This window comes from Mixophyes fleayi, chromosome 4, assembly GCF_038048845.1.
Source record: "Mixophyes fleayi isolate aMixFle1 chromosome 4, aMixFle1.hap1, whole genome shotgun sequence".
NCBI lineage: Eukaryota > Metazoa > Chordata > Amphibia > Anura > Limnodynastidae > Mixophyes > Mixophyes fleayi.
The window spans coordinates 76,344,294-76,632,651 of record NC_134405.1 but is presented as its reverse complement, the minus strand read 5'-3'; the positions used below and the strand labels follow the sequence as shown (position 1 = coordinate 76,632,651).

Below are 288,358 nucleotides of genomic sequence, written 5' to 3'. Positions count from 1 at the left end.
TAATTGGAAAGGTTAATGATTTAGTAACCTAAACACTTCCGTAGTTTCCAATATTTATAATCCATGATATTTGCATAAACTTAAATGATTTTCCTTTCTAAATAGGCTCAGAGCGAGTCAGGTGAGGGGGATTTAGTACTTTCTAATTTTTATCTTTACTCCTAGAATTGCAGTTGCAACACACTTATGGTTGGATAAGCCTAAATTCAAATGATGGCCTTATTGATATAGAAGTAGCTTTGGTTCAGGGGGAATCATCCTAAAGGAATCCTGCAAACATGAGATAGTCTTCTACCATATATCTGAGACAAGGCTCATAAAACTTGGCTATCTACACTGTTTCTCTCTTCTTACCCCCGGTGTGAGAATCCAAATTTGCAAAAAGTTATCCCCAGAGTCTGAAGTAAGATGGTAGCACAAGTGGGGTATAAGAACACATGCTGGTGTCTACTCCAGACGGCCTTGACAGAAACCGGTGAAGAAGTCCTTTGCCTATGCAGACTCACTTGAAGATGAGAAATGAGAAGCTTTGGTCTCTGCAAGAAATCACCTGTTATAGCTTTTAATGATACACATTTATTTATTATATCACCCTGTATACTGCTGACCTCTGCCTAGCTATCACTCCATGGATTGCCCTGTCCGGGGTCATCATCTCCTCCACACCAATGTTCTACTAGAGACTCATGTACCTGCCCTTTATTGGGTCTTACTCTTCTGTGTCAAGTTGCCTCTCAAAGTCACCTCTCTGTACTGTCTCACTGGAAACTTCCCTACAGGGCCGTGACCTGCAGTGTGGAAGCCGTTAACCCCAAATCTCCTTGCGAGGATCCCTGGTGAATACCTTCAGCTTTGTTAGACTCCTCTGGATGAGTCTAGCAAATATCAGCTGAGACAGCAGGATCTCACTCATCCTTCGGGTGCAAACCTGACATCTGCACTTGTGTCTATGCAAGACATGTTCTGTAGGCATATGCAGAATCAAGTTGCGTATTTTACGCTGTGCAAACTGGCATAGGTGCAACTCACTCCAACTTCGTAACATCGCCCGCATCCGGCTCTTCCTTTCTCAGGACGCCACCAAAACCATTATCCATGCACTCATCATTTCCTGTCTTGATTACTGTAACCTTCTCCTCACCGACCCTGCTATCACCTCGCCCCCTTTGTTCTATACTTAACGCGGCCACAAGACTCATCTTCCTTTCACGCCACTCCTCTTCTGCCTTCCCTCTCTCTCTTGCTTTATACTGGCTCCCCTTCCCTTACAGAATCCTTTTCAAACTCCTCACCATCACTTACAATGTCGTCTCCCACTCAACTGCCCCATATATCTCCAACCTCCTCTCCATTAACACTCCCTCCCACTGTGGTGCCTTATAGATAAATGATAATAATAATAACTCAGCATCATGCCCTTTATCTCTGGGATTTATTTGAGGAGCAGATCTTGACCAATCTGCCATTGTTTTATGATGAGAGGTAGCTTGGCCTGTTGCTTCTGTGACTTCAGACAAGATGTTTTGTACTTTGATTATGGAGGAATCAACAGCAGTGATTCCAGAAAGAGGAAAGGGACCAGGAGTTTAGGGAACTGTTGGTTGTCTTAACATTCCCTTCCCCCTTCTCCTTTCTACTTTTCCCCCATCAACTATATACATTGTCACACTTTTATATAATTCTCCAAGGTCTATTTCCAATCTTACTCCAAAAACATACTGGTAGGTTAATTGGCTGCTAACAAATTGCCCCTAGTCTGTGTGTCTGTCTGTGTGTGTGTGTTAGGTAATTTAGACTGTAAGCCCCAATGGGGCAGGGACTGATGTGAGTGAGTTCTCTGTACAGTGCTGTGGAATTAGTGGCGCTATATAAATAAATGGTGATGATGATGATGATGAATCTTGTGCTACTGTACTCAATATATATGTTTATATTGTGCACCCATTCTATTCTAATATGGTCTCCTCTTCTTGCCCATAATGATAGATATTTCCTGTTTTTGCTACTTTTTGACCATGTCAGTTGTTTGTATTTTATGTAACGAAACTTAATAAAAAAAGTCTTTACAAAAATAAAATGTTGTCTAAGTAGATGACAATGAGATATGGAAGGTACCAAAACATTTCATAAACAGAGGTTTGAAAAACTGCTGACGCCCTAGAAAAGCAACATCAAGTATTATGAGGAATTCATAATGTACATACCATGTATTGAAGAATGTTTGCCATAAGTCACCATCTTATATTGACATTAAGTTATAGGCTCCATGTAAATTGAGTTCTATAAACACTAAGGCTAGGTACACACTGAAGAATTTTATAACTGACGTGTTATCTACAATGATTTTACTAACGACTGAGGGTCCGATCGCTCGGGCAATTCATGCATACACACTGACATGATTTACCTTCAGATCTGTGCTCTTCATCTGGTCCTCTAGTCATTTAGAGTATGACAGCACAATAGTCACTCATTCGTTCATTCCTGTCACACTGATTTAAACCGCCTTGTTATAGCTATCCACATGTCACAATAAATTTTGTTAGCTTCTGTGACTCTGAAACGAAATTTTCAGTCTCAGAACGAACGAACAAACTATTCCATCTACAGCATTCTCTACATTTAAATCACCGGGACATGTTCATTGCCAGCAATAGCTGAAAAGACCAGGGGGTATATTAACTAAGCTGCGGGTTTGAAAAAGTGGAGATATTGCCTATAGCAACCAATCAGATTCTATCTGACATTTGGTAGAATGTATTAAATAAATTAAAGTTAGAAGCTAATTGGTTGCTATAGGCAACATCGCCACTTTTTCAAACCTGCAGTTTAGTAAATATACCCCCATGTCTCTGTAAACTCTAAACAGTACAACCAACCAAATGAAACAACAATTGGCACTTTGGAACGATTGTCGTTCATCTAACTCGATATGTGGCCGAGCGGTCGTTTATCGGCTGATTGACCCAATAATCGGCTAAAAAAACCTCCCTAAGGTCCTCATTTAAAAAGCCTGCAATCTAAGTTTATCATTGTCAACATGATGATTATGATTGTCATTTAAAAATACAATGAATAAATAAATAAAAAATGCATGCCCATCCTTAAATAAGTAATCGGCACCAGTGCTTTAACCTGGGCAGGTTACTTGCAAAGCCGGGGAATAAGGAGAGTTGGTCCCCCTGCTCCAGGTCATGCCAGGTTGGGATGATTACACTGTAACAGGGAGAGTGGCAACATAAGGTCCTCTTGCCATAATGTGATACCAGCCTCAGCCTGGTCAGTATGGGATGAACCCACTAGGTCATTCGGGTCTACAAATAAAATGTCCACATCCAGGACAAATCAGTTTCATGCTTTATAGCAGTAGGGATCATGGCACCCCTTGGGTGGTGGGTGATTGATTAATGTTTTAAAACCAGAAAATCGATATGTAGTAATATCAAGTCCTAACAAGCCCTGACAGACATTTACTTCTTGGATATGCTGGTACTTGTACAGCTACAAACATCAACGTGACCAAGGCTTGTGGAACTTCAAATGCCAGTATGCCCAAGCAGCCAATGACTGCTAAGGGCGCAGAGCTGGATGCATCTTGAGATGCTGGCTAGTATGTGTGTGCAGCATGCAGTATTTACCCTGCAAACAAATAAATTGTTTGCATTTACACCTCTTACACTGCGACATGGTTTTATCGGCTGCAAATCTGCACCAGGGCGTAATTTACACTTAATTTGAAATCAGACGCATTACATATGTGAAACGTTTTTGTGTTTTTGTATCAAATAGAAATTTAACTACATTTTGCTATATTTTCTAAATCATTGTTGCGAAACCAGTGAATTGTTTAGTTCATCTCTTGTGGTCAACACTACGAGCAGCTGACAAGATCAATGACAAAGTAAAGTTGTTCAACTTTCTTACGTGGCTGTCTAATAAGGAGCACCAGTGTTCTATGCTAAATGATTCTACATTTAAGCACAAAAAGAGAAAACATGCCTTTGTTGCCTTTCAGTGGTGTTGTCACTGCTTCCTTGTCTCTCCTTTGAAAGTGGTGAGTAATGAAGTGCAACAATTTGGCTGTTGGTATCGCAGTTAATCCTTTCAAACATTTATTTTTAGGTGCATTTGACTAGGATCAGAACACCTATTGTATTCTTTCTACAATTTGGTTACACATGAACGAACGGTTCATACATCCAACTTGTAATTATAAGGAGTGTATACAAATGTAAATATATTGCATTGGTTCATTATTTGTGCAAAAGGCGGAGACTTTTTTTAAAAATTCTACAATCTCCAAGGTTCAAATCAAACAATCTGAGACCCTGAACATTTAAAATATATTAAAATAATGAGGTGTTTTATTTTATACCTAAACGGAATACATTCTCCTAGCTGCATCATATTTATTGCAATTGGCTAAAGGGCTGGTCTGTATTGGAGTGTCACATAATCACATCCTACCCTGGGAGCCAGGTACACCCGGCTCAGGCATTGTCACTGTAAGAGATGGATTAATCCGGATTCCTGTTTTGTTTCCATACCCTTTAACTACCATCAAACATATATTTGTATGAGAAACTATATAGTTATTTATTAGCAGAATAGTTTTTTGTTTACCCATACGCAGTGTCTTAGCAATTTGTGTGTGGGGGTCATTAAGTGCATTTGTCCTGGATGCTGGACTACATTGGGGGTACCATTGGGCAGAGAAGGATTTAGGTGAGGGACTCAGAGGGCCCCCTGGTGCCCACTGTCCTCCTCTATTCACCGTACCTGCATGTTTGTGTGACTCACACTGTCACACACATGTGCAGGATGGACATGTAACTCCTGGGATCTGTGATGAGCGCCTGTGACATGATATGAGGACTAGTGTCATCACGTGACCTCACTCCATGACGCACGGGCACCCACTTGTCTTGAATGTTGCCTCCAAGTTCCGCATAACCCTGCTACATAACCCTGCTACACCTCTGTCTGTCTGCAATGAAAAAACTTAACTTTTTAACTTTTTAATATTTTTGGGAAAAATTAGAGAGGTTTAAAACACTATGGGCTAGATTTACTAAGCTGCGGGTTTGAAAAAGTGGGGATGTTGCCTATAGCAACCAATCAGATTCTAGCTGTCATTTTGTAGAAGGTACTAAATAAATGAAAGCTAAAATCTGATTGGTTGCTATAGGCAACATCCCCACTTTTTCAAACCCGCAGCTTAGTAAATCTAACCCTATGGCTACCGATGTCATACTTATGACATATTTACCAATTGGTTGCTATAAACTCATGCAAAAACATTGCTACAGATGCAAATTGCAAACTGTATGTATTTCAAAATTGTATACTAATATGAGCAGCTTAAACCTGGAAAAGCTCCGCTGGAAGAAGAACCTCAATTCAAACTTTTAAACCTTAGAAGGAATCAGCTGTAGGAAATCCAGTGCTTTGCTTGCATATTTTGTTCAAATAATTTACCTTATGGTTACTCCACTAGACCTGCTTTTGTTGGAAGTGGGTGTATATGTCACATTGCATTTCCTCGCTGATTTTGATGTTAACAAAAAAGTGGTTTGTCAAGCAGTCTTTAGGCATAAACCAACTTGGACCTGGTCACGGAGTTTAGATTACTGATCCCATATCGCTCTCCCTCTAGGAAAATAAAGGACCGGACAGGCTGCTTTTCAACACCTGAACTCACATTTATCACTGCAAACCACCTAGAGTTATGTTGCATCAAACGCTAGACATCACAGGCTGTTCCAAAATGCATTTTATTTTGAGTACTGCTTTTCAACCTCATGATTATACCGCAAACATTATATATAACATGCAATTTAAGGATCTAGAAAATATCTGATATCAGGTCTGTAGGGTACAATTGTTTGGTATCAATAACAGGGATACTGACCCCAAACTACATCATCTATAAGTATACATGACAGTGCCTGGGAGAGATGACAACATGAATTAAGTGAGTAGAAGATGATGTAACATAAAAAGATGGGTCAAATTTAGTTACTAAAACCAGTGTCATTTTTCTTCCCTGCTAACTCTGCCAGAATCATTCTTCGGTTTCCGGAGCTCCTGGAAAAAGCTAATTTTGCACAATTCAAGAATATGTTAGATTATTAGCAACGTGTAGAACTGTGTTGGTACGATGACATGATATAACCATTAAATGAAGCTTTTTAATAGTTTATTTTAATTGCTTTACAAGTAAAGATCAGAATATTGTGATCCCCATGAAGCAGGATTGAAATAATAAAATGTATTAAAACTAATAACTTTCACTGATACAGACGTCACCTAATTTAACTTGTAATTAATTGTTTATTGTTATTGGAAATCTTTGCCTATATTAAAGAGATGTGGTTCCACATGATAGAATATCTACTTCAAGTCAGATTTCAGATGGGTGAGGTTGGGGTTGTCTCATCAGAATGAGTTGCAGCCAAAATGTAAAAATTGTAATCTAATTGTAAATTGTTTATCTGTCTCACGTCTGGGCCTCCTCATCAGCCTTGCATGTCCTTGTTTTGTTTCTATGTATGATTTGTTTTTTGCATGATTTGTTGTACTGCGTGCCCAGCACTGAGGAGTTGTGTGGCACCTTATAAATAAACAATGACCATGATGATTTGCATAGTTCTAAGGTTATAAGATGTATGGTAGTGGTATTGTACTATGGTTTCATGTATTATCCTGTGTTTTGTACATCATTAAATATTAATGTAATTATTATTATCACCATCATCATTTAATTATACAGTGCCACAGCAGTAGAGCAATTTATCTAGCCAAATCAGTCCTTGCCCCAGAGGTGCTTAAATTTTAATTAATTCAAGATAATAGAGAGGGGCTGTAACTTTTGTATTATTAAATTATACAATCCTGCTACTAACGGAGGTCAGGAGATCGTCTAATCCACTACTTGTTTTCACTAATAGCATACCTCCCAACATTGCTCTCCCCAGGAGCGGAATGGGTGCATGGCCATGTTTGGGCCTGTTTTGGGAAATTTTCCTTCTTCCTCCACGTACAGTGCTCTATCATATTCATCCTCTTGTGCACAATGTGTTCAACATAGTGTGTACTTGTCTCTATAGTTCTCTGTTTTGGGTTTTGACCTCGGCTTGGATTCTTGTTCTTTGCTCGAACTCTGCCCCAACCTTTGGATTGCATTTAGACTATACTCAAACTCTGCTTGCCCCGATTTTTTATTTGACTTCTGTTGTATACTATTCTTTCTGGACTTTTGGTGGAAACTGGCGCTTGTCCTCCTTGGGCCTCTCCATGTCACGTCACGTCCTAACTTTCGTGCTACTTGTCAACTAAAGCCTGCACTACCTACAGTTTGAGACCTGGGGGCATCCCAGTATTGGTAAGCATATCAGGTTCTATAAGAACGATGGCTACTATAGGTGAAGACCTCTGAAAGCAGGTTCTGCAGGTCTTAGAGTTGGCAATCCAGTATCATAACATAACAATATGGTAGAAATATTAAAAAATATCAAAACTAATAATAGAGCTCAGGAAGGAAGTATATACAAAATAGGGGGACTTCTAGAACGACTTTGGAATTGGAGGAAGACTTGCCGACTTGATGTACCTGTAGGTTCTTTGCTGCCATCAAATTATATATTTTTATATTTTTATTTGTTAGATTAACCTATATAAGTAATACGATTATAAACATTTGTTATATAGTTTTAGTATATTCCTCATTTCTTTACAAATGGGGAAAATAACACAGTAATAAAACAAGATTGGGTATTAAGAAACAAACACAGTGGTAAGAGGTCCCTGCTCACAGGCTTATCTACTATATCTACTTATCTACTATATAAATGCCTAGTGGCGTGTGTGGAAAAAAAAAACCCAAGCTGCAGCGCCACCTGCTGGGCAGAGTTATACACTGACCTATATATTTCTTGAAGGAGAAGTGACAGATGGGAGTGGTTGGTGGTTGCCGGGGGTGACAGTGGGGAGATTTTAACACCTTAAGTAGCTTGATGAAGGATGTGGCGATGAAGATGAAGGATGAGGTGATGGAGAAAAATGATGAGGTGGTGACACGTTAAAAAAGGGCACTTGCGTCGGGAAGTAACGCTCTTTCCCTGAGGAGGCCTGGGCTAGGCCCAAATGCATGACAAGAACCTTTTTAACACCTTAAGTAGCTTGATTTGACTAGAATGCATGAGTATCATGCACGGGTTAACTTGTAGTCTATAAGAATATAGCAGTCTGATATATGAGCTTCGGTGTCACAGATAACATGTTATTCCAACCAGATTGTAATAAAAATGCTTAGTGAGGCTATATGATCTAGTCACACAGCAATGTTGATTTGCGGGTCAGTAGGTTGTCTGAGTCTAGAAAGACATTTAATGTAAGTTTTTTATGGGCTTTGTAGAAGGCGGTTTATGGTTAGAATATTTTAAATAAGTTATGAAGGTGGTTTGAGAACTTTATAAGCTTGTCTGAAGAGGTGAGTTTTCAGGGAATGCTTGAAGGTTTGGAAGCTAGGGAGAATTCTTGTAGTAGGACAGGACAGATGGAATCTGACATAGTAGGTACAGACCGAAAAAGTCCGGTAATCCGAAATGGGAGTAAGTAATGAGTGTGGATGAGAGGCACAGATCTTGCTTTGAGCTCACGGAGTTACTGTGTTTATTGTTTACTGTACTGTGCTGTCTCTCCTCGTATTGTAATTTCGTTTGTCCCTGTACAGCGCTGCGGACACCTAGTGGCGCCCTATAAATAAAAATTTCTAATAATAATAATAATGAGCGGAGGGGATAAGTCAAGAGATCTATGTAGGTGCAGTTTTGTTAATGACTTTTTATGTTAGTGGACGAATTTATATCAGATCTTGTAAAGTATAGGCAACCATGTAGAGAATTACAAAACAGAAGAATGTTTGGTGAGGAAAATTAGTCTAGCTGTTGCATTCAAAATGGATTATATGGGTGAAAGTCTGGTTAGATTAATAGTATTATTATTATTATTATTCTTATGCTTTAGTTATAAGGCACCACAAGATTTCCGCAGCACCGTACAGAGTACAAACAGTTGAACATACAGGGTAAGACAGTACAGAACAATAAACGAGTAAAGCCAAGACTCCAGTAGCTCCAATCATTATTATTATTATTATTATCTATAATTTATAAGGCGCCACAAAGGGTCCACAGCACCGTACATGACATATAGAGAAAACAGTGAACCATGATACAGAAAGAACAAAAAACACAAAAACAAAAAACCACACACAGGTAACATGGTAATGCAAATCAAATTATTTCTAGGACAATGTGTGAAAGTGATGGTAGAAATCAGTGAGAAGTAGGCCGAAGCTTAGAAAACAGGGTTAGGGAAGCAGACCAAGAGGTACAGAGGGTGATGGAATAGTAGAAGAATCACACAAGGAAAGAAGGCCCTGCTCCGTAGAGCTTACATCCTAAAGGAAAGGGGGAGCCACAAATAGGGTGGTACGAATCATAACTAATACAGTGAAGTTGGAGAAGAAGAAATGGTATAGAGACATGAAGGAAGAGGGTCCTGCTCATAAGAGCTTACATACTAAATGGAGGGCAAACAGACTGCAGGCACAAAGGGAGTCAGTGGAGTAAGAATGGAATTACAATAATCAATGCATGATTTTGTGTTTCCACGAGTTAAAGTGTTTGAGATATGTGCATATTCTTGAGAATCTTAGATGGATGTAATAGGATTTGGAGACAGATTGCATGTAGGGAACAAAGGTCAGTTTTGAGTCAAAGATGACACCTAAGCAGAGCCATGTGGTACTTTAACTTATAGAGGCAGGGAAAAGGAGGTGCATCCATAGAAAGAAATGCTGAAGAAGTAGTTTGGTAGGTAGGATGAGAACCAGCATAGGACAGTGTCTTGAAGACCTAGGCAATGAAACATTTGTAGGCGAACCAAGTAGTGACCTATGGATTTAGCAATGATCAGATCATAGATCACCTTAGTCAGTGTAGTCTCTGTGAAATGTTGGGTATAACAGCTGAAGATGGTCCAATGGATTTTGTGAGAAAAAGAAGTTAGCAAGATGAGTGTTGGCAAGCATCTCAAGAAGCTTGTAGTTGAGAGAGAATTTGGGTCAAAATTAGTTATTTTAATAGGATGGGAGGAATTACTGCATTCTTGAATCTTTATGCAAAAATACAAGCGGAGAGTGAGAGCTAAAAGATTTTAGTTAACACTTGGATGTGCACAAAAGGCCATGACTGACTGATTAGAAGAGGACTGAATCGACATGTAGTAGATGGGGAGGAAAAGAAGAGGTTAGGAACTTCATCTCATTTGAATGTACCAGAGGATGCAGAAAATTAACTGAGCAGGTTGTTTCTCAGCAAAGAGGATACCATTATATATTGGATCTTGTTAATCTTGTCTTTGAAATAGAAAGTAAGATAGATATTTAACTGTAGAGAAGATTAAGGTTAGATTGCTGAGTGAAGTGAAGAGATTTGAAGTATATTTGTTTGGCAGTGTCCACAGATGTTGGTTAGAGTGGTAAATAGCATTTGGGGAAAACAACAGAAGTACAAGACTTTCTCCAATGATATTCTACTGAGTTTTTGGCAACACATTTCCTTTGTCTACCATGGTTCAGGTTGTGGTCATCACTGAAAAGAAAAAGTAGCTGAAGTTACTTGAACAAGGGCTGTTGGCAGTGTATGTTTGAGATTATAGACTGGTAGATTGAGATGTAGGACTGGCAGAAATAGGGGAGAGAAGTTGTTGAAGGGAGGTGGAAATTTTGTTAACAATTAATAGAACTGAGATTTCTGTGGGTATTAGAAGGATTGCTAGAGCGCAAAGAGGTTAAAGCAGTGGAGGAAAGAATGCAGTTGACCAGGTGATGGTTTGACAGAGATAAAAGAGTGGTACAAAACCAGAAACTGAACAAAGTTGGGAGGAAGCAAGATGAAGGCAGTGGCCATCACAAAGAGTCGTAGAGTCAGTTCACTGGGAGAGGCTGAAAGAAGAAGTTTGAGAAAATAGTTTTAGAGGCGAGAAAATTGTGAATCATTATTTAGGATGTTGAAATTAGTCAAAATGATGGTTGGTAAGTCAGAAGATAAAAAAGGGAGGGAATCAGGCTGTGAAATTTTCAAGGAATAGTTGGAGTGGTCCAGGGGGGCATAGATCACAGCAGCATGAAAGGCAGTGTCTGATTGTGTGTAACGAACCAGGGGAGTTGGAATTCCAAGATTGGGGCTGGCCGACCAGGAATGCAGCATCTAGCGAGTAAAAGGTTTTGGGTTTTGATAGAGGGGTATGAGCGGCAAGGATCCAAGGAAAATAAACAAAAGAAAGTAAAGAGAAATAAAATCAGTAAGTTACACTGTCCAGGGCAGTGAGATGATAAACCTTCTTGAATAAGCAGCAATGACAGTCGGTTCAGGAGAGCCACTCAGCAATATTCCGGTTATATGAACCTGGGAAATTGCTGGGTGACAGAGCCTCCCACCCCGGCAAATTCCCGGGTCGACCCGGTTCACACTGAACCTAGGTCTGCCCAGGTCTGAAAAAAAATGAATAAAAAAAAAAGAATGAAAAAATGTCCACTTACCATTTAATAGACAGGTAGTATTTCCTCATGCTGAATGTCCGGCAGCTACAGGAACAATTTACATCACTTCTAATGGCCAGGGTGAAAATTATGCTTTTAAAGCGGCAATAACGAACCCTACGCCTATATAATGTATTCCAGACATAGGCATTGCTAACTTGACTCAATCAATTCTTGACCCCCCCTCCCCACATCTCCGACTTCCTCTACTCCTTGGTGCCCCCTCTTCCCACTCCCACCTCCAGGATTTGCCCGGACTCCTCCCCAGCTGTGGAACGATCTCCCATAGATTGTAAGCTTGCGAGCAGGGCAATTATATTATTACTGTTTGTTCACAATTATAAAGCGCTACGGAATCTGTTGGCGCTATATTAATAAATGTTGATGATGGTGTTGATGATGATCTGAAATTCCCATCTTCCAGATGATCCAGGTGGACATTCTTCAATTCCGCTCTCAATTATCACAAGTCTCTACTTTGTTATTAGAGGTGGTTAAACAGTTTCCCATCTCCTTTCTGAGTGGTTCTTGAGCAATTAATTATTTTTCCAGGGAAAACATCCTGTCAGCAGTACATCCTCCAGAGACTTTGCCTTGTGATGAAGACTAATCGTGCTGCACCTGTTGTAATGCCTGTGGCTCCTGCCACTGAGGATCGCAAACCAGCAGGCCACCCATGCCCCTCTTTATCTGAGGAGGAGAAATGCACACACAAAGAAGAGTTAACCGTCTATGCTGTGTCAGCTCGGAGCATTTCCTGGTGCAGTGCTCACTACGTAGGCCCAAATTACCTCCCAGCTATCCCAAGGTCTCCCTGGTGTCAGAAAACAAATTCATATCGGGATTGCTTTCTAAACCTTTTTCTAAGATATCCCCCCAGCCTGCTCCAGAGAGGGCCCTGTCCCCCCCAGCCTGCTCCAGAGAGAGCCCTGTCCCCCCCAGCCTGCTCCAGAGAGGGCCCTGTCCCCCCAGCCTGCTCCAGAGAGAGCCCTGTCCCTCCAGACCGTTCGGCACAAGTTGCCTCACCATACCGTTCAGCCAGAGACACCTCACTGCACCTGTTGGCCAGAGACGCCTCATAGTGCCGTTCGGTGAGAAGTGCCTCATAGTGGTGTTCGATTAGGGGTGCTTCATAGAGCTGTCCATTCTGAATTGTATGCCCAGTCCGGGCCTTCTGCCAAGTGTACCCAATCCGGGTCTCTTTCCAAGTTGTGTGCCCAGCCCAGGCCCCCAGAGAAATGTGCTAAGACCGAGCCCCCAGAGTTATGTAGGGGACTCCTGCTCTCCTGCTGTCCTAGTTGAGGGCTCCTGCCTTTCTGTTGTCCTAGTTGAGGGCTCCTGCTGGCCTAGTTGGGGGCTTCTGCTCTCCTGCTGTCCTAGTTGAGGGCTCCTGCCTTTCTGTTGTCCTAGTTGAGGGCTCCTGCTGGCCTAGTTGGGGGCTTCTGCTCTCCTGCTGTCCCAGTCAGGGACCCCCGTCCAGCCAGTCTAGATAATTCCTGTTCTAGGGTCTCCAAAATTCCTGTTCTATCTGCCGCCTCTTCTTCCAGTTTCTACTACCCATTCTTCCAAGGTTGCAGAGACTACTAATTCATCTTTTGCTCCAGAATTCCAGCCACCTACCTTTGATGTGGACATCGCTCAATTAGGTTCCCTTATGAGGTTTTGCTTATTCTATTTTCTCTCTGTTCCAGATCTGGTTAACAGCCAACATAAGCAAGTATACTTATTATTGTCCAACTTTAGAGGAAAGGCTTTGAATGGGCAAATCCCCTTATTGAGAGCAGATATCCTATTCTATTCTATTACAACTTTTTACTGACGCTGGGATTGAAGAGTTTACCCCATCAATTGCAGATCTAACCTCCAGCTCTTCTTCTGTGTCATCTTCTACAGCACCGGTTGCCCCAACCTTGGAGTTACCTTTATGTTCGGTCCAATCCGAGAAATCCTCTAAGAGCTATAAAATGAGAGTGAAGAAGAAGAAGAGGAGATGGGCTTATGTTTTAAAATAATATACAGTATTAAATTCAGTATCAAAACTGAAGGTTTTCTATATTAACAGAGGAATAATTGTGGATACCAAATACTATTGTTAATTTCATCTTATATTTAGAGGAAATTGCCAGCTATTTGAAATAAAAGTGCACTGTATATTCTTTTAAATCAGAAAATGTAGCGAAATGAAATGACAAAATTATTGACACCATAGACATAATATTTGGTACTATAGCCTTTGGTGAAAATAACTGCAATAAACCGCTTTATATAGCAATGATTGAGCTTCCTGGGTCTCTCTACTGGCAGTTTGGACCACTTTTCTTGTGCAAATTGATCCAGATCTCCCAGATTTGCTGGGTGTATTCTCCCACCTGCTGTTTTCAGATCTATCCACAGGTGTTCTATAGGATTTAGATCTGGACTCATTGTTGGCGTCTTGTCTTGAACCATTCCTGTGTGCTTTTTGAACTGTGTTTGGGGTCACTGTCCAGCTGGAAGACCCACAATCTTCAACGGAGACCCAGCTTTCTTTATGGGCTCAACATTGCCCTCCAAAGTGGGCTTGTAATCTACAAATTTCATAATGCCATGCATAAGTTCAAGACACCCAAAGCATCAACATCTTTTAATGTCAGTCACTGTAACTGGCGGCATTGTGAATGTAGCCAATCACAGTGACGACATTGTCCACCTGTCTACACACTGCAAGTGTCGACATTTAGCCTGCCAACATTTTTTAATGTCGGCAGGTTAAGTACAGACATTTACAGGGTCGGAATAATGACTGCCACCATTAGTGACAGTGGCTGGTGGAATCTCCATCTGTAAATATTAACAATTAATCTGATGGCATGTGAGGAGGTATGATGGGCATAAAAGGGGTATGTGGAGAGAACTTATTTAAAAGGATATTGGGGAGATCTGATGGACATGTAAGGCGCCAAACAATTTTTTTTTAAATAGCATTAACAAACAGACAAGAATCAGCAATTAGTACATTGCCAAAGAACAACAACATATTGTCACAGAACAAACAAGTAAGCAAACATTGGTTGTGCTAATTGCTCAGGATACTGCAACATTTTCTAAGAATATTAGGTGAAGAAAGAGGGGGGGAAGCACTGGTCGTCAAAATTAAAATGCAGAAGAAAAGACTCAGGGAGAAGGAACAACGTCCAACATCAGGTCACCTATGAATTGTGCACCATTAAGGACCCCAGAAGGTTCACTTAACAGAAAGAAGCTAGTATAGAAATAAATGGATTACGAGTAGAGCCAGGGGGCCCGAATCTGGTGGAATTTATCGTCCTTGTCGTGTAAATGATATGTAATCTGTTCCATCTAGGCAATAAACCAAATGTAGGAGTGTAGGGCCGCTATAGTAGGGGGTTTAGCTTGCTTCCATGATTTAGCTACTAGACATCACGCTGCAGCAAGGATATGGGAAGCTACTTTCGAGGACTGCCTATCATCAATCAAAGGATAGTAAAGAAGAAAGGACCATGGGTCTTTCCAAACGGGACATGGGAGGAGAGAGGAAAGGAGGGCCCTAACATGGTCCCAAACGGAGGATATTTTAGGACAGGTCCACCAAATATGTAAAAAAGATCCCATCTGGCCACAACCCCGCCAACATGTTGGAGAATTAGAGAGAAACATTTTAGTAATTTTGTCGAGGTATAATACCACTGGTAGAGTATTTTATATGCGTTCTCTTTGACCAAGGTGGAAATAGAGCTGGTGGCAGCCTGATCCCTTATGATCTATGATCTCCCAATAATCCTCCTCCGGGGTGGGGAGGGGCAGATCCATCTCCCACTCCCTCTCATGCCTACCACCAGGAGGGAAAAGTACATCGAGAATTAAGGTGTAGATATAGGAAATCGTGCCTCTACGCAAAGGCAAAGAAAGACATAGGGTTTCAAATGGGGAAACAGGAGTGGAGGAAGGAGCTCCCCTGAGGAGAGAGCCCACAAAGTGACATAACTGAAAATACTCATAAAATTTAGGATGGAGGTTTGGATATTTAGAACGCAGGTCATCCCAAGAGATAAAGGTACCTTGGTATACTAGATCTCCAACAAACCGAACACCCGCGGTAGCTCAGGGTCTATGGAAGGCTAGGGAGAGCCCAGTAGGGAAGGCAGGATTACCCCAAAGACGACAGGCCTCCCAGATTGCAGCTGAGAATAAAAAGGTGGGGCATTGACAGACAAGAGGGAATCCAGCTTGTTTTGAGAGACCCCATACACAAGGAAGAATTGGAAATTTAAGACAGGCGGATTCAATATCAACCCACGACAGTGTCGCTGGGGGGGCAAATGAGGCTACAGTCTGACTCAAGTGAGCTGCCCAATAATAAATCTTCAAATCCGGGATGCCCGTACCACCACATCTGGTAGGTCTCTTTAGGAGGGCCAGCTTGACCCTGGTCGACTGACCGTTCTATATAAATCTAGAAAGACACTTTTGGATAGAAGAGAGTTCCGAGAGGGGGATTCTAACAGGGAGGGTCTGAAAATAATAACAAAGCTTAGTAAGAAGGTTCATCTTAACAGAGATGATCCTGCCCAGCCACGAGATAATCAATGAGCGTCAGGAGAAAAGTTCTGTCTTGATTTTAGCCGCCACATAATTTTTAATGGCAACCCAGTTAGTAATCTTGTCTGGCCCATTAAGGATTTGTATGTGAAATAGGCTATGACTGCTTTTTTGTATTTTATTCCACTGCACACCAAAAAAATATATATGTGGATGCCAAATATTTGTTTTTATTTCGACAATTTTCTAGAAGAAATGGCGTATTATTAGGCAAAACTGCAAGAGAGCCAATATTTTTAGCCACAACTGTAAATACATTCTATGTAAAAATGTTGGTAGTTATTCATGAAATTTAAGTCTGCCATGTGTATCTAACCTGTTACTGGGATAACTGTTTGGGTATATTATGTATCGCATTAAACGTCACACTAGACTGTGAGGTTATTGCCGGTGGAGCTCTATACAATAAATAATCAATACAGGGAATCAATGTTGGACAACTCCAGGCCCTGGGCAATTGTCTAGGTTCCTTACTGGATAGTGCAGGCCTGAACAATGCCGTTGTGCCTACAAGTAATGGACACTAAGTAAGATTTATTTATCATCCTTTATTTCTATAGCACCTACATATCCTTGCCCCATTGTATCTTACAATCCAAAATCTCATACACACTCAATAGTATTCATTTTGTCAGAAGCCAGTTTAAACATTACATTTTTGGGCTGTGGAAAGACACCCACGCTAGCACAACTAGAACATACAAATTTCACATGTAGAGCACCCTGGTTGGGTTCAACCCCTGTCCCCAGCACTATGAGGTAGCAATGCTAACCACCATGCCACACATGTTCTTGCAATTATACATGATGAAAGTTAATTTGCAGCAGTGCCTATACAAAGTTTATACCAGCAGTGTCCTGCATAATTATACAAGCATTTCCCATACATGGTTTATACCAGTAGTGTCCTGTGTGCACAATATGATTATACCAGCAGTGATTCTACTAGCCCTCAAGGAGCCCCCACAGCCAATCTTCCTTTGGTTACTGCTACTCTGCACCAAGATGACACCAGGGAGATGCCCAGTGCATGCTGGTGATGAAACCTTATATGCCTATTGTTTGGTGGCTGGTGTGAATAGCATTATCCATTGACCACATAATCGGACAAGCCTACTATAGTTATTCATTTTGTCTCTTATGCAACATTGACAGGGAGGATCTCGCAGATTAAATTATAATTCTAACCCAAGTAAGTCTCTCTGTTTGTACTGCATGTTTAAGTTTTTTGTGGGGAAATGGATGATACTAGAGGAGACATGACTCTAGGCCACAGGTACAACAATCACATTAAATCCAAGCAGTAAAGTCAGAACCGGACTTTACCTAGAATATGTGTGAAAACAATTGGATAATAACTAAATGCCTGCATATATGCAACAAATGAATTGAATTACCTTACTATATTAAACTGGAGGCCACTATTTAATCAAAGGATGTATTAAACTGAAGTCTTGTATTCCATTGACCGCCCGTACTAAGCCAGGGGCCTGCATTAAAGCAAACGTTGAAGGCCTGCTTTGTATTGAAAGCTTGTACTAAATCAAGGCCTCTATTAAATTGAAGGCCTGTATTTAATCAAAGTTTGTATTAAATCGAAGGCCTGCATTAAATCGAAGGCCTGTTCTGCTCTCGAGCTGGAATACTCTTCTCATCCGCAGAGTTATTTTGTCCTTGGAAAAACAAACCGTGGAGGGGGAAAAAAATAGCAAAATGACTGATTTGAGTCTGGTAGATTTATGAAGTTCTAGGCCTGCTGGTATTCTGCAGTCAGCGAAAGATAAACACTGCCAAAACTGTGTAGGTTTCAAAACCTGCCCGCAAGCAGAAATTCTTCAGTTATTGAAACTCATTTATCATTTTAAATACATATGCAGTGCCGTGTTTCTGAACTCATAAACATTTTCGACTAAACTAAACCAAACTACGTCTCTTTCAGCAGTAATTTATATTTAACTTTTTCCATATGCGGCCTGTCGTTTAATGTCATTTCCGGAACAACAAGAAAAGCTAAAGAGGGATATAACATGTTTTGGCCTGCTGTATGAAGGCCTGGCAGTGGGAGAAATCTATCTTGTGCAGCCAATGCTCATTAATCATTGGGGCTGCAGACCTGCCAGCTCCTTTCAAGATCTTTCAAGAAGTGTTTTCACCGAAAATAGAGCGGTCCTGCTTTCACAGTCATCAATCTATGTATTATAGTTTGTTTCAGGCAGCTGTGACAGACAAGGGTTTTCTGTTCAAGGGGTACTGACTTCCACAGGCTGTCATATCATATGCTTGATCAAGTCTGACAGCTTCATTTGTACCTACAGAATAGATAAAAGGCCACTTCATTGGAACAAATAGAGAGAGAGAGAGGGAGAGAGAGAGGGGGTGAAAAATGAAGGGGATAGCAGTCCCGAACTGCAGGCTCAGATCCAGTGCCGAAGAACAGAGAGTGCAACTGAGCCTGTTTCAGTTTAGGGAATTACTGCTGGACATGAGAAATTGTGTCCTTAATGGGGTGATTATGAGATGAAAAACAGGCTCCTTCTCCCCCTATTGTTCTCCCCAGCTGTGTTCTCTTCCTCCGTTCTCTCCCAGCCAGACATAGTTATGCTTTTAATACAATTAGACAATAACAATTTCAATTTAAATAGTCGGCTACCTATTTCTGCATTGGAGTAATAACTTATTTCACGAACAACTACAAAGCCTTATAAGAAAGCATAGTACAGACTTCCCAAAATTTTCCATTCTGTTTTTGCTATTTTTTAAAAATGAGGAAACTTCTGAAATCTCCATCTCACGGGTAAATCCATTAAAGGGTGTCTACATTGACATGTAACTTTGCGAGGTTCAGGGAAGGGCTGGAAAATATTAGCCCGGGGGCCAAGACTTGACTCAGCAGCCGACATTTTAAAGGGAAAAAATGCAGGTGGCCCAGTGACTCAGCCCAAGGTAGCCCACTATAGGACCAACCCGGGGGGGGATGTCCTCCTGCCCCCCAGTCCAGCCTGCCCCGGCCAGGGTACTGTTGATGCCATTTTCAGTTGTTAATAGTCCTGGGTTTTAATTTTGAACATGAAATTGAATGGGAATATATTATTCCAATGCAACATTTCCTCAATGCACACTGGCTGGCAAAAAAAAAACTTCATAACTTCAACACTAGAGAGTTGATGAAGGGGTATAATTCTAACATATATATTTCATTTCATTTAAATGTCAATATATTATATGATAATGTCTCCTTATAAGAACTATTTATTGTCCCTACAAGCTACAGCTATTTGCATTAAAAAAAAAAAACAAAACCTCTTATCACCACAATTTATAATGAAAATATCATCGGGCAGCTGGCCGATACAGGCTGGAGGAATAAGGGTTAACTTACCGCTTTGCCTGGCCAGTCTCTGCAGATATTTGCATGCTAGCACATGTGGGGTGGAAGTTGAAGGATTTGGCCTTTCAGTTGCAGTAAAGTAGGGGGGAAATAAATCTAAAGAAAAGTTAACAAATGATTAGCTAAAGTTTAAAAAGTGAAAAAAATATCACCAGCAATAGCGGTGTTTTTACCAGGCATAGCCTTTCATGTATTGGATGAAGCAAGAAAAAGCCCTAACAATGGCGGAACAATAAATCTTAGTGGCAATAGAGCTTATCTCCATTAATAAATCAGTATCTAACCGCATATTTGATTATCTAGGTTTAGAGTGTAGCTGCTGTACATATTTTCTCCTGTAGCCACATCTCCCAACTGTTCTTCTTTTAGACTAAAATCGATCTGGTCCATCTATCCCGTGTCAAAAATATCCAGAGCAGTAAGGGTTACTTATCACACTGGAGGACCCATGTTCTGCTCTACGGAGTATGCCAGGGGCCCTGAGCATGCAGGACTGGAGGCTTCAGCTTTCAGGTCAACTATTTAGACCAAGCAAAAAATAAAGCTTTTTTAAAAAAAAGGGGGGAAAAGAAAAAGAAAACAAATCTTTTTTTATATAAAAAATAAGGCAGTAGATACAATATAAGTTATATTAACACCCAAGTAATAAATAAGTTTTTTCAGCTTCTCTAACCGTTAACACCCCCACATTTCATACACACACACCAGAGGAGCTTGTCCATGGGTGAAGATGCCTCTCTGGCCATACTCAGTGCAGCCTGCTGAACTCATTTTATGTGTGTCCATAATTTATCAGTTAAGCAGATATAAGGAAACTGTGGTCTTAGAAAGTTTGTGAGTTGTTATGATAGGGTACATCATACATGCCAACTTTCCAAACTTCTCCCCCGGGAAGTCATATGACAGGGGGTAAGAGAGGGTGTGGTGTCGTTGTCGTGTTCCCATAGCCACACCCCCACTATAAAATGCAGAAATTCACGGCATTGAATAGCAGGGGCAGGGCTTAATGACGTGTTTAAGCCCCGTCCCTGCCATTCAATGCCGTGAATTTCGGCGAATCCGGGAGGTTTGCCTACTCTTCCGGGAGTACGGGAGGACTCCCCAAAATTCGGGAGCCTCCTGGGAATTCCGGGAGAGTAGGCAAGTATGGGGTACATATGACCTGATGTGGACTATAATATTCTGCTATATTACGTTGCATTATATGCCATAATAGTCAGTGAATAGGTGAGTTTGAGGCAGGGGTGGATCCAGAAGTTAATTGTACCGGGGGCGATTTAGGGGGGGGGGCGATTTAGCCCCGCCCCCTTTTTGACACCTTAGGCTGCTGACGGCTGCACACTATGTGCAGATCCGTTCAGCAGAGAGAGTTAGGGAGAGAGTCCTGCCCGGCTGCTCTGATTGTGTCAATCAGAGCAGTTGGGCAGGACTCTCTCCCTAACTCTCTCTGCTGAACGGATCTGCACATAGTGTGCAGCCGCCGGCAGCAAGCCCCTGCTAGGGGGGGCAATCGCCCCGATCGCCCCCCCCTGGATCCGCCACTGGTTTGAGGGACCATTTGATACTAATATGTAGAATATGATGTCATTTTCAGAGTGTAAATTAAGACAACGGGTATTTTCTAAGAACAGTGTCTCCAAATGCCACGTTTAAAACACAGCATCTAATCGCTCCAAATTTGAACCATTTACTTATATGAGTATTACAGAAAGGATTTCACATGAGCATTTTAATCACAGTGCTGAACAATGATGCTCTCTGATAGATATCCATTATGCTTGAATAGACCTTGTTACACAGAGTTCAAATCGATCATTACAAGCTGTTAATTGTAAATGTGCTACGGTTTTCCAGCAACAAAACAACCCTATCAATAGTAGGCCTGAGCGCTGCGGGAGCTGGAAAAGCGCTAGTGCAAAATGCTTGTCACTACCCTAAAAATGGAGGTAGCAGAAGGTGGAGGTACATTAGTGGTAATATAGTGGTTGAAGAGGAACTTTAACGTGGCATTATGGAAAATGTGAGTTTGATATTTGATAGTTTTACAATGAAGGCAGTAGGAGAGGTGGCGGTATAACATACCACCGTATAACAGCCCACTTCCACCACTGTATATATATAATGTAAGTGACTGGAATGTGATAGTGTTACAATGAAGGCAGTAGGAGAGGTGGCGGTACGGCATACCACAGTATAACAGCCCACTTCCACCACTGTATATATATAATGTAAGTGACTGGAATGTGATAGTGTTACAATGAAGGCAGTAGGAGAAGTGGCGGTACGGCATACCACAGTATAACAGCCCACTTCCACCACTGTATATATATAATGTAAGTGAGTGGAATGTGATAGTGTTACAATGAAGGCAGTAGGAGAGGTGGCGGTACGGCATACCACCGTATAACAACCCACTTCTACCACTGTATATATATAATGTAAGTGACTGGAATGTGATAGTGTTACAATGAAGGCAGTAGGAGAAGTGGCGGTACGGCATACCACCGTATACACCCCCACTTCTACCACTGTATATATATAATGTAAGTGAGTGGAATGTGATAGTGTTACAATGAAGGCAGTAGGAGAGGTGGCGGTACGGCATACCACCGTATAACAACCCACTTCTACCACTGTATATATATAATGTAAGTGACTGGAATGTGATAGTGTTACACTGAAGGCAGTAGGAGAAGTGGCGGTACGGCATACCACAGTATAACAGCCCACTTCCACCACTGTATATATATAATGTAAGTGACTGGAATGTGATAGTGTTACAATGAAGGCAGTAGGAGAGGTGGCAGTATGGCATACCACCGTATACACCCCCACTTCTACCACTGTATATACTGTATATATAATGTAAGTGACTGGAATGTGATAGTGTTACAATGAAGGCAGTAGGAGAGGTGGCGGTACGGCATACCACCATATACACCCCACTTCTACCACTGTATATATATAATGTAAGTGACTGGAATGTGATAGTGTTACAATGAAGGCAGTAGGAGAAGTGGCGGTACGGCATACCACCGTATAACAACCCACTTCTACCACTGTATATATATAATGTAAGTGACTGGAATGTGATAGTGTTACAATGAAGGCAGTAGGAGAGGTGGCAGTATGGCATACCACCGTATACACCCCCACTTCTACCACTGTATATACTGTATATATAATGTAAGTGACTGGAATGTGATAGTGTTACAATGAAGGCAGTAGGAGAGGTGGCGGTATGGCATACCACCATATACACCCCACTTCTACCACTGTATATATATAATGTAAGTGACTGGAATGTGATAGTGTTACAATGAAGGCAGTAGGAGAAGTGGCGGTACGGCATACCACAGTATAACAGCCCACTTCCACCACTGTATATATATAATGTAAGTGACTGGAATGTGATAGTGTTACAATGAAGGCAGTAGGAGAGGTGGCAGTATGACATACCACCGTATACACCCCCACTTCTACCACTGTATATACTGTATATATAATGTAAGTGACTGGAATGTGATAGTGTTACAATGAAGGCAGTAGGAGAGGTGGCGGTACGGCATACCACCATATACACCCCACTTCTACCACTGTATATATATAATGTAAGTGACTGGAATGTGATAGTGTTACAATGAAGGCAGTAGGAGAAGTGGCGGTACGGCATACCACCGTATAACAACCCACTTCTACCACTGTATATATATAATGTAAGTGACTGGAATGTGATAGTGTTACAATGAAGGCAGTAGGAGAGGTGGCAGTATGGCATACCACCGTATACACCCCCACTTCTACCACTGTATATACTGTATATATAATGTAAGTGACTGGAATGTGATAGTGTTACAATGAAGGCAGTAGGAGAGGTGGCGGTATGGCATACCACCATATACACCCCACTTCTACCACTGTATATATATAATGTAAGTGACTGGAATGTGATAGTGTTACAATGAAGGCAGTAGGAGAAGTGGCGGTACGGCATACCACAGTATAACAGCCCACTTCCACCACTGTATATATATAATGTAAGTGACTGGAATGTGATAGTGTTACAATGAAGGCAGTAGGAGAGGTGGCAGTATGGCATACCACCGTATACACCCCCACTTCTACCACTGTATATACTGTATATATAATGTAAGTGACTGGAATGTGATAGTGTTACAATGAAGGCAGTAGGAGAGGTGGCGGTACGGCATACCACAGTATAACAGCCCACTTCCACCACTGTATATATATAATGTAAGTGACTGGAATGTGATAGTGTTACAATGAAGGCAGTAGGAGAAGTGGCGGTACGGCATACCACAGTATAACAGCCCACTTCCACCACTGTATATATATAATGTAAGTGACTGGAATGTGATAGTTTTACAATGAAGGCAGTAGGAGAAGTGGCGGTACGGCATACCACAGTATAACAGCCCACTTCCACCACTGTATATATATAATGTAAGTGACTGGAATGTGATAGTGTTACAATGAAGGCAGTAGGAGAAGTGGCGGTACGGCATACCACAGTATAACAGCCCACTTCCACCACTGTATATATATAATGTAAGTGACTGGAATGTGATAGTGTTACAATGAAGGCAGTAGGAGAGGTGGCGGTACGGCATACCACCGTATACACCCCCACTTCCACCACTGGGTAAAATAGTATATACCACCATGTGTAAACAAATAACCAAAAAAACACAATTTTCTCCCAATTCCCCTCCCTGCCAATGGACGGATAGCTCAGATTCTAATGGAGGCTGAAACAGATGACAGGAGCTATTTATCCATAGTTTTTTTAAGTTGATGAGATGCCATTAGAGGAAGGGGGTTTTCTATTAAACGCTGCAATGTTAGATGCATGCATTATGCTGTATATCCCTTGGCACAACAATTTGCAGACTACATGCTGTATATTTATTATAGTGCCCATCACCTACACACATGTTCAGGCAGCCGTTTTGTGGGCTCAACCAAAATTCCTCACAGTGTAACTTATTGTCGCAATTATTTTTTAATAATTGCAGCAATAAGGTATTTTTTTATCCCTATAAAACCTTAGTGCTGGAGAAAGCATTATATTGATGAACACTAGGACCCAGAACCCCCAGCATTTATATTCCATAGTGCAGGGCACAATTAAAGAGCATGTTTAAGGTTAGAAATGTATTTGACCTATTTTGCATGACTCTTATTACATCGTAACCAAGGCCCTGCTGACAATAGATTTATATGTACTTAGTCTAATAAATAATAATAATATAAATAATAATAATAATAATAATAAATAATGCTATAGTCTTCTAATGCAGCACTGCATAAAATACTGTTGCTTTATGACTATTCTATGAAAATAAAATTAAGTGGATCCAGAAAGGAGAAGGAAAAAGGAACATTTATCAAGCTGTTAAAACAACATGTCGGGATATGGAAGGTGCAACAGGCAGTAAGGAAGATGATGTGACCGCTGTGTTTTGGAGCAGTTGGAAAGTGAGATATTGAGGAGGTGAGTTCAGCGGATTCAGCGAGTGGAAGATAAGGGAATAGGTTGTAAATAGCATGGTGTACAAATTAACAATTCTATACAGGAAGTTACCCGCTTCTTTAAAATAAGGAGGAAACGCGAGTGGAATTGTGTTTTTGCCACAGGCAAAGGTGGCATATCCTAAGAGACAGAAGCATGGCCAAGGTGAGTTAGGGATCTAATTGGGCTGAAGTACAAACTTTGGAATCTGCTTGTGGGAGAAGTTGGTGGATCAGACATTCCTTGTTGGGTGTGTATGAATGCGCTGTTGGGTAAGATGTTCCTTGTTGGGTGTGCATGAATGCGCTGTTGGGTAAGATGTTCCTTGTTGGGTGTGCATGAATGCGCTGTTGGGTAAGATGTTCCTTGTTGGGTGTGCATGAATGCGCTGTTGGGTAAGATGTTCCTTGTTGGGTGTGCATGAATGCGCTGGTGAATCAGATCTTCCTTGTTGGGTGTGCATGAATGCGCTGTTGGGTAAGATGTTCCTTGTTGGGTGTGCATGAATGCGCTGTTGGGGAAGATGTTCCTTGTTGGGTGTGCATGAATGCGCTGTTGGGTAAGATGTTCCTTGTTGGGTGTGCATGAATGCGCTGTTGGGTAAGATGTTCCTTGTTGGGTGTGCATGAATGCGCTGGTGAATCAGATCTTCCTTGTTGCGGGTGTATACATGCACTGGTGGATCAGATCTTCCTTGTTGGGTGTGTATGAATGCATTAATGGATCAGAAGTTCCTTGAAGGGTGTGCATGAATGTGCTTTTGGGTCAAATGTTTCTTGTTGGATGTGTATGAATGAGCTGGAGGATCACATGTTCCTTGTTGGGTGTGCATAAATGAGCTAGTGGATCAGATGTTCCTTGTTGGGAGTGCATGAATGCGCTGGTGGATCATATATTGTTTCTTGGGTGTGCATGAATGAGCTGATGGATTAGTTGTTTCTTGTTGGGTGTGTATGAATACGCTTGTGGATTGCACATTTCTTGTTGAGTGTGCATGAATGCGCTGGTAGATCAGATGTTCCTTGTTGGGTGTGCATGAATGTGCCAAGTTATGAACCTACGTCAAAGAACAAGATTTCTTTTTGCAGTACAAGATTAATGGGTAGAGAAGACCTTTACAGGAGTGTTCCCAGTTTATCAGAGGATTGCCGAACATTTTTCTACCTGCAAAAGAACTTGAATTTTACAATGCAATTCTCTTTCTATCTTCCAATCGCACTTTTTTGGACAAACACATTTTAAGGTGCACGTTGACAAATAAACACATTGAAATACACAATAGTAACACAAGTAAAGTCAATTGTATTGTTCTGAAGCTTTTTTAGTCAGACATAGGCAGGGGTGAAGCGTAATGTTTGTGAGCACTATGGTAAAATTTTGTAAGGGCCGCCCTGTGGTGACGAACTCACAAAGTGCTTTAACAAGGAAGGCCCTCCTGGCCTATGGAACATAGATGTAAAGTGGAAATGCTCACACTGTTGTGCTTCAGATAACACACTGTATACAGCATTTTTACAACTGAGGCACTTTCATGTGACAGAGAACCAGTGGACCTCATTTATGAAGCAGACTGAGGGGCTGATCCAGAGTTGGTTATAAAATTGGAGTAAATGACTCTTAAAAGACAGCATATTTCCATCCAAGATGCATTCACCTTCGCATCAGCAACATATGCGGCTGGTTTTCGACAAACCAACTATCATCTGTATCAGTGATTATTTGCACTTGCTCTATAGCATGTGGAAAAGATACGCTTCTTAACAGGTGTATATATGTGTGATTCTTCAGGTCTTCCTGAGCTGCATTTGTGTAAGGGGGCCTCTTCTGTACTCATTAGTACGCCCATTCCCTCCTCTATCCTGCCTCTCCAGGCGCAGGAGGGCGTAAGTGCCAGAATCACACAAATCTACATAGGTGCCTCTTTCTGGGCATGTGCGGCATGTGCAGAGCGATTTCATGCTAGATATGCTAAGCAAACTGATGTACGCCCCACTCTGCATCAGACCCTGGATGTGCACTACAACACCTTGTTTTCTCACTGCACCTAGATGGTCAGTCCAGCACACGTCATAGTGGAGGCCTACGCTCTGCTCTCAAGAAATGCCTCCAGCAAACCAGAACTGCGTCTGGATTTGTGTGGAGGTGAATAAATCTCACTTCAAAATCCAACCTCCTACCACTCCGTCCACTCAATTAAACTTTTCTCCTATTATACTGCTTGGTTTAGTCTCGTTTATGACTTAAATTAGTCATGAGAGTGAGAGCACATTTTTTTTTACAGATGTGCCCTTTTACACAGCAAGGAACGCCCCTTAACCTATGCCTTCTCCACCACTTTATCTCATGTCAAGGGTTGTACTCTGCAAAATAAAATCCTGTTTTTACACTGCTCAGAAAATCTAGCTGCATAGGTGGGCCTACCAGGGCCGGTGCTAGGGTCTAGGCATTTTCAAAAAAGCGGCGCCCCCCCCCCCGCAAAAGTCGGCGCCCTCCCCCCCCGCGCAAAAATCATCGCCGCCCTCCTCCCTCCTCACCCTGTCTCTCCTTACCTTGTCTCACCACCGCCGCCTCTCTGCTCCGTCTCCTCCGCTCCACTCACTGACACTAGTAAGTGGAGGGGAGGAGACGGAGCAGAGAGGCGGCGGTGGTGACAAAATACCCTTCCCGTGCATCTGAATGCTGTGCGGCGGCCGTGACAGGTATGGTCAGCGGTCGCCGCACAGTTTTATAGTCATTTAATATTCTGTGGCACCCTCCAGAGCCCGGCGCCCTAGGCAAGTGCCTAACCTTGCCTAATGGGAGCGCCGGGCCTGGGGCCTACTCTGTAATGAACAAGAGACACCCTTGAACCACCTTACTCCTCCCAGCAGCTGGTGCAAAGTCCTGCTCCTCCACAAACCCATGCAGGAACTGTTGGTGCACCTGTGCTAATTTACATGCCCAGCACCTCCAAAGATGATTTTATGCTGCCCCTCTACAGTTTTATTTAGAGGGGCATGTAAATGACCTCAAGTGTTTCCCATTCACTTCTGTTTTTTAACATTCTGGCATCAGCATTTTAAGCTGAAAAAAATCCCACATTCAAAATAGCCCTTGTAACACTAAGATAAGGCTGGAACGTTTTTGGCATGAACAAGGTGACATTGTTCGTATTATGATGCAATCTGGTTGGGTTCAGTATGTGGCACTTCCTCAACCTCATGTATCTAACTCCTCTTATCCTATAGATTGTAAAGTGCTGCAGAATATGCTGGTCCCATATAAATAAATCTTAATAAATGAGATCAGGATTATCCAACTCTACAAGATGTGACTTGTGAAGCCCACAGACCTCACTGATCATAAGTGATGGCATCAGACCTCAACGGTTATAAGTGATGGCATCAGACCTCACTGATCGTAAGTGATGGCATCAGACCTCAACGATTCTAAGTTATGACATCAGAACTCACTGAAGGTCCTTTGCAAAACTAAAGTACTCAGTTTAAAATCAGCTTTGGTCCTGCCACGATCCTTGATTTGTACAAGTGCGACTAGATTTGTTTCAAGGTACGTGGGTTTGTGGAGCAAGATGACAGCATTTGCGGAGGAGCAGAAGTTGCACAGGCTGAGGAGAGTTAGATAGAGTAAGGGAGTTCCTTGCAAATGGCTGAGTTGGATTCACTGATGAATCTGGTCACGTGGAGCAGTATAGAAGCAAGACTTTATTTTTTATTTTTTAGTGAGATTGTTGAGGGGTGGAGAGAGTGCTTTTGTAAGGGGTTCTCTTACTGGGTGTGGAGAGGCGCACAGCCCAGAGCTGGCTGTCTACAGGGGCGGACCTAGATTTTTTTCTTAGGGAGAGTTGATTTGATTTAGTGCCCCACCCTCTTTTTCTCTTCTAGCAGGTGTGGGAGGCCTGTGGATGCACAATATGTGCATATCCCTGTCGGCAGATACCAGGCAGAGGATGCCTCTCTGATTGTGCACCACTGGCTATCTATGGATCTCATGAGACACTTTAACTGGAACCATTTGGGGCCTCCAAGTTGCACTTCCGTGCACTGAATAGAGAACAATGGACATTTTTTATTTAATGAATGGAAATGAATGGAGAGGTTCTAAAGTGGTAGGTGGCTGAACTTTGATGTGACATTTACACTTTGCACAGAGCCCTTCTGCACACAGGGGCACATTTATAGTTTGCAGAGGCAACTCCTGAGACTGGAGAGTAGATGTGCACCTCATCATACTGCTCATTCAGTATTCTTCTTCTGGATCCACCCTCTCTCCGCACTCTATCAGTTGGAGTTCGACAAGGCTCAGACCTAGGCCCTCTGCTTTTCCTTATCTATATAATTTCTCTTGGAAAACAAATAAGCTCCTTTGGATTTCAGTATCATCTCATGTGGATGACACAAATTTATCTATCCTCTCCGGATCTCTTACCATCTGTGTTGGACCGTGTTACTGACTGTCTTTCTGCCATTCCATATTGGATATCCTCTCGCCACCTCAAACTCAATCAAAGCTAAGCTATTAATCTTTTCACCAGCCAACAAAAACTACCTACCTGACATCTCTATTGCTGTTGAAAACACAGCAATAAACCCTCAAAACCTCTGCTCTGCCCAAGATCTGTGCCTCTTATCCACATTCATTACCTGCTCCCATTCCTGGTTACTTGACTTTGCTCAGGCTGTGCCTACTCTGTGGAATTCCCTCCCTCATGCAATAAGACTTTCCATGGCCTTCAGACCTTCAAGCTCTTGATGACAACTCACCTCTTTAGGCAAACGTATCAAGATCCCAAACCACTTTCTTAACCTCACTAGGCTAGTTTACCTGAGTACCACCCGCTACGCAGTTCACACAAAACCCACCTTTACTGTCTTTCTATATGCAAACAACATTCTGTCCTCCAAACCAAACTTGCTGTGAGACAGACTCCACTAGGCACTTTTTCCCATTGCAATCTGGTTGGACAAATCATCATCATCACCATTTATATATATAGCGCCGCTAATTCCGCAGCGCTGTACAGAGAACTCACTCACATCAGTCCCTGCCCCATTGGGGCTTACAGTCTAAATTCCCTAACATACACACACAGACACAGACTAGGGTCAATTTGTTAGCAGCCAATTAACCTACCAGTATGTTTTTGGAGTGTGGGAGGAAACCGGAGCACCTGAAGGAAACCCACGCAAACACTGGGAGAACATACAAACTCCTCACAGATTAGGCCATGGTAGGGAATTGAACTCATGACCCCAGTGCTGTAAGGCAGAAGTGCTAACCACTTAGCCACCGTGATTAACCTCATGTATCAAACTCCTATTTTCCTGTAGATTGTCAGCAAGGCCATCTTACTTCTTTTCTATTTGTTAATACTCAGGGCATTTGTTCCCAATTGTACAGTGTTGTGGAATACGCTGGCACTATAGAAATAAATGTCAATCACAATAATATTATCACATCTAGCACTGTGTTTAGGCGGCACGTGTACTAAAGCTAAAAAACACTCCTAGTAACATAGCAAATCAACAGACAACATATTATTATAATGTAAGTTAAATATACACAACAAAGATAATTTAAATAGACAAAAACTCAGCTGTGGGGCTGAGCACATAATGACAATTAACGGAATGTAAATGTAAACACAAACTGGCAAAACAGCCAACTCATTGAAATACACCCATACACACTTGTGCTCCATATATACAGAAGCAACTTTGAGAGCAAGGCCAGAGCAGCAAGACACAGACCTGGCTCACAACACGCTAGTCTGCAGTGAAAGGGTTAAACACACAGCTTTGACACACAGGCACACAAACTATACACACCACAGGGCCAGAGCAACTGCTGCAATAAATCAATAAGAAAGCCAGCCTGCCAGTTAGACTAAACAGACACACTTTTTTTTTTCAAGCATTGCTGACCCTCATTAATCACTCTGACAGCCCTAAAAACACATTTCCCCCTTTAATGACTGTATTTGAGTAATCAGTGGCTTTCTTCCTCGGTTAGATTTGGGAGGAACAGACAGCTGGTGTTATTGTATGCATTCATCAGTAGGAGAGAAGAAAGCCTCGGGGTCAAACGGGAGTCAAACTCCGTGGGTCCCCCTTCTAAAGAGAGACTTGTTATGCAATAAAAGAGTGGATTCCGACATTGCCCAACACATTCCCAACAGAGCCCCCCTGTGGGGCACTTCTTCACACAGCCCCAACTCTGAAAAAGCTGCTGTAGCCCCATTCTAAACAGCTGGCAATGGAGGGGTTAAGTGTAACAGTGATGTGGAATGTTAAAAATTATCTAAAGTGCTGACAAAGTTTGAGGCAGCTTGAAAATTTATCAAAGAACAGTAGATAACACCGAATGTTCAATCTGCAACACATGAATATTCTTATACAATTCATAGCTACCGGCCTGTTTTTATGTGGTGTTAACTGCTCAAAAGGCAAAGTATTACTTATGTATTTTCTTCCAAAGAGGACGGATATATGTGTATAGTAAAACTCCCTCTAATACACATATAATGTATGTAATGTACAAAGTGTGGAATCCAGGCTTTCTATATAACGTATAGGCATCCAATGCCCCTTCCGCCCATTCCTGAGCTTTCTGTCGCAATTATTATTATTAATATTATTATTATTATTAATAACAATTATTTATATAGTGGCAGAATACTCTGCTGCTATTTACAGTCGGGAACCATCACTGACATACAAGAAGGCCCCGCTTGCAAGTTTACAATTTATAGATTTTGAAATCAGCTTTTTTAAAAATAAATAAATATAGGTGATGACATCACTACTCAATATAAGGATATATTTTACAGCATAATTTACATATTATAGCTACCAATCGTTTCTGAGCTTTCATTTTCTAAACTGCACAAGTAAAATGACTGATAAATAGATTGGTTGCTAGGGACAACACACCCTTTTTCTTTTGTACCAGCTTCCAGAAGCATAACTTAGTAAGAAATTCCTCTAGCACTCACCTCAGAGTATAAGCAGGAAAGATGGCTTCCTGGAGCTCCATTCAGTTGCGGAATAGTATATTTTTAACATGTTAAACCCTGCATAGATAATAATGTACAATATCGCAATTTTAGGTTCATAGTTTTGAGAAATCAAGTAGAAATAAAGTCACTTTACCCGTGGTCTTACGTCAGTTATGCTACATGAGGTCCATCTGTGGGTTTTGTGGTAAAACTGGAGAAAACACAAAGGGGGATGGATCACCTCACAAGACACCAAGACCCGTGGTCATACAAGCGTGGGACACCAACACAGTCCCTGCTCCATAGTATGTTCTGCTGGCAGGTAGTGTCTAGGTACTTGTGACGGTCTTAGTGGATAGACCTCCCCCCCCCCCCCCATTAAAATGGTGCGTAAAAGGGAGAAGACCTTTAAACACTTTTTCAGGACAGACAAAACTTTCTTTTAAATTTTTTAATTCATTTATTAATTATTTTTTATGCTAAACTCCAGTCATCACCATCATGTTCATCGTACATGTAAGTTGCGCTCAACTCAAAATGTGGTACAATATTAATTTTGACATACGGTTTGTGACCGGCCTTATTGTGAATTATGCCAATTTTGTGTAGGTGACAGATATAATTTAAGCTGTTCAGTTAATATTTCATATCCCGCTGTATCTAATGTTGATGACAGATCAAGTATCTGTGAGCATTCTATTAATGACAGGTTATTGCAATCTGCTACGTTATACCCTTCATATATGCATAGCATTCACACATACAATATTTAAATAACAAAATACATAGAACGCTTACAGTCTATATTTATCTTGCCCTAAAGTAGATTACATATCACTTGAAGTATTTACCAAGGTCTATTGACCAAATGTTTCCCTCCCTGTTTTGCTAATTGTTCAGTTATAAAAGTCTTATGTCTGATACCTTAACCTCTTTACCTCCTTCATCTTAGCACTTATAACCTGAATTAATGACACGAGACCTGAAATAGGGCACAAATAAATGATTTATTCATAAACATGGTGGAGGTGAAATAAGCAGTCAGTCCGACGTGTGCCAGGCAAAACCCAACTGTCCTAGCATATCCTTAGGACTACAAACTGGGGAACAACCAAACCCCTGGGTTCAAGTGGGGGACCAACCAATCAAACCCCGGGCGCACATATCTACCTGGACGGGGCACCACGTCCTGAATCTACCGAACCCGCCCCTCCTCTGGGCTATACTGGAAGCAACCACAGGACAGCCCACAAGGGCGGTGCCTGAAACCGAGACTAATAGCCGATTCACTCGAAGGGAGGCGGGTTCACCATGCCCAATACCGTAATGTGGGCCCAAACCACTGGCCGTCGACTGTACTGCTTTTCCGGCCACAACTCCATCCGTCTTCACCGAGAGGTATGCTGTTGCCAACGCTGATATCCATCAACAGAGCATCCAGTCGCGTCCTCTTCTCATCAAACGTAACCAGGGAGGGTGGGTGGGCAACTTCCAAACTGCCAAGGACTGAGCAAACTCCGCCCATCCAACTTATAGTCCTAAACCCCTCCCCTATGACACCAGATGGGCGTACCCAAAGATTAACTGTTAACACTCCAGAGAATAGCTCAGTTAAAGATACAGCAAAGCTTTTATTATCCTTCGGTCCTATGCAGATCTCAGTTCTTATAAAAGTCTTATGTCTGATACCTTAACCTCTTTACCGCCTTCATCTTAGCACTTATAACCTGAATTAATGACACGAGACCTGAAATAGGGCACAAATAAATGATTTATTCATAAACATGGTGGAGGTGAAATAAGCAGTCAGTCCGACGTGTGCCAGGCAAAACCCAACTGTCCTAGCATATCCTTAGGACTACAAACTGGGGAACAACCAAACCCATGGGTTAAGTGGGGGACCAACCAATCAAACCCCGGGCGCACATATCTACCTGGACGGGGCACCACGTCCTGAATCTACCGAACCCGCCCCTTCTCTGGGCTATACTGGAAGCAACCACAGGGCAGCCCACAAGGGCGGTGCCTGAAACCGAGACTAATAGCCGATTCACTCGAAGGGAGGCGGGTTCACCATGCCCAATACCGTAATGTGGGCCCAAACCACTGGCCGTCGACTGTACTGCTTTTCCGGCCACGCCCGGATCCCTAGGATCCGCGGCCCGCCACCATACTAAAACCTTCTGATGCTAAAAACACATAGATATCCCGAACAAAAATAACCATGCCTTCATCGCTCAAATGAACTCCGTCCCCCCTATATAGCGAGGGGCTCTGATAACGAATACTCGGGTGTACAATCCGCCAACCACCCATGGAACGTAAAAACCGTGAAACCACCGAATTAATTTTCCTCCTTACTCCATCAGCAACACGCCCTTCAGGAAACGCACGCCAAGCCATCCTTGGCACAATATCCGACCAGCAAATGACAAGGGAAGGCCAAGATGCTTGCACCCAAGCCAAGTCCTCCTGGATACGCAAAATCAAATCCACCGACTTGCACCCTCCTATGTCATTACCACCCAGATGAATAACTAGGACCTGAGGTACCCCTTGAACGACAACATAACTACTCAGGAGATGCCGAAAACCAGACCATCTAAGACCTCTACGACCTATCCACTGCACTACCATTGCCCCCTTAAACAGAGAAGTATCCTTAGCTGCCCTGTGCAATCGAGCCCAGTGAATATAAGAGTGTCCCAGCACCCAGATGCGCAGCGGGGTCCGATGGTCTGTAGGGTGGAGAAAACCAAACATTAGTCAACAGCAACCATACGTGCTCATACATCCAGGAAACGGAACTCAGAGAGCCCCTATGATGTTGAAAATTTGAACTTGACAAAACACAGAAAGCACAAGAGCTAACAAATGCTCAGCACACCAGACACAAACACCCAAGAACACGCCCACACCGACAAAAGAAGGAAAAAGGTTTTGGGCGGAGGCACAGACGAAGGTGAAACCATAAAACCCAGTGGGAAAAAAATGGAGAAAGCCCTTCGAGCCCGACCTCCAAAGGCCCGAGCAAGTCTAAGACCTGTGCCACCACTGCAGGAGATAGATAGGTAAAAGATAGGAAGATTTAGGTAAGGAGAGCAGGACGAACATAACGCTTATATACCTTGGTTTTCCACCTGCCAACACCCTGTATGGCCGGTTCTGATGCCCCAGCCAAAGCTGCAGACGTGGCAGCACCAATTCTGAATGAATGAGTGCCGAACTGGGATCCGTCCAAGCCCAGCTTAGACAATGTACGCTTAAACACTGCCGTAAACTGGTACCGGGTGAGGGGGGTACCATCACCATGCACCAGCCACGGAATTGCAGACACAGGACGAATAACAGCAAATTCGTTCATAATAACAACAGGGCAAACTAAGAAACCCACCTTTGGGGCCAATGTAACCCACTGCCCTCTACCTAACTGGTCAGACTTTGATCTCCTGATTTTACAACATACTGAGGAAGGGGAAATAATAACATGCTGCGCCAACATTCCTGACAAAGGACAAGACTTAGAAGAGGCCACTACCTCACTTACTCTAAACGCTCCAAAATAAAGCATGACAAATGCTGCGCGAAATAAGGCTGTCTCAAATGCATCACGTGCTACTTCCTTAATAGCCCCCAGCAATTCCGTCAACAAAGCCTCACCGATGGGCCGTCTTCCATCCGGAAGCGCAGGGCGCTCCCTCGCCCAACCCTTTAATGCTTTGGCTATAATAAAACTTTTCGTGTAATCGACCTCATTCCTAAGCCTGGTAAAAAAGGATATCCCGGCCAAAGCCCCTGACACTGCCGCTTTGGACTTACCGGACTTGAAACCTGCCCAAATATACGCTAGCATTAGCTGATGCCCTGAGGCCACTGACTCGCGCCCCTGGTCCCGGAACACACACCAGTCATGCCAAGCCGACCGATACTTCTCCCTGGTAGCGGGTGCCAATGATGATTCAGCCAGACCCTCTACTCCGGCTTGACAATCTGCCAGATATAAGTGGGACAAGGTGAACCCGACAGGGATGCCTGAGGTGCCAAGGCTCGAAATTTCTCCCATTCCCCCCTAGATAATGAATCTGCCAGCGCATTATCCACCCCAGGAACATGTTGCGCCCTGAAGCTAATGTCATCGACTAAACACCTCCATACTAATCTCCTCAAAAGTGTGATGACCGGCTGAGAGGTGGCCTTCTGCCGGTTGATTACTTGCACGACACCCAAATTGTCACACCAGAAAACTATCTGTTTCCCTACTAATCTGGGGGCCCACCATTCAAGGGCGACTATGATCGGGAAGATTTCTAACAGCAACAGGTTAGCAGTCCAGCCGGCCTGCACCCATTCTTCTGGCCACCGCTCAGCGCACCAGTCACCTGCGAAATATGCCCCGAAGCCCACACCCCCTGCCGCATCAGTATGTAGCTCCAGCTCCTTACTAGACACAGGGAGAGAAGGCCACAACCTAACCCCGTTAAAATCCCGCAGGAAAAGATCCCAAACTGCCAAATCCGTCCGGATTTCGGCAGATAGCAGTACTCGACAGTGAGGTCCCTTACGCCCTGACGTTGCCCTTTCCAGCTTCCGACAGAACACACGACCCATTGGGATTACCCGACAGGCGAAGTTAAAAAGTCCCAGTATAGACTGAGTCCTTTTCAATGACATCCCTTCAGACCCAAGCGCCACCCCTATAAGCTCCCGCAGTTTCACTACCTTCTCTATTGGAAGCCTACAAAGACCCAAGACCGTATCGATCTCGATGCCTAAATACGCTAAACGGGTAGTAGGACCCTCCGTTTTATCATGCGCGACCGGGACACCAAGTGACTGAAAAAGAGCCCTAAGTGAAAACAAAACATCCCCACAGGTGGGTCCCTGGCTTGGGCCCACTACAAGGAAGTCATCCAGGTAGTGTGCCACGCCCTGGTGACCGGTTCCGGCACAAACGCACCAGTGTAAAAACGTGCTAAAACACTCGAAGGAGCATGAAACTGCGCACCCCATAGGGAGGCATTTATCCACATAGTAACCATCGCTCAGATGGAAACCCATGAAAGGGAACGAGTCCGGGTGCAATGGAAGAAGCCGAAAGGCCGACTCGATGTCAACCTTCGCCATCAAAGCCCCGGGCCCAAAAGATCTCACCATCTCCAGCGCCTCCTCAAAAGACTGATACACTACCCTGCAGAATTTTTCAGGGATGGCATCATTAACCGATGCACCCTTTGGAAAAGAGAGGTGCTGAATTAGGCGAAACTTCCCCGCAGCCTTTTTAGGAACCACCCCTACCGGTGACACTACCAGGTTCCGATAAGGAGGGTTCGCAAAAGGCCCAACCATCCGCCCGAGCGCCACCTCTTTACGCACCTTCTCCGCCAAGATTTCGGGGAACACCGTCGCAGATTTTAGGTTAACCATCGAGGCGGTCTCGACAGACCCCTCGATAGGTAACCAAAAACCATGCCTAAAACCCTCCCGTAAAAATTCCGCAGCCCATCTTATTGGGTAGCGGTCCAGCCAGCGGCCGAGATTGACCACGTTAATTGGCGACGCGGCTTTCCGCAGGTCCGGAAGCCGTTCGACTTCCGTCGCCACCCCCTCCTCGACTCTGCCTGTCACAAATCTTAGCTGGGTGACCTCCACCGCAGCGGGTGCAGGTGTGTGAGAACCTACACGCCGCTCCGCGCAGGCAACCGGACTTGTTAAAAGGGAAACAGCGGCCCCTACCCTCAAAGGGCGCGGCACCCCTGCCGCGCCCCGACGGCCGCCGCCAACCCGAACCCTGTGAAGACTCTCCCCCGCCATCTTGGGACACCTGTAACCATACCTCCACATCCTTGAATCCCAACATGAGGCTCGCATGTCCATCATATTTCTCCCGAAAAGCTTCATCATAGGCCAGCCATACCCCGGGGCGTGATGATGCATACATCTCATGTATCATGTGTAAATATTTCAACATGTCCATCCACTCTGTAGGGCGCGTTTCTAAATAACACGCCGCAAAAAGGTAGGCCCCCATAAGCCAGTTCTTGTATGACCTATAACTCGTCTCCCCAGCGCCACCCCGTGTGAGGGCTTGGGCTACCGCTTTTTTCCCCTTATTGGTCATAGCGAACATGTCAATGAGTCGGCCTTTACGAATTCTGTCTCTGACTACCATTCTAACCCCCTGCAGTATCCCGGTACTAGCACAGCGCAGCTCCTCGTCACCTGTAAGACGGGAACCTCTTGCCTGCCTAAAACGCCCGTCAGCCGGCCTAGCTCCAGCGCGCGGTACAAAATGCTTGCGCAATTTCTTAATCAGTTTCTTGGAGGAAGACCCAGACAAATCTGAACCCGTACTAGAGCTATAACAATCGGACCACACGGATTGCACATCAGGTACATCAGACAAATCACGCTCACCTGCCAACGCCGAACCAGTCTCAGAACCCTGCGTCCAGCCTTCGTCCCCGGACCATGCCTGGTAACGGCCGACTTGCTCCGCTCCAACGAAACGCTCCTCCTCATACTCACCGGCCACTGCTGAGAAAGAAATGTTACTACCAGAAGCTTGAGACTGGGAACCACGGGACGTTGCTCTATGCTCTCTGCCATGATCTGAACTCACCCCCTGACCCAGCTCCCAGCCCGACACTTCCCTATAATTCTCCGCCCCCAGGGACTCACTCACCGGAACACCCCCATCGTGTGACTCGCGCCGCTCGTCCGAGCCGTGCGTGCCTCTCCTATGCCCAGACCAGGACCGTTGCCCTGGGCTCCTACCCATGACCTGAGACCCCGAAGAACCCCGCACCTGACCCCTATGCTCCCCGGAGACTGAGTGACAGGACCCCCCTCTTCCCACCGGGATGCCCCTAACACCAGAACCCACAGGGGCCACTGATGCCTCCCCCCGAACCACACTGCTGCCCCTGCTATGAACCCTATGTGCCGCTGAACCTGCTGAGGCACGATCTGCCTCTGCATTCTGCACCCTTACCGGGCCCAAACTACTCCTGCTACCCCTGATGACTGAACTGGCTCCCACTATGCCCGTTGAGGAGCTATCTGCCGCTGGAACCCGGGATAATTGGAGAGGAGGGGGTCGCCCCACCTCAGGACCAGGATGCCCGCCCTAACATGGCCGCCATGAACCCGCTGCCCGCGGGACTGCTGAACTCTACCAGCAGCGGGTGGAGGGCCCCCCGCCGCTATACTACCCCCCGAGGACCACCTGTCTCTTCTGGATGCTCTCTGCCCGGGAATAACAAGCCCGCCAGCCACCGGAGAAACCGCCGCGTGAGCTGACCTCGACCGGAAGTGACGGCCGTCACTTCCGGTTCTGCGACCCCCGCTAACGCCACCATAACCCTCGGCGGATGCCCGGGCAGGAGGAACCCTCAGCCTGCCACTGAATCTCCGTGCAGGTGAGGGAGGGGAACCGCTGGGCCTAGCGGAGGAAGGAAGGGGACCAACACCCGCCATTACCGCTGGGGGATGCACCCGGGGAATTGGAAGGGAAAATTGGGCCAAAATGCAACCCCACCAAAAACGGGAGGGGGGGGAGGGGTGGGGGGATTAGCGGGAGAGGGGGGGGTAAGGGGGGGCTAGCAGAGAAGGGAGGAAAAGGAGAGGGTTGAATTTAGTAAAAGAAAAAGAAACAGAGGGTTGAGAAAATTAGCTGAGAATGACACACACGCTAGTGGGAAAAGCAAGAGAAAAAAAAGGGGAGTACAAGCAGGAAAAACAGGAGACAGAGAGGAGGAATCAGATACTTATCAGGATCCACGTCTGCACGCTGCAACTTCCAAACTGCCAAGGACTGAGCAAACTCCGCCCATCCAACTTATAGTCCTAAACCCCTCCCCTATGACACCAGATGGGCGTACCCAAAGATTAACTGTTAACACTCCAGAGAATAGCTCAGTTAAAGATACAGCAAAGCTTTTATTATCCTTCGGTCCTATGCAGATCTCAGTTCTTATTCTATGAGGCCAAACTATGGGGTTTTATTTGCTGTGTAAAGTTATTTGTTTGTATTTATTATCCATTTTATACCTGTGAGCAGTGGCGGATTATAATAACGGCTCTTACAAACTAATTGTTCCATTAGTTGGTCTCAAAACGGGGACTGATGAGTGCGTGGACCAATAGCAGAGAGCTTGTGGCGTCCTATTAACCCTTGCAGTCACTACCTCCCTTAGGATACGTGCTGCAACTGGGCACAAACTCCATCTTACTGGCTCTGCATAAAGGTAAAGGCCTTACTAAATCTAGACAGATACTTGTTTCTATTTTTTAAATGTATTTAAGCATATTTAACTAAATTTACTCCGCAATACGTGACAGTAGAGCTGGTGTGTCCTATAGATTGTAAGCTTGCGAGCAGGGCCCTCTTACCTCCTTTTCTTTTTTACCCAGAATTGTTTTATTACTGTTTGTCCCCAATTGTAAAGTGCTAAAGAATTTGCTGGCACGATATAAATAAGTGTTGATGATGATGTGTTCTTTTATTTGGGAACTTACTACATAGATCTAGATCTTCCAGCAGCTATAGTCACACATGCCCCCGATCTGCCTAGCACATTTAGTCACACAGGCCCCCTCCTCATCTCATCTTCTTACCTTTTTCTCCACTGCACAGCACAGGAAGATTTCCAGAAGCCTGCCAGCAGTCTGTATCATGTGACCGCTGTTCTGGTAAAAAGTACATATACAGTATATATATATATATATATATATATATATATATATATATATATATATATATACATACATTTATATATATATATATATATATATATATATATATATATATATATATATATTAGCACTTCTGCCTTACAGCGCTGGGGTCATGAGTTCAATTCCGGACCATGGCCTTATCTGTGAGGAGTTTGTATGTTCTCCCAGTGTTTGCGTGGGTTTCCTCCGGGTGCTCCGGTTTCCTCCCACACTCCTGAAACATACCAGTAGGTTAATTGGCTGATAACAAGTTGACTTTTCCAGAATTTACAAGAATTTTGCTTTTCTATTGAAACATGTACATAGGCCTTTCTTCCAAATATTCTAACATGCTGCAACTCAGACTTATTTTGCGTTTTCTCTGTATCCTTACTGGGTAAAAGATTTTATAGAAGACAGGCTGTCATGACCGCTACAACCCACAATGAAATTTGCATATCTGAGTCAAAGAGTAGATCTCTCCATCCACTTTCACAGAGAACATTGTTCTTTCTCTCTGCTATACCATACTGTTCAGGGTTGTATTTTACTGTTGCCTGGAACACCAATCTGCTCTTTTGAAGATGACTTTGTGTCTTACCACTTGTGTATTCAATCCCATTATCTGCACATAGTGTTTTTGCCACCGTGCCAAATTTGTTGCTTACTTGACCCAGATACTCTCAGAGTTTCTCTGGTACTTCGTTTTTACTGTGAAGCAGGTAGACTTTTGTGTATCTTATTCCTTCTTAGGGTCTCAAAGTTCAAGTCCCTCTGGACTGGTCACACACATTCATGAGTATCAAGTCCAGAGACTGCTCCACTCTGCTACTGCTAGTGATAATAGGAACATATTTCCTTGTCCTTTTCCCTTTTGAGCAACTAGTACATTTCATCATCTGGCTACAATGATCAATCTCGATACTGTTCTTTATATGGCTTAATTTTTGCTATGGGTTCCTATGTCCTAGCCGTGGGGGCCACATAAGGATACAGTTCAGATGTTGGTCCTGCTTGGCAGTGTTGGTCACCACTTTGATTTTCAGCTGGCACAACTCATTAATGAAGTTTCCTTCTGCAAGAGCATGGCTCCCTTTGGTGATGGTGCAGCTGTTTTCCCAGAATGTCATAACATTGCTTTGTTTAGTCAGTTTCTTCACTGACAACAGATTGCTTTCACGACTGGGTACATATAGTACATTACTTACTGGTATCTTTCTGGTGAGTACAGGGGAGACTGGATGGTGAAGGAGATCTCCCCTATTCCTTTTATGGTCATAAACTGTCCATTAGCTATGGTAACTCTTCTGCCTTACGTTGGTCAAGGTGAGAAAAGAAGCTTTCATGGTTAGACTTGTAGCTCTGGACTCTATAATTCACGCATGCTTTGACGACGCACCTCCACTGGTGTTGAAGGCAGCATTTTGATTACTTTACTTCATCTGATTCACTCTAGATTCCAAAGTAAACAGTTGACCTTTAGGTGACCAGGTTTCTTGTATTCAAACCATTCATATGTTTTATGTTGCTGACTATAGTTCTTACCCCATTCTTGTGTCTTTAATACTGACTCTGCTCTGGGCACATTGTTATGCACCCTTTGTTTCCCACTTGTATTCATCCACAAGCTTGTGCTTGACATTCTAATGTCAGCTCTTCTTTTGGTTGACCATCATGTGAAGCCACAAGCATTTCTTTGTTGTCTGAGAATAGCAATGCCACTACATGGAAGTCTTTTATTGTTTTATCCAATACCATGTACGAAATCTACCATTTGGAAGGTAATAGTCCTGCATATCCCTGCCCTTAATCAGCTTAATTTGATCTAGTTCACTGATTAAATAAAATGTATTGGTTATTTATTAACTGTTCATGCCCTTTCTGTAGTTCATCCCACATGTATTTTACAGTTTCACATTTGCATATGTACATAATTTGATCATTATCATCAATGCTTAAGGAGATGGTACTTTGGGCATTTTGATCATTCTTGATCCAATGAGTGGAATAGGCCTGGACTGTTCATCATCATCATCACCATTTATTTATTAAGCGCCACTAATTCCGCAGCGCTGTACAGAGAACTCATTCATCAGTCCATGCCCTATTGCGGCTTACAGTCTAAATTCCCTAACACACACAAACACACACACACATAGACAGACAGACACACAGACTAGGGTCAATTTGATAGCAGCCAATTAATCTACCAGTATGTTTTTGGAATGTGGGAGGAAACCGGAGCACCTGGAGGAAACCCACGCAAACACAGGGAGAACATACAAACTCCTCACAGATAAGGACATGGTCAGGAATTGAACTCATGACCCCAGTGCTGTAAGGCAGAAGTGCTAACTGCTTAGCCACCATGCTGCCCTGTTGTGTTTATTTCCATGTACCTTTCCTTACTAGCAGAATATTCACTTTAAGCCATGACTGATAGTTCTGATTTGTCAGATTGTCCACTGTGAACTTCATTGAGTTTTCTTAAACTCCTGTTGTCCTGGGCCCATAACCTGTTAACAGTAGAGAATTCAGGACATTGTCAATACATGTTTTAAGTTAAAGAAGATAATATAAGGAGCAACAACTTAGAACCTGCTTTTTCCACGGCAGCAACAGTGATCTGATCCCAGCCAATCGTCACTTTCGTTTCCAGTTTTCTTCACGGTTTTTTTCAAAGAAACATAGAGTACAGTAGTTGTTGTGATAAGCATAGAAATAAATATTATTCTAACAATATCCTACCCTATAACAGTACGTGAATCACACTAGATCTGGCACAGGCTAGAATTGCACAGGCGACAGCTGTTTATGTTGTCATCTTTATATTCATTCAGTATATCTATCCTCCAACTGATCTGGAGGGGGAATTCCAGAAACCTGTGGCCCCCCACCTATCTACAGGATATAGATTCACTCACACCATACAGCCTGGACTATCTCCAGAATGACCAGTATTTCCCCACATGTAGAGCTCTCTCTGCCCACAGTCATGTTCTACCCACACAGATGTTTGAAGAAGTGCACTGACACATTAACTAAAATGTAACCATTAACGCCAAATGGACAGACTCCCAGTGGAATGAGCTTCACAGAATGCGGAATCCAATTATCTGGAAAGGTCACAGGACACAGTGTTATAACCTGATTGTTCTGTGGTCTTTTCTCAGAATCTTGCAGACAGCTGAAAAGAATGGTCTACTTCACAGGCTTTATCTGCATACCTGGGAAAACTAAGCATGTGCTGGCCCTGAAACGCTAGAAAATGTTAACTGTTCAGAATTGTCCTTTTATTCATATCATCAAGGAGGTTCACATTGTAAGACAAAGTAATATACATCTTGTATAGTGCCAGTGCCTTCTTTGGGAAATCTCAGCATGCCTCCAGGAATGTCATCATTTCACCCAACACTCGGCAAATGCTGCCATATTGCTCTGAAAACCTATGAGCTTGGCAGAAATGTAGACCTTCAAAACAGGCTTTGTGTATGAGACCAACTTAGAGGAGGGGCAGGGTACATTTATGTCACTTTAATTGTGTATACTGTATGTATACCGGCTTTGTGAATGAGACCAACTTAGAGGAGGGGCAGGGTACATTTATGTCACTTTAATTGTATATACTGTATGTATACCGGCTTTGTGAATGAGACCAAATTAGAGGAGGGGCAGGGTACATTTATGTCACTTTAATTGTATATACTGTATGTATACCGTACATATATATATATATATATATATATATATATATATATATATATATATATACAAAAACAGACATAGGTCCTCTGCACTCACCATGTACAGACTGGGGTGCAAGAGGGGGTTGCCCACATTGTATAGAAAAGAAAACAGGGATACTCTGCACTCTCCAAACACATAATTAATGCTATATCAAGTACTGTTCTATATTAAAAACAGGGAATGTTAGTTCCACATATTGCAATATATGTTTAAGCTGACCATATATATACACACAAATATATATATATATATATATATATATATATATGTATATATTGTATTGTATTGTTACGCTAGTTTTTGGGAATTTTAAACTGTGTCCATATTTGTTTATTCCAGAGGCGGATACAGGGGGAGGAGGGTCCGGTCGGCAGAAAATCCTGCCGGGTTTTAAACACAATCAGATTGTCTGGGCAGCATACCCTGTCTGCCTGCTTGTCTCTGCCGACACAGAGCTGTACATTGTGTACGGCTGCAGGAAGCCCACTGATTTGTATTTTAATTGTTTGTATCATGATCCTGTAAAGGTACAGGGCAGAATATATGGTGGTGCTTTGTAAATAAAACATAATAATAATAATACTAAACCACAAAATATAGTAATTTTCTAAATAAGGTTACCATTATTAAAAGACAACAGTACAAATTTGTGAGGAAGCCTTCACCAACACACGGGAAGAATGCCGGTGAAGTCCTATTCTGGACCTGATTCATTAAGGAACGTAAATGCCAACACGTGCTGTATTTTGTGTAAAATCGGTCTGCGCATGTCCACAACCTAATGATATGGCAGTGATCGCAGAAACATCCAATTAATCTTCGAGTGCAGAGGACCCTTATTACCAGGGCCTGATCAACCACTAGGCTGACCAGGCTGCGGCCTGGGGCGCTGGGTCTCGGGGGGTGCGGCGCTGCGGGTATTTATTTTTTCTTTTTTTCTTCATTCATTTTTTTTTTCGGGGTGGGGGAGGCGGGGTTGCCGCGGGGGGTCGCTGCGGGGGTCGCCGCAGGGGGGTTGGAGGGCTCGACGATCAAAAGCATTGGTGGTCAGTGGTTAGCAACACACAGCCAATCGCCGGGCTGCCTGTTGCTGTGCAGCAGACAGAAAGCAGGACGTCTTCACTTCCTATCTGCTGATCTGAGGAGAGGAGCGACGCTGGCACAACTACAGGTAAGTGAAGGGGGGAACTGCCCTGCATATCTATAGGGAGGGGGGGGGGGGGGACTGCCCTGCATATCTATAGGGAGGGGGGGGAAACTGCCCTGCATATCTATAGGGAGGGGGGGGAACTGCCCTGCATATCTATAGGGAGGGGGGGAACTGCCCTGCATATCTATAGGGAGGGGGGGAACTTCCCTGCATATCTATAGGGAGGGGGGGAACTGCCCTGCATATCTATAGGGAGGGGGGGAACTGCCCTACATATCTATAGGGAGAGGGGGAACTGCCCTGCATATCTATAGGGAGGGGGGGGAACTGCCCTGCATATCTATAGGGAGGGGGGGGAACTGCCCTGCATATCTATAGGGAGGGGGGAACTGCCCTGCATATCTATAGGGAGGGGGGGAACTGCCCTACATATCTATAGGGAGGGGGGGAACTGCCCTACATATCTATAGGGAGAGGGAGAACTGCCCTGCATATCTATAGGGAGGGGGGGAACTGCCCTGCATATCTATAGGGAGGGGGGGAACTGCCCTGCATATCTATAGGGAGGGGGGGAACTGCCCTGCATATCTATAGGGAGGGGGGGAACTGCCCTACATATCTATAGGGAGAGGGGGAACTGCCCTGCATATCTATAGGGAGGGGGGGGGAACTGCCCTGCATATCTATAGGGAGGGGGGGGAACTGCCCTGCATATCTATAGGGAGGGGGGGGGAACTGCCCTGCATATCTATAGGGAGGGGGGGGAACTGCCCTGCATATCTATAGGGAGGGGGGGAACTGCCCTGCATATCTATAGGGAGGGGGGGAACTGCCCTGCATATCTATAGGGAGGGGGGGGGAACTGCCCTGCATATCTATAGGGAGGGGGGGACTGCCCTGCATATCTATAGGGAGGGGGGGGGAACTGCCCTGCATATCTATAGGGAGGGGGGGAACTACCCTGCATATCTATAGGGAGGGGGGGACGACTACCCTGCATATCTATAGGGAGGGAGAGGGGTGACTGTCATGCATATGTATAGGGAGGGAGAGGGGGACTGTCATACAAATCTATAGGGTGGGAGGGGGGGGGCTGCCATGAAAATCTATAGGGAGGGAGAGAGGTTAATATGTATGAAGGAGGGCAGAGGAGGGGGGCTGATATATGTGACTGGGGGAGTTTTGATGTGACAGGGGGGGGAATAGCTATAGAGTGGAGGTAAGGAAAATAGCTGCAAGGGGGATGGATGCAGGGTGGGAGGTAAAGAAAATGGCTGCAGCAGGGGTTAAGGAAAATGGCTGTGGGGGGGGGGTTGTGGTTAAGGAAAATGGCTGCAGGGGTATTTAAAAAATAGAGCAGCTTTGGGGGGCAGAATCTCATGATTGTGTGGTGGTCACATGAGTGGTCTCAGCAATCACTAGAATACTAAATATTAGTGAGATGGGGCTGGTAGAGGTTTGTATTTGATTGACAACAAATATTCAGATATTGCTTATATATGCCTGTCCAAAGGGGTACTTTTAGCTGGCCATAATGGAGTGTTTTGTTCTAACTAAAGGGCCTAATCATTCAGGGTTTGCATTATAATACATTTTTGCATTTTCAAAACAGGACGCCAACTTTCCAGAAGCCAGCGAGAGGATAACAAAGTTGCAAGAGAGAAGAGCAAGAACAGGTAAGCGACAATGGCACAATCTGTCTAAATTTGAATGCTGGAGAATACACCTGAACATTCATCATATTCAGGAGTGTTCCTATACACCTATATATTTGGAGGGGGGGGCGCTGCGGCCGTATTAGCCTAGGGCGGCCAGAACCCTGTCAAGGCACTTGCAACAGCTACAGGTCTGGTGCAAGTGACGATTACTAGTGATGACGGTCGGGTATACATGCTAGAACGTGTGTTTGCAATCAAGAGCAACTGTAAAAATGCATTTTATGTACAGTAGACATTCAGAATGTATTTTGTAAAAAAAAAAATGCAAAATACGTTTTCTTTTTTAATGTTTTGTCATTAATGACTATATTAAAACAGTAATTTTATTTTTTTTACTTTGCTTTCTTTTGGAAATTATTATTCCACATATGTATTGAACATATCCTCCAGTGTATTGTCTGTTAGAGCAGAGCGGACCTAGACCTGTATTCAACAACAGAAGTATGTTAGATCCGCTCCTTGTTGAATGCTGACGTGCACATACCTGATTTACGTGCAGTTTTAAAAAAAGACAAGTTACATTTGTTTCGCGTGCCTTAATGAATCAGGCTCTCTGTGTGTAAAATGATAAGTGTGTTTCACAGGCAGTGGTGGGCAAGCTGCACATTTTCCGGTATAGGTTCTCCAAAAATCATATTTTTACGCTCAATATCTGTGGAAATAAGCGTTTACTCGAATTGTGTAATACATTCACTGTAAAAAGTGGTAAATGTCTCCCTGCAAGAGCGGGAACCAGTACCCAGCCATGCCAGGCTGTGTTAGTTACACTATGAAACAAACAACCAAAGCGCTAAGTCTCACTGTCATAATATGCCTGTAACAATTAAAATATATATAAAATATAACACTGGTCAACACTCATTTTATTGCCAATCACAATAGAGTGATTTTGGGGTAACATTGTGCTGCTGATTCCAAATATGACATTGGTTTTAAGAGATTGGCTCTAATTTTTGAGATAATTGGTAACCCACTGAAAAACATAAAAATGCAAAAAATGTAATGGACAGTTAGAGTCTGCTTATAAATCACATTTAAATTGTTTTACATCACACAAAAGTAAACACATGAAATACATTATGGTATTTTATTCAGTATAGTGACATAAACATAGTAAGCTGATTCAGATAATTACAAATACATAGTAAATGCTGTTTGTATGATTTCCTTTAAAGGGCTCACTGTGTATGTTCCCGTAAACCTTACATCAACCTTAGAATTCTAAACATTTGCATGCAAATAAACACACGGAGACATGTATAAGTTATTAAAAAATTGCCAGAACTCTTATTATGATTTTAACTTTAACTAAACCTATGGTGGCGGAGAAAGGGCACTGCGAAACAGCTCTCAAGCTGACAACACTAGATCACAAGTGGACTGGCGCAAACCGCCGTAGGTCCACAACCACGGGGAACAAATCCCATCATAACTTGCGCTGAGTTGGCGTCAGAGTGACTGCCCCTTTAAAAACTCACGCTGCCCTCCCTCACCGAGCCGGACAGGGACCCTCCTCACCGAAGGACCAAAAAGGGAGTTACTGGTGCCTCCTAGGGGACAGTGACCTACGACCAACTACCTGTGCGCCCACAAATCAGCCGCTGAACGCAGTGCCTTCCTACCCCGCTGCGCCCCACAGACGCCACAGCCCACCACCAACTAAGCGAGACACTCCGACACTCCCCCGCAAATCCTATCTATAAACAACCCCATACCTTTTTCCATTAGATGCACGCCATCTCGTCTAAAAAGATGAGGTGACTCCACCCCTAAGCCCGGGTGATTGATAACTATACCTCCCAAGGACCGCACTATCTTCCGAATGGCGCTTTTTAGCTTCCTGACCATAACCGTCATCTTTTTTAAGGGGATAGTTGTTCTCCATGCCAGCCGGGGGATTAGTGCCGACCAACCAATGATGATATCTGGCCAAGGCTCGTGAATTCGTCAATAATGAGATCTAGTGACTTTCCTTTCCCCAAGTCATTGCCTCCCGCAAGCACTATCAGGACATTTGGTGGGCCTTGTTGTTTAATGAGCCTCACCAACCATGGAATAAGATCGGGCCAGCCTAAGCCCTTTCTGCCCAACCATCTTATTACGGTGCCCCCGTGATTCGGGATAACATTAGATCTGGGGTGGCCAGCGGCCCAGAAAACAAAGGAATGACCAATGATCCACACCAACTTAGTTGTAACTCCATCAACTGAAAGCAGAAAACCAGTGTTAAAACCATACCACCTTAATTTGGAAGACAGGCCAGGCTTAGCATAAAAGCACGAGAAGGATAGCATGATGGAAATAACAGGTCCATGGGGAGGGGTCAGGGAAAAAAGACACATATTGGGAGCAGGCAACCCAGGCGAAGGTAAACAACACCCGGAAAAACCCCGGCTGCACACCACTAATCAGGACTTACGCCCAGGGAAACCCGGGTGAAAATCCCTTCGCGCCCCAGCTTCAAAGCGACGAGCAGAAAAGCCCAGGGTAGCCCACCAACTGGAGGGAGAAGATGGGGTGGGGAAGGGAAGTGGGGTGGGTTGGAGAACCAGAAGAGAATGAAATAATAAAAAGAATAACTGTGAAGGCAGAAATATGATTAGGCGTAACAAAAATTAACCATCAACACTGTCAATCCTAACGTAAGATTTATAAGCCGTGGATTTCCAACGGCCCAGGGCTTTTATGGTCTCAGTAGAGGATCCAGCCAAGGCAGCGGATGTGGCGCCCCAATCCTGAACGAATGTGTCCCGTACATTGCGCTGTCTAAATTAAGGGACTGTAGGGTCCGTTTCAAAATGGCCGAAAATTGATATTTCGTCAATGCCGTACTGTTACAGTGACATAAGAACAAGCATACCTGAGGTCTCAGACTTATAAATTGTGACACTAGTTTAACCGGGCAAATTTCACTATTTAGCTGCTTGGTTAGCTGCACCCATGATCCCCTGCCGCTCTGATCAGTCTTTGATCTAATTATTTTACAGGCTACACTCCCTTCCCACAAACTGACATGCTCTGCCTTCAAACCAGACTCTTGATGCCCCCTGGACCTAGCTACCAGTTCCGAAACCCGAAAGGCTCCAACAAATGCCATGGAGAAAGCGGTACTAAATAAGAGCCTTTCATATTCATCTACTGTGACTGGGCCCAGATTCCTTATCAAATCGACCAGAATGTTGGTGGCGATTGGTAAACGTGCATCAGCGTGAGAGGGACCAACCCGTGCCCACCCCTTTAGGGCCTTGCTGATCATAAACCCTTTGGTGACATCCGGGTAACCTTGCAGCCTAGCCATGAATGATATCCCCGCCAGGGTAGATGCCATAGAGGTTCTAGATTCCCCGTTGGAGTATCTCTCCCACATAAAGCCTAACATAGCGTCACGCTGACCTGCCTCAGATTGATCTTTTTGCCTGCTGAATATTGACCACCGTCTCCATGCTGACTGATAAATCCTTAGGGTGGAGGAAGCTACCGCTTGCTCCACGAGCCCTCTTAGGCCGGCTTGATGATCTGCCAAACACAAGAGGGACACGGAATACCAACACTGTCCGCCTGGGGAGTCAAACTGCGGAACCTGCTCCACTGGAAGCGAGACAACGCATCGGCCAAGCTATTTTGCACCCCCGGAACGTGTCTAGCCCTAAACGAAATGTCATTCTGCAGACAGCGCAAAACTAGGTGACGCAGCAGAGATATTGCATGGTGAGCCGAGGCACTCTGTTTATTGATCGACTGGACCACCCCCAGATTGTCGCACCAAAAGACTATGTGCTTCCCCCGCAACGCGGGCGCCCACAGTTCGATTGCCACCACAATCGGGAATAACTCCAGGACCAACAAGTTCTTGGTAATCCCAACCCTATGCCACTCATCAGGCCAGCTTTCAGCGCACCAATGTCCGTCCAGGTAAGCCCCGAAGCCGCATGCTCCGGAAGCATCCGTAAAGAGGTTGATATTAAAGTTTGTTACGGGTGGTGACGGCCAAATTCGCCTGCCGTTGAACTCCCTGAGGAAGATGAGCCAGATTTGCAAATCCTCCCTGATCACTTTGGATAGTCGCACAGCCGCATGCGGCCTACTCCTACCCGCGGTGGCTCTCTGTAGCTTTCTACAGAAAACTCTACCCATGGGAATCACACGACAGGCAAAATTGAACCTTCCTAACAGGGACTGAACCTGCCTAAGTGGACTGGAGCTGAAACCTAACACCTCCGCAATGGCCTCGTACATCTTCGACACCTTATCCGCTGGGAGCCTGCAGATCCCTGCTGCTGTGTCGATCTCAATTCCGAGGAATGAGAGACATGTGGCTGGGCCCTCTGTTTTATCCGCGGCAATGGGGACGCCCAGCACCCTGAACAACGCCTCGGTGGAAAACAGCGTATCCCGACAACATGTGGAATCAGGTGGCCCGATAACCAAGAAGTCGTCAAGATAGTGCGCGATCCACCGACACCTCGTTCCCGTCTGAATGCACCAATGCAAGAAGCCGCTAAACTTCTCGAATAGCGCACAGGATATCGAACAACCCATGGGAAGACAGCGATCGATATAGTATCCACCACGATGCCGAAAACCCATGTATTGGTGCGACTCCGGATGAAGGGGCAATAACCTGAAAGCCGACTCGATATCAATTTTAGCTAACAGGGAACCCCTACCACATTCTTGCACCAATGCTAGCGCAGACTCGAAAGACTGATAACTAACCGAACTTAGGGTGGCGTCTATCGCGTCATTCACGGATTGGCCAGCGGGGTACGACAAATGCTGTATCAGTCTAAATTTCCCCGCTGCCTTCTTGGGGACAACCCCTACCGGGGACAAAATCAGGTTGGGAATGGGCGGAAGTCGGAACGGGCCAATCATGCGACCCAAACCAACCTCCTTTCCTATCTTCTCATCTAACACCTCCGGTTGAGCTAGTGCTGATTTCAAATTAACCAGCGCTGCCGTAGAAATGCTGCCCTGAACTGGGAAGCCGAGATGAAAGCCGTCATGAAGGAGAGCCGCGGTGTCCCTATCATCAAACCAAGCGAGCCATTTGTCCAGCTCCGCCAAATTAATTGGCGATGGACCCTTGACTCGACATAGCTGGATTTGCGCCTCTTCCCCTACCCCCACTTCCTCGGGCCCTCGCACATTCAGCGGCTGGATGCTGACCGCCGCATGACGTGCAATTGTGCTTGAACCTACAGGATGACCCTCGCTGACAAGAGCCTGCGTTGAAATCAAAGCATCTTCCTTTCGTGGGGAGGGCCGTTTGCACCCTCCTTGGCCCTTGAAACCTCCTGCCCGTGCTACCCTCGGCCGCCTGGTTGCTCAGCCTCATCAGTTCCAACCATGTGTCGATATCCTTAGACCCCAGCGGAAGCTTCTCGTGCCCACTCATACGCTTTCTGAAGAGCTCGTCATATGCCCTCCAAATTACCGGGCCGTCCTTCGCGACCATCCCACTAATAAGGTGCATGTATCTCCACACCTCCTCCTGCTCGCCGGGCCTAGTCTCGAGGTATATGGTAGCAAAAATAGAGAAGGCATTCGCCCATCTAGGGAACGTTCGGTACCTGTCCTCACCCATGCCTGACTTTTCGCACGCCGCTGCCAACGCCTTCTTGTCCTCACCCGTCAATGCGAACATGTCCATGTACTTCCCACGTCTGATTTTATCCCGCATGCTAGGCCTAATACCATGGGTTATTTCTAGGGTTTCGACCTGCCCTAAGTCACTCCTAACCACCGTCTGATCTGCACCCCCTGTCTGAGGTGTCTGCTTACTGCGCTTGCCTAGTAATTGCGTCTCCAACAACCTGATCAGTTTCCTGGGCCTATCGTCAGAATCCGAAGAACCACTGCTAGTGGAGAGAACTGGTGATCCCAACAGTTGTGATTTATGTGTAGTACTAGAAATGGACTCAGCCAGGGTAGCAGGATTCCCGGCACCAGCAGACACCTCTCCATCTGTCGCTGACACGGCCTGACCACCCGCCGAGGCCGGGATCGACTCCTCGCGGATTCCTGACGGCCTTTGGTCTCGTGACTCGGGCCCAAAACGACCTCCACCGACAACCCTCGTCTCCTGATTGGTGACCGCAGGCTCTGAAACAGAAAGAGGAGCAGTAAGCTGAGACCTAGGAATGTAGTCTAAACGTCGCCGCGCCGAACCCCTGTCTGGGCCGCCGAGCTCCTGGCTTAATGATGCGTAGTGTCCCGGGCTAGAATAACCACCCGCTTCTATGCGACGCTGTGGGGGAAGGGTGGAAGCTCACTCGTAAAAACCGCTTGATCTAGGCTGGTGGCGCAACGGGGGTGACCATTGGTACGTATTACCGCCGCTGTAGTGGTTGTAATCAAAAACTAAATTATCCCGCGCGATAACCTGCCCAAAATAGATGCTACTCCTATCTGCTTCCACCGGCGAGGGGGCCCGACGTGGCCTGTACTCGCGATCCTCCGCTGGCGGCAATACGTGGTGGTAAAAGGGGGGCCACACAGGCGCCTCACTCCTTTCCCTCAAAACACCCGCACTTCCCCTATCGAACGTATCCGCCCCCACATACCCCAGCTCCCTCCTGTAACGCTGTAATATATCCGCCCTCGGGGTAGCCTGTCTGGACGCACCCCTGGCTAACGAGAATTCCCCCCCAAAATGTGCACCCCAAGCTGAGCCCCTGCTACTATGGGGCAAAAAGGGCTGGGTGGGAAATGAAGCTGGTTGGGGGCCGGGGGATTAGTTAACTGTGTACCCCCTCTGCGGGCTAAGATGGGTGGGGTGATTGGGCACTGCCTGAAACCCTCACCACCTGACCCCTCCATTCTCCCCAGTGGACTAGTGGATACATGCTTCCCAACCCCCCCGCGCTCCCCCTAGCAAGAGAGGAATATCCAGCCTGCGCAGATGCAGGTATGACTCTAGCCGCCGGGGACTCATGTCTGCCCACTGCCGCTCCCTCCTCCCTGCTGCCGCCGGCTGCCTGAGGCTCGGCCGCGCGAGATGGCGCCCTCGGTCTGCGCATGCGTGGCCTCGCCATTGTAGCCGGCCGCACCGAGCGACCCGGCCGCCCGCTGTGCTCTGCCCCGGAGGTGACCAGATCAGAAGCGTGAGCCCGCATCACGGAACCACGCTGGGGGAGAGTGGAGGGCCCCGGGTTATCCGCCGTGAGGGCGGCGGGTGGATTGTCGGCAGCAATATAGCGCCCGGAGCTTCGGGGGGAGGGGGACCTAAATCGAGCTGGGCGGGTGGAGGGACGTCTTGGACGGGGCATGATAGCTAATGGTAAGGGGACAGAAAAACGGTCAGGGGGATGGCTATGGGGAATGGAGAAAGAAGGGAAGGCAGGAGGGGAAGAAAGGGGAGAGGGAGAGAAGCGGGAGAGGGGGGGCGAGAAGGATGTGTCTGAAGTGCATGGCTTGGTATCATATTTGCAACTTTGGCAAGAGGTACTATGGGAGATTGGGGGGGAGGTGGGCGTGTTGGAGGCGGGACCTGGCAGGCACATCATTTGGCCCGCCCCCTAAACGGCCATCACACGGGGCTACGATGACGCACAATTTGCGTTATAATTCCGGGAGAGTAGGCAACTATGCTTGGTATCCAGTGAGATATATGAATCTTGGTGAATAAGAACCATAAGAAACAATATATATATACAATTAATTTGACTTTATAACCTCCCTAAAAGTGTATTTGAAGGGAAATTATAACAGACTAAATGTGATTGTTAAAAACTTACAACCACAGAACTAATTTTAATCATTTATTTTTATAACTTTATAATCACCAATAGTACTTTACTATCTTGAAACTTTGCTCTGGTCATAAATAGGTATCTTTAAACATTTATTAACAAAAGCCATATTTTGGGTCAATACATTATAGATAGTGCTTCCCGTTTAAATGACTTCCTTTACCTTTTTTTTTCCCTCACTAAAATCACCAAGATTATTTGAAAATCTGGGTAAGTGGCTATGGAGTAAGTGTACTTTTATGCTCATATTAGTTCCCACATTTTTAAAGTTTGGGAGCATGTTTTCCACTAGTTCTTCACAATTGTCTGCTTTGTGGTTACCCCCAGTAATTCTTGACAGCTGAGACAAAACTGCACCAGGCAGAAGCTTCAATGCCACTCAAACATTTTTATTCTTGATAAGTTTAGGAATTTGAGGGCCATCAAAGATTCCAACTTTTAGTTTTTCCATACTTAGTCCAGGGAACGATCTACAAATGTATTTGAAGCAATTGCCATCTTTGTCCAAGGCCTAAAAAAATTGTTTCCAGTTTGTTAACAGACAACGTGAACCGCTCAGCTGCTAACTGACTGCTGGTTGGGTAACGGGTGAGTGATATACGGAGAGGGAATATTCTAGAATGATCTATGAATATTTGTATTTTCACCTTCTAGAATGTTCTGGTAGATTCTCATATGCACGAGGTATAGCGAAGTTCATTATTAATTGAAGGTATCCATTATCTCAAGAACTAGAGCCAATTAAAAAAAATATACTTTTATTTTTTTAAATTTGTTAAGAGTTGTTTTTTTTAATGCTTTTGTTCTGGAAACACCATCCTGGGATGACATTAACAGAACAAGTACGTAATAAGTTGGCATCCCCATTCCAAGACGGGTAACCCCTTGGATGTATAGAACAATGCAATGATGAGTCCTAACAGTGGCAATATGCTCTTTACCCTTTTAGAAATAACCCTGATAAGGTAAAATAACTTGAACCAAGCTTATCTCGGACATGTTTTTTCAGCAAGAAGAGATTTACAAGCATGTGGTTAAAATATACAGTTTCATAACATTGGTCCTTCAGCTCAGAACTTATAATACTCTTAAACAAATGACCTGTTTGCAGCTGTTGCTAACTGACATTAGTTGTTATAAACTACAAAAATAATTGCACATTATTGCATGTGAAATGCATAAATATTTTATTGGTTGTTTCTAAATTTGTTTTAAATACAATAATAGTAATGTGAAATAATGGTGGATCTTTTCTCCTGAACTCTCTCTCTCTTTATTATAAATGGCTTGAAAATGTCTGAAATAGTGTATCCTTCATGATGTATTAATATCCTTTCCCAAGAGAAGTGCAACTGTGACCTACAGACAGCGGAGGTACCATTTTGTGTACTAAACCAATATTCAGCCTATAAATTCACATCACTGAGGCATTGCTGAGGTTACTTTATGCCTTGTGCCTCTGTGATGTCATTCATTTCTAGTGAATTGATAGGCTACATTCTATTAAATATGGGTTCAGCCCAAAAAATGTCTGTCGTTTCTATGAGTAGGCGTTGGATCTGCTTTAATAATGAATTCCACAAACAATAGTCATTCTTGCCTACTCTCCTGAGACTTCCACATCACTGAAGTGGACAGAGGTGGGGCTTATTGTCTCATTCAAGTTACCCCCTACCCCCACCCACCACCACCACCACCTGTTGGCATGTCTAATAATAGTATGGATAGGAGCACCCTGTTTTGCTACAGATTATTTCTTTGGTTTGGTTTTCTGTTTTTTACCTGTATCCTTAAGCAAAAACAAAAGTCAGAGAGAGGATGCAATGGGCTTTTGTCAGCTCCGTTTTTAATGTGACTTTTAATTTTAAACTAAATTGATCATCATCAGTTATTTATATAGCACCACTAATTCTGCAGCACTGTACAGAGAACTCACTCACATCACTCCCCAATGGAGCTTACAGTCTAAATTCCCCAACATACACACACACACAGAGACTAAGGTCAGTTTGATAGCAACCAATTAACCTACTAGTATGTTTTTAGTATGTGGGAGGAAACCGGAGCACCTGGAAGAAACCCACGCAAGCACGGGGAGAACATACAAACTCCACACAGATAAGGCCATGGTGGTCGGGAATTGAACTCATGACCCCAGTGCTGTGAGGCAGAAGTGCTAACCACTAAGCCACTTGGATGATTATGACGACAATTAAGTCACCATTTCTGGCATACTCACTCAAAATCTCCAATAAAATGACCGATGGCTGCTACACAAAGCTACCTTAGTGCTTATGGGTGCCACAGTAGCATGGTGGTAAGCATTGCTGCCACACAGTGCTAAAGCCAGGGGTTACATTTGGACCAGGGCACTATCTGTGTGGGGCTTGTATGTTTTCTGTGTTTGTGTGGTTTTCCTCTGGGTGCTCTGTTTCCACCCACCGAGACAGGGATAAGGTGCTTTATCTGTAAGTGATCACTGTTTGGATGGAGTTCACTATATAAAATGCAATGTTAATGCTATTTAGTAACAGGTGCTGGAGTAGGGATTTGGGTAGAGTGATTATTGTCTGAGTATGGGCTATATTGTGAAATGATAAGGCTATGTGATAGCATGAGGCTGTCATGCTTACCATGGAACTATAAATGGTGGCCTCTGAGACTGTATCTAGTGGGCATCTTGATGGTTGGGTTTTTATACGATTGTCATTTTTCTGGACAGTTATATTTTCAGCACATGGCGCACAAAGTGTAACCTTTTGCCACAGCCCTGGAAACTTCCTCAACACAGGGTGAAACGTTAAACATGTGACAATAGGAGCTATTGGGATGGAACAATCAGGTGGCGGTCGGATAAGTTAGGATATTCTATTGTGAAGCAGTGGGGGGGTTTGGAGAGAGCTCTTGAAGGACTGAAGGTTGGGGGAAAGTCTAGGGAGGCAGGGTAAGGTCCAGCCATCACATGAGACGTTTCAGAGGTGGGAGTGAAGGTGAGAATCAGGGAGGAGGCAAAGTGTAGGTCAGAGGCAGACCTAGGAGGGTATGAGGGAGAGTAATTATAAAGTCAGAGATGCATGAGGGGGAAGTGTTGGCAAAGGCTATGAAGGTGCGTAACTTAAATTCTGGAGATTTTGAGGAGCCAATGAAGAGTGGTACAGTGGATGTGTAGCAGTGAGAGATGAAGATCAGTCTCGCCACAGCACTTAGGATGAATTATATCGAGATAGATGGGTGAGAGGAAGACCAGATAGATGGAGGTTGCAGTAGTCAAGGGGAGATAATAAGAGCATAGATAAGAGCTTTCTTAACATGATAAAGGGGCGTATTCTTGCAATGTTTTGAAGGAGAAGACAACACGACTGCATAAGGGGCTAGATGTGTGGAGTAAAGCTGAGGACGAAATCGAGGATAACAGTAAGGCAGGGGGTATATAATACTGGGAAGTGCCTGATGTCGGCTGTGAATTAGACAGGAGGGGAGGTAGTGATATTGGAAGAGGGAAATTAATGAGCACAGTTTTGGATATTTTAAGCTTTCGGTAGCCTTGGAACATCTAAGTGGAGATGATGGAGAGGTAGTTGGAGACACGGGATAAAAGAGAAGGAGAACAGTTAGGGGAGGACAGGTAGACTTGGGTAATGTTTGCATAGGTGTGATAGTGAAGGCTAATGGAGTGTATTAGTCCACGGAGAGAAGAGGTATAACGGTAGGAGGTGAACCAGGAGAGATCAGGGGCATGAAGGTCACTGAAGTGGAGGATGTGTGGTAGAAACGGGTGGTGGACTAGATCGAAAGTGGCAGAAAGGTCAAGGAAAATGAATTGGGAAAAGGGGCGAGTAAAGGTGGCCGAGTAGATCATTTGTCACTTTAGTCAGACCAGTCTCAATGGAGTGTAGATGTTCGTATTCAGATTGAAGAGGATTAAATGAGTACAGAAAAAATGGCTTAGGCGGTTTTATATTTGCACTAAACTATAGCAACCAATAAGACATTTGCATTCATTGTCTAACATGCACAAGGCAGAAAAAAAAGCTAATTTCTGATTGGTTGCTGTGGTTCAGTGCAATGCTAGTATATCAGTCCTTGTGTTCTGTTTCTTTAGGTTCATAAATGACCATCTTAGTCATTTCTCTAGAGAAACCCACTCTCTGCAAACTCTGCAGTATTTTACCACTTAACTAGGCCAAGATTCAAGTTGGGAAGATTTTTGCTTCCTTCCTCCAGATAGCTGGACACCTTGAAAAACATTTAATTTACATAATTGCAGTGTACAGCAAGTGAAGAATACAGTCTGTCAGGGCTGATTCAGCTCACACTTAGGGGCTGACTAATGAGGAACAAATATAAATGCTCAGCGGTTTGAAGCGTTTAATAGGGATTAAATAAAGATGGGATCTGCAGAGCTGGGTAACAGACACCACTACTGCAGTGGCAAAATTACAATGTGATGTTAAAGGGACTTTTAATAATTAAGTGGACATTACCATAAAACGGTGAACGATGACCTACCGGTAACTCATCAAGAATTACTGATTACATAATTGGTGGAAGCAGTTAGTATGATATATTTATTATATACATATATAAACTAGGGATGTGCACCGGCGACTTTTGAGGTCTCGTGTTTTGTGTTTTGGATCCGGATTTTCGTTATTTTTGAGGTTCGGATTTGTCTCGCAAAACACTTGACGAAAGGTCTCGGTTCGGATTTAAGGTATTGGATTCGGATTTTTTTTGAAAAAAACATAAAAAGTTTAAAAATCAAGTTTTTGGGCTTATTTTCACTCCTAGGCTATTATTAACCTCAATAACATTCAATAACAAGCATTTCCACTAATTTACAGTGTATTGTGAACACCTCACAATATAGTTATTAGTCCAAAACGTTGCAACAAGGTATCTTTCTGGACTGCGTAGAGGAGTGGGTCACCACAATATATATTAAAAACCCTGAACTTTTATGATTCGCACCAATAATTGTATCTGGACTGCGTAGAGGAGTGGGTCACCACAATATCTTAAAAACCCTGAACTTTTATGATTCGCACCAATAATTGTACCTGGACTGCGTAGAGGAGTGGGTCACCACAATATCTTAAAAACCCTGAACTTTTATGATTCGCACCAATAATTGTACCTGGACTGCGTAGAGGAGTGGGTCACCACAATATCTATTAAAAACCCTGAACTTTTATGATTCGCACCAATAAATGTACCTGGACTGCGTAGAGGAGTGGGTCACCACAATATATATTAAAAACCCTGAACTTTTATGATTCGCACCAATAAATGTACCTGGACTGCGTAGAGGAGTGGGTCACCACAATATATATTAAAAACCCTGAACTTTTATGATTCGCACCAATAAATGTACCTGGACTGCGTAGAGGAGTGGGTCACCACAATATCTATTAAAAACCCTGAACTTTTATGATTCGCACCAATAAATGTACCTGGACTGCGTAGAGGAGTGGGTCACCACAATATATATTAAAAACCCTGAACTTTTATGATTCGCACCAATAAATGTACCTGGACTGCGTAGAGGAGTGGGTCACCACAATATATATTAAAAACCCTGAACTTTTATGATTCGCACCAATAAATGTACCTGGACTGCGTAGAGGAGTGGGTCACCACAATATATATTAAAAACCCTGAACTTTTATGATTCGCACCAATAAATGTATCTGGACTGCGTAGAGGAGTGGGCACTGGGCACCACAATAAAATATATAAAAAACCTTCAACAGATCTGCATTACACTACACATACGGCTGCTCCTCCATCCTCTCCATCATATACATGTTGGAGTTTTAGCGTGTGACAACCTCTTGTTTTTGATAATGTCAGTGCATTTGGAATATTTTTCAATTTGCCCCACACCACTGAATGTACTTTATCTATGATACGCATCTATCTATCTTGACTGCGTAGTGTGGTGGCCCCGGTACACAATTTGGTACCGAGGCCACAATATAATTTAAAAACCCTCCACGTGTCGGAATTCCACCAAACAAGTATCTGGACTGCATAGTGGGGTGGCCCCGGTACCCAATTTGATACCGGGGCCACAATACCTCCTCCAAACATGCTCCAGACAATTCGTCATTGACAGACCCCAGACAGACAGGGTCGTAGTGTTATTGTTTGACTTTGTAAACCCAAAAAAATGTCCCTGTTGCACATAGTCGTGCAATGAAGACTGACTTTTTCATTTAAAGGCACGATCTTTAAAGTGTAGTGTTTGTAAGTCTAAGTCATATTATACTTTTGGTAAAATTGGTTTTTTTTGTTCCTCTTTATGGTAATTAATTAGTAATAGAATTAAAGTAGGAAATAGAATTAAATAGAATTAAAGTAGGAAATAGAGTGGTATAGAGTTGTAGTGTGGTATAGATAGAGTGGTCCACACAATATAATAATAAAACCCTCAACTGGTCTGAATTCCACCAAACAAGTATCTTGACTGCGTAGTGTGGTGGCCCCGGTACACAATTTGGTACCGAGGCCACAATATAATTTAAAAACCCTCCACGTGTCGGAATTCCACCAAACAAGTATCTGGACTGCATAGTGGGGTGGCCCCGGTACCCAATTTGATACCGGGGCCACAATACCTCCTCCAAACATGCTCCAGACAATTCGTCATTGACAGACCCCAGACAGACAGGGTCGTAGTGTTATTGTTTGACTTTGTAAACCCAAAAAAATGTCCCTGTTGCACATAGTCGTGCAATGAAGACTGACTTTTTCATTTAAAGGCACGATCTTTAAAGTGTAGTGTTTGTAAGTCTAAGTCATATTATACTTTTGGTAAAATTGGTTTTTTTTGTTCCTCTTTATGGTAATTAATTAGTAATAGAATTAAAGTAGGAAATAGAATTAAATAGAATTAAAGTAGGAAATAGAGTGGTATAGAGTTGTAGTGTGGTATAGATAGAGTGGTCCACACAATATAATAATAAAACCCTCAACTGGTCTGAATTCCACCAAACAAGTATCTTGACTGCGTAGTGTGGTGGCCCCGGTACACAATTTGGTACCGAGGCCACAATATAATTTAAAAACCCTCCACGTGTCGGAATTCCACCAAACAAGTATCTGGACTGCATAGTGGGGTGGCCCCGGTACCCAATTTGATACCGGGGCCACAATACCTCCTCCAAACATGCTCCAGACAATTCGTCATTGACAGACCCCAGACAGACAGGGTCGTAGTGTTATTGTTTGACTTTGTAAACCCAAAAAAATGTCCCTGTTGCACTTGCACATAGTCGTGCAATGAAGACTGACTTTTTCATTTAAAGGCACGATCTTTAAAGTGTCAGAAAGAGAGAGAAGACACAGGAGAGGAGAGTTGTAGCTGGGGACCTGGGGTGGAAGCTCCCAGGCTCCCCCAGCATTGCCTGGAAGTCTGAGCGTGGTGACTGAGCCAGGGCAAGGAATGTGTGCCCTGGATGAGGGGGAGAACTCCATGCCACTATAGTGAACCCAAGAGAGAGGGGGACACTGCACATGGAAGAGGCCCTGGAGTGAGGGCTGCTACAAGAGGCATGGTAGCTGTAGTGTCAGATCCTGAGGCTGAGAGTACACAGAGTGACGTGTCAGAGCACAGGAGACATTATCCCCGCAGAGGAGGGATGAGCTGCAGTTGAGAGGTCTGTTGTTGAAATAGGACATGCACACTTTAACAAACCAATCATTTCAGCGACAGGGCCTACCAAACAACTTTGACTGAAATGATTGGTTTGTTTGGGCCCCCACACCAAAATAACAATTCATCTCTCCCTGTACAAACTAAACAGGCTCTACTGAGGAAAGATGTCGTCCTCATCCTCAACCTCTGATTCCTCTCCCCCTACAGTGTGTACTTCCTCCTCCTCACACATTATCAATTCGTCCCCGCTGGACTCCACAACCACAGGTCCCTCTGTACTATCTGGAGGGCAGTGCTGTACTTCATTGAGGAATTGATTATTCATTTTTATAAACATCATTTCTTCAACGTTGTGAGGAAGCAACCTCCTTCGCCGCTCACTGACTAGGTTCCCTGCTGCACTAAAAACTCTTTCCGAGTACACACTGGAGGGGGGACAACTCAGGTAAAATAGAGCCAGTTTGTACAGGGGCTTCCAAACTGCCTTTTGGAGTTCTATCACGTCACTACCTCTAGTTAATTTAGATTGCAAGGCTTGTAAATACTTTGAAGATAAAAAAAGCAGGCTGCACAGACTGTGGAGCTAGAAAGTGAAATTAAATGGACCACGTTACTTTGGTGGCTATCTATGCCCCCCCCCCCTCCCCGCCCTACACTTGTAGTTGAATATAAAAAAAGCAGCCTGCATAGACTGTAGAACTAGAAATTCAAATATACAAAAAAATGGACAAAGGCAGTTTGCTATCTATCTGCATCAGATCTCCTCTCCACTAGGAGTAAAATAGAAAACTATTCAGCCGTTATATAATCTAGAATATAAATAGAAATTGAGAAAGGCAATTTGGTATCTGTCTGCATCATAATCATCAACATCCTCCTCAGCGCCAGCTACATCAATATCCTCCTCCCGGTGTACAACATTCACACCTTCATTAGCCAAATCTGTAACTGGACTGTGGGTGATCCTTCCAGCATATGCAGAGGGCGTGCTGCAAATGCTGGATGGAGCCACCTCTTCCCGTACAGTGATGGGAAGGTCAGGCTTGACAACCACCAACATCCTTGGACTCACCTTGTGGATTTGTGATAATTTCTCTTTAGAAGGCAGAGTTGTTTGCTGTTTTGTTGCTGACAGCATAACTCTCTTAAATTTTTTGTAGGGGGGGGGAGGAGGAGGAGGGCTAAGATCCGTGGGTGAAGCTGAACCACTAGTCATGAACACGGGCCAGGGCCTAAGCCGTTCCTTGCCACTCCGTGTCGTAAATGGCATATTGGCAACTTTACGTTTCTCCTCAGATGATTTTAAGTTTCTCTTTTTGCTACTTTTTCTTAACTTGGGCTTTTTGGATTTTACATGCCCGGTACTACGAGATTGGGCATCGGGCTTGGAAGACGACGTTGATGGCATTTCATCGTCTATGTCATGACTAGTGGCAGCAGCTTCAGCATTAGGAGGAAGTGGGTCTTGATCTTTCCCTACTTTATCCTCCAAATTTTTGGTCTCCATTATATGTAGCACAAGATACTGCAGAATGTGTGAACTTGGTAATATTGCAGTACCAATGGACTTATACTGCTGGATTGGTTTTGCAAATTTGGTTATAATTATTATATATTTTTTTTTTTTTTAATTTTTTTTTTTTTTTTACTTTTTTTTTATTTTTAAAAAACTTGGGAATAGTGGGGAAATAACTATGCCCTTAGAAGCACAGAGCACAGGACACAGCACCACTGGACTGAACAGGACACGGCACAGGACCCAGCAGCACTACGGAACTCAGCAGGACAGAGCACAGGACACAGCACCACTGGACTGATACTGCAGAATGTGTGAACTTGGTAATATTGCAGTACCAATGGACTTATAATGCTGGATTGGTTTTGCAAATTTGGTTATAATTATTATATTTATTTATTTTTTTTAATTTTTTATTTTTTTTTACTTTTTTTTTTTTTTTAAAAAACTTGGGAATAGTGGGGAAATAACTATGCCCTTAGAAGCACAGAGCACAGGACACAGCACCACTGGACTGAACAGGACACGGCACAGGACCCAGCAGCACTACGGAACTCAGCAGGACAGAGCACAGGACACAGCACCACTGGACTGATACTGCAGAATGTGTGAACTTTGTAATATTGCAGTACCACTGGACTTATAATGCTGGATTGGTTTTGCAAATTTGGTTATAATTATTATATTTATTTATTTTTTTTAATTTTTTTTTTTTTTTTTTACTTTTTTTTTATTTTTAAAAAACTTGGGAATAGTGGGGAAATAACTATGCCCTTAGAAGCACAGAGCACAGGACACAGCACCACTGGACTGAACAGGACACGGCACAGGACCCAGCAGCACTACGGAACTCAGCAGGACAGAGCACAGGACACAGCACCACTGGACTGATACTGCAGAATGTGTGAACTTGGTAATATTGCAGTACCAATGGACTTATAATGCTGGATTGGTTTTGCAAATTTGGTTATAATTATTATATATTTTTTTTTTTTTTAATTTTTTATTATTTTTTACTTTTTTTTTATTTTTTAAAAACTTGGGAATAATGGGGAAATAACTATGCCCTTAGAAGCACAGAGCACAGGACACAGCACCACTGGACTGAACAGGACACGGCACAGGACCCAGCAGCACTACGGAACTCAGCAGGACAGAGCACAGGACACAGCACCACTGGACTGATACTGCAGAATGTGTAAACTTTGTAATATTGCAGTACCACTGGACTTTTACTGCTGAATGTGTGAACTTGGTAATATTGCAGTACCAATGGGCTTATAGGATTGGTTGTGAAAATTTTGTGGTAATTAAAAAATATTAAAGTAGTTTTTGGTATTTTTTAAAAAAACTTTTTTTTATTTTTTTAAACACAGGGGAATATTGGGGAAATAACTATGCCCTTAGAAGCACAGAGCACAGGACACAGCACCACTGGACTGAACAGGACACAGCACAGGACCCAGCAGCACCACTGACCTCAGAAGGACAGAGCACAGCACACAGCACAACTGGACTGATACTGCAGAACACAGCACAGCACAGCACAGCACAGCACAGCACAGCACTAAACAGCACAGCACAGCACAGCACTAAACAGCACAGAACTAAACAGCACAGAACTAAACAGCACAGAACTAAACAGCACAGAACTAAACAGCACAGAACTAAACAGCACAGAGGACCACCTAACACACCCTCCCTCTACCCTGATCAATGCCCGAGTGAAGATGGCGGCGACTAGCGGGGAATTTATAGGATCCGAGTATCGCGAGATCCGACAACGGGATTATGAGTCAGAGCCTCAGTTTCACTTTTGAATTTGGCGCCAATACCCGGATCTGTCTCGGATCCGACTCGGATCCGCAACGTTCGGGTGGGCTCGGATTTCAGAAATCCGAGTGCGCTCATCCCTAATATAAACATAATACGAAACCTTGCATAACCGTTTTCTAACTTAATTTTATCAAATTTAAATGTTTTCTCACCACTAACTGTTCTAAGATTGTGGAGGCCCTGGAGGTCTGTCTATCTAATACATACTTGCCTACTTTCAGTAGGCGACATCCGGGAGAGGGGCGGGATAAAGGGCAGGAGGGGCGGGGCATGTTGAATCACACCATTTTGGCCCCGCCCCCACGAGTAAAATGCCGTTTTGTTGCGGGGACGGGGCCAAAATTATGCGATTCTCGGTAAATCGCGTCATTTTAGCAAGGGAATTGCGGGATACGGGAGAAATGCCAGCTCTCCCAGGAGTCCGACCCGATTTTCGTGAGTCTCCCGGACTTTCCGGGAGAGTTGGCAAGTATGATCTAATACCATCAACTGCCCCAGCCGCTATTTATCTCCTGGGGTGGGCCTATATATCAGCATAACTCCCAACTTTAGTAGCCAGCAAATTGTGAAATAGAGCGGTGTCATGAGCACAAAGGGCAGGGCAGACTGGGCGGGGGGCATCTGCACCCCCAGCTAGTCCCATAGTGGGCTACCTTGGGCTGAGTCACTGAGCCACCTGCATTGTTTTCCCTTTAAAATAGGCCGCTGAGTCGAGTCTTGCCTCCCCCGGGATAAAATTTGACAGCCCTCTCCTGACAAAGGGTGTGTGATCACGGCACGCTGGGGGTGTGACCACATCCTCGGGGCGTGTCCTGTGCTTCTGAAGCACTAGGTCACCCACAAACCCCCTCCCTTAAAAACTCACATGTGTTGTCATGTGCACCATGTGCGGTACTAGCAATACTTTATGGTTAAAATGCACACTATACACTGCACACTTCAACTACCGTATGGTGTCATAGAGCAGTAGAACAACACAGGACACACAATGGCAGTATTTATGAAAATAATGCTAAGAGCTATCTTCACTTATGGTGATAAAAATTAGTTATTACTGCGATTTAACATTTACAGGGCCTGATTATCCAACAGACTGACTAGGTTGCAGGCTAGGGCATGAGGCTTATGGCGGAGAGGGAGGGGGGGAACATTTTTGGTGGCACAATATTGTGACAGGGAGAGGTATAAACTGAAATTCATTTTAAAATATAAGAAAGCGGTTGTTCTCTAAAAAATAAGACATATAAGAAAAATGTAGCACGTTTTTAATCTTGACGTACACCCACGGTAAAGGTTGAAGAGACAGAGTCATCCTTGAGCGGGCGCTTGAGAATAAGTGAGTAGGAAAGACAAGAATGCCGATAGGCACAGAACTGACAGCCCCCTCTCCCTCTTCACCTTCAGTAGCGCTAATTCATACTTCCATTTTGCTATACACTTCTGATTTTAATGAAAACATAATAAGTGACAAAGATTGACGGGACCCTTTTAAAAAGAAAAAAAAAGCCAAGTAGTGCTGGGTTTCAAAAACACGGGAACATGAAGTAAGGTGGATTTTAAATTAAGGGCAAGTTTGTTTACCTACTGCGTAGTAGCCTGGCATTGAAAGCAAGGGGGCGCTATGAGTCTATTAGCCTAGTGCGGCCTGAACCCTTAATCAAGCACTGAACATTATGGACCTCATTCAGAGTCGGACGCAAAGTTCGTTTTAGGTGCATCCAACAAAAAAACACTATCACGCATGTGCAGAAAGCACCAAATCCGCCTGCATCTTGGACGCAATTAACACTTTGGACAGCTTGCGACTCACTACGAGAGAATGGGAGGAACGTGGAATTGTGAAGGTGTGATCATGTAAATACATCCTAGTCGCAGTGAGGCGCAGACGCAACACACGTCAAAAAAGGGCTAAAACTGTGCGGCAGGAATTAGGTGGCGCAAGCGTCAGCTAGCTGCAGGAACTGCTCACAGCTCGGTAGGGTATTACGAGTGGGACACAACTGGGGTTGCTTGCCACTGGTAATACCCTACCAAGCTGCGGCACACTCCCACTCCTACACTTCTTACACGGACTTTGCGTCAGACTCTAAATGAGGTCCTATGTTAGCGCCGTGGCAGTTGAGTAATATTCTCAGGGTTACTTATCACTTTGGAGCCTCCCCTCTGCAATCCTCAATGTGCACAGGGCATGCGGATAAGCCGGCACCTCGGTTGTAGCTTGTACTTTCAAAACACCAAAAAACAAAATATTACAAAACTTTTATTTGGTTTAATGCTTTCATATATATGGTAGAGAAGTTCATTTTATCTACCGCCCCTCCCCCCTCAGAAGATAATCTTAATTTTCTGGGGAAAGCACAGTAGCCCTGTTCATTTTAAGATCAAGACTGAAAAATGTTCTCAATAAATATATATTTTTCAGATACCGCGGCAGTACACTAGATTAACAAACAGGGAAGCCTGGCCCAGTAATAACCCTTTACATATACAGAGTGAGGCAAAAACACCTGGTTTCCTAACATTTACAAAAACAAAAAAACATGAGAGAAAATTTGACTATAGTAGTGAAAACAGATCAATGTTTGGGCCCCACGGGCACAGGGGCCATCGGGATTACTGTCACCGCACCCTAGCACAGCTTTTACATTGTACAGCAGTCCTTGCTTTAATTAAAACCTCAGTAATATTTGTGGTACGTGGGGAAAAATGTAGAAATCTTTGGGTACAGTTTCACATACACTCTTATTACAAACTATCTCAGCGCATGAAATGATTAAATTAGGTCTCACCCAGCACTGACCTTATACTCCCTAAACATATCAGTGACCTGACGCTCCCGCGCTCAGTGTCCTGTCAGTTCTCTGCATGTTATGATCCTGCTGCAGAAAGTGAGCCTCAGGCTTTTCAAACCAGTCAATTTCACACATGGAAGGCTTTGTCTATCTTAATCAAGTTGTTTTAGAGATCAAAGTATCTCATAAACCAGCACATCCCTGTAACTAAACAGTTTATCCCCCAACTGGCGCTACACAGAGCCAGCTAATTCACCCATTTCATTTCCCAAAATGCCTTTATAAACAGAACCAGCTCATTCCCCGACTCCTGCTGTAGTCAATTCACCCAGATGTCTTTCTCTACAAATCCTAAATAATCTGATCATCTTCTGTGCACGGAAACAGGTCATTTATTAACATCTAATTATTTGTATGGCACCAACATACCCTGAAATAAAATAGTCTATAATGTTAGAAAATTATCAGTGAGACCATGATAACAAGTATATACATGCTTGCCCACTTTTTCTGTTGCCCCTCCGGGAGATCCTGGAGTGGTGGTGAAGAGCGACTGATGAGGGAGAGCAGGGCACAACAAATGGCATCATTTTGGCCCCGCCTCCACGACACTATGATGTAATTTGCATAATTTCGCCACAGAGGGTGGGGCATAGATGATGTGACTCCTGCGAATGGCGTCATAGAGGCCCCCGTTCTGCCCAATGCGGAAGAATGTCTTACTCTCCCAGGAGTGCGGGAGTTCTACCCAGAAATTGCGAGTCACCAAGAAGTTCCGGGAGAGTTGGCAAGTATGTGCTAGCAAGACCTCCATATCCAAACCTAACCGCCTTTAAAGTGTACCCGTTGCTTTTCACAAAGTGTAAGCAACCATTTTATGAGAATACAGCTCATCAATACACAAAGCACTAGTGACATCACTGGGGCACGATGCATAAAGTGATGTCACTAATTCCTAGTGAATTGATTGGCAGCATTCTCATGTACAGTAGTTCAACCCAAAAATGACTGCCTCCCGTGTGAAGCCAATGAGTACATTTAATGTAGTTCTTATCCCCGTGGCACTGCTGAATTAATTCCTCTTTGAGCATAAAACATTTTATAAAACATTATAGCTACATAACTTCTCTAGTAGGGTGCTAACCTTAAGTAAATTTACTTACACATGTTAAAAAATAAAAATGAAGCAACATTTTCATCCATCAGTAAGACAAAGAATACAAGTCAGTAAAACCACGTCATCCTGTCACTAATTTACTTCACATAGAAGCAGCAACAGCAGTCTGTGAATACGTTACACACAATGCACGTTGTTACACCCCCTTCTGGAAAAGTTACTGCGTCTGCTTTCACTTTTGGAGAAATGTTTGTGCAACATGTCAGTAAAATTATTTTTACAGACAATTTTACATTTTTAAAAATCTGGTAAGCCCCGGGCCTGAAGACTGTGAGCCATGTTTAGAGCTGTGCTTCCACTGCTCTATAACTTAGATACTTATTTGTATAGGTCTCTTCAGTATTGTTCTCCTAGTCATAAAAGTTCTATTTTCATCTTTTAAAACTATAAGTGCTATACAAACTGCAGCCTGTTCATTTGAGGAATGAACAGTGACTCAGTTCGTTCTCCAAGTTCAAACCGCTCCCTTCATACAATATAATATTAGAATTGAACACTCTAATGTCTTTACCCACACACCACCTGACCTCCCCTGTAAAGTCAGTGGTCTTATCTGGAATGATAGTGGTCAGGCGGTCATTCATTTGTGTGAGAAAGACCATGGACAACTGGGTTTATCCCATGTTTAAGCTACTGGCAATATTGAAGTTGCGTATAGCTGGACCCATCGGATTAAGAAAAGCTTTTGTGAGCACTCCCAAAATGGCTGCCTTGAATTCTAGAACTGTGTTAATATATATAAATCCTGTTTAGCATTCTTTAAGCGAGTAGTTCTAGTATGTATTTTATTATTATTATTACCATTTATTATATTTATGTAGCACCATTAATTCCGCAGCGCTGTACAGCGAACTCATTCACATCAGTTCCTGCCCCATTGGGGCTTACAGTCTAATTTTCCTAACATACAGACACATACAGAGAGGGACGGACAGAGACGGGCAGATGGAGACAGACGGACAAAAACACAGACTAGGGTCAATTTTGTTAGCAGCCACTTAACCTACCAGTATGTTTTTTGAAGTGTGGGAGGAAACTGAAGCACCCGGAGGAAACCCACACAAACACGGGGAGAACATACAAACTCCTCACAGATAAGGCCGTGGTCAGAAATTGAACTTAACGTCCCAATTCACTTGCTCCGTTGTAGGGTTCCTGCCTCATATTTTGCCAAAGGGCCCTGAAACATTACTCTCCCAAAAAAAAAGTCTCAAAACGTCACAACTATCCCTGCCACAATGTGATCTCTCTTTCTGCTAAAGAAAAGACCCAATCTCGCTCCCACCTACTTTATGGCTAAGTGCAAAGTATTGATTTATATTAACTGCACATTATATGTTCCCCTGTAAGAATAGTTTATTAATGCTTTTAAATATAAACTGCTAATGTTCAAATCTGTTTACATAGTGTCTCACCTGGGTACAACTCGGATACCACAAACCTGTAGCATCGGGGAACCAGACTGAGGCACTTAGGGTATTTATTAGACTGTAGTAACGGTATCATCTCTGCTGAACGGATCGAAGTCATTTGTGCAACAAGACGCCTAGTTTTACCGTTTTAAACAAAAGCAGCTTGCCTGCATTTTACCTTCCATGCCCTATATAACTGTAAACTACCTTTCTACAACCAAAATTGCTCAGCACATTTTATTTACAGCAGCCGGAATTTCTGAGCAAGAAAATGCTAATTTTCAGCATTCATCCATAAGAACAAGAATCCCGTTCCAGAAAATGCGTTGTACAGTGGTGCAGAAAATGTTGTCACTTAGTAATAATAGGAAAAAACCTACTCGTGAGCTAGGGGAATGTAACCGACATGTCATCTACTCTGCTACAGCCGTACTAGGTGCCATCAAGGCTCTGGCCATATGGAGAAACAGGATATTTAAAAAGGTGTCTGTACGACCTTCAATAACTAAATGTACACTTCAAAGAAAGGAAATTAATGCCTTAAAGTTTTAAAATCAGTAAATTGTTTGCAGCCTTTTGCCCCAAAATATGTTATTTTTCATATTCTTGTCAGAACCTTTATCAGTCTCATGGAACGGCACATTCGTACACCAGACGATACATGAATTCAAATAGTAACCTGTCTGGATTACTAATAATCCTGATATGGCAGCAGGATAGTCTTGTAAAACAAACATGATTGATTGATGACGCCAGCTACTTCCTGCATTCATTCGTTGTACAAACCCTACCACCACCTCTAGTAATAGACCTGCAAACATAAAGAGCACAGATGTGGTCGATCCAATCTTTACCTGCACAAACTAATATGTATAAAAAGAAGTATATAAAAAAGGACATCGCGTAGTTTTATGGTCAATGTATAAAAACTAGCTAAGTGCCGTCTTAATTACCCAAAATATATCAAGTCCCCTTCGTTCACTTCTTTTAATTACAAATTGCTTCGTGTGGGGAAATTGATGTAATATTTTTGATAATAAATTTCTCTGATTAACCTCAACCAGAATTCCACTAAAAGAAACCCCATTATTATTACAGGCAGACACAAAGACAGTCCGCACGGTATGCTTCGGAAATGCTAGTCTGCACATATAGATTTAAACAAGCGGCAGCTTAGCCTGAATGGGTTAACTGGTTATGATCAGGTCAACATGTTCCTTTAATTTACAAAGAAAATAAAGAGTAGTTGTCTTTTTCTAAAAGTCTATTATCTTGTTAATGTAGAATTGACTGTGACATATTAACTGGCGTCTGTTTAGGAGTTAATTTGTAACAAGGCTCATATATGGAGCATATTCTTAATATATAGAAGAGCAACTATAGGTCTCTAGCTGTATAGGGTGAGCCAGATATGACCTCACGCCAGTAAATTATGAATATATAGCTTTATTCAGGCAACTAGAGCACTTGTGTCAGGTGAAGAGAACCCATAGCTGTAGTTGTGGTTAAATTAAAGCTCTTAGCGTGATCTGCAACTTTTTCATATGTACACAATGTTTGTTTTTGAATTTAAAATAAGACTTCCTGAACTTAAAACGAAACCATATTACGTATTTTAACTCCATGTATTTCATACAATTGGCCTGCATTTTGATATAGATTTGTTTCTAAATGTGTATCTCCTTAATTGTGTTCTAGTGAACAGTTTTGTATGACAAATAAAGTGTTTATAATACATGGTAATTTATATATAGGTGTCGTACTACCAATGATATGTGCAGTGCCACTTAAGACCAGCAGATGGCACCAGAGCTCCAATTTACAAGGACTACATTAGTTCAGTTATTAAAATCATAAACAATCTCTAAATATTTTAATAGCAAAAAACATTGTTTATTGTAATCAATACATTCCAGATATTGTACTATTGAATGCTTTGGCATTTAGTTTTCTTTAATGTAATATTAGCAGGTTAACCCATGTGAAAGTATTTCAGAAAGCAATAAAAAGAAAATAAAAACTGGATGTAATTTAAAAGAACACAGAGTGGATAGTTAAGTTTTCATTTATTAAACAAAATAAGATTTTTGGATAGCCACCAACGCATTTGTTTTCTCCTCTCTCCTCCCACCCGCTCCCACCATGCCAAGAACACATTACAAAAAATACACTTCTTTAGGACTACAAAATTAAAAGGAGGCAGAATTTAGTTTTTTTTAACCCCCTATATATAGGGAAATAAATGAAAGGGCAGAGTAAGCGATGAGTATCATGCAAAACAGCAAAAAAAAAATTAAAATTAAAAGTTAACAAAAGAAAGAAATATAGAAAAAGAAAAAAGGCCAAATGGAAGACAAACTGATAATGCAAAAAAATGGTTTTGGGGCACAGAATGTTTGCATACCATTGAACTGTTGTTGTAAATAATGCACTTAATATTCCCAGCTTGAAGCTAACATACAGTAAATAAATATACAGTCTATGAATTGTGGAATTCTATTTACTGATATCCTAGCGCTGAAGCTGACGTTAACCTCTGTCCATATAGAGCATATGGTGAGTAGTAAGAGCCCGCTGGTAATGAGGGCATTGGGAGACCATTAGGTGTTAGGTGGCTCTTTCCGTAAGGATGATACCTACTTAGTCCCAAAGTATGTGGACTCCTTAAAGACAGAGACCCCGGCAATGTGGTAGGACTTCCTGGTCCCGTTGGAGGAAGGTGGAGGTGGCAGGAAGCAGCAGAACCCAAACCAGATGTAGGGTACCCGGCCAAAAGTTTGTCAGCCCCGGGCAAGGCTGTGTGAGTCCGTAAGTGGGAAAGAAGTTCTTCTGACGTGGAAAATCTTTTGTCACAAGGTCCACTGGCAGACACCCAGTTGCATATGTGGGGGACTGGGTCATTTGGGAGCATAAAGCCATATGTGTAGAGAGGATGGCCAGACAAGGAGGGGGTGACACTGGAAGACATTGTGGTGTGCACTGAATGGAGAGGGTGACTGGGATAAACTAAAGGATATCCAGACTTTAGGGCAGATGGATCATGCACACAGGTGGAACAACTGCTAGAGCCGAGGTGGGAGGCATTGTGGTAGCTCAGGCAATATGGGTCCCTGCATAATCCTTGCATAAATGAAGGAGGAGAGGCACCAGTTAGAGGACTGGAGCTGGGTGGTTTCCCTGGCAAACCTAAAGTCCCAGACAGCTGATTTCCAACCAGGCTTGATTTGGTGTGATCCAGCCCAGGGACAAACTGGGATGGGTATCCAGCATAGGCGCCCACTATGGATCCATGGTATCCGATGCCAGATGGTGGAAGAGGGAAGACAGAGTGTCCAGGTTTGTAGGGAGAAACTGGGGCCACATGGCCAGATCCAAGGGAGGGTGGCTCAGATTTGCTGCTGGGGGTAATGTCCCCGCTTTGGCTGGACTCTGCACTAGAATTGCTGACACTGGCTCTTGTAAGAGTGCGGTCGGCTTGGGACACCTCTGAACTGAGTTTAATAACTTCAGGCTCTTTTTTCTCTTGGTTGTCGTTATTTTTAGAGTCACAGTGCTGTCCCGGGGAGCTCACCCTTGAGGATGGTGACGGTGCATGGGGGGGAAAAGGTTGACAAGAGCCACTAGGTACCCTAAATCCTGCCTTGTCCGCAGCACCGCCATTTGAAGATCCACTTTCCTTTCTTGACTCTCCTCCTTTTGAGTAGGGTTTGAAGCTGGACTTATCGTCTAGAGGAGACTCTCCCAGCTTCAGCGAGGAGTTACGGCTGCTCTCCTTTTCACTGAGACCACTGGAAGTCACAGAGTTCAGTTTGGAGGATGGAGGGGGATCTGGCTTTCCAATCTGAGAGCAGGTCTGAGCCAATAAGGCGAGTGGACTTTTCTTAGCATCCAACTAAATAGAAAGAAAAAATAAATATAGAGAATTCCGTGAGAATGTTACACATTATGCAACGTAGCAGGCAAACATTTTAAGGTACATTGTCTCAGATTGGTTTTTACCATAGCTGAGACATTGAAACAAAAAAAAAACAACAACAATGATACAACTTGTGTTAAAATTCCAGCGCTAATTGTTCTATACTGCTTCCTAACCAATTCCCTTTCAAAAATAAGCTCTTCAGAAAAACACTGTTTTATACACATAATGCTTTTCCTAAAGCAATAATTATACACTGGACAGACCCGGTTAAATAGGCACAATTATATTCTATACATACAATAATGGCATAGATGTATATATGAAATTAGTGCTTTTCTAAACCCTTTACCTACTGAAAAATCAAAGCTGTGAAAGAGTTAACCACAAAGCCAACATTGCCAAAGTATGTTACTGTGACCAATCCCCACGCAATTAATTGAGATTTGGGGTGACAATATCAGAGAACAGAGCCTGAGAAAATATAAAACACATTGATTGAACCTCTCCAATTTTTTTTCTCCTATTCAACAGAACCCGGCTATTATTTCCAGGCTATAAATCTCGTGAAACTTTATCATTAGGGACTGCCAGAGGATGATTAATGACACGGGCCGCGAACTGACTAGGAGGGAAGAGGAGGGGGGCTAGTGGTGGTATGGGGGGTACGGGAAGGAGGGGGGAGAAGGAGAAGCCTATAAAGATCAAAAATATAATTTAATTAGAAAGTGGGTGGAAATAAAATATCACGGGAAAAACTCAGGAGACCATTAAAAAAAAGGAGAGACATTAACAACTCATGCAAACTACAGGCTACAATTGTGTCACAAGCAGCGAACCCTATGTCTTATTAAAAATAATAAATAAGATTTACATGGGGGAAAAAAAAAAAAAAAAAAAAAAGTTATCTTCCTTTTTTCTGATCTTACTAAGAAATTCCCCAAATGCAGCAGATTGGGAAAGAGATCCCTGTAGAACAAGAGACGTATTGATCTTTTACCCCGTTACAGCGTTATACCATAAAACTAGCCCGTAAATCATGAGAGTGCAGGGAAGAGATAGCAGCAGAGGAAGAGGTCATGATACAAACAAGAACACTACACAATGAATCGGATTTGTGATCTTGTACAATAGACCGGAGGGGGGGGGGGGGGAATAATAGGGTACATCTCAAAGTCACACACAAATCAGAATGCAAACAGAGCACTCCTTGTAATGAAAGCCTGTCTCTAACATTAATCAAACATTACTGGGGTGTGTATGTTGGAGACTTCTTATCGCATCACAATAGCGACATCACCGCAATCAAAACATCTTAATCCCATGAGTTCTAAGGCGGACCGCCGTCAGCACCCCGTTATTCTGCATGTAAGAGTGTGGAGGGGAGTAGGAGATAACACTAGTGACCGCTACAACTCCCAGCAGGAATGTGAGCTAGCTGAGGACTCTAATAAGACAGACTATAGCTGTGCCCCAGACATCAGCGCAGTCAGACTCGTCCCGATACAGCCCTCGCACCCCTAACACAGGGCAGCTCCTTTCACATCAGTGCAATCCGCAGGATCTTATTATATCCACCAGAGACAATCCCAGGGCGGTCCGTGCCAGAGCTCTCCTTACCTCTATAGGGCTGACAGGGGTGGAGGAGAGAGGCTGCAGGTACTCCGGGTGCAGTAAGTGTCCTGTATGTGCAGTCAGCATTTTGAGCACCCTGATGGGCAGTCTGTTCGCCTGGCGCAAAGGGTGACCTGGTGCTAGAGATGGCAGTGGTGCTGGAGATGGGCAGCTCTGGTTGTCTGTCTCAGTGCTAGATCCAAGGGGAGAACAGTTCATTTGGAGGAGGGATGTCCAAGGTGCAGAGATTCCCCTTGAGCTCCCTTCCCTCCAGCTGGCTGCAAGGCTCTGCCTGCTAAACCCAACCCAGAGCTCTCAACACCACTTCAAAGGCTTGGACAGAGCTGGCCAATCACAACTCGTGGGCGGGGTAGGGGCGGAGCATACACTTCAAGGAAGTCAGGATGCTACTTAACCTTTTAAATGCTGGATGGGGTGATTTCGCGTAAACTTGTTCCTGGCTTTAAATCAACGTGCACAAAAAAAAAACCCCCCAGTATAAGTATATGGATAACAGTTCTTGTAGATGCACTGTATGTGTACATGGAAACACACTCAGGTCTTGGATGTAATACTATATATGTTGTAGTATGTCAATAATACATGCAAATCATATGTATATCGGTATTAAGCATCCAGATGTGCTATATAAAGGTAGTGATCCATGCATCTGTATACACCATATACGGTATATCTCATCATTGCACAGTACTGCTGCGTGTATACTGCCATACACATGAATCACTCTGGTGTATGGCTGCGAGGCATTGCTTGATGACACTGAGTGATTAATACTGTTCTCACATTGTTGCACAGACTGATCCGGACATTGTATCATATTCTTCTACTTGTACTTTCTGCTCATTTGTAGACATTCTCACAGGCTTGACACTGAAACCACTCTCAGGCAACTTGTGGCTACCCGGCTGCTTCGGAACTGTGCCAACATTGGCTTCCAGTCGCTATCTGGCAGCGCATCCTGGGACTTCTGGTTCCACAAAAACCACATCACGTACATCTGCTTTATAACTAAAAGCACTCGCCTTGCAAGTCCTATGTATTACTGTAACACCGCACCTAGGTGGTGTGTTTAATCAAACGACTTATTATGCGCATTTTTTTTTATTTTTATATATTTTTTTAGACAAAGAGGACATTTTTATTGTAAGGTGTAAACATGTACCAAGATCGCCCGTAACATGAAAACAAATAGCAAATGAGACCGCTGGGGGGCGCTGCTAATGTTTATCTAAACTGAAGGTGCAGTGCCATTGAGGAGTTTACCCGCTCAGACTTCCTAGGTCATATCTTGATGAGCTCATAGCAAGATAAAAAACAGTAATAAAATAACATTTTTGAATTATTTAAAGGTCTCCTGGTGGTGCAGGGGTCAGATTCTTTATCAGCAATTACATATGATAAATGACTATAGGATCATCTTATCAGGCAAGGTGCATGTTGTTTCCTTGTCTCATAATTCATCTTATAAGGGTTTCATAGGGTACCATGCAGTCTTTTGGAAGGTCTCACTATAAGGCCTATTATAACTACATGAGATGTGATACATAATATTACTGATGATGTACAAAGAAGTTACAGAATGATTATGAGTGATTGGAGTTATGTTAGTTTTTAAAGCCATAACATTTTCCACATCGTTAGAGCGTAATAAATATACATCTGTCACATGAGATAGAATAGTGAAGAGAAAAAAAAAAAAGCACTGGAAAGCTATATAACTTTCTCATGTGTAGTAAAAATAAATTTAATATAACAAAAATATATTTTATTGGCTATGGGGCCTATTTAACAGTCTCTGCATTTGTGCTCCGTCAAGAAACATCTGTTATTGCCAACAACAGATGAATTAACGGAGTAATATACCTTTACATTGATGCCAGGACAGCGCATCCGATAATATGCTTTTACGGTGATGACTGTGCCTCTTTGTCACTTTTTTCGATACATGCTTATCGCAGAGGCAAAAGAAGGAACTTCTGGATCATGTCCGGGGGGTATATTTACTAAACTGAAAAAGTGGAGATGTTGCCTATAGCAACCAATTAGATTCTAGCTATCATTTATTTTGTACATTCCACAAAATGACAGCTAGAATCTGATTGGTTGCTATAGGCAACATCTCCACTTTTTCAAATCCGCAGTTTAGTAAATACACTCCTCGGTGTCTGTACTATGCATCTGCTACCTTTGGGCCGTTTTTGCACAGTTCAGAGTGCAGGAAGGCATCCGAAGATCCCTCTCCAATGATGTTGTAGCCTATTGGCTATAGCTGCTAATGCATCCTAAGATAGTGTTAGCTAGTGGTGTCAAGCTCTGATAGGCTTGACAACTAAGCCCTTAAATAAGACAACTGTAATAAGGAAAAGGGGCATGTGGTCGAATACATTTTAAACCAGGCTGTGCCAACATCTAGCAGAAAAAAAATCATTGCAATCATTGCGGGCAGCACAATGGCTAAGTGGTTAGCAATTACAACATGGGCGTCATGAGTTCAAATCCCGACCATGGCCTTATCTGTGTGGAGTTTGTATGTTCTCCCCGTGTTTGCGTGGGTTTCCTCCGGGTGCTCCGGTTTCCTCCCACACTCCAAAAAACCTACTGGTAGGTTAATTGGCTGATAACAAATTGACCCTAGTCTGTCTGTGTGGGTGGGTGGGTGTTAGGGAATTTAGACTATAAGCTCCAATGGGGCAGGGACTGATGTGAGAGTTCTCTGTACAGCGCTGTGGAATTAGTGGTGCCATATAAATTGATGATGATTGCAAGCTTTCAAGGACCTTTCATCAGGCAAAAAATTCCATAAATACAATTTTGCAGTTTTCATTTGCTGACTTGATAGTGTTTAAGTTAGCCATTCTAATGACTTCTATGGCATTTGTTGTTTGTAATCACACACAAGGTATGCACTACCCTATACGTTCTACTGGCTAACCCCATGCAACAATTATTTTTTTTTAACTCTTTCTAAGTCACTGAGACCTGAAACACGCTGCAAACTCATAAATTTCACTGCCAGTTTATATTACTAAAATGGATTGGACTTTTGGTTTATTGCTCTTCATTTATAAACCGTTCCTTTTATTGTTACATGTCAAGGCAAAACAGCAACGTGTGTTAAACCCCAGCGCGTTTGTTAGCAAAGGACATAATTTACAGGAATTTTAGCCAGAAGCTACTGTAACAGCGACCAATGCTAATAATATACAGGTTGTAAATTCTCAGGGAGAGCTGGCTCAGTCCTATGACATGTATACATTAATTGTATACAGCGCGTCTATTCCTGCGTAAACACTGCAGGCATGCTGATTTAGGGCCCAGATCTGGACACACTTAGGAGTGGGAGAGACAGCTGCTCAACCGTAGTCACAGAAATCTGATAGACATTTCTCCGGCCTTTTCCTATTAAACAGTATGCCAAAGTCCTTACATTAATCTCAGCTACTTAGGAGAGAACTGTGCAAACATATTAGCTGATCCACAATTATTTTTCAGAAGGTCAAATTTCAGGAATTGATATGTAAAAAATAAAAATAAAGTATAGGCTATGGCTGGAAGGCTAGAGTGATTATTAAATGATTAAAACAATAATCTGGTTGGAGAAGTGTAGCTCGCATTAGAATACAGTCAACAAGGCCGGTGCTGCCGCAGAGAAGGGAGCACCACATTTCCCCTCCCCTCTGAGCAGCATTTAACTTGGGAACCCCAGAATACCAGCTCGTAGGCGCAGCACTCGGGGACTACACATGCCTATTGCCGTCTGTGGTTACTCATTAAGCTCCCTGCTGACTGTGCACTGCGCAGAGTAGAGCAGGGCCCCGGAGCAGCAGTACAGGGCCAGGATGCTGATACCCTGCAGTTAGTTCATTCAGTAAAATGACCAGAGACCGCTATTCATGCCATGCACAACATCTAACACAGCACACACTTTTATAGCCATAGGGCGGTACAACATACACAATAGGAACAGATAATGGATTGTAGACAGAAAACAGAAAAAGACGTGGTACTGTGCAGCCGGCCAGTTGTAACAAGTGCTAGGGCCTAAACTTCCTACAAACTAGGAGGATCTCTGCAAATAGGAATGATCCCGTTGTTCATATATTATAACTATGTCAATGGATAAAAAGGTCAACCGATGACTGAGGCCATAATGTGTTACTATGGTGTGTAGGCCACATAACTGCCTTGAAGGCAGCACATGCTTCTGTCATGGGGCCCAGCAGAGCCCAGCAGCCAATAGTTACCCCCCTGCTTGAAGGGTGGTATTGTCCAGCAGTCCATTAGTTAGATGGCGGTCATACTGCTTTCAATAGCACTGCACCCCCCCTCCCCCTTTAATCCTCTCCGGGCAATCACTGTCAACAAGCCCCCAGTGTTTAAAACAAATTATGGGAGAAACTGGACAATTAAGAAATATAAGTCCTGGATTTTACAAACGATTTTGTCGCCTTCTGTATGCCGGAAACCTGTCAGTTTACAGGCCAGCTGAAGCAATCCTAGCAGTACGTGTAATCCATATGTGTCTGACCTTAAAGTGGCTGACCTGACAACCCTACACGAAAGACCACTGAAAAATGATCTGTAAAACAAGTCGTACAGTATATCTGATAAATAGAAAACCCTAATAATGGGGACTGGGCTGCTGTGGGTAACCTTTCTATTTTACGTATAATTCGCTTTCTGGGTGTCTGGCTTGAGGGGTTAAATCTAGGCCGAATTCTCCAGGAGTCCGGGAGAGGAAGGGGGGTAAGATTGCACATTACAGCAGGCTGTTAAACCCACAGCTTTGAAGAGGAGACATCACTCAGAACAAATTGCTCCTCTGTTTGAATACCTTTGCTCCTTTGCACGGACATCAGCTTCACAGGCCCATTTATCACTCCCCGGCCTGACAGTTTTATGCTTCCTTTCATTAACTGCTTTGTGAGGGCCTGTAATAATCTCCACAGAACCTTCTAGAATAAGTAGTTTTGCTCTCCTTGCCCCCTTTCACTTGTGACGGGAGAGCAGCAAAATGTACCTAGTAATCAAAATCCTAGCTTATCATCACAGCCTTGGTGTAGAGAAATCATTTAGATATGTATCACCAATCATACAACGTGCCTTCAAAGACACGTCAAGGGGTAGAAATGGCAATGATTACTTGTTACATAGTAAAGTTGTAAAATTGGACTTGAAGTGAAAATAGAAAAGCAAAAATACAAAAGGAGGTGGATACAAAAAAAACACTGAAAGGATCATTGATGCCGTATTCTGTGTCACAGTAGATACTGCATAGTCCTGTCTAGGAAGCATAGATACTCTATGACCATGTGTTCTGCGGGTGTGGTCTGTTGATTGAATGTCCGTGTTCTACGGCCCTATTCAGTGAATGTCGATACTACAGGGCTGTGTTGCACCTGGTAGTCCAGACTCGGCCCTTCCAGAATTTTTGTGGAACCCAGCTTGAAATCCACATTTGTGGCTTTTCTTTTTCTAATGGGACCCAATCTGTGAATAGGTATTTAAAAACATACAAGAGCCTTCCCATGAAGATATTGCCGCTACCTAATTGCAAGTGCACAACTGCTTGTCTGGCCATTGTGCTCTGCACTTACGATGGTGTCTGGTGTGTCAAAGATGGCAGCACAGGCTATGAGCCCAACAAATGCAACACATACAATCCACGTCAGAGCAAATGTGTACTCCAATGTGATGGACATACAAGTCTATTATTTACACAAGATAAATGGGGAATTTTTGGCAGAATTATATGCATGGATAGTTTCCCTTTACAAGGCAGCGCCACTTGAAATTTAATCACCAAACACGCGGGTGTTGAAGAACCCGGAGCTTCATACATTTCCCCCTTGGAGTCCTCTAGTGCAGAATTCTGGAGTCCTATAGAATGCTCTCCAGGTCTGGAAATCTTGGGCACTGGCAGCAATCACAACAGATTATGGATTTCACTAGGAACTAGAGGCTCACCCTTCTAATTGCGTGGCCACAAGAGGGTTTGCATAATTCAGACAACGCTTTTAAATATCAATAAAATGCTGCACATTGATTTCATGTAATTAATAACTTATGACTTAGTTTATTGTAAATCATTTTTGTAAAGTCCTAGCTACTTCTAAAGACTCTTCACGGCAAATACCTCCTTTTTTTTTGTAAAAAAATAAATTAATTCTGTAGCAGAGAGGTGTTAATTTAGGATAGTTCTGACTCTACTACTCCCAGACAACGTCTGAGATAAATCAGCAAGTCTGTGCTGAACAATATATGCATATATTGTGAAATAATAAGACTGGCTGTATTTTTCTTTCTGGTAAAGTTGAGTTCCTCCCTATAATCAATCTTCCCAGCTTGTCATGGACCTGTCACTATGGACACATTCACAGGGCCCGCTTTATAACAGAGTTGGAACAAGATTGATTTAATTGCCTCTAAATGAACAGAAGCAGGTCAGCAAGGCATGGAGGAGGCCAGGAAACAACTCAGAGGGGCCATGGAAGGAAATCCCATCCCAAACATCTAGGGGTAGACATAGTAACCCTTTCCTTGGTGGCAAAACTGAATTTTTTAAACAGAGATAAAAAATTAAATATAGATAAAAATATGTATCTTAATAAGAAATTGTTTCACGTGATCGACTACTATATACAAATACAGAGATGTCAACTCCAACAAAGAGTAAAAATGTTATCTATGCAGAGAAGACAATGCCTCCATATTTATACATACATTACTACACGATTGTTGACAATCAAGCTCCTTAAGAGTTTTAGCACAACTCCATTGTCTCACTAACTGGTTGTTTCTCTTCCTTTCTGTGACATAGTTCCATGTAATGCAGAACAAAAACTATTATTCTCCCTGACCATTTGGGTGTATCTGGAAGGATACGATCAAATATCTAATACATGGCTACCTTTTCTTCTCCAGAACATCAACCTATTCCAGCTATCCTATGAACAGATACATTAGGAAACCATTTTTTTTTGTCCCAAAACTATTTATTTTGGCTGCTTTATTTTCTAGACAACTACAGTCCCTGTAAGTAATTTCCATCATGTTCTTTAGATAAAATGTTACTATTAAATATTATTATACTAATAAATATTAGAATCTAATTTTTGCCAGATTATAAATGGACTAACACAACTACAAGTATGTACCTTTGTCTGCATAAATTTTGTGCCAGGATTCAATAATAGAACGATAACTAAGCAGACACTAAACAGACACATACTGAGCTTGGATAGCTGTGTCCTATTGTTTATACTTTATAAAGTCTCACTCAAGGTATTTCGTTGACTTCTCTAACTAATTTGGGATTGAAGGTATCATATTACATCTTTCATGTTTATGTTACAGGATGCCGACACTTCCCTGCTTATATTAGTACATAAACTAATTATATCTAACATGTCACACTCAGAAAATATACATTGAGGGGGTATATTTTCTAAACTGCTGGTTTAAACAAGTGGAGATGTTGCCTATAGCAACCAGATTCTAGCTGTCATTTTGTAGAATGTACTAAATAAATTATAACTAGAATCTGATTGGTTGCTATAGGAAACATCTCCACTTTTTCAAACCCGCAGTTTAGTAAACATACCCCTTAGTCTTAAAGGACCATTAACAGGCCTGGCCAACCTGCGACTCTCCAGTTGTTGTGAGACTACAAGTACCAGCATGCCCTGTCAGCTATCAGCTGGCTATCTACTGGCAAAGCATGCTGGGACTTGTAGTTTCATAAACACCTAGAGAGCCACAGGTTGTGCAGGCCTGATTGAATATATTACAAATACATGGATAGTGCAATGCTGGAGCAAAGGTGTACGGTCAATATACACAGTATTTATCACTGGGATTACATTCCCTCCATAATATAGTATAACATACACATACTCAATGTGGACATACAAATGGCTTTAGATATCACCATGGTCATAAATTCTGGCTTGTTATACGTTTAGATCAAAAGTCATTGTTAGGTAATACATTGATCTTCCTTTAAAATAAAAGTCAGTCCCTGGACAGGTGAGGATTAATTCCTGGAAACATTACATCCTTGCTAGACAGACAGTTCTATGGGAATATCAAAGTCAGGTGTCTTAGACATTATACACCAAGGTTATAGAGATAATGAAACATCACAGACTTTGAATAGAGTGATAGGACAGTCTGCAAATGGGGACATGGATCCATTCCCAATGTGCTGAGCTTGGAGGATCGCAGGGTTATAATTCTTCCGAAATGAACCTGTCCCCGGCAAGCGAGAGAATGCCGGGCCCAGCACAGCATTAACACAAATAGATATCGCCTCTGCCGCAACAGACTTATCAGTAAATTGGAAATCAAATTGCCAGATAACTTTTCACACTGCAACCCACTCACATCTCAGCGTGGGAAATATTTCACCTGGTAATGGGATGCTAATTAAAAAGTTGTAAAGGGGTCATTACAATTAGAATTAAAGGGTACATGTCAGGTAAACAGAAATGAAAGGTTCTCCTCTCAGCACATTAAGTACAGTTACAGTCATCCTTTCATATTGAATCATCCATTCCTATCTATATGAGGCAGCATTATGTTAGGACCTGTGAATTGATGGGACAAGATCGCCTAAGACGAACATGAACCTTAGTCAGTGTCATTTGTTATGTCCTTTCCAGAATACTTCTATCTTCATATATTTATTAACAGCAAGTCTTTAGCACTGTCCACAGGTGGAACATGACAGATACTAACTTGCATCACTCATGATAATTTATGCCACCCATACATACAGCGGCTTAGATACCACTTTGGCTGTTTTAGTTCAAAGTGTCCCAGGAATCTGAGTGCATGGACAAAACAACCCACCAATCCCTAATAGCAGCTGATCAGGATCAGGCAGATGCTGATTGGTCGGATGAGGAGTACAATCTAACAGTGTGTGGCCAGACTGGTTATAGGTCTGAACCCGCAGCGTGATCTGCCCATCACGGAAATACAGCTTAGCAGGGTAACAAATGAGTCACAAGTGATGATTATGGTATACATGGTATACATTAAGGTATACATGGTATACATTATGGTATACATTTGTGAAAACCAGAAATTGGAGGGGAGTACATACCACCCTGATATCCTGTTTTGTCGGATGATTGACCCGTTTTTACTGTGACCAAAAGTGTCATGGCTTACAGATAAGGCCTTACCGCCAGCGCAGTTGGGATAAGTGGTGCTGCTTTAGTAAATGGCAAAACCGTTTTCTCAAATTGGCATTATTATAAATCCACTGGTACCAGAATGAGAGATATAGGTATGAAGTAACTGCCATGGTAACCTGTAACGGCAGGGCTAGGATGCAGACCCTCTGTGCCCCTGATGATTGTCACAGATTCTAATAGTCATCTCTGTCTTCACCAGAGGTCCCTGCAAGGAGACTTGGACTTTGCAGCCCCCAAGGGAATCTTACCAAGAGGTTGCTGATATCAGACAAATGCGGTACCAAGTCAAGAGGAAATCAGGAATCCAGGAACAAGCCGAAGACCAGGGACAGGTAGCAGAGTAGTATTATTATTATTATTATTATAAAAAAAAAAAAAAAAAAATGAAACCACCAGCCAAAGTCAATATCCAGGTCAAGAAATACTTATTGCTCAATTGCACAGCAAGGAAACTTGTACAGACAAAGCCAAAAAAACGGGTTTATATATACTGACCACACCTCGATTGGTCAGGACAGAGCTGCAGGTGCAAGTGATCAATTAATCAAGCTCTGTGAAACATTAAGAAACATTGAATAGAAGTTAATAAACTGAGTTGCAAGGCTACAAGCTGGGAATGCATGGTTCAATCCCCAGGTCATATATCTCGTTACTACACACCTGCTGCAGCCCTTAAACCTCCCTCCAACCTTATCTGTGGGACACCGTGGAATCAGTCTATCTGCACAAATCCTGCAATCATTTTACACAGCTACGTGGCGACAAACACATAGTAGAAATAAATGTACTGAGGAAAGGTATAATGTAAATCCTCTTAAAATCAGCTTGGGGAGTCCAACACGGACGCTGGACAGGTGGTATTACAAACATGCCGTCGTCCCTCTCACACATCTAAGAAGCAGCATTTTTAGAGTACTCTTTTCCGTCTCTCATACTCATCCCTCATGTGGTGTTACAGTACTTTTAGTACTTACCACAGAACCCACAACTTTGGCTTTAACACAACTGGAGGGCATTGTGTTAGATAAGGTCCCTGCTGCATAGGGAACCTTATTATAATCCTAATCCGCCACTAAATGCGGATTTGGGACTATGGGGCCGATGCCGAGTTGAACGCACACGTGTTAAAAAAACAAAATGCTCAAATCAAGCGCATGTAAAATGGCGTCTTTACACCCATGTGCTGAGTCGGAAGAATCTCAAGCTCTGCACCTGCGCCATACATGACAGTAGCACGATGGCTAAGTGGTTAGCACTTCTGCCTCACAGCACTGGGGTCATGATTTCAATTCCCAATCATGGCCTTATCTGTGAGGAGTTTGTATGTTCTCCCTGTATTTGCGTGGGTTACCTCCGGGTGCTCTGGTTTCCTCCCACACTACAAAAACATACTGGTAGGTTATTTGGCTGCTAACAAATTGACCCTAGTCTGTGTATGTGTGTGTGTTAGGGAATTTAGACTGTAAGCTCCATTGGGGCAGGGACTGATGTGAGTGAGTTCTCTGTACAGCTCTGCGGACTTAGTGGCGCTATATAAATGATGATGATGAATTTGTGTATTTTTATGCTCAGCAAATGGCGTACGTCAACTCATCCCCTATGTCTTAAGTGCACTCCAGACCAAACTTAGCTTAGACATTTTCTCAGCACAGATTGATAACTAGTTGTGTTTTTGAGGAACACCATTACAGGGTGCCCCTGACATCGGCTGTGTTAATGCACATGGGTGTTGTGATAGGGTACAGACCATCATAGAACAATCACCCTAATTCTAGCCATGTATCCGTTAGCTTGAACAGGCTCTACAGCCAGGTAGTTGTGGTCTACTGGCTGTATTTACCGTAATCAATGATCAGAAGAAACTTCACACTGACATTACTGACTTTCAAGAAGAAAAGACTATTATACTTTATTATCCACTTTGGTAAGTCGTAAAGAAGTTACCTAACTGTTTCATTCTACCCTACATTCACTAACAAACAATTATTACTTTGGGACTATCTGGATGTGAATTACAAACACTCGCCTAACCCAGTGACATTCCCATGTGTCAGGAGAGTATTCCACATACAGTCATATCACCCTCTTCAGGCCTCCAGGAATACGGTGTAAAGACTGGGACAATGGTGTTACACAAGGGAAATGTCTAAACAGAGGGCAATTTCCAATGGACTATGGTGGTACATTGTGTTCCAACATTTGTTCCAGTATGTAAATTGCCCACACGTTGTAAACTTTCGCTAAAGAAAGAAAATCATCTGTGCCGTAAAAATACAATGTAAACTTGGGGAAAAAAAGGCCTATATTTGCCATAAGTGAGCAAACATATCCCTCTTAATATAGTGCATGTGCAGTTTTCAAAAGGTGATTCAGCGCACGGAGGACTCAAAACAAACAATATGACATATAGAAAAATGTTACAGCTCTTTTGAGAGAAAGTGGCAGAAAAAAATTAGCGATCTTACCCTGCTCTTTCCCTACGAGGGTGCATGTCCTTCCCACGTTGGTATTATAGCGATGGTGCAGTGTCTTCTAACTGTGGCTTTGCTACTGCGCTACAGCTAGCCATACATGCGATATCGCAGCCAATATCAAGCCAGTGGCCTGATAATGCAATTAGCAGGGCCTGAAAATGACTGATGTTCCTATTGATAACAACAGGATAATTTTCAATCATGATGGTAAATGTGGTCAAAAGATGACTGGAGACGGGTCCTATTGTGTCATCTTAAGACTGTAGTAACAGCCCCCAGTGATCCTCAGCCCGAGGGTTCTACACATGTCGCCAGACTGGACATTAATATGAATAGCCCGGTTGCGGCCTGTTTAATTAATGAACCTTCAGTACAATGTTACAATGGTGCAAAATATGGTATCTGGCTAAATTAAACTAAGTGTAAAATGACAGGCTCATTATTATACATTAGAGAATGAGGGACTGTAAAATAAAATGTATGGATTCTGTAAAATCAGTGGGATCACTCGTCAGTTCTGGTTTTTGGCATTGAAAATATTAATCTCTGAATCCATATTTCCCAGGAGTTCATATTCCCGGTACACCAGAATAAGAGAACGGTGAGAGCTAAGGCTATTTATGTTTATACGGGACCCAGAAGGAAGCATTTACTGTCTTTTCTATATGCCCCCTTCTGAACACACCTTAGTGAAAAACAGCTGGAGCCCTATCCGGCCTACTTTACAACTATTGTCCCCTGTTTACAGGCTCAGCAGGACATAATTACACCCTCAACAAATTTTCTTGTTAAACACCAGGATTAAGGTGTCTGTCACTACTTAGACGTTTGATTATTCCAGGTCTTCCTTGTGCAGTTTGTACACATCAGGGAAAACCTGAGTGAGCGTGTGCGCTGTGTTTAGGAGAAAGGACAGAGATGAAAGGCCAGGCTGAGGGAATGTAACTCATAAACATGAGGGATTTATGGAACAGAAGATACAGACAGGAGAACAGACTTTTATGACAGTTACCGATTCAGTCTTTTAATCTCCGATGAGAACTATAACAAAGACTGTATTGTGCTATGTGTCTGTTTTTCCCATGTTTATGAGGCAAAGGAAGTCTGAAGACTTAGATGGTAGACTAGGAAGTGGTTAGAAACTCCCTGCAACTTCGGTTACTTTCTGTATGTGTGTCGTTGATACACATTTCCCATAAGAGAAAAAGAAACTACGTTAGACTGTAAGCTCTTATGTGCAAGCCTCTTATTTCTTTTCTATTTTCACGCTGTGTTATAATCAGGGGCGGATTGGGAACTTAAAGTGGCCCTGGAAAAATTTCCTGGAAGTGGCCTCATGTGGGCGGGACCATATCAACTGTAGGCGGGGCAAGCACAAAAGGAGGCGGGATTAGTACAAAGTCGACTATGCCACCAGAGGTCTGTAAAGTGCTAAACTCCCCTTTACATAGCACCCTTCATCCAACATTCCCACCCATGGGACAAACATGTCCCTGGGCGGGACAGAACCCTAAATCAGGACTGTCCCACTAAAATCGGGACAGTTGGGTGGTATGATTATTGGTTCACCCACATAATGGCTGCCTTCTCTGTGTACGAGTGATGGGTACACTTTGACTAATACATAGTAAGTAGGACAATATGAGCAAATAAATTTAGCAGTAGTAAACCAGTAACAGAAAATGTCATCACAATATATAGTCATGGCCAAAATTTGAGAATGACCCAAATATTATTTTCACAAAGTCTGCTATCTCAGTTTTTATGATGGCAATTTGCATATACCCCAGAATGCGGGATCGGGGCACCACCAGTGCATAGCTTTCTCAGTATTGGCAGCAGGCAGGTGTGAGTGCACACACAGTGAGGTGAAGACTTTTGGAGGAAGTCCTGGTGTCAAGAAGGCCAGCAAAGAAGCCACTTCTCTCCAGTAAAAACATCAGGGATAGAATGATATTCTGCAAAAGGTACAAGGATTGGACTGCTGAGGACGGGGGTAAAGTAATTTTCTCTGATGAATCCCCTTTCAGATTGTTTGGGGCACCTGGAAAAATGCTTGTCTGGAGAAGGAAAGGTGAGCGCTACCATCAGTCCTGTGTCATGCCAACAGTAAAGCATCCTGAGACCATTCATGTGTGGGGTGCTTCTTGGGGTGCTTCTCAGCCAAGGGAGTGGGCTCACTCACAATTTTGCCTAAGAACACAGTCATGAATAAAGAATGGTATCATAACATCCTCCAAGAGCAACTTTTCCCAACCATCCAAGAACAGTTTGGTGATGAACAATGCCTTTTCCAGCATGATGGACACCTTACCATAAGGCAAAAGTGATAACTAAGTGGCTCAGGGATCAAAATTTTGGCCAGGAAACTCCCCAGACCTTAATCCCATTGAGAGCTTGTGGTCAATCCTCAAGAGGCTTGTGGACAAACAAAAACCCACAAATTCTGTCAAACTCCAAGCATTGATTAAGCAAGAATGGGCGGTCATCAGTCAGTATGTGGCCCAGAAGTTGATTGACAGCATGCCAGGGCAAATTGCAGAGGTCTTCAAAAAGAAGGGTCAACACTGCAAATATTGACTCTTTGCATAAAGTTAATGACATGGTCAATAAAAGCCATTGACACTTGTGAAATGCTTGTAATTTTACTTCAGTATACCATAGCAATATCTGACAAAAAGGTCTAAAACTTTGTGAAAACCAATACTTGTGTCATTTTCAAAACATTTGGCCATGACTGTACATATTTGTGTTTATTTAATAACAGGGTGCAAAGGAACTGCCAATATAGAAAAATACAGTTGGCAGACTGTCCTGCTCTCTCTTACCTGTTCTTGCTGCTTTCCCTACCTGTGGTTTCTGGTTTCCCTTGCTCAGTTTGCCGATTGTCTGGATCCTGAAATGCTGGGGGCCCTATCTAGAAAAGAAAATGGGTACATGAAATTTAGAAAACTCTAAGGAGCTCTGGTGTTAAATCAAAATAACTCACATATAATGATAAGGCCTCCCTCCAACCCCAACATTAAAATACTACCATTCACATTGAATAAATAAACCTCCCTCCAAGAGCCCCAGCAATAAATTAATAGCATTTACATTTAATAAATATAACCATTTCTCACAACTACCCTGGCATTAAATAATTCATATTCAAATTTAATAAATAGACCTCATTGTCCCCAAACTCACCCCCACATTCAATTAATAGCCCCCAAACCACCCCATTTTAAATTAATAGGCCCCACTATTAAATTACATTACCCCATCACCCCACAAACAAAATAGCACCACCTACCTCACACCCACACTACATCGCCACACGCCCCCTTGTCATCACACACAGCACTGACATCAGCCCCCCCTACACACACACACACAACACGGACATCAGCCCCCCCCCTTCACATACACAGTACTTCCATTATTTCCCCCTTCACACACAAAACACTGACATCAGCCCCCCCTTCACATACACAGTACTTCCATTATTTCCCCCTTCACACACACACACACAAAACACTGACATCGCCCCCCCCTTCACACACACTGTACTGACATCAGCCCCCCCTTCACACACACTGTACTGACATCAGCCCCCCCCCCCTTCTTCACACACACTGTACTGACATCAGCCCCCCCTTCACACACACTGTACTGACATCAGCCCCCCCCTTCACACACACTGTACTGACATCAGCCCCCTCTTCTTCACACACACTGTACTGACATCAGCCCCCCCTTCACACACACTGTACTTACATCAGCCCCCCCCCTTCTTCACACACACTGTACTGACATCAGCCCCCCCCCTTCTTCACACACACTGTACTGACATCAGCCCCCCCTTCACACACACTGTACTGACATCAGCCCCCCCTTCACACACACTGTACTGACATCAGCCCCCCCTTCACACACACACTGTACTGACATCAGCCCCCCCCTTCTTCACACACACTGTACTGACATCAGCCCCCCCCTTCACACACACTGTACTGACATCAGCCCCCCCCCTTCTTCACACACACTGTACTGACATCAGCCCCCCCTTCACACACACACCCTGTACTGACATCAGCCCTCCCCCCCTTCTTCACCCACACTGTACTGACATCAGCCCCCCCCCTTCTTCACACACACTGTACTGACATCAGCCCCCCCCCTTCTTCACACACACTGTACTGACATCAGCCCCCCCTTCTTCACACACACTGTACTGACATCAGCCCCCCCTTCACACACACTGTACTGACATCAGCCCCCCCTTCACACACACTGTACTGACATCAGCCCCCCCCCTTCTTCACAAACACTGTACTGACATCAGCCCCCCCTTCACACACACTGTACTGACATTAGCCCCCCCCCTTCACACACACTGTACTGACATCAGCCCCCCCCCCCTTCTTCACACACACTGTACTGACATCAGCCCCCCCTTCTTCACACACACTGTACTGACATCAGCCCCCCCTTCACACACACTGTACTGACATCAGCCCCCCCCTTCTTCACACACACTGTACTGACATCAGCCCCCCCCTTCTTCACACACACTGTACTGACATCAGCCCCCCCCTTCTTCACACACACTGTACTGACATCAGCCCCCCCTTCTTCACACACACTGTACTGACATCAGCCCCCCCTTCACACACACTGTACTGACATCAGCCCCCCCTTCTTCACACACCCTGTACTGACATCAGCCCCCCCTTCTTCACACACCCTGTACGGACATCAGCCCCCCCTTCTTCACACACCCTGTACTGACATCAGCCCTCCCCCCTTCTTCACACACACTGTACTGACATCAGCCCCCCCTTCTTCACACACACTGTACTGACATCAGCCCCCCCCCCCTTCACACACACTGTACTGACATCAGCCCCCCCTTCTTCACACACACTGTACTGACATCAGCCCCCCCTTCTTCACACACACTGTACTGACATCAGCCCCCCCTTCTTCACACACACTGTACTGACATCAGCCCCCCCCCTTCACACACACTGTACTGACATCAGCCCCCCCTTCTTCACACACACTGTACTGACATCAGCCCCCCCCCCCTTCACACACACTGTACTGACATCAGCCCTCCCCCTTCACACACTGTACTGACATCAGCCCCCCCCCTTCACACACACTGTACTGACATCAGCCCTCCCCCTTCACACACTGTACTGACATCAGCCCCCCCCCTTCTTCACACACACTGTACTGACATCAGGCCCCCCCCTTCTTCACACACACTGTACTGACATCAGCCCCCCCTTCTTCACACACACTGTACTGACATCAGCCCCCCCCTTCTTCACACACCCTGTACTGACATCAGCCCCCCCCCTTCTTCACACACACTGTACTGACATCAGCCCCCCCCTTCTTCACACACACTGTACTGACATCAGCCCCCCCTTCACACACACTGTACTGACATCAGCCCCCCCTTCACACACACTGTACTGACATCAGCCCCCCCTTCTTCACACACACTGTACTGACATCAGCCCCCCCTTCACACACTGTACTGACATCAGCCCCCCCCTTCTTCACACACACTGTACTGACATCAGCCCCCCCCCCCTTCTTCACACACACTGTACTGACATCAGCCCCCCCCTTCTTCACACACACTCCTGTTATCAGCGCCCCCACTTCACACTTACCTGTCATCCACTTCCAGCCGCGCTTTCTGCTCTGCTCACATGGGACGGCACCTGTCACATGGTGCACGTCCCATGTGATACTTAGGCCACGCAGAGGGGGAGGGAGGGACAGATCCGCGGCCACTAGAAGGAAGGTGGCTGGTCCCGGGGAAAGGGGCCAGCCATCTTCCTTGTTTAAAAAAAAACAAAACGTCAGGCGGCACACGGGCGGCCTCAGGTCATCGGCCTACCGGTAAAATTCCCGTAGTGCCTATGGCCAATCCGCCCCTGGTTAGAATGCATGGTATATACCAGTAATGTGCTGTGTACAGCACTGTGCGACATATTGGTGCTTTATAAATGAATAAATGATGATACTAAAAACAACAGTTCACACGAGTTTGCTTGTATGTTGTCTGTTTTGCTAGCATTAACTGTTAGGTGTTCCAAAGAACACTATCAAACGAACACACTCCAATTAGGTCCCTGGAGCAAAATAGATGGATCAATTCCAGCATAACTGGGAGCTGCTTAGTGGATTTAGAACATGACCACACACAGGCAGATTATGATGATCAGCATTTATGCCCCGCCCACATTTACCAACATGTTCCATAATAAGTCAATCAATGAGGCTACGCAGGCCTATTTATTAAGTCCTAAATCACGCGGCAATGGCTTTTTCTTACAGCACTGGGGTCATGAGTTCAGTTCCCGGCCATGGCCTTATCTGTGTGGTTTGTATGTTCTCCCTGTGTTTGCGTGGGTTTCCTCCAGGTGCTCCGGTTTCCTCCCACACTCCCAATTTACCCAACATACTGGTTGGTAAATTGGCTGCTACCATAATTGACCCTAGTCTGTGTGCGTGTTAGGGAATTTAGACTGTAAGCCCCAATGGGGCAGGGACTGATGTGAGTTCTCTATACATCACGTTCTCTATACAGCGCTGCGGAAATAGTGGCGCTATATAAAAAATGGTGATGATGATGATTGTTTAGGCATTTTTAAGTAAAGTGGCCATTTAACAAAAGTCTAACGCAGAATATCTGAGATATTTTCTGGATTAGGAAAATTACTGCACAATCCAGCAGTCCCCATAATACCCAATGGAGACTATGGTATGGGCAAATTTATGAAGGCACGAAAAGCGTAGCTTTACCCTGATGGCTAATACCATCTGAAGATTTAGTCATTCGATCCTATGGGGAAAGTATCGCAGGAGAGGGACCCTAGGTCAAGGTGCAGTAAAGACTTCGGGTCAGAACCCAGAGTTGTCTTTAGTATAAAGTCATCGCTGTGACAGACTCCTATCGGATGTGGTGTTCCGACATGACTAGAACAGTAAATTGCCCCATTTATTCATCTGTCATCGCTGCGATGACAGATGATAATTAACGGGGCAAAAGTGTGATTATTAGTAAATAGGCCCCATAGACTACGATACCACAGTTTGGGTGGACGGCATTAGGGTCGATGAATAGAATCAGTGCTTATTATTGCTGGCATAACACATATAAAAAGGAGATACTGAGATAGATAGATGGATTCGTTTTAGCAGCTCAAAATCATTTACATAGTCATTATAATCTATTTGGTATTAATAATTAGATTTGTTGAAGTCTGGTTGAAGTTGTATAGGCTTAATATATACTCTATCTAATGATGTTTGATTTATAATATACTGTCTAGCGGACAAATCATACTTCTGTTCATCCATGACAGCATCTAGATTACAGGCACGTAAAGCTGGCGTTTTGTGGGCTTCGTATGGGTCTTTCACTCAGAATTTGTGACTCTCAGCATCTACTATGAATTTCACTTAAATGTGGCGCCAGACTTTTATATGTCTTGCAGTCACATTATATCATAGCTGCCAACCTTTCCAGGTTGGCCTCCGGGAGTCTCTTCTTGAGGTGGGCATGAGGGGACAGGGCCCGGCAAATCACTTAATTTAGGTCCCACCCCAGATGCGTCATGGAGGCTGAAAATCTGCCCACTTCACTAAGAGGTGGACAGATGCAGGAGAATTGCCAGCTCTCCCAGGATTCTAGGAGACCTACCCGCAATTCGGGAGTCTCTCGGACATTCCGGGAGAGTGGGTAAGTATGCATTCTATTATTTAGCAGTAGGGTTAACAGATTTGATATAGTTTATAGAAAACTAGAGTGTTATTGCACTTAAATACAGCACATATGCAGTCAGTAACTATATAAATGTAGTCTGTAATTCAGAAACCACACTGGTCTTAGTTCTGCTCTAATTTCCACCAAGACACAGTGCACCTAGTATGTTAATAGCTAATCTGTTTAGCATGTTTAGCACATGAGATCCCCGGTACAGACTGGCACTATAAGGCTAAATTTGAGATAGGGGTAATAAACATGTGATCCAGTTTCTGCTTGTGTTATGCAATTCTGCCCGGAACATGCTTGTACTGTTAATCATCTACAAGTGTCAGATCTCATGCTTAGTAGCAACTTCTTCCATCCAGATGAATTAAAAATGGAAAATCTGTCAGTTAAAATATAAAATATAGGAGTATCTTCATGTTCTTGCAATGTCATTCATTACGAATGCAATGTTTACTTATTTGAGTAGTGTGGAGAGAAAAGTGTACAAAGTATATTTTATAAAGAGCGCCAAACATAGTGTAGAGTTATCAATTATTTTCAAAACAACAGTGAAGAGCTCAAAGTAATATCCGCGTATATTCAAACAGGATATTTTCCTTCAAAATGCTGCTGTTTTGCTCACAAGAAAGAGCAAAGATATCATAGTGTAGCATGCTCGCAATAACAGAAAATGTCTCTATATTAAGGCCAATATGTGTACCAAAAGTACTGTATATTAGAGCTTTGATTAAAGCATCCCAAATCCCAAAGTAATTTTATGTTTGGCGCTCTTGTTCGTGTATTCTAGATGGATACCTGGCAATAGGTATCTGAGACAAGGATAGCCTACTGTATGGTGTTCATTTGCATTCTATTTGTTTATCTGTATTATATATGATTATTTTGCTTATCACCTAGCGCTATGAATTTTATGTTTGTGATATTAAAGTATATTTTATGTTCTTGAAAATAGCTAGCTCTCTAGGTTCTGGTAACATAATTATCAAAGCTAGCTCTTTAGGCTCTGGTAACATTTTCTCGCCACCAAAGCTAGCTCTCTAGGCTCTGGTAACATTTCCTCATCGCCAAAGCTAGCTCTCTAAGCTCTGGTAACATTTCCTCATCGCCAAAACTAGCTCTCTAGGCTCTGGTAACATTTCCTCATCACCAACGCTAGCTCTCTAGGCTCTGGTAACATTTCCTCATCACCAACGCTAGCTCTCTAGGCTCTGGTAACATTTCCTCATCGCCAAAACTAGCTCTCTAGGCTCTGGTAACATTTTATCGCCACCAAAGCTAGCCTTCTAGGCTCTGGTAACATTTTATCGCCACCAAAGCTAGATCTCTAGGCTCTGGTAACATTTCCTCGCCACCAAAGCTAGCTCTCTAGGCTCTGGTAACATTTCCTCGCCACCAAAGCTAGCTCTCTAGGCTCTGGTAACATTTTATCGCCACCAAAGCTAGATCTCTAGGCTCTGGTAACATTTCCTCGCCACCAAAGCTAGCTCTCTAGGCTCTGGTAACATTTTATCGCCACCAAAGCTAGATCTCTAGGCTCTGGTAACATTTCCTCGCCACCAAAGCTAGCTCTCTAGGCTCTGGTAACATTTCCTCGCCATCAAAGCTATCTCTCTAGGCTCTGGTAACATTTCCTCGCCACCAAAGCTAGCTCTCTAGGCTCTGGTAACATTTTCTCGCCACCAAAATTAGCTCTCTAGGCTCTGGTAACGTTTCCTTATCACCAAAGCTATCTCTCTAGCTGTGTGCATTCATCTTTAGACTGGACTAACCAGCCCCAATGGAAAACCAGGAGTGATTCAGACCGAGCACCGAACAACTGTATCCTGCACAATTTGGCTACCAAGGTGTAAGCTGAGGCTCGCGCTGAGAGCCATGATTGGCCCATGTGTGGGCACCTAAAGATATCCCAACCTGGGGGTGTATTACTGTTATTATTCATTATTCATACAGCAACAACATAGTACACTTATCTTTATGAGTTATTTTGTATACGCTACATACATATAAATATGTCAGGCAATAAGAATTAGACATTTTTATTGACTTGAACTCAGACATAAGAAGGTTTCAGACATAAAATCATAGTTGTTTGAAAGCACGTAAACACCATTTGGCCCATCTTGCCTAACCATAACAAGCGCTGGCTTCAAGCTGTATTTTATAAGCAAACAGAAAGTGAATTTGTTTTCCAGCTGTTTGTGCAGCAATCTTACTAATCTGAGCAGGCCAGTACTCTGCATCAGTCATTATTTTGCAACAGGTTAAATCAGGTTCTAACTAGATAGAAACTTTAGTGCTTATCCTTGTTCATCCTGGTCAGAAAGATTCAACAGTACAAAAACGTTTACATCATTTACCGGTACCTGTAAACCAGGTATAGTCATGTGAATAAGAGACTGGTTCACAAGGAAAGCTGAGCACCAGACAAGACTGTTAGCAGTAGATTGCAGTAGTCTGCAGCATACCAGATAATAAGATCATTTACAGTTATCACAACATATCAGAGCTCCCAGTACTGTGCCCCAACCCCATACAGTGTACCCCAGGCAATCAGTTCATATAGTTATTGCCACTCCCACAGGGCATAAGACATACTGCAGAGTACTCATCCCTCACTGCATATCCCAGGCAGTCTGATCATATACTGAGTTATTCTAACAGTGTGCCAAGAGCTTATGGTAGCACAGTGGTTAGCATTGCTAGTGCTCTGGGGTCATGGGTTCAACTCTGACTGAAGCCATATCTGTGTGCAATTTGTATGTTCTCCTTGTGTTTGTGTGGGTTTCCCCCCAAAAACATATTGGCGAGTTAATTGACTCCTGATAAACTTAATGTGTGTGTGTGTGTTAGGGAATTTAGAATGTAAGCCCTAATGGGGCAGGGACTAATGTGAGTGAGAAATATTCTCTGTACAGCGCTGCATGAAATGACTGGCACTATATAAACAATATATAACCCAGACAGTACTTTCCAGTCAGTGGTCAGTCCTCAATCCACACAGGCCAAACTGATTCCTTTTAACAGTGAGATAATACTCTTTTATAATACTAAGCAACAATTATAAAACTTACATTCTGCTTTTCACACTAGTTTTCCAAAAGTTGCTTACCTGGAACATCAACAAATTCATCCCCGGTTTTTGCAACTGGAAAATCAATGTGAAATTCAGAAAAATTGTATTATCTAACTGTTAAAAAGTCCGGCTGGCAGGTATGCATTTCTTAACCTCAATGTTTTTCTGTAATGGGGGATGTTAATAAATAGACACGAATGTGCATATTCCCATAGATTGTAAGCTTGCGAGCGGGGCCTTCTCACCTCTTTGTCTGTTTTACCCAGTTTGTTTATTAGTTTATTATGTTTGTCCCCAATTGTAAAGCGCTACGGAATATGTTGGCGCTATATAAATGATGATGATGAAGATGATATGCTCCCACACTGCCATTTCGACTTGGCCTTACCACAGCCAGCCAGTATAACTCAGCAGCTCCGGTGAAATGTTATTGCCATAATCACATTACCAGGTACAGATATATAGGGGACTTAGTGACAGTATGACACTCATTCAGTGTTTTAAGTGTCCCTTTTATCCTGGCCACATAAATGTGCATGTTTATTAGTATTATTTCCTAATTAATAAGGGCAGTCTCATAGGTCAGTGACATCCAACCATTTTAAGAACCACTTCCAAACAAATGGCTTTCATTAAATATATTATAACCAAACATACATACTTGCTATTACAACATGATACCTGTGAGGTTTAATTTCGAAATCAAGTTGTGCCCAACCTCCTGCAGAGTTATTTGGTTTAGTTTGGTACCTATAGGTAACAGACACTACTATGTAGCTTTAGGATTGCCCACTCTGAGCATGAACCATGCTGCCTGCAGCTTGATGATGATGTCACAGGGAGGGACAGCTGTTATATGCAGACTTGCTATTGGTTGCATTTTTGCAATGACTTATGTGAGTTGTAGTTTATTGCCACATTCATAGTACATGGTGCAGTGATATCAATGTGAGCTGCCCTGTCCTTGCTGGAACAACATTTTGAAAACTTGCAAAACTAGAAAACTGCTACTGAGATTCACAGACACTCATATAACAGGTAATTTCTTGGTTCACAATAATCCCAAAAAACAAAACAGACATATTTCTTGGACAAATATTAGCTTTATCATAGATTATATTTACCGACTTTTTATACCTCATACTTGCTTACTCTCCAGGAATTCCTGGGATGCTCCCGAATTTTGGGGAGTCCTCCCGGACTCTTGGAAGGGTAGGCAAACCTCCTGAATTTGCAGAATTGAATGGTGGGGAGAGGCCAGGGCCGTAACTAGGGCTGTGCGACAGGGGCGAATGCCCAGGGCGCAACGCTGAAGGGGGGGCGCAATTTAGGAATATTTTAGGTTAACTTGGTTAAAATTGAGGGCTAGGGAGGCGGCATTTGCCTTTCTCGCCCAGGGCTCTAAAATTCTAAGTTACGGCTCTGGATGGGGCTTATTTGTGTCATTAAGCCCCACCCCTGCTATTCAATGCTGTGAATTTCGGGGCATTTTATAGTGGGGGCGGGGCTATTATGATGCGACAACGTCACCACGCCCCCTCCTACCCCCTGTCACATGACTTGATCCCGGGGCAGAAGTTTTGAAAGTTGGCATGTATGTCATACCTTCCTTCAGGAGAAATTATGAAAACAGATGTGGGTGTAGCTTGATGACACAATATGTCCCAGCAAGTGAGTGGGGCAAAGGTGGACAACATCACAAATCGCGTGTATTGAATTTTGTATATGGAGATATGCCATACTTGCCTACTCTCCCTGAATTTCCAGGAGGCTCCTGAATTTTGGGGAGTCCTCACGGACTCCCGGAAGAGTAGGCAAACTTGGATCTTTATGGGTGCGGAACTTAATGACACAATTTCGTCATTTCATAGCAGGGGCGGGGCCTAAATGACGTATTTTGCCAAGCACTGCCCCACACACCAACCTCCTCCCCGAATCTCCCGGATGCCAGCTTCAAAAAGGTTGAGTATGGGATATGCTGGGCCGTGACTAGGGCTGTGCGAGGGTGGCAGCTGTCCAGGGCGCAAATATGCAGGATAAGGATATTTTAGATTGATTTGATAACAATTGAGTGTTTGGGGGGAGTGGCCGCACATTTCCTTTTTGCCCCAGGCACTAACATTTCTAGTTACGGCTTTGGCGATATGTACGCCCGGTGAGCTGGCGCTGCACGCACCTGACACTGATGTGCGTGCCAATGCAGGTATTCATGAGTGTATGCGCTAAACAGGCCATTCCCACATGCTTCATTCAATTTGTAAGTATTTTCTGATGGAATACATAATTGTCAGTGAAGGCAGCTTATCTGGGGATTCCGATTACTTCAACATCTTGTTTTTTAGGGGGGTTAGTGATAGTTGATGCTTCTTAAAAATAAAATAATGGCTATGTAGTTTACAAGCCAGCGAAGGACATATGGAATATATTACTTTCTCACGTAATCCCCAGGTTTAGGTAACCTCTGGCTCTCCAGCTGTTGTGCAAACCACGACTCCCGGCATTCTCTGCCCCTTAGCAGCACTGGCGCGGGCTGGAAGTTCTGTTTCCATCACAGCTGGAGAACTATGTACCTATTCCTGAAAATGTTTCAAGTCTCTTAGTATGAAAATATTGGTAGTCATTTTGATTGAGGTTTAGCTTTAGTTTAATTGGCCTGTAATTGAGGTTCTTGGCTTCTGGAGAGATGCATTCTGTACAACATTGTAAAAAACCTTATTGCATGTAAACATACAGTGAGGTAGGTTCCACCCCTGCTGGAGATGATATAAAAAATATGAGTCCATCTGTCAGTCAGAAGCCTTAAAGGTTTCATAGCTGGAGTAGTACAGAAGAGGAGGGGGGTAGGGGCAAGAACAGCTCACTTTGAACTGGTGCCAAAAGGTGCACAATTAAATACCTATCTGCCTGTGACATAAATCAGCCGCTATCCGACTTGTCACATCAAACAAACCATTATGAGTCGCTTATACGCCCACATCATTAATCTTACAGTACACCCCCTCACCCTGACAGCACCTCTCTTGTAAAAACAAACCCTGTGCTGGATTACAGGCGCCTGGATCTGGGCTGTGACTACGTAACTAGTGGCATCCTGTTTGTTGCTGAAGGGGTTACACATTCCCTTCAGCAGCAGGGGATGCAGGGTTAATTGATGGCATGCAAGTATTAAGCTCATAACACACACTGTGAGGGTAATAGAAGTCCTTAACAATGTAACCTGTTCTACCATTCTTAGCAGCTGATTTATAGCTTGAATGTATGAATGTAGGCTGCCATTTAGCTGTATATATTATGTCTGACAAGTTATGGCAGATTTACTAAGAGGCCTTAGGCTAGGTGCATCTTGATGCCACGGTTGCTACTATAGGCCGTCCATGTGAATGGGCCTATAGGTTTCTATTTATTCTGTGTTGTCACAGCACTTTAATTATATATACCAACAATGGTCGTCACAGGGATCATCATAAGCTTGACGTCTTGAGAGCAGGGTTATAAATATAGTTCATTCTCTTAAATGTCAGACTTGTCATTTGTTAAAAAGTTTAATGGATATGTCCAGACTTCTGGTACCTATGATTTTCTGCTCACCGTGCCTAGTTTATTGCAGTTTTTAAATAATTCTGCGAACCCCAACCATTGATTCCCTTCAGCATTGTGGGCTGAAGGAAATAGGTAGGTGGTAGAAGTGTGGTCGATGTTGGTGGTGCTGGCAAGGATGGTGCTTCAGTACCTACAATAGGCACCAGATGGGCACCCAGCCACTTATGCTGGGCATTGAGGGTACTAATGCTGTGCAGTGGGCCCTACCTTGATATATTCTCTTTGGTTAACTTTGGCTAAAATCGACTCTAGAAAGCTCATTCACAAACGGAAAAAATGCAGACCAGCACTGCTTCTTTATGTGCATTTCAAGGTGCATCCTGCTCCCAGAAAATCAATCTGCACCTAACGTTGTGGGTCTTCGGATAAATCTGAAAAGTGGTATTTTGGAAGGATGGAAAACGTCACTTCAGTGTTCAAATAACAGATTCCGCTTGGATTAGCCCATATTTGCCTACTTTGAAAACCTTCCCTCTGGGAGATGGCTTAACATCGCAATCGTATCATTAAACCCCAACTCCACAAGGATCCGGGAGTTTGCCTATTCCGTAACTCTAGGAAGACTCCCTGAAATTTGGGAGCCTCCTGGAAATTCCAGGAGAGTAGGCAAGTATGGTTTAGCCTCTTTTATGTGTGGGTAGCACAATGGCGTTTAGGTTAGCACTTCTGCCTCCTCACAGCACTGGGGTCATGAGTTCGATTCCCGACCATGCCCTTATCTGTGTGGAGTTTGTATGTTCTCCCTGTGTTTGCTTGGGTTTCCTCCGGGTGCTCCGGTTTCCTCCTACACTCCAAAAACATACTGGTAGATTAATTGGCTGCTATCAAAATTGACCCTAGTTTTTCCCTCTCTGTTTGTCTGCCTGTGTCTGTGTGTGTGTCTATATTAGGGAATTTAGACTGTAAGCTAAAATGGGACAGGGACTGATGTGAATGAGTTCTCTGTACAGCGCTGCGAAATTAGTGGCGCTATATAAATAAATGATGATGATGATGATTAATAATGAGATTGCAGACACTGAGTGTGTCATTGTTATATGTGTCACTGCAGTGTGTTGGAATGTTTATATTACATTAGTCAGAGTGCACCTAGTGATTTCCAGAGAGGATACAACCTGTTTATCTCATTTAACTAATCTGGTACTGCAAAAATAAATTTTGTTTTTGCACGTGGCTCCAAAAGTCAAAACTCATGAGCCTGATCTGTAAAGCAAGCCCCCTCCCAATTTGTAAATTGAGCTCATTGGACATTTTATTGTAATGTAGAATTAATGTAGAAGTTGCTATTTTAATTGACACCCCCACCCCATTTACTGGTAGCCTGGTGTAGGTGCCCCATGGTACCTACCTCTAGATCAGTCACTTTCAGACTAGCGCAGTTCTCCTCATCTCAACCTCTCATGGCAGTAAAGTGAACAGGTGCTCATGCATGTGCAAGTTTAGTAATAAGTTAGGTATTGAGCATACCGGTGTAGTAGCGTAGTACACTCATATTTGTTAATAGGAAAGGACGAGACCATCTCTCATGATTGAATAGATGCAGAACTTTATTACAACACCTTTTTCCTTTCTCCTCCGTAGTTCTTTGTTGGAGTACACATAAGGAAAGTGGTTCTAACAGATGGTCACAAGAGCTAACACTCTCTCCCTAGAGACTGTCAAGCTGTCTCTTGACGGATCACTTCTACGCTTGCAGTTTTCTCTTGCTGTAACTCACTGTATACTAGCTATCACATTGTTAAGGCTAACTTGAAGGGGCATGAACCTGACCACATGCTAACTCTGAATTCTCACATGCACCGTTCCCCCTGGTGATTCACATGATGTGGGGGTTGCGCCACTGACCTGTAACTTGTCTCAACAGTCAGTAGACATCAGCAGTGCACATTTGTGTCATGTCAGATGATGTGGGACAGTACTACTACTGGCTCTACTAATGGCAGCATATAAAATAAGTAAATCATGCACTGGTATGTCTATTAATAAGTATGCACGCACCGTGGGCCTGATTCATTAAACGAACATATTATATGTTTTTTTCATAAAAGCATGTAAATCTGGCAAACGCACGTCCATATTCAACAAAAAGCGGATCTGAAGAAACGTCTCTTGTTGCATACGGGTGGAGGTGCACTCTGCATATATGGCACTTGCTGTTTGCAGACAGACACAACACACTGCTGGACACGTTCAGTGGAATTTGTGGAATATAAAGTCCCAGCAAGAACAAAAAAAAAAGTATTCCATTATTGTCACCTGTTATAATATAGTCACTAATTAAATATGATATTAAATAAAATAAAAAGGTTTATATTTATTTATTTTTTCCATTAAATACATTTATCAGGGTGTTATCAATGTCTACTATACCTAAAATAATTTTTTACAGTTGCTGCTGATGGCAAACACATGTTCTAGCATGAATATGCAACTATCATCTCTATCACTTACATCTGACCTGTAGCTGATGCAAGTGATACGATTGAAAAACTCGTACCTTTGAGATGCCCAAAGCTTGAATCGGACGCTACAAGGCGTGCTCAAGCTTGGCATGCCCTTCCTGCACATTGACCATGTGCTTACGCCCATTCCCCTCCTAGTTCTGCCCATGAACTCGTAGGCTTTTAGAAGTGTCCTTTGTGCTCGAAGATGAATTGCACACACTTGCTTTCATTGGCGTATAGTCCATTTCTGGGCATGCACAGTGCAATTCAATGCAAAATACAGCACGTATCGCCATAGGTTTACTTATGTCTCCTCACAAAATGTACATTATTGTGTACATTACATTTACAGCATAAATGACAAACTGGGAGGTACAGTAACTTAAATCCTTAGAATTAAATAGGAAAGAGGTCACTGCCCCATAAGACCTTACAATCTCCTGTGCAGCAAATATACATTTGTGACTGATGTGTCCGTGAGCCCCAGCCTTCTTTTACCGATGTTACAAAACACCATCAGTCCTTAACTAACCTTCCACCAAAGCAAAAGTGCCCGTAGCGAGCTAGGACGTTCTCCTCCCTTGTGCGTCATCTGATCAGGCTGATGACAACCAGCAGAGCTATCTGGTCAGGGTGATTATTAAAAAGAATTCCAAATTAAGTACAAAGTGTTAGTATTCCCAAGGGGAAAATTCTAAAAGCAATTCAACTCAGATAGTTTGCATATTCTGAGGAGCACACAAAACCTGTTGGGTTTAGCAGTTACTGAGTTTAGCACGATGAAACCTGAATGAAGATTTGTATTGTGCTTACTTGCTAATGAGAATCTTGTGACCTTCTTGTTTGGTGCGTGGTCTTTAGATTACTTGGATGTCCCTTAGTCACTGTTGCTTCTCATTGTAAGTCATCATATTATATGCTTCTAGACCTAGCTGCTGGAACTCTAGACCGTCTTTCAATGTGCCTAGGCAGAATTTCAGCAGTTAAACCTAGATTGTCTTTATCTATCACTTCCTATTAAGTTCTGCCACAGAGAAGGCATGTGTCATGCATTACAGTCAATCAGACTGCACATCCATTGTTTTGTATGTTATTGTATTTACTGCTTTTTGCTATTTAAGAAACAGCTAGCACCAGAGAACCCCATTAGCGGAGCTTACCGCAGCACTAATCAATTCATTAAGCAAAGGTTTTCGCAGCAATGTAATGCCATCCTGAGATGAGATTACCTGTTATTTTTATAATAGGATCCAGCTGAAGCTTCTCCAGCTTCGTTAGATCCCTCACCCGTAGAAGTGCTATGCACATGCGCATAGCACTTCCTCAATTCGCCGGCAGCGTTAGGCTGCTGGTGAATAGTAAAAAATCTTTGTGAAGTAGGGGTGCCTTTGCCAGGGCTTCTGGAGCATCCCGGCATCAGTGTTCTCCCAAGCTCCTATTTCCCGGGTGCTTCACCCGACTGTTTTTACTTGCCACCCGGCTCTTGGAGTCCAACAGAGTTCTATTATAATAGAATAAACTATTGTTTCTCCTATTAGAACAGACCATACTTGCCAACCTTATGTTGGCCAGGTCCGGGAGATCCTGGAGGGCAGGAGGGGTGTATGGGTGGAGGGGGCGGGCTTCACGATTCGCATCACTTTGGCCCCGCTCCATGACGTAATGCCTGTTTTGGGTCTTTTTACAGTGTAAAAGGACCCCAAACAAGCATTACATTACTGTGGGCAGGGCCAAAATGACACGAATCACGAAGCCCCGCACCCTCCCACCGTACATTCTGGCTCTAATTTTATTGAAGTTGGCCGATGGGCCAGTTGCGAGAGAATCGCCAGCTCTCCCGGGAGTCCGTGAGACTGACCTGAATTTCGGGAGTCTCCCGAACATCCCGGGAGAGTTGGCAAGTATGGAACTATCACTATGTGAGCACTAATTTTGTGTGTCCCAAAAAAATTGGTTGCACTACACATACACACAACTTGCACCAGTATTTGATCTCCATGTATCTCTGCACTTGTCCTTTGAGAGGTGGGTCAAGGCGCTCCTGTGCAAGTGCAGTACATTACGGGTATGGAGGTGCCAGTTAAGCATGCTTTCTAAGATGCCTCTTAGGGTTTATCAAAATGCAGCAATAAGTATGATTTTTTTATCTCCTCAGTTTATCAATCAAATCTCCCTGAGGCACCTGGACAATACTGTCGCTCCAGACAATATGCACATGTGTGAGCCGTCTAGCCGATTCAATCATGGGCAATGGAACTGAAGGCCCAGATTCGGGTCTCAGCTCCATTTGTTGGATTTTTTTATTTTTTTTAAAAAAATAGATAAATATATTAAAAAATGTAAATCTATAAACAGAAAAAATGTTTTCTTCAAAGACTTTATTCTATGATTTTCTTCTGGTATCTCCATCCTGAGATGGGGAAGACAGAACAAATATTATGTTGGCACATAAAGTGCCGCGGTCCTTACAGCGTGCGCGGGAGCTATCGCTGACGAAAGCCGGCAAATTTTACTGCCAGCAGGGGTTACCGCCGGTTATACCACTGCCTGTAACACTAAATAGAAACAAGGAAGCGCAAGAGGCAGATGCATATTTCCGCATACGTAAACGGGCGTTTTTCACATTCAGCTCTAAATCACCACCGATGTTGGCATTATGTAAATAAGACAACTGTTTGATCTTTAGCAACTTGGCACACACATTTGTAATTGTACCGATCTTATGCTTTATTGTTTCAAACAAAGATTGTTGTGTTATTTGTACTTGTGCTTTAGTTTTATCTTACAGTACATTTGCAGTTTTGTATTAATATTATTGTGTAGTGTATTTTATGTATTTATACGTGTATGTTGGTGTGTACTTTTTTGGTTTTTGTGCTTTGTGTTGTGTATGTGTGCTGAAGAGCATTGCTTTTAGTGTGTGTAAGTGCTAGCGTGTGTGTTAGTGTCCTTTTATTGTCTTGGTGATAAACACACACGCACAGCAATGCAGAATATCCATCATCCGCACATTTAATGGGCAGCCTTTCTAAAGCCGTAACTCACAACTTTAAAATAGAAAATGGTGAAATATGGGGCCGTATATATTCCAGCCTGACATATTTATGGGCCCGTCCCTTCTTATAAATACACTGATTGCTATTTCCAAAGCACCCTGTCAGGTAGGAGCTGAGCGAAAACAGCTGGTGTGGTTGAGAAATGATAGTTGCGTTGGACATGTTTTCTGAACCAGTTTCTAGCGGCAGTAAATTTACATTGTTTGAACTAACTGTTATTAAAACCAAATCTTATACCCTTAGCAACAGCAGCGGGTGGAGGGGAGTGGAGGGAGGAAGCACAAGAGTGTACTGTGCGTGCCTTTATATATACAGTGATTGTACAGCACAAGGACTTTCAGGCCATTTGTGTATTTTAATTATTTCATGGCCAGTGATGCAAACATAGTAACATAATGTTACTATCAGGAACCATAAAAGGAGTCACTATTATCCTCTTTTTTTTTTTACAAAGTATAATATACCAACTAATGCAGTGATTAATAATATTTTTTATTATTATTATTATCATTATTATTTTATACACTTTTTTTAGATTTATGAATGTTTTGCTTAACTTGTAAGCAACAGCAAAGAAATGACTTAAATGATTATGTTATCCGCTTGAATCAGAAATATGAACTTTATTTTCTATTCTTCAGTGAGGATGTGAATGAATGTGATACCCAGCAAATAATGTACCAAAGTGACATTAACCATTCAGTCAGGTGAGTATGTCTTGCCCAGGTCACTTTGACCATAACATTAGAAGAAAATAGTTCCCTCTAAAGCTGCAATCACATGAAAAAAAATCAACAAAACATAATTCATCTAGTGCAAACAAAAGGTACAATTGCTTGCTATAGTTTAGTTGATGTATGCAGCTAAATGTAATTTTAGTAAATAACACTCAATGGGCCTGATTTATTAATGCACGAATACTGAGCACAATCCGTACACCCGAATTCAGGAGATATCTGTGGTGATACTAGACAAGACACTGCAGGATACTTCAAATACATATGTGGATTTTAAAATCACAAAAGAACACATAGAATAAAAAATATTCAAATAGTGGAACCTGTTAATAATATAGGCATTAATGATAAGACTTTAAAAAATAAAAAAAGGTTATTGTTTTTTTTCCATGAAATACATTTATTAGTATGTTATGAATGTCTACTGTACATAAAATACATTTTTACACTTGCTACTGATTGCAAACACATGTAATAGCATGCATACTAAGTCGTCATCACTAGTAATCGGCACTTAGACCAGACCTGTAGCTGGAGCAAGAGATACGGCTGGAAAACAAGTACCTGAGAGATGTCCAGAGCTTGAATCAGATGCTGCTTATTGTTCTTATCATCACCATCGCCATTTATTTATATAGCACCACTGATTCCGCAGAGCTGTACAGAGAACTCATTCACATCAGTCCCTGCCCCATTGGAGATTACAGTCTAAATTCCCTAACATACACACACACACAGACAGACAGAGAGAGAGACCAGGGTCAATTTTTGATAGCAGCCAATTAACCTACTAGTATGTTTTTGAAGTGTGGGAGGAAACTGGAGCACCTGGAGGAAACCCATGCAAACATGGGGAGAACATACAAACTCCTCACAGATAAGGCCATGGTCATGGTGGGAATTGAACTCATGACCCCAGCGCTGTGAGGCAGAAGTGCTAACCACTATCCCACCGTGCTGCCACAACAGTACTAATTCTACTAGTAGTACTGTACATTGACTACAGCCAAAGCCTATATCGTGTCCTGTTCTTTGTGCTCGATGATGAATCCAAACTGGCTGCGTTCAGTGGCATGTGATCCGGTTCTGGACATACGTAGAGTAATTTTGCGGACTGTACGCACAAAATTGTCGTGTACATCCCTTGATGAATCGGGCTCAATGTCTCATTTGTTTTTACAACGTATCATATTTTAAATGTACAGTAAATGCTTAATAGTTCATTTAAAACTTTATAAAATAGGAACAAATAAATGGTAGTGCACCTGGGAAATATATGAATACAAGTGTTTGACGGAATTAAATCTTGTAGTATGCAAAGTAACTATTATAAGGTTAGGAAAGGTTGTCATATTAAGTTTTGCAACATACATAACATTGAAACGCATAATAATTCATAACTATTGGCTAGAAAATAGAAATTTTACACGGTAATGTTTTTAGTCTTTAGTCCCCCTCACCCATGCATGGGATCTGTGCAGCTTGGGAGAACCCATTCTCATTGCACTCCTACCCACGTCGACAGCGCTGGAGATTTTAAAGTCAAATAGTTCTGTGGCCCTTTCTGATCAGGCGCTGATAAGACCATAGTTGTCTACTCTCCCGGAATGCCTGGGAGATTCACGAGTTTCTGGCAGTCCTCCCAGGAGAGCAGGGCTACCTCCCGGTTCCCAGCAACTTCATTAGTAAATTGGCGAGGGGCAGGGCTCAGTGATGCGATTCGCGCGTCATCGTGGCCCCTCCCCCTGCTGTAACAGGCCGGGAAATGTGTTGCCATGTAAAGGGGTGGGCCAAATAATGAGATTTTCTGAGCCCCGCCCACAAATGCCCCTCCCTCCCCATCTCCCGGAGCAGATATTACTAAAGTAGGCCAGTATGGATAAGACACTGGCTGTGTGCTCTCAGCACCTGTGTTAGAAAAGAAAATGGCGATGTTTACATCTCCTCCTCCTGCTATTGACTGATAAGACCTATTACAGCGTGAGGGGAAAAGAATGAGTATGCTCATACCGCAGGTGTCCTTGGCATTGCACTCCTCACAATCCTGCAAGTTGGGGTAACGGGATGTGTGGGTGGACATTTCCCTTTGACTATTGTAATGTTTTATAGTCCGGTATGAGTGAGTTGCAAGTTTATGATCGCAACAGAGTAGGCACCAAGTACATTTAAAGGTATATTTTTATGTCTCCATTCACTTACAAGTATGAAGTTATAAAATTTGCACCCTGGCATTTGTGTTTTACGGGTCAGATAAAGGTAAAGCCTAATGTACATTGAACATGAGAAATGTCCAGGAGACTTCTGCATTTCTAGGGGACAAGTGCACCCTCCTGCATCCCACCCAATGGGGATGAAGCTTGATGACGCAATTCAGATTGAATCGTGTCATCCTGGCCCAGCCTCCCTGCTTCAGCGAATCATGGTCTTGCGTCCACAGTTTTTAATGTTTAGAGATAATTGTTAATGTCCTCCCAGTATATGTCATAAGTTTTTGAATTCCATTTCTTTCTTATCTACAAATTGACCACTGATAAACAGTACATCTAGATAACACTATATTAGTAGAAGGATCCTTTGTGGCTGCTGTATAGAGTTTATGGGGGTTCTGTCTCTCTAGCAACCATGCTAGATATGGAAATCTTCACTTTCTTTGTATGTCAGGAAGGGAAAACTTGAAAGAAAGAAGTTATCCATCACATCACCTCTCCACTCCCTGGAAAAACCAGAGAGAGAAAATCCCTTGAGTTATTTTAATTACATGGATGACTGGTGAGAAGTTTAGCAGAAGAGCACAGCCAGCAGCACTTGATTGAAGTTTGTCTCACCCAGCACTATTTAAACTGCCACCATTGACCTTCAAAAGAGGAGACACTAATGCAGGTGTTAACCTTAATGCCACTCACTCAGGCCTGTCATTACCACTTCAGTCTCTGACAGGTGTTTTGTTCACCTAAAACAACCAGCCGCCATATGCTGGTCATATGAGTTTTCTATGTCCTGCACACAACCCCTGATTAATACTAGAATGGGAACAATGTTTCTGAGGTTGAAGGGTAATATGAAGCCCTCTGCAAATTCTAACAACACATAACTAAAACAGATACATTTTTGGAGCCGGTTGATTTGTTGTTTTCTTATTCCATACATGTCTAAAAATCAAGTCAGACGGATTATATGTTTTTTAAACAAGAAGAATGGGATATTACAGTCTACAGTCCTGTCATTTCCTTCCTATAGGCCACTAGACCTTCATGCTTATTCCTTTGCCTTCTTGTACAGAGATAATGAGAGATAATCAGCTGAGCTAGTGTACAGAGCTACGTATATGGTCCTGGAATTCTATACAGTATCTATGCATTCCAGCACCCGAAGTGCCTGCCACAATACAGGTTAATGTGATGCACACTATATGCCTGTATGAACTGTATAGGTATGTCCGTATCTATGGTGTGTCACTGTTTGTGTCGGGCGCTGTGTACGTGCCAGTATATGCTAGACCAGACCATCCTTTCCTTTCATATCTTGTGTAAAGATATATTTATAGGTATACTTAAAATATGTTGCAGTATAATTTAGTAAACTCCTTATCAGGATATCTTGAATTAACTGTCTCCAGTTCAGTTTAACAATTGTAATAGCAAGAAAGGTAATGAGGATAGTATCACTGCACAGAATTACTAGTTAGAATGTGGAGTAAGCGTGGACCATCAATATACTCAGAGCACTGGGTCAGCACACTGTGACCACTTGTGAATATTGCTGATCTTTTGTATTTAGCTTAGATAGTGCAGATCGGTCTTTACCCATACTCCATGGCGGTGAAGCATTGCCACGCAGTCCTCTGGCCAGAAAGCAGAGATGCTTTACAGCCTGAGGAGCAATTTTTCCTGAGGTTTCTCCGTTTCTTTCACAGCCCTGGTTGAAATCGGTGGGACTAGGGAAGTTTGAGTGAAAGCCGCACTCAAGAGTTTCCAGGAGTTGGATGTCACAAGAGCGGAATGCTCAGTCGAAACACTCTACTCATGTCATCATCACAATTCTTTGGCCGGCTGATCAAGAAAATGTATTTATTGTTATTTATTTTTTGTTGAAAGGCTGGACTGAGCAGCCACTCATTTATATACAGGATTGAAATTTCTAGGTATAAAACTTGTACCGAAAAATTGGAGGGGTGGCAATTACAACTCTACCATGTCTAAAGTAGAAACAGAATACATTTATAAATTAAAAACTCTGGCACCATTAGGACTTAATCTGGAATTTGATCTGTGGCCGCTTTTGATTTAAAGACTATCAACTGAATTTGCACAGGAATCACTTTTAAAACACTTTACAATTTTATATTGCATTTTATAGTAATTGAATTTTACTGGGATCTATGCATACGTATTTATTAAAATAAACAGTTACAACATAAAACTCATCTATATGCATTGGTAGCACATATTATTTATTTGTAAGCTGGGGTTAGGGGACCTGGCCCCTGAGTGAAGATTTGGAGGATCCCTGGGAAAAAAAAGGCCCTCCAAACCTTTGAGGGTTTGCAAGTCGAGATATAGAGGAACTCTTCACTTTTTGGAGAGGGCCTTAAGAGCAGGAACCCATGGTCCAGGGCCCTATACATAGAGCACGTATACATAGAGCACAGAAAGTCTACACGTGAAAATGTAGAATAAACTACTATTTTATGTGGCGAGGTTGACTGTAAAGTAATATTTAACTGACATGTAATTTTTTATCCCTGAACAGTACGTAGGGTCCTCTGATTCACAACTTTGCTCCAATGAGAAGTTTAAAAGGGCAGGGAGTAATATAAATCATATATATCATATGAACAGGATGTGTTATTCCTGTGTGTTGGATTAATGTCTGCAGCACTGGTTTTATATGTGTTATGTGCATTGTGCCTGACTGGATATAAATCCCCCTGATAAAACATTTATCTGAACTTCACAATGTATACATTTAATGTATACATACAGTGAGTATGTTCTGAAATGTTTATGTATTCTATAAACATGTCATCAGTCCCTCATCTGCTCTCATAAGCTGAAGGTTTTGAACATTGGCCAGTAAGAGCAGAAGACAGCAAGGCTCTTAACTCAGTACATGTTCTGCTGACAGCTGGGAACATGCCAAGTGTTATCAGGAAGCATATCCAAACAAAGTAAGACCTGTAGGTAGAGGGACATTAGTGTGAATCCGATCTGCTGCTGCAGTAGTGAGTGCAAAGTATTGCGGATTTACTTTATATTGTAGGAGTTGGAGATAAAATGTTTGTATCAAGGTTCTATTGTTTTAGATGCTTTTCCTTAGTTCTGTTCTACATTCTGGCTAATCTTCACGGGCAGATTTGACACGTCACAAAGCTATACAGCTGCATTGGATGTCATTTTTCATAATCTGTTTATTATTTTTCTTGCAGTAATTTCTATAGCTCTCACCAATGCTTTTATTCCCTCACTCGGTTCTAGCTGTGTCTGACAGGCACTGGAAATCTGTGTGTTTTTCAGATCCTGAACTCTGAAGCATTTTGTCCATCGTTGACCTAGGTTTGGGTCACTTCTGGAGAAGTGTTGGAGGTGGGCAGCACGGTGGCTCAGTGGTTAGCACTTCTGCCTCACAGCGCTGGGGTCATGAGTTCAATTCCCGACCATGGCCTTATCTGTGTGGAGTTTGTATGTTCTCCCTGTGTTTGCGTGGGTTTCCTCCGGGTGATCTGGTTACCTCCCACACTCCCAAAAAAACATACTAGTTAAGGTTAATTGGCTGCTCTCAAAATTGACCCTAGTCTCTGTGTGTGTGTGTGTGTGTGTGTGTGTGTGTGTGTGTGTGTGTGTGTGTGTGTGTGTGTGTGTGTATGTTAGGGAATTTAGACTGTAAGCTCTAAAGTTCTCTGTATGGTGCTGCGGAATCAGTGGCACTATATAAATTGATGATGATGATGGGATAGAAATTGTAGTCGTAACCAGCGCGTTTTGGTGAGTATTTATGAATAAGATTGAACTTATCTTTAATTCAGCCAGATAACGGTACCATTAACGGGTCAAACGCATTGGCAGGCGCAATCAGACGTTTATTGCTTCAGGAGGCTGCAACTTAGAAATTGAAGCCAAGCGATCCGTGTCAGGAAGTGTGTGTACAGATCCATTTGTCTTATGTCATCTTATGGACTGTCGGCATTAAACACGATTTGAGAACTTGCAATAAATGCTTTAAAATAACGTCCCGCGTGAGAGAGGGCTAAATGTGGTAGCAAGGTAGGGAGAAATCAAGATGGCTCCAAGACAGTGGGTTGGGACATAGGAATAAATATGGCATTGTTAATGCGGAAAAGGTGCGAGAACTAACCAGGTTCTTCCTGGAGGAAAATAAAACCTTAGTGTTATTACAGTTGATTGAACATCCCCCTGTGACTGATACATTAAGTCCAGGTGGCAGTGAAACCTATTTCTGTGATGTCATAAATCCCCGCATCAAGCCCTTCCCACATGGCACCTCAGTGTGCACGGCTCTGCTCCCTGCATATGATCCTCTGATATTACAACCTGCTTTTGTTCTAGCTCTTATATTAGCAGAAAAGGTGTGTCAACAGTGAGGCTCAGATACCCATCTGCTGTCAGTCCCAGTCACTGACACATGGGAAAGCTGAGTATCTTTATGACTTGGAAATTACAGCCCCTTCTCACTTCAAAGGCTCAGGAACAAGGGCTCTTCCCTTTGATAAATGACAGAATTGTTTTACTGATTTATGACACCGACATTTAATCAACAGAAACAGGCTGTTTTTCTGTGATTCCTCTCAGTTTTATCCCCCTCGGGCTATTTAACAGCACAGAGTGAGTGGTGACATCTGTTTAACTTAGTGAGACATCTAACTTATTAAACTGTCAAGTCAGTGTTTTGAGGTTTAGCCAACCTGTCATAGAAGAAGCCAGAGGGAGTGAATGAGGAGGGAGCGCCTTTTTTTGGGGCTTAACCCCTTCAGCTCCTTGCAGGAAGCATTGTTAGAAAATGCGACACAGGTAGAGGAGCCTGGAATTCTCATTCACACTGATGCAGGCACAGCAGGACTGTAAAATGGCTGCCGTGTTGTTTAGTTCAGTCGTCTTTTTCACTTGGGTAGACATACAAAGGGACATTGTGGGAATGCTAGCAGACATTAATGTATACTGAGCAGGGGACATCTGCGTGGCATGGTTATGTAACCACGGAATGCTGTATAGAAACAGAGATGTGACAGGAGATAGGAACTGATTGGCCCACCCAGACTGTCCTTAGGTCATAGCTGGCCCTTCACCATTTATACCACTGGCATGCATTTTAAAGGGAAATATAATATCTTAATAAGTAGGGATCACTTTCACCTTACCATACTAAATACATACATATGTGCCAATCGAATTTTTTTTTTATTTGTATACTTGTATTATTAAAGGAGTGCTAACTGAAAATTTCACTTTTTAGCTTATGTTGGTTTGTCCACAGGGACTGCTAACAGTGCACATTATTTACTTTAACATACACAAACTCTTCTGAACCACTTGTTTACATAGCTGCGGCACATTGGAAACCATTTTGTATAAGGAGACATTACAGCGACTGGGGACCTCGTTTCCCTGTCACAAAAAAAGTGCTTCAGCTGTAAAAGCGCCATATACACAAAAAAGCCCATATCTTATGTCTCACATGTTGGCTTTACATTTGGCGTTATCGTAGGCCGAGATGCTCCTTACTCTGTTCCAGCTTCTGTTTATATGTAGCACTATGTCATATGTTAGATCTTTGTCAATACTAGAGAATAACCCTGACATGCAAGTTGTTTTTTATTTGAGAGCTTAAGGGATAAGGCCTTTGCTATGGGGAGGCACCGTTTCTTCCTATGCAGTCTTCACATTTGAGTCTAAAATGGCTGAAACCAGAGTAAAACATAAAATCCTGTCAGGTTTGCATAGATTTGCATAGCTCCGAACATTTTAAAAAGTAAAATCGGGATACAGTAAATCCACCCCGGCCACGCCTAGAGTCATTCAAAACCATACTTGCCAACTCTCCCGGAATGTCCGGGAGACTCCCGAAATTCAGGTCGGTCTCACGGACTCCTGGGAGAGCAGGCAAATCTCCTGCATCCCGCTACTGCTACTGCTACTGCTGTCCCAAAATTACGTGATTCACATTGAATTGTGTCATTTTGGCCCCGCCCCCCGCAACAAAACAGCATTCCCGTCGCGGGGGCGGGGCCAAAATGCCATGTTTGGCCACGCCCCGCCCCCTCCCGCCCTCCAGTCACTCCCCTCTCCCGGAAAGAACTTGCCCAAAGTAGGCAAGTATGCTCAAAACAGAGCCCAGGTAGACCCACCCATGTCCATGTTTTCATGAGACCACACCTCTTTCTGAGTTAGAAAATCAGGAAGAAATTGGAAATGTTGGGGAGTACGAATTTGTAAGTTTAGACATGTGAATGAGGATTACTTTGGTTTACTGTGTTAGCGGGAGATACCTTGTATGCATGCCAGTGGAACACTGCCCCCTGTGTCTAAATAATAATGAAAAGGGTAAAATTATTTGCTTGACCATACATAGCAATAACTTTTGAGCAAAGGGGTTTATTTATCAACGCTTTTGGTGTTTTTGCCAGTGATAGGACTTGTTTATTGCTTTGGCCTATACATTAAAAGGGTTATCATTGGCGACAATCCTGTTAGCAGTCAGCGTTAAGTGTCGCTGCTTACTGCCATGATTTGGGAAACATTCAGAAATAGGGTCCTAAGTATCTCTGAGAGGTGAGAATTCCATTTGCTTTACTAAGCGTATTAAAACTAAACATTGATTGTTTTTAAAGTAACCAGATTTTGGTATTCTGTCCTCTGGAACAAGGGTGCTGAGGTGGGAGCGGGTATGAAGCTTCTATCTCGATGCCTTGAACACTGTTACTGACTTCGCCACCCTGCCTGCAAAGCTTTTCACTTTGACATTACTGTGGATTCCGTGTTGTTCTAGCATTGTTATGTAATATTCTTACGTAAGAGATTTTCTTTGTGCTGCTCTCGGTATATCTGAAGATGAATGGATATTAGCCGTTGTCATCGCACTCTGAAAGTAGGTGACAGATGAAGGTGAAGCTGAGCACAGTAGCCTGAGGTGTGCTGGCTGTAAAGATGGTTCTTGTTGTGATACAACAAACTCAAGTGTGTGGACCCATCATGAACATGAACGGGGAATCCCTGGAGCAGTCTGGCTGTCAGCAGCCTCTCCAGGGCCCTGTCCTGATGACAGTGAGGTGTGAGAGACTCTGATCTTGCCCTGCTCATGGCCCGATCCGGTGACAGGAATGTGCGGGAGGTGGCGATTTCCTTGGGACCTGACACTGTGGGTTTGTCATGTCCCTATCAGATTGCTTCAGGGGAGGCCAAGTGGTTTCACCTCCAAATACCTTGTCAGTCAACTGAACTCTCTGGGTGTAATACAAACCTCTTGTCCTGGCATCTTGAACCATCTAACCTTCTGTGTACAGATCCTCATATAACCCTTCAGTGCCTGTACTTACACAGCAACTCACCAGCTTGGTAAACACTGGATAGTGACATTTGTTATTATTAGGGTTCTGCTTAGGACAGTTAACAATGCCCATTTTACCCTTAGTTTAACAATTCAGCCTAAATACTGACCAGTCAACTTGTGTTTCTGAGCACCCACTAATGATCCAGCCACCTTAATGTCATTCCTTCTGGTATGATGGTGTTTAGCCCCTTGCCACAATATGATGTTTATAAGCGTCATGACAGAGATGCAGAAATGGATCGAATAGTAACTGCTATTAATTTGTATTGGGTCTGTTGGAACCGGGAGCAGGGGTGACTTATTTGAGTCTCAAAGGACTCCTAGAGGTCCCCCCTAGCTTAAATAAATAGTGGGAAAAAGTGATTGCCACATGTAGTAAAAGCTGACCTAGTGTCCCCTCAGGTTCACGATTCACTTAAGCCATACTTGAGGCTAAACTAAACTGAGCAGAGGGAATGTGTGGATCTAGATGTGTACATTTATCAGTCCATATACACTTTGTACATGACCTCCACAGCCTTTATGATCTGTTCCATCCCAAAATTGTACCATCTACCCATCGCAGCTAGACTGATGGGAACCATGGGAGACACGAGAGCCAATGTATGGCTGGGCCGTCATCTGGGCTGCTATGGCAATAGTTACACAGGTAACGGGTACACTTTATAACTTATTTTAGAGCACAATGCTATGTGCACAAACATGCTGTCAATCATAGCAACGGATCAGACATTTTCATTACACGTTTTTCCATAGTCATGCACTATTGCTTTGGGCTGTTCAGTCTGTACAAAAGAAATAGAAAGCCCGTGCTTGTTACATCAGTCACTACTATGTTAAAATGCATTACCTAAATACACTGTCACGTAAACATCTTGTATTGATGTCATGGTGATGATGATGATGATGTTTGTTCATCTACACTTCTAGTAAAATGTGCAGGGAACTTACACTCCCGTATTAACAGTTATTTATATAGTGCCTATATATTACACAGCTGTTTACAGAGAATATATAACAATTGACATCAGTCCCTGTCCCTGTGGAGCTTACAATCTATATTTCAACCCACACACAGTAAGCTTAATTTTATCAGTAGCTAATTAGGCTTGGAGTGTTGAAGGAAACCCATGCAATCACAGTGAGAACTTAAAAACTACACACAGGTAGGGCCCTGGTGGGAATCGAACCTATGACCCCAGCTCTGCGAACCAGCGATGCTAACACCTGTGCTGCCTACATATTACAGGATATTAAAATGAATATCATAATGGCCCTTCTGCTTCTTCGTCAGATTGCTAATACCCAGTCTTGTTTTATTACTGTGTTTGTGTATAGCGCTGTGTAATATGCAAATAACTGTTATTATCATTATTATTATTATTTTATTTATATGGTGCCACAGAATCCGCAGTGTCCCACAAGAACAATAAATAAACAGTGGAAGTACAGGAAAGTAAGGAGCAAAAAAAACTATAGAGTCAGTAAAAATCAATGTAAGAGACAGTAGAGAAAACAACTACATAAAAGACACAACTAGAACAGAGGAAACATCACAAAGAGGATGAGATAGGAGGTAAAGAGGGACAAACTTGTGAGAGTTAACATTCAAGAGGATTAGGCTAGGATAAAATACTAATTAGACATTGTGGTATTACTTGTGAGCAGTCTTATGCTATTGTTTCATATAAACCTGATCCCCCCCTCTAGTTAATCCTGAAAGCAGGCCCCTTATCCATAGGATGGGGGCTTTGTGGCGTGATATTAAACACATTCTGCCAGTTCCACCCCCTATTTCCTACTGATGAAGACCAGGCAGCTCTGGACTACAGAACCCACTCCTAAACCAGCCTGGGGTCTGTGTTTCAGATGTTAAACATTCCTAGGGCTCAGTCAGATCTCTCAATAGGCTGCCATTGTTTGAAGTTTCCATTAAAGGCAAGTGCTTCCCACAAGGGCGTATCCAGAGCTGGACTTGAAAGGGAGCTGCCCCCCTCTCTGCATTATACTAATTGCCTAGTTTCACCTTTATTTGTTATCCTTAGGTTTTTATGAGGGTCCCAGCAGGATGTCCTGCTCACTGTACTGTATGACTCTCCTGTTATTCTACGCAGGCAGGAACTACATTGAAATGCTCTCAGATTTGCTCTGGGCAACTGGCTATAACAAGGTGATTCTTAATTGTGACATTTTGTGGCTCAGAAGGAATGTCCAGGGTGAGGGTTGGTTTATATAAGTAAGGCTTCTGAAATAGACATGTACGGGTCTGTACTGTTACCAGTGTAGCTGTACAGATCACATTCTTGGGTCTAAGTGGCAGAGCTGTTCATTATATTGAATCACTTTTTTCCTCCCAGTATCCGCTCTCCAGCTTCTGTTACTGCTATGCCACATAGGCGCTTGTTATAATTATCTAGGTTGAGGGATGTATTTTTCTGGTTACCACGTAATTGCTTTAGAAAGTAATGGATATGGTCAGGATGAAGCCTTTTACAACTGTAATTAACGTACAATGTGCTTTAAAAAGTGTCCACTTTATTATAACAATAGATAGTAATTACCTTCCTAATATAAGCATTATTTTGCACTATTATACATACTTGGCTTTAACTTTTCTGCAATTACAGCATCCATCCCTCTCTGTATCCATTCCCTTTCCATGTCCTGCTCGGTTGCCAGGGGCAGTCGTAGAAGCCTTTCTCCGCAGTTTGCATTGTGGCTGAGTCCTTCTCAGCAGGACTGGCTGATTGACAATCCCAGCGCTATTATCAGCATCACATGGTGGGATGTCATCAGCATCACCATTTACTTATATAGCGCCACTGATTCCGCAGCTCTGTACAGTGAACTCATTCACATCAGTCAGTAAAAAGCAGTATATATTCATTAATAATTTATATTACCAAAGACTATTGGATCTGCTTTTTGTAAGGACTATGCTTGAACACACCAATGTAAATAAGCCCTAAATATAACTTAAAACACATAGAAGAACATGTATTAACATGGTTGAGATAAAGCAATTTAGGGATTCATTGAATTTCCAGACGTTTGTTTAACATTTTAACCTACTCTTAAAAGGAGTGAGAAACTGTCACTATTTCTGTAGACATTACAACACATGTAGATACAAAAACGGAGCTGTCGCCTTAAAATTCCCACAGTAGATCAGCTTGACACTGAAGGTACGAGGGGAGGGGGGGGGGGGGGGGGGTAGGAGAGTAGGTATATAAATAAATGATGATGATGATGATGAAGTAAAATTGTTTGACCTCACTGAAATAGGCATGTGATACATTGTTTATGGTGTAAGGAGACAATGTGACAATCATGCTTTTCAGAGTGACTGTCACACTGGTGACATTGATTATAGGATACACGTAACCTACTTAAACTGAATTAAGGTCTCTTGCAAGATCTGCATTTAACGTACACAATGGGCCTGATTCATCAAGGGACCCATACTGAGCGCAATGTTCGTTTGTTTCAGAACGCACGTAATTCTGGTCTGCGTATGCTCAGATTCAACAAGGAGCGAATGTCAAGATGCGTGTGATGATGAATACTGGTATAGATCTGCTCTGTTCTACTACAGAGGACACTGCAGAATACATCCAATACCTATGTGGAATATAAATTCTCTTTAGAGCACACAGAATTTTTTTTATTTTATGTCACCGGGTAATAATAGAGGCATAAATGACAAAACATGAAGTACATTTATTAGGACATTATTAATGTTTACTGTACATAGCAAAACATATGACTGAAAAACAAGTACCTTTGAGTTGCCCAGAGCTTTGATCAGAAGCTGCTGCATGTGCTCGTGATTGACATGCTCTTATTGTACTGTAACGCCCTATAAGAAAGGAACAGGTTCACACAGATCCCCCTACCAGGTTTCTGGAGGACCCCCAGTCGTCCACACAGACCCACCCAAGTTGCTCTTCCCTTTCACACAGTCTTCATCGAGGGGCTGAAGGCTGGGTCCCACGGGGAAGAATACTGCAGAGAACAGACAGATGGCACACAAAATTCAAGAAACAACAACAGCATAGGGTGCGGAACCTTACCTGGCTTGACCACTTCACGAATGATCACGGTCTATGCAGCCTTACCCGCGTCGCCTATCCAGGGCCACCTGTGTCTACCAAGAATTCAGCCGCTCTGCAGGCCTCCGCTCGCTGCCTGAACCCAACTGTTAAGCCCGCCTGTCTTGGGGATCAGGACTTTATGTGCCCTTCCGGACAGACAGAGTGGCCTTGTATGCCATTCTCAACAACTTAACTACGTGGGCCCTGACGCCCTACTACACTAACCAGAGCCTTGTGCCTTACTATACAATTATAAGGGCCTACTGCTCAGCTATCAACAGAAACTTAATATCCCTTTAACCACTTCTACACCCTTCTACTCTATCAGGGCCTAGTGACCTGCTATCAGCAAGGGCCTAACGTCCTCTTTCACTACCAGGGCCTAATGCCCTACCACAATATTGGGCCTTATGCCCAAACTATGGATAGCCCTGTGCCCTGAGACCAGGGCCGGATTAAGGGAATGGAGGCCCCTGGGCTAAGGGGGCCTCCATTCCCCCGTGAGGCCCCCAATGTGAGCCGCCCACCGCCCCCCGTGAGGCCCCCTCCCAAGCACTTACCTGTCAGTGCAGTCCTCCTTCCGCGGCGCGCTGTAAGCTCAGTAAGCAGATTACTGAGCGGCGCCGGGGACGGAGGACTGCACTGACAGTGCTCAGCAGAATTAATCGGGATGGGGGCGCCCCCCGCCCCGATCAATAATGCTGCTGAGGACTTTGAAGGGCCCCCTGGATACCCGAGGCCCCTGGGCTATAGCCCAGTTAGCCCTAGGGTTAATCCGGCCCTGCCTGTGACTAACTATGGGCCTTGTGCCCTTCTGACTACAAGGGTCTTGCTCCCTGCCTAAACTCAACTAGGGAGCATGTGCCCTGCCTAAACTTAACTAGGGCCTTACTCACTTATAACCTAAGGGCTGGTGCCCTCCTACTAACTTTGGGCTAAACGCCCAAATAACCATACCTACTGTGGTTGGGCCTTGTGCCCACTATTTGCCCACAGTCCTAGTGCCTGAATTGCCCACTGACCTTCTGCCTGAATGGAAAAAAAGAGGAATGACAGAGGTGCAGGCGGGGGGCCCGGGAGAGGTAGCGCCTACAAGGGTCTTACTTCCACCATTTTTGGGGCTGTCCTCCAGTGCCCCCACATTCTTCTTGACTCTCGCCAGTCCATCGCAGCCGGCTTCTTATCTTGATCCCGCCGGGTCTTCAGGAGGCAGAGTAGCTCTCAGCCCTGACAAGGGCTCTCTGCCTCTCTTGATTGCGATGTCTTCCACTTGCTCCGGTGTCTTCTTTCTTTCTTCTTCTTCTGCGCCGCCTGTCCCCCAACATCCGTCTCCATTGATCACCGACGTAGAACTGAACAAAATGGTGGCGCGTTTGCCGGCTTAAATGTCCTGCAGCGCGCCGACGTCAAAAACAGTCAAATGGTCGAAAGGTGGGCCCTGAATGGCTCCCCAACCCGACCAATGGGGACACAGTCTCGGCGACCCGGCGAAGCTCACCAGACGCCGAACTCCCCAGTGAGCTCTTCAAAGCACATTGACTAATGCCAAATGCCCCTTCCCTGCCCCGTTCCCTTTCTGAAACAATAGGGTCTAGTAAGTGTCCTTTGCATTCGAAGATTAATTGAAAATGACTGTGTTCTGTGGCGTATGGTCCGGTCCTGGGCATGAGCAGAGTGATTTTGCAGATGGTTCGAACAAAATCTCCATTTATGTTCCTTGATGAGTCAGACCCAATATATTCAATGATGAACACGTTTCCTTGTTATAGGAGAACTGCATGTTGTGTTTTTACTGCTGAAGCTTTCTTATCAGAGCAAAACATCATTCCCATGTGAACTGTAACTAATAGCATCACAGTGATAATACATGCATTTCCAGATCAATTTATTATCCTAGTCATGCCGGGAGAGACAATCCGATAAGAGGCTATCCCTGCGAATCCGCTTTCTCATTGGATACAATTCCAATGAGAAAGCGTCTTGGCTTTTGTGTTCTGTCCCCCATTTGACCTAAGTGTTCCTAAGAACAAGTATTATTGTTTAACTGCCATACTGCCCTCCCCCGAATAGGAAAATGGGTTCCATAGCAAGAACCACCACAGCTTGAAAGAACTAACCCCCAACAGGTTTCCACTCCTGGAACCTTGAAGAGTTCATAGCCAAACACTGCTCTCTAACTCAAGCCGCAGAGCAGTGTTATTTCAAAATACATTTTTGTGGAAATTTCATGTAAAATGAATGAGCCCTACCGATTAGTTCCTCCACCCGAATCTTCTTTTTGACAAGGCTTCGAGTAACAGTGGTGCCACCACCGATTGCACAAAGTTACACTGCGAAAATCTTCCAGCCACATTGTAAATGTGCCTATGCCCAGGTACTTGATTAGTGGGGAATAAGAATTGCAATCTGTCTATTCAGATACTTTACAACCAGTAGTTTGTGATAAACTTCTTCACATGCATGTGGTTTAATTTGCAGAAGGCACAATATAAATTGAAATAGGGATTAGAAGAAAAAAAGTAAAGAAACACTAGAAAGTTAAAAGATTTATGAGACTCAGAAGTAAGAGGTTATATATAACTGATTTATAACAGCCCACTGTAAGAATGGCCCACCCAGGATAGGTTCCAAGCAGAAAACCCCCTGGAGCTTGGAAATTACCAGTTTACAGCTCACTATGTATACCTGTGTTTCTAACAGGGCAATGAAAATGTGTGGGCGGCAGCATTTTATTAGGTATGCTTTGGGGCAGGATTTAAACCCTCTATTGCTAAGTTTTTCTTGTACTAATATGGTACATGAGAATTGGATAATAATAACTTGGTTTCCTCACAGTTTGTTGGGTCAGTGATTATTTTATATGTCAGTATGAAAAACCCATATGTGTGTATTTTATGGTGAAGTGAAGCCATTGTTGGAGCTAGAGAGGGCTCTGGTTATTATCATAGATGTTGAGGATCTACAGTGGGATAATATGGCTCCTGAATAGTCAACATAACCAACTTGAACTACATGAACAAACTAGATTATTTTTTATGAATAATGGAACATTTGTGGCAAGAATTTTGAACAATAGAAACCAATATGTGCAATAATGATCATATCTATTTTTATAGGCTCATTATGAGATGTGGCCGTTTTGGGGTCCCACACTGCTTGCCTGACATTCCCTGTGATACTTGAAAAATTGCTGACTCATTCCATTTGCTTCTTAGATTCCAATAGAGACCCTCATCATCTCCTTACTGGACTATTGTAACATTTTACTGGTTGGTGTTCCTGAATCATAATTTTGTGCTACATACAATGCAGTTTTCTCCTTCTTAAACATCCACCTCCTCTCATTTTAGAAACGTGGACCTGTGTCTCAAAGGAATGTAAAGCATTGATAGCCATATGTTATGCTCTGTCCACATACGGGAACACTGTGCAGGCTTTTGTTATAACTGGTGATGTTTTCTACAATATAAATAAACATGAATTAATGCGTGTATCTAACGCCTCCCACATCTTCAGGACAATAACGGGATCTGATGAAGGTCAAAAAGCAGGGATTGAGTTCTGACATCATTAACGCTGCCCCTGTGTATGAATCAACCAATTAAAACTGGAAAGCAAACCTGCATCGCTGTCAGACACTAACTGCTTGTTTAGCCCCCTCTGTACTCTCGCCTGTCTGGAGAAGGGAAGGGTGGAAAACCTCAGTAAGTTTAATCTCGCCTCTTCTCAGAGTGCCTCCTCCTGAGTTGTGTGCTGTCTTCAGAGTTGTAGATCTTGACCAGGTCTACCAGGAGTTTGACTTGGGATACCCCTGCCTGACTCACTGTAAATGACTGGTGATGATAGCATCCAATAAAGGCATTCAATAATCAAATTTAGCAACAGCATGTAATAAAAGAATCAATACCAACATTGATGAAGTGGCACTATTAGCAATGGCAGTACCATCAATGGTATAAATTACAGTGATAACTGTTCTCTACTTTGAGGCTATTATCAGTACAGTGTTAAGCATCTCACAAATATGTGTGAAAGAGAAGGAAAGGAGTAGTCCCGCCACTGTGGGACAGTTGAAGCCCAGACTTCTAGTTCAGGAGAGCCGCGGTACAGTTGGTTATCCCTGTGTATGGTGCTGTGTAGTATATAGAGGGTTACTCATACTTGCCGTCAGCACTGACCAATTCTGGAAACTTGGAGGGCTCGGGTCAAAGGACTGAATGGATCTCCAGTGACTCTCTTCAGTAAGCTGTAAGTAAGGTAGTAGTAACAGCAGGCACCTGAAAGTAAACAGGACATTCTGCAAACAACTGAAACATTTCTTGACACTGGACTGGACCTGGGCTCCCTCAGGACCTCTGGCAGCTTGCACTGGACCTCTGTCTGTTTAATCTCTGGCAATGACAGACACCCCTCTGGGATTGGCAATGCATATGTGATTTTGACAGCTCCCCCTGTTAACAGCTCTTTCGACAGCTTTTTCTGTGAGACTTTCAGCTAATTTTAAGGTGTTTGCAGCCCTGATCATCATCTCTAGTCTCCCTATAATGGAGTTGCCCTTTCTGTCTTTGCCTTTTTTTGTAGCACTTTAGTCCACAGTACTCACTCTTCCAGTGATTCCTTCTTTGTCTTGGCAAGAGAGAACAGCGCTTCTGTCTTCCTATTAGCTCTGCTTGGTGATGCAGAGGACTCGGCAAAGGCTGCACCTACCTACTCTCTGGCGCCATTCCCATGCATCTTTTCCCTTCCTTTGATGCAAATCTCTCAGCATCTGGCACCACTTCCTTAGTTTCCAGCACCTGAGGAAGCATTGGACTGCCTTCAACTCCTCCTTTACTGTGTCTAAACTCCTGGGACAAGTTTACCTATAGAGTTAACCCCTTGGTCCTGGGGTGGTATAAGTCACACTTCTCATCTGACATGGTAATCTTCTGCAGAGAAGAGGAGGACAACATGGTGGATATAAACACTCCAGTTACTTGTATATTATTCAACTGCGTAATGCACAGCCTGTAAAATGTATATGAATGTCAAATAGTGGCTTTAATTCGAGTCAGACTCTCCAACCAATCAGAAGACTATAAGATTTGTATATTTCTTTCCTATTAAAAGAAGATCCCAGTGATTTGATCTTTGACCCTCCTCCGTGAAGTATGGCAGTTGGTATATCATTGGTCAGTGATTCTTTGCAGACTGAATTTCCTGGTTTTAGTCACTGAGGGAATAATAATAGACTAATATCAAAGGGTTTGTGAAATGAAACGTAACGTAGCACTGCCTATCACCTAAATTTTGCTCTTCTGCTGACTTCCCTAGCTGGGACCCTCCATGCAATTGTTCTTGTAAGAGCCCTGTGGTTCTTCTTCAAAGCTCAAGCTGAAAAAACATGGCTGTGTGGTGCTTCGATGGAAAAGGTTGGGTTTGGGTTGTCGCGTGGACCAATCCAAAGATAGATCACTAGCGTCCTTCTACTTCATACTTACCTACTTTTTGTCTTCCAGGAGGTCCAGGCGCATGTGGGCATGTAGGGGTGGTGCTCACAGTATAGCATCACTAAGCCCAGCCCCTTAAACGGTCATCACCATTTTGCCCTATACCAGTAGGGGGTGGGGCCATGATGACGCATAAATTGTGTCACTAAACCCCACCTCCTCCATTTAACTTTCCAAACTGGACTGGATCCGGGAGGTTGCCCTACTCTCCTGGGAGACTCCCAGAAATTCGTGAGTCTCCCGGTCATTCCTGGAAAGTAGGTTCTACTTATACCATTTTAAAGTGGCAAACAAAGTAGATTTGCCGGTTATGTGTTACAGAACTGGATGAATTCCAGGAGAGAAGGCATGAGGAATGGGCCAAAATACCATCAAGCTGATGTATGGGTTTAATCAACAGGTACAGTACACATTTGGTTAAAGTGGTTGCTGCAGTGTCCCCTTTATGATTAATGTACTAAAGGCACAAACAATTTTAATTGGAATCTTATCTATTTTAATGAGTTGATGTATTAAACATTATACATTGCATAAGAATGGATAAACATAATGGGGCTGATTTATTAAGGAAAGTAAAGCAAAAAAATTTAGTAACTTTGAACCTTGGCAAAACCATGTTATATTGGAGAGGGGGGTAAATGAAAAATGTGGGGACAGATTTATAATTGGGGTAGGGAATGTCCTAGTCCAAGTTTTAATGTCAGTGTAAAAATAAAGCTATCAAGTATTTGCATTCTACATGAAAAAACAGCCAGTATTTTCTTCACGTGCAAAATAATAAACTAATTTGCACCCCTTGCATTGTAACATGGTATTGCCAAGGTTCAAAGTTACTCATTTTTTTGCTTTCCGTTCCTTAACGAATCAGGCCCCATGTGTTCAACTTAATAAGAGTAATAAGCAACTTAATGGACAACTTAAAAGTTTAATTTCAATGAACTAATAAATTGTAATAGCAAATTGGATTTGTGTATTGTTCGAGTATTAAAAATAAACTTTAGTTTGTTTTAGTGTTTATAGTCTCTTCTCCGCATAGTGTTGCTGAACTTTATGTTTGTTATTCCTGTGCTGAAATGTTATTGTGATTTGCAGCTTATTGAATTGTTAATATTATTGCATTTTACACGTTGTCATTATTTTGTTTACCACTGCATCCCAGTGGCCAAATTAATGTAGTTCCAGCCAATAAATGAAAAAAAACAAAAACTGCAGCTGGGATCAGGAATGGGAAGGGCGCTGACAGGGTCAAAAATCCCTTTCAACAACGCGTGTTATATCATCTGACATATTAATCCGAGCTGCCAGAAGCAATAGCCGTGTGTCACGTGTATAGCGTATCCTTAAATAAAGTCTAACATTTCATGAACTCTGAAGAAAGAGACGCTTTAGGCTGTCTTGGAGTACAAAAGAAACACTCTTTTTATTAGTAAACTTGAAAATGCTCTTAGGATCAAACTCCACCCTATAATGTGGATGTGTGGAATATTCATGCTCCGTTTTTGGTTGTTTATGGGAATTCTATTTTCTAAACATGTTGAAACTTTTGAAACATCTTCACCCTTTAGAACAGGGTTGTCCAACATGCTATATCACTTTTTTTCTCATATATATATATATATATATATATATATATATATATATATATATATATATATATATGTGTTAACTATGTTTTCTATGTTTTTTTGGATGATCAGCTATCGTTAATGTTAGTGTATCTTATGTGCGGCCCAAACCAACTCGTCGTCTTCCAATGTGGCCCAGGGAAGCTAAAAGGTTGGACACCCCTGCTTTAGAAGACACCTCTTACTGTATGTTGTAAATGCTGTAAGCTCCTCTCAAAAACTGAACAAACTTTGTTCAGGGAAACTAGAAAATCTTGTTGGCCGATGACAACATCGTGTTTGGCAATCAGGTCAAAGTTTGGCCCTTTATCTGCCCCATACATTCTGGTTGAGCAATGGTAGCATGAACGATGGGAATGATCTACAATATGTGGATGCTTTTGTGTGGCTCGTTTGACCACAAATCTGGACATTAAAAGGTCTGCAAAATTGCAGTGTTTGTGTTATGTCCTACTGATGAGATTTACCAAGAGAACTTGTATGTGGAATGTGTTATCACCACTGGTGGAAATAACATGAATGCAGTGGGTGCAATGACTAGGTGGGTCAATGATAAGGCGATGTCATTTCATCTGCTGCTGATATCCCTGCTTTGTTCTTCTAAGCGTTAGAGGAGGCTGAAGCATGCTCAGTGAAGTCCCCTTTTGGGCGATCAGTTCCGGAACTGAAATCCCCAACATGGTTTCTATGCCCATGTGCCAGCCCCTGTACATATTCCAATTAGCAAAATGGGGGCTTCTGGAGAATGGACCGGCATTGGTGTCCACAATTTTACCAGTTCTGCTCTGGGCATATGCCTAATTTGCCTATGTAACAGATACAGCCCTGGACTTATGCTTCTTAAAACATTGTAACTGCACTTTCTCTTTTGATATTTTGATTGAAAACCAAGGTCATAACACACTATCGGCAGACCCCAAAGCAAAATTAGAGGCCCCTGATCTTCTCATTTTTGCCACTAGGGGTCCGTCATCAGTATCCATAAGTCTTCCGATCCATTGTTCCTGATGTCATAATTAAGAATCCAAGTGTCTGCAGCGCTTACAACAAACAAGTCAACGACTGGTGAAATAATATTACATCTGACTGTGATGGTCATAGTTTACAAGCCATATGCTCCTGAACGCTGCCAATCCTAGATGAGGGAGTGCTTTATTTTCAGGTGTGGTTCAGTAACGTCTTTAAAAAAACAAAATTGTATCCAGCAAAAAACACCTGTGTTCTGACCAGGAAACGCGATCACAAAGATAAAACTATTCTTTCAAGCCACAAAATATGTTGTTTAACCTGTGCTTATGTTTATGGCTGAGCCAGTCCTTTCAGTATAATGCTTCCACAGAACAGCACACAGGAAAGACTGAGTACTCCCAGAAGGCCATGTACATGATGAATGGACTGTAGCAAGGCCACTAAATCCTTTCAAACCTCCATAGAAAGCTCTGCCTGTTCTTTCTCTTTCTCAGGTCCTTGACTAGGCCAAAAATGAGATGACAGGCCGACAGGATGTGCTTTTGTTATTAGCAGCACTCTTTAAAGGAAGAATGTGAAAAATCCACATGACGAGGAAATGGAGCCCTGTGGCAGGAAATTTCTATGCGTCCTGCTTTTTTTTTTTTTAAATAAAATTTGCAAGTCTGTCCTGATGTTGTTCATTCAAGAACTCTGTCAAAGCGCTAAGGAGGTGAGAGCAGTGTTATGTACAATCAAGAGATGGATCCTCATGTTAGCAGCTAATATGTAGAGTCATGTGATGCAATTTCCAGAGAGTGTTGATGTAGCCTGCTTTTAAAATTGGTCTTCTGTCATTTAGCCATTGTGCCGAGCTTTATGAAACCACAAAGTGAATCACAGATGATGCCTTGTTCCGTTTCGGAGACGATGTCTCTCACAGAGAATATATAATGTATCAAAGTAATTAAGATAATTGATTTGATGATCAGTAATATTCTATTATTTTATGTTTGAAGTTTTACCGCACATGTATGTAGCATTTAAAAAATAATAATCAGTCATGCAAGGCATATGAAGCCAACAAAATCTGCATCAACAACAGATACAATGGTGAAGACTGGAATTAAGCTAAAAACTAGCTATTTAACCAAAAAGAAAAAACAAAGATTACCAAGTGATGTTCTCAGAAACAATGGTGTAATAAACAGGACTGTGCCTAATGGGAAGCAGATTTAAGAGCAGCTTATTTACCTGTGCCTCAAGTCTAAATTAGTGGTTTATACTTTGTTATTAGATTTAATAATGTTTAAGCTCACAATACTTGTCTATTCGACTAGATACTGTGGGTCTGATTCATCTTTGGACAAAAGTCCCGTTGCGTGCCATATCTTGCGTGAAATAGCCCTCCATGCTCAGTCATGGACCTTACGCCAGAGAACGCTATTCCGACTGCCTACGACTTGAAGGGGGTAGGAAGAGGCAGATGCACGTAGACAATGTACAGTAAGGCATACTTGCCAACTCAGGAGACTCACGCGAAATGCGGAAGTCTCCCGGACATTGTGTGGCAATCTCCCGCATCTGTCCACTTGGCCAGAATTAGGTCCAAAACGCCGCGATTCACCGGGAATCACGGTGTTTGGTGCAAATTTTGGAGCCCCGCCCCCATCACACCCAGCTCCCCCGTCAGGCTCCCTGAAGCCAACTTTAGAAAGTTGGCAAGTATGCAGTAAGGGCGTGCCAAGGATGAGCGCACGCACGCACATCCATACGATTCAAGCTCTGTGCATCTCTTAGGTATGTGATTTTTAGCCATATCACCTGCATCAGCTACAATGCAGCTGTAACTGCCGGCTGATAATGGTGACTGACTAGTATGGATGCCAGAACATGTGTTTGCAAGTAAGAGAAAGTATAAAAATACATTTTATGTACAGTACGCATTAATAGCTCTGATTTATGTATTTTGTGTAAAAAAAAAAAAAGTATATATTTTGTACATATATTTTTATTAATTATTGTAGTATTAATAGTTGTAAATTAGTTTTATAAATACATTTTTTTGGTGCATGCGTTCACATTGAGTTAATAAATGAATCAAACCCTGCATGTTTAAAGATACCTATAGTAGTTTGTAGAGGTGTTTTGAAGGGCGATATTTCAGTTGTTGTAGTAGAATGACTAGAACTTCTGGGTTGATAAGTTTTCAGTTAGGTGATATATCCCTTGTAATGTGTACTTGTTGGCTATGCACAGTCATAGTCTGGGGCCCTGGGCACATACTTACTCCACATGCGAGTTTCGCTTACATGTCAATGACGGTAGAATAAGGAAACATGTTTTCTGCTCTGCTTCCTTCCATCTTAAAGAACAATATGGAAGCCGTCCTTGGTAGGACCACATAATTATTAAATACAGCATTGTTTTTTTTTTTCTTAAAACTTTAATTGGCCGCACATTGAAAGAACAATAATGTTTTTAAAGTATCCGTCACTTTTCTGTGTGCCTCATAACTAGTTCTTGGTGAATTTACTTCATTCTTATGAATATTGGTTCAGTTCTCAAAATGGCTGCCTCCACTGCTTAGGCAAACAGCACATATTAAATTTAGCAAAACGCATCCATTTTTTTTAATGCCAAAAGTCTTGCAGTGACACGTGGGATTTCATTGTTTTTGTTTTATTTGGCATTTGTTATCTGCTGACAGGTTTGTAGTAAAAGTTTAATTATAATATCTTTTGCAGCTTAGTGGTATTATCCTATATTCTCTAGTGATTTCCCCTCAAGGCAGCCCCAATACATGTCACTCCGTGGTGTGTTTTTTTGTTTGTTTCTTGTATCCTGAAGGACACTCAAGTCACAAAATGGTTTATGTTGTTAATTAAGTCTCTGTGTCAATCCTCTTGCATCTCCTTACACACATCATAAACACACTCTTGGCCAGCAATACAGTATGTGGGATAGGCGGTAACCCATTGTCTGAGATGTTGTTTGTTCTGAGTAAACACAGATGTCTGCTCATAGATCATTTAGTAGTTGGCTGTATATTCTGTTGACCCTCTCACCCAAAATATCTCCATGCCTGGTCAGAGAGCAGTGCTATTAGTTATCACTCCACTCCGTAAGTGTACATATTTTAACATTTAGGGGCTAATGCTGAGTTGGGCTCATATGCAGTAAAAAAAAAAAAAAAGAAGCTTTATAAAGCTGCATGAAAAAATAGCTATTAACACCCATATGCTAGAGGGAAGCTTCTCGTGCTGTATCCAGTTCTGTCCCAGTTACATATACACTAGATCTACAGAGTGCTATGTGAAAGGGGCGACCGCCCAGGGCGCAACGCTGAAGGGGGGTGCAGTTTAGGAATATATTAGGTTCATTTGGTTAAAATTGAGGGCTAGGGGGCGGCATATTTGTTTCTCACAACAGATGCTGCATTTTAAGTTACAGCTCTGATTCTACATTATCATCATCATTTATTTATATAGCGCCAACATACTCCGTAGCGCTTTATAATTGGGGACAAACATAGTAAACTAATAAACTGGGTAAAACAGACAAAGAGGTGAGAAGACCCTGCTCGCAAGCTTACAATCTATTGGACAATGGGAGTTTGACACATGAGGCTAAGTCTACATTTTGCATTTCAGCCCAGCCAGACTGCAAAGGTAAAAGTGACTCATAAGCTAAATGATCCTGTCACACAACAATGTTGGTCAGGGGATAGCTGTCTTGTGTGAAATTGTGTAACTGGTGGTAATAGGGTAATGTAGTGAGGTTAAGAGGGTGGTTGAGGAATTTTATAAGCTTGTCTGAAGAGGTGGGTTTTCAGAGAACGCTTGAAAGCTTGTAGACTAGAGGAGAGTCTTATTGCGTGAGGGAGAGCATTCCATAGAGTGGGTGCAGCCCGAAAAAAGTCCTGTAATCGGGAATGGGAGGATTTAATGAGGGCTGATGAGAGATGCAGCTCTTGTGCAGAACGCAGTTGCCGAGTTGGGAGATATTTTGAGATGAGAGGAGATGTATGTTGGTGCAGCTTTGTTGATGGCCTTGTAGGTTAGTAAAAGTATTTTATATTGAATTATGTAGAAAACAGGCAGTCAGTGTAGAGACATACAGAGTGATTCAACAGAGGAATAACGATTTGCAAGGAAAATCAATTTTGCCGCTGCGTGCAAAATAGATTGTAGGGGTTTGAGTCTGTTTTGGGGAAGACCAGAAAGGAGGGAATTGCAATAGTCAATGTGGGAGATAAGTGCATGAATTAAAGTTTTTGCAGTGTCTTGTTTGAGATATGTGCAAATTCTGAAAATGTTTTTTAGATGTATATAACATGATACGCCAGGCAGACTCACACCCAGATATACTTATACACAACCAGATCATACGCACAAGGAATGTTATAACACAAAAAACACATTTGCTGCTAAGTTTGATTGAAATAATAAAAAGCCTCTATAATATTCCTTTTTATGTATGAATTAAAGTAGCAAGTTCATTCCCTCGTGTCTCCCCACCTGTTCTTCTGCTCCGTCCTTACTCCATTTGTCTGTCCCGGAGTTTCTGAAGCATTGGTACTTTGTGTTTACTGTTCTGTACTGTTTAACCCTGTATGGTTTACTGTTTGTACTATGTACGGCGCTGCGGACACCTTGTGGCGCCTAACAAATAAATGATAATAATAATAATAATAATTCCAAAATACACAGACAAAATCATATATTTTAGGCATAAGCAGTAAATAAAGCTTCAGAGGTGAATTTGCCACCAGCCAGTCAGAAGCGGGTAGCTAGTTAGCGGGTAGCTAGATGGTCACCATCATCAGCATGCCCACTTTTAACATTTCTCCCCCCGGGGGAGAAGTCATGTGACATGGGCTAGGAGAAGGGCGTGGTGATATTTTGAGCGTCACAATAGCCCTGCCCCACTATAAAAAAGCAGAAATTCACGGCATTGAATGGAGGGGGCGGCGCTTAATGACGCGGTTGAGCCCCACCCCCTCCATTCACTGCCGAGTTTTGCCTACTCTTCCGGGAGCCCGTGAGATCTCCCCGAAATTTGGGAGCCTTCCGGGAGAGTCGGCAGGTATGATGTATTTCTACCAGCCCTCAGGCACCTGCAAGTGGTAGAGTTACTGACAGGCATATCTGCGGCTCACCCTTACTGTAATTGGACTGCATCTGTACGCCCCTTCTCTCCCCCGTTCCACCTCTCTAAGCGATAGTGGGCTAGTGTCAGATCTACATACAGAAGTATATGTACACTTTTATCTGTGGGACTTTGCCGTAAAAATTGTTCCCAACTGTAAAGCGCTACGGAATATGCTGCTGCTATATAAATAAATGTATTACGCTAGGCAAATGAGCATAAGCCGAAGTCAGCATAAGCGCCTTAGTCTTTTAATTATATCATTTATTTTTACACTATTCTTTTTGGAAGTGGAATAAGTATTCTCAATTCAGTTGATTCTGAAGAATAAGTCCAGGTGGTATGTGGAGGTCACCCTGACCATTTCTGCTCAGGCATAAAACATTAACAACATTATACGGTATAATAATAGTAATTGTTGAAACTAGCATGTGAGGTGTGTTCTGCCATATGTTCTGGGTGCACAAGGTTGTATTAAAATTATTTTTAGGAAATGCAACTTTGAGGGATACGTATAACATAGAAACTCAGTCCTTGGCAGAAAGCGACAGGATTTTGTGAAATTAAAGCTTACAAATGTACCAGATTCTGAAGCAGTTCCCGTGTGTATCACTACGCTGGACTGAAGCCACAATGTCGCTGCTCTTTCTCCTTGAAAGGAACTTAATGGTTTACAATTTCCTTTACTTTTACACGTACCATGTTGATGTGGGAGTACGTCTTTAGTTTATCTTGAGAAAGTTGTAATGTGGCTACGACTATTTACATTGTAGCTGAGTGAGGTGACAGCTGAGCAATACTCATCCTCTCACCTCATAACTTTACTGACTCAGCGACAGACCAGGTCAAATCTGGTTCCAGTTCACAAAAAAACGGCCCATGCAAAATGTTTTTGTTTTTTTTTACAGGAAAGGGTATGGATCTACTATCCAGAATCCTTCATACTTTCCGGATAAGAAGTTTTTCTGTCATTTGGATCACCATGCCTAAAATAAATAGATGACATTTAAAATGCCCCCTTTCTTCCCCAAGGATGTTTAGCAGTGCTGCTCTTCCCTTTGACTGTAGTAGGAGACATGTGACGACCATGTTGTATCTGGCTACACGTAGGCCAATCCTGCCTCTCCACACAAACGCCAACATCTTGGACATTTACTCGAGCAGATTAGCTGGTTTGGTTATGGCTTCACTACCATCTTGGTTTCCTCACTTGCAAAGAAAAAGCCCAGCAGACCCTGGTGCACCAACTTTAAATCTGTCCACACATTTTAACCCCCCCCCCCCCCCCTGCAGTATAAAACAATTTTGCAAAGGTGCAAAATGGCACCTTGCAGATGGATTTACTTACTCCTAATTCCATACCTGCCAACTCTCCCGGAATGTCCGGGAGACTCCCGAAATTCGGGTCAGTCTCACAGACTCCCGGGAGAGCTAGCAAATCTCCCGCATACCGCACCTGGTACCCCAAAATGACGCGATTTGCGGTGAATCGCATCATTTTGGCCCCGCGACAAAACGGCATTTCTGTTGTGGGGGCGGGGCCAAAATGACGCGATTCACCGCCCTCCAGACACGCCCCTCTCCCGGAAAAAGCAAGGAGAAAGTAGGCAAGTATGCCTAATTCTAAACTGTGTTTTCGCCAGCAAAAGAGCTCTTTGCATTTTGATAAATAGTGGTCTTTGTCCCCTTGTGAAACTGCTACAACTGCAGCACCTGGTTAGCTTCCTGTTAACAAAGCATCATATAACATGACTTTTTTGGGTGAAGAGCGGAGGGCGGCGGGGCGCAGAAAATTTTGTAATTTTGGCTTTGAGTAATTGCTGCATTTTGCAGTGGCGGCTGTGCCATAATGGCGCATTTCGCATCAAATCATGTCATGAAGTTCCCGCCCACTTCACTTGGAAGGGGGCAGGATGCGGGAGAATGTGCTGCTCTCCTGGGAGTCCGGGAGACCTACCCAGAATTCAACAGTCTCCTGAATATTCTGAAATAGAAAGCAAGAATTGCTATAAGTGACCATATAGTGAGATTAGATATTACAGTGGTTAAACAGGGCTTTAGCGTTTTACCAATACATTTCAATAATATATTTGTTAAGAATTGATCCTCCCTTGAGTTAATTCCCTGTACATTAACATTATTCATACTGTTATTAGTACCCCGGGTATGTATATGCTCTTAAGCTCTTGTTGAAGCAGTGCAAGGGTTAAACATTTCATGTGTCCCTCTCCTGTCTTGCAGAATCCTGGGCTCTATTTCAGCCTTGATTCAGTGGAGTCTGGTGAAAGATTATATCATTTTTACTGCAAGGCTTTGCTGTCTAGCGGGAGGAATATTTCTAAGTATCATATTTATCAAACAGACCCTCTCACAGGAGACAGAGTATGTGTAAGAGAGAAGGTAAAAGAGAGAGATTGTGAGAGGCAGCTCAGGAGAGAAATATAGAAGACCAAGAGGCCACAGTGCCCCTTCATGCTGCATTTTTCACTTTCTTGCTTTTTTACACTATTATGTTAGAAAAGTTTATGCCAAGTTTTTTTTTCTTTTTCTTACAGTGTTTAGAGTACAAAGACAACATAAAAAGAAGTATCTTCTGGGCTAGCGGAGAGGTTGGATTCCACAGCTTTCTTCAGATTTATACCTCAAGTTTTTATGTTTCCAGGAGTTTATGTACTAATATTGCTCAAAGGTGCCAATCTTCACAAGATCCATAGCAACTAACCAACATGGGGACACAGTAGTTAGCATTGCTGCCTCACTTGACTTGGGTCATGGGTTCAGTTTTGACCAAGTTTCTATCTCTGTGGAATTTGTATGTTTTCCCTCCGGTTTCCTCCAAGAGTCTAAAAAAATATAATAAACCTACCGTTTGGCTGTTGACTAAAAAGGGACCTACTGTGCGATTGTGTTAGGGAATTTAGACCAATGGAGTAGAGGCTAATGTGAATGATTCAATGTTCTCTGTACAGCGCTGCATAATATGGTGGTCTATAAATAGACAATTATAATAATTAGCTTTCGTATATGTAACATAAGTTACGATGTCTGATTGGTCCATCAGATGGCCTGATCTCTGTCATAGATGGCTAAATCCACACGTTCAACACTTGAGCGGCATGTCCGGGTCTTATGGAACTACATTACATTAGTCTGACAATGACTACATACATAGTCTGATATGGTCATTACCCGACTAATCTACCAACGTTCCTGTTTTACACTTTAGGTCGTGATCAGTAGTCCTTTTGTGCCATTACATGCAATTTAGGTCTAAAATGGCCTAGATTGCAGCCTGTAAGGGCACCGTTGCTATAGTGGGTGTAGATTTGCACATTTGAGCAATGTTCGTAAATAACTCTGTCCATTTCAGGATACTTAGTTATCATTAGTCCCCGCCCTGAAGTTGCAGCGATAAGGCTCAATTTAAAAATCAAATCGCCGTAATTTAGCAAATAAATAATATGCTGGGGAAGCTGAATGATAATGGCCAGTATCAGTAAGGTTTTGCCGGGCCATTCAATGCAGACGTTCGCATGCGTGAGCCAGCTTGCGCATTTGCAGTATAACTGAAAGCTCAGATTTTAGCTTTCAGTTCCACTTAGTTAGAAAAATGCGCTAGGTGGATAAGCAGGTGGACCTCAGCAAACACCAAAGCCTTTTCTTCAAGGTTTATAAATGAGCTTTAGCGAGTCCAAACTAAATACATTGATTTACATAACTGCGTGGAAGCCACATCCTGTACCATAGGGACAGCGGCAGCATCCAGTTGAGCTAACTTGTCTCACAAAATAGACTTAAGCTATCTAGCGACACTTGGATAATTTACAGTTTTGGCAGGATTTCTGGAACTGATGGTTCTGGAACTGCTGGTTGGTTTGGAATAAATGACATTAAAAATCAATGGTAATACATCTGTGTAACCCCCTTTTTCTACATGTTTCTTGTTATTTCTGTTTTTCTCCTGCTATGACCCTTAATTTTGTCATTTGTGTTTCCCTGTTTTCTCTGTCTTTCACGTGCTCCTTCATACTCCCTTCACTTTCCCCCTTTTTTCCACCAGCAGGATAAAACCATCTGGTCTCACTTACAAGTCAGATCTCAGAACTCCCAAAGGCAGAATATATTCCCCTCCTGCCTCTAAATCAGACCCAAGCGGTCGTAAATCACGCAGCAGGCTTATTTATTAGACATAGTTTTGGGCCACTTCAAGCATGGAAAATAAATTTAACCAAAGAGTTCTGAGGCAATTTTCTTTCACATCTCTGTGGGATTATACTGGGAGAGGAGGAGGGCTGAAGGGGGGTTCTGGAGGTCCCAGTCAAAGAGCCAAACTCAAAGACTGATGGTAGGTTGAGGGGCCAGTGAAATTATGGGAGACAGTCTTCAAAAGACCCCCAGTGCACCTTAAATCAAAACACTAAACCCCTGTCACTTCAAGAGATCTGCTCGGGTTGGATTTTGTTTGGCAGGAGTGGGGAAGATTTAATCATACTCAGTCTTCAGTGGGAAGTGGTTTTCATGCTATGACATTTTCCTGTAAAACCCCTTCAATGCTGAAAGTGGGTGTAAACCCAATGTATCTCCCTGTTCTTATGTCGAGACAAACAAACAAGACTGAATGAGGCTTCGCTATCTGTAATCAAAACTTAATGTCAATCATATTTTTCCCATGTTATCCATCTGCGTCCTTGCAAACAGTACTTATGTTTTAAGATATAGTAGCGTTAGACTATGAAGCTGTGAAATTTGTATTTCTTTCAAACTGCAGTTTGAGTAAAGAAAGGGAAAAGTTCATATACTGTGTTCAAGTGTTAGGTTCATATGATTTTATTTTTCAAGCGTTTTGAAGGCGTTTGCAGTGCATCACAATGAGGTACTGTCAAAAGCGTTATGCATGCTAAGAAAATTAGACTTCATTAAATCCTTTGGTGAACGCTCTATGTAAGCACAAGCAGTCACTATTGAATCCTTGGCTGTCTTTGGGTGCTGCTTCTGAGCATGGCAACATATTTTGAAAGCACCTCAGAAAAACGCATTTTGGATGCTTTACAGGTTTTTTCAGTGTGCATAGGGCCACATTTTTTATTGGTAAACATTGGCACAAATTAATTCACCACAAAAGGGGTCAACTCCCAATAGCGAATATAGTCAACAGCAAGGATTAATCCACAGCAAACAGGATAGTCCATAGCAAACAAGGTAATCCAGTATGGGGCAATTAACAACAGCAGGCAGTCCAGAAGAGATTCTACAAGGGCTGTGCAGTCCCATCTCAGCCGCAAGAACTCTGGCGGTGCCCCACTGTATGACTTCCTGGATTGCCCGTAACTCTCATCCAGTGCAGGTCTCCACCACTGCTTACTCATATGAGGAGAGATATTTCTCTGTCCTCTTTTGAATCTGTAGCACGACAAGTGGTCAAACTTGGGTGTCCCACAGGTATAGCAGGGCTGCAGCTTCCGCAAAGTCCAAGCTACTGCAAGGCATTCCTTTTCCCTTGTGGCATGTGCAACTTTCTGAACCAGTAAATCACCACTGTGGAAGGCAGTGTGGTGTTCCTTATATTTTGTATTGACTTGGTCGAGGTGTGGTCCTATCCAGTAATTGGTGGCGCTACTTTGGATGAAGAATCAGCGTTGAAAGTCTGAGGCAGTTAACACAACTGCACTGGTGAGAGCAGTCTTCAGGGCTTTAATAGATTTCATGCATGCTGGCATCATCAATATATTCTGGGGCTCGTTCTTTTTGGACAAGTTGTTGAGAGATATGACCATGGTACAAAAATGGGGAATAATTGTTCTCTCTCAATTGTCCCTGCAAGGGGAATTTTGGTTTTGATATTGTCAAGCAGATTAGACTAAGAATCTTCCCTGGCCTTTCTGGAGAGGGTGACATATGACCATTGGCCATATGGCATTGGTCACTTGGTTGCGACAATTTACTTTTGTTACTACAGAAAGAGTCATTCCCAAGTTGCTAGTAGCTTGCGGGAGAGAAGACTAGAAGCAACACCGGCTGACCTTCAATGAGCAGAGCACCTGGTTTTTGGCCTTATGGTCATACCATTGTTTCTTTTGGTCTTTGCAGGCTGCATATTCTCATAAACTAGGCTTGCTAGCTGATATAATTTGCTGCAGAGTTCAAGAATATAGAAACCTCCCCCTCCCAGTTTACCCATGGACAGGTACCTCACACCTTCTTACCATACAGCAACTCAAAAGGGGAGAACCTGGTGGACTCATGCAGCATCTCCCTGTAAGCAAACATTAGGTGGGGTAAGTGATATTCCTAATCCCTTTTAGTCTGATGTGACTGACCACAGCATAACCTTAAGAGTCCTGTTAAAATGCTTGCACAAGCAAATAAGCAAATAGTATGAGGATGATATGGGGTAGTCCCCTGGTTAGACATGATCATGCTACGGTATTCCATCCTGAAGAAATTGACAACTAAGACCTCTGATGTTCTGGGCTGATATGCTCACCAGCGCCACAGCTTCAGGATAGTGTATGGTATAGTCGACCATGGTTGGAATTTATTAAATTCATGACTTACTGAGACAAGCAACGGGTTTATGATATCAACTGCAACTTATTGAAAGGTTGTGTAGGGTATGAGGTGTAGGAGGACTTTGCGATAGTCTGTTTGGTTGTCTTTTATTTATGTTATTATTATTTATTTATTTATAAGGCACCACAGATTCCATGGCGGAATCTTTGTTGTACAGATAAGTCATAACTATTATAGTAAGCAAAATTACAAATACTTGAAGCACTTATGCATAAATAGCACAGATGGGTGAGTAAAACTCACAGAATGTAGCAAAATAAATGAAAAGTACATACTAGGGTGACGGACAGTAAACAGACATAATATAGACATTAGACCTGCGCTAACAGCAGTAGATGGGGAGTGGTGTCCATGGTGTATTTTGGAAGCAGTTTGGTTGTGGGGGTGTCCTGCCTCCACGAAGAGTATAGTATAAAATGACAAAGAAACAAGCCCTACACCTTATGAAATTAGTACTTTGAATCTTATTGTCATAGTGGCATGCATGCCTATTTTATATGGCAACAATGTGTAAGGTTAGTAATAAGTATTAGATGTGGTGCTTCCTATTTGTATCTATGCCCTCTTGTAATGTCATAGCCCAAATCAGTGTTTATTACTTTTCTTCAGCAATTTCAATGGAATGTAGTTCCTATGTAGTTTATTTAAGCAGTCTGGTGTTCTTAACGGTACTATCCAAATTAATGAGAGAGTTTACAATAGCAGATGTTTGATCTCTTGTGTAGCCTTATATTTAGAATGCTGGCAGCATATCCCGATTCCTGGCGGAGTTCATGAGTGCGACCCTGTCTCTGTGTGCATCCCACTGCTGACTGCAAAGTACTTCTTGGTCGTGATCTCATGGCGGTGTAAGCCAAATTTACTTTCTTTGTGCTGATATGGTTCAGGTTAGGTAAGAATAGTTCCTCAGGTTGTGTTGGAATCCTTATTCTTCATCTGCTTGTGATAACTCTGTATTATTGTCCATGTTTATCTAATATGTTTCAGCTTGATTTAGCTTTCATCAGGGTTGAGTGCCTGGACATGAGACAAGAGGCAGAGAGGGCTCTGCATGTGAGAGCTCATATTCTAGAGGGAGAGGTGGTGAGACAGTAGGAGCAGCTGGGATAAAATGGAAGGGAAAAGATGGTCAAGAGGGTGTAGGACAGGCAAGCATGAAGATGAGTTTCGATGGAGCATTTGAAGGATTGTAGGTTGAGGGTGAGGTGGAGTAAGGAGTTACAAAGGTGGGAGGCAACATGCAAAAAATCTTGGAGGTAAAAGTGTGGAGGTAATGGAAGGTGAAGAGAGGCTAAGGTCAGAAGCAGAGCAGAATGGCTGGTTGGGGGTATACCTTAAGACGAGGTCAGTGATGTATGGGGGACATGTGTTGGTCAGGGATTTGTAAGTGAGGGTAAGGAGCTTGAACTGAATTCTGAAAAGGATAGAAAGCCAGGGAAGGGATTTATGGGGAGGAGCGACGGAAGAGCCGCAGGAATATGGATGGATTGAAGGGAGTAAAGGTGGTTGTCAGGTAGGCCAGTGAAAAGGAGGTTGCAGTAGTTGAGACAATAAATTTTGACCAAATGGACCAGGATTTTGGTTACTTACTGTGAGAGTAAAAGGTAGGTTTTAGTAATATTATGGAAGAGGAAGTTTGAGGACTTGGTGAGAGACTGGATATGAATAGAAGTAAAGCTGAGAGCAGAGTCAAGGTTAACTCCAAGGTAGTGGGTTGAGGGACAGGAGAGACAGTGATATTATCAACCATGAGGAAATTGTTGGAAGGGATAGGAACTTTGGCAGGGGAAAAGATGAGCTCAGATTTGGAGAAGTTTGAGGAAGCGATGTGACATCCAGGTAGTAAAAGCAAAGAGTCAGCTAGATATTTGGGATAGGAAGGAGGGAGAGAGGTTAGGGGAGTTAATACAGATTTGTGTCATCAGCGTAGAAGTGGTATTGGAGGCCAAAGAATTAAATAAGTTCACCAATAGAGGTAGAGTAGAGAAAGAAGAGCAGAGGGCCAAGTACAGGGCCTTAAAGGACTCTGATAGAGAGAGAAAGAGGGGTTAGGAAGAGTCGGAAGCAAAGAAACTAGAGGAGCAGCCAGAGAGGTAGGAGGTGAACCAGGAGAGGGCTGTTTTGTGAAAGACCTAGGAAGAGAAGGGTGCTGAGGAAAAGAGAGTGGTTGGCGGTACAGAGAACAGTCGTTAGAGTGGTCAACAGAGAAAAGTGGTTAGAGTGGTTGACAGACAGAGAAGTCAAGGAGTATGAAAAGGGATAAGTGACATTTAGACTTATCTATGAGTAAGTAATTTGTCACGTTAGTGAGAGCGGTCAGTTGTGTAAAGGGCATGAAAGCCTGACTGGATAGGGCCAAGAGGAGAATGGAAACAGAGAAAGTGGGTCACACATTTAAGAAAACTAGTCATTCAAGAATTTTAGAAGTAGTTGGTAGTTTGAGCGAGAGGATGGGCGGGGGGGAGGGTTTTTTGAGAATAGGGGAAATGAGTGCATGAGAGGGAGTGGAGAAGCTTGGAGGGAACATGGTCAAGTGGGTAGGTTGACATGAGGAAGAAAGGAGTGAAGAGGGAGCCCATTCCTCATGTCTCCCTTCGAAAGTGGGATGAGCAGTAGCCCTCCAAAGCACTTCTAGTTGGACTACGGAACGGAGTTTAGAAAGGGAAGTAGACTGGGTCAGGGGAGTCGAGAAGATTCTACCAGTTTAATACTCAGATTCTGGTCTGCCTGGGCAGCAACTTGGGCCTCCATTCTTTCACCCATTCTCGATTTCCATTGAAAATATTGTTTTTAAGGAAGGCCTGGAACATATCATCTTTGATCTCCACAAATTCCCCTCCAGCCAGTGGCAACATGCTTGCATCATTTTTGGGCAAACATGTGAATTTTTTTCTGAAATTGAACCCAGTGTGCCTCAGAGGTATTTGCATAGTTGGTGACAATGACTCAGGATTATCTGCCAAGTTGAGTCTCTGACCTTGGGGTAAATGTATCAAGATGAGAGTTTTCCGGTGGGTTTGAAAAGCCAATCAGATTCTAGCTATCATCTATTTAGTACATTCTGCAAAATGATGGCTAGAATATGATTGGTTGCTATAGGCAATATCTCCACTTTTCAAACATGCCAGAAAACTCTCAGCGTGATACATTTACCTCCTTATGTGTAAAAGCCTGCAAATTTCTACAAGGTAAGTATTTCTTGACCATATTATCTTGCATCTCTAATTATATAATGAACTCTATGTCTGTCTCCCCACATCCTAAAATGTTCTTTCAACCATTATAATTTGTATAGGTTGCTTTCCAGTTTTATACCTGCGTATGGACATGATTGTGCCTCTTTTCTCAACCTTACAACAATTCTTGCAAATGTCAGAGTATTGAAACCAAGTCCATGCTGGTTTAATAAAACAAGAATCTTGATGGCTTAGCTTAGTATTGTTAATTTCTTTGTATGTTCGTAGAATACTTTATATTGTAATATACAGGCACCCAATGTAAGGACTGGCAGAACAGAACAGCAGTAGAAGGATGTTGCAAAAACCTTAATTCATGCACTCATCATCTCCCGCATCGACTATTGCAATTCCCTCCTTACTGGTCTTCCCAAAATCATACTTGAACCCCTACAATCTATTTTGCACGCTGCGGCTAAATTGATTTTCCTTGCAAACCGTTCTTCCTCTGCTGAGCCACTATGTAAGTCTCTACATTGATTGCCTGTTTTTCAACGAATCCAATATAAAATTCTTCTACTAACATACAAGGCCATCAACAAAATTGCACCGACATACATCTCACTTATCTCAAAATATCTCCCAACTCGACACCTCCGATCTGCACAAGATCTGCGTCTCTCTTCTACTCTCATCACATCCTCCCATTCCCAGTTACAGGACTTGTTTCGGGCTGCACCCACTTTGTGGAATTCCCTCCCTCGTACACTTCAAAGCTTCAAAACCCACCTCTTCAGACAAGCTTATGATATTCCTCAACCAGCATCTTAATCTCCCTAGGTTACCCTATTACCACCCTCTACACAGCCAACACAAAACAACAAGCCTCTGACCAACATTGCTGTGTGACTGATCACACAGCCCACTCAATACTTTTTACCTTTGCATTCTAGCTGGTCCAGTGTGCAATATGATGTAGCATATGCCCTTGTGTTTCAAACTCCCATTGTCCCATAGATTGTAAGCTTGCGAGTAGGACCCTCTTACCAGGGCCATCATAACAACATTATGGGCCCCCGGGCAAAGCAGTGCACCGGGGCCCCTAGATATAGATATATAGATGTATACAGATATAGATATAGATATATAGAGATAGATAGATGTACTTGCTCAGTGACCCTTGTAGGTTTTTTTAGCAGGTTTTTTTCTTTTGCAGGATTATTTATTCTCATTAAGAGCCGTGCTTATGGGGCCCCCTTGCCCGTGGGGCCCCTAGGCAGCTGCCCATCGTGCCCAATGGAAAATATGGCCCTGCCTCTTACCTCTCTGTCTGTATGTATTACCCAGTATTGTTTTATTAATGTTTGTTCCCAATTGTAAAGCGCTACGGAATTTGCTGGTGCTATATAATTAAATGTTGTTGATGATGATGATGTTTTGTGAAGAAAATTCATCTAGTGCTGGCTATATAAATATAGATTGTATGGGAGAAAGACTGGTTAGGGGAAGTCCAGTAAGAAAAGAATTGCATGCATGAATTAAGGTTTTTGCAGTGTCCTGAGTGAGATTAGTGTCTGTTCTGCAGATATTTCTTAGATAAATGTAACAGGATTTTGAAATAGATTGAATATGGGAAACAAAGAACAATTTTGAGTCAACGATGACTCCTAAGCAATGATTTTAATGGTTAGGGTATATTGTTGTGTCAGCAACATAAATAGTGATGTCAGGAAAGTACGTACCTTCTGTTGACTGGTTGAAGGATTATTAGGTCAACTTTTGAAAGATCGAATTTGAGATGGCGAGAGTCTCTCCTAGCTAAAATAGCAGAAAGACATTAAATAACATCGGCCAACAAAGATGATGAAAGATCTGGAAAGGATAGAAAAATGAATGTGTCAACCGTATAGAGGTGATAGTGAAACCCAAAGAAGCTTATTAGTTTTCCAAGAGGAGTGGTATAGATAGAGAAGAGCAGGCTGGAGGAGCACCCGGAGGAAACCCACGGAAACACGGGGAGAACATACAAACTCTGCACAGATTAGACCATGGTCGGGATCAATCTCATGACCCCAGTGCTGTAAGGCAGAAGTGCTAACCACTAGGCCACTGTGAATAACTTATATTTTATATTTTTTGTTTTTCCTAGGAACTGATTTGTCCTGTAATTATTATCTGTACTGTTCCTGGCTTAGTGCTTGGTTAGTTCTTACAACTCTAAGTTCCACTCTTGCTTTGCCATTCCATACTGTTTTTGTAATTTTGTTTCACTGAATGCATAGTGTATTCCACTGGTGAAACATGCGCAGTTTTGCAGCCAAATGTGTAATGCAGTAAATATTTGCCAGAACATGTTTTAGATTTTAGCTAGGTAGTATTCATTGGTCCTTAAAGATCATTTAGAAAGTGATAGGTTGTATTTGTCTTCCTATATCTGCCTACATCTGTCTGTCTGTATCTAATGCATATCTGTCTGTCAATATATAACTACCTAATATATATCTACAGTGTTTCATATCTGTCAGTCTATTTATAAGTATCCATATCTGTCAGGCGATCTATACATACACAATCTATCTCTACATATATCGTATCTGTCTGTCAATCCATCTATACATATCTCAAAAGCAATTGTGCTCAAAAGAGACATATGACTGAAATTTATTTAAACGTTTGGAAGGGTCAGAGTCTTTACAATGAAAAGAATTTGTGGTATTTGAAAGAAATGTTTCTTTCTTGCATTTTGAGCGCTCCCTTCCCTACTTGTCAAACTTGGGTTATTTGGAAGTGATTGGGTCTGACAGGGAGCATTATAACTCAATGCACTGAAATGTTATTTATCAGAGCCTGTAATAAGGGCACATAAGGAGCCAAACCACACACAAAAACCTTGATAACACCGGTTATTGTATGGCACAGAGCACAGTGGGAAGGACTAACTTATTAAAGAACACAGATGAGTATTTAAAATCTCTATTGTTCATTCCAGCTTTAAATGGTCCAACGAGGTGTGAATAGGTCTTCACAAATTTAACTTAGAAAGGTAGTGTATTTAACCCAGTGTTTAAAGAACCGATAATGATAACAACACATGCACCTGTTGACAGCAACAGGTCAGTAAAGATACCTCATTCCATCAACAATAACACCGCGAATGGTTACTACTGTTGAAAAAATCTAAATAGTTCTAAATAACTGAACCAATAATGAGAATTGGGTTTGGTAACTGTAATCTCATGTCTGACCTCCTGTTTAGTTTCTAAAAATTGAGAAACTAGAGATGAGTGACATGATGCACAATCTGAGTTTTGCGGCAGAATGAGCCATTCCAAAGAGGTGTGAAGTTGCGGCAATGCAATCTGTGACCTCTGCTTTTGATTAGGCATTGTATTTGCATATTTGTTTCTTGTGGAATTTATAATCAATGAATAAAGCTGAGAAGACAATGGTGAGTTCACCCTGCTCTGTGGTGTGTCTGGGTTAGTAATGGGAGATCCTAAAACCAAATCCTGCTGGCAAAACGTGCAAAGTTTTGTGGCCAAATGCAGAACAAGGCGAATATTTTTGAAAAGTTCTATGCAAATATCCTGCCTAGACAATTCCTCTATATCTTTATTTTATACAATAAGTGTAGCAGGTCCCTGTCTTTTATGGCTATATGTTGCTTAATTGATGTTTAAGGGTTTAAACCAGTGATGGGCAATCTAATAAACTTCAATGGCTGCACGTGTCCAGGCCTCCAACCTACAGAATGGAAGCAGAATACCCTTAATCTCAAGAATGAATAAAAAGCCCCCAAATGACCTTGGAACACCCACATCATTCATTCCAAAATGTCCCCACATGCCCCACACTTGCTCCAAAATTCCACCGTATGACACTTAGACCTCCCACTTGCTCCAAAATAGTGCCACATGCCCTCACACCTCTTCTCCTGGAGGGGAAATTGTTAAATGAGGCAAATATGATTTGTTAACCTTGTACTTAAGTGCAAACGTGCACTAAATCATAGCAACCAATTTGTTTTTATTTTCTACTTTGGATTAGACAGATAAAAGGTAACTGCTGATTGGTTGTTATGTTTTAGTGCAGGTTTGCACCTAAATGCAAAATGCACTTTATGCAATTGTAAATAAGGTTAGCAGCAGCAGACATGTTCAACAAGGAATTTTCAAAATTAAAGACCATGGTAGTTGTGTGTTCTTTTAAGAATCAATTGACTACTATGGCCTTCACCAACTCTCCTCAATCTCCTGCTGTATTTCCAGCCTTGATCTGTGTGGGGATTACACAACCTGTAGCCAATCAGGACATCTGAATGCACACATCAGCACAGAGCACTACAAAACACAAGTGTACTGATCTTGTGGGAGGCAGTGACCTCTCTACTTGGGTGATTAGTGACCACAGGGCTGATTGTGACTTGGGCAGTGTCATGTTGTGAGTAGAAGAAGGAAGTCACAGATGTGAGCTATAGATAGTGGAAAGAGCAGGGTTCTCCAATACAAGTAGCAGTGATGTGAGGTTCCTGTTAAATTGATGCAGGAATACTGTAATGTCAAACACAGTTGTATATGAAATAAAGTCCATAATTTGTTCTACCTAGCATCTTTGTGTGTGTTTTTGCCATATAGTTAGAAGGCTAAGCGGAATTATTTATTGTTGTTCCCTGAGATGTGACACAAATCTTGTCTCTGGGTAAAGTTGTGTCCAATGCATAGAGCACAGCAGCGAAGTGTCATATACAGGCCTGCAAAAATAATCAACTCTGCCTGGTGATATAAAGGCCATAATGCTGAAAATACAGAAGGGAGCCAAAAACATAAAGCACTATATTTACTAAAATAAAAAGCAAGGGGACATGTACTAGCCAATAAAAAAATATTACTGATAACTGCAGCTTTCTGTGTTAAGCTTTGTATCTGCTAACTCTTCAGTTTTAATAATATTCATGTTTTAAAATTGTTCCTGTTAACTAAATTACCAATAGAAGCTAATTTTAAAGACCTGGTTCCCTTCATAGAATGCTAAAGAATCTACACAACATCCCAGAAAACGAATACAGATGTGTCAGCAGCTTCTTTCAACACCATAAGCGCCTGTTTGTTGCAATAAAATCTTCCCATCTTAATTTTTGAGACATTGGTTGACAGAAGTGGTCGGTTTCTGAGCCAGCAGCTAGGAAACCACAGGCTTTAGGCCTATTACACAGTGACAGACAAAAGTGGAGAAAAACCTCGGTATCTCCAGCCAACTCTCTACTTATTATTGGGTTTCCCTTTTCTCTGCCCTGACTTTGTTTTTTGCTCTTTTTTTAATCCAGTCAAAGGGGATTTAAGTAAAAAAAAAAAAAAAAAATATGCCTGAGAGAAGGAAGTGCAATAAAAATTCTTCAAAAGACAGGGCCTGACAGTGAGGTATAGCGGCATTATAAACTAGGCCTCTGCACAGACAGCAAGGAGAGTCATTATACGTGGCCTAGAGAGAGGCAGCAGCAGAGGTCTGCTTCCAGATGAGCCGTTACAGATTGGAAGTGTTTAGCTTTTTGTTGATTAAATGTAGCCTGGGACGTTGGTATTGCCAAGCCTGGGGGAAAGGGTTTGTGTTCACTGAGACAAAACGCAGGAGAGGATATAAATAAAACAAAAGAAATGAGTGAATTGTGCTGGGATGCGTATCCGAAACTGCCGCAGGTACTGTATGAGTAATAGGAGTAATAGTGAATAGGGATGAAAAGTATGAATCATTTTATTCGGAGCGTTGCGATCCATCAGAGTGCAGTGAAAGACCTGTAGGACAATGGTACCGAAATGTGTAATGTCTATGCTGGCGGAAGATACATATGCTGATGTCTCAGCACAAGGTGATGTCTGTCATTTCTGGGTCATCTGTGTGAATTTGTTGCTGCAGCAAGTTCGCCCATTGTCTCAGCATGTTTCCTTTCTCATAAAAATACATAACAGTGTTTAGCTTTAATAGGAATAATTTTAATACTGTTTTGTCTTTTTCTATCATCAAACGTATGCTTGTTTTAATCGTAGCGCATTTATCTTGCTTGATGTTTGTGTGAGGTCTGTGGCTGATGTCTGTGTATTATGAGGAAGTGAGAGGATGGTGTCCTGGTGTATTTATATATTGCTGATTATATTACGCAGCGCTTTCCAGAGAAAATATAATTATTCACATCAGTTTCTCCCCGTTTAGGGCCTACATTCTAAATTCATTAACATGCACACACATTAGCATACATCCCAGTGCAGATTTGAGGTCTGTCCTGCCGTCCTGATCGGGACAGCTTTGTCTCGATCAGAACCCAGTGACACCATAAATTTGGGAGTCATGTCCTGTTCACTGCTGTGTGAGCAGGATGGGGCCGCTCAGCGCATCAGAAGCACTGGAACTAGGGATGTGCACCGGCCACTTTTGGTGTCTCGTGTTTTGTGTTTTGGATTCGGATTTGCTTGAGGTTTTGGGTTTGGATTTGTTTCGCAAAACACCTGACGAAAGGTTTTGGTTCGGATTTAAGGTTTTGGATTCGGATTTATTTTGAAAAAAACATAAAAAGTGTTAAAATCAAGTTTTTTTTGTTTATTTTCACTCCTACGCTATTATTAACCTCAATAACATTCAATAACAATCATTTCCACTAATTCCCAGTCTATTCTGCAGAATCAGTGAACTTTGTAATATTGCAGTACCAATGGACTTATACTGCAGGATTGTTTTTGTATATTTTTTTTTAATTTCTTTTTTTTATAATAATTTTTTTTTTTTTTTTTATAACTTTTTTTAAAATTTTTCGTGCTGTGCTGTGCTGTGCTGTGTCCTTCTAAGGGCATTATTATTTCCCCAGCACAGCACAGCACGAGATATAGCAGGACAGAGGACCACCTAACACAACCTCCCTCTACCCTGATCAATGCCCGAGTGAAGATGGCGGCGACTAGCGGGGAATTTATAGGATCCGAGTATCGCGAGATCCGACAGCGGGATTATGACTCAGAGCCTCGGTTTCAGTTTTGCAATTGGCGGGAATACCCGGATCTGTCTCGGATCCGGCTCGGATCGGCAACGTTCGGGTGGGCTCGGATTTCAGATATCCGAGCCTGCTCATCTCTAACTGGAACACATAGTGGGAATCCATTTTGAAAAAAAATAATTAACCTACCAGTATGTTTTTGGAATGTGGGAAATAACCCAGGGCAAACCCATGCAAACACAAGGAAAACATACAAACTACACAGGGCTGGGTCCCTGTTTAGAATGAAAACCATAAACCCAGCACTGTGAGGCAACAATACTATCCACTGTGTATGTTGTCGTGTCTCTGTAATTGAAAAAGATGAGAGGTCTGTATCCTGATGTATGTGTATTAGGAGGATATAGGAAGTTTGTGGTCCCATTGCCTGTTTATTAGGAGGCGGTGATAGGTATGTGTTCTGATCTCTGTGTATTAGGATGGTGTGAAAGATCCTTTTTCTGATGTCTGTGTATTAGGAATAGGTAAGAGGTGTCCTGATGTTTGTGTATTAGATGGTGGTGAAAGCAGGACCGGTGCTACCATTAGGCAAACTTTGGAGGTCGTTTAGAGCCCAACGTTTTAGGGGTGCCTAAAACACTGAGTGACATAATGTCACTCACCCAATTTTTGTAATGTCGCAGCCCGCAGCTTTTTACCTCTGAAGCTTCCTGCTGTTGCTCCTCAATGTCAATAGTGGGGCTGGGAGAGCCCTACACCACTCTACTAGACTGAAGGAAGCAGGAGATGTCACCCCTGCTCCTTCCCCTCTGATAAGGAGCGGGTAAGAAGCTGCAGAGGGTGAAGGCGCCATCTCTCAGGGCCTGTGGTGCATTCTCAGGGGTGAGAGGTACAGTGGAAAAATGTTTGAATTTCACATTATTTATATCATACCTGACAACCATTTTTGTGACTTTTCTGAGTGTGCTGAATACAGCATCAGGTCTCTGGCTTGGGTAAATGCTAGATGTGGTTTTTGCAGTGATGGCCCCATATCAAGCAGCCTCTCCACTAAAAACAGGAGGGGATCAATTCTTCCAAGGCTTTGTTGCTGGTGGTGTCACAAAAAGAGAAGGGGAGGTGCCGTACTCACAAATGAGAGGATGAAAGAGACTCCCAGCAGTTGGCTGTAGGGTTTGTAAAGCAGGAGCATGTGTCCACAGCAGGAGGAACTCGCATAGAGACACATACCTCCTGGTATTGGGACTGAACCTGAGGCAGGAACCTGCCCTACTTCTCCATGTCAAAGACCCATCAGGACTCAGAAGGTGGTTCCACCCACGAATCCGCAAAGATCAGAGTCATTTCCTGAACGTTCATGAGGTCATCACAGGTTCAAACAGAGGTCTGTCTTCAACTCTCCCCTGTCAATCATTGGAATAATTTAGACTGCCTGTCAGCAACCTTGATCAATGAGCCCAAGAAGGAGCTGGGAAGCCAGAATTTTATTGCCCCTCCAAGGTTTTTTTTTGTTCTATCACCCTATCTCCTTTGCACATCTTCAGAGGGCCTGTCCACCTCTTAGAGTCATCACTTTGTAAGATGGGATTCCAATAGGAAACCCCTTACTGTGCAAATGCTTTGGAGAACTCATAAAAAGCAATGATTTATCAGCATAAATCTTGTTCCTGGGTCATTCTGCTCCCTAGCCTCTGTCACAAGGGTTCATTCCATTGTCTCTGACTTTCAGATCGCTGACACATGAGTACAGCTACTATAACCTTTTACTACTTCAACATGTTTTGTTCTTTGTTTTGCCATCTTAAACATCTTAAAATTTATAAACGTAAATGTCATTAAAATATCAGTAGCCGTGTTGTGTTTTTGGTCATATTAGTGAAGAGCTGGATCGGTACCTACGCTGGTCATGAAATAAATCAGCGACAGCTGTCGGCACATGGCCACTGGTCAGGTTATCAGACTCTGATAGAAATAAGAGTTTTTCCACCTCCAGATGATTTTAATTTATTGACTCATACTCCTGCAACTTTTGCTAAATGAATTGCTTTTTACTCTAGCTTCCGTCTGTCATTTTTAGCTATGTTTGTATATCATCAAGAAGATGTTTGTTGTCCTGGCATATGGCGCAAGGTTGTACTCGGTTGTAGATGTATCCGGTGCAGAAAGGACAGTAGATCTGGGTCATGTTCCAGGCTCCAAGAATAAGCAACCCTGTCTGATTAAATAAATGGCACAGACGGAAGCCAGAACATTAAAGTAAAGCATTTAGCAAAGTTCCAAGACGGAATGTGCAGGTCCATAAAGACACCAGAAGGTGGACAACTGCTTTCTTTTCTCAGTGATACCATAAGATTTCTGATGAGTTGTCAGTGTTGATCTAAAAAATATCCTATTGTCTCTCCTAGCCTATATAACTGCAAAAAAAATCACTACTTTCCCAGAGATTGCATGTTGTAGTTGTCTGTTAGACCTCATTGATAATAATCCCACAGATGAGATTTTTACTAATGTTACTGAAGCATGGATGTAGAGTATATGTAGCCAAACAGTTTACTTAATAGCCTCAAAAATGGAAAATCTACTCTTTATAAACAAGTATTGTTCTTTGTATGCAAGTGACAACCTCATTTGTGCCTATTTGTATTAGGTACGGTATAGGTAAAGTGTGAATAATTGATTAAATAAATCATTACTTATTCAGGGCCTCATTTACAGAGTGCACACTCCACTTCGGCTTGCACCAGTGTGCCTGGATGTACTCATCAAGGTGCACACTTACTCTCCCTTCCCGGGAGATGCAAGCTAAAAGTGCGCTTAATGTGCAGTGTGCAAAAGTATAAACATTATATTAAAGTCCAACTTCGTGCCGCAAATTGGAGGTGCAAAATAGGCCCTTTTAAATTCTAGAACGAGACCGGAAGGCTGCCAGATCTGTCAGTTGGAACATAAATCATGTCCTATGCGTTCTCTTTATCTTGTTTCAATAATCTTGCTTCTGCACTGCAGATATTTTGCTGTTTTACTGTGCCAAAAGACCTACTTCATATCTAATTTTTAAAGCAAAGTTTGAGAATCAACATTATATATAAGAAAATTGTAAGCTTGCGAGCAGGGCCCTCTTACCTCTCTGTATGTATGTATTACCCAGTATTGTTTTATTATTGTTTGTCCTCAATTGTAAAGCGCTACGGAATTTGCTGGCGCTATATAAATAAATGTTGATGATGATGTTGATGAAATACAATGATGGAAAGGAATGAGCATAATTTATACACACATAGCCTGATTCATTAAGGAACGTAAATGCTGATATGTGCCGTATTTTGCGTAAATTCGCTGTGCACATGCCCAGAACCTGTAAATACACCTGTGAATGCAGCAACAATAAGTTCATCTCTGATCGCAAAGGACCCTTATGGCAACCTACAATTTCATGGGCAGAACAGGGATGGGACTGGGCAGGTGCATGTAGACAATGTACAGTAAGGGTATTTTAAGGATACGTGTTTTTCTGCCGTATCACTTGCACCAGCTGCAAGTCTGGTGTAAGTGCCGATTACTAGTGATGACAGGTATACATGCTAAAACATGTGTTTGCAGTCAGGACATGCTGTAAAATTGCATTTTATGTACAGTAGAAATTAATACCTTCATGATAAATGTATTGGAGTGAATTTTTTTCATTTTTCTTTAACAATTTTGTCATTAATGACTATATTATTAACAGGTGACAATCACTTTTACTTTTCACTTTTTAGTTTTACTTTTTTTCTATGTGCTCTTTTGGAACTTAATATTCCACATATATATTGGACATATCCTGCAGTGTATTGTATGGCAGAGCAGAGCACACCTAGACCTTTATTCAACAACAGACATATCTTCAGATCCACTCCTAGTTGCACACAGACGTGCGTATGACTGATTTACGTACATTTAAAAAAAACGCAATTTACGTGTGTTTTCCGTGCCTTAATGAATCAGGCCTACAGACTGGCATCTAGGTCAGATTGTGTGCATAATATGTATACAGAGTATGACTTTTATGTTTGTTACCCTTGGGGCACCATTGCGAAGTATATTTCTACTAAATATTCTATTTTATAAAGCTTTTTATTGACTATAGATTGCTAGTGATTTATCAATGGCAGCAACACAATAAAGGGAACATGACGGGTTTATGTTTTAAAGACATTAACATTCCTGGATTCTGTAGTTATGACCCCTTAGTGACCTTTAGGCTAAATGTGAACTTGTTTAGCTGCCTGAGCTATTCTAAATCTGCAGGGTGGATGCTCTTATTAATACACTAGAGGAGCCAATGGTGGACTATCCTTATATATCTATATATCAGAAAGCAAAAGGCTGATACTTGGAAAGACAGGATAACGGAGATGCAAACAAGGATTATTTGGCTGTTAAGGTAACTGAGGGCTCGTAAAAGTGCCCAGGTTGTGGTCGATCCCGCATTGTTGCCCTGCAATATGTTGGAATGTTTGTATTCATCATTCGATGGCCAATCAAAATGAGTTCAAGGGGATGGCCTGGTAAGGGGAGGTTATATAAGCTCATGCATAAGGGGTGTTCTTCCTCTTGTCACTGGAAAATTCTCCCCAATAATGTTTTGTAGCTGGATCTCAGTATGGCGGGGAAGCAGGCCAATCAGCAACCACCAATAACGCATCCGGGTAGAGGGTAGAGCACTCTCCTGCAAATGGGAGACTTTTTGTTAGTAACACTTCCCCACTGGGGTGGTTATGAGGCTCCGTCTGTGCAGGGGGGTTCCAGCTTCTGAACCAATCGAGGAAGAATAAGTCTTCACGATCAAGAAGCATCAGATTGCGTTTGGTCGACATAAATTTGGTATTAGGTAAGATTTGTAGCTTATTGCCCATGCATTTTTCTCTACCACCACTTCATTTAATTTATTTCAATAAATTACATGACCTTTCTCTGCTAAGCAAGCCTCCGTTTCCTTATTTCTTTGTTAAGGGAACACTCGTCAAGGGCATTAAGTGAAGTTTAGTTTGGATCAACCGCTAGACGGCTTATAAATTTTGGTCCATGCATCTATGGCTGAACACACACACACATGCTGTGACATCAGTGACAGTATTAGCAGATTGCCTCAATAAAGCCACATAAGTGGTCCTAAAACAAATTGCCCTAGAATTATTCAGCTGAAATCGATTGGATCATTTTGTAGGCTGTCTATCTATATATCTCACATCCATATCTATCTATTTCTTTCTCTGTGTCTTATATCTATCCATCTGTCTCTCTCCCTCATCTCTCTCTCTCTCTCTCTCTCTCTCTCTCTCTCATATCTATCTAACTCTAAAATTTATCTAACTCTCTCATATCTCTCTCTCTCTCTCTTTCGTATCTATTTATCTCTCTCTCTCTCATACCTATATCTCTCTCATATCTATCTAACTCTCATATAAATCTAACTCTCTCTCTCTCTTTCGTATCTATTTCTCTCTCTCTCTCTCTCTCATATCTGTCTGTCTCCCTCTCTCTCATTTCTATCTAACTCATATCTCTCTCTCATATCTATCTATTTATCTCTCATATCTATCTATCTATCTATCTATCTATCTATCTGTCTCTCATATCTATCTATCTATCCGTCTCATATCTATCTTTCATATCTATATAACTCTCATATCTATTTATCTATTTATCTATCTATCTATCTATCTATCTATCTATCTATCTATCTATCTGTCTCTCATATCTATCTATTTCTCTCTCATATCTATCTATTTCTCTCTCATATCTATCTATTTCTCTCTCATATCTATCTACCTATATCTCTCATATCTATCTACTTATTTATCTCGTTCTCTCTCTCATATCTATCTATCTGTCTCTCTCTCATAGCCATCTATCTACCTATCTCTCTCTATCTATCTCATTCTCCACCTCCCCATTTTCTCTTCCACAATACTGAAGAATACACAATCACTTATAACTAAACCTCTTTGTTTTTATACAAATCTTCAAGGTTCCGATAGAAACCGATTCCCAAAAAATGTCACTTTCTGTCAGAACGCCATATTTAGCTTGAAAAGTTCCCAGCGATGCCAGTTGTGCTGGCGTTATCTGTGTGACAGTACAGTGCCGTGCCACTAACGGCTTCCTGCCTCCATACCGAACATAGAGCTCTCAGTCTGTTCTCCCCACAGCGCCGTGTGTGCACAGAAAGAATTTGCTTAATCATAAACAGCTTGCCTCTGAAAGCAGCCAAGAGAAATATAATTTCGATTAGATGTTTATAAAAATGCTATTGTACGCCGCGTATATTAATCATGTTGTTAGGTAAGCACAGTGACAGTTTTATGGCAGGTTTGAAGCGAGTCTGTCACTAATGCTTTCTGGATTATAATGCTTTCTTGCAGTTTTGATTCATTAGCTCAGATCCCTAATAGAATTAGTGCTTTCATTTCCTTTGCTTATTTGACATCTTCAATAGAATTCTTTTTTCTTTTTATCCTTTTCGTTGCCTCAACATGTTACCGTCTCTGTAAAAGCACTTTCAATATTTCATGGGGAGATTTAAAGTACTGAGCGGATTCTTTGTGTGGTCTTGAAAAAAAAAAAAAGCCATCATTTGACTAACCATGGCTGCCGACTACTGTCGCATAAATTAACCTCTTACATCTCCGCTGTGGAGCACAAACAAGAAATTTAACAATTAAGCAGCCAAAACTGGTTGCTATTAATTGACCACATTAAAGGTAGTGGTGCCTTTTAGTGAACCAAAATATAATTTTAGCCTACTCACTTACTTTTTGGACTTTGGGTCCCAGGGGCATGTGCGGTTGGTATATATAGCGTCATCACGGCCTGGCCCCCACAGCATTATGATGCGATTTGTCATGTTGTGCAGAGAGGGGTGTGTCATGATGACACTATTTGCATCAGCAGGCCCCGCCCACTGCTGCGTTTCACATCCTCATCCAGCGGAGGTGGGTCCAGCGGAGGTGGGTCATGATGAGGCCTCCGCCCACATCACATGAAAGAGAAGCAGGATCTTGGAATGTGGCCTACTCTCCCAGTAATTTTGGCGCCTCCCAGACATTCGGGGAGAATAGGCAAATCTGATTCTAGTTAAAAAAGTGTTACCAAATTTGCAACTTGAATCAGAACACACATGAAATACACATGCTGCAGGGCTTCATTTCAGTCAGCTCACATGCCTGCATAGTAAAAATTGCAGATATGTAGCATGCATGTAAACTAACTACTGTGAAGCTATGCAGCATGTGTATGTCATAAATGTATGGCTTTACATGTAAATCCTAGGTGAAAACAGTGTACTGAAACTTTGCTATCTCCTGCATTAGAAACGTCTTTTCATACATGCTTGTGCAAAAGCAAAGTCTCGCAGCATTTATTGGAGCTTACAGTCTAAATTCCCTACCACTCAAGCACACATACATTAGGTTCAATTTTGTCAGCAGCCAACAGGGGCGCACGGATCCCCCCAAATAGAGAGAGAGAGAGAGCTGCGCAAGCGGCCGCGCATGCGCAGCAGCTCCATTTCGGCAGCACTGTACTATACAGCAGCCTATGTAGGGGCACTGTTTAGCGCCCGTTCTTTGCAGAGGGGAGGGGTTTCTGGAAAACCAGAACCCCTCTGCGTGCGCCCCTGGCCAATTAACCTACCAGTATGTGCTTGGACTGTGGTAAGAAACCAATGTTAACACGGAAGAACATGCAAACTCCACACAGATAGTGCCCTGATAAGAATCGAACCATGGCCACAGCACTGTGAGGCAACCATGCTAACCATTGTGCCACCATCCCATCACCAGTCACCTAATGCCAGATTACTGCCTCTGTATTAGTACACAATCTACAAAATGACAGCTAGAATCTGATTGGTTGCTATAGGCAACATCTCCACTTTCTCAAACCTGCAGTTTAATAAATATACCCCTAAGGGTCAGTGCACCATCATCATCATTATTTATTATACTAAGTCCATTCTTCTGTGATGCAAAATAGGCAATTCGCAATAGTATATATTGCAGATGACATAATTGGTAGAGCCCAAAACCAGATTCTGGGATGCCACTTGGAGTCCCAACCTTCAGGTTTATTCATCCTCACTAGTGTACACTTACAGCTCATGGTGAAATCTACTTTTACATACTTGTATCCCCTGTTAAGTCTGTTAATGCATATTTTTGCCCAAGCGCCAGAATGTCTGCTAATGAATACTTGCTTATTTATGACTGTAGATTTCCTCTACATGCCTACTTGAAGTGAGTGTAATCTCTGTATGTGTTAGTTATAATACTGCTTATACATACTGAAGCACCTGCTGCTCATTGATAAAACAGGTTGGTTATGTAAGGTGCTCTTCCTGTAGATTGCAGGATTTTTTTTATTCCTGGAGTCAAAAAATGTTCAAGTCTTAACAATTCTTTACTATTGTTTTCTTGTTTAGATTTTTCAATCAGATGCGCATAAAGTGAAAGGCGAAGAATTTGTTTCCCACATGTAAGCAGTGTTGTCATCTAGACTTGGCTATGTATTCAGCCCGCAGCGGTCTTCATTCATCCTGGGGCTAGCCAGGGGTAAAGGAAGAGGCAGGTACTCATTCACTGACTTTAATTACCTGAATGAAAGGTTTGTAAAAATGTTTTGTTCTCTTTTTGGGACTTTATGTACAGTAAGTGAGATGAAGGTTAACTCTCAGCCACACAGCAGCAAGCATTGCTGCCTTGCAGCAGTGGGGCACTGGGATTCATTGTGACTAGGGTGCTTCCTGTACGTCATCTCTATGTTTTCTCCGTGATTATGTGGGTTCCCTTAAGGGTGGCATCTGTGCCATGTGGTAGGGAATTTAAATTGTATACTTCACTGGGCTGATAGTATATCATTATCTAATATGTGTGTGTGTGTGTGTGTGTATATATATATATATATATATATATATATATATATAATGTATGTATACATACATATGTATATAAACTGTACGCTATTACGATCTTGCACCTGAAACAAGAGCTGACAAGCGGTAAGCTGTAGATTCCTTCCCACCATACGCCTTTGTTTCTTATAGTAAAATGGCAGCAGTATATTTAAGTTCCAAGTATGACCGTATAACTCAGCGCTGTACAATATAATTTCACTGCTGCTTTGTGTTGTTGCTGCCAACGCACTGCGGCAAATTTAAATATTTTGTGTGTGAACCACCTCATGGGGCACAATGGTGCCTATTTGAGGCCACTTGCTGCCGTACCATCTGATAAAGCATCATATTTATCAATGCTTGAACACGGTAAGTGGCCCACTTGTATGATAATAAAGATGAGCCCCTGATTCAAGTCCTGCTGATCTTTCTTTGATAATTCAATAGTTCTCTATACATTAATATTTGCAGGAACCATGCAAATAATGCTAAAAACAGTGTACAATGTAAGCAGTTATTATACGCAGGTATGTATAATTTTATATGTTACAATTTGAGATTGGTGTTACTGTCCTTTCTTTTAGAGAACAGGTGAACAAAATCGTGGTGAGTTCCGGTGATACATTGTTCAAGTTCTGCTCTTGCTTCACCAGTCCGTGGAATGGTATTTCTCATTGTATTTGTAAATTTCACAGAACTTATAGTCCATGAATAGAGCTGGGACGATGATGGTTAGTTATTTCTGCTGTGTGGTATGGTTTGGTATGACTGGGAACACCTACAACCAAATTCTGCCGGCAAAGCGTGCAAAATTTCACTGCCGCGTGTGAAATGAGATGAATATTTGCTGAGCAGTTTTAAAAAATTCACTCTTCCTTGATCTAGAGCTCTGAATCAAACACACAGGCTTTAAGAAAAGAGGCTGTTTAGGAAATAGTAACAAATCTAAGGGCCTAGTACTCCAATGTCTAAACTCATCTCAAACCTGGTCACTGGGTATAAATCTCAGCACCCACCTCGGTCTGCCAGTCGTATGTCAAAAGTATCTGAACTGGTAGCTACCTCTCAAACTACTTTGGGTTAACATAAGAGCACTTATAGCCATTAGGCTAGGTACACAGTGGAGAATTTTCCAAGAGATGTGTTATCTACAACGATTGTACCTAAGACTGAAGGTCCGATCGCTCGGGCGATTCATGCGCACGCACTAGACACGTTTTAAACGATTATCGAAAGACCAACCTTCCAGGCAGCAACTAATCACAGCCATATTGTTGTGTTAAAAGATTTTGATTTCGTACACAATGAAATCTGCGATATGCCTAAGAAATTTAAATAAAAGGCAGAACATCACCGGTAAGTAGTGGCGGATCCAGAGGGGGGCGATCAGGGCGATCGCACCTCCTAGCAGGGGCTTGCTGCCGACGGCTGCACACTGTGCAGGTCCGTTCAGCAGTGACAGTGTGCTGTCACAATCAGAGCAGCCAGGCAGCACACTGTCACTGCCGAGCAGACCTGCACATACTGTGCAGACCGCCGGCAAACGTAGAAGTCAGAAAGGGGGCGAGGCCTAAATCCCCCCCCCCCCTAAATCGCCCGGGGTAGAATATGTTCCTAGATCCGCCCCTGCCGGTAAGAACCTCCCAAAAACTCGTACGTGCCTATGCACTTTTCTTCTATAGTACATGTACACAGGTGTATAGTTATGCAAGCAGACATATTCAATATGCATCTATAGAAAACATAGCTATGTGCTTTTCTTGTAGACTATGCAGACAAAGCTGTAGAAGTAGGCAAGCAGACATATGCTACACATATAAATGCAATAGACAGCTACTATTGTACTTTTGGACGACTTTTGACCATCGTGTAATTATACACACTAATGCGACATCCGACCGAACAGTCGTATGTCGGCTGATTGGATGAAAAAGCTCCAGTGTGTACCTAGCCTTAGCTATTCAGGATATATAAGAGACTATTGTGTCAAGTCTTCAGGAAGTTACACAAAATGAAGTATGAATCATTGAAAATCCATTATTAATTAGCACCAGTGACCTTTTGTAAAGCTGACAAATTCAAAACATAAAGGATAGACTTAATAGGTCTGAAATAAGCATTGTCCCAGGAAGATATGACCATCTATGCTCTACACTGTTTTAGATTTAGCTTTTCCTAGTGGCCTTCTGGGTATGAACTCTGTTCAACTTTGTGACCTTTTACATCAGTGAACCTTATTACCTGTTGAAAGTCTGATGCTTTGATCCTGTTGAATAAAAATAGATACTACCATTCTTGGAAAAGGCTTCCCTAGCTACTTAGGAACATTTGCAATTCTGTGACCATGCATGATAATCAAGAAGTGTGGGAGCCAATCCAAACAGTATAACCAAACATATAAGGTTAAATCAAGCAATAATCTGATCTGATGAAAACCTTCACCTGAAAGAGATTATAAAGTATGTATTGTAATCATGTGAATAAAGTCTAATTGATTCTACAATGGTCCTACTTTGTGCAAAACATACCAATGTCTTTCTGCTCTGTTAGATCGAAACTGAAATTCATGTAGCCTAATAATTTATTACAAATTACCTGACTATAAACTGTTGGAACATAACGTGTGTGTCACAATTGTATATTGATGTCAGAATTCAGAAATGCAACTGTTCTTTCGGAAACCAAAAAATATGCATGAGTGGCCAGTTTAACTCGGAATTGTTCAACTTAAGGACTGCAACCATGGGGGCCATAGAAAATACGGGGCAGGATGCCAATTTTTCACACCCTCTGCCAGTTAACACTTTTAAATAGCCAAATAGGCAGGGACCCGTTTCACAGAAATACTACTTTAATATGTAGTTCATGTTCACTAAAGAGAAGGCAATGTCCACATTTACGAAAATAATATGGTGGAGGGCTGACAGAGCATGTTAGGAAGTGAGTCTAACCATACCCTATCTGGCAATAACCATGCCCTCTCTAGTGGATATCACACAGGGCCAGGGCCAGATTAACCTGAGGTCTAACTGGGCTACAGCCCAGGGGCCTCGGGTATCCAGGGGGCCCTTGACAGAGCTCAGCAGCATTATTGATCGGGCCGGGAGCGGGGGCGCCACCGGCCCAATCAATGCTGCTGAGCTGTTGTCCTTCTGCGGCGCTCAGTAATCTTCTCAGTAAGGAGCTTACAGCGCGCCGCGGAAGGACAGCAGTGACTGGAGAAAGTAAGCGCTTTTTTGCTCACCCCTCACATCCACCTACAAGACTTCTCCCGTGCTGCTGCCCATTATCAGTTTCACTACCATGCCCAATCAGACTCTCTCCCAGCCTTCAAATCTTTCTGAAAACCAAACTCTTTATTATAGCTTACCATATTCCCACCTCTGCCACCCAAGCTAATGCACACTCACCAATGTCCCAATCACTCTGATACATACCCGTTTCTCTTGTCTCAGCTCTTTCCTTTTCCAACTAGATTGTAAGCTCTCTGGAGCTGGGCCCTCCCTAAAAATTTGTTTCAACGTATTTTGTCAAGCTTGCATGTCCCTGCCATGTTTTATGGATATTCTGTTCTCCCCACTATCCCGCACTGCAAAGCACTGTGGCGCCTTACAAATCAACCATAACAATAATAATACTAATATTTATTTGCTGTTGCCCCTCCCAACGTGTCTTTATAGATCCGTTGAAACCTTGACATGCCCTCCTCGCATGGTCTGTGCAACAAACATTATATTAAACCAGCACTAACTGAGCTTTTCCTGGTAATCTAGAGGCATCTGTTCAGTTTTACAGCATCTGTAAAAACTGTGAGTCTCAGGAATACCACTTCTGACTTTGGTGCCATTCAAGCAAAAGAGGAAATCTAGGCTGGGGGGGCGATCTGGAATTCGGAGGCGTTTAGGAGAACTGCAAATATTTTACATAAACCTGTTAACTTGTACAAGGCATGGAAGGCACTTCAAAGTGGTAATAGAAAGCAGCTGTGTCAACTGAATGATCTGTTTGGGCCAGTTTGAGATATTAGCTGCAAGTTTGCCTATTTAAACGGAGCAGTAAATTATAACATAATTCACATTTCAGAGTAAAGTTTCGTAGGGAAGTTCTTAAAGGCATAGAGATCATCAGTAAGCTGGTAGTTATTCTGCATTGTAACGTGTTGCAAATGTTATTTTTATTTAGACATGTTCTAGTTGTGAAAAAAACAAACAGTAAAAAAATATAAATTATGCTTTTGTTGTTGATGGTATGTGATACTGTTCAAGTGCAGCTGCGGAATTTGAAGGCAATCCAATACTTAATTCCATTTTATGAATCTCTAGAACAGTGTGTTTTACTCTTTATCAAAAACAACAGGTGATAACATTTCAAAGATTTAATAACGTAATGCCAAAAAGCAAAGATGTGCGGTAATCCATGGCAACCAATTAGATGGAAGCTTTGATCAGTCTATTGCAAGTTAGGCTAATGAAAGCTAACATCTGATTGGCTGCCATCAGCTACAGCACATTTACATTACCGGAACTGATTTTAACAGTTAATCACCAAAATGAGTTAACCAGCCACAGACGTATATACATAGAAAGACATAACATTTCCCCCAAGTTTCTTGTGAGGGTTAAAGGTTCGGCTAATGCGCGTGCAATAAAGAGTATTTTAAGGTTGACAGTATCTTGGCAGTTGTGTAGGGCTCCTTCCCTCCCCCTTCTCACCCCTCCAACAGCCTTTACTGTACTGAATCCCTGGCCAGAATTAATAACATTCCTTTCAAAGATTTCCAGAAAGAGACTTTTCTTTTCAGCGGAAAAAAAAATAAAGGGTCGTGTTTAGGGCAGAGTTTTGAAGGACGGGCTGCTTGGAGAGAGGTAGGAAGGCCTAAACTTGCCAGAGTTTGGCCAATTTGAACACAAGTCAGCTCAGTGATTGAAGCCTTGTTGATTACAATCAATCAAACCACAGCAGACAGCTGCGTAATTTGTAATTTACCTCAAGTGCTTAACCTGACCAAATGCACTCCGGGTGACCCTGTCTCTCCACAGTGGCTCCCTGTTCCCCTCCCTCCTGGACATTGACTGATGGAGATCTCTCCCACTATTGGGTCTTTGATAGCCCATAACAGGTAAGCAAAGTTCAGAAGCAAAGGAGGCGGTTAGTTTGATTTATACACAGCCAGGAGAAAGAAGGATGGGGTGAGGAGTGGGAGGAAGAAAAAAAAAGGAATATTTCAGTCTGACATCAACCATCTGTACAATCCATCCCTCCTTCCTTTCTGTCCCTAAGGATTTGCTTTATTGGGAACAGCAGAACACAACCTTTTAAAGGGAATCTGTCTACTCCAAGCCGTGTCTTGGAAGAAAATGTTTTATTGCCTTTTAATAGAGTGTGAAAATGTTCAGATCCGATGAGTCAGCCTTGGCAAATAAAACTGACAGCAGTGATTTTTATTAAACGGGTGCACCACGCCTAAATTTGGTGTGGATTGCAAGCTCTTTCACCCGTGTAAAAAAAAAAACAAAGAAACTTTCTTTTTAAAGACAGAACATTTTTTAAGGAATATAATTTGAATTATGTTTTCACTTTGAATTAGAATTGGGGGATGTTGTCAGTTTGAATTAATCTTATTTGAAAATGGTTCTATAGATACTCTGCTAATATCCATTAAAGTAATTGAGTTCAGATGGTTATCCATACTGTATATAGCTTTAACTGCAAATAAATATAGAATTAAGAATATAAAACTAATGATAAAGAAAAGTATTTTTACGATGAGTTTTGCATGATGCAGTACAGTGATTAGCATTGATGTCTCACTGCACTGGGGTCATGGGTTCCTTTCTGACCAGGGCCAAATATCTGTGGAGTTTGTATGCCCTCCCAGTGTTTGCATGCGTTTCCTCTGGGTGCTCTGGTTGGCTACTGACTAATATGAACCCTAGCAGTGGTTGAAATAGAAATGAATTGAATTTTATAGTGTTACAATGAAGGCAGTAGGAGAAGTGGCAGTATGGCATACCACCGTATACATACCCACTTCCACCACTGGACCCTAGTTCATACCTTCCAACCATCCTGTTTTAGAAGGGGCAGCCGTGATTTGAGGGCGCTGTCCCGCCATCCCGATCAGGACAGCTTTGTCCTGCGGGTGGGAAATCTGGCATGGCAGAGCAGTGGTGAATGGCTGCACTGTGTACTAGGGGTGTTTAGAGAGGATGGGAGGGGAGTATGAGGCAGCTTAGCAATGCAAAAGCGCTGGGCACTCCTGTGGCATGCAGCCACCCCCCCTGTCCCAATGCCAGGATACCCAAATGTTAGGGGGTATGCTAATTGTGTGTGTGTTTGTTTGGCAGGTAACTTAGTATGTAAGCTCCAATAGAGTAGAAAATGATGTGAATAATGAAATATTCTTTGTACAGCGCTGCATAATATGGTGGTGTCATAAAAATACACAATAATAAATAAAATAAATAATCAGCCTTGTTTTACACCAATATGCTCGCCTACCTTCCAGCCTTCAGTGCTGCCTCCGTAATCTACAAGAGCCTAAGCAGAGAATATGAAGCAGGGCACTGTGCAAGAGTGTAAACATCGCTCAGCTTTTCTCCAGAATGCTGCTCGGTGTAACCTCCTTAATCATAAGAGTGTGGGACATAAGGACTGTCTCTCTTACATGTGACACGGTTGTGTGTTACAAGCGGTTTTTACATTGCTCAAAATATGTCTAGAAATGTGCTTTCTAAGCTGAAGTGCCATTGGTAGGTGAGAAGTGCATCCCATTAAAAGTATATGATAAGGCCCAAACTCCTTCAGCTCTAGGTTGGTGTAAACGTCAAGCATTTTTGCAGACCTTCCAACTGTCCCGCTGGTGAGGGGACATCCTTATTCACATAAAGTGGGTGGAGTTTTACCCAAATGTGTGCGTTTGTGGGACGGGTTTGTTCAGAACATTTTGTCTTGATTTTATGACTCTAAATGTTGTGTGGTTTTTGTGGAGTGAAAATGGCTGTGTGCCCTTCAGCAAAACACAAGGAACACCCTTAAAAATACCCCCCTCTCCAATTCATTATCTAATTTCAGTAATCTCACTCCATTCTGTTTTTCCACTGTGCTTTATAACTTTACAAACGGGTACGCCTACTCTGTACTTTTCATGGAACGTCCTGGTTTCACCCAGCTCCCGATGCAAACTTCTGCTGGTCTACAAACACTACCACCTCGCTCCTCAATCAGTGCACTTTGGTGGAAATCTAGGCACACAAGGCTAAATTGAGTTATGTCACCAAAGAGCAATTTTCACCGCACTTCATTTTTAAATAAATAAGGCCCTGTACCTTTAATGCAAACTATAAAGTAACGTCTCGTGTTTTTTTTTTTCCCTTCTCTAAGTCTAAAGACATTAATCATGATCTGTGTTTTTATGTATTGCCGTGATCCTATGTGACAAGCACAGGGACAGGCAATATTGCCACAGGGCGTTTGGTGCCCTACGGATATGCTAATCAGACAGGGGTTGTGAATTGTGGACAGGCATCTGGTTTGCATATATAATGGATAAATATTGAAGGCGGAAAACAGTTTATTAAGAATCATCTCATGCAGAGATCTATTAAGTGCAAATAAATGATCCCAGAGCTGCACTGCCATAACACATGGTTTTAAACTTCACTATTTAATTGGGTGGTAACATTTTACAATTTAGGAGCGTAATACTGTTGATTCTACATCTGGGATTCGAGCATTTTGAGGTTTCCAATAACCTGCTTTGATGTCACAATTAATTGCTCATAGGACTTGGGAATCTTACAAATTGGAGGTTAAACAATGCAAAGTGTTCTTGTCACATATATGTACGTATCCCTCATTAACCCTTGACTTCATTGTTGCTAGTACAAGATTTGTTTTTGTCCAGTTATTCTGAGCCTTTGTACCGATTTGATCAATACCTCTCCCCTATATATGATATTGTATTTATCAGGCTTTATGGATTCACATTAAATGAAATTATGGTACAAACATAATCTTCAGATAAGTATTCCATGCCAATCCAATCTAACTGCACTGAGTAAAAATAAAGACAAACTTCTACACTGAGTGTGTGAAAATGCAGGTGATCCTCAGCCTCCCACAGTCAGGGGCTCATGGGAGTTGTAGTTCAGCCATGGCTAATTTACTTGTGATTGAAATGTTAGATAGTGATAAATAGATTAAAAAGGAGATTAAAGCTCTGCTTTATTGTGTTCCATGATTGGGCTGTCCAAGCGATCAAACATGGGCCACACGTGACCCGCCAAAGGTATCTATCCTCAACACCCGGTATATTTAACATCTATGAGCCCCTTCCAAAACCGGAGCAGCAGTGTTCTAGAAAATTGGTCCTGAAACTGTGAGATGGACCCTCATTTTAGGTGCGACCCATTGGACTCAATGCGACATACACAGACTAAAGGGAAAAGATGGCACAAATAGCTGAATGTGGGAAACCACAAAATCTGTAAATGGAGATAAAAATTAAAGATATGTAACTATAACAAAAGAAATTAAAACACATGGGTAAATGACGGACATGATGAAAGCAAGGGATTCCACTCAGGTGTGGTTCATAAGGTAACTAACTAGGTGTGTCCCTGCTGCTTACTGGGGTGGAGGAGTTGTACTTGGAGAGAGTGTCTGCAAATGTCCTGGTATACTGAGTGCAAATGAAAGCCAGTGTTCAGAGGAAGTCCAGTTCTGGTGACCAGCGGTGTCAAGCGGGAGTTTCGGTTCTGATCCAGTGACAAAATGCATGCAATTTAGTGGTTTGCAGAATGCCACACATCACAGAGTTTTCAACCTACAAGCCGCAGGATAGTAATTCATGCGTTTTCTGGTGTGTGGTGGTTTGCAAACCGCACAAAATACACCCATCAGTAAATCTCCAACTAAGCTCCAATGGGTCAGAGGCTGTGAATGCTTCATTATTCTCTGGAAAGCGCATCCCAATATGTTGGTTCCATGCAAACAAATGATAATGATAGTTCTGATGGATGTTCAATGTCTTTGCCACGGTTTTGTTTTTAGATTTCTGCCTCTCTATAATCATATGTCTGACATGTTCGGGATGCTCTTTCATCTTCATTTTCTTTTTTTTTGCTTTTTGGAAAGTCTCCACTGTGCTGTAGGACCTCACAGAGTGAGGGGTATTTAGATTTACCAAAGAATTTGACAGGTGATCCACTAATTTCTTACGCAGGTGGAGGCAGTGAACAGATTGTGTGACTTCTGGGGTAATGTATTGCATCTGTGCAAATGTGAACTTTTTAGTAATTTGTGGAAAGGTTTCTCAGCATTTATTTTGATTTGACATGGTGCTCAATACCATGTGGATCAGTGCCAAAATATCCCACATCAATCTATATCAAATTCAGATCTGAGGCAACAGTGTGAAACAATGTTTCGGGGGGCTGAATACTTATTCAGGGCATTGTGTGTATATAATATACTCTCAGTATCAATATTTTTATTGTATAAGCAGCCTTAAGTATATGGGATCATGAAACCAGAAAGGGGTAACAGAACATTTGTTCTATTATTTTGCAGTTATACAAGGGTATATATTGTACAGTGTATGTATGTGTGCGTGTGTATATATAAAAAAAAAAAATATATATATATATATATATATATATATATATATATAATTTTATATTGTACAATTCCTCAACTACCCACTCACCCTCCCTAGGTTACCATATTACCATCCTTTACATAGTTAATACAAAACATCATCTCCTTGACCAACATTGCTATGTGACTGGATCATATAGCCCAGTAAGCACTTATTATCCACGCAATCTGGCTGGACCAGTATGCAATATGTAGCAGTTAATCTCATGTATCCAACTCTCACTGTCCCACAGATTGTAAGCTTGCGAGCAGGGTTCTCTTACCTCTCTGTCTGTATGTATTACCCAGTATTGTCTTATTAATGTTTGTTCCCAATTGTAAAGCGCTACGGAATTTGCTGGCGCGATATAAATAAATGTTGATGATTGTACACAGTGATTTATTATAAGGGGATAAGTGGCGTGTTAGGTCAGGGCACACATAGGCTGGTGCTATTTTGTCTGCAGTCCCCCTATGCTTTGTGTGCTTCATGCACCTATTGTACTAACACTGTATCCTTGTGTGTGATGTGTAAAGTGCTGTGCACCAAGCTGCTAATAATAAACAGGATCTCAGACTTGAACCAGCAGCCAGCAGGGGTCTGCTGTGATCCTGTCTGTGTCATTAATCACAGGCTGGCTGTGTAGGATGGACACCTGCCTGTCTAAGCCTCTGACTCCCGCTGAGAGCTTTGATGTTCCTCTGTGAGAGAGTGAGGCCTGTTATGATGTGTCTCTTGCCTTGTCCTTTGTGGAGGCAGAGAGGGAGGGAAAACAGCCCTCCTTCTTTCAAATAATCTGTTCCTCTGAGTTCAGTCAGGGGGCAGAGGTCAGGCTGCTGCTTTTGGAAAGAAGCAGTGGGATTCAAATCCTTCTAGAAGACTGGAAGCACTCACCCAAGCAACCTGTTTATGGAAATTCTACGAGGTTAACCTGTTGCATGAATCTTAAGCTGCGATGCCAGGACTGCTTTTAAGCCCAGTCCTCTGCTGTCAAGGTTCGGTGGGTGGCAGGGACCAAACAGAGTGGTTCCTGGCCTCAAGATCATTACACATGGTGTACAAAGTGCTCTCATTTGTAACATACTATTGTCACGTGACGTCACAGGCCTTTCTATTGCCTTTTAAATGGCGGGCATGACGCAGGGCTCCCTTGCACGGCATTACTAACAGTGCCACTAAAAACACCTCTACTGCTATAATAGTTACTGTTAGATCCAGTTTGCATTGGAGCTATTAGTGCTGAAAACGGGGGAACCTATTGAAGTCTCAAGTGACCCTGATTAAAAGTCATATAATTGCTTGCCTTAAAACTATCGCAAGCCTTGGAAAAAAAGTACACTTATCTGTTATCCTTCTGGAGTTGCTCTAATTTTTACAGGCGTGTAAATGTACATAAACATGTAAGTTTGCACAGAAAATGTTTGTGAGGTTAAATTACGTTGCACACAGCAAATTTCTTGGCCTTGCACTGGTATACCACAATTGTTCCGCACACTGCACTACAAGGTGCATGCCTGTGCGCCTCAATTTGGTAATTATTCTGATCATTAGATTGAAGCTGCAGCACTGAACATTTCAGAAAATATTACAAATCTCTCCCAGCAGTCTCTCCTCATTAATCATAATTGTATTACTCATGGGGAATGACGTTATTACCGGTGGCATTTGTGTGTGTGGAGCCTGGAAATCCCCAGGTCCTATTAAAAGTTTAGGACAAGATAACATCTCCACTAGCTTTGGTCTGGTTCGAAATTCAAGTACTTTGTGAAGTGGAAATGGCTATTAATACCCTTGAAATTGTACCTTTCCCACCACTTTATCTCACTGCAATTATCTCACGCCACAAACAGAAATCTAACTTTGGCCCAACTCCACAAAATGAGGTCCATCGGAGTGACTGCTTCATACATCAATGGAAGGCCTTGACTCCAACAAACTCTTCTCTTCTGCCTTCATCAGCCACTCCCCTAATTTGTCCACCTTACACCGTAAACATATATGTCCTGGCAAAAAGTTAGGCGCTCTCGTGAAAATTGAGTTCAAGATAGATCAAAGACTGCCATTCATGCAGGTATGATCTAGGTCAGTGTTGGCTAACCTGTGACACTCCAGGTATTGGGAAACTACAAGTCCCAGCATACCCCTCCAGCAATAAGCTGCTATACATTGGCAAAGCATGCTGGGACTTGTAGTTTCACAACACCTGGAGTGTCACAGGTTAGCCAAAACTGATCTTGGTAAAGCACAGGTGAGGCAAGTGAAGTCATGTACAGAAAGCATACAATGAAAATGACGGACCTCAGCTCCTCTTCTGGGGAGCTATCTATATACAGTCTCTGAATTTCACAGACGTACCTCACATAATTTTCTCTGATCATGTATCTACACTGTCGACATCTGACTCCCACCTATGTCAGGGTAAGTTGTACAATGAGATCTGTCTTTCCTTAAATTGACATATACTTCAAATGGGCCACATATTACCCTTAATCTCAGTAATAACTTAAAGCAATACAATCAAATTAATCAAAGACACATATCTGTAATAACATATCAGTAGCTGTTGTAATGTAAGGTAAACAAGTGCTACAAGCTATAACAAACACATCCAACAATAAAACAGGAAGGAGCTGCGGCAGCAGATGAAGCCCTAGGGCTGACTGTGGCTCATTGTTCTACATGTCCCTCTCTCTTGGAACACACACTTTATGCCACAAGGGGGTGTTACATTTATATCTTACTAATTATTATAATCATTAGCCTGATAAGTTCTGTAGTACTGTACAATTCAGGAAATATATATTTAAATCTTTAAGAATCTTTAAGAATACACCTCTTTATTGATTCCTAAATGTGTCTATCTGGCATATTCTAAGCTCACTATAATGCTTCTACACTGCGTTTATCTTCTCTGCTTCATGTTTGCCACTGTTTATACATGTCTATGTATATAGTTGGAGCGTGGGTAAAAACGCATCTGTTAACACCAGTTGGCCTTGTCATTGGCTGTTTGTAAATGTAGGATGTATAGATTACTAATAAAACATATGAACATAAACATTGTTCTTAAAATAATATTTCACCACAATCGAGCTCACCCGAGGGAGGACTTCCCCCAGGACCCCTTTTCTTAACAGAAGCAGAAGCCACCATCTAATGGCCCCACAGGCACTGTAGAGGTGGAGCGGCTGGGTATTATTAACATAATTGCCCACAAGGTGTACATACTGAAGTTGGCACTTAATTGTATTAGAAGATGGTGACTAGATGGTTTAGATAATTACCCATGACTATAAAACCTCAGAACACAGACACATACATGGCATTGATGGGACATAAATGTTGTTTTGCTGTAATCTATTCTGATACAGGGTGATCTGTTTGAAGTTTCTATGTTCTTTTTGTGTCCTCCAAGTGCTATGGTTTCCTCTCATTTTCCAAAAAACATAACATTAGATTAATTGGTGTCTTGACTAAATAGACACTGGTATGTGTTTGTGTGTGTGTACCTGTTGTAGGAAAATTAAATTGTAAACTCAGTTGGAGCAAGATGAGTATGAATTTTCACTTTCATTTTTATTTCGTCTGGACTTTTCCCTTTTTGGTTCCAGTCTACTTCATAATGTATCTCATTTCATGAGCTGAACACACTATATAAGGTTCAATCACAATATCACTGCTGTGAGAAGGCACAGAGAGATGTAGTGTGATGCATGAGGTAGGAAGAGAGAACCACAAACAAAAAATAATCAAGAGTCACCACCAGCAAGGAGAACACAAGCTCAAAGAGGAAGGCAATTTCTATTGCCCTGGATAGGTCATGTGATGCCGTGAACACACTAGCATTTTCACAGTTTGCTATATCTATGCAATGTGTTTTCCAAAGGTGAGCAAGAGTTGAAAGCGCACCACTCAAATTTGTTTGTGTTCCAGGTCGTCAGCTGATTCGGCCTCTAACAGGACCAGAGTAACTTTTGTCTGTGCCCTCTGTTTATGAATCTCAAGATTCTTCGTCTGATAAAGATTCACCTTTGATGACAATAGACCCTTGACAAAGAATTTAATTGGAGGCAATTTCCTTGGTTTCCCTCCCTGATCCTCTCACTAGTGGAATGTCAGGACTTCATAACAGATGGTCAGTCTCTCTTGATAATAATATGATTGTCTAAAGATTTAAATTTGGCAGTTTTGTTTAGTTTAGCTTCATGTGCATTATTATATTATAATGTTGTATTTGGAGGCTACACAATCCTTTACAATCATCTATCACAATTTCCTCATTGTGCCAACTTCTGTTCCTTCCCCTTAACCTTTCATTCTAACATCCTGCGCCTCATCTGCTCCTCTCTTAAGCCTCTGTTACGCAATCTGGTTTAGAGTGAAATCCTTTCTCAATGTAAACCTCTCCCTACTAGTTTGCCAATTGCCAATTCTTGTCATTTCAACATTTTTAGTTTATTTAAACTATGCATATGAATGCAGCAATACATTTCCAATAGAGATGTCTAATCATTTTAGTTAGACCTTCAAACTTCTAATGTGAAAGCTCTGTGATGGCCATAGCATTGATGACAAATTCAGAACCAAATTTGTAGGTTTATTTGACATGAACAGAGATTGCTCGAGTCTGGGGTCAAGCCTTGAGTTTATGGTCATACTCATGGCTACAGCACATTCATTATTCAATGCACACAAGACTGAAATCAGCATCTACTCAAAGGCGGCGAGCACCCGACATAAGTCCAGCTGATTTGCTATTACCTAGGATTTTAGTATGCCTCAACTCCTTGCCTGGAATGCATCATGATCATTACATAGTTGTTAATGGCTGATTATTGGTCATGAAGCCGCACAGGCATTATATTAGAGGATGTGTACGATCAATTAGAACGGCAAGGCTTATATTGAAATGGAATGTACCTGAACTGATCTGATTCAGACTAGTACAGGTGAGTTATGATTTAGTGAGCCAGAATGCATGTGTTTTATGTATGGTAATAACAAATAATGTGTATTATATTGTAAAAACATTTAAAAAATGTGTTTCTCTGCACACCTATTTATTTATTAAAACAAGATAGTATACTTTAAATGTACTTTAAGTTTTCTGGTACAAACCTGTAATGAGCTGCATTTTTTTTTTATATATAATGCTACAGAAAGCTGTGCTTTGCCCTAGGGAAACAATAAGGAATGTTAAATAGTTTTTACATGTCAACAGTATAATGTATTACAGTAATTAATAAAAAAAAACTTCACTCATACATGCAGAAATTACAGCATTTGATCTGCTTTGATGTTCTTCCAGGTGTTTATTAATTTTTTAGAACAGTGTTAATACAGTAGAGACCCCAATATACATTTTAGAGGACTGTCAAGAAAGTATTGCATATTTCATTCATGTATTCCAGGAAATAGGTTATAGCATTGTTCAGAATGTCTCACGATAGTGTAAAGGTGCTAACCCATGGGGAGGTCCAGTTATGTGGCCTGGTAGTTAAACGAATGCATCTGTGTCTAATTTGCCACAGAAAAGGTGGTTTTTAATTACACAGTAGTGGTCATTTTGTGGTCAAGCCAACAATTGGATCATGTGGTCATATGATCTGATTTACTATTACTACTACAAATACTATCCAGACCAACATAAAAAATTTGGTGGACCCTATTCAGATTTTGATCGGTTTGTGAGGTTTCAGTGTAAATGATGATAAATTGATCTATACATTGCAATAATTGGTTACATAGGAATTCACTTAATTTAAATGGGTCCAAGGAGGAAAAAAAAGTATAAATTTCATTATCCAGCCATTACGCCACTGGATCACACTTCCACAATGCCATGGTTACACCCACTTTATATGTATGACATAGTGGACCCAGACCATACTACATGACACTTTCCACGTGGCACAAACTGCTCTGTTCCTGAATTTACCATGTCGTTTCCTATTGCAGTTACCTGGTGTGGATTAATTGATGAGAATTATGTGGGGGTAGGGGGGTTTATAACAAAAACAAAAGAAAAAACATTGGTTAATTAATCCAGCCCGGGTGACTGCAAGACTAAATGACATGGTCAATTTGGGAGCAGAACATTGTCTACCAGGTGGAAGAGGTCATGCTGGAGGTTCTGGTGGATGTATATCATCAGCCACTGATATCAATGCCTTTTCCACATCTTTTCATCACTTGCCCTCCATATTTTCTCCACTCCTTTGGAATAAGTCATTTTACATTTGTGCCGTGGTTATCACATTTATTGTACACTGTTCATCTTTGTAAATCCAGACATGTTGTTAGTTCATGCGCGCATTACAGCTGGTAATGATTACACTCTGGAGGTGATGAACATAGCTGCACCAGTGTATGTCTATAGTATGAATGTGTGAGAGTGGAAGGACAGGAGTGGATAGAATTGTGTACATGGGTATTCTCAGCGCAGGGCTTGTTACTCGCAGTGTGATTGGTTCTCCTTCCGTTCATTACCTGTATGTCACCGGGGCTTCTGGTGCCCCAAGGTCATAACTACCAAAGGTATTGTTTGTAGCAGATCTCAATACCCCTAGGGGGCCAAAAATACGTGTTGGATCTTCTCACCATTATACACAGCTTTGTCCTAGTTTTTACATAACGCACATGTTTGGATGTCCTGTACCCACTGCTCTGTGCTGCTATGTACAGAAGTTGCGGTGGTTCAATGGCTTAATTTGAACTGTGACCCAGAGTAATTATACCACTGTCCTGCGCCTTGGCTGCAAAATAGCAAATATGTTTGTAGCCACAAGGTTCCAAAGCATCCTTTGTTTACCCCTTCACGGCAGTACAGGAAGAAGCGAACTATCATAAATAAAACTTGTGGAACAGATGCTGCCCATAAGGCTGTGTTTTCAGCCATTACTTAAAACCTTCACTTTAGTTTTGTGAAGAAACCGATATCCAGTGAGCTCAAAAGGGGAAAAAAAATGACCTACCAATACTAATGGTCAGGATATATAAGATGGAAACAAAGAGAGGAATCTCCCAGATGAGACCCTGCTCTCTGCAAATTGCTCTGTCCATAGTGCTCCAGCTCCCTGTGTGAGGGTGGAAAGGAAAGCTATTGATCCAGGGTGATGGATGGTGTCAGTTACTGCCCATAGAACAATGCTAAGCAATATATTATTTGATGGAGTAGTGTCATTCCAGCATCAACCGTTGGCAGACAGTCATGGAGTAAGAAGGATGGCCAGAAGTAATCAATGCTCGATCATAAAGCTCGTGATAAAGCTCCATTTATTTCCAGCTCAAAATGTTCTTGTGACAGGGGGAGAGTGAAGGATGGTGCCACAGGAGCTCTGCAATTCCCTCTAAGCTCATAAAAGCAGCCAATCCCTCTTACTGTGCCCAAAAAAAGATACACACTGCTTTATTTTTTCAAATTAAGTACTCCATTATCATTGTAATTTATTAATGAGGCCGACATTAACTGCATCAGCGTGGAATGGAGTCATGGACATCGGGGACAATTGTCGCTCGAATCGTTGCCAAAAAAACATGGAACAGAATAGAATCTTGTAAAACGTAGCAATGGGAGGAATATTCAAATTAAATATACATTAATTATAGTTTTTTTTATAAGGTGTTACAGGTTTGTTTTTTTTTCATTTCACGATAATGATTATTATTACCTCAGAGGAGTTCAGCTCTAACGTATGGACAGAAATATGCAGAAAGGATATTATACACAGAAATACCTATGTGTGGTACTCCAACTTCTAATTCCATCGGTTATGATTATGGAGTTTCTGATTTTAGGTACTTATTGCTGTTTGTAATCACTGCTGATGTAATCTGTGAACACAGTGAGGCCATTTAGAAAACTGAACTGTGAAACTGCTGCATAGATCATCATCATCACCATTTATTTATATAGCACCACTGATTCCGCAGCGCTGTACAGAGAACTCATTCACATCAATCTCTGCCCCATTGGAGCTTACAGTCTAAATTCTGTAACACAGACAGACAGACAGACAGACACAGACAGACAGAGAGAGGCTAGGGTCAATTTTGATAGCAGCCAATTAACCTACCTAGTATGCTTTTGGAGTGTGGGAGGAAACCGGAGCACCCGGAGGAAACCCACGCAAACGCGGGGAGAACACTAAATGCTGTTTTATAACGTCATATGTACATATTTTCATGAATGCGGCAATTTTTACGGATTCATGCATGGCTTTGTCCATTAAGATGCCAGTGAATGGGGGGAATCGCACGTCGCCACAATCCATCAATAAAATATCACTGGGAGGAGCTGAGCGATACTGCTGCCTTGGCGTTATTGGCCCAGAGCGGTAAGGGTCTACTTAGTAGTTCACCGGCGCCAGTCTCAGGGCATATGCACATACGTTACCCAGATTGTCGAATGACGCACGTGCAGTGAAACTGAAATAGTTAAAAATAGATGAAAAATTATTTTAAAAAAAAGAAAAATATTTTTAAAAACGATTGCCGCAGGAAAACATTATTTAATAAAAATTTTTTTTTTTACATAATAAAGCAGTTTCTTGTGAATTTTCTTCTGTTATTGCCATCCTGCTATAACAGAAGAAGACTTGTGACAATACATGGGATAGCTATCGCGGGCGACAACCTGTGAATCTTATTGGTGGTGGGGTAACCATGGGCTAAAGCAGGGGTAGGCAACCTGCGGCTCTCCAGGTGTTGTGAAACTACAAGTCCCAGCATGCTTTGCCAGTAGATAACCAGCAGATAGGTGGCAAGGCATGCTGGGATTTGTAGTTTCACAACACCTGGAGAGCCACAGGTTCCCTACCCCTGGGCTATAGCCATGCTTGATGTATAGGGTGAAGGCCATAGGGCTTTTTGCCCTTTGAGAGAGAGACCATCACTTGGGTCTTTGCTGAAAAAGATTAAATTCATGGCATAAGCTCTCTGATTGGTTCCATTTTGCACCTCACACAGAACCTACTGTGACTTACATCACCCTCTAGTGGATACTGGATACACTGACTTTATGAAGAGGTAGAACTAATCTAATGAAAATTTTTGAAAAACATGTATGCATTTGATAACATCAAACAGCCATCTGCTTGTGTTTACATAATCAGGAAGATATTATATATATATATATATATATATATATATATATATATATATATATAAAAAATAAATAAAAAGGCATGACCAACTATAGTGCGCTTCATTGTCTGTATCTAATGCAGAGCACAGTCATCAGGTGACAGAGCTGTGGTGTTTTATAATAGGGACAGATAGGGTGACCTACCAACATCCATGGCAATAGGCATGCTTGCAGTTTTGGCACCATATCCCTGGGAACCCACCGTCATCTGTTTCTTTTGGTCTTTTTTTTTTTACCCTCCTGCCCTCCTCTATAAAAAATTCTGGTTAACTAGCATGAGGGCCCAAAGTCCTGGTCTGGCATTAATGACTGGTTATTAATGACTGGTCCCTCCACAGAGACTAGTCACTTATTAAATATGCTGACAGTAGAGATTAGCCCCACGACTTGACTGGCTCAACTCTCTTTCAGCCTAGGGTAGGATGCCTAGGCTGACAGGGATCACAGTCAGCCATTCAGGGCAGAGGACTGATCATCTGCTCCTCCCTGATGGTTCAGTTGGTGCACCTTCATTTCCCAGTCCCCTCCTCTATTAATGTATTGTGGTGGGCTATTCAAGTAAATAATGCAATAAGGGGTATCTGTTTTTAATTTTTGGGCTAATAATTTAATGTTCAGGCTAGTTGGATGAAGCAGGTTTAATTGTTAAATGTGGGTGTTATTCATTTAATTTCAACCCTTTTCCAACCAGGGCAACTCCAACTACAGCAACTCCAACCTTCCAGGATCCGGCCAAGCAACACAAAGCTTAACTAGAAGCAGCAAGTTGTCAAAGCTACAAAAACAGGTAAGGGTCAGCAAGACAGTGTCCCAATTCTGGCTGAACATGATTGGGGGACAACCCCTTGTGGTCAGGGCAGTCGGGAGGTATGTCCCGCTTCACTCTGTTCTGCTCCTGAATAAGGAGCTGTAGGTCTCTAAAAGTTCCTTCAATAGGAAATGCTGTGAAGACCAGAGCTCTCCTGCACTGGTCACACAGCTGGTAGTATCCTGTGAGGTGGGGGAGGAGGGTCTTAGACCACACCTGACTAGGGAATTAGTGGGGGGGGGTACTTGAGAAGGGGAGAGTGGGGAAGACATATGTCACTGCCGCTCACATTAGTAATTAAAAGCAGTCGGTACTTCCGTTTGGCTGCGCTTTTTTCTTCTTCACTGATCCCCAGAAGCCAATCAATGATCAATCATTTACTGAATTCCAGTTGACTGCTCGCGTTCCTTAAAGAAAATGCAATCAGTGCAGCCAATGACAGAGCAGATTGCTTTCCTTCTCCCGGCTTCATGAAGTCAGCAACCAGAGGTAATAGGAATACCTTAGAGAAATTTTTGTTTTTCCTATTTGTAATCTTATTCGCTGTAGTGTGTAGATGTTTTCATCAATCACTATTCATAAATACATCCAGCGGTGTGCCTAACCATTATGCTGCCCAAAGCGGGTAGTGATGGCAGTGTCACGCTAGCGCTTTTCAGCTTGAAAACTGAAGCGTTCATAAACGGCAGCAGGCAAGGTGGAATGTTCCTACCTGTCACATGAGAGTACTGTAAGTTCTAAAGAGGTGGCTACGTGCAGGTTTGTCTGAGCTTAAATCATCATGGGAGGGATTGGTCAGTTTTGAATGTTAAAAAAGGGCTAGTGTTTAAAGGGCCATGAGATGCCACCTTCATATGCAATAATATAAACATTTCTTATCACTGCAGTGTGCACTAATACACAAAAGGACCAATTTAGAGTTCGGTGCAAATGTAGAATTTGGAGCCAAGCACACTGGTTTGGACTAAAAGGAGTGGAAATGCATTTATGTAAATACTACATACTGAGCATACACACTATCCAGCTTTATTTGAACATAGCATTGTAGAGATGATGGGTTTGTGACAGGAGGGACGGACCGTGATGACGGGGATCATGGAGGGTGGCCTACTTCTCCTGGAGTACAGGTGTAATCCCTAAAATTCCTGGAGGTGAGGTATAAAAAGTAGGCAAGTGTGGGTTGTGCAATTTACATTTACCCCTTCCACAGCACAAAATGGGTTTTCCAGGTGCATATTTTGCACTCATCATCACCATTTATTTATATAGCGCCACTAATTCCGCAGCGCTGTACAGAGAACTTACTCACATCAGTCCCTGCCCCATTGGAGCTTACAGTCTAAATTCCCTAGTGTTGGCTAACCTGTGACACTTCAGGTGTTGTGAAACTACAAGTCCCAGCATACCCTTCCAGCAACAAGCTGCTATATATTGGCAAAGCATGCTGGGACTTGTAGTTTCACAACACCTGGAGTGTCACAGGTTAGCCAACACTGGACTAGGGTCAATTTGTTAACAGCCAATTAACCTACCAGTATGTTTTTGGAGTGTTAGAGGAAACCCACGCAAACATGGGGAGAACATACAAACTCCTCACAGATAAGGCCATGGTCAGGAATTTAACTCATGACCCCAGTGCTGTAAGTGCTTTAAATCCACTCCAAAAGTGTTTTAAACTGAACACTGTCACTTTATCATGATTTCATACACAATCAGGGTACAACACCATGAAAATTTAGACATTTTCATAAATTTGCATTTTTTTACTGCCCCTTAGAACCTGTTGCCCGAGTCCTACCTGTGAATACATTAATACATTGTGATTTTTGGTGTATTGCTGTGTTAGTATTATTGACTCTGTAGCTATCATGTAGCTTATTTTATACTTAGCATGACACACTGCTTAGCTACATTGTTATCTGGCTTACCACCTCTCATTCCCAGCCTACCCTTACTGAGCACAGTGCTATTCTAGAGATTTCTTTCATTCTTCTCCCAAATCTTACTAATAATATAGAAGCAAAGGCCAAAGTACACAATCCCCTTGTTTTTAAGCTTGCTTTTCACAGTGAGTGAGTTTCTTAGCGCAAGTCAGATATATGTCACGTTAATATGGTCATATTTTGGCCAGAACTTTCAAATTAAACTAGGTCCAGCTGCCTCTCTGCTTGGGATGCGAAGGGTTAAACATGCCATAATCTCCTTCTGACTGCTGTACTGTATGTAGGAGATTTATCTGCTGGATAAAAACCAATAAAAACCCAAAGTTGAGTTTAGCACGTCTCAAAGCAAGTTAAGTTCTTATGGGATAATCTCCATGTTACTTTGTGATTTCCAGATGCGTGAAATAAGAAGCAAATCTAATTCTGGGGGATTTTTTTTTTAGCTGCCTTGTATGTTCCAGTGCAAACAGGAGTTGCAAGTTTTAAGTGATAGATATATACTGTAAACTGGGTATAACAAGGTCCTGCGATGGGTATATTAAATTAGTTAGACATCACATAATGGGCCTGATGCGGAGTTGGATGTACGCCCATTAGCGTACTACATATGCCCACGATAAAAGGTGCAGGTATATGCAGGGTTGCATGTATTCACACATGCTCCTGCTAGCGACTAAAGAGGTGGGATTGGGGAGGAAAGGTGCAGTCAGCATAGGCCACATACAGTAAGGGGTGTGTAATTAGCTAGCTAGCTGCTTTTGATTGGCTGATTGCAGAGTCACCTCTGAAGCTGATAGGTACTTTCGGTTGTATGCGAGAAGGATTATTATATCTGCTGTATTATATCCAGCCTAATAGTGAATGTGCTTTATGCTATAATTTTATTTTTAAGTGTTCTTGTGCTTATGACCTGGTTGTGTGTATGTTGGTTTATGTATGCTTGAGAGAAACCTGACACATATGGTACAGGTGCAGAGCTTGTGATATGGGTGGAAACATGATCATCTTTTATATGCTACCTTTTTGAGAGCGTAAATTACACTCAACATGCGTCCAATTCATCATCATTCCCAATGTGTACATAAAATATATATAATTAAGTGAAAGAAATAAAAGAAAAATAAATATTTAAATATGAAATTTGTGTGTGTGTGTGTTTAACACACATATATATAAATTTGCAATAAAATTAACTGTGGGTGTACATCGTATAAATATTAACAGTGATCTATCCAAGATCTATGATGGTAATTGAAACAATCAATTAGATATACGAGTAACTAAAGTTTAGCACATTCAATAATAAATATATCAAGGTGATAAAACACAAAACAACAATTATGTGGGAAATAAATAGAAAAATGTCACCAGGGAACCAGTATCAAACAATAGGGTGTGGTTTAAAACCTAGATTCAGAAATTGAAAACAAGATCTTATAGAGAATGTTCACCTGATTGGTGTCAATGTTATGTACAAACAAGAATTCAGCTTGTAAAAAACCTCGGAGTAGATTTACTAAAACCTCTAAAAAGTAAAAGTATAGGTGTTTCCAATAGTAACCAATCAGCTTCTAGCTATCATTTGCCTGCTCTTCCCAGAGCCCAGGATTAATGTGGGCCCCGCAGAGGACGGGTGCAAAATACAGTGAATCATGACACTACACCCACTCCGGGATCTCTATCTGCCATCAGAAATTGCGGAGCCCGGTACAAGTGAAACAGGCAAGGCCCCCCATCCACCCTCATAGAACCCCATCTCCCTGGGCCTGGTGGACACAGAGGTGTAGTGAGGAGCCATGGTGCCTGGAACAACCGCATGCTACATCTCCCCTAGCATTGAGGTGTGCTACCGGAGGGTGTGTGACCAGGATGTAGGGACAAGTTGAAGTAGGGAAAAAAAAACATTTCTGAAATAATCAGTTGAAAGAAAATACATTAATTACTTACATTAACATTTCTGGTTGGTCTCTGCACTTTGTGTCTCGACCTGATTCTCACTGTACTGTAAGTCTGTGGAGAGAGTGTTAGATTGAAGAGGATGGAGTAGTGAAGGTGGCAGGGAGAAGGTGAATAAAATAAAAGGGGTATAGTGTGGACGTACGCCAGATAATGAATTGACTTGAAAACATGACGGCTTTTCCTCTGCTTTGTACTCCTCACTGCTATAAAAAGTATTCGCATAATAGATGTGAAAAATCACTGAACCAAATATACAATTAGCTTTATATAATAAATAACTAAAAAAAATTATAATTATGTTTACAGATATACATGTTAAATATTTTAAGAGCTTGTCAATATTGAAGACATTCAAGATAAAGCTGTGTGATTATGGGTGGAGGATATTTCTCCTATGTAATGCAGGCTTTCTGTCAGTAATCCTATGGAGAAACACTACAGGCAGCCTCTTCTTGTCTAACATGGCTAAAGACCGTGAACAAAAGCTTTCACTCTAATGTAAACTTGATGTCAATGAGTCATGAACACTTTTCTGTATAGTTGTGAATGAATGTTACTAGTAGCTCTTTTAAAGCGATGTGTATTGTAAGCATACTGGCCTACTTTATATACCCCCTCTCCGGGAGTTCCCATTGGGGAGGTCCAAGGGGCAAGTGTGAGGGGCGTGATCATGTGATTCGTGACATCACAGCTCCCACCTCCAATGCTCAGTGCCGCAAATCATGTAATTGTGCAATGGGGCATGTCCATGGTGACAATTCACAGCAAACTGCATCATCAAGGCACCACTCATTTTCCAAGGAAGATAAGCAGAATCCAGCTGGACAGCTTAGGTTTAGCAATTGTTTCAAATACCGATTTCTAGTATTTTTCTTGACTGGCTAGTTCTATTAGCATAATGACAGTTAGTAATAAATTGCGTACTGTGGGTGCCAATCTTCCCCTTCACAAAATACATTTATGAACTTAGACTAGCTTATCTAAAATAAAGACTCAGAGACATTGTAAAGTGGCTAAATAGGTCATTGTTTATTAAATAAATTTGGTGGCGGAGAGAGACTGGGGGAAAGCTGACAAGACTGATTACCCAAACCAAGCATGGAAATGGCGAGACCGCTGTGCATCCACTTACCACAGGGAATTAATCCCTAACTGCTGTGCTGGCGCTAAATCTGGCGTCAAAGTGACTGCGCCTCTCTCTAAACTCACATTGCCGTACCCTCACTGAGCTGGACAAGGAATCCTCCTCACTGAAGGACCAAGAGCTACCGTTGCCTCGAAGGGGGCAGTGACCTGCGCCCAAAAAGCGATAGCCCTGTATGTATCAGCCACTGATCACAGTGCCTTCCTACCAACTGTGTCTGCTCTGTGACAATGGAAAAATATGGGCTAAAAAAGGCACTTAATCTACAAAACTGACACTACGGTGCAGGTGGGCAGGATCTTGTGAAGGAGAATGTGGCAACCAGGAAGAGGACCTATATAGAAATCTAAGCCACTGCCATGATACAGTCATTGGTCGGCCTGGAGCAGGATGTTAACCTATGTGCAGCACGGTGACTAAGTGGTTAGCACTTCTGCCTTACAGCACTGGGGTCATGAGTTCAGTTCCCGACCATGGCCTTATCTGTGTGGAGTTGGTATGTTCTCCCCGTGTTTGCGTGGGTTTCCTCCGGGTGCTCCGTTTTCCTCCCACACTCCAAATACATACTAGTAGGTTAATTGGCTGCTATCAAAATTGACCCTAGTCTCTATCTGTCTGTGTGTGTGTATGTTAGGGAATTTAGACTGTAAGCCCCAATGAGGCAGCGACTGATGTGAGTGAGTTCTCTGTACAGCACTGCAGAATCAGTGGCGCTATATAAATAAATGGTGATGATGATGATACAGGTAAGTGTGAGATTACAGAGGCACACACTTCCACTATTTAAGTGCTTTCGACTATAGGGACTCTTGTCCCAACAAAATTATTCTCTCTATGAACTTAAAGATTGCTTCACATTTCTTAAAAATATGTGCTCTCAGGCTCTTACTATTAAAGATGTCATACAGTAGAGTCATTAACGAGTATTAGGGTAGGGAGATAAAAGGGACAAAAAGAGCCATCTGGCCCTTGGAATAACAGTTGGATAGCTCAGGGACAGATGAATGGAATCTGAACTATATGTTACAATTTTGGGCACAACAAAATGGTAACAGGGATTGGAAAGTAAGATGACATTTAAACATTTTCTTAGTAGCATATGGACAGCCAGAAAGACTGACATTTAACAAATGGGTTTCATTAAGTTTAAACCATGCTAGATACAATTAGCACCTCCTAGCAATTACTTCTACTCCTCCTAATGTCCTCTACAGTATTTCCAAGAGTGTGAAAGGTGTGGAATCACATGGTGACAGAGACTAGGTGTAATTGTTAATGTGGATTTGTAAGTACAAGGCATTATACATGGAAATGGCAGATTAATATCACATTGAGCATAACACTTAATTAGATTTAGCTAATTTATACGTTAATGTTTTGTGTCAAATCGCTGTCTACAATTGACTGGTGTTTAATCTACCATTAAATATTTGTGTACTGCTTTAGTTTAACACCTGAAAATGATGATTTCTTCTTAAATACTCAATAAAAGATTAATAGAGAAGAGTAGTGCCTAAAGTGATATCACTAATTCCACTACAGTCAAAAGGACAAAATTTAGGAGTCTGGTTGCTACAGTATCAAAAAATAGTGGAGATTGTTTTATGGACATTAGTGTTTTGGAGGCCATTAAACTACAATAAAGGATCAGCCGATACCACCCCACCATCAGTCACTGAAATGTATGCATATTGCAGGCATGTGGTATAGCAAAGCGGCTGCATACAGAAAGATATTTGAGTATTAAAGATGGGGTATTCTTGCAGATATCCCTCCCTTACATCTGGAAAGATCCACCCTTATTGTTACCGGCTAATTTCGCCCAAAACTGAAAATTCATTTTGAATGGAATTCCAAAACTTGTACAATATCACAGAATTCTAATTACCTGGGGTCTGAAATTACACCCAGTACTCTCCACGATACTACCAAGGTGGGCTGTTTTCATACGTAGTGCCTGCAGGAGCAGGGAGACCATTACTGGATATCTGCAAACAGTATGACCTAGTCTGGAACTCTTTGGATTGAGTTGTCGTTTAGGTGAACATTTGCTCAACCCATGAACGATATCATTCTGTTGTGCTAATTGGGGAACGGAGCTGTTAAAACAAGTGCAATCACTGAAAAATAAGTGCATGCCACAAAACAAGAAATATGATTCTGCGGACTCACATGTTTCTGGATGCTTAAATGACCCCCAGTTTCCTTAGGACATTTCCTGCATACATCTCAAATCTTATATCAAAATACTCTCCCTCCCGCCCTCTTAGATCTACCTCTGACCTGCGCCTTGTCTCATCTCTGGTAGCCACTTCTCACTCCCGCCTACAAGACTTCTAAGACTTCTCCCGTGCTGCTCCCCACTTATGGGTTTCCCTACCACGTCCAATCAGACATTTCCACAGCCTTCAAATCTTTAGACACTCTTTGAAAATCCATCTCTTTTTTAGAGGTGACTTTATACCTGATAACACTATTCACACTAATGTACAGCTGTCCCAATCTCCACTCTGAGCCACACTCACTCCTCTTGTTTCAGCTGTGCCCTCTCACCATTTAAAATGTAAGCTCTGTAATGAGCAGGGTTCTTCATACCCTTTGTTTTCATGTCTGCGTTTCTTTTGTCTACCTAGTATGTCCCTGTTTTATCTATTTACTGTTTTCCCTTCTGTACCGCGCTGCGGAGCACTGTGGCACCTTACAAATCTATGATAATAATAATAATAATAATTAGGACTTATTTTATATTTTCAAACGTATCTGGAGAACTTCCATATGAGTATCTAGGTAGCAAATATAAAGTAATATTTTTGTTCGTTGGTGACATTATGGGGGGCAATTCAATTAGCCACTAGGTGTCGCCGGAAATCACCTCGATCTTTGGGACGCAAGGGGAAATTAGCGTAGATGTAAGAAAAAACAATGAACCGATGTGTTTCTGCGTACTGTTCCAGAGAAACATTGCAGCAACTAATTGAATTCCCCACTATATGTTCACTCTTAAAGAGCTAAAGCAGACTGCTAAAGGCATAAAACAATTGAATAATTATCATGATACAGCCATTTTTACCACTTTGTGGACTATGTATGAGAGCAAATATAGAGGAAAGAGTAGCACAATCCCTTTCGTCCCTCCTTATTTGGCTCTAGATCAGGCCTGTCCAACCTGCGGCCCTCCAGGTGTTGTGAAACTACAAGCCCCAGCATGCTTTGCCGGTAGACAACCAGTTGATAGCTGGAAGGGCATGCTGGGACTTGTAGTTTCACAACACCTGGAGGGCCGCAGGTTGGACAGGCCTGCTCTAGATAGCCTCCTTACATGGCTTCCCATCAGGAGGCATAGCCGGAGAAGGAGTCATGGCAGAGCAAGGGCTATAATATTAATCACTGCCTTGCAACCAGTTGCACCGCTCCTTCCGCCGAAATCAAATAAAATTAAAAATGAAAATACTTTTTTATTATTTTAAATTACTTTTTAGTCCAAATAGTGTTCAAAATAAAAATATTTTATTCTGTGGCAGGACTGGAGCAATCTGTCCCCTATACCAAGTGGTGGTAGACCCGGATTCTCAATCTTGTGAGGAAGCTTGGGAAGAGAGTTCTCTGTGGAAAACGAGGAATGGTGAATCACTAGACAAAGATGTTCTCTAGATGCTTTATGGTTCCAACTAAAGTACATCTGCAATGCTGCTAAATATCATATTGTGAGGAAGTCCCCTAGAGCTTGGAAAGTAATAAATAAATTTGGTACATTTCATCATGGAGTGCGTGTCAAGTACGTACAATACTTTTACTGCTCATCACAAGATTGGGGAACCCTGGTTCTAATACAATAACTATACCTTGCCCTCTTTCCTTATATGGCATTAGAAAACCTAGGGGCCTATTAAACAAGCTCCTAACCCCCAGAAAACTGGTGTTTTTGGCGGCCGCACTGTTTTCGTACGCAATAGCGTTCCCCATAAGTTTCTATGGGGACTGCTATTTTTCATGATTTAACAAGTTCTGAAAATCAAAGAATTCCGGAACTTGTGCCTGATGGCTAACGCCATGGGAGAGCATTGCGGTGGAGGGATCTTCGGATCACTCACTGCATTTTACCTGCTCTCCCCTCCGGTGTGTGTTCACAAGGACAGCAGTTATCGTGACTGCTGTTACTGCAGAACACTTAATAAATGCTCACGACCTTTATTCCTTATCATTGCGATAAGGAATGAAAACAATTGTGTCAAAAATGTGCTAGTTAATAAATATGTCCCCTAGCCTCTTAGGAGTTACTTATTTTGGCATTCTCTAGTGGTTGTCTAATATTGATTCCATATTTTACTGAATGGTACACCGCTTTAATAAATAAAGAGAAGTAAAAAAATGAAGTCACCAGCTGCTGTGGAACTACAAGTCCAAGCATTCCATAATCAGCAGAGGATGGCAGTGTATGTTGGGACCTTTGTGGTTCTACAACATCTGGGGAGTCCCATTTGACGAATTTTAGCCCACTCCTCCTTACAACACCGTTTTGGATGGTTGAGGACACATGGTTAAAGTCTGGTCACAACATCTCAATGAGGTTGAGATCTGGACGTTGACTTGGCCATTTCAAAACCTAAACGATTTTCTTTTTAAGCCACTCGGTTGTAGCTTTGCTGGTCTGTTTAGGATCATTGTCCTGTTGCATGAGCCAATTTCAGCCAAGCTTCATTTGGCGAACAGGTGACCTCACGTTTTCCTCTAGAGTGGTGCGTTATAAAGAGAAGTATATTGTGGACACAGTGATTGTAATGCGTCCAGGTCCTGTGGCTTCAAAACAACCAAAAATCATCAGCCCTCCGCCGGCGCGTGGTTGACGGCTGGTATAAGGTTCTTGTGGTGGGACGCTGTTTCGGGTTTTTACCAAATATGGTGTTTTGCATTAAGACCGAACAAATCTTTGGTTTCATCTGTCCAAAAGGAGATTGTTCTTTTTGAATTTGCTGGGATGCAAAACTATCTTCAGTGTTCTCTACTGCCAAAGGTTCTGCTTTTATATCGGAGTGTTTACACTTCCTGATGATATAAAAGTAAACATGATTAGCGACACCATGATTAGGGCAGCACGGTGGCTCAGTGGTTAGCACTTCTGCCTCACAGCACTGGGGTCATGAGTTTGATTCCTTTCCATGACCTTATCTGTGTGGAGTTTATATGTTCTACCCGTGTTTGCGTGTGTTTCCTCCGGGTGCTCCCGTTTCCTCCCACACTCCATAGATATACTGGTAGGTTAATTGGCTGCTATCAAATTGACCCTAGTCTCTCTCTATCTCTGTCTGTGTGTGTATGTTAGGGAATTTAGACTGTAAGCTCCAATGGGGCAGGGACTGATGTGAGTGAGTTCTCTGTACAGTGCTGCGGAATCAGTGGCGCTATATAAATAAATGGTGATGATGATGAACATGATTAGTGACACCTTGCTCAGATTGCTGTCTTTACTGATATGAAATTCAATTTTATCAAATGTTAGGGCTTGGTGCGTACTAGATGATTGTTAATTATACCCCGATATGTAAAAACACAGATTTAAAAAAAAAGGTTGTACTTTCTTTACATGACTGTGTTTATATATTTTTATATAAACACACACATATAACAAAGATCTCATATTCCCAGGATCCCTCAATGCCAAGAATTGTGACAAACAGAACAGATATTTGTTGTTACTCCAGGATTATTAACAGTCTCTGCTTCGTGGATTTCTTCTCTCTTTTTTTTATGTTAGAGACATCTATGTCTCAGTTGCCAAACATTTCTGTGAAAATAATGTGGGAGGATTGTGACAGACATAATTCTCCATCCTACAGCCTCATCAAGTTGAGTTCTGTTAAGCCTTACCCGCTGGGCCCGGCTCCTTTTAAAGTTTCCGCCCTGACAGCTGGATTTATTAGTTTTGAAATTTGTACAAAAATCACACGTCACGTCGCAGGAAAGCTGTCAAAACGTCAGCCAGAGGAGATCTCGCATTAAAAGCCTTTCCAGGCAGGCCGTCTCTCTCTTTAAAGAAGCGGAATGCAGCCTGGAGAAATATCAGGGCTTTTTTTTTCTTTTTTTTTTTTTCCTTTTACTTTTCTCCCCCTGCGCTCAGTCCTGCAATGTCAACTGCTTCATCTCAGCTTTAATTATAAGGTGTCGGGCAGGAGCTGTGCCATGTGAATACACAGCGGTGGTAACACCATTTCTATGTGTTACCCACACTCTTTCTTTACAAACAGAGATATTCTTTTTTTTTTTTTTTTTTAATCCCCCTGTGTTGTGCAGCGTAAGCAGTAAAATGTAAGATGATCGACTGTACACCCCGGCGTCAGACATTTTTTTTCACAGTGTTATTCACTTGACTAAATAAGTGCTGCATGCAAATTGCGCCGCACAATGAATGCATTAAATTATTTGCGCTGCTAACAGCTGAATGCGTATGCTAACGGGACTATTTAACAAGATCTTAATCACAATCGGAAACGTCAATTTTATAAACCGCAATTTTAAGCATCCCCTCTATTTATAACTAGGGGAAACGCAATCTCAAGATACGTTCAGTTCTGCACCAGTAGCATTTGCGCCAAGTTTATGCCAGATACATTTATATCCAACCAGGTGTGATTTAGATTTAAACAAAACTTTATAATAAAGTAGATATAGAGTCCCTATAGACGAACGCAATTAAATAGTGACAGTGGGGCACTCGAACTTGCACTTACCTGAAAGAGTTAACATATGGCTTAGACCTGACCAATGATGAGGAGGGGATGGTCTTGTGTTCTTTTATAGTAGGTTCCAATTCCTGGTTGAGTCACTCTGCTGGCAAAATCCCGCCCACCCACGCCAGTTTTAGTCAATTAATTGAGGCTGGGGGTTTATTAAATCATTTATATTGCTTAAGTAAGGTACAGTAGGGAAGAAGGCACTGCGATCAGCGGCTGATATATACGGCACTATCGTGATTGGCCGCAGGTATCTGTCCCCTTTCGATGCAACGGTAACTCTTGTCCTTTCAGTGGGGAGGGGCCTCGCCCGGCTCAGTGAGGGAGGGTGAGTGAGTAGTGAGGTGAGTGCAGTTTACTCTGACGCCAGGTTAGGGCCGGCCAAGCAGTTGGGGTTATGAGAGGAGTAGCTGGACTTAAGGGGGTACGGCATGTCCACGCTTGGTTACCGGTAGCAGCTGGAGCGGATCCGCAGTGCTCTTTCTCCGTCGCCAAAAATTAGCTATAATAATAAAATACTTTAGTTTGCAACTTTACCCAGGATTCTGTGTCTTTATTTTATATAAGTTGGTTATTTATGTAAGGTATGGTGAAGGTGATGAAGGGCATACAGTGAACTATTTAATAAATAAACGGTGATGATGATGATGATATAATATTCCTTCTCATGTATGCATGAAAGTCTAAAAAAAAAAACGTTTTAAAACAAAATGATGTAATATATGCACAATCAATGGGGAAATTACCTATCAGCTTCAGAGGTGAAGTCATAATCAGCCAAGTCGGTCAGCCCAGCCAGAAGCGTTTCGCTTGTGCTGGAGACTGTCACCATTATTAGTCTGTATTCCCACCAGCCCTCAGGCACCTGCAATTGACACGGCTATCGACAGGTGTATATGTACGTCTCTGTGCGGGTCTTCCTCAGCGCGCAATTATGCAAACACGCCCTTACTGTACTTGGTCTGCGTTTGCATGCTATGTCCCTCCCCTTATGCCTCTCCAAGTGTGGACCAATAAATAACCGCACGCACAGAGCTTGCAACCTTTTCTTGCCATTGACAGTGGTCATTTTAGAAAGGCATTTTATTTTACTCCACGGCTAACCAGGAGTGTCCTTTAACAAATTGCATTATAGCGGCAGTTCCCAAAGTGTGTGCCGCGGCTCCCAGGGGGGCCGCGGCGCTGTCACTGGGGTGCCGCGGGCCAGCCATAAAAAAAATAAAGAACAGAAACTTACCAATGCGTCGGGCGCCGGGACCCAGCAGACTCCTGTCTGTTCTTTATTTTTATTTTTTTCATGGCTGGCACAGGGCAGAGGGAGAGGATCTTGGCAGCAGAGGAGGACAGGGGGACAGAGTGACAGCAGAGGGGGACAGAGTGACAGCAGAGGCGGACAGGGGTACAGAGGGCAGCGTGACAGAGGGCTGCAGAGGGGGCAACTTGACAGAGGGCTGCAGAGGGGGGCAGCTTGACAGAGGGCTGCAGAGGGGGGCAGCGTGACAGAGGGCTGCAGAGGGGGGCAGCGTGACGGGGGGCAGCGTGGCAGAGGGGGGGGCAACTTGACAGAGGCCAGCAGAGGGGGGCAGCGTGACAGAGGGCTGCAGAGGGGGGGCAACTTGACAGAGGGCTGCAGAGGGGGGCAGCTTGACAGAGGGCTGCAGAGGGGGCAGCGTGACAGCAGAGGGGGGCAGCGTGACAGAGGGCTGCAGAGGGGGGGCAGCTTGACAGAGGGCTGCAGAGGGGGGGCAGCTTGACAGAGGGCTGCAGAGGGGGCAGCGTGACAGAGGGCTGCAGAGGGGGCAGCGTGACAGAGGGCTGCAGAGGGGGCAGCGTGCCTGGGGGCTGCAGAGGGGGCAGAGTGTCTGGATGCAGAGGGGGCATTTTTGCATACAACTAAATAAGTATTTCTGTCCTGACCTAAATACTTATTACAATTTTTTGACCCAACTACTTCTAAAACAGGACTGCTCAGTAATTATTTTGGAGGGGTGCCTTGAAAAAATTTGGAGACGCTAAGGGTGCCGCGAACTGCAAAAGTTTGGGATCCACTGCATTATAGGGTTGTCGTCCCAGCTCTAAATAAGTCTGCCCACAAGCCCCAGAAAATATAAAAAACAGCATGTCTTCTGAATGGCATGTCAAGATCACACGTGGCAATGTTGACTGTTCTTGTCAAATAGTTCTGAGACAACATGTCTGGGAGAATGTCACTCTATTAATTGAAACACAATACATACAAGAACAGAATGTTTAAAGGATCATTAATACCAGAATTGGAATGTTCAGATATGTAGGTAAAACAAACTATTCAGTATTAACTTGACATTCCACTGCAGCCCAGTTAGAATACATTTTCTCTCCACTCCACTACAGACAGTTTAAGCTCCGCCCACATCTTTAGGACAGTGTCCTAATTGGATCTGACACAAATAAAAAGCTGAGAATGTCACATCACTGGTCCTGCCTCTGCGAATCAACCAGTCAACACAGTGGATTTCTGCAAAAACAAGTTTACAAAGTGGTCAGTCACACTGTGTCTGCTCTGTTAGTGAAACACCTCCCTCCTAACATGTCAACCTGCTACAGAGGGGTGAAAGAGCATGCAGAACTAATTTAGTTACATATTAACACCCCACTAGGTGTACTATACAGCTCAGTAATACTGGCTTTCCTTGCTTTTGACCACTGGCAAATTTAACTTTTAGGTTAAGTATGCATTCTTCAACAGTGTCAGCACATATTCTAGTTTAAAATGGAGGTGTTACATAGCTAAGTTCTTTTGTTTAATTCAAAACCCTCATTGTAATCCACAATTCATGTGAGGTTAAACATGCAACATCCTCCAAAAATGAGGGATTTATGAAACAATAAACAGAGAGAAAGAGAGAAAAAAAATCTTGGCCCATTTTCAGACAACTCCTCAGCTTTCACATCTGGCTGTAATATATCAAAGTTAATTAGTCATATTGAGGGTGAGTGAAGATCCATTTATCATTCTGAGGGAAAGAAAATGGTTTGAAAAATGAAAGGAAGTCAGTGACGTGGAAATGAGACGGATTATAAAAGGGGGTGTTATTGTGAGGGACTGCTTAAAATCTGACTTACATTACCGAATCAGAAAACTATTATATAAACATATGTGGCTTTGGTGTCTCTGAACATAACCATGTTTATAGTGCATGATGAAGGCCTCAGTCACACAACAACAGCAGGGGGTTAGTGTCGTTTTAAGAGAATATTAAAGATGTAATAGCAATTTTAGTGTGACTTTTATGGCAGACCTGACATTTTTTATTACCCATAATCCAGTGCCGTTCTCATAGAGGCATGGGCAAATCACAGCAACAGGTCACAGTGATTTAAATGGTGCTGCATTTTTGTCTGATGTCATACCATGTGAAGTAGAACACTTTGATGTCATACCATGTGAAGTAGAACACTTTGATGTCATACCATGCGGTGTAGAACTCTCTGATGTCATACCATGCGGTGTAGAACGCTCTGATATCATACCATGTGGTGTAAAACGCTCTGATGTCATACCATGTGGTGTAGAACGCTCTGATGTCATACCATGTGGTGTAGAACGCTCTGATGTCATACCATGTGGTGTAGTACGCTCTGATGTCATACCATGTGGTGTAGTACGCTCTGATGTCATAACATGTGTAGAACGCTCTGATGTCATACCATGTGGTGTACAACGCTCTGATGTCATACCATGTGGTGTCGAACGCTCTGATGTCATACCATGTGGTGTAGAACGCTCTGATGTCATACCATGTGGTGTAGTACGCTCTGATGTCATACCATGTGGTGTAGTACGCTCTGATGTCATAACATGTGTAGAACGCTCTGATGTCATACCATGTGGTGTAGAACGCTCTGATGTCATACCATGTGGTGTTGAACGCTCTGATGTCATACCATGTGGTGTGGAACGCTCTGATGTCATACCATGTGGTGTCGGACGCTCTGATGTCATACCATGTGGTGTACAACGCTCTGATGTCATACCATGTGGTGTAGTACGCTCTGATGTCATAACATGTGTAGAACGCTCTGATGTCATACCATGTGTGTAGAACGCTCTGATGTCATACCCTGTGGTGTCGAACGCTCTGATGTCATACCATGTGGTGTCGAACGCTCTGATGTCATACCATGTGGTGTCGAACGCTCTGATGTCATACCATGTGGTGTACAACGCTCTGATGTCATACCATGTGGTGTACAACGCTCTTCCTTCTCAGCATCTGCATCCTTCACTTTCCATTCTATTCATACATAATATCAAAAAAATTATTTGTACTGACCTGGTGGCACTGGGATTAGCTTTACAGCACTTAGGCCTTGTGTTTATTTCAGACCCAGGGTATTCTCTATGTTTGCATGTACCCCTGTGTTTGCATGGTTAATTGTTGTCTAAATAAACTGCCCCTAGTCTATGTGTATATGTCAGCTAAGTAAGGGCCTGATTCATTAAGGATCTTAAATGAAGAGGATTCTTATTTCAGTCTCCTGGATAAACCCAACTTTGAATAGTTGGTTTCTGGGAGCCTGTCATGGGAGGTGGGCGTGACGGGGGCGTGGATCCAAAATGCGCGTCATTTTGGACCCGCCCCTGTGACGTCATGACGCAAAACGCGTCATTTGACAGCGGGGCGGAGCCAAACGCTGCGATTCCCCGGGAATCGCGACGTTTGGGAGCTAATTCTACCCACTTCACTAGGAAGTGGGGCACTTCCTAGTGAAGTGGGCAGAATTCGGGAGATTGCCACACTCACCCGGGAGTCTCCCGGACATTCCGGGAGAATTGGCAAGTATGGACAAAACCATGTTACATTGCATGGGGTGCAAATGAGTGTTCTGTTTTGCACATAAGTTAAATACTGCCTGTTTTTTCATGTAGCACACAAATACTTGATAGCTTATTTGCAGGGATGAGCGGGCTCGGATCTCCGCTATCCGAACAGCCCCGAACAGTGCGGATCCGAGCCCGATCCGAGGACTGTTCGGGTATTCCCGGCGCTTAGCAAAACTGAAAACGAGGCTATGACTCATAATCCCGCCGTCGGATCTCGCGATACTCGGATCCTTTAAATTCCCCGCTTGCCGCCGCCATCTTCACTCGGGCATTGATCAGGGAAGCGGGAGGTTGTGTTTTCTTAGTGGTGTCCTCTGTCCTGGTTAGTGCAGTGGTGCTGTGTCCTGTGCTCTGTCCTGCTGAGTCCAGTGGTGCTTTGTCCTGTGCTTTGTCCTGCTGAGTCCAGTGGTGCTTTGTCCTGTGCTCTGTCCTGCTGAGTCCAGTGGTGCTTTGTCCTGTGCTCTGTCCTGCTGAGTCCAGTGGTGCTTTGTCCTGTGCTCTGTCCTGCTGAGTCCAGTGGTGCTTTGTCCTGTGCTCTGTCCTGCTGAGTCCAGTGGTGCTGTGTCCTGTGCTCTGTCCTGCTGAGTCCAGTGGTGCTGTGTCCTGTGCTCTGTTCTGCTGAGTCCAGTGGTGCTGTGTCTTGTGCTCTGTCCTGCTGAGTCCAGTGGTGCTGTGTCCTGTGCTCTGTCCTGCTGAGTCCAGTGGTGCTGTGTCCTGTGCTCTGTCCTGCTAAGTCCATTGGTACTGCTATATATCAACGTTCACTGTCCCTTTAGTCTAAAAAAATTAGTACTGCAATCTAACAACGTTCACTGTTCCTGCAGTATAAAGGAATTTGTACTGCAATATATAACTACGTTCACTGTTCCTGCAGTATAAAAGAATTAGTACTGCAATATATAACTATGTTCACTGTTCCTGCAGCCTAAAAAAATTAGTACTGCAATCTAACTACGTTCACTGTTCCTGCAGTATAAAAGAATTAGTACTGCAATATATAACTACGTTCACTGTTCCTGCAGTATAAAAGAATTAGTACTGCAATATATAACTATGTTCACTGTTCCTGCAGCCTAAAAAAATTAGTACTGCAATCTAACTACGTTCACTGTTCCTGCAGTATAAAAAAATTAGTACTGCAATACATAACTATGTTCACTGTTCCTGCAGTATAAAAGAATTAGTACTGCAATATATAACTATGTTCACTGTTCCTGCAGCCTAAAAAAATTAGTACTGCAATATAAAACTACGTTCACTGTTCCTGCAGTATAAAAGAATTAGTACTGCAATATATAACTACGTTCACTGTTCCTGCAGTCTAAAAAAATTAGTACTGCAATATATAAGTACGTTCACTGTTCCTGCAGTATAAAGGAATTTGTACTGCAATATATAACTACGTTCACTGTTCCTGCAGTATAAAAGAATTAGTACTGCAATCTAACTACGTTCACTGTTCCTACCCACTTGTGTCGCTTAGCTTAGTCATCCAGCTACCTCGGTGCAACCTTTTGGCTAAAAACAATATTGTGAAGTGTGAGGTGTTCAGAATAGACTGGATATGAGTGGAAATGAATGTTATTGAGGTTAATAATAGCGTAGGAGTGAAAAAAAATCCAAAAATCTGGATTTTAGCACTTTGTATGCTTTTTTAAAAAAAAATCAAAACCCAAAATCAGAACCAAAACCTTGAATGGGGTGTTTTGGCAAAACCCATTCGAACCCAAAACCTCAAGGTAATCAGAACCCAAAACACGAAAAGTGGCCGGTGCACACCCCTACTTATTTGTACACTGAAATTTAAAGTTGATATGTGTGTGCTACATGAAAAAATCAGGCAGTATTTAATTTATTTGCAAAACAGAACACTCATTTGCACTCTTTGCAATGTAACATAGTTTTGTCCAGGAGACTGAAATAAGAAGTTTCTTAAGTTAAGATCCTTAATGAATCAGGCCCTTACTCCTTAAAGAAAGATCTTTGCCATAAAAGTAAACACTCTGCTAGGGAAAGTATTTAAAATATTAGATGTGCAATGATAGTAGAAAGAATAAGAATCCTCTTCATTTAAGATCCTTAAGGAATCAGGCCCCAAGTTAGGATCCATTGAGAGCTACATTGGGTCAGGTCCTGATGTAATGAATTACTGGATAACACTACTAATCTTGATTAGCGCTGGCTTACCTGAGGTGCGGAGTCTAACAATCTCCCCGGTATTCACCAAGAACCGCCGCAAGGCGGGATGGGCTTTGCTGCCAGGAGTCGCAGGTTGTGGTCCTCAGGTTTGCCCCAAGATGTAGTACAGCGGAATAGGAGCGAGATGAGAGTAGTCGGACAGGCCGGGTTGGTTCACGGAAAGGCAATGCAGACAGATTTAGAAGGCAATCTCGGAGTCAATCAAACCGGGTCGGTACACGGGTCACCAGAACAGATGCGAAGTCATCTAGCCGGGTTGGTACACAGGAATGGCAGATAAACGTGTAGAGAGAGGAACGTGAGTCAATCCGAGTCAGGAGCACAGGCAATCCGGATGGTCAGCAAGCCGGGTCGGTACACAGGAGAAACGGAATCCAGATGTTAGGAACTACCTGGCCAGCACAATAAAACTCTACTCCGAAAGCCTGGTGTTCGCTGGAGCCAATAGTGGTGGGGACAGACTTGGCCGCAGGCTGACAGAGGGTCGAGAATCGTATACCGGCTAAGGAGAACCCAGGAGTGGAGGGATTGGCGGACAGCAGCGTGGAGTTCAGGCAGAGTAAACCAAGGTCAGAGGTCACAAGCACAGGTTCAGAATCCAGGGACAAGCGAAAGGTCAGGGGCACTGGCAGAGGAGCAGAATCCGGTTTTCAGGCAAATGGTCAGGGTCAGAGAAGTATGTTCAAGGTCCAGGAACAAGTGAGGGTCATACACGGGAGGTCAGTCACAGGTTTTAACACAAAGCAGAGAAAGAACAAGCAGGCAGCAAAACTGTGAACATGACGCTATAACCGGCAGGGAGGCTAAGCCCTCCCTGCCTTATATACTGGAGCCAGCCAATCAGGAACTTCCCCTTCAAGATGCATAATGACCTAATTAGCCCGCAGGCTATAGTGCGCGCGCCCAGCTGTAGAGAGTGGCCGGGGCGCGATAGCATTAATTCCGGCGTCCGGCCATTGCCCTGGCAACGGTCAGAGCCGTGACACCGGATGTGACGTTCCGGTCGTCATAGCAATGGCCGGGACGCCGGAAGTCGGGCAGAGAGTTGCGGCGGTGCCCGCGGCCGCCGCGGCTTATGACACCAGAAGAGTCAGCAAGCCAGGTCGGTACACAGGAGATCAAACACACAGGAAGCAGGCACAAGGAGGAACAGGAATCAGGAGCCATTAACTGGTAAGTTGCTCTGACACTCCTAAAGTGTCAGAGCGCTGTTTATATAGAAAGCCCCTGTTTGAATTCCCCGCCCTTAGGCTGGCGGTCATGTGACTGCCGAACCCGGAGTGGCGGGGGAGCGAGGAAAGGTAAGTATTGTTACACCTGAAAAAAATTCTGTGATGCAATCGGGCTTCTTCCCTCTACACTTCACCACGACTGGCCTCACTAAAGTGACTATCTACTCACAGCTTAATCAAAGGGTCACTTTTACTCCTCTTTCTTGACCTCTGACACTTTCAACATCTTGTCCTTTGCACCGTTTAACCGCTTGGGCTTCATGGCACTGTTCTCTCCTGGTACACCTCCTATCTTTCTGAACAGTCCTTCCGGGTCTCTACTTTTGGCACCATGTACTCTACTCTCACTACCTGTTGGGGTCCCTCAAGGCTCTGTTCTTGGCTCTCTGATTTTCTCTCTGTGAAAATGATAAGTTTCAGCCACCACTACCACACATATGCAGAGGACACCTACCTCTCCTCTCCTGACTACTAACCTTCTCTTTTATTCTGTGTGTCTTACTGTCTCTGTCATCTGCACTTGGATGTCGCAATGCTACCTAAAGCTCAACATGTCCAAAATCTTCCCTCTCTACGCTCCTCCCAGGATCACTACCCTCCTCTATTCTCCCTTACTGTTGATAACATCACACTTTCTACAGTCCCCGATGCTCTTTGTGTCAACCTCAACGCTCCCTTCTGCTTAAGTCCACACACAACCAATTACTGGCACTGCTATGTCATCTCCCCCTTTGAAATCTAGCCAGAATGCACCCCTTACTCACTCTGGACAGTACAAAAACCCTCATCCATTCTCCCCTTCACTACCACCTTGACTACTTCAACATCCTCCTATCTGGCCTTACTCTCATCCCTCTGTCCCTGCAACTCTCGTCTTAATTACAGAGGCCCAGTTTGAGTTTCATCCCACCAAACCACATCCGCTGCACCACTCTTCAAATGCTTTCATTTGCCCCATAATGTTCACAATCCAATTTAAGCAACATACTTCTTTGACATTATCATAACATACTGTCCCGCATGCCCTCTTAGATCTGCCTTAGATCTGGCTCTGATATGTACCTCATCTTCTCTATGATAACCACCATTCACTCTCGCTTCCAAGACTTCTCCGGTGCTGCTCTCGAATTATGAATCGCCTTTTCCTCAATTAGCAGCCTTTCCCCCAACCTTCAATCTTTCAGCCAAGCTCTTAAAACCCACCTCTTCAATATACATTATCATATCCCACCTGGTACAGCTCCTGGGTCTATTACCAGCTTCAGTCACAATCCACTTTAACTCTTGTTTCACCACTGCTGTCTGCTTCTAGACCTCTATTCCCTCCTTAAGGCCTCTACACCTTATTTGTCAACCTTACATTAACTTGTGCTGTGTGTGTGTGTGTGTATATATATATATATATATATATATATATATATATATATATATATATATATATATATATATATATATATATATATATATATATGTATATATATATATATATATATATATATATATAATTTATATGTGATTTGGATTTTGTATGATTTTTTTTATATCGACTATCCAAGCCAGAGTTTTGTGGCGTCTTGCAAATAATGATAATAATGATGATGCTTAAGTGTCCCTTTTCCACGTTTATGGCACTTGCACTTGTCTTTGCATGGCTGCAGCTCATCCATAGCAGTATCAAAATGGATAGTAAGTATTAGGGTCTAGGTCCCAAGTACCCACACCTGCATTTAGTAATTGTTTGAGTTTATGAACTATCTTGTGCCAAAGGCTGTTCTTGCAGAGTACATCAGGAGCACACTATTTTTTAAATGATTTGCTCAATAGCTGCCAAGCAACCATTTTTCACTTCAGTTTTACCACCGGGTGGCAGTGTGTGTATGGCCTGCATTATGGAGACCAGTTTGTGGTATAGTTATATATAGTTATCTTTGATAATTAGGGGTCTATTTACAAAGGTTGTGCGGTGTCAATGTGCTTCGCTGCAAATCGCAGCAGTACATATTTAAGTACCTCTGCAATGTACCATGCAAGGGTGCTAGGCTGCGGTGAATGGAGGAAGTGCTATGCGAATGCTCATAGCTCTTCCACCACGGGTGAGGGATCCAGCGTAGCCGATTAAGCAATCTTGAGATCCGTTACCTTGCTGCGGAAAGCAAAGATTTTCAAATAGTAACAAAGTGGATAACTTTGCAGACCCCAAATTAATAAATGGACTCGGTGTTAAGAAACTTTAAATAGGTTATGGCAGGAGAAAATCTGTGATCTCTCCTGCTTTGCACCCTTCATAAATTTTGCAATGGCCATTAATGGAAAAAAATGCTGTTTTCTCTGTTTTTATGGCTGACCACATCTTAATAAATAGACCCCTTACATCACTGTTTCTAAACTCCAGTCCTCAGCACCCCTAACAGTGCATGCTTTCCAGGTGACAAGGGAAATAATTATACCACCTGTGGATCTATTAGAATGTGTCAGTCAGTAATGACTACACCTGTGCTTAAGCAAGGAGATATGGAAAACATGCACTGTTAGGCAGGGCCACCATCAGAAATCATGGGGCCCAGTACAGGCCCAATGAGCAACAGCGCAACACAAACTTACCTGGGGGCCCGCTGTCTTGCAGTCCGCTGGTCTCGGCTACTCTGCCAGATCACATGATCGCAGGGGAATGATTCCTCCACCCCTGCAATCGCATTCTGGTGCCTGGCTGTCACGGAGACCAGCAGACTGCAATACAGTTGGCCCCCAGGTATGTTTGTGTTGCACTGTTGTACCGGGCCCCCTGGTGAGCCCATGCCCGGTACAACTGTACCCCCTGTACCCCCCTGATGGCGGCCCTGCTGTTAGGGGTACTGAGGACTGGAGTTGAGAAACACTGCCTCATTCCAATATTATTTGCATAAAACCAAGATAACAACCCTATCCTCACTTCCAAAGTCTGGTGACATATCTCAATAATTATTATTCTGTATTTATTCAACAGCGCTGTACAATCAAAATGTATCCAGGCACAGCAGAAGCTTTCAATAAAATTTCCCTACCGCAGATACACTGCGGTTCCAACACAAACACTCAGGGCCAATTAAGTGAGAAGCCAATTAACTCACCAATATGGCTTTGGACAGGGGGCAGAAAACCTACATAAACATAGGGAGAACATACTCCGCACAGAGCGCACTCCGGATTGTAATTAAACTCAAGGCCAAAATGCTGGAAGGCAGCAATGCCCCACATGGTTGTAGGACTTGATAAATATGAGAATTAATCCTTGGTCTATCATTAAGCAATCTATTTTTGCTTCCTGCTTACCTCAGCCTCTGCTATGTCTCTGTCACCTGCATACACATGCGTTAAAGCCTATTTAATACGTTTCTGATAGCAGAGCCTACAAGACATGGTTTCGGCCTCTGGCTGCCGAGAGGTTTTGCTGGGTGCAGCCCGCCTCCCAGCATTGTATAACAATCGTCAGGGCAGATAACATCTCTGAGCTCACATAATCTATGTATGTACTTGCTGTTGAAACCCAGCTGACAGTTTTGTTCATCGCGGTGGGGAAAAAAGCTTTTTGAAGTTGTAAAACCGTCTTTCATGTTAAACTATCCGTCAAAAAGTTCTCTACAGCTGCAGACAACGTGTCACCTTAATTATGAAAACTTTGACGGGGAAACCATGCGAACGAGTGTGTTACATTTGCTGTGTGAAAAGCCCCCGCGCTTTTGGAGGAAAGCTAATATTTCACCGCGCTTGCCTAATTAAATCAATTAAATCATACTGGGTATTTATAAATGAGTACAGTAATCACAATGAGGCCTCTTTGTACTTATGATCTGCGTCTTAGCTTTCACCTTTTCTTTTTTTTTTTTCTCTTTTAAAGGATAAATCTGGATTTAAGTTAACTCCCTCCTGACCTCGTGAAAGTGCATTTTACGTTGTATCAAAACTTTACAGCTAAAAGAAAAAAAATATATAATTGTTTGCTTTTTTGTTTCAAAAATATATTTTGTTTCAGAATTCATTGTCCATTTTAATTTCCGTAAAAACATGTTTAATTGCTCCTGACAAGAACACACTTTTGCATTACATCTGGAATATCTAAAATCAGCCAAGCATTTTATTCCCCATCACAAGGATTTGTAATCGTGTCCGTGCTCTCCGGTAGGTAGAGCTTTTTTTGTAGACAGGCCAAGAATAATACTAATTTCAACAAACAGCAGTGCATTGATTTTTTTTTGCTAATTAATTTATCTGACTAATGACATGTTCTAAGTTTAATTAGTTTAGTATCTGTTTGAAATGCGACGGTATGGCTTTTTTAATATGCTAACTTACTGTAAAGCAAACAATTTGAAAAGTTGGTATAATAGCAGATTTATACCTCATTCATTATTTTATATATATATATATATATATATATATATATATATATATATATATATAAAAGGTCATGTTTTCATCATGCTTGGTAAAGTCAATGACCACTGGATATTCTGACAATATATTTGTGCTGTTTATATTCTACTCATATTAATGTTTGTGACGATTCTGCCATGTGACCCAAGCGCTTCACAGAAGGATCTATGTCCATTTTGGACATTAAGGTGGCCCAGTTGGACATATCTGTCCTTTAGGTGCTAAGGCCAAGCAGATTGGGGCAGCAAGGTGGCTAAGTGGTTAGCACTTCTGCTTCACAACGCTGGGGTCATCAGTTCAATTCCCGACCATGGCCATATCTGTGTGGAGTTTGTATGTTCTCCCTGTGTTTGCGTGGGTTTCCTCCCACACTCCAAAAACATCCTAGTAGGTTAATTGGATGCTATCAAAATTGACCCTAGTCTCCCTTTCTGTCTGTGAGTGTATGTTAGGGAATGTAGACTGTAAGCTCCAATGGGACAGGGACTGTTGAATGAGTTCAGCGCTGTGGAATCAATGGCGCTATATAAATAAATGGTAATGATGATAATTGACCTATTCCGGTCAAGAGTTGACTGCTAACAGTCTGTGTGGCCATCTGCTGCCTGGATTTAGGGACATGCCTGTCAGGCATTGCATTTGTTTGGTTCCAGTACGAGTTGTTTGGTCAGCATTATGCAGCATGCAGAATAACAGATAATTAAACTTATATTCGGGTTAGAATATATGAAAATGTAAAAGGGACAATCTCTGACATCAACAGTCAGGGGCAAAATTTGTATAGCCTAGGGCAGTTAGCAAATATAATTCTACATGTTTCACAACTGAGAACATTGCCCCTTATTGACTTGCCATCCAACCTGTGTAGGCCTTGAGTACCTGTGTTATTGACTGTGATCTCTATATAGTGCTGTACAAATTGCATTCATATATTAGCATATGCATTGCAAGCTCCCAAGATCCTCATACAGTAACTGTAAACAGAAAGCATGTTCTGATTACTATCTGCCTAGCTTTCATTAGGAATGTGATTTTCAATAGCAGATTAAAGAGATTTTGATCTGTGCATTCTTGCAGCACCATACACAAGGGCTGTGTTGTCATCTTACGTGAAACGGTTGGGTGTCTTTTCACAAAGGTGAGAAACCTGCTTTTATCAGATTCTGTTCTCTACAGAAATCCAAGAACCATTTGCATTTCAAACATGTCAGTCAGTTGTACACCACTCCCTTTACTGGGGAACAAGTGCGGCAGGAAAATCCAGTTGGGATTTGTGTTTAAGTTGCGTTAATTTTTCATAGTTACAGCATATTTTCAAATGGAGGGAATATCTGTTTTATTGGATAATCATAATCCAAATGCCATTCTTACTCTTATCATAGTAGTCCAAAGCCTAGACTTTGTATTGCTCTATTGCTTTAAATGTATTGGGAAAAATACATACCTTACTATAGAATATAGATAATTTAGTCATCAATGACTTGCGTAGCTATATGATGGCACAAGAAACTCCAAGGTCATTTATAATATAAGGTGTGTTTGACTAAGGTCAGAGCACCTCTTCTGTTATCATAGTCAGCAGACCTTGGGAGCAGAAGGCAGCACGCAAATCTATAATAATCTATTATTTACACATTATAGGCGTTTAGCCTTTGCCTGAACATTCAGAGATATGTATATTAATAATGTATTACTTCAATATTCTAACCATGTGATTATTTACATTTGTGTTATACATATGGGATACAGAGTCATGTTGGACCCAAGAGTACTGTAGTGGTATTTGGCAGTAGAACATAAAGTGACCTAAGTGGGGGAAAAATATGCACATTCATTTGTAAAAACTTTTCAAGTGTGGGAATAGACCAATCCGTTTCACATGCATGTAAACCGCCATACACATGTATACATTTATACATCAGGTTCCACTCATGTCGGCTAAGAACAGGGAACTGAGGGTACAGTGGGGACAGGCTCACCAAAACTAGACAGTTAAAGAAAAAAATTGCCTGTTCTGACGAATCTCGATTTCTGCTGCGATATGCAGATAGTGGCTTCAGAATATGCCTAAAACTACATGCATCCATCCTGCCTTGTGTCAGCAGTGCAGGCTGCTGGTGGTGGTGTAGTCGTGTGGAGATTTTTTCTTGGCACACATTAGGCCCCTAATACCAATTCAGCATTATTTAAATACCACAGCCTATCTGAGTAATGTTGCTGACCATGTGCATTCCATTATGACAACAGTATACCCATCTTGTAATGGCTTCTTCCAGCAGGATAACTCTCCATGTCACAAGCTGGTTCCACAAACATGACAATGAGTTCAGTGTACTCCAGTGGCCTCCACAGTCACTGTATCTCAATCCAATATAGGACCTTTGGGATCTGGTGAAAAGGGAGATTTGCAGCATGAATGTGCAGCCAACAAATTTGCAACTGCGCAATGCTATCATGTCACCATGGACCAAAGTATCTTAGGATTGTTTCCAGCACCTTCTTAAATCTATGCCCTGGAAATTCAGACTGTTCCGGAAGGTGCTGAAATGTAATGTAATACATAATTGCTCCATCCCCACTCCGCCCTGATTGTCGGGGAGATTCCTGAAATCCAGGTAAGTCTTTGGACTCCCAGAAGAGAAGGCCATTCTCCGTGTCCTGCCCAATTCCTAGTGAATGGGAGCCTCCATGACGTGATTCAAGCTGAATCCTGTCATTTTGGGCCCGTCCCCTGAATCAAAATGACACTTTCACATCATTGCATTTTGGGGAAGGGGTCGAAATGATAAAGTTCGCCCCACCCCTCCCAAGGGAGAGGTGTAACAAGTTGGTAAGTATGATGTAATGTAATATACTGTATATGTATTAGTACATACATATTCTAATCAATATTCTAATCAATATTGATTTATCTAGCAATTACAATCTTTAAGATAACATATATAGAGAGGATTGTAAGACATCACTGAATTTGAACGCATCATGAGAAAAATTGCTGTGTGTCTGGGCTCTATGAAATACACAGGAAGTCCCATTATTGCATTGGATTAGCTGCACAGCATACACGTAGACCAGGGCAAAAGGGAAGTTGCTGATCTAGAAAGATGTTATAGTTGCTTGGAAATGGATGTTGGGAATTGTACTGTATATAGCAATTAATTCTGTTTTAGTATAGTACAGTGCTCCCTTTTTCCTTTGGGTTTGGGACACATGACTATTGGTTGGTAACCAGGCAACTGCTCTGAGTGCTCTGATGTAATTGTTGATATCTAGCCTTAGCCTTTGCTTCTGAATTGTATATGAATGGTAGACATCATATATTGTACCAGTGGACAACAGGTGGCTCTAGGGTAGCATGCGGCCCTCCAAGCCATCACATGCGGCTCCCAGCACCTTCCTGCTTTAATGTTATATTTGTATATTATAGCTTTTAACACTTATTTACAATGCCTGTTTATATGTTATTACAGATTGGTGTCTCTTTCTTCGATTAAACATATTATTTTAAACTCACAATTTTGCCTAAGAACACAGCCATAGATAAAGAATGGCACCAAAACATCCTCCAAGAGCAACTTCTCCCAACCATCCAAGAACAGTTTGGTGACGGACAATGCCTCTTCCAGTATGATGGAGCACCTTGCCATAAGGCAAAAGTAATAACTAAGTGGCTCGGGAATCAAAACATAGAAATTTAGGGTCCATGGCCAGGAAACTCGAAGACCTTAATCCCATTGAGAACTTGTGGTGAATCCTCAAGAGACGGGTGGACAAACAAAAACCCACAAATTCTGACAAACTCCAAGCATTGATTAGGCAAGAATGGGCAGCCATCAGTCAGTATGTGGCCCAGAAGTTGATTGACAGCATGCCAGGGCTAATTGCAAAGGGCTTCAAAAAGAAGGGTCAAATATTGAGTCTTTGCATAAACTTGACGTAATTGTCAATAAAAGCCTTTGACACTTATGAAATGCTTGTAATTTTACTTCAGTATACAATAGCAACATCTGACAAAAAGGTGTAAAAACACGAAAGCAGTAGACTTTGTGAAAACTAATATTTGTGTTATTCTCAAAACTTTTTGCCATGACTTTTTACATGTTTGAGCAAGCATGGCCAGTTAACACGTGCAGGGGAGTTGGGTTTCCAATTCCACTTTCTAAAAAAAGAAAAAAATGGTAACAATTGTTTATTAAAAAATAATCATTTATTTATATAAATAAAGTATATTTTCATTCATTACTACCTGCTCTCATCATCCGGTGATAAGGGATCTATGGTAAATTGACTTCCTTACACTTTGCACGGGCATACTTTTGCTGGTAGAAACTATTCTTAATGGAACCTCTTGATATATTGGTAGAAGCCCTAACTCTGTTTCTCGCAGTAGAAATGGGTTATCTCCAAATCATAAATATTCCCGATAATGTGTATGTCCAAATTAATATAGCTGACCTGGAAGCCCTAGAATAGTCCAAACCTGGGGCCAGATATGCATCAGAGAACTCTACCTAAAATATTCAGGTGTACACACATCTGTACCTGGTAGCCAGAGTCACATGTCCCAGGTCTAGTTATATGTCCAACATTGGTATGTATACGATTTTTGTTTAACATATACTGGACGATGCAAAAGTAGCAGAGCAAACATGTAAGTAATGGGTCAGTCTTCACTTAAATCTAGGAACATGATGGTCTATTATGTAAATATCGTGTAAACTTCTACTTGCAGTGTTTTAATAAGAACGTAGAGCAAATAGATTTACTCCCTCCACTTCCCATGAAACCCTATCCCAAGGTTTTGGTTGTGTCTCAAGGCCACAGGAGGGAGGCCTAGCTTGTCAGCAGAGATTGAATTTGACAGATAAGTTCCTGGGATTGAAGCTGATGGCAAGAATGTGCTTCAAGTGAGATCTAGATTACTTAGAGATGACATGATATTGGACTGCATCACTGGTAACGTAGCTGGGCTTTGATGTTGAGGATTCAGATTTTCATAATGTCACTGTCATTAAAACTTGTTGTGGAGGGCAGAGGTCGAGTCAGGACTCCAGAGACAGGCGTACAGTTCATTAGCAGATTTATTAGATACAATAGTAGAAACTCCAACCACAGTAACACAATAGCAGGTATGAGAAGAGTGATGGATGGGAGTAAAGGTGCTGTATACAATATAAACTGTCTTTACACTGGCAGAGGGTATCCAACACCTTATACACCTGCCTTCTAGTAGTCCCATACTTCGGTTGCCGTGGGCTTATGAAGGACATAAGCATGCCTAGGGCATCAAATCCATCCCACACTTCTGGAGAAGTTAACCCTTCATATACCAGACTCCCGCTCAGACACCTTAAAGTTGGCCCTACATTCATAATTGATGTCTACCTATTTGGCCTATTTAAACCAAATAGTTTGACATAAGTGTGTATGGCCCATGAGGTCATCATCCTGTCCAGTCAAAAGCTGACCTTAACGAACAAGAAGGAATGTGGTTCCTTGCAAAAAATAAAAACTCTATAATCTATTCTGCCCAATCTATGAACAACCAAATATATGGCAGATGTGGCCATAGTGTGAGTCACAAATCTGACACATATCTTGTTTGTCAGTAGGGCCATGTGGCCAGATCTGACAGTGTATGGTAAAAGTGATGCTGGTAACTCATGTGAGTATTTGGTCATTGTTATGTGAATAGACTGATGATTGCTTTGTATGGCTCCATCCTAAACAATGAAAATTGTGTTAGATTTTTGGATGGTAGGGTCCGATTTAATCTGAAGCAGCAGGATGGAAAATCAGACTGGACCATGACCACTACTGGCATGTGCCTGAGGTCAGCGGCCAAACCTAGGGTCCAAACTGCTAGATGCCTTACATACAGATCGCAATGGCTGGGATACGTCTCTTTATCCCACTTACTAAACTTATAAACAACTTACCCATAGTAGTACTGCTCCTTACTGGTCTTCCCAAAGTCAGACTTGAACCCCTACAATCTATTTTGCATGCAGCGGCTAGACTGATTTTCCTTACAAACCGTTATTCCTCTGCTGAGCCACTCTGTCAGTCTCTACATTGGCTGCCTGTATTTCAACAAATCCAATATAAAATTCTTCTACTAACATACAAGGCCATCAACAAAATAGCACCGACATACATTTCCTCACTTGTCTCGAAATATCTCCCTACTCGACGCCTCAGTTCTGCACAAGATCTACGTCTCTCCTCCGCTCTCATCACATCCTCCCATTCTCGGTTACAGGATTTTTTCCGGGCTGCACCCACTTTGTGGAATTCCCTCCCACGCACAGTAAGACTTTCCTCTAGTCTTCAAACCTTCAAGCGTTCACTGAAAACCCACCTCTACAGACAAGGTTATGATATTCCTCAACCATCATCTTAATTTCCCTAGATTACCCTATTGCCATCCTCTACACTGCTAACGCAAGACGACAACCTTCTGACCAACATTGCAACACACACAGCCCACTCAGTACTTTTACCTATGCAGCCTGGCTGGTCCATTGTGCAATATGATGTAGCACATGCCCTTGTGTTTCTAACTCCCATTGTCCTATAGATTGTAAGCTTTCGAGCAGGGTTCTCTTACCTCTCTGTCTGTATGTATTACCCAGTATTGTCTTATTAATGTTTGTTCCCAATTGTAAAGCGCTACGGAATTTGCTGGCGCTATATAAATAAATGTTGATGATGATAATGATGAAAGTAGTAACCTGAACCTGCAATAGCTACACTGAAGACATGCCCAAATTGATTGATCATCACAGTAAGAGGATACCACGTGGCTGATCCGTTACCCAGGCAAAGCTCCAGTGATATTGTGTGCTAAAGTGAACCTGTAAACGCCTTGGGGACAGCTGTGTATCCATTTCTACTACTTTAGTATTTGCACGCCCTAACATTAATCAGTTATTTGAGACTTCTCTACAAATGCCTGGATGTAGGCAGTGATACCATATTTGTCAATATACATGTAATACTTAGTAGAATTGTATTGAACCTCCTGGAGACAAAATAACACAGACAGGTGTAGTAAAGGCTGTCAGTTGAACTCTATCTGGCAGTCACAAACACAGTAATAACTAAAATATAACCAATCCTGGTGAACAGGTACGATCACCACATCATTTTTTTTATTCTACATGTCCTGTAAATACTTTTATTTCTATCTTTGTGACACGTGGAATCCACAAGAGACACCAAGGCATAATATTGACTATTGAAATTTATTGGCAGTGAAAACTCACACATCACTGGTGATGAACTGCTAAGAACATCTTTATAACCATACGCTACTAATTATATTTTGGAGCCAGAACGCATATATTTACACAGCTAACGTTTTGATAGTTTGAAAGAGATCTAGTTTACGTATTTTATTGCCTGAACAAACAACAAGCATTGCATACAGGCCTACTTCTCAACATTCACTGCAATATCTTCCCAATTATCTGAATGACTCAAGATATTCAACTATCTCTACATTCATGAACATTGAGAATAAAAAGGATTAAAACTTTGATGGCCATTATAAGTCAATAAAGAACTCTAACAGGACACTGCAATCAACAACAGGTTCTTTTCTCCACAATATAAAAGACGAGAGGATGGCATGCATTGCCTAGAATATATCTATACGAATCCTAACTTTTCTTATTATTAGAGAACATCTTATCTAAAGTGCATATTGCTTATCCTATACCTAGATTAGTGTACTTTGACTAAGGTATAACTTACTCAACTATTGTACTACCGATAACCATACACTTCTAGATATTTGATACTTTACGTAAAAATGAGGTTTGTGAGCAATAATTTCTAATAGCTAATTTTGGTGGGTTATGGACAAGTCTCAACCATAAAAAGCCCCCCCCCCCTTTTCCCTGCACCCAGAAATATCTGATGCTTCACACCATCTTCCCTCTCAGGAGGGATCATCCTGCATAGGTGACATCGCAAATCTTGCCTTTAAACACATTGCCGTTTTAAATTTAGCTGTCAAAGTCGCTGAATATCGGCAAAAATCATTCTTTAATACACTATCCCTTGGAGTCAACCGCTAAAAGAATAGTAGAATTGAAACAAAGAACAAGTGAGTCTGAGGATGCTATACTAACAATGCAGAACACAATTGATCAACACAAAAAAACAATTTAAAAACTATCTGATAAATTGGATGGTCTTGAAACTCACCATAGGCAAAATAATTTAAGATTTATTGGAATACCAGAGAGTATTAAAGGCTCAGATTGAACCTATTGAGCACAGACATAATTAATGTATTGAAAGTCTCAATAACCTTGGGTACTGTTAGTATTGAGAGAGCTCACAGGCTCGGCTGACAGGGAAAGCCCAAACAGAAATCCTCGCTCAGTTATTGCAAAATTTCTCGATTATAGAGATAAAGAAAATGCCCTTATAGCCTGCTGTAAATCACACACACTTACCATCAGGGACATCAAAGTCCTGATTTTTCAAGACTTCTCAGCTGTGGTAATGCAAAAAAGAATTTACACCAATCTGTAAGTCACTTTATGAGCTCAGCATAACATTTGCGCTGCTCTATGCAGATAAACTTAGGGTCATACTCAACGTTAAGTCAATAACATTTGATCATTAACACCTTAAAACATTGTTTCTTTAAATGAGGCTGGGCTCAATACCCCCATCAAGAGAAATAAAGTGATATCACCCTACACTATATTGGTTCAAGAGACCCATTGGTTAGAAGGACAAAATAACTCACTAAAAAGTATTTGGATCCAGAACTGTATTTCGGTCCCTTTAAAAAAAAAAAAAAAAGATGGGTGGGCAATTGTGTTTATCAAAAACATTTATACACAATCAATAATTCAATTTCTGATCCGGATGGCCGATTTATTCTTTTACATCCATCTTTTAGAGGAGAAATCTTTACTCTGTTAAACGTATATGCGCCTAATTATACTTTTTATAGGATGATCTCTAAACTTCTTCTGGAAGCTGACAACACAAATTTGATTATAGGGCGGAATTTTAATGTGGTAGACTCTGATATAGATAGATCTACATTACCATGTTCAATAATCCTGTACATTGGGAGGAATTCATATACTAAGAAAATTGCATAATATAATAAACTCTTGGAGGATTAATATGGTACAAGTAGAGGATACACCTTTCATTCTAGAGTATGAAAATTGATCTTTATTTTTAAAATGGATTGGTTGGAGACATCTCTCCATAAGGAAACTAGGGTGAAGGCCTTTTTTGAAGTCTGGGAGAGATTCATATAAACTGCCCACATCCACAAAAATGCAAATAAAAATATGTTTCCAATTAACTGGCTGGTATGAAACCAGACTGCTTCTAGAAGACCCACCAATCCCATTATGAATCATAATTTACTGTTTTGTATTTAGTAGTACATTCCCTATACGCTCCTGTTATCCCATGTATACAGATCAAAACTATTGGCAATTTAAATGTTATTTACTTGAATACTGTATTGCAGTGGAATTGAAATTTAAATGGAGACTCTTTCCATTACTCTGTTTGTTTTAATTATACGAAGTATAATAAAAACAATTTTTTTTTTTAAAGAAAATGTCCCATTATTACTTTGTATAGAATTTATGTGTTGTGATTCTTGTGCTTGGTTATATTATTTTGCCTCTCTGCAGGGTAAACGCGCACCTTTTAATTGTAAATACATTTTATTGCAGTAAGATTTCATAACTTCAACCACTAGAAAATGAATATACTTATAGATTAGACATGTTGGGACAGCGGAGGGCTCAAATTATAACACGCAGCACTGAAAACCTGTCTAAGTCAGGAGAGGAAGTTTATACAACCAAAACTATTTGGCTGAATTACTTTTATGGGGCTATACCACTGTTTTGGGAAACATGTTATAGAGTGATTCTCACTGAATTAAACACTACTACCATTAGGGTGATAAATCATTCATCAGTTAAACACATATTTTAGGTATTTTCTTCTTTTTTGTTTTTTTTATCCTTAAGATCTAAAATTTTGCTATAAATAGCAATTGCAACACCGACCTCCCAGCAGGTACTGCATTCCATTAAAGTCACACTAAGAAATGAGGTGAGTGCACATGATTCTAAATGCATAAATCTGAGTGTAGGAGGACCCTTGACGCTGGGTTTCAAGCTTAAATCTGCACTACTATCTCATATCCGTCACTGGTGCCCTGGGAAAAACGCCTTCATGTAGCATGATACATCATCCATCAGTTAGACACATATTTCAAATTTTTATTTTGTTATTTTAAGCCTCAAGTCCTGATTGTTTCCTCTGCAATGCATTGAGAGATTCTAGCCGTTGGCCAGATTTTGCTTAAAGCAGAAACCACAATTGCAACAATGACACCACTGCAGGTACTGCGTTCCTTTGATATAATCATACTGATGGGGAGCAAAACAAATAATAAACAATATGCCTTATTGACTTATAAATCCATAAGTTCAATCATATTTAATCTTGTACATCGTATATTAAACATAATAGTTTGATTATTTCATCCCTTTAAAACTTTCAGTTGCCTGTGACACTGATCTGGATGTTGCCAAATATCCTATGTCCAGCTGCAGTGCAGTTCTAGGATGTAGTTGGTTTAAAGGGGCCATGGGTGGGGCCCTGTGAGGCATGGGGTGCGAGGCACATACCCTCATCACCAACAATTGTACTATAAATAACAGTTATAGTTTACTATAATGTTTTTAATGGTAGAACTGTTTGCATGTTTTCTGACTTAGTGTTCGGTTTATACTGTACTGCTGGATAATACCTCTGGGTACTGGGTAATTCTACATTTAAAATGGAACATATAGCGTTGCTGTATATATGATCCTTTATTTAAAGTATAGTTATTATTATCTTATTTATAAGGCTCCACAAGGGCTCCGCAGCGCCGTACCTAGCGGTCTAACCCCCTAAATATAAAATGACAAAATTCTATAAACACAAACAACAAATTTACATAATTACAATTGGCAAAATAATATCAGGAAAACACTAAGTAACATTTTTATGGTCATGACACTTCTGAGACCATTATTATTTTTTTAAAAATCTGTGTTTAGCTAGAAACTGTGCATTGTACATTCATATAGTTTTGTATTCCCCCTTGTATACATTTTAAGCCTATGGTTAGAATAAGCAAAGACCTAATGAACCATTAGCAATCACAAAGGGACAGTCTGGGCAGGCCATCAGCTAGACAATTACATTGATAATCCTGTTTGCTGCTTAACTGGCTCTGCTCAACTGGTTTAGTGGAGAGTAAAAGTGGGGCTGGTGTCTTTATTTGTTTCCATAGACAAATGAGTCACAATACAGTGGATGCTGACAGGGAGAGGAAATTAGGTGTACTACTGGTGAAAAAACTACCTTTAGTTTACACCACAAGTCAGGTTTCTTCTGTGCTTCTAGGAATATACAATCATTTAAAGACTTATTGAATAAGCATATAGAGCTAAGCATCTCTCTAACCTATTGCAACAACTCAGATAGCATTAGTTGGTCTTGTGCATGGTACATTAACAAAGAACATATATTTGATAGGTTGCATTAGGTTATATAAATTGTATGCTATTTACACCATGTTATTAACCCTTGAAAGTGTTCAGTAATTTTCCTGAAGAAACTCCAGGAGTATCATGTGTTGCACACCCTTCTCCCAGAAATACTGCAATTCATCACATATATTTTATATTCCTCTTGCTTATATTATAAGACAAATAGAACCAGAAAGCTCTGTAATTATTTGCGTTGGTTGTTCTTCAGTGAACCCCAACAGCCAATTATTTCCTAAACCTCAATGAATTATGATTGGCTGCAGGAATTAATTTAAGGAAAGGATAGAGAAAGTTGCTATATATCATCTGATGGGGGCCAGAATGAAGAATGAGTAGTCAGGTATAGCTGGAGTGTGTACTGATCTATAGGCAAGCATACATTTTATGCTGGTCATCACACTGCATTTTGTACTGGTCCATCACATGGGATTGCATGGTCTATTTATTAGATGGAGCTGCCTTGTATACTGGCCATTGAGTTGTATGCTAGTCATCAGATGGGACAATAATCAATACTGATCAGATGAGTCTGCACTGTACGGTGTGCATGAGGCTGCATTGTGTATCTGTCAGCCAGGGATGAATCGTATATATTTTTCAGATGTCACTCTTTGATTATAGCTAATTTGAAATGCCAACTTTCATTGGCCGTGTAATATCACTTGATAAGTCACATTTATCGTTTATACTGGCCACATGTCTCTAAAGTTTTGTTAGTCAGGAGTTGACATCTCTGTTGGTAATTTGGTTGAAACTAAATCATCAACACTAAAAACACTAATCTTCGATCATGTGGGGACCGTACAGTGCTGTAGGGTCAAGGAGAATTTGACGTCATTATCACGCCTCTGGAATCCCCAAAATTCCTATTGTAGAAGTATTAACATTGATTGGTCAAATATCCTGCCTAGTTCGCTAGAGTCAGAGACATAGACAGCCATCTACCTTGATCGTTGTTTTGGGATAGTGTAAGTATAATCTTATTCTAAGACTAGAGTGTTTAATAATTAAAAAAAAAATCAAATCAGCTATTGCAGTGCTTGAGAAACGTTTGTGCTTTTCAACACCATGGGATCATGTGTGTATATAATGTATAACACTTACTGTGTTTTTCCTCCCCCTTTTAAGGAATCTGCTGATTTCATGATCTTCTCTTTTTACAATGAGATGACCGGTCTCATGCTCATTAGAGCACCTTTTGGGATGTCAGAGCTGTCAGTCATGCTCTGACTCGGCACCATTATTCTCTGTCCATTCAGAGAGAAGATTATACGCTCTGCTCACATGGTGCCTCATCTTCCTCTGTTGGTAGTGCCCCCACCAATCACAATTAAGGTCTCGCCTTCCAAAGTCTGATACGTGTACTGAGTAGGAGTGAGCTTGTTATTGCAGCCTGTATAGACATGGCTTTCCTGGCTATGGTTAACATGTCCAGGGTTTGGGGTTTTTGTTTTCAAGCAAGGAGCGTATCTAGGCTCTGAGAGGATTACCCTACTAAAACAATTATTGATATGCTCACAGTTTCCCCTCTATTATTTAGCTTTCCATTAACCAGACACCGCTTCAATACATTTTGAATGTAACTTACAGACTGATTTTCCTTACTGTTTTATTAATGCTGCTACTCTCTGCCAGTTGCTGCACCGTCTGCCTGTTACCTCCAGGTTTAGAATTCTGTGTCTTCCATGCAAAGTCTTCCACAATTCTGGACCATCACTACCCTCTGTATAGCTCACCAATATGGCACTGACCTATGCCTGTCATTCTCCCTTATCACCGCCACCCCCACTCCCATCTCCAAGACATTCTCTGTACTACACCAACATCTACCTCACACAACTAGACTAACCTTGAAAGTTTTGTGTGTCTTGAAACACAACTTTTCAGAGAAACTGATCAAATTCCATAAATATCATTAGTTTAATAGGTAACCCCATCATCTATCACCTGCATCTGCCCTCCACAACAAAGTGCTCTACAATAATTACTCCTACGCTCTTCGTACATCTTCCGCTAATATCTGCTCCTCAGCACACTTTATTTCTTATTGATTTTACTGCACCTATCTGAGTGTCCACTTCTTTCAGCATTTTTTTTACCACTTGACAATGTTTATCTCTGTGGCATTTACTGTATGTGGCTGGTCCATTGCACCAAACAAACATTTCTGCATTTGGTTTCTTTTTGTAAAGAGATTGTAAGTTCTAATCAGCATGCCTCATGCCAGCCCACGTGGTATAAGTGTATAGTGTGACCAGTGCAGACTGGGATTTTTTCCAAGGGCTTGCAGCGTTAGGATAGGGTCTTGGCTATTCAGATATGTAGTTTTGAACAAAGCCAGGCCAGTAGCAATGTTAACAAAGGCAGTGGTGTTGATGGGGTATCCAAATGACTTGTGCGCCCATTATCCAATTTAATGTAAAAATGCCCAGATATATGCTTCAAAACAACAGTATGTCCAGCAATACACTCAGCGGTAGTAATTGCTAGTAACATGCACAGTGGTAGTAGTAATAAAATCCAATCAGAACCAGTAATGTCCACTAATACGACAAGCAGATGAAATGCCCCATAAGATACCCAACATTAATGCTCAGTAATATGTCCTGCGGTAGCACTACTGACCGTTAAGTTGTCCACAGCAGTAGCAATTGCCAGTTAGATGCCCAGTTATAGTAATGTCTGGCAACATGCCCAATAGTGTTAATGACCAGTGAGATGCTCATTAGTGTTTATGACCTTTTTAATGCGCATCAATACTAGTAATAGGAATAAGATGTCTGGCAGTAACATGCACGTCCTCCTCCAGTATTTCCCCAATACTCAGTAAGCAAATTGTATTGCTGCCCTAGTGGTGTCATTTACGAGCCAACAGAGGCATGGCTATATGTCATGCTATACTGCGCACGTACATTCAGCTCATTCTCATTACATCCCTGGAAATCTGACTGTCCATATACAGATGCCTTATTATCCCTCATTCTGGTAGGTAGGGAAAGAGCAAAATATACGTCTAGGTTCTAGGCAGCCACAGACCTAAGTTCCTTACACGTTATTGGCAGAATGCTGGATTTCTGCTGCCTGGGTATATGCTAGAGCTAGGACAACCTGGGATCACCAGAACCAAGAACAGTAATGATCTCTGTTTAATGATGTGTCCATTATCTTTATAGGACCCAGGGATCCTGAGATGAAGGTACTTTGATAGTATTTGACAAACAAGTTGTATTATTGGGAAGTCTGGTGGGTTCCCTGTATGTTGAACTCTGCGCAAATGACCCTCTTGGCCATTTATTATAGAATTTGCTTATTAATTTGATGGTTCCAAATACATAAAAGAAGGAACTGTTATCACAAGGGGCAGCACGGTGGCTAAGTGGTCAGCACTTCTGCCTTACAGCACTGGGTCATGAGTTCAATTCCCGACCATGGCCTTATCTGTGAGTAGTTTGTATGTTCTCCCCGTGTTTGCGTGGGTTTCCTCCGGGTGCTCCAGTTTCCTCCCACACTCCAAAAACATACTCGTAGGTTAATTGGCTGCTAACAAATTCACCCTAGTGTGTGTCTGTATATTAGGGAATTTAGACTGTAAGCCCCAATGGGGCAGGGACTGATGTGAGTGAGTTCTCTGTACAGCGCTGCGGAATCAGTGGCGCTATATAAATAAATGGTGATGATGATGCTAAAAGTCATTAACCTTCATTTCTGTTTTTATTTAAACAATTTGAGCAAAGACAGTGTTGCCTACACAACGATTTAAACCCTTCAAGAAAGATGTACAAAAGACTATTATTATTATTATTATTATTATTATATATTTAGAACATTTATATAGCGCCAGCATACTTCACATTGTGGTAAAACAAGACTGAGCATTAACAGACAGACAAACCAGTAAGGGGGCCCTACTCACAATCTTACAATCACTAATATTTACTTCCATCTTACTACATAGGATGTGCGTTATTAGTATTTATCTGAGATTATTTGTCAGCTCTGTTTAGCTACTGTACCTGATTTACTTCCTTATCTCTCCTCACATGACTTTAATGTTTATCTGTCAACCCTCTGAGTCCCAGTGACATGCTAAGGTCTAGTGTCTTGCCCCCCTGCCAAGTCTAAAAGGTCACTTTTAGCTGATTTCCTGGATCTGTTTGCTAATGTGACACTGTTAATAACAAGCTATCAAAACACACTCATCTATATAAATGTATTTGTGCAGTAGCTTCTTACTTTTATCTGTTCTTAAGTATTTGGTATTGGTCCCATGTATCTGACCCTTTTCATATGACAGTGTGAGTGAGCTCCTGGTCAAGTCAGAGACAAAACTGTGCACAAGAGAGGCCATAATCCGAATGCACTTAAACACATGTGTTTGTGCAAGTGTCATGTGCTTACCTATTCAGGGTTAAGTTTCTCTGCATCTTACAGCCAATAATATTGACTGGGAGGGCTTTTGACTTCTCAATATAATATCCTAACAGTGGTTGCTGGGCCTCTTTTTTGCTGCAGGAATTTGCAATCAGCGACTAATTCATACGGTTGCTTCCGCTGATTGGCCGCAGGTCACTGCATCCTTCAAAGTAACATGGCTTTTGGTCCTTTTGTGTGGGGGATCCCTTGTCCTGCTTTGTGTCGGCATGTCAATATGAGTCCAGAAGGGGTGTAGTCACTCCGACGCCAGATTTATCACTGGCCAATCGTAAAGGATTATATCCTGGGACCAGTGGTTAGTGCCGGATGGCCAAACACTGTTTGCTTTCTGCTATTAGTTGTAGCTGACTCACAATTCTCTGGCATATTGTCACCAGAATCTGCAACTCCCATTTAGGAATTGAAATACAGTAGTTGTACTGCCGCGATACCTATTCTGATAACGCTATCTCGGTAAAAGGCCAAAAGCATTTTAAAAATACATTATAGTGAGAGGTTAATGTTGGACATTTAAAGGAGATCTATCATAAAAATGTGAGCTGGAGTAAGGATGGTGGTTGCCCAGAGGGCACATATCCCAGGGTCCACTCTCTCGGTAGGTCCCCCCGGACCAAGTACTCCCATAAGCATGGCACTGTAGATTTCCTGGCTCCTCCACCGGGACCAGCCACCATTTTTCATGTGGCTGCAGATCGTATGATCAATTCCTATAAATTTAATGTTGGGCTGTTTGTGGGAACTAGGTCTATTATTTGAAATGTGAATACTATTAATTTAATAATGGCTGGCTGCAGGGAAGGAGGCCTAATTATTACATGTGGGTGCTATTGATTTAATGGCGGGGCTAGTCTGGAACTGAAAGCGCCAATTTAAAAAATAAAAGAAATTCTTAAAAATAGAGCAAAATTATTAAAAAATTATTTTAAATACTTAGACATTAAAAAAAAATTCATTGAAAAAATAACACATTTTTATTATGCTGTCTTGAGATATGAAAGTCAGTATTGGGGTTACCATTACTTACATCTATTGATGTGGAGCAGTGATGCCGAGGCCTCTGGGCTTCTCATTGCTTGATTCCTTGTCCCCTTGATTGTAGCTTCCACTCCCATTCGGCAGTCACCAAGATCCAGAGTCTCCATCTCAGATCATGGACTAAGCTTGTCCCCAGGTTCTGCTGGTACAGTTATCTGTAGCATACTTTGGCAGGCCTAGCTCTTGGTTTCCGCTCTTCGTTTTTTAGTGAAAGGAGGGTGCTCCGGAATTTTTTGGTGCTATATATCATCATCATCATTTATTTATATAGCGCCACTGATTCTGCAGCGCTGTACAGAGAACTCACTCACATCAGTCCCTGCCCCATTGAAGCTTACAGTCTAAATTCCCTAACATACACACACACACACAGACAGGGAGAGAGAGACTGGGATCAATTTTGATAGCAGCCAATTAATCTACTACACAGGGAGAACATACAAACACAGATAAGGCCATGGTCGGGAATTGAACTCATGACCCCAGCGCTGTGAGGCAGAAGTGCTAACCACTTATATCATCATCATCATCATTTATATATATAACACTGGCAGATTCTATAGTGCTTTTCGAGTGGGAATGTGTGATTGGGTGCCCCCTTTGTAGACACCATATTTACCAGTAGAGTATATGCTGCTAATTTGAAAAAGCAACAGAATCTTCTTATTGTTCTTATTTTATTAACAACTAAATACTAAAAGCCAGCAGCATTTCCTTTCTTCTATGATATTGTAGTAGATATTTGTTTTTCTGATTTGGTAGCTTGGAGATGAAGGTTGGTCCATGGAAATGTTACATAAAACATCTTCTTTATCTGTGTTTTCATAAGCTGTCACTACACCAATAAATCTTGTTTAGTGTTGACCTTGGTCACCCGATTTTAGCCTCCTCTCCCCCAGTTAAGTCTTCTAATAGTAAACAATGTTTGTTGAAGAGAAATATAGCACAGTGTTCTGTCTTATTCATCAATCAAGGATAACTTTGCCCTGAAATGTATTTTCATGATATTTTTATAGGTGTTTAGAGGTGGTCCCCTGGACATCAACCCTCAGACTTCATAGGTTGGAATGTACACAACAGTTATAAGTGACACCCGTAGAATCAGGTGACAAAGAGTCGGACAAAAAACTAACAAGCGCTCTCCTGAAGATGAGTTTTGTTTGATGTTTGTGTTCTGAAGAACAGACTCTGTATAAGTGAATACCTAAATTGTAAAGAGCTTGTGTACCAATGGAAATAATATACCAACTATGTTCATGGGAGGAAAGTATAATTTAGAGGCGTGAATGTGACTATGCTATCAGCATTCGATAATCTGGTGATATTATCTATTATAATTAATTATTAGACTTATTTTAAAATAGCATATTTAAGCTACTAAAAATAAGCTTTCAGTTTTTTTTGTTTTCTGTTTTCTTTGTTTTGCTTTTTTGTGATAGATCGCCTTTAAATAACCAAAATGACTTTTTACAATTTTTATTAACAGAGTTGTCCAAAACAATGACAACAGGATAATATGAATAAATTTGCCCGGCTAAAAATCTCATAAAACATCACGCAATGACATGTGAAATGAATCAGTACTGTACAAAGATATTATCAACGTTGTTATCCCACTACCTTATGTATAAAGTCTTCCCAACATGTCTTAGATTGTAAGTTCCATTGGACAGAGCCATTGTTACTTCTGTTTCATGCCATTGTATGTAATTTGTTTATCATCATCACACTTATTTATATAGCGCCAACATATTCCATAGCGCTTTACAATTGGGGACAAATACAGTAAGAAACAATCTGGGTAAAACAGACAAAGAGGTGAGAATGCTTGAAAGTTTGTAGACCAGAGGAGAGTCTTATTGTGCGAGGGAGAGAATTCCATAGAGTGGGTGCAGCTCGAAAAAAAGTCCCTTTAACTGGGAATGGTACAATGCTGTGTAAAATGTTGGCGGCTTATAAAGGACAATTATAACAACGATTCAATAGAGGGACATCCAATGATGTCATAAGCCTCAGGAGGGCAGAGTGCCCACTGTTATTGTTGGGGCAACTGTCCACCAACCTCCTGCCAAATCCATATCATTCCCATCACAAGGTATTCCACCTCTGATGTCTTCAACTCACCCTGGCTATAAGCTCCATGCTGCATGAGGACTGTTTTGGACTCTGATCTTATTTTCTTCTCATCTCATGAAAGTTTGCTTGATCTGTCAGTTTGTTTTCACTGCAAAATCCACTATGTTTAATCAGCCTGCTGTACTACTTGCTCAACCACTCCCTACCCATGCTACAGTTATTTCAGCCCCCTATCTTATCATTGTGCTCTCAGTTCTACTGTCACGGGCACTAGGAGTCTTTACCCAGGGATCACCAGGTGATGGGCTTACCAGAGCAATATAGATGGTAATATGGTACTCTGGTAGCGGGGTGATCACGGAACAGGAGACAGCAGATGATAGAGATGCTCGTGAAAGTCTATGACTAGCAGCACTGGTAATATATATGTAGTAATACACGAGGAACTGAATGGACAAAGGAAACGTGAGGGTAGTCAGTGGTCTGCGGTAGCAAGTTGTACCACTGCTATAGTGAGGAGGAATGTCCAACAGCAATGAGGAGGTGATGAGAGTCAGCGGTCTGCGTTAGCAAGTTGTACCGCTGTCTAGGTGAAGGAATGGAATCCAGGTGGAGGTATCCGGGGAGTCAGTGGTCTGCGTTAGCAAGTTGTACCACTGCTATGTGAGAGGACACTGGAACAGGTGACACAGGAAACAGGGATCAGTGATCTGCCTCTAGCAAGTTGTACCACTGAATATATATGTGAGGAGGAGCACAGGGAGAGACTGCAATACAGAGGATACACGAACACCCTGAACTTGATCCACGATGACATGCACAATATAGTAATGACTGAACAGCACTGCAAATATACAAAGTCACAGAAACTATCCGGACAAAAGATAACACAGTCAATGATGGCAATAGTCTCAGCGGATAGTAAGCTCCAGAGGAGAACAACTCAGTCCAGCAAGATATGCAATACACCAGCACAGTCAATGAGAAGTATGCATACCGTGGTTCAGGAGCAGGCTGTCAGACAGGAGTGCAGAGATACCTGAACGGCTGGAGGCCGGCAGGATGCGAAGTCCCTGGAGGGTGAAGCGGTAATCAAGTAGGTGCAGCGCACAGGTAGGTAGACCAACAGGGATAGCAACAAATACTCAGGAAGCAGTAGTATGTAGAACTGGACTCCTGGGGAACCCTGAAGAGTAGCGATGGTCTAGACGAGATGAAAGCAGTGAGGCGTAGATCCGATGCAGACTGGCAAATAGACACCAGCAGGAACACTGAGGAGCACGGAGAGCGGATCAGCTGCTGCAGACACGAGTAGAACTGAGGAGTAGCAGCCAGCAGGACTCTGCAGGTACACGGAGGTAGCGGATAGAAATCAGCAGGTGCAGTCACGATGAAACACGGGAGAGTAGAGCTGAGCTGGAACTGTTGAGCACGGAGAGCAGCGGATAGGAATCAGCTGTTGCAGTCTCGAGGAAACACAGGAGAGTTGAGATGAGCTGAAGACTGTAGTGCACGGGGGCAGCGGATAGGAATCAGCTAAACAGTCACGATGAAACACAGGAGTGTTGAGGTGAGCTGAAGACTGTAGTGCACGGAGGCAGCGGATAGGAATCAGCTAAACAGTCACGATGAAACACAGGAGGGTTGAAGTGGTCTGAAGACTGTAGTGCACGGAGGCAGCGGATAGGAATCAGCTAAACAGTCACGATGAAACACAGGAGGGTTGAAGTGGTCTGAAGACTGTAGTGCACGGAGACAGCGGATAGGAATCAGCTAAACAGTCACGATGAAACACAGGAGGGTTGAAGTGGTCTGGAAACCACAGGAGAGTTGAAGTGGTCTGGAAACCACAGGAATCAGCAGCGCTGAATACACGAGGAAACACAGGAACACCTTCAGAGGCTCATGGGGAATGAGACTCCAAGATCAGGCAACGAGGTATGGAACTCAGGTGCTTTAAATAGGGAGTGTTGCCTGATCAGCCAATTAACTAAAGGGACAGGTACTGAAGGTTTGAAAGGGCTGCGCATGCGCAGACCCTCAGGATGGTGGACGGCCACGGTTCCTAAATACACGGGAAGAAGCACTCACAGGCTGGTGAGTGACAGTACCCCCCCTTTTAAAGGTGGGCACAGAACACCTGGAACCGGGCTTGTCCGGATTTTTGGAATAAAACTTCTTAAGAAGAGCTGGAGCGTTGAGATCTTCAGCTTTGATCCATGAACGCTCCTCAGGACCAAAGCCCTTCCAATGAACGAGGAAACGGAGAACTCCTCGCAAAATTTTTGCGTCCAATACATGAGTAATCTCGAAATCTTCCTCCTGATGAACTTGAACTGGCTGAGGTGCTGAAGGAGGATCCGAGAAACGGTTGATGATGAGAGGTTTGAGCAAGGACACATGGAAGGCGTTGGAAATACAAAGGTTCTTAGGAAGTAGAAGTTTGAAACAAACTGGATTTATCACTTGAATGATCCTATATGGACCAATAAAACGGGGAGCGAATTTCATAGATGGGACCTTCAAACGAATATTTTTGGTAGATAACCAGACACGATCTCCAATTTTCAGTGGTGGAATAGCCCGCCTCTTCTTATCTGCGAAAGACTTATATTTGGCAGATGTCTTCTTTAAACAGGTTTTGACCTGAGACCAAATATTTTTGAAGGTCTGACAAACAGTCTCTACAGCAGGAACTTGGGTGGGAGGGAGGGCAGGAAATTCCGGAAAAGACGGATGGTGACCGTAAACCACAAAGAATGGAGTTTTGGAAGATGACTCATGGTACATGTTGTTATGAGCGAATTCAGCCCAAGGAAGCAATTCTACCCAGTTGTCTTGATTGGCTGATGAGAACATCCTTATAAAGGTCTCGAGATCTTGATTGACCCGTTCAGTTTGTCCGTTTGATTGAGGATGGTAAGAAGATGAGAGTGCTAATCGTATGCCCAAGGTTTTACAGAGGGCCCGCCAGAATCTGGAAACGAATTGTACTCCTCTATCTGACACAATCTCAGACGGACATCCATAAATACGAAAGACTTCTTTGATGAAATGTTCAGCCAGAGTAGACGAGGAAGGCAAACCAGACAAAGGGACAAAAAGAGCCATCTTCGAAAATCTGTCTACCACTACCCAAATAGTATTACAATTTTTACTAGGCGGAAGATCAGTAACAAAGTCCATACTAATATGGGTCCAGGGCTTGGACGGAATGGGTAGTGGTTGAAGCAACCCCGCTGGAGTTCTGCGGGAGGATTTAAACTGAGAACACAATTCACAAGCAGCTACAAACTCTTTGACGTCTCTCCTCATCGAGGGCCACCAGTAACTTCGAGAGAGAATCTCAAAGGTCTTGCGTTCACCAGGATGTCAAGAAAAACGAGAAGAATGGAACCACAAAAGGATTTTCCTCCTAAGAGTAGGAGGCACGAGGGTCTTTCCAAAATGGTAGCACTTTAGTGGAAGAAGCAGCCAGCGAGATACATTTGGGGTCTAGTATAGAATGGTTGGGAACCTCCTCAACGTCAGAGGACTTCACAAAAGCTCGGGATAGAGCGTCAGCTTTCTTGTTCTTGGCAGCTGGTTTGAAGGTTATGATTAATTCGAAACGGGAAAAGAAAAGAGACCATCTTGCTTGACGAGGATTCAAGCATTGGGCAGACTGTAGGTATGACAAGTTCTTATGATCCGTGAAAATCGTCACAGGGTGACGAGCTCCTTCCAATAAGTATCTCCACTCCTCTAATGCAACTTTGATAGCCAGCAACTCCTTGTCCCCGATAGTGTAATTTTTCTCCGCAGGCAGGAGACCCCGAGAGTAAAAGGCACAAGGATGGAATTTTTGTTGCTCCGATCCTTGGGAGAGAATGGCTCCTAAGCCAACATTAGAGGCATCTACTTCTAGGAAGAAGGGAAGTGTCACATCAGGCTGGCGAAGAATGGGAGCAGAGGAGAAGGATTCTTTAAGGAATTGAAAGGCTTGGAGAGCCTCAGATGACCATTGCTTAGTATTGGCCCCTTTACGAGTTAGGGCCACAATCGGAGATGCAATGGACGAGAAGTCTTGAATGAAGCGTCTATAGTAATTGGCAAAACCTAAAAAACGCTGGATGGCACGAAGGGTAGTTGGCTGGGGCCAATGTAATACAGCATTCACCTTTTCTGGATCCATTTGTAGGCCAACTCCGGAAACAATATACCCCAAAAATGGAATCTGGGGTAACTCGAATGAACATTTTTCTAGTTTGCAGAATAATGAATTTTTCCGGAGTCTGGAAAGGACTTCTGCCACATGTTGGTGATGAGAAGGCAGGTCCTGTGAAAAGATCAATATGTCGTCCAGGTAGACAACGACACATACATATAACAAGTCCCGAAAGATCTCATTAACGAAGCCCTGGAAAACAGCGGGGGCATTACACAACCCGAAAGGCATTACTAGATATTCATAATGCCCATCTCTGGTGTTGAACGCTGTCTTCCATTCGTCACCGGGCCGGATTCTAATTAAATTATAGGCACCACGAAGATCCAACTTGGTAAAGATCCGAGCTCCCTTGATGCGATCAAATAACTCAGTGATCAACGGAATGGGATACCGATTTTTAATAGTAATGGCATTGAGTCCACGAAAATCTCTGCAGGGGCGTAGTGATCCATCCTTCTTTTTTACGAAGAAGAACCCGGCTCCAGCGGGAAAGGTGGAAGGTCGAATAAACCCTCGCTGGAGATTCTCTTGGATGTAATCAGATGTAGCTTGAGTTTCAGGTAACGAAAGTGGATACACCCGACCCCTAGGAGGAGTCTTGCCAGGTAGAAGATCGATCGGACAATCCCATGAACGATGAGGAGGAAGACGTTCAGACTGAGCTTTATCAAAAACATCGGCAAATGAAGCATACTGAGGAGGAAGTCCCGGTGAGGAAGATGAGATGGAAGATTGCTGTATTTTAAGAGGAATGACTTGAGAAAGACAACGATGATGACATTCAGCTCCCCAAGACGTAACTTGAGGAGTGCGCCAGTCAATCTGGGGAGAATGACATTGAAGCCATGGAAGGCCTAAGACAATCGGACTTGTCGTAACAGGAAGAATTAAAAACGAAATCTCTTCATGGTGTAGCACACCAATCTGAAGCGTTACTGGAGACGTACTCTGGGTGATGAGACCATTGATGAGACGTGATCCATCTATAGCAGTCACAGTAATCGGTGTTTTCAAAGTAATCACTGGTAGGGACCATTGATTCACTAGGGATTTAGAAATGAAATTTCCTGCTGCTCCAGAATCAATCAGTGCTTGAGACTCAAAGGATTTGGTAGCAAAGGAAATCGTAACATCAAAAGCGCAGACTTTTAATTTCGTAGAAGATGGAGAGGACTCCAGGGACCCTAACTTCACCTCTCCAGAACTAGTTAGGGCCTGGCATTTCCCGATTTCTTAGGGCAAGAACTGAGCATATGTGTGGAATCAGCACAATAGATACAAAGTCTATTCTTTACTCTTCGGTTCCTCTCCTCTGAAGTTAATTTGGAACGTCCTATCTCCATGGGGATCACAGGAGATGAAGCTGGACGAAATTGAGGGGTTGAGCGAAGAGGTGCTTTAACTGAAGTTGTTTTCTCAGATTCCCTTTCACAAAACCTCATGTCTACACGATGGCAAAGAGAAATCAAATCTTCTAATGACGTAGGAAGCTCTTGGGTAGTCAGTGCATCTTTAATTTTATCGGAGAGCCCCTGCCAGAAGACGGCAATTAATGCTTCAGTGTTCCACTGAAGTTCAGAGGCTAATATCCTAAATTGAATGACGTACTGGCCTACTGTACGAGAACCCTGACGTAAACGAAGAATGCTGGAAGCAGCGGAGGTCACACGACCTGGTTCATCGAACACACTTCGGAACATAGAAATGAATTTGGCACTATCTTGTAATACAGGATCGTTTCTCTCCCACAGAAGGGAAGCCCAAGCCAGAGCTTGTCCAGAAAACAATGAGATAAGATAGGCCACTCTGGAACGATGGGTAGAAAAATTTTGAGGTTGGAGCTCAAAATGAACTGAGCATTGGTTGAGAAAACCCCTACAAGTTTTGGGGTCTCCATCGTATTTTGACGCAGTAGGCAGGTGAAGCGTGGAAGCCGTAGACACCTGGGATGGCACTGGGGAAACGGAGGAAAGCACAGGAGCTTCAACATTAGCTGTAACAGTCTGTCCAGATGTTCCTTGGGAGGCTAACGACTGGTAACATTGAAGTAACAGCTGTTGGCGAGCATCCTGTTGCTCCACACGGGTGACCAGATGCTGCAGCATCTCTTTGGCTGTAGGTTCCGTATCTGGGTCTGTCATGGCCTGATCTTACTGTCACGGGCACTAGGAGTCTTTACCCAGGGATCACCAGGTGATGGGCTTACCAGAGCAGTATAGATGGTAATATGGTACTCTGGTAGCGGGGTGATCACGGAACAGGAGACAGCAGATGATAGAGATGCTTGTGAAAGTCTATGACTAGCAGCACTGGTAATATATATGTAGTAATACACGAGGAACTGAATGGAAAAAGGAAACGTGAGGGTAGTCAGTGGTCTGCGGTAGCAAGTTGTACCACTGCTATAGTGAGGAGGAATGTCCAACAGCAACGAGGAGGTGATGAGAGTCAGCGGTCTGTGTTAGCAAGTTGTACCGCTGTCTAGGTGAAGGAATGGAATCCAGGTGGAGGTATCCGGGGAGTCAGTGGTCTGCGTTAGCAAGTTGTACCACTGCTATGTGAGAGGACACTGGAACAGGTGACACAGGAAACAGGGATCAGTGGTCTGCTTCTAGCAAGTTGTACCACTGAATATATATGTGAGGAGGAGCACGGGGAGAGACTGCAATACAGAGGATACACGAACACCCTGAACTTGATCCACGATGACATGCACAATATAGTAATGACTGAACAGCACTGCAAATATACAAAGTCACAGAAACTATCCGGACAAAAGATAACACAGTCAATGATGGCAATAGTCTCAGCAGATAGTAAGCTCCAGAGGAGAACAACTCAGTCCAGCAAGATATGCAATACACCAGCACAGTCAATGAGAAGTATGCATACCGTGGTTCAGGAGCAGGCTGTCAGACAGGAGTGCAGAGATACCTGAACGGCTGGAGGCCGGCAGGATGCGAAGTCCCTGGAGGGTGAAGCGGTAATCAAGTAGGTGCAGCGTACAGGTAGGTAGACCAACAGGGATAGCAACAAATACTCAGGAAGCAGTAGTATGTAGAACTGGACTCCTGGGGAACCCTGAAGAGTAGCGATGGTCTAGACGAGATGAAAGCAGTGAGGCGTAGATCCGATGCAGACTGGCGAGTAGACACCAGCAGGAACACTGAGGAGCACGGAGAGCGGATCAGCTGCTGCAGACACGAGTAGAACTGAGGAGTAGCAGCCAGCAGGACTCTGCAGGTACACGGAGAGCAGCGGATAGGAATCAGCTGTTGCAGTCTCGAGGAAACACAGGAGAGTTGAGATGAGCTGAAGACTAGTGCACGGGGGCAGCGGATAGGAATCAGCTAAACAGTCACGATGAAACACAGGAGGGTTGAAGTGGTCTGAAGACTGTAGTGCACGGAGGCAGCGGATAGGAATCAGCTAAACAGTCACGATGAAACACAGGAGGGTTGAAGTGGTCTGAAGACTGTAGTGCACGGAGACAGCGGATAGGAATCAGCTAAACAGTCACGATGAAACACAGGAGGGTTGAAGTGGTCTGGAAACCACAGGAGAGTTGAAGTGGTCTGGAAACCACAGGAATCAGCAGCGCTGAATACACGAGGAAACAGGAACACCTTCAGAGGCTCATGGGGAATGAGACTCCAAGATCAGGCAACGAGTTATGGAACTCAGGTGCTTTAAATAGGGAGTGTTGCCTGATCAGCCAATTAACTAAAGGGACAGGTACTGAAGGTTTGAAAGGGCTGCGCATGCGCAGACCCTCAGGATGGTGGACGGCCACGGTTCCTAAATACACGGGAAGAAGCACTCACAGGCTGGTGAGTGACATCTACTTAATGCTTTGTCTGCCATCACAAGTAGGAAGAATTGATACTGATTTTGAACCACTCTCCTCTCTCATGACTCTGCAAAAACTCAGCTATTCAATCACCTGCTCTTTATTATTCTCCATTCAACACTTCCACCCATTCCCCCACATGACTCCCATATCATTACTCTATACTATCCAGACATCCATGGATAAACTACATTTGCTGCAGCATAGCTCTGCACTACTTATCTGATTACACTGGACATTGCAATTAGGTAATTCCTTAATTCCCTCATTGTGCTATTTGACTCATAAATCCCAATGCTTGCCAAAATATTTTTCTTTCTCTCTTTTCATGGCATTATCTTTAGGACTATATCATCCCGCACCCATCCTGCAACACACACCTCTATCCAAATTGCCCCTTCATTACTTCACTCACCTCTAGTGAACACTCATGAACTGTTTTCCTATTTAAATTCAATAACTTTAACAGCTTCTCTGCATGGCTCCCTCACTTCTTACCTACTGATATCCCCACCATCATCATGGGTGATTTCAACATCCCTATTTCTAATCCACGTTCCAATGCTGCTTCCAAACTACTCTCTCTAACCTCCTCACTTGATCTCTCCCAGTGGATTGAATCCGTTACTCATCAGGATGGCCACTGTCTTGATCTTGTTTTCTCTAGACTATGCTCAGTTTCTCATTTCCTTAACACTCCTTTCCCCCTCTCGGATCATCACCTTATTAGCTACTCGCTCACCCCCAGTTCTTCACTCTCTCTAGTGTCAAACTCTTCCAAGCCTCCTCACAACCGCAGGAATTTCAACTCTATTGATTTTCAACAGTTTTCCACCTCTCTCCAACACCTTCTCACCCCAATTTCTACATTCTCCCCCCCCTGATCGGGCTGTACCCCATTTTCATCAAACTCTAGCAACTGCCCTGGATCAAGTGGCTCCAGCGACACTACATACTTCGTGTAGAATTCGTTGCCAACCGTGGCACACTACAGTAACACAAACTCTACAAAAACTTTCTCGTAAAGCAGAACGTCACTGGCGTAAATCTTGTGCCTCTAATGATTTCATCACATATACTGATATCTACTACTCCTATAGAAATGCCCTGGACACTGCTAAACAAGCATACTTCCAATCTCTCATCTATGCTCAGGCTTCTAACTCCAAACACCTCTTTAACACATTTAACTCTCTTCTGAATCCTCCTGCCCCAAATCCTCCAACTAACATCAGTGCACAGGATCTTGCTTTCTATTTCAAGGACAAAATTGATAAGATCAGGCTTGAAATGGTATCATCTCCCTTGACAAGCAATCGGCTAAATTCCTTTGTAGCACCCTCTGACACTCTCTCTTCATTTGATCCCACAAATGAAGAGGAAGTTTCTACTCTCTTCTCATCTTCCTACTCTACCTCCTATCCTCTTGATCCCATTCCCTCACAAATTGGTATGTCCCTGTCTCCTGTGCTCATTCCCCCTCTAACGAAAATCTGTAATCTATGTCCTTCTACTGGTATTTTTCCATCACTATTCAAGCATGCAGTGATTACTCCCATTTTAAAAAAAACAGAATTCTGACCCTAACTCTTTCATAAATTACCGCCCCATCTCCCAGCTCCCATGCCCCTCCAAGCTTCTCGAGAGAATTGCCTACACTCACCTCACACACTTTCTTACAGCAAACAACCTGTTGGACCCTCTTCAGTCAGGCTTTTGCTCTCAACACTCCACAGAGACTGCACTGACCAAGCTTGTCAATGATTTGATCACAGCAAAAAATAATAACCATTACTCTCTTCTAGTTCTCCTGGATCTCTCTGCTGCATTTGACACTGTTGACCACTCTCTCCTCATACAAACGCTACAATCTCTAGGTCTTGAAGGCACTGTCCTATCTTGGTTCTCATCCTACCTATCTAATCGCTCTTTCAGTGTTAATTTCTCTGGATCCTCCTCTGCTCCGCTTCCTTTATCAGTTGGAGTACCACAAGGCTCAGTCCTAGGTCCTCTGCTATTCTCTATCTACTCGCACATAAAGGTAGAGAGAAAGGAAAACATGTCTAGTAGGGGCACTCTTGATTATTTGTTAATATAAAACATACTTTTTATTGGTTCATTTAAAAACTGTGTTAAAGTCCCAAATTAGTACCATAGTACCACTAGTAGCGAAATAAAACCAAAAATAATAAACTAATTACTCGAGTTGAAATAAACTGAAAACAAATATAAATTTAAAATTGGCAGAACTAACTGCCTTGCCTCGCTGTGTTTCTAATGTATATTTCCCTAGTTATACTGTATATGGGTAACTATGATCCTCATGCTGCCCTATTTATGATATTATAAACCAATTTAATAGGAGAAATACTTCCTTTAGAAACAGGGGGATTGTATATTATCCTGTCTAGGTATATAGGTTGTCATAGTTTCTAGTGCAATAGCGTATTATATCTTCCAGATTAAATTTATTCTCAATAAGATTAGTTACTCAATATATTAGAGTATATAACCAACTGGATATAGATCTTAACCATGTAGAGTTATATCAAGATACTAGTCAGATTATCAATATATCTATTGCGTCTTTAATAGGATATTCAGCTTGCTAGGTTGACTATCTTAAGGAATATTATTTACAGCGTGTCCTATTATTTATTATTTCACATTGGTAGGATTATATTCTCCTTACCATTGGTAAGGAGAATATTGGTATTGTGCGAATACTAGTTTCACATGTCAGGGTGCACCAACCCAGCTAAATAGACGATATATACAAATAATAATAGACTGGGTATATGATTACCTGGTGCGTCGGTATATCTTTTTTCTACAATATTCTCTATCTACACCACTTCTCTTGTAAAACTAATAAGCTCCTTTGGATTTCAGTATCATCTCTATGCGGATGATACACAAATCTATCTATCCTCTCCTGATCTTTCACCATCTGTGTTGTCTCGTGTTACTGACTGACTTTCTGCCATTTCATCTTGGATGTCTTCTCGCCAACTCAAACTCAATCTTTCATAAACTGAATTAATAATATTCCCACCCAAAAACAGAAGCTTCCTGCCTGACATTTCTATTTCTGTTGATAACATGACCATAAATTCCACCATGCAAGCTCGTTGCCTAGGTGTAATCCTTGATTCACAACTGTCGTTTATTCCCCACATCAACTCTATATCTAAATCATGTTACATACACCTAAAGAACATTTCCAGAATACGCACATATCTGACACAAGACACCGCAAAAACATTAATTCATGCACTCATCATCTCCCGCATCGACTATTGCAATTCCCTCCTTACTGGTCTTCCCAAAGTCAGACTTGAACCCCTATAATCTATTTTGCACGCAGCGGCTAGATTGATTTTCCTTACTAGCCGTTTTTCCTCTGCTGAGCCACTCTGTCAGTCTCTACATTGGCTGCCTGTATTTCAACAAATCCAATATAAAATTATTCTACTAACATACAAGGCCATCAACAAAATTGCACCTCTTCAGACAAGATTATGATATTCCTCAACCACCATCTTAATTTCCCTAGATTACCCTATTACCATCCTCTACACTGCTAACGCAAGACAACAACCCTCTGCCCAATATTGGTACACACACAGCCCACTCAATAAATTTTACCTTTGCGTTCTAGCTGGTCCATTGTGCAATATGATGTAGCACATGCCCTTGTGTTTCTAACTCCCATTGTCCTATAGATTGTAAGCTTGCGAGCAGGGTTCTCTTACCTCTCTGTCTGTATGTATTACTCAGTATTGTCTTATCAATGTTTGTTCCCAATTGTAAAGCGCTACGGAATTTGGTGGCACTATATAAATATGATGATTTGCAGTTGAGGCAAAACATGTATTTGGCACTCTGGTGAACCAGCCAATTATACTTTGGGGCACTAATTAATTAAAGTACCTTTATAAAAAATCATGGAAAACATTTATTTCTTACCTAATTTTTCTAATAATATCCAATAAAATGAAAATACAATTGCCAAAAGAGACTTCTATCTCTACTCTACCAAGAAAAAAAAAATACAGTATTAGTAATGAATAGTAAAACTGTGTAAAGAACCCCAGATTTAAAGGGGTTAAAAAAAAATAAAACCTACCATGGGCAAAAAATAAATACTGTTTTAGGTTGTAAAAGAAGTAGGAAATCATGAATCTCTGAGCGCTGCTAGAATATGCATTTAGTGCACTAGTTAGAAGATTGTGCTGTAAATCTGTCATTGAACGTCAGATTCATGGCCCTATTGCAGCGAGAATGCGGATCGCTCTATCCTGAATATCTTTACGAAAGGGGACATGCATTTTTAAGAATGGCCCCATAAAGCATTGGGAATGTCATCTATAAAGGGTGAGGGACCCTATTCCTATGCAAATTGAACTCTTAGGATTTCATCTCATCATGTCATAGAGAAACATGTAAAGTCTAACATCCAGAACCCATAGTGTTGTCTCTGTGTTGTTTGAGCCGATCATGCAGTCTAAACACCCGCACATTCTCGCTATTTGTGCCACTTTAGTTCTAGTCATGTTTAGATGTGTTTAACAAAGACAGGATCCAACTATTGTGCTTACCTGATCCGTAGGTCTGTTTATCTGCAATCCTATAAACAGGCTGCACCTAGTTGTATGACATCACTGAAAATGTTCCACTATCAAGTACTTTAAAACTTTGGTAAAGCTAAATACTGGTTTATAAAGACTTCCTAAGCAGGTCATGCATGTTAAAATGATATTGAATTGTAAATAGATCAAAATGTGCGTGGGTGACAGTGAGTTAAACACAATCAGGTTAATGCATAAATTGAACAATAACACAATCGGGAATGATGCAATATGTTTAATCTGAATTGGTCAAATTGAAGATCTTCGAAGCAAATGATTCTTCTTAATCTGATTTTTAAAAAACCTGAATGTTGAAAAAAAATGCATTTGGAATGTGTGCATATATATATATATATATATATATATATATAGAACAGATCATTAAGTCTAAAAAGTGAACAATTGCACATCTGTTACCAGCCTTAAGCTGGGTACACACCGATGCAATCTTGCTTCAGAAGGAATTTCTGTAACGCTTTCACCAACAACTGAAAGTCCCGATGAGCAGCCGATTCACGTGTACGCACCTACACGATTTACCTTCAGATCTGTGCTCATCATCTCTCATAACCATCTGCTGAAAATGTTGTGATGCTGTGCAATCTGCAGAGATCTGCTGGCCGTCAGTGCGTACACACTTCCACATTTCCCCAACATCGTTCCATCGCTAATCATGATTTTTCGTAAGTTTATAAAAGTAAATCAACACATGCAATGTGTTTTTGTACAATAAAACACTATCGAAAGGTCCTAAATCGTGTGGTTTGCACGATAAATGCATAGATCTGTACCCAGCTTAATATTCAAAGACACACACCTCCCAAAATTAAAACCTCCTAAATTGGGATATGGCCACGCCTCCTCTGGAAGGGGCGCGGGCGCATCACTAATAGGCGTGTCAACATCGCAGTGGCCGTGACCAACCCCAGGGGGCATGCCTAGTGCTTCTGGAGCACAAGACTGTCCCAAAAACGCCTACTCTAGAAACACCTTTCAATTGCTGTATGCACCAGAGGCACCTGCCTACCATGCTGAGTAGGGATTTAACTCCCAACTGACCTCCAGTTGGGGACAAATGTGTGATCCACTGGACAGTGTCCCACTGAAATCAGGACAGATGGGAGGTGTGACAGATCTTCAGCAAAGGTATAACAATTACATAAACTACAAATAAATATACACAGTTTCAGTGCACCCATTACCTACAAAGCTACAGAAAAGCAAAACAAATGATGAAACATAGAATATACTCATATTATAGCTGCAGTCCTTGGGATGAAACAGGAAACAATCATTTAAAGAACAAAATATTGATACTCAAAAAGTATATGGAGTGCAATAGTGATGTCATTTAAAAGTTTACTAAAATAAAATAAATATGGAAGCTCTTCAAGACAGTAATAGTTGACGATCTAGTATTATCCAAAAGTGTATAGTGCAAGGAGGCAGTTTATCAAAGGCAGAGCCGTAACTTAAAATTTTAGCACCCGGGGCGAGAAGGACCTTCAATTTTAACCAAATTAGCCAAAAATATTCATAAACTGTGCCCCCCTTCAGCATTGTGCCCTGGGCGGTCACCCCTATCGCACAGCCCTAGTTACGGCCCTGATCAAAGGGGGATAAGCCAATGAAAATGGGTGTTTTCACTTCTGATAAAGCATTTTCAGCTCTGCCCTATATATTAAGGTGGTAATGTTGAACATGTTAAGTATTATTTTCTGGGGAAGGGGTTAGTTATACATCTACTGTCTATTCTTAAATACAAAGCTATCGTTATAAAAAATATATCTTTGTAATAGCAGTATCACTGGGAACTCAAAGCGGGCTTCTAGCTCCAATGCATGCTCCAGACTCAGTAGAGCAGAACAGGGGCCACCAGGGTGATAAGTAGCCCTTAGTGCTCTAGATAGTTAGTATGACTGAGCTGCCAGGGTGATAAAGTATTTTTATGTTATGGTGAAAAGTAATAACAAGAATTATGATAAATAGTATATGAAGGAGATGTCTTTTGGGTTCAGCTGCAAAACTCCCTGTAGATTCTAAAGACATTTTCTTCAGCATTTACTGCCTCTGAATCACACAGTGCACTTCTGTCAGACATTACTTATCATGTGGGCCAGATAAAATCAACTATTGTTGGGACTCTAATGCATCTCTGATTACAAGTACAGAAGGAAGAGTTAAAGACTTTATTAACAGATGGGAAGAATTTTCTTGCCAATCAATTCATACTGCTGGAAATCTGTGTCCAAGGTTTAATGAAAGAAATGTTAATGATAGATAGCATAACTACTGCATTTGACTTTCTTATAAGACAAGCAGCACACTAAGGAATTGATGTTGTGAACTACAGAACATCTTCAGGTGTGTGGTCTAAGACTGAAGTCTGGGACTCTGCCAAGCATATCCCTTCTGCAACATGGTGGCTCTGATGCCTCTTGCGTCTCGCATGTAACAGAAACAAGTTACTGGCCACTGGAGTTTTTAATGTGAGTCTAATATTAGATATTACCTACATAATGCTACCTAGCGTGCAGCAGCAAGGAGTTCTGGGACTGAAAGGACCACCAACAGCAGGGAGCAGACCAGCGACAGTTTTTATTTCAATCTGTTGTAACTACAACCAATTATTCCTTATTACTAGAGATGGGCGGGTCCGGTTCCCCGAGAACCGAACCCACCCGAACTTTGGCTATCCGAGTACCGAGCTGAGTAGCTCGGTACTCTCCCCCCCGCTCCGAATCCAAATCGAGGCCGAACATCATCGTGACGTCGTCGGATCTCGTGGCTCGGTTCTCGCGATACTTCAACATTATAAATACATGCCTCCACAGCAATCCATCGCCATTTGACAGAGAGAGAGAGCAGGGTGTAGTCACAGGCTGATTAGAGCAGGGACAGAGAATCCAATATTTTTCTTGCAATAGCTCTAACAAAAATTGCTAGAGAAGAGAGGAGGATAGAGGTTTATTATGTTTTCTTAATATTTGGCACTCCCCAGTGCTTTTGGGGTGTCCCCCATAATTGTGCATAAATATTTCTGGCTGTCAAAAGTCATATCTGTCAGCAGTATCTACCAAATAATTTTTAGCACTCCTCAGTGCTTTTGGGGTGTACCCCATAATTGTGCATAAATATTTCTGGCTGTCAAAAGTCATATCTGTCAGCAGTATCTTACCAAATAATTTTTACCACTACAAGTGCTTTGCGCTCAGAATGGATTCAAAGCAGTCCACATATGATCAGAATGAGCAACCAGGTTCTGTCACCAGTCCTGATGTTAGTGTTCCCAGTACGTCATCTGGGCAAGGCGATGTCAAACTACAGAGTGTTTTGAAATCAGTCCAAAAAACAAATTTTTTTTTTTTTTTACTGTGTTGAAGCGAAAAAGTAGTTTTACTGAGCAAAAGTTAAGTGCCGATAATTTTTTTTTTTACAACATGCCCTTCTACACACGCAGTGGCAAAGCGAGAATGAGGCCTTCACCTTTGGCTATTAGTGGCAGATCCCAAAAAGTTAGCGAGCCTACAATTGGTGCACAACTACTGTTACGCATCAAAGCCAAGCTGCAAGATAACAGTAAGGCATTAGAGGATAATGTTTGCTCTGATTCACAAATGACACCAATCCCTGTGGAGAGTCCATCCAACAGTGGTATGTCTAATCGTGAGCATTCTGTTAGTGTACCCATAAAGAAGGGCCCTTTCAGCAGTTCTGCTGATGTGTACCTGAACAGCCCGAGTGTAGCCGGTGATACACAAATTGAGGATGCCACTTTGGAAATAGAAGAGGATGAGGGGGAGATTTGTGGAGGTGACGAGGGTGCTAATGAGGATGTTGATGATTATGATGCAGACAGATACCAAACTGCCTTTGTCCATTTCTTTGTATATTCGAATTTCTAGTTCCACAGACTGTGCAGGCTGCTTTTTTTATATTCAACTACAAGTGGAGGGCGGGGGAGGGGGGGCATAGATAGCCACCAAACTACCGTGGTCCATTTAATTTTACTTTCTAGTTACACAGTCTGTGCAGGCTGCTTTTTTTATATTCAACTACAAGTGAAGGGCGGGGGGTGCATAGATAGCCACCAAACTACCGTGGTCCATTTAATTTTACTTTCTAGTTCCACAGTCTGTGCAGGCTGCTTTTTTAAAATTCAACTACAAGTGTAGGGTGTAATATACACCCAAAGACGATGGCTACATTGCCAATAATCAAAGATGGAGGAGGTAGACAACAAGGTTTGTCTGTATAATTTGCAGACAAGTGTTTAAATTAAGGATGGCCTACCAGGGATTAAACTGTTTTTTTTCATAATTTATTAGCTTTAGAATTACCTCACTTATCTAAGAAACTGGTGGAGCACTAAATTAGGTTACTTTAGACCAAAAAATTTTTTTTTTTTTTTTTGGAAATAGCAAAACAAAACCAAACAAAACCAAAACCAAAACACGCAAGGGCGGTTTTGCAAAACCAAAACACGACGGTAATCCAGATCCAAAACCGAATACAAAACCAAAACACGGGGGTCAGTGACCATCTCTACTTATTACACTACTTAAAACTGCCTTTTCCAAACATAGAATAAAGGTTTGCCTAGCTGGCGTTTGATTGTAAAGGTAAAATGATAAACTACCTTGTAACTACCTTTTCATTAAGATACAATGGCAGATGCCATATTTGCACCTACTAGAATGCCTGCTGAATTTGTCTTCTCTCTCCTTTGCCTGCAGCGCTGCCGTCACCGAGGAGCAAAGTAGAAGGAGAGGGAGACGGATGAATAGCTGGAAAAAAAGTATTTCTTGAAAAAGTTGCTTGCATGATATATGCCTGGCTTTGATGTGAATCAGTAAATGTTAATTAATTGTGATGGTTTCACTTTAATACCACTTATGTGATATGGAGGCCTTTAAACTCATGAATTAAGTTAATTGTACTCTCATTTATCCGTATGCTTTTATGGGGCAGTCATATTAGGATCACACTGGCTGATGACAATCAGAAACTTACTCAATCCCATTGGACATTTTTACTGGCAGCAATTGCAACAGCGCCACCATCTGGGATAGAAAGGACAATACCATAAAGCAATAACGAAAATCTTCCTTGAAAAATACACCGCTTTAAAGGGTTAAGCAACTGATTAAGCGCTAATTTTCCTTCCTGGAAACAGATAAAGGTGAATATTTATGATGATGTTGTTCTGCCGAGTATTTTTCACTAAGACCCCAAATTAAAAGGGATTTGCACTTTTTAAACCTTTAAATATTTCCTGTTATATTTTATGATCTCATTTACAGGCTTTCACTATTCTGTCTTTGCCTTTTAAAGTTCAGATGGAAACTGAGACCCAGCATATGTGATATATTTCCAGCTCAGTGGAAACTGATCTTGATATATTTTGTAAATGACATATTTACTGCCTGGTGGTAAGTGATATGTATGGTGTATATCAGTTTCCTTCAACTCCTACAGAAAAAGAGACGATAAAACCATTTACCTCCCTACATAGCCGTTTACAAATAATGTAAGCGAGAGAGAGAGAGAGAATAAACGTACACAGTATTTAAAGTTTAAACTCGGAAATGTCTGGTTTCCTAATCAATATATGTTTTGACTTGAATACATTGCCCTATAGATTGTAGTGGTAAGCACAAAGGCTGCAGGCAGGGTGCAGTTTTCTTGTACTTTGCTATTCTTTTCATGCAATCTAGAATCTTTTTCGTTAAGAACTTCTTAAGTGCGATCAGCATCACCACTGATCTCCTCCCTACATGTGCTGCTAAATACTGAGGTAGCCTGTTTGTACTTTCCTCCCAGAAGCCTTTGCTGCCAGGAGGGGGTTAATGACTTCGGTTTCTTTGCCCACCACAATTTCCCCTTCACCTTGTCAGGATTTCAGACACAAGGGGACTTTGTCCAGAGCGAACCCCCCATCTCCATTTCTCAGATCCCCGTACATCTACCAGAAAAGATGATAAATTTCTCCTCTTACAGACAGTCATAAATAATTCTCTCCTCTTTGGTGCAGGCACTTTCCATTAGGCTTGTCTGTTGACACCCCCAGTCTATGCTGAGACTAGCAGTGAAATTTATCAGCCTGCTTTCTACACCTAATAAATCATCAGCTGTAGGAGCCATATGGCAGATTAGGCCTTCAAAACACAGTGAAGGCCGAAGCCTACTTAGAATTTCCAGCACAATGCTTTTCATTTCAGGGCGATAGCAGCGCTGCGTCGTTCTATTACAGCTTTTATATAGTGGTTAATAGTACTGTAATTGAGACATGACTGTTAGCGGGATTTAGTGAGATAAACTGTATTTTAGCTGAATCGCAGTGTGTTTCCAAATACATTGGAAAGAAACTCCTAAATTACACTGAAGAATCAGTTAATTGCAGGTTGGTGAATAGAATGGATAGAAATCTCAAAACCTGACTAATCCCCAGCAATAATGGTTTGAGTTGGCTGGGTTCTTATGACATTTGCTTGCATGAAGTTGCAGCTAAACCAGGTAAAGTGCAAACGTCACTTGCACACAGTGCATGGCGCAATTTGTGCATCAGCGATGTCAGTTGTTTCTCATGAGTACTGCCTGCACTGCATACTATGCCTATTTGTTTAGTCTATCCTGTGGAGATCCTGCAGGGGAGGTCCAAAGTGTAAGTATGATTGTGTCATCTCACAGCGGGGGCGGGGCCGGAATTACATGTATCCCATCAAGGCTCCGCCCTCTTTACAAGAAGTCTGCTGTCAATCAGTGAGAAGCAGAATCGTCTGGCATATACCTGCACACCTCCACTAGCCAGGCCATTGTAGCTTCTGTACAGGGTGGTAGGTGGTCCTTAAGGTATATTAAGGGCCCCTACAAAGAGCTGCTGCCCTTACATTACCCACACTATATGTAGGTATGTTCATTTCACTAATCCATTACAGAAATAAATGTTTATATATGCTTATTGTAGAACCCACTTAAAAAAGATGGCCACACATAAAAGATTTTACTGTAAACCTGCCCGTCTTTATTTAGTTGAAGGGCAGTTATTTGATGTGCAGTACCCCTGCTATTTGGGAGATACCAAGACCTATATTTATTAAAATGTGGCTATAAGGGGATTTTTTCTTATCGGTTTTATCGCCGGTGATACCTGTAAATAAGAAAGAGAAAAAAGTCTTGTTAACAGCAAAGAAGTCTTTGATAAATCTGGCTATTAATCAGGTACACAAACATTAATGTGTGATCAGCCTTTATGTGTAAAGAGAAGGATGGTCTTTGCCTTGTTTGGGCCTGAACACACAAATGCTGCTGCATGTAGAGTTTCCTGTGCATAACATAGCAGGTGTTGTAGGTATGAGAAATGGTTTTTAGTTCTGTTTGTATTCCTGTATCCATGGTCCGTGGTCTTTTTAGAGTAAAGATAGCTAAAAAGCTCTATTCTATTTTTATCACACATCAGCACAGTTGGCAATATTTTAAAATAGTTTCCAGGGACAATTTGCATCTTGAGCACAGCACATGCGATACCGTCGTGTCCTTGGAGCACTACAGTTCCCAATATGCCATGATTCATCATTTTTGTATTTTAAATACCCCCGCTTCAATAAATATTACCTAATAAGGCTCAGAGAATAAAAATGTAGATTACTGGTAAGAATTATGTGTAACAGGCAGAAAAAGATTAAATTGTAATGTGCATCTGGTCAATATTTAAAAATAGGGACATCTCCAGAAACCTGGGACTGTACTTAGGGACTGCTGGCAACTACGCGTTAGTCAAGCACACTTTTATTTCATGTTTTTAAATACCGGTGTAGCTTTATGTGGTGATGATGAGTTCATTGTAAAAAAATGCCCCCAATCTATTTTTACCCAAGCACTTCCTTCACAGGATCCCTCACTAGGAAACCCACCATCATACAGACCCTCAAATTCAGAATCCTCGGTCCATCACTGCCATGGTATATATTTGATCCCTTATACTACAAGGGTGGAGAAATGTATTACAGGGGCGGAATGGGGAAGTAATGTGTGAGAGCGGATTATGTGTTACAGGGGTGGGGAAAAAATGTGTTGTTACGGGAAGGGGGGATGTGTTACAGGGGAAGGATGGGGGAAGATATGTCGCAGAAGTGAGGGTGGACATATGTGTTACAGGGGTGGGACATGACTACGCACCCCCTATGTGGCAAGCTATTTCTCTATAGTACTTTCTGCATAGTTTACATTTGTAAGTCATACTTGCCTACGAATTTCAGGGAGGCGTCAGGGATTCCTCCTGGATGAGTATCCTCCTGGATCCCGGCCTAACCTAACAAGGGCTGGTCCCACTGTGACATGGCTCCTGAACTTCCCCTCTAGGATCTCCTGGATCTCCCGGAATTGAGGTTATAAAAGATGGCATATAGTTTGTATAGTGTAAGCTAGTTTTCTTATTGCAGCTCCTTTAAATGACTACAATCTCCCAATGTGGTCCTCAGACCAAAAAAGGGTGTGCACCCCTGATTTAGGCTAACACCTCTTAGGCTATATAACTACTGGCATTTGTGAATAAAAATGTGATTTTACTTTTATTTTATAGGTGACAGCATATTTTCAAATGTGTTAAAAAGTATCAAACGCACTGAAATGGGACTGCAACACAACGTGAGTAAAAAGACAAGTGGGTAGTGTATCACTAGGAATAAGGATTTTTAGTGTTAGATCCTTGTACATGCAACCACAACACAATTATGTGTCTTACACACATTAAAAACACATTTAAACAACATAATTGACACCCTAAAGTTTCTGTTTACAATACTTATTTATACTTTTAGCTTCTTTATTGATTAAGGACCACAATACTTCATTTGAAACACCAAGCTTATGTACTTAGTATGCTGTGACCACATCATTGGGACCTAAAGCAATGAATGTGTAACTGAATATCTCCTGTGATATTCTGAAATGATTTATTAGGGTAACTAGAGTTACTGTAATGGGTCAGCACACTGACCTTCCTATCTGCATACATATCCCGTATACTTTAAGACCAGAGTTGAACCATCTGCTCTTTAAACAGCTCTCTTTTCTTCCATCCAGTCAAACACAGCTGCTGCCCTCACATGCCACTATGGGTTCATGTCAGAGAATCCTATTGGGAATTGTAATAGTAATTTGTCAGCAGGAAACAGTGTTTCCAGAATTCTCTCTCTAGATCACATCATTTATTTCCATACTTTCCTGCTCTCCTGGAAGTATGGGAGACTCACAAATTTTGGGGAGTCTTCCTGTGAGAGAGGCCATCCTCCTGCATTCCTACCACTTCCTTAGTGAAGTTGGCGTGGGCCATGATGACGCGAAATGCGTCGCCATGTCTCCTGCACTTGTCACTTGAACCCCTCTTCCAGGCCAGTGTGTTTATTGTTATGTATCGATATAAAGGTGTATGTTCATGTATTTACTATCATATATATCCAGCAGTACAAAGCTTTATATTCTCATTCTCAATGATACTGTAATCTAAACAGTATGTTGTTAAGCATTGTCACGAGCAGACTTGCTCTGATAGACTTACCGGCCAGTATTGGCGCTGCTACGCTCGGAGGCGTGGAGTCTAGATACGCCTCAAGTCTTCACCAGGGATCCCCGCAAGGAGATTTAGGTTTAGCTGCAGAGATGTGCAGGTCGCGGCCCTCCTAGTTAGCTACCAGCGAGGTATAGTGAACAAACAGAGTTGTACAATCCAAGGTCAAACCCAAACGGGCAGAACAGGTACCAGAGGATAAGGCACAAGAAGCATCGGGAAGCCGAAGGTCAAAACCAGGGAATCAAGAGGGTAAAGAGTGGTCAGGTAGAACTGAGGTCAGAATCCAAATAGTCAGAAGTACAGAATACAATGCTGGAGCCTAGGGACTAGATACTGTGGCACCCTAGTGGTGCCAGAGTCAGGTTTAAGTACATGTTGCTGAACTATAATTGGTGGACGTGGGGTCGGCGGTCAGCTGATTTGACCGCCGACAGGAAGAGCCGATGGGCGGCTCCATTGCCTAGCAACAGAGATGCGATGTTTGGGCGAATGCGCCCAAACCTCCTGTAGAATCCCAGAAGTAGCGTCCCGTTGCCTGGCAACGGGTCGGCCGGGGAGAACAGGAGGCGACCGTCCCCGGCACCTAGCGTGTTTACGGGGACGGCGCCTGACAAGCATATTATTACTATGCTACAAAATGCATGTCCAGTTTTTGTTGCTTACATTTGCAGATTGCTCAGCATAGACAGTAGAGTGGCAATCATTTATAGATGCAGACAAATGTTGAGATATTAAATCCGTTATTTATTGTATTGTGAAGTTGTGCACCTCTTTTGTTCTGTTGGGTCTGTTTCTTCATACTTGTGGAAAGAGCACATTTTACCACAGTGAGCAGCCCAGGCTGGACATTGGTGTATCCGGGCCTTAGCAGTTGCAATGTGGAATGCAAAAACTAGTTTGATTTTGTGGTACATGATAGAATGAGCTCTAAGGGGTGGAGAGTATAATTTATTTGGCAATGGGTTTTAGTTGTACACTGAGAAACCAGAGAATGAGGTTTCCATTATATTCTAGAAATTAGGCAAAGCGCTTTGCAATGTAAACTAGCCAGCAGGAATTGGGTTCTGTATTGCATACTAGCCACCAGTCAGAGGGCTTTGTATTGTATACTAGCCACAAGACAAAAGGCTTTGTATTGTACACAAGACACTAGTTACCAGAGAAAGGGGTCTCTATTATATATTTGTTAAATGAATGTGCTCTTGGCGTTGCATTTGGTCTTCCCATGACCCCAGTCTGCTGCTAACAGAGATTTTACATTGCAGCTGATTTGGCAAGACTCAGCACTGCTCACTACCTAGCAGTTTGCAGTCAACACCTTCTGCTCACATGATTTCTACCCCGCAGCTGATTGGCCAGGACCTACATAAATACACTCATTGCAATTATTGCCTTGCTGATGTTAGGTTTACCTAGGATAGTTTCAGTATCTTTATCCTATATATATTGGAATATCTTCTGCTGCTGGATTCAGGGTGCTTGACCTTGGCTTTGTTTACTGAACAGTGCTGTTCAATTTCTGCCTGCCCTTGAACTCTATGCCTGTTTATTGACCTTGTGTACCTCTCTTGCCTTCTGACCCGGCTTGCCAATTGACCATCCTCTTTTGTGTCCTGTTTGCAGGGCTGCCAAGAGGAATTCAGGGCCCCGGTACAAAAAGTTCATGGGGCCCCCCTTACAGTTGAGCATGGCAAAAAACGGCGTCGCAAAAGATGGAGGTGTTCATACGATTGGGGGCGTGGCTATGCACCATTGGGGCATAGCTAGCACGTGAAAAGCGCTTGGCCACCCTCCTACAGAAAAACCCTGCATTGTTGTGTACACCATTGGCACAAGGGTGCAGTGCCCGCTCGCCAGAGCGTGACATATGTCCCAGCACTCCTGACATTCAGGACATCTAGCACCATAGTGTAGTATATAAAGAATGCAGTGTGTACGTAAAGAATTCACAGTATTGGCCTGCCCATTACATTGGGCAGAACAAAAATTCGGATTATCCCACTAGAATCACAATATTTCACAGACTGTCCTACTCTCTTCTACCTGTTCTTGTTACTTTCAGCACCTATGGCTGCTGGTTTCTTTAGTTGCGGCTTGTCTGGATCCTGGAATGATGGGGGCCCTATTTGAAAAAAATGGGTACATTTAGAAAATTCAAACCAGCCCTGGTGTTAAATCAATAGCACCCACGAGTAATAATTAGGCCTTCCTCCAGCCCCAACATTAAAATAATAGTATTCCCATTTAATAAATAAACCTATTTTGCCCCCTGCAAACAGCCCCAGCAATAAATTAATAGTATTTACATTTCATAAATATGCCTATTTCCCACAACCATCACTACCATTAAATAATTCATAGTCTCATTTAATAGAGAGACCTCATTCTCCCCAAACTCACCCCCACATTCAATAGCCCCCAAACCACCCCATCTTAAATTAATAGTCCCCACCATTAAATTGACCCACCATCACCCCACAAACAAAATAGCACCCATTAATTAGACACCACCTACCTCACACACTACATTGCCACAAGCCCACTGTGCCATCACACACACTACATTGCCACAAGCACCCTGTGCCATCACACACACTACATTGCCACAAGCACCCTGTGCCATCACACACACTACATTGCCACAAGCCCACTGTGTCATCACACACACACTACCACAAACCCCCTGTGCCATCACACACACTACATTGCCACAAGCACCCTGTGCCATCACACACACTACATTTCCACAAGCCCACTGTGCCATCACACACACACACACTACCACAAGCCCCCTGTACCATCACACACAAATTACCACAAGCCCCCTGTGCCATCACACACACACTACTGTGCCCCTTCATCATTACCTCGCTGTGCCTCCTTATGATCACACTGTGCCCCTTCATCATTACCACGCTGTGCCCCCTTATGATCGCACTGTGCCCTCCATTCTGCTTTTGCCCCTTCACCTGGCCCCCCCTTCATCATTCTGTGCCATGCTGCCCCCCTTCATTACTCTGTTCCATGCTGCCTCCCCTTCATCACACTGTGCCATGCTGCCCCCACTCTCCTTCATCACTGTGCCATGCTGCCCCCCTCTCCTTCATCACACTGTGCCATGCTGCCCCCCTCCCTTCATCACACTATGCCATGCTGCTCCCCCCTCTCCATCACTGTGCCATGCTGCCCCCCCTCCCTTCATCACACTATGCCATGCTGCTCCCCCCTCTCCATCACTGTGCCATGCTGCCCCCCCTCCCTTCATCACACTATGCCATGCTGCTCCCCCTCTCCATCACTGTGCCATGCTGCCCCCCCTCCCTTCATCACACTATGCCATGCTGCTCCCCCCTCTCCATCACTGTGCCATGCTGCTTCCCATCTCTCCTTCATTACTGTGCCATGCTATTCTCCCCCCTCTCCTTCATCACTGTGCCATGATGCCCCCCTCTCCTTTATCACTGTGTCATGCAGCCCCTATTCCAGCTCTCCTTCATCATTCGGTGCCTCACCCTCCCTCCCACCTCTCCTTCATCACTCTGTGCCTTTTTCTCCCTCCCCCCTCTCCTCTCCTTCATCACTGTGCCATGCTGCCCCCCCTCTCCTTCATCACTGTGCCATGCTGCCCCCCAGATCTCCTTCATCACTCTGTGCCTTTTTCTCCCTCCCCACCCTCTCCTCTCCTTCATCACTGTGCCATGCTGCTCCCCCTCCCTTCATCACACTGTGCCATGCTGCTCCATCCCCCTCTCCTTCCTGACTGTGCCATGCTGCCCCCTTTCCTTCATCACTGTGCCATGCTGCCCCCCCTCTCCTTCATCACTGTGCAATGCTGCCCCCCAGATCTCCTTCATCACTCTGTGCCTTTTTCTCCCCCTCTTCATCACTCTGCCCCTTTCTGTTTCTCTCCCTTTGCCTCCGTTCCTTTACTTACCTTTGCATTGGTTTCTTTCATCTCTTTTCTTCTCTTCTGTCTTATGTCTCGGTCCTCTCTGCACCGCTCCTCACTGAATGTCGGGAGTGACATGATGACATCACGCTCGACATTCAGTGCGAACGGAGCAGAGTGGAAGGAAGAGGGACGCCGGCGTTGTGATCATGTGATGTGAATATTTGGGGGTTTCTTGTCTGTTTTTTTTTTAAATACCCTCCCCCCTGCGCTAAAAAATAATAAAAGAAAAAAATTATAATTATAAAACAAGTTAAAAAGAAAAAAGGTTGACAGTGAGGGCCCGGGCCGAGTCCGTGCCTGGGTAAATAGTACCCGCCCTCCCCCCCTCTCGGCGGCCCTGCCTGTTTGTCTTGTCTATGTGTTGCTACATAATTACGAGTCTCCCTGACTTTACCTCACTCACGGCTGTTAACAACTATACACTACTGGGATCAAGTCCAGAGGTCATCCGAGTACCGGTGAACAGTGTGGTGCCGGGAAAGGCAGCTGATATTGGTGCAAAACACCCCGCACCATAGTTTCTGTATAGGGGTTATCAGTCACTGATTGTGGAGTTCATAACACCCTCATGCATGGAGTGCAGTAAGTAAAGGGTCCTTGCTCATCTCCGATCCCGATAGTTGCTACACCCCCTGCAGGGCAGTAGTTTCGTCACTGGGGTCACATTACTTCCATATCTCTGTACTTTTATAATCTATACTTACTTGTTGGCAATCCATACTTGCAAACAGCCCCAATTTTGGTGGCCAGTGCTGTGTGACATTCAAAATGGGGCGTGGTATTTCCTGAAATTGGAGTGTTTTGGGTGGATCTGGAGTCCGCCCTGATTTTAGCATATTTTGGGAATATTGTCAGGTATGCCTCCGGTGTAATATGTACAGTCACTGTATCCCCTGGGGCACCAAGACAGCCTGTCCCACCACTGCATAGCGGTGCAGTAAAACAGGCCCTATTTCCCATAAAATAGTACTGTATTACTTTTGTTTTAAACACCTGAATGACTCTTTACACTATAACCCAGACTCCTCAGTCAAGACCCTGCTGTTTCCTTCCAGTTTTTCTATTTGGCTGATCCATCAAAGTGGTTAAAATAACTCACTCCTTGATCAGTCGGCCCTGCCAAATTACATGCCATAAAAGGATCATATCTTTAAGCACCTGAAATCACATCATCATGGGATGAATATGCCCCTATAAGTGTACGTGTGTGTGTGTGTGTGTGGAGCGGATCTTTCATAGCACAGAGATTCCACTTGCTTCACTTCAGCACCAGCATGAAATATAGGCCAGGGAATGAAGCGGGTGACAATGATTCACGTATCATCCTTACCTGGCTTTTAACCCATGTCATGCCAACACTTCCCGACCTGTGCATGTGATTGGAATCACCTGGGGTGGGAACTGCTATGTAATTGACTACAATTATTTATTTTTCCTTTAGCAATACAAGAGGTTAATTCCTTCCCAGCTGCCTCAGTAGCTAGGGAGAGACCAGAGCACCTGCATCATCTTCATCCGCCAGGACCATAAACTAAGCAGCAGGTTTCAAACTAGGCAGGACATGCTGAGGAGGTAGTGGCGGTGTCACCTCACAGGCTGCTGCTGTCCTTGATTTGTTACACTGCAGGAACACTGTATCTGACCCCATTAGCAGTGCATTTCCTGGCTTGTTAGCATCATATTTGTATAATTTACAGCTCCTTCATCTTCACGGAATGTGTTACTTGCACGATGTAATGGTAGCAATATATCCAGCCCGCCGTCTACAGAAGCTCTGCTGATGGTGGCAGCCTGTGCATGGGAGGGGAGCTTGCCTTCATCTCAGGCTTTCTCTTTATGGCATAGAAAACAATGGTACTGTCTCCCGCGTATATGTCCAAAACATTGTCCAGTTTTATATACAATCAAGAGACCCCTTGTACCTTTGTTTGGGTTACCTTACTAATCACAGATATGTGATTCTTTCTATGCATTATGTCTTATTGATTGAACACTGTTTGCATAATTCATTTGAATATTGTACTATTCGAGACAAAATCCAGATCCGTGACCTACAGAATCTAATAACAGAATATGTATGTATGCATGTATGTATATATATATATATATATATATATATATATATATATATAAACTCTATTATCTATTTTGTTAACTATTCTCCCATGGAGGGGTTTTTGAATTATCTGTGTTTAAAATCTAAACTGTATAACCCTTATATATACATTTGTGGTTGTGCTGCTATGAGTGTTGTTTCCTAAAAAAACTTATTGCCACATTGAAATATATCAACATTTTACTCTTTATTCTTTATTATTGCCATTGTTAGACAATTTACAAGTGATTCCATCCAGTTTGCAATGAATTATCATATGGTTAATCACCTCCATACCATAGCATCCAGATATGTCATGTGCCTTTTCCTGAAATACTTCCTGATACATATTTACCTTGTTTGGAAGGGTTTTCTATTGTTTATCAAAGTTTACCTGTTGGATATTGTTCTTATGAAATAAAGGTGCTGAAGGAGAATTGCGGTACTTGCTCCTTTCTGAAAGTAAGTGGATTTTAGGGAAACCACCCACATTTTTGCATAATTAGCTGACTCTGAGCATTTAAAAGTCTCATAAAGATTTCACATCATTGATTTATAATAGTTCAGCTTAATGAACTCTCTCCTATCTGTCATCTTGACAGACTGCTGGTCTCTACATTCATTTTTCAGTGTGTTCTATACTGCAGCGAATATGAGCCTTCTGTTTGCATGTTGCTATGCTTGAAGAGATTTCCAACTAGGGGTAAAACAGGTTAGATGGCCAGGCAATACATACAGATTGATTATACCAGGACACACCCTTCATGTACACTAGTGCCAGCACAATATACCAACAGAGCCGCATTGATTATACCAGGAGTGCCTTCTTACCATCATTATCATCATCATCATCATCTATTTATATAGCGCCACTAATTCCGCAGCACTGTACAGAGAACTCATTCACATCAGTCCCTGCCCCTTTGGAGCTTACAGTCTAAATTCCCTAATATAGACACACACTCACACACAGACAGACTAGGGTCAATTTTGATAGCAGCCAATTAACCTACCAGTATGTTTTTGGAGTGTGGGAGAAAACTGGAGCACCCGAAGAAAACACAGGGAGAACATACAAACTCCACACAGATAAGGCCATGGTCGGGAATCGAACTCAGGACCCCAGTGCTGTGAGGCAGAAGTGCTAACCACTAGGCTACTGTGCTGCCCCATACAGCAGTGTTCAGTACATGACCTAAGACAGGGACACTATTTGCCTCTCCATCCCGCAATCAGGCAACTATCACACATACAATAAGAGACATGACACTAGAATGTAAGTTCACATGGACAGGGACCTCTCTACCCTATGTCCCATGTCTGTCCACCTCGTACAATCCAATGTTATGTCATAAGCTGAATCTTCTGCTGTTTGTTCATACTGAGTAACCAGACCATGTATACCGGGCAATCCAAGGGTCACATTATCAGTGCCCATCAACCAGAGCCTTAACTTAAAATTTTAGCGCCTTGGGTGATAAAAAAAAATGACGCTCCCCCCAGCCCTCAATTTTAATACAATTAACCTAAAATATTCATAAATTAGGTCGCCCCTGTCGCACAGCCCTGCCACCAATCAGACACCACCCATCCTGGTGAAGATTCTGCCTGGGGTATAATGACCCAAACCATTGGCTGAAAACCCTCCAGGAGTGCCACCCAAAACCAATCCCAATGTTTCCTCCCAAACATCCATATATCTATAAATGTACAGCCCCACTTCAATTGGGGACCACCAATATGCCCCCTCACCGTAACCACAATACAGGCCGTGGCAAACATCAACTAAACAATTCTCCAATTATTTTGCTAAGCAAAATTCTTGGCTTAAAACTTCTTATTCTTGTTCAATTAATAATATATATAGTTTAAGTAATTCAACTGTACAGTTATGGCCAAAAATATTGGCACCCTTTTTTCTAATCACAGTTTCTTCCACAAAATCTGGTATCCAAAAAAAGCAGAAATATTAATACATTGTAGCTTATCCCATACAGAAATCTTTAAATGGCCAGCAAAATTATTAGCACCTTTTTAGAAGTAATTAGAAATACTTAAATTTCAAGCACTTTGGAACTAACTTAATTTTTGGTGAGTAGCAGGTGCCTGTAATATAAAAATCACTCATTAAACATGCTTGAATAGAGACCATGACTCATTTTCCTGTTTTGTGTCATTGTGTGTATTGCAGTGAGCAAGGAGAATAGAAAGAAAGCCAAAGAATTGTCTGAGGAAGTCAGACAGAAGACTGTAGCCAAGCATGGACAATCTAAAGGCTTAAAATCAATCAACAGAGACCTTGATGTTCCTGTTTCCATCGTACGTAATGTTATTAAGAAGTTTAAGACCCATGGCACTGTAACCAACCTCCCTGGACTTTCTTGCAAAAGAAAAAAACTTGATCGAAGATTGCAAAGCAGAATTGTTCGAATTGTGGAGAAAGTATCTCGATCTACTGCCAAACAGATTCAAGGTGACCTTGAGACACAACATACGACAGTTTCAACTCAATCCATCCGTCGACAATTTGTTGAAAGGGTGTTATATTTTTTGGAGGCGCAGTAGTGCCCTGCTTCTGAGACAGAGACATAAGAAAGGAGTTTGAAAAAGTACACATGAACAAACCAAATTCCTTCTGGGAGAATGTCCTATGGATGGACAGTATAGCTTTTTGGTAAAGTACTTCGTGCCTAAGTTTATTGAAAGCAAAATTGCGCTTTCAGAGAAAAGAACATCTTCCCTACAGTTAAACATGGAGGTTATTCAATGACGCATTGGGGCTGCTGTGCTGCATCTGGTCTTGGGTGCCTTGAACGTGTTCATGGTATCATGCAATCTGAAAAATACCAGGCCATTTTGAAGTGCAATGTTGAACCCATTGTCAGAAAGCTGGATCTCCGTCGAAGGTCATTGCTCTTCCATCAGGACAGTGATCTCCAGCAAATCTCTAAAAAGCACACAGAAATGGTTCAAGACAAGACACTCGACTGTTCTGAAGTGGCCATCAGTGAGCCAGATTTAAATCCCATAGAACACCTCAGATAAGGGTACAGCAGTTGGGAGAAGGCACCTTAAATCTGGGAGAACTAGAGCAGTTTGCACAAGAAGAGTGGACCAAATGGCCAGTAGAGGTGCGGGAGGCTCATCTGTGGAAGAGTTTTCAAGTTATTTTGACCAAAGGCTGTGCTTCCAAATATTTAAGTCTAGGGTCCTCTGTCACCCATCTCCGTTGCCTGGGCGTTACCTTCGACTCCTCTCTCTCCTTCGCCGCCCACATTCAATCCTTTGCCCAAGCCTGTCGCTTCCAGCTATGCAACATTGCCCGCATCCGGCCCTTCCTCTCTCAAGATGCCACCAAAACTATCATCCACGCACTCGTCATCACCCGGCTTGATTATTGCAACCTCCTCCTTACCAGCCTCCCCCACTCTCGTCTTGCCCCCCTCCGCTCAAGACTCTTCTTCCTTTCTCGCCGCTCCTCGTCTGCCTCCCCTCTCTGCCTTGCCCTACACTGGCTCCCCATCCCTTACAGAATCCTTTTCAAACTACTGACCATCACTTACAAGGCCCTCTCCCTCTCCACTGCCCCTTATATCTCTAATCTCCTCTCCATTCACACTCCTGCCTGCTCCCTGCGTTTGGCCAATGACTGTCGCCTCTCCTCCATTCTGATCACCTCTTCCCACTCCAGAATCCAAGACTTCTCTCGTGCAGCCCCCCTTCACTGGAACGACCTCCCTCGCTCCATCAGTCTTTCTTCCAATCTGTGCTTCATCAAGCAGGCACTTAAAACTCACCTGTTCCTCAAAGCCTACCAACCTTCCACCTAACCCCCTCATCTCCTCCACCTGTTTCCCCTCTCTCCTCCCTGCCCCCTGTTCTCTCCCCACTTACTTCAACTGCCTCTCTTTGTGCCTGAGTTCTGTCTACCCTCCATTACGATGTAAGCTCATTTGAGCAGGGCCCTCTTTCCTCTGGTCTGGATCCATACCTGTTCTTCTGCTCTGTCTTTACTGCATTAACCTGCCTGGAGTCTCTGAAGTTTTGGTATTTTTTGTTTACTGTTTGTAATGTTTCACCCTGTTTAGTCTACTGTTTGTGCTGTGTAAGGCGCTGCAGAGCTCTTGTGGCGCCTAACAAATAAAGGATAATAATAATAATAATAATAATAATAATAATAATAATAATAATAATAATAATAGGGTGTCAATAATTTTGCCAATGTAATTTCTTGTTTGATTAAAAAGGATATACGGTATTAAATTCAGAATCAAAACCAAAGGGTCTGTAATATTAACAGAGAAAGAATTGTGTTGTCCATCATTTACTGTTGTAAATTTCTACCTTATGTTTAGAAGAAATTGTGAGTTATATTAAAAAAGTGAAAGGGTTCCAATAATTTTGTCCACGACTCGCTCCCTCCCCTCAAACATCTTGTCCTTCTTGCTTCCTGTGTGATTTTATTGAAAGGGAAGATGTGCGCGTCAACCACTTTTATCTATGTGCGTGTCCTTGCCTGGTATGTGCCTTGCCTGGTATGTACTGTTCATCTCACACCTCACACTTGCTCACAGCCACCTCCCAGTCTCGGGTCATTTCCACTTTGCCTGACCTGTTAACAGCCACTTAACTGTTACAAACCCCAAACTGCCTTATGACCCCACTGAACACAGGGACTCGTGGTCATGGCCCTTCCAGCTGACTCCTAGGGTGGGTTTATAACAGCGTGTCAGTGTCCCTACCATTGATTATACCAGGAGTGCCCCTTTGTATGTACATGTACAGAATCAGAGTCGCTCTTAATGTTCTTGTGTCAGCAGATCTTCAACCCAAGTGTCTTTTTCAAACCTGGTTCCTACTCCAGGATAGGGCGAGATGGCAGGCCCGGCAGCAGTAATCGTCTCTTAATGAGAAAGTGTAGTCAGCACCAACGTAACATGCTGTTTTATGTATTCAATGTACTGCCAGCACAGCAGTGGTACATGGAAAAAGATAAGAGATGCTAAGTGCAACTTTAACTTAATTATTTTGCGAGTCGTAATCCTAACCCTTACACATTCCCTGGCTCAAGCGCTAAAGCCTGCTTTTGTTAATTTGGAATAAAGGCACTACATTATGATCTGTTAAATTAGACATAATGGTCTTCACTTAGAGTTAAGCGCAAATCCAGATTAAGGGGGCATATTTGCACCTGGGCATGCCATGTTACGATGCAAGGGCTGCACATGAAATTTCTTATTTTCATGTAAGGATAATACTGGCTGATTTTGGGTGTCGCACACAAGTATTGCTCAGCTTTATTTTTACACTGTGATTTAGAGATCAGCTAGGATGCACATCCGCGCCCAGCTGTCCACATATTCTAAAATTGGCCCTGCAGCACAACATGGTTTTGCCAAGCTGCAAAATTGTATCCTTCTATCAGGCCCAACATTAGAAATAGTTGTTTAGCTCTGTGACATCATCACCACTGTATTCAATCACTCTTACATAGTAAAAATAATATTAGTATGATGACTTCACCATACATGGCACAATGCCTGTAGCGGTCACAGTACGCAGCAGCGGCAGCGGTGTGAAGAAAGCAAACCATACAAAGCTTCCTTTAAGAGAAAATGTGAAGGAAAAAAAAAAAAACTATGCCGTAAGAAAAAAAAAATTGAGCAAGAGAAGCAGGAAGACAAATGCTGAGGGAGAAGGTCAACGCTCAAGGTCACTGGCGTCCCGTTCACCAAACCTCATCACTCAGCTGAAAAAAAATAGTCAATATTTTTTAGCCGGGGAATGGAAGTGCCCTGGTAGCATTGCTGCAGTAAATCACACGCAGAGCATTTGTCAGGCCTGTGCCTCTGCAGAAGGCTCTTAGCAGTTAATTTCAGCCTAATTTATTATCCTTCAGAGCAGCCCTAAAGAACCATTAGCAGCACGCCAGAGTGAAATACGCTGTCATCTATTATCTTATTACCCTGCTGGAACAGGATCAATTAATTACCCATTAATGTATTTCAGCTGCAACAATTTATGAGTGGCCCCCAACATTTGAACAGATGATTAGTTGTGTATGTTAGTCCTCGGAAGAATGGGAAGAGGGGGCAAATTAACCCTTCTGGGTTTAGAAGCCATGTGTAAGGCTGTTTTCATGCGTTAGAGACTGTCAGAGTTAAATTACAAACTGGTATAAATCTATATTTGCTTTGCACCTCACCCGCGTAACTCTTTGCTGCGTTAGGTTGGCATAAGAATAATGGCAGGAAGGATTTTTAATCATGTCTGTTTCCAGTGACCTGTTTGAACAGTTAGACGGCAAGGAAATATGACGTCATGGAATGTAATTATCCAATCTTCTCGAAAGCTGTGCTGTATTATTATAACTTGAGATACAGGATAAATAAAAGAAGGTTGCTCGAATGGACGCTATGTTGATATACAAGAAATGGGATCCCAATATTCCTTTTTTTCATACATTATATATTGGACAAAGTGACAGTATAGACGGTGATGAGTTTTAGAAATGCTGGCAATACAGAAGGAAATCAGTTCTTCTCTCCCTCTTTGAAACAGGGCGGTGACCTTCTCTGACCCACTGCTTGTCAGGTTCTAGTCTGTATGTAAAACTAAAACCGATAAATTCAAATGCTTAAAAATAACGTAAACTTAAAATGATCTTATTTGAGTTTGTGACATATGCGGTACTCAATGAGGCCCAATATATGTTGTGCAGAATCCATCTCATAGACTAAAACAAGGATATCCTCACAGCAACAACTTGTTTCATCAAATGTATGGATGATGGTTCATTTTCCATCAGCTGGGGAAGTAAGTGGCAGACCTCAATCATGTTAATATAAGCGAGTGTGCAGAGATTTAAGATTAAGGGGCCTGATTTATTAAGGATCTTAACTTAAGAAACTTCTTATTTCAGTCTCCTGGACAAAACCATGTTACAATGCAAGGGGTGCAAATTAGTTTTCTGTTTTGCACATAAGTTAAATACTGGCTGTTTTTTCATGTAGCACACAAATATCAACTTTAAATTTCAGTGTACAAATAAGCTATCAAGTATGTGTGTGCTACATGAAAAAACAGTCAGTATTTAACTTATGTGCAAAACAGAATACAAATTTGCACCCCTTGCATTGTAACATGGTTTTGTCCAGGAGACTGAAATAAGAAGTCTCTTAAGTTAAGATCCTTAATGAATCAGGCCCAAGATATTTAATTTATGGGTATGTTTTCCTGAACCATAGATTGTAAGCTTGCAAGCAGGGCCTTCTAACCTCTTTGTCTGTATTACCCAGTGTTGTCTATTACTACGTTTGTCCCCAGTTGTAAAGTGCTACGGAATTTGCTGGCACTATATAAATAAATGTTGATGACGATGATATGCTCCCCTCCCCCTGCCCAAACCTACTCTGTGCATACGCAACCTCGATGCTCTTGACCTTGCCTCTCTGTCCTCCTCTCTCGATACCCTCCTTTCTCCCCTTTCCTCCCAGGCCTGCCCCAACCAGGCGGTCTCCCTCTACAATCACACCCTCACCTCCGCTCTAGACGCGGTCGCCCCTGTCCACTCCGTCCACCCCCGCTGCTCCAAACCCCAACCCTGGCACTCCAAATTTACCCGCTTCCTCCAAAAATGCTCCCGTTCCGCCGAACGTCACTGGAGAAAATCCCGCTCCCTGGCTGACTTCCTCCACTTTAAATTCATCCTTTCATCCTACAGCTCTGCCCTCTCACTCGCTAAACAATCTTTCTTTAAATCCCTCATCTCTTCCCAGTCCTCTAACCCCCGCCGCCTCTTTGCCACCTTCAGCACTCTCCTGGCCCCCTCCCCTCCCCCCACCCCCTCCTCCCTGACTGCCTCTGATTTCGCCTCCTTCTTCTCCTCTAAAATCGAGGCCATCCGACTTGAAATCTCCTCCTCCACTCTCTCTTCCACCCCTCCCACTCTTCTGTCCTCCCCCCCCAACCACCTTCCCCTCCACTCCTTCCGTCCCACCACCGGCGAGGAAGTCCACTCTCTCATTTTATCCTCCCCCCCCACTACCTGCCCCCTGGATCCCATCCCCTCCCACCTTCTTCGCTCCCTTTCCCCCACCACCTGCTCCCACCTCGCTCACCTCTTTAATCTCTCCCTCTCCACTGGCATCTTCCCCTCCTCCTTCAAACATGCTCTCGTATCCCCCATTCTTAAGAAACCTAATCTCGACCCCACTTCTCTCTCGAACTATCGCCCCATATCTCTTCTCCCTTTTGCCTCCAAAATTCTCGAGAGGCTCGTCTGCAGCCGTCTCACCTCCTACCTTTCTGAATACTCCCTCCTTGATCCTCTCCAGTCTGGTTTCCGCCCCCTCCACTCCACTGAAACTGCCCTGGCTAAAGTCACCAATGACCTCCTCTCTGCAAAAGCCAGGGGCCACTTCTCCCTTCTCATCCTCCTTGACCTCTCTGCAGCCTTTGACACCGTTGACCACCCCCTCCTCCTTCACACCCTCCAGTCTTTCGGCCTCTCCGGCCCAGTCCTGTCCTGGTTCACCTCTTACCTTACTCACCGTTCCTTCTCTGTCACCACCTCTGGTTCTCTCTCCCCCCCATCCACCCTTCCAGTCGGGGTCCCTCAGGGCTCTGTTCTGGGACCCTTACTCTTCTCTCTATACACCTCCTCCCTGGGTGAACTCATCAGCTCCTTCGGCTTTAGCTACCACCTTTACGCTGACGACACTCAACTATACCTCTCCTCTCCTGATCTCTCTCCCTCCCTCCTCTCTAGGGTGTCCGCCTGCCTCTCTGCCATCTCCTCCTGGATGTCCTCTCGATTCCTCAAACTTAACCTTGCCAAAACTGAGCTCATAGTTTTTCCTCCCTCTCATACCCCATCCCCTTCTGACCTCTCCATCACTGTCGACAACACCTCTATCTCCCCTGTCCCCCAACTTCGCTGCCTTGGTGTCATCCTCGACTCCTCTCTCTCCTTTGGCCCCCACATCCTCTCTCTTGCTAAATCCTGCCGCTTCCAGCTGCGCAACATCGCTCGCATCCGGCCCTTCCTCTCCCAAGATGCCACCAAATGCCTTATCCACTCTCTGATCATCTCCCGCCTGGACTACTGCAACCTCCTCCTCACTGGCCTCCCCCACTCTCATCTCGATCCCCTTCGATCCGTCCTTAACGCTGCAGCTAGGCTTATTTTCCTCTCTCGCCGCTCCTCTTTTGTCTCCCCCCTCTACCTAGCCCTTCACTGGCTCCCATTCCCCTTCAGAATCCTCTTTAAGCTCCTCACACTCACCTACAAGGCCCTCGCCAACTCCACTGCGCCCTACATTTCCACCCTCCTCTCTATTCATGCTCCATCCCGCCCTCTCCGTTCTGCCTCTGACCGTCGCCTCTCTTCCCCCCTTATAACCTCCTCCCACGCACGTATCCAAGACTTCGCCCGCGCTGCCCCCCTCCACTGGAACAAGCTCCCTCCCTCCATCAGAACTTCCCCTAATCTGTCCAGCTTCAAACGGGCCCTAAAAACCCACCTTTTTCTTAAAGCCTTTCTGTCTCCCACTTAACTTCCTACCTTATCTTCTGCCTCTGTCCCCCTACTCTCCCTCTCTCCCCTGCGTCTCTCTGTCTGTCCACCCCTCCCCTTAGATTGTACGCTCCTCTGAGCAGGGCCATCTCTCCTCCTGTTTCCACCACTTCTAACTCTGCTCTCCAGCTACTTAGCCCTCCTCCTCGAGGGTCCTCCACCCCACGTCCACTCTCGCTCCCTCCTCCCCCCTGGGGGTCTCCCTGTCTTCCGCGCCCTCCTTCTTGGGCCCCGTCGTTTGCGGATCCTCCCTCCCCCTTCCCCGCCCTCTCTAGCTGTGCATTGAGCGTACTGAGTTGCTGTGTTTTCTGTACTGTGCTGTCTCCCATTGTATTGTGATTTTGTTTGTCTCTGTATGGCGCTGCGGATGTCTTGTGGCGCCTTATAAATAAATATTAATAATAATAATAATAATAATATTAAAATCATAGTTGCTTGTAATGATGATAGAAACTCCATCATCATGTACCGCACTGCTCTGTGAACACTGAGTGAACAGGGGCGTGACGATGAATTGTGTCATTGTACCTCTCGCCCCACCTGCTTGATGACACAAATGGAGTCATCAAGTCATCCGACCTTACTTTGCATGTCTCCCCTCTGCATCTCCCGGAAACGAGGTATGAAAAGTCGGCAAGTATGACTAAATGTATACAAAGTGTATTTGTTCTAATATTTATATTGTATTATCTACATAATCTCATATATCCTGTACTTCATGTTTTTAGTTTGTCTTAGTAAGGCGACTATTCCGTTTCTGTATTTTGCTTTGTAAGTTTTTTACATTTATTTTAATAAAAATTACTTGATTAAAAAAAAAAAAAGTATTCCCATGTACAATATATCACATAGACTTTATACAGAATTACTAAATTGAATAATATACATAAAATAACTGAATTGTTTATACTTAGTTAAGTATGTCTTTCATGATCTCTTTTATTCCTCAGCAGAAGATAGCATTATATTTCGAAGACCAACCATGTCTTTTAAACGCACAGAAAATTTTAGTGCACTAAAACCTTTGGTGAATGCTCACTTTGTCCGCACAAGCACTTGTGTGTGCCTAGCCTCTTTAGCCACAAAAAAACAGCTGTGTGGATTGGTTGATTAATACACAGAGGCAGGGCCTGTGATGTCACAGCAACTTAAATGACTGCATTCCCAGCTTTTTGACCCATATGAGAGTCTACTAGGACACTGTTCTAAAAATGCAGTGGGTGCTGTATTTCTCTGTAATGGAGTGAAGTGTGGGGGTAATACTTTACTCTGACAGCTGCAGTGCATAGTTGCCCACATTTTAAAATAGTTTCCAGGTGCACTTTGCTGATGAGTCAGAACTTTTAAGCACCTCACGTGCTATACTGTCCTGTCAAACCTTGATTATGACAACCTTTTTTTCAATTTCTCTTCTCTATTCTCTTCAATAACAAATGTTAAACGTTAAGATCCAGATGATAAAAGTTACATTCAACATGCAGAAAGAGAAGACTTTTATTGTGCAGTTGGTCGAAATAGAGACTTCTCCAGGTACAAATTTTTAAAACTTGGGACCATGCCTGAAAGTTATGAAGAGTTGTCAACTATGGCAGTGAAATGTCAGGATAACACTGAACATGCATTTTACCTTCAATTTGGGGGTTTAGTAGTACTTCTAATATGTCATTTCCTGGACCTCTCAGAGATGCTACATCACTGTATAGATAATCAAGTATTCTTTGTCACCAGAGAATGTAGTTGCCTTTCTCCTGAGTTCCATTCTCCACTTGTCATTATTTACTATTTACTGCTCATGCTTCAAATTTTCTTTTATATTGAACATTCATTGGATTCACCTGTTCTGTTTTAGAGCACAAAATTGTGACACAATCAACCTTTCAAGTAAATTCACATCTGATTTTATTTCCATTCAATTAATTTGTCTTTGTTAATTTAAATAAAACATATTTAACTTAATGTCATTTGTGTAGACAAAAAAGCCCCTCTGCTCCTAGACATAGGCCTACCATTGCTTAATTCAGCCCTGAGTCCACATAAAATATCCTGCAGTCACAAGTCTCCAACCTTCAAGACCTTCTGCCTCTGCTTTACTCATTTGCATACTGCTATCTATGCTTATTACGTGGCAGAGCTGTAGTTTAGCTGCATGGGGGCACGTTTTGTCTTTTGCAGTCCTCTACGAGTACCAATAAAGTGCATTGGGTAAGAAAATCGTTACTGTAAGAAATTATTAGTGTGATACATGGTAAACACCATCTGTTTTTCATAGTGTAAAAATAACTCAGACTTCTGCTCTCACGGCATAGAAATGTCTATTGTTTCCTTGCCACTTTGCAAATCCCCACTATCCTATAGGATCCTAAACCATCAAAGTAGTTTTACACTGCTTATTTATGATACTTTTTTGGAACAGCTGGGAGGGGTGATGGGGCAAAAGCACACCTCACAAATTTTTGATTATAAAATAAAAGCTTATTAGTCCCCACCCTTGAAATTACACACACCCACCTCATGATCCCCTATTGCTTAGCAGTTTTGAAGGATAAGGCTGCCCTTTTCCCCCCTCCTCTTCAATCACACATTAATTGTACCACCAGTGGCATGTGTGCTTGTCACCAGTTCACAGAGCATCAGTGAGCAGGAGTTACCACCCAACTTCCTGAACGGGGACTGTCCAACCGAAAGTGGTAACTAACTAGTATTCCACCTATTGTCCCATGTCTGTCTCCTGTCTGACTCCCTCGTACATCCGGTTGTGTCTTTTGCTGCACTCTGTGTGAGTCCCCATAGTATTACTGATACTCATCTGTGTTACTTAAGTGTATTACCTCATCTAGTTGCTTCTGTACCCCGGCGCTACGGAATCTGTGGCGCCTTAAAAATAAATAAATATATAAATAAAAATAAAAGCAGAGACTATTTTTGTAAACTCTATACCAGTGATGGGCAATACTTCAACAGTTACATGTGCGACCCTCTAACCTCGAAAAGGGCAGCACATTACCCTTAATTTCAAGAATGAAAAAAATTTGCCCCAAACCAACTTCGGCGCCACATTAATCATCTCAAAATGCACCCACATGTACCCTGAAGCTTCCCCAAGTTTTTCTGGCCCCTTTATGTGCTACTCAGTCCTCCACCCGTCCCACTCACATGCCAGTCAGACTTTCTCACATGCCACTCAGACCTCACCACATGGCACTCCAACTCCTCCACATGGTCCTCACATCTTCTCCACAAACCACTCAGAACACTCCCAGAAGTCACTCACACCGACTCCACACTTACCTGCACAGCCCAGAGCCTGCAGAGTGATGCTGGAGAGAGTACCTGGTGCAGAAATGCACTTCCACACAGTGAATGAGCTGTGATAATCATTCCAAAGCTTCGCTTTGATTGTTAAGCAGAACTATAGCTCTCGTTCAGCTATGGAACGACATCCTTCCAATTCTGCAGTGTGTATGCACTCACAATCAGGATCTCCATAGAGTTTACAGAGTGATGATCTATTCAGCAGATGGTTATGACAGATGAAGAGCACAGATCTGAGGGTATATCTTTTAAAACATGTATAGTGTGTACGCATGAATCGGTGCGTTGATAGGGACTTTTTTTTTTCAGTCATTAGTAAAATCGTTATAGATAACACATTGGTCTGTAAATTCTGTAGTGTGTACCCAGCATTCTTATCTCCTTTAAAACAGTAGATATTGAAGCAGATCAGGACTAGGTATCTGAGGGCCACATGTTTCAGCAGGCCGCCTATTGCCCACCACTGCTCTATGTAATACATAAAGCATTTTAGTGACTGATATACAATATGCAGAGCATTCTAGTATGATATGCTATTAATCATCTTATACTTCAATCCTTATATAATCCTTTAGTGAGAGATTTTAAATCAAAAACACCAATGATATATGTATACTTTAGATTCTAGACAGAGCAAATGGTCTGTATCTTACCTTAATGCTGCTAATAATATTGGCCTTGTGGAAGGCAGATTGTTAGGGGTTGATATCTGGCATGATCATTAGATGCATAGCGCTGTCTTGATTCAGTCTCCATGCACAGGATTATAATTTATATAGAAGTAATAATGTATAGGTGGCAACACTATTGGAATCAATTGTACACAATTAATATGGATGACTTCATAGATATGAAACATAGATTGGAACAGAAAGTAGGCCTCAATTCTCATGTGGCTTAAATATACAGAGCCCAGATCTCTGGTAGCGGTATAATGCAGAAGTCCCTCCCACCCTAATCTCTATGATGTGATAGCAGTTTTTCCCTGTCTCTCAGAACTCTGCTTCCTAACCGCTTCCTACACTCTGATTGGTGGTTGGTGGATAGTTCCAGCAATTTACCTATCATCTCTTTGCTGGGGATAGCAGATGTCCCTTAATCTCAGTAACTGTTCCTATTTAACAAGTATTATATAATATAAAACATAATACCTCTTCTGTTATCAACATCTCAGAATGCTTTTTTTCTGGGAAAATCTCTCATCAAATTGAAATCTCTCATCTCAACCATGTCTAACTATCCCCGTTGCCTCTTTGCCACAGTCAACTCACTTATCTGCCCCCCCCCCCCCCCCTCTACACACCACCCTTCATCTACCACTGCTGATGACTTTGCCACATTCTTTAAAAACTAAATAGACTCAATCCACCAACAACATCTACACTCTCCAAACCTTGGCATTTGTGACACTGCCCACTCTTGGTACTCCTCCAACCTCTGTTCACACCTTCAGCATTTCCACCTTTCACTCTTCCTCTTCTCCCTTGTCCCTCTCTTTCTGAGTCCCTCAAGGATCTATTCTTGGCCCTCTACTCTTGTCTCTCTGTACTACCTTCCTAGGTGAACTCATACACACCTCTGCCTCCACTATCACCTCTACACTGATGACACTTAGATATATCTTTACTTTCCTGATCTCTCTCCCCGTCTAAAGCTGGGTACACACTACACTGTTTTCGTCCAATAATCGGCTGAAACAGCCGACATACGAGCGCTCGTTCAAAAGTCGGGTCAGTGTGTACAGGTACACGATGGTCGAAAGTCTGCCCAAATGGACGATTGTCGCCTCATTTGGTTGCTCGTACCGTTTAATATTTTCGTTCCAACCTCGTTTCCGCTGTGTACTGTCTATAGACTTCCGACAGATCCACGTCAATCCTTCGATACTTCCTCAACCTGGGGGGCGTGGGTATGTAAATTTTTATGTCAATCACAGTCCCACGTGGTGTGTAATCCGCACATCACTGTGTTTTGTATCGATGTGTATAACGCCTGTTTGGCTGTAGACCGTTACACGTGTAGAAAGCACGTGGGTTATTACCCTTTGGATGTATGTTGGCAATCATTTCTCATTTGACCTTTATAAAGTTTCAAAACTATGAAAGTTATAACTCCATAATAACCTTTATTACATAATGAATATGCCCCAATATGTCTGAAATACTCTAAATAAACCACACAGTGTTAACGCAAAACTTTTATTGCTGGTAAAAACAATAGCAATGTTCAACTTCTCTAGTACAATATGAAAAGTGAAAAAAAAGTAGTATTACAGTGAAATGGTGGCACTGGTGTGTGGCACAACAGGTGCAAACAGCATATACATATCATCAAAAGTATTATCAAGGATTTTGATTTTTCTCTTAATGTTCGCAATATTGTCTTTCATTTTTTTCAAATGATCGTAGAGCTCGGCGACATTTTTTCCCTCTTCCGAACTTTCGTCTGATATGACGATGGTATCTATGAAGCAAGAAAATACAAAGGTTTTACCATTTCGCTTCTATCTCTGTACTAACGTTAATACAAGTTTTATTCCAACACCTGACATGTGCTCACCTTGCCCACTGCTCCAGATCACTTTGTGTTGTGGTCCCTCGGGCACATTTATTTTTTCTCGTTTTCTTACAGGTGTAATTACATCGGTGGTATCTACAGTGGCCTTGTCACCGTTAATTCTTGCTTCTGACAAAACAATAATCATACGTTTGCATTGGTTCATGTGACAGTAGAATGAAATACATAAAGTCCTTCAAACAGGTACATTACACGACTACACGTGCTACGCACTTTTTTTTATGTCTTTACGGATTCGCTCCAGTCTCCTGGCTTCTTTATTTTTAATGTCCGACCACCTCTTCCGGACTTGGAATTTATTTCTTTTCTTTCAAAGTTTTTCCTTCAGTAATCGCAGTAGTTTTTGCATTATCAATTCCTTTCTATTATTCACTTTTCTGTACTTTCGCTTTTGACAGTCGTAGTCGTACTGGTCCAGTACTTTTACCATCATCTCCATCTCTCTAGGGCTCATTGACTTTGCTCTTTTACCTGCAGTACATTCTTCTTGGTCATTTCCATCCCCCTCTGTAACTTTTCCTACATTTGTTGGCCCTTCCAGCACAATTTGTTCCTGCGTCTCCGTCTCCATTGCTTCCACCCCCACTAACACCTTCTCTTTATTCTCCATCTTCTCACGTTCCTTGGCGCCAGACAGGCTCCTCTATAATTTTTATACACTCTGACATGGGCGTTTGTTTAGAGAATGGAGCATTGTGGGTGAAGACTATTCGTGTATAATAACCTCGTGTATCAGTGTTTTTTTTTCTATAACTGTAACCCGTTCATGACCATTACATACACAGGGATTTTACGATTCTTCGGAGCTGTACATTCGTTCACATATACGGTAAGTTCTTTCTGATTGATACATATGTATGTATCAATGCGTACTTGCATTGGTGAAATTTACAGCACGGATGGGACTTATGTTACTTTTTATTATACCCAAACAGATAATCATAATGACATATGAAAGAACTGACCTAATGAAGGATTTTATTGAGACCTACAGGGCTCACCCCTGTTTGTGGAAAGCCAAATCCAAGGAGTATTCTAACAGAATGAAACTTTGCGATGCAAGAGCTTGTAAAAGCATGTCTGCCATATCACCCTGGAGCAACTGTTGAATGGGCAAAAAGCAAGATCCAGAACCTTAGGACTGTGTATAAAAAAGAATTAAATAAAGTAGAAGCATCCAAAAAATCAGGAGCTGCAGCTGAAGATGTGTATGTGCCAAAGCTATGGTACATTGATATGTTACACTTTGTGAAGGACCAAGAAACACCACGTACGTCCATTAGCAGCATGCCCACAGACAGCAGTTCATCCCCAGAGGTAGAGCAAGCATATGATATACCTGCAAGCGGCACAGTAAGTACAGTACATTATGATGTTGTTATGTAACAGATTTATTAATGTTCAAACAACAACACAATAACAATGCATAACATGTTTATAAATAGTCATATACAATCATTTTGCCATGGCACGGCACCATCACCGATGACATATGAAAGATGGGCCTCACGATTTAATGTTGCCACTGAACAACTGTTTTTAGAGTGGCCACACTCTAATGGTGTTAAGCCCACTACCTCCATGTCCTCGCCATTACTTTCCACATTGACCTGAGTGGTACGGCCACTATTGCTTGTACGCCGCAGAAAGTTATGCAGAACACAACAGGCCATCACAACTTTGTCGATTTTGTCCAAACGCAGGTTGATTGTCGACTGAAAAACTCTGAACCTGTTGCTTAGAATCCCAAAGGCATTTTCAACGACACGCTGAGCACGTGACAGTCTGTAATTAAATATACGCCTTTCATGGGTCATATTTCTTTGCGGGTACGGTTTTAATACATTCCCATGCGATGCAAAGGCGTCATCTGCCACAAACACAAAGTTTAATCCATATTTTGTGCTGCTCTGCAATGGAAGGTTTAGGGCATTGTTTTTTAGTTTGTTATGGAAGGCAGTATGCTCCAATGCACCACCATCTGAGACTCTTCCATTTTTCCCAATGTCCACAAATAGGAATTCATAGTTCGCATCCACAATGGCCATTAAAATAATGCTGAAAAACCCTTTGTAGTTGTAGTAGAAAGATCCACTGTTTGATGGTGGCATGATTCGGACATGTTTGCCATCAATAGCACCGCCGCAATTTGGGAAATTCCATAGTCTCTCAAAGTCTTCCGCTATCACTTTCCAGTCTGCTTCGCTCGATGGGAACTGAAACATAAAGATGTGTACATAGTTTACATTTGAACATGCGTGCAATTGCATCCCCTCATTCGTTTGCTCTTTTGCAGCCTGCACTACTGTCTGATGGGCTCCTGCTGGAAGTTGAAGACCCGGATGCTACAACAATTTATCCCACTCCACGTGAAAGCCAGCTAACTGCAGACAGGCAAGATGTGACCCAAGGTGATACACCAGCAAAAATAAATCAGAAGCGAAAGAGACGCAGAATACATGAAATAGCAGAAAGTGATGCACTAGCAGAATGTATGCTTGATTGCGCTAACAGTCTGCTAACACCAAGAAAGGAACAGGACACATTTGAGTTACTCGCATCAACATTAGCTAGCAAACTGAGAAGTAGTAGCAAGCGCATACAAACGGAAATGGAGCGGCTGCTGTGCGACGTCATGTGTAGGGCTTCCACTGAAGATTTGTGGCCGGACACATGTCTTTCCTCAACTAACCATAGACACCAACAAGCATACACATTTCAGACCATGAGTGGACAAAGCGGCATTTCTCAACCTTGTATGACATCCACTCCATTACCATCAGTAAGGATGCCACATTACGTTGGGGACACACCTGGTATGGACACAAGCGAAATTTTGCACTACCAACATTTATAAACTGTTGCGCTGGTCCTAACAATTTATGATTTGCACATTCCAAGTTAAATGTATTTTTACAACGTTAAATATGTTAATATGTAAAACGATATTTTTACAATAAATACTGTTGCTTTTCACAAACCTTCATATACTGGTCACTGAGAACTTCAATGATAGCATCACAGGTGTCAGGTATTATCATGCCAAGAGCTTGAGGTGAAATAGCCATGCTGTATTTCAGATCTGCCAGTGTTCTCCCTGTTGCCAAAAAACGTAGGGTTGCCACCAGTCTTTGCTCTGGCGGTATGGGTCTCCTTAAATGGGTGTTCTCCCTCTGGATGAGAGGGGTTACAAGTTGGAGCAGTTCCTGAAAAGTTGAATCATTCATACGAAGAAAATTCTTGAAATCATTGTGGTTGTTGTCCTGTATCTCCTGCAGCAGGGGCATATGGCAGAACGTGTCTCTCCTCTTGAACCACTCTTTGCTCCAACAAGATCTATTCTTTCTCCTTCTTTCTCTTCGGTTCCGTACCAGCAGTCTTCTTGCCACAGTAAGCATGAGAAGTGCAGCTGCTTGTTCTTGTTTTGTAGCCATTGTACGTTTACAAATAGGAATGAATGAAGAGACAGTGTAGCCTTCTGTTTTTAAGCTGTTTTGGGAGTTAACTATAGTTCAGGGTCCGCCCTTATGCTAATGTCTTCGGTATCTCGTACATTTCCCCGCAAATGTTGCTGCAGTGTGTACGAAATTAAAATCATTGCTCACGACAACATGGCTGTAAAAAGTCGCTACAGGGACGTCCGCTCTTCCCTTTATCGTTCTAAACAAGGCTAGTGTGTATGCAGTCCATGGACCGAGTGATCGGACCATCGATCGCATGTAAAATCGTTCGGCATAAAAAGTTGGTCACAATTTCTATAGTGTGTACCCAGCTTTAGCCTATGTGTCAAACTGACTTTCAGACATATCCACCTGAATGACCCAATGACCCCTACAACTCAATATGTCCAAATCAGAGCTTGTTATCCCCCCCTCACTAATGCAAAGTTCCCCTTGACATATCCCTTACAGTTGATAAAATCACAGTCTCCCCAGTGCCACAAATGTGCTGTCTGAGTGTGAATCTTGACACTGCACTTTCTCTTCTCACATCAAGTCCCTCTCTCAGTCCTGTCACCCCCCTCCGCAATATTGCAAAAATCCGCCCCTACCTCACATAGCAGGTAAATAAAACCCCTGTCCATTCGCTCATCATTTCCAGCTTTGACTACGGTAATCTTTTTCTCATTGGCCTTCCTTCCTCTGGTCTATCCCCCCCTTCAGTCGATCATGATGCTGTGGTAAGACTAATCTTTCTGTCTCACTGCTCCTCATCTGCTGAAACCCTCTGAAAAGCCATCCACTGGCTTCCAGTTGCCTTCAGAATCTAGTTTCAGCTCCTCTTCTATAAAGCCCTCCACAATACCACCCTTCCCTACATCGCTAAACTTATCTCAAGATATACACCTAGACCAGGACCCCCATTTCACCATCTGCTCCCACCAGTGCCATCTTTTCCATTGGGCACGATGGGCAGCTGCCCAGGGGCCCCACGGGCAAGAGGGCTCCATAGGCACGGCTCTTAATGAGAATAAATAATCCTGCAAAAGAAAAAAACCTGCAAAAAAAACCTTCAAGGGTCACTGAGCAAGTACATCTATCTCTATCTCTATATATCTATATCTGTATCTGTATACATCTATATATCTATATATCTATATTCAATGGGCCCCGGTGCACTGCTTTGCCCGGGGGCCCATAATGTTGTTAAGATGGCCCTGGCTCCCACTCTCGCTCAACGTCTACCCTACCTACGCCTTCTGCCTCTCCCCTCCCTCTAGAATGTGAGCTCTCACAGGGCAGAGTCCTCTCTACCCTTTGACTCTTGTCTATCGGTCCTGGCTGTATGTCGCTGTTACATTGTACGCTGTATATGGTATGCTGTATTGTGATGTCCACTATGTTAGCTAAGTGTATTCTTTTATTTGTTTTATTCTAATTTGCACCTAGGTATTTAATGACAAAACAGGAAGAAAATAGACCACATCCCATCCATCCAGACCACGTCCCACCTGCCACCTCAGTCAACGCTGGAAATCAACTACCCAGCGAAAAGTGGTTTATGGCAGAAATGTAGATTTGTATTAAATTGTTGATGTGTGCTGCCGACAGTGGAAGAAGCCATTGTGTGGACTGAAACGATAACATAAGATCGCAGCCTATTAATTCACTAGTCCACAGAATGGCTGTCTCCTTGTAGGCGATGAGTGCACAGAAGTGATACTATTTGTCTCCTACCTTTATTCTGCTCTGCTTGATTAACGGCAAACACATAAATGATTGCATCATTGATATTTTCTTTTTACCCTAACATGTAGACATGTCAACATGGTTAGCTGTGAGCTACTCGCCATAGTTATAGGCTGAAACATGTCATCATTACATGTTGCTCACAAATTATTGGCTTACAGTACATTGTGATTTTCAAACAAGCTCGGGAGGGGGATTCTGATAAAGGCAGGGGGTGAACGGCCCCCCTTCCATTCAATAAATCCGCCTGGGAGTATATTGAACAGCTCACTGATGGCTGTTTCGTGTTCTGCAGACTTGCTGACACTGGTATGATTCAGTAATTATTGTTTCTTTTAAGTTATTGCTGTAATTTTGCTTTCTAAGATCCCAATCAATTCCTGCCTCTCCAGGGCACGCTTGAAAAGCGATATTTTGGAAACACTGCTCTGATTGATTGGGCTGTTAGACACTGCCTGAGACAAATGACCCAATCTGCCACAAATTAGCCTGGCTTCCAGAGATAGTTTTATACGGGGATGTAAATTATATTGTCAGAGGGCCGTCACTTCTCCGCTTAAAGTACAGCTAACAAGAAACCGCATACTGTTACAACAACCTCTGTAGCGTTTATTGATGGAAGGCAGGCAGATCCATAAAGCCTGCATGCTCTTCCTCTAAAACAGACAATTTAAGTTTGCAGAGATTTCACAGCAGACCCCATTAACTTCTTTGCTGCTTGAAACACATCCTAGATGTTTGTGGTTAATATTCAGTCTAGTATGTAAAGCCCTAAATTAATCATGGTTACCCCAATTTGCTCATGCTGCAAGGATTAACCTCTCCTGTTCTTCAGGTTAGCGCTGACTTATCATAGACCCACCAAAATCACCCCTTGCGCTCCGTCGGCTCTGCTCCTGAAATTTCCACTATTTATTTCTGCAGCAATTAAATAATTGAAGAAATGGCTGTTTTTTAGCAATTCCCCACAATTAACAATAAGTAAATAAAGTAGAAAGTTCAACAGAGCATTTTGTACTAGACAGGAAGGAGTCCTGTTGGAGGGTGTGCTACGACGAGTATGTAATAGCAGATATCGTGGATATCTGCTGCTTTCCATTCTGTTTAGTTTTTGGGAGCAGTCACCATTCAATAGTATGGTGACTGCTCCCTGCCGCAATCTAACAAGTTCCGAAAAAAAGTATTTTTTGGTAACTTGCTATGCTAATTATCATAATTGAATCATGTCATAATTGAAAAATGTCAGTGCTGTCAGCTCTGCTCCGAAGAGCAGAGCTGGACAGCGCATGTGTGGAGGGATCACATGATCCCTCCCTGTCACTCACTATAGTTGCAGAGTGAGAGCAGAGATGTTTGTGCGCATGCCCAGGTCTTCGAACTGCACATGCGCAATTGCAGTATGAAGAGGAACGAAGAAGACAAGGAGGAGATCCGGAGACAGTGGATTACAAAGAGGCGTGGTATCATTGCAATAAGGATTGAAAACTATTTTTCACTTTTTGAGAGCATTGATAAATGTGCCCCAAAATGCCCCCAATGAGTTTAGGAGAGAGGTCTACTTTAAAATATTTTAGTGAACAAAATGATGCTTGCAATGGATTATGGGAAACACAATGCAGTATATAAAAATGCCTGACTACATTTTTATTTGTAAGTATATCTTGCCCCTTTGTGACAATGTCAGCATTTCTGCAAATTATGGTCAATTTTATATTTTTAACTGCTTCCAGGAATATGGAGAGAGAGAAAAGGACTCTGCCAAGCCACTGTCACATGGTAAAGTGATCCGAACACAGCGCTTCAGAAAATCTGACTGTGGATGAGCAACAGAATCTATACTGAATTCTATTTGCAGTTTCCTACTGGGTCTATTTCCCGAACAGCAGCTACACAGTCACAACAAAGTAAATGCCTATATAGGACCCTGATGTCCGTGCACTAGTAAGGTTATGGAAGTTGTTGACTAGTTGAGTACTTTTGACCGGATTTTTGTTATGGCAGTAAAGATTTTTTTTGCTACGTGGTCACATTTACAGTGCATTGCAGGACTGTGCAAGTGGAATTGGATTAAGGATGAGATTCAGCACATCCCTTTGTCTTCCTAATTAAAAGCTCGGCGGCCTCTCCGTCACTTATATTTTCCCTGCTCTTTCTTCCCAGCTAATGTTACACTAACGAGCTGGGTTTAGTGGCATTTATGTAGATAAAGCTCCGGTGATTGATTTCAATGGCTTGTTAAAATTAGTTTCAGCCACCATATTGATTTAATCCCTTTGCTTGAAAGTGCTAATTAATAATGATAATAAAAGTGTCTCAACTCATTATTATCAGTGGGAGGGAGGGAGAAGAAGAGGATGGACTGAGAAGAGAGGCTGCTGACAGTCTAGAGTAGAAAGCACTCAGCAAGCTAACACTATTACCCTTTTCCTAACAAACAAAAGGCAGAAAACTTTCATTGAGCCTGTTTTATAAACTAATAGGAATTATATCGAAACATATCCTCACTGCTGTATAGGGTTTTATAAACTATTAGGAATTATATCGAAACATGTCCTCACTGCTATATAGGGTTTTATAAGGTAAAGGGAATTATAACGAAACATGTCCTCACTGCTGTGTAGGGTTTTATAAGGTAAAGGGACTTATACCGAAACATGTCCTCACTGCTGTATAGGGTTTTATAAGGTAAAGCGAATTATACCGTAACATGTCCTCACTGCTGTATAGGGTTTTTTAAACTAATAGGAATTATATCGAAACATGTCCTCACTGCTATATAGGGTTTTATAAACTATTAGGAATTATATCGAAACATGTCCTCACTGCTATATAGGGTTTTATAAGGTAAAGGGAATTATAACGAAACATGTCCTCACTGCTGTGTAGGGTTTTATAAGGTAAAGGGACTTATACCGAAACATGTCCTCACTGCTGTATAGGGTTTTATAAGGTAAAGCGAATTATACCGTAACATGTCCTCACTGCTGTATAGGGTTTTTTAAACTAATAGGAATTATATCGAAACATGTCCTCACTGCTATATAGGGTTTTATAAGGTAAAGGGACTCATACCGTAACATTTCCTCACTGCTGTATAGGGTTTTATAAGGTAAAGGTAATTATAACGAAACATGTCGTCACTGCTGTATAGGGTTTTATAAGGTAAAGGGAATTATAACGAAACATGTCGTCACTGCTGTATAGGGTTTTATAAGGTAAAGGGAATTATACCGAAACATGTCCTCACTGCTGTATAGGGTTTTATAAGGTAAAGGTAATTATAACGAAACATGTCCTCACTGCTATATAGGGTTTATAAGGTAAAGGTAATTATAACGAAACATGTCGTCACTGCTGTATAGGGTTTTATAAGGTAAAGGGAATTATACCGAAAATGTCCTCACTGCTGTATAGGGTTTTATAAGGTAAAGGTAATTATAACGAAACATGTCGTCACTGCTGTATAGGGTTTTATAAGGTAAAGGGAATTATACCGAAACATGTCCTCACTGCTGTATAGGGTTTTATAAGGTAAAGGTAATTATAACGAAACATGTCCTCACTGCTATATAGGGTTTATAAGGTAAAGGTAATTATAACGAAACATGTCGTCACTGCTGTATAGGGTTTTATAAGGTAAAGGTAATTATAACGAAACATGTCCTCACTGCTATATAGGGTTTTATAAGGTAAAGGTAATTATAACGAAACATGTCCTCACTGCTGTATAGGGTTTTATAAGGTAAAGGTAATTATAACGAAACATGTCCTCACTGCTATATAGGGTTTTATAAGGTAAAGGGACTTATAACGAAACATGTCCTCACTGCTGTATAGGGTTTTATAAGGTAAAGAGAATTATACCGAAAATGTCCTCACTGCTGTATAGGGTTTTATAAGGTAAACTGGTAATATACTGATATATAGCCTCACAGGCTTATAAGCTTTAGGAACATTCATTGTAAACTATATTTGTAGGTCTCTTCTTGCTAAATATGTATATTATAAATATATTGCTTGGTAGAGTTAAGCAAATGTTTAAAATTATTGCACGGATTTGGGTGGAATTTCAGAAGTTATATCCCCATCCTACAAGTGTATTTACCTGGGATCCACGTTATCCTGTGGCCTCCCCACCTCTGCTCTGCTACAGGCAGCATGTTGTCAGTGCACAGTACTCCTGACTAGACTAGGTTGGCAGCAGTAAGTGACGTCTGCCGTATTGTCCTTGAAGACCTGGTTTTACACCTTACAGGTGCCACGGTTACACTTGCTATTGATGAACAATATGTTTGGCTGAGCGTAGACACCATTAGGAACAGTGTCATCTGCAAGCTGTATGTAGATGCAGTCTATTAAATATGATTATTCCTCCCTACGATGAGCAAATACTACTTGGTTCTGTGATCAGGTCAAACGTTTTCTTAAAAGGTTACTATAGGGATAACCGATCCCTATGACAAATTGCATTTGCAATTTGTAAGATTTGCTGAAACCTTAACCGTGTGGCGCAGTTGCACTGTGGTTAGCATTACTGTTTAGCCAATCAGGGAGCTGTACTCGGCCTGCACCTGGGTTTTGTCTGAGTGTTCCAGTTTAGTCATATGATTTCAAGTGCTCTGTAGAGACATATGGAATACAATAGAAATAATGGTATAATAATGAGAGAGGACACCGTAAGCCTTAATGAGGTCTCAGAGTTAATATTTTCAGTGGTCTTTAGATCATCTGATTTTACGGTGCTCTCAGGTTATGGTCAAGAGAAGAGGTCATAAAGTACAGAGCTGAGATCTCCATAAAAGGCAGTAAAAGGCATGTTTTCTAGTGAAGGACAATGTGCAGTATACATGTCACTGTTGTCTTGTCTTGGCGGGTAAAAGAGTGTATATATATCTCATGGATTTCACTGATGCATATAGATTGAGCAAGAGGTAATGCCTCTTCTTGAATGGATTGATAGCTCTGATATCCAGGAGGATTCAACCTCATATGCATCTCGTGCATCTAGGCTGTGCAAAACGATCTTTCATCCTTCTGCCTCTCTGGAGCTCATAATGACATGTAGTCAGCAGACTAATGGTATTGCGCTGTGTGTCTTGTTGATTCATACCGGACTGTATCCATCCTCATTAGATTCTCCATGAAACGCTGTCTCTGTTTTTTTAATGCTTCATATATTCACAGCTCCAATGTGGGGTGATAGGCTTGCTTGACACTTTCATATCCCACATTTGATAGGCTGGCCAATCCACTGCACAGTTTTGTTATTTTTATAGCTGTGCTTTGGAAGAGGATGGATCGAGCAAACACTCTGGGGCTGAATTACAAATGGCAGTGTTAGGGGAACTATGCTATTAGGGTACAGAGCCATCAAATGACACAGCTCTCATGTTCCACAAGGATGATGATGCACAGGAGTACAGCTGGATAGAATTAGATTTTTAGGATGTTGTGAGCCACAATTATTATACAGCATTGATAATGCGTTGGCATCTTACACAGTGCTGTGCAGTAAGTAAAGGATACATAGACGTTCACATGTACAGATTGAAAGAGGAGCCGGAGGTCCCTGTTTGTGTGAACTTGCAATCTAAAAACAGGAACAAAAGATAGACAGTGTGGGGTAGAGGGCGACATTTAAAGTGCATCTATCATGTCTAACAAGCAGCGGGGGCAGCCATATTTGTGGCCTGACGCAATGAGAATGCAGCCTGTCAATGCACTAAGAACGTGACATCTTTTTCTAAATAGGACATTCTGTAACATACCTTTCAATCAGTAGTACCGGCAAACGCTATACCCGTTTAAACTAAGTCATTTTATTTTACAAATGTAGTTAATACAGAAAATGATACAACCTTTCATTTAAACGGATTGCTCTATTCCGAGAGCAGTGGAGATATGGAGAGCGTGAAGAACGGTGATGGGAAGCGTATTGTATTGTATAGAATGTACAGCAGTGATAAATGCTAACATTAATTAGGTTACTGTTTAGCATTTAAGAAGACTTAACTCTGATTTGTGGCGGTGCTTCAGCTCCTGTAATTATTTTGGAGGATATACAGTGTTAGGAACATTTTTATGTTTGCTTGCAAAGGCAGTGACAAGCTTCTGACAATGCAATGACAAAGTACAATAACTTTCCGATTGCATCTACAAGCAGTGGTCTTTGTACGCGACTGATAAGGTTTGTTGTCTTGTTAGCACCTAGTGTACACCTTTCTGTGAGGACCCCAATTACCGTTCACTCTCTGGTTCCACACATACTGATCTTTACCAAAACTGCGCAAATGTAAAAATCTCCTAAATATACCTTTGGTGCTTTGTGTTGTTAGGCCTTGTGCATTTCAAAAGTAGTCTATATTGGAATCCATAACCCTAACACCTTATATAAACATGTTGTTCTTAATGTTTGCAGAAGTCTTAGTTGCGGAATGATAGAGTTAAGTATCTGCTGTAGCCGTCTTTATTTAATCTGTAAATAAATGTAGATAGGGGCATATATTTATCATCCAGATTTTTTTTCTCCCCGAGTACAGCAAAACAGACGATAAATCGCATCTTTTAAACTCCAAACCTAAATTGGCTCGGCCTATTTCTCTCTCTCTCAGAACATCGCAGATTAAGATAAACTGATGCTGTGTCTGACATTGCTTAGTGCAGAATTCAGTATAGTGAAGGAGAGGGTACCATTCATCATCTGCAGCAGGAAACGTGACAAGGGGGAGAGATATACCTCTGAACGGGGACTCTGCAACGGACTGGGGAATGTAACACTATTTTTACCAGCTGTCAAACGCTCTAATAAAGCAGGACAAAATATGAAGGAAGGAAAAATGAACTATCAACGTCTGATGTAATACAGGCCCATAAATCTCATTTAATTACTCTGCATGAAGACAAGCCCTCACGTACGCTCCAATATAGTGGATTTTCTTGGCAACTTAACGACTAAGTGTTTTAATAACATTGAGCTGTAATTTATTCGGCTGGAAACACAAAGGAGCCCTTTTCTGCTTTTGTGCTGGTTTCATTATGAAATGGTTATTCATTTGTTAAATGTTTTTTTGTTGTTTTTTTTTTTGTTCTTTTGGTTTTGTGTCAAAAAATGTCATATAGAGCTTAAATTCACACTGCGAATAACGGGATAAGCAACTTGAATGCTGAGCACTGTGGGTGTAATAGAAATGTGCCTGTGTATGCATTTTTCCCTTTGTATAAAAAAATAATAAAAAATATATTATAAATAAATATATATATATTTATAAGCACAGTAAATTCAAATACTAAATTCACACTTTTACAGCACTGCCGGAAATGTTTGCACTGTATAAAATATAATTAAGATGATGATGGTTACCACGTTATTGTACACCAATTAAAAAAAAAAGAAGTTGGTGCATGTGAACATTAAAATGTACACATTGCCTACTCGTCCCTATAGTGGAGAAATTTTGAAGGGGGAGGTCTGCTGTAAATCGCGTCATTTTGGCTCCGTCCCCTTGGCACATTGCTGTAATTCCGTTGAGGGGCCAAAATGACTCATCATCGAGACCCATTCCTTCATTAGGAAGTGGGCAAGATGCAGGAGGATGGCCTGCTCTCCCAGGAGACCAGAATAACCCCCCTCTCCCCCAAAATTTTGGAAAAGGGAAGTATGACACATCCATGAGAATACAGGGCACTGATTCACTAAAATCACCTACATATTTCATACTTGCCAACCCTCCCAGAATGTCCGGGAGACTCCCGCATCCGCCCACTTTCTAGTGAAGTGGGCAGAAATAGGGCCAAAATGCAGCGATTCCCTGAGAATCGAGGCATATGGCCCCGCCCCCTGCTGTAAAATGGTCCAAAATTATGCGATTTTCGGAGCCCCGCCCCCCGCACGCCCACCTTCCCCAGGGAGGCTCCCGGATGCCAACTACAAAAAGTTGGTAAGTATGACATATTTTACACTTGTTACAGTTATGTATGTTTAAGTAATATATTGAATATAAAGACTTTAACATACCAGCTCTTTTTTACACATGATGCAAATCCCGTGTTTGATTAAGCTAATATGACAGCAGGACAGATTAGCTGAGAGGGTGGCAGAAGTCTATAGGTGAGCAATGAAAGAGAATTGTAGTAGAATTTCTTACTGGGACAGAACAATTGTAAATGTTAATAGTAAATGAGGACACAAAGAGATCAGCTGAAATTGCCTTGCAAAGCATTTGGGTAACTTATCACTACTATACCTTATTCAATGTATTGTCAGCAAAAGAAGGAGCCAGCTGTTGACCTCCTCTAGCTGGTTAAAGGTTAACACATAGATTAGTCAGGTGGTGGTCAGCAGAACATAAATATATCTAAGACTCGTCCTTCCGTGATGTCCCAGTGGGCCGATTTATCAAAGTGTGAAAAGCCCATTACCGGCGTAAATGGGTGTGACAACACTCCTATCTCCGCCGGTACGGTTAGCTCACTTTTACTATTTTATTTTGGTAAATTGCAGCGATAAGAGATTTTGTTTTGTAAAACAACCTTACAGCCGGAGAAAGTCTATTTTTTAAACATGCCCCCAAATAACCCTTGATGCTGATTGGTTAGATGTTATAAAATGGAAGTCTCATCACAGCTAGGTGTGAATGAGTCCGGAAGGAGCTCTGTGTGATCTCGCCACAAAGCAATGCTTAGACATGTGACTGCATTCTGTTCTAGAGACGTCTATGTGTACTACATAAATAATTCAGTGGCTTCCATACACACATTCACTGAGGTACTTGCAATCGGTCACTGTCCCCTTCTTTCTTTTGCTCATTGCATTGCAGTTCGCTTACCCCGAGAATACAGTGTTCCTGTACTTCTAGATAAACCGTTTCTTATATGCTGACACCAGTGTGTCTTTTTCTTTTTAATAAATATATTCTTTTTATGTCATTGAAAAAATTCCAAGCCTTGCATATATTGTGATGGTGTGTCACATGTCACAATTATAATTTTCTGCTCTCGCAGGCAATTTAGGGCTTATCCTGGAGATAAAGTACTGCTGGGAACACAGGCATTGCTTGTACGGGATGATAGACCTCTTATATCTTGAGTTAAATTAATCAGACGTGCAATGTCTTGCACTCACATTTATGAATCATCAGTGAGTAGTGCAATTATGCAAATGAGCTGAAAATGTCTATTGTAACGAATAGATCATTTGTAGCTAATTAATTCTGTCCTTTAAGGTGTACTTATTGCTTGCCCGTTGTGGAGGCATCCATTTGTGGACTGAATCAATAGCCATGAAAATATAGCCTATCAATTCAGTAGATTAGTAATGTCACTGAGGCATTTGTATGTACCTCATGCCTCAGTGACAAAATGCTGTGTTATTTAAATTAGGCATTTTTTTCAAAGAGCAATATTTGAAAATAATTAATTTACTGTAATTATTTATTTCATTTTTCCCCCCCAGGGCTTTCAGTTCCACTGTACATGTGTGATCCAGCTAGCAGGATGACGCCTATCATCATCATCATCATCATTTATTTATATAGCGCCACTAATTACGTAGCGCTGTACAGAGAACTCACTCACATCAGTCCCTGCCCCATTGGAGCTTACAGTCTAAATTCCCTAACATACACACACACACACACACTCACACAGACAGGCAGAGAGGGAGACAGACAAAGAGGGAGAGACTAGGGTTAATTTTGATAGCAGCCAATTAACCTACCAGTATGTTTTTGGAGTGTGGGAGGAAACCGGAGGACCCGGAGGAAACCCACGCAAACACAGGGAGAACATACAAACTCCACACGCCTATGCTGTAAGACTGACCTGGTGAGGTGGTACGTAAAGCTTTACCTCTCTTGCTGTGATAAGCGGTGATAGAAAATCTATGTTATCGCTGCAGATTAATAAACAGGGGCCGTTATGTCTATATAGATCCGCTGGACCTGTCACAAGTGATTTTTACACTTCAGACCCGTGAGACTTGAGGGGTGATTTCTTTGTGTGCAGTAACATTTAAGGAAAGCGCTGGCAAAAGCATTGTGACACCAACTGTACAAAGGGAGGAAAATTGTGACAGAATACACCTGATGTCCTCTTGCCACCTAAAGAATCTTCTTCAATTCTCAACAGGGCCACTGCTGGAGGACACGTATCTCTGGTGGTAGATAGATTCACAAGAGTGGTAATATGCACTGCTGTACTTGCGTTGTTCCATCAGCGGGACATTAACTGATAGCTTCCAAAGATTGCTGAGAACAGCAGTTTGTGTAAGAGCAGAAGCCGGGTATGAGGAAACATCAGTCAGTGGCTGTCACTTAGCCTGGAGGAGCTTTGGAATACATAAAGAGGGACATTGTAAGGAGGAGGGAATATAGCTCTTCTGCGCCTCATGTCTAATTCCTTCGCTGCCACATTTTGATTATCAGAAGTACATGGTTGTCGACAAAATTAGTCAGATGACAAGGACGAGATGGAAATTTCCTGATGACGTGGAATTAAAAATCCCATTCATTAGGCTTCAGGCGGCACAGGACGGATATGTATAAGTGCATGTTGTGTATAATATTTTGCCTCACTGAAAGTTTTCTCTACCTTCCATTTAAACAATAATTACTACATTTTCCCTCTTTTTTTGTATTTGTTTCATAAAAATTCTAATATATAGTGTAATATTGCACCATGTATCAAGTCACGTAATTTGTCTTTAATAAACCTTCTGTATTCTGTGTTTTACGCTATATTTGTTTGCTTTCCAATGTTCCCGTGGTGTTATTTTACTAAGATTATCGCTCTTTTTTTATTAACCAGTTATTGTTATTATTAACCTTTATTTATATAACGGCTACATATAACACAGCATTTTGCAGATAATCAGTCATTCACATCAGTCCCTGCCCCAGTGGAGCTTACAATCTATATGCCCTATTAAACAAACACACATAGGTTAAGTCATCATCATCACCATTTATTTATATAGCGCCACTGATTCCGCAGCGCTGTACAGAGAACTCACTCACATCAGTCCCTGCCCCATTGGGGTTTACAGTCTAAATTCCCTAACATACACACACACAGACAGACAGAGAGAGAGAGAGAGAGACTAGAGTCAATGTTTTTTTTTATAGCAGCCAATTAACCTACCAGCATGTTTGTGGAGTGTGGGAGGAAACCGGAGTACCCGCAGGAAACCCACGCAAACACAGCGAGAACATACAAACTCCACACAGATAAGGCCATTGTCAGGAATTGAACTCATGACCCCAGTGCTGTGAGGCAAAAGGGCTAACAGAAGCCTTTGAAGTATGGGAGGAAACTGGAGCAACCAGAGGAAACAAACTCAAACACGAGGAGATCATACAATCTTCACACAGATAGTTTGTACGTATGTCCCAAGTGTTGATGTGGGCTTGTGTGATTATGTTAGTGAGGATAGGGTTGGATGTAACAGGAGCAGTGGCATGATGTGTGAAGGAGTATTCAGCTAACTAGGAATTAACAACATCACTGAGGCGTGAGGTTTTAGATATTGGTTCAGCCCACAAAGTGCTTTGTGTCTCATGCCAAAGTGACAGTTCTAGATTCTAGTGAAAAGGATGAATATTGGTTAAGCCCACAAAATGGCTGCCACAACTGCATATTTGCAAACTTGTTTTTACCTCCCCTTCAGGACATCCTGGAGGGGACGTCAGGTACCAAGAGCAGAAGGGGCTCAAGGCCCCTACTATGTAATGCCGAGATTCAAGGCATTGCATAGTTGGGGGAGGGGGGCTGATTATGCAATTTGCATCATTAAGCCCCCCATCGCAGTATGGTGGCTTAGTGGTTAGCACTTCTGCCTTACAGCACTGAGGTCATGAGTTCGATTTCCAACCATGGCTTTATCTGTGAGAAGTTTGTATATTCTCCCCGTGTTAGTGTGGGTTTCCTCCAGGTGCTCCGGTTTCTTCCCACACTCCAAAAACATACTAGTAGTTTAATTGGCTGCTATTAAATTGACCCGTCTGCGTTTCTGTCTGTCTGTGTGTATGTTAGGGAATTTAGAATGTAAGCCCCAATGGGGCAGGGACTGATGTGAGTGAGTTCTCTGTACAGCGCTGCGGATTTAGTGGCGCTATATAAATAATTGATGATGATGATTAAGCCCCCCCTCCACTGAGAGAGTGGTGACGCCTCACTGTGGCCCTACCCCCTGCTATGTAATGCCGAATTGATGGCATCACATAGCATGGACTGATTATGCAAATCATGTCATTAAGCCCCTCCTCCCCAGGGTGTCTGGTTGGGTGTCTGCTCTTCCAGAAGGACTCCCCGAAATACGGGGAGAGTTAACAACCATGCACTACTGTATAAAAGTGATGGTTCCACAATAATGCACTTTAAACTGCACTGCCATGAACTGCAGTTCACCTTTCCTCTTCTATTAGTGTAAGAGTAACATTATTATTGATAAACGTCCAAATTAAGGTGTCTATATAGTTTTCTTGTACACTAATTGCTTTCTATCACGGTAACCTTGCAGTTGGCACACTTTTGTTATATGTAAATTGCAAATGTAAGGTTTTAGTTTTTCAAGCTGCTCGTTTGGTGATTCTGAGCAGAGTTGAAATTTTCCCATTAACCTTTGTTGTTCTACTGTACTGTTTTGTTATTCGCAAGTAATGCTTTTAATTGAAGCCGTAGCTCTGACACTCTGCTCTCTGTATCTCCAGCTCTTCAGAACAAATATTTTACTTCAATTAGCTTCAAAGAGCGATCTCTGTTCTGCTATGTGAACAAGTAAATACACCCTTAATGCAGTTTTGATTTAGCTAATTTCATGTCTTGTAACCCTATGGAGGGGGCTTGGGAGGAACAGGAATTTGTTACGGGCCCTTGTGTCAGTGGAAAGGGTAGAAGTGTAAATAAACAGTGTTGTGCACTCATAGAATGTTATTCTACTGAAAGAGTGGGATGTTTGTGGCAGTCTGCAAGTGGAAGGTCATCCTTAATCATCAATCAGTTATTATTATATATTATTATTACTAATTTAATGCAGGATATTTACTTTAAAGCAACATTTTTCTCGGGTGACTGGATATTAACCATACTTGCCTCCGGGAGACTACTGAATTTTGTGGAGTTATCCCAGATTCCCGGGGGAGTCGGCTAACCTCTTGGATCCTGTCTCCTTCTTGTAAGGAGGATGGGACAGGGTCTTGATTTGCATAATGAGCACTCACTGGGTGGGTCCTGATGATGTCATTCACATCATCACGGCCCTGCCCCCCATGGAATTGCACAGAGTAGGACATGACCATGATAACGTGAATTGCGTTGTCACGCTCCACACACTCACCCTTTGGACTTTCCCTTCGCCGTCTACCGGAGGGGAGGTCTATAAATAGGCAAGTATGATGTTAACTAGAGAGTTAGAAAAACTTCCAAAACTGTTCTGTGGAATATTCACCTCATTCCGCAACTGGCTGCGAAAATTCACACATTTCGCCCGAGGAATTTAGCCTTAAGTATTCACAGACCAATCCCAACCACACAACTAAATTTAGTTGACTGTCTTCGTCCCAGCTCTATCCATAGCCTATACACTCAAATGAAAAGTTACAAATACACTGTGAATTGCCATTTCGCAAAAATAGCAAAGCAAAAGCGGAGTTCAAAGACTTCAAAACTTCACTTCAAAACTTTATCAAAACCTCACTTCTACGAAACAGCTTGCTCACCATTACATTTTCCTTTGCTCATCATTTTGGATCCACAGGAGCCCCATCCACCTCTGTAACTGATTGATAGAAATTATGCCATGTTGCATCTGATCCAATATCAATTTTATATTTAGAAAGTCTTATCTAGATAGTTAATTCATAAATCTGGCAAATTTGTGTATTGAACTTATAATTTGATTTGAGTAGATTTGCTTTAAAGCACTCTAATGTCAACAAATTACCCTTATCAGTGCCAAGTACAGGGGGATGCATATGTTAGACGGATATGGAAGTTATTCCTCCATATGCAAATTTAGGGTTACGGTGTGTAATTATCATTCTCCTTTGTCTGTTCTTTGACATTACATCACAAGACACACAGACCAATGATGTCAAACCTTGTTTGGATGTCAAACCTTGAGGGGA

At 42.3% G+C, this 288,358-nt stretch overlaps 1 protein-coding gene and 2 long non-coding RNA genes across 3 annotated transcripts; 2 read left to right on the top strand and 1 right to left on the bottom strand.

Annotated features, from left to right (window-relative positions):
• Positions 1–73,651: 73,651 nt before the first annotated feature.
• ZNF703 (zinc finger protein 703) lies at positions 73,652–77,389 on the bottom strand. Its single transcript, XM_075207474.1, has 2 exons — positions 77,139–77,389; positions 73,652–75,494 (listed from the first exon to the last, which is right to left on the bottom strand). The coding sequence occupies exons 1-2, from the start codon at positions 77,349–77,351 to the stop codon at positions 74,103–74,105; spliced, it is 1,605 nt and encodes a 534-aa protein (XP_075063575.1). The 5' UTR covers positions 77,352–77,389; the 3' UTR covers positions 73,652–74,102.
• Positions 77,390–100,624: 23,235 nt separating this feature from the next.
• Positions 100,625–161,735, top strand: LOC142149895 (uncharacterized). The gene is made up of 3 exons (XR_012690908.1): positions 100,625–100,724; positions 109,428–109,493; positions 161,578–161,735. It is a non-coding gene; the product is annotated as an uncharacterized LOC142149895 (long non-coding RNA).
• Positions 161,736–175,311: 13,576 nt separating this feature from the next.
• Positions 175,312–243,079, top strand: LOC142149894 (uncharacterized). Its single transcript, XR_012690907.1, has 4 exons — positions 175,312–175,823; positions 181,525–181,620; positions 216,152–216,236; positions 242,702–243,079. It is a non-coding gene; the product is annotated as an uncharacterized LOC142149894 (long non-coding RNA).
• Positions 243,080–288,358: the final 45,279 nt, after the last annotated feature.

Bases quoted from the DNA above. Each gene is read 5' to 3' on its own strand.
- ZNF703 (XM_075207474.1), bottom strand. From the start codon at position 77,351: ATGAACTGTTCTCCCCTTGGATCTAGCACTGAGACAGACAACCAGAGC. The intron at 75,495-77,138 runs GTAAGGAGAGCT...CTTTCTATTTAG, and splicing joins CCCCTGTCAGCCCTATAGAG to TTGGATGCTAAGAAAAGTCC.